The 288,358-nt window shown below is 43.9% G+C and overlaps 3 protein-coding genes and 1 long non-coding RNA gene across 9 annotated transcripts; 3 read left to right on the forward strand and 1 right to left on the reverse strand.

Annotated features, from left to right (window-relative positions):
- Positions 1–10,647: 10,647 nt before the first annotated feature.
- MARCHF6 (membrane associated ring-CH-type finger 6) lies at positions 10,648–130,653 on the reverse strand. Of its 3 annotated transcripts, XM_048839582.2 has the most exons (27): positions 130,530–130,653; positions 110,172–110,268; positions 109,124–109,197; positions 95,609–95,752; positions 91,643–91,715; positions 80,022–80,187; positions 76,111–76,303; positions 75,505–75,566; positions 69,481–69,513; positions 67,805–67,856; positions 63,556–63,614; positions 62,842–62,922; positions 60,615–60,683; positions 60,442–60,516; positions 57,962–58,096; positions 57,325–57,444; positions 55,868–55,968; positions 53,183–53,320; positions 44,812–45,013; positions 43,062–43,131; positions 42,419–42,514; positions 38,692–38,873; positions 37,024–37,158; positions 22,941–23,030; positions 16,873–17,005; positions 14,860–14,995; positions 10,648–12,922 (listed from the first exon to the last, which is right to left on the reverse strand). In XM_048839582.2, exons 1-27 carry the CDS (start codon positions 130,636–130,638, stop codon positions 12,829–12,831), a joined length of 2,919 nt encoding a protein of 972 aa, XP_048695539.1. In that variant the 5' UTR covers positions 130,639–130,653; the 3' UTR covers positions 10,648–12,828. The 3 variants fall into 3 exon arrangements, with proteins under 3 accessions (XP_048695539.1, XP_048695541.1, XP_048695542.1); XM_048839584.2 differs by lacking the exon at positions 69,481–69,513; XM_048839585.2 differs by lacking the exon at positions 42,419–42,514.
- A 91-nt stretch (positions 130,654–130,744) lies between these two features.
- LOC125632005 (uncharacterized) lies at positions 130,745–132,496 on the forward strand. Its single transcript, XR_007355135.2, has 3 exons — positions 130,745–131,245; positions 131,443–131,613; positions 132,334–132,496. It is a non-coding gene; the product is annotated as an uncharacterized LOC125632005 (long non-coding RNA).
- Positions 132,497–207,149: 74,653 nt separating this feature from the next.
- LOC125632003 (carboxymethylenebutenolidase homolog) lies at positions 207,150–219,469 on the forward strand. The gene is made up of 5 exons (XM_048839581.1): positions 207,150–207,364; positions 208,285–208,392; positions 213,417–213,559; positions 215,171–215,262; positions 219,147–219,469. The coding sequence occupies exons 1-5, from the start codon at positions 207,150–207,152 to the stop codon at positions 219,324–219,326; spliced, it is 738 nt and encodes a 245-aa protein (XP_048695538.1). The 3' UTR covers positions 219,327–219,469.
- A 4,098-nt stretch (positions 219,470–223,567) lies between these two features.
- LOC125631999 (carboxymethylenebutenolidase homolog) lies at positions 223,568–270,657 on the forward strand. Of its 4 annotated transcripts, XM_048839569.2 has the most exons (10): positions 223,568–223,748; positions 230,156–230,378; positions 239,408–239,515; positions 243,612–243,754; positions 244,297–244,388; positions 260,306–260,520; positions 263,140–263,247; positions 264,324–264,466; positions 267,457–267,548; positions 270,356–270,657. In XM_048839569.2, the coding sequence occupies exons 2-10, from the start codon at positions 230,164–230,166 to the stop codon at positions 270,533–270,535; spliced, it is 1,296 nt and encodes a 431-aa protein (XP_048695526.1). In that variant the 5' UTR covers positions 223,568–223,748; positions 230,156–230,163; the 3' UTR covers positions 270,536–270,657. The 4 variants fall into 4 exon arrangements, with proteins under 4 accessions (XP_048695526.1, XP_048695527.1, XP_048695528.1 ...); XM_048839570.2 differs by lacking the exon at positions 230,156–230,378; XM_048839571.2 differs by lacking the exons at positions 260,306–260,520; positions 263,140–263,247; positions 264,324–264,466; positions 267,457–267,548; positions 270,356–270,657 and adding an exon at positions 253,300–254,444.
- Positions 270,658–288,358: the final 17,701 nt, after the last annotated feature.

Below are 288,358 nucleotides of genomic sequence, written 5' to 3' on the forward strand. Positions count from 1 at the left end.
ACATCCCTTCCACTCCACGGTGGGGGACATGAAGGATAATCACAGCTTCATGTATGTGTAGCTGAAATGGACAGGAATTTTTTTCTAAGGTCCATTAATTTATTTTAGAAGTATTTCTTTAATTGCACATTTTGGCAATGTTTTTGATTCTTAATTTTCTATTTTTGGGGAAATAAATTATTTTTTACTTCCCAACATATACAGCAGAATGCATAGCACTGCTCAAAGTGCTCGCTCTACTTGTAACGGAACAAGCCCACAGCACTCACAGGTTTAGTGAAAAAGTAATAATTATAAATGTACAGTATTGCATAAGTCATAGGTTTATTAAAAGTGTAATATTCCTCAGTATACACCAAACATGACAATTCCTAACAGCGCTCAAACTTCAGGGCCAGGTAAACCACAGTCCTTCATACCACATTATTGCTGCTTACCATTAAAGTGCTCTTCCAAAGCCTCCCTCAGCCCACTGCTGTGTTGAGCTCTTCTAACGGCCTTTGTTTCTGGCTGGTCAAACACAGAAGTTAACCACTCCATCTCCACCCTGGCAGCAACTTTGCCTCCCAGATATATGCTGGACACAACAGGCAACTATAACCATTAGGATATTTTTCTCACTGAGATCCAATCCTATGAGTAACAACTACCATTATCCTTCAGTTTATGATAAAAAACACATCCAATTATCACTATCCACCTGCTGAGCTGGTGGTTGAATTTTTCTTTGATACTGTCAAGGTGGCCAGTGTAGGGCTTCATGAGCCAAAGGTAGGCTGGATACCCCAGGATCACTATTGGCATTTCACCGTCACCAATGGCAATCTGCTGGTTGGGAAAGAATGTCCCTGTTTGCAGCCTTCTGAACAGTTCTCATGCACCTTCCTTGAAACACTGATGTCAGTGAAGCATCTCCAGTGATTCACCGACATTTGCATAATCATAGAAAAGTAGTCCTTTCTATTGATGTACTCTGTGGGAAGGTGGGCTGGTGCCAAAATAAGGATATGCGTGCTGTCCAGTGTTCCCTCTAATTTTTCCCACACGTGCGGAATTAATTTTGTTATGTGCACCAATATGGAGATGATGTATTTAGGAATATTACACTTCACACGTCACCTCCATATTGGTGCACATAACAAAATTCATGTGGTGAGGTGGGGCCGAGAGGTTCGGAGTGTGGGAGGGAGCTCAGGACTGGGGCAGAGGATTGAGGTGTGTGTGTGGGGGGGTTAGGGTTCTGACTGGGGGTGTGGGCTCTGGGGTGAGGCTGGGCATGAGGGGCTCAGGGCTGGGGTAGAAGGCTAGGGTGTGGGGAGATGAGGGCTCTGGCTAAGGGGTGCAGGCTCTGGGGTGGGGCCAGAAATGAGGGATTCAAGGCTCAGGCAGAGGGTTGGGGTGTGTGTGGGGGAGGGTTGAGGGCTCTGGCTGGGGGCACAGGTTCTGGAGTGGGACTGAAGGGTTTTGAGTGCAGTGGGGCTCTCAGGGGCTACAATGGGGAGAGAGAACTCACCCACAGCTCTCTCTCCCCACAGCAACTCCTGGGTTGGGGGGGAGAGGCACCTGTCCCCCAGCTGCAGCAGGTCCAGGCTGGGCCAGGAGAGAGGCGCCTGTCCTCTGGCCGTGACAGATTCAGGGCTGGCCTGGGTCAGGGGAGGGGTGCCTGTCCACCAGCCACAGGAGGTCCAGGGCTTGGGGAGGGGCGTCGCAGCAGGTCCAGGGCTTGGGGAGAGGCACCTTTCCCTGCCTCAGCCCTGAGAGCCTGCATGGCCCTTAGGCTGCTGCATAGCCGCACAGCTTAGAGGAAACTTAGGCTGTCACCCCTCTGCAGGTCAGGAACTCTGTTGCAAATCCATCTAATACATCCTGCATGTTGTCAAAAATCACAGTCCTGCATAGCAGGAGACGACTAATTGCCATGCACACTTTCATGACAATGGTTCCCACTGTAGATTTTCAAATTCCAAAATAATTACCCACTGACCACAAACAATCTGGCACTGTGAGCTTCCACGGTACAATCCCCACTCACTTTCTCAACCATCAGTGCAGCTCTCATTCTGGTGTCCATGCACTGGAAGGCTGGGGTAAGCTTGGCAAACAGATCCCGGAATATGGCCTATTGGATCTGAACGTTCTGCAGCCACTGCTCATCGTCCCAAACCTGCATTAACGTGATCCCACAGGTCAGTGCTTTGTTTCTTGGGCCAGAAGCAGTGTTCCACTGTTTGCAGGTGCTTCACAAGCACCACCCCAACCTTGAATTCATTTTCACTATGTCCTTCAGCAGTCTGTCCTCAGAGAAACAATCATGCCTCCCAATGTTGTGGTTCTTCCTGTGGCTCTGCAAATTCCAGTGGATTGTTTGTCCCATGTTTGTAGCATTCTTGAAAATAATGCAGAGCTCTGGGGCTCCATACTTCTGTCATAGATGGTGGACAGTGAAAAGTGCCACATGGGCTTGTGGGATTTTAAAAAAAGGTGGAAAAATTAGGGGCTAGAGATGGCATTATGGGATGGAGAAAGTTGCATGACTGAACTTGACCCCTTGTTCCCAGTCACCCTTGCATGACTCGTTTGGGCTTCACCATGAATTGCAAACATTTCCCAAAAGACATTGTTCTAGATGGTGCACCAACACACACACCTGGTGAGTACATGTAGCGCCAACACAAGCAGTCAAGTATGGACACACATGAGCAATGTACCGACTGCAGTCGCTTTATGCTGATGTAACTTGTGTTGACCAAAATTTGGACTGTAGAACTGACCCCAGAGAGTGCAGCTCTAGGATGAGTACTGACGGGCATTTACAAAGGATACTGGGTAAACTACTAAGCAAAAGCATACAACTGATGCAAAAATGATTAAGAGTTTAACAAGAGGAAGGGGTGGAGAGCAGGAAAGGGCATGAGCAACTGGGAGGCGAACCACTGTAGTACTGGAAGTCAGACAAGGCCTCAGATTCTAAACAGAGAAATTATACCAGTAGACGGTAGGGTGAATTTAAATGGCTAGAGTTCTACACTGGTAGAACTTCCCCTATGGACACTTACTCCAGTTGGAATGCCTTTTTTTGGTTAAGCTTGTTTCACTTTAGAAGGAGTCTAAGCTAACCCCTCCCAAAAATGAAACTAAACCACTTTAAACCAGAGTAAGGCCAGATCTAGATTAGAAACTTCTGGGCGTACTGGCAGTTTCTGGGCGTACTGGCAGTTATAGATGTGATTTATGATATTTCTATACCAGCAAATGCCCTAGAATAGATATTTATACCAAGAATAAAATGCTTTTGGTGGTCATTTCTTTTTCTTCTTTTTTTGGGGGGGGGAGGGGGAACTGTTGCAAGTAGTAGGGGAGTTTGCTGTCTGCCTTGTCCCTCTAATTTGAATAAATTCTTACAGCAGAGTTGCTCCTTGGGAACTGGGTATTTGTTTTTGCTAAGGTCTAGAAAGACAGAATTTCATTAATGCTGTTTGTACACCAGTTTGTGAACAGAAGTGGTCACAGTATAAATAAAACTAGTGTAACTAGGAGCTGGTCTACACTACACAGGTTGACATAAACTGCCTTGTCAACCTAATTACATCAGTGTTTACACTACAGCCTTCTTCCCGCCTATGTAAGTGCCCTACTACACCGATGTAACTCCACCTCCACAAGATACTGCCTTCCTTACATGAGCTGTTGGCTCTTGTCAATTTCACAGCAGGAGCTGGGGCCAGGCAGCTTTGTCAGTTTCCGGCAGAGAAGCAGGGGCAGGTGAACCCTGTGCCTGGGGGGCCAGAAATCCCAGGTGGCTTCTCCCCGCGAGGAATGGGGAGGAGAGAAGCCCCAGGTGGCTTCCCCTGCTCCTGACAGGGAATGGGGGCGGAAGCGGGGAGGAGAAGGGCAGCTGGGCTCCCAGCAGGGAACTGCCAATGGAGCTGAGATCAGGCTCTCAGCTCCCCACATTGCCCTTCTTAGGTCCGTGGAAGCACTCTTGGTGAGGACGCGCACCAGCGACCCAACGAGAGTAGTGTAGAGATGCACCACTGCAGTAAATTATTTATATTAGGTCAACTTACATTTCTAGCACAGACATACCCTAAAATAAGTATGGAATCCATCTCACTGATTTCTCTTCTAACAGGAAATCAAATTGCAAGGTCTTGACATTTGCTATAGTTCAGCAAAGGGGTGATAACAGCATTTATATCTTGTCTACATGGGGAAGTTAACTGGCATAGCTATTGTGGAAGAGCTTGTTAAGATGTAGATATTCAGGTCTGTCTGTAAAGGCCTGTACTTTAAGAATTTAGGTGTATTCTTATCACTTGGCTAGTTAGAGGTATAAAAGAAAGAATCAAAATCACTGTCTGCCAGTGTAAGGTCCTTCTCTTACTGTGACAGTCTGAGGCCCAGTTCTTAGGCTAAGGCCTTTGGCTAAGCAGCAGAGGCAGCCATAAGCTGGGAAGTGAACGGCCACCTCCTCACATTCCAAACTGGTCACATTGAAATAAGGTGTTATTGCGCTGTTAGGAATACAATCCTGTCCTGATAATGCCTATTGCGTCCAGAGAAAGGGAAGTGCCTGGAAATGTAAAGGGAAACTTAGTTTGATAGCATCCTGTCTGGCAAGAACTCACTTATCAATAGCTGGGATGTGAAATCCTCACTTCTGTATTGTTTTGTCATTATAGTTCCCACTTTGCTATTGTTTGTCTGTATAATCTCTGTCTGGTTCTGTGATTGTTTCTGTCTGCTTTATAATTAATTTTGCTGGGTGTAAACTAATTAAGGTGGTGGGATATAATTGGTTACATAATCATGTTACAATATGTTAGGATTGGTTAGTTAAATATCAGGAACATGATTGGTTAAGGTATAGCTAAGCGGAACTCAAGTTTTACTATATAGTCTGCAGTCAATCAGGAAGTAGAGGGGGTGGGCATGGGCATGTGGGTGGGGGAAATGGGAACAGGGAATGGGGGTAAGGAAATTGGAATCATGTTTTGCTAAAAGGGGAAATGGGAACAGGTAATGGGGCTGGAGAAATTGTAATCATGTTTAGCTAAGGGCAGGAATGGGAACAGGGACACAGGTATAAGGCTCTGTGGTGTCAGAGCTGGGAAGGAGGATACTAAGGAAGGAAACTGGAATCATGCTTGATGAAAGTTCACCCGAATAAACATCGAATTGTTTGCACCTTTGGACTTCGGGTATTGTTGCTCTCTGTTCATGCGAGAAGGACCAGGGAAGTGAGTGGGTGAAGGAATAAGCCCCCTAACAGAGCTCCCCAAGTGGACCTACTCCAGAATAAAAATCACTTTATTCCAGAATTACCCCATTTGATAGAAACACCTGTCACTATTTCAGTGACACTCCTTTCATGCTAAATCATTTCTCAGTGTAAGATGACTAGATTCCTTTGTAGTAAGTTCAGACAGAACACAAGAATAGCCATACTGGGTCATACCAAAGGTCCATCCAGCCCAGTATCCTGTCTACTGACAGTGGCCAATGCCAGGTGCCCCAGAGAGAGTAAACCTAACAGGTAATGATCAAGTGATCTCTCTCCTGCCATCCATCTCCACCCTCTGACAAACAGAGGCTAGGGACACCATTCCTTTCCCATCCTGGCAAATCGCCATTAATGGACTTAACCTCCATGAATTTATCCAGTTCTCTTTTAAACGCTGTCATAGTCCTAGCCTTCAGAACCTCCACAGGCAAGGAGTTCCACAGGTTGATGTTAGGCAGCTTATATTATGGGAACAAGTAAATAACTTTTCCTTATTCACTTTCTCCACACCACTCATGATTTTATAGACCTCTATCATATCCCCCCTTAGTCTCCTCTCTTCCAAGCTGAAAAGTTCTAGCCTCTTTAATCTCTCCTCAGATGGGACCCATTCCAAACCCCTAATAATTTTAGTTGCCCTTTTCTGAACCTTTTCTAATGCTAGTATATCTTTTTTGAGATGAGGGGGACCACATCTGTACGCAGTATTCAAGATATGGGCGTACTATGGATTTATATAAGGGCAATAAGATATTCTCTATCCCTTTTTTAATGATTCCTAACATTCCGTTTGCTTCTTTCACTGCCTCTGCATACTGTGTGGACGTCTTCAGAGAACTATCTACGATGACTCAGAGATCTTTCTCCTAATTAGTTGTAGCTAACTTAGCCCCCATCATATTGTATGTATAGTTGGGGTTATTTTTTCCACTGTGCATTACTATATATTTATCCACATTAAATTTCATTTGCTATTTTGTTGCCCAATCACTTAGCTTTGTGAGATCTTTTTGAAGTTCTTCACAGTCTGCTTTGGTCTGAACTATCTTGAGCAGTTTAGTTTCATCTGCAAACTTTGCCACCTCACTGTTTATTACCCCTTTCTCCAGATCATTTATGAATAAGTTGAATAGGATTGGTCCTAGGACTGACCCTGGGGAACACCACTAGTTACCCCTCTCCATTCTGAAAATTTACCATTTATTCCTATCCTTTGTTCCTGTCTTTTAACCAGTTCTCAATCCATGAAAGGATCTTCCCTCTTATCCCATGGCAACTTAATTTATGTAAGAGCCTTTGGTGAGGGACCTTGTCAATGGTTTTCTGGAAATCTAAATACACTATGTCCACTGGATCCCCCTTCTCCACGTTTGTTGACCCCTTCAAAGAACTAAATAGATTAGTAAGACATGATTTCCCTTTACAGAAACCATGCTGACTTTTGCGCAACTATTTATGTTCTTCATGTCCGACAATTTTATTCTTTACTATTGTTTCAACTAATTTGCCCAGTACTGATGTTAACCTTACCGATCTGTAATTGCCGGGATCACCTCTAGAGCCCTTCTTAAATATTGGCATTACATCAGCTATCTTCCAGTTATTGGGTACAGTAGCTGATTTAAAGGACAGGTTACAAACCATAGTTAACAGTTCCGCAATTTCACGTGTGAGTTCTTTCAGAACTCTTGGGTGAATGCCATCTGGTCCTGGTGACTTGTTACTGTTAAGTTTCTCAATTAATTCCAAAACCTCCTTTAGTGACACTTCAATCTGTGACAATTCCTCAGCTTTGTCACCTACAAAAGATGGCTCAGGTTTGGGAATCTCCCCAACATCCTCAGCCACAAAGACTGAAGCAAAGAATTCATTTAGTTTCTCCGCAATGACTTTATCGTCTCTAAGTGCTCCTTTTGTATCTTGATCATCCAGGGGCCCCACTGGTTGTTTAGTAGACTTCCTGCTTCTGATGTACTTAAAAAACATTATTACCTTTTGAGTTTTTCGCTAGCTGTTCTTCAAACTCCTTTTTGGCTTTTCTTATTACATTTTTACATTTAATTTGGCAGTGTTTCTGCTCCTTTCTATTTACCTCACTAGGATTTGACTACCACTTTTTAAAAGATGCCTTTTTATCTCTCACTGCTTCTTTTACAAGGTTGTTAAGCCACGGTGGCTCTTTTTTAGTTTTTACTGTGTTTTTTAATTTGGGGTATACATTTAAGTTGAGCCTCTATTATGGTGTCTTTGAAAAGTGTCTATGCAGCTTGCAGGGATTTCACTCTAGTCACTGTACCTTTTAATTTCTGTTTAACTAACCCCTTCATTTTTGCATAGTTCTCCTTCCTGAAATTAAATGCCACAGTGTTGGGCTGTTGATGTGTTCTTCCCGCCACAGGAATGTTAAATGTTATTTTATTATGGTCACTATTTCCTGTTATAGTTACCTCTTGGACCAGATCCTGTGCTCCACTCAGGAGTAGATCGAGAGTTGCCTCTCCCCTTGTGGGTTCCTGTACCAGCTGCTCCAAGAAGCAGTCATTTAAAGTATGGAGAAATTTTGTCTCTGCATTTCGTCCTGAGGTGACATGTAGCCAGTCAATATGGGGATAATTGAAATCCCCCACTATTATTGAGTTTTTTATTTTGATAGTCTCTCTAATCTCCCTTAGCATTTCATCATTACAATCACTGTCCTGGTCAGATGGTCGATAATAGATCCCTACGGTTATATTCTTATAAGAGCATGGAATTACTATCCATAGAGATTCTACGGAACATGTAGATTCATTTAAGATTTTTATTTCATTTGATTCTACATTTTCTTTCACATATAGTGCCACTCCCCACGCCCAACCTCTTCTGTCCTTCTGATATATTTTGTACCCCAGAATGATTGTGTTCCATTGACTGTCCTCACTCCACCAGGTTTCTCTGATGCCTATTATATCAATATCCTCCTTTGACACAGGAAATGTATCTCCACATTAGAATGAATCAGATGTCAGAATTTACCAAAACTTTTGAAAATGTAAGATGTAAGAATTTACCAGGTTGGGGGGGGGGGGGGGGGGGTTTGAGTTTTAATTTAACAAGTACTGTAAAGTTAACTAATTTAAAAAAATGAAATCAAACTTACCTCCCCGTTTTGAAAAAGCTCCAATTTCCCCATTTGTTTCAGTCTGGAGATATATTTCCTAATCTGCATTATCAGTCTATGTAGGTGCCTGCCTGTTTGATTTTATATATATTTATACATACAAATAATATATAAATAATATATAAATTATTATTCGTATTACTGTAGTGCCTACAAGCCCTACTCATGGACCAGGACCCCACTGTGTTAGACACTATATAAACAGAAAACAAAGATGGTTCCTACCCAAAGAGCTTACAAGCTAAGTCGAAGATAAAAGACAACAAATGGATACAGACAGGGCATGCAAGGAAACAACAAGACAGCAATGGTCAGCATGTTAGGCAGTGGGCTCAGTGCACCAAGTTAAGTGTTTTGTAGGCATCAGGGCAAAGCAGAACTTTCAGGAGGGATTTAAAGGAGGATAATGAGATAGCTTTGTGGCTGTTTACATGGAGCATCTCCCAAGTGTGCAGGGCAGCATGGGAGAAAGTACAAAGGTGCTTGTTTGAAAACTTAACAAGTGGGCAATGGAAATTGGCCTTACTGGTTGATCGGAGATGGGAGTCAACATTTCAACAGTGAAATGAGACAATAGGTAGGGTGGGGATAGGCTGTAACTACACTGCAGTTAGACACCTATGGCTGGCCTGCGCCAGCTGACTTGGGCTGCAGGGCTACTAAGTGCTGTGTAGACATTCCGGCTTGGGCTGTAGGGTCCTACAGCCCAGGCTGCAGCCCAAACCCAGATGTCCACACTGCAATTAAACAGCTCCTTAGACTGAGCCCAAGTCAGCAGGCGCCCAAGTCCAAGTCAGCAGGTTTTTAAATGCAACATAGACATACTCTAAAGCAGTGGTTCTCAAAGCCAGTCCGCCACTTGTTCAGGGAAAGCCCCTGGTGGGCCAGACCGGTTTGTTTACCTGCCACGTCCGCAGGTTTGGCCGATCGCCGCTCCAGGCTATTGGGGGCTGCGGGAAGGGCGGCCAGCACGTCCCTTGGCCTGCGCCACTTCCTGCAGCGTTTTGCCTGAGTGGCGAACCGCGGCCAGTGGGAGCCACGATCGGCCGAACCTGCGGACGCAGCAGGTAAACAAACTGGTCCGGCCCGCCAGGGCTTTCCCCAAACAAGCAGTGGACCGACTTTGAGAACCACTGCTCTGAAGGGCCTTGAAAGTGAAGATAAGCAGTCTGTTTGATGTGAAGGGGACCCAGCAGAGAGATGCAAAGTTTTAACTAAGTTTACTCCCTTTAAGGGCACTGGTAATATTTTATTACAATACAGTTTCCCTTTAATTTGTACTTAATATGTTTAATTTAAAGTAATATAAACGTTTACTAGCTACATAGTTAAAATTCAAGTAAATAGTATAAACTGATTAAGACAATTCCTCAGCAGGAAACAATTAGCGAACTTTGTTTCAGAAAAATAAACCCCCTTTGATTAAAACCTTCAGGCTGTGATTAGCCCTATTTGGTGTGCAAGAGTGTCTACAATTCCACCCTCGCAATCCCTTGGTGCACAGACCTGAAATATCTAATGCCACCAGTAGTGATGGCCACACAAAAAGGGAGTTGATTGATTAAGTGGGGCAATGGCTTCACCCCTTCCACACCAGTCCTCAGACTAAAGCACTTACTGACACGGGAAGTGCACACTGCACTTTTCCAAAGAGCATAGCAGTGTCCACTGCACTATGTGCTACTCCAGCATTCCTGGAGATATTTTGCTTCAGACACAGATGCCACTGGTGCAGAGTCTCTCAGCCCCTAACAATGGTGAAGAATTAACTGCCATAATAAAGCCTTTATCGTTGAATCTTATCACACAGGACAATAATCCAGAGTAGTATTTAACTAGAGTATTAAACCTTAAAACAAAAGCTGCCTTATATTTTCTTCTCAACTCTGTGTGTCTCAGGAAAGACAGTGAAGGTTGTGTGGGACAAATGTGCAAAATATACTCAGAATAAAATAATATCTTGAGATAAAAAGACTTTTGGAGGTTTATAGTGGCCAGATACAGCAACAAACTTCACTTCCCTTAAATATCTGTAAAATAGTGCAACTTATTTTCATTAAGAAAAGCAAACATAACTCATGTAATCTTACGTCTATCTTTAGTGCAAAATATTTAATAAGTTTACCTAACTGACCCAAATGCAGATTTGGTTTGTATTATGATTTTTAAAAACAAACAGTAATAAGAAACAAAGCACAAAGGCTTTTTCTTAATAAACTTTAATATTTCTTGAACACCAGTTTATCTGGATAAAAAACACAAATTACAAGAGTGCACTATTGAAAATGCTACATGAAGAAGCACAGCAGTGCTGGCAATATGTGAGTGGTAAGACTGTTTGGAATTGTTTACCAAAGACTACGTCCCGGATCAAATCTTGGTGGAACTCAAAGCGTTACCAGTAAATTTCATCTTTTTGAAAAATATTTATCTTACAGAAAGTACACCACTATATATATTCAAATGTAAAACATTTGCATGTCAAAAATATTTGGGATGTGAATACTCAATTTAACTTTAAATTGACATGGACAGTGAAAATGTTTAGGCCATTTTTCCATTACTTCATTTTACTGGACATTCTCTAAGAATCACTCCAAAGTGCTCACATATTATATATAGTTCAAAATGACTAGAATAAAGTAATGTAAAGTACCAATTGTTGACCTCTTGGTAGCGATAGCCCAATCCTCCTACTGCTTAACACAGATGCATTTGGCATGTGTACATTGTCAAGGAATCTAGGCTCCTGATACCAAGATATTAATTCGGTTTAAAAAAATCCTGGACCAATACAGCTCTCAAACTTCACTGTCAAATCAGAGGCAGAGATGCAGCATCTTGTATGTCCAACGTATTATATTTTACATACATATGGTTAAATATGCAATGCTCAGGGAGAATGCTGAGTAGTAATTTAAGCATGTTCCTTTAGTTTTCTGATTACCACAATAAATCTCCATATATTTTTTTCCTCATACAGTCCGGAAATGGATAACTGCATCTAAGCACGATTTAACTCTACTTAAAGCTTTGTATTATTGTTCTGTATTTTTCTTTAAAAGACATCTAAGTAAAAAAAATCATTATCACCACTGAAAAAAATTCTATCTAAATATAAAAATATCAGAAGTTGTTGAACTTGATTTTGGTGGCTCTCGTTTGGCTGTATCCTTGCAAAGGAATTAGTTCATTTTTCTTTAACTCTGTTTAATACTACGTGGATTTCGTTTTCCACAGGTAACATTCTGTACATGTTCACTGAAAGTTTATAGTGTTACTCCCTTACAAATGAAAAGGTAAAGGTTTATTTTATTTGTATGTGATCTAATATAACATTTATAGTATAATTTGCAGCTTTGGTTGTAAGAAAAAAAAAACAGTTTTTCAAGGTGTTCAGTGAAAGAGCATTTCACAGCATGTTTCTTACACTATGGTCCTGTGCAAACATGTCAGCTAAGCTTCTTCTGAGTAGGGAAATTTACTGTAATCATTTAAAATGCAGAGCTTTAGATATGTCAGGGAAATATTGGCTGAGAATTAGAACTGTAGTCTTCTTACATACCCCTCAATTGGCAGGTTTAAGTGCTCCTACCATTTAGCGCTACTGAATTTTGATTTGGTGCTTAGAATCATGAAATCCTGATTTTCAGTGCCAAAGAATTAATGTCACTGAGCCCCTACAAGTACTGTCTAAATAAGGAAATATTTTTCCTAACCTACCAGTAACTGTACAATATTACAAACCCAGACACATGAAAAAAAAATAATCAGGCAATAGAAAATGTACAACTGCTTTGGTGTTATACAAAACAATAAAAAAGACTGACAGTAAGCTACATAGTTCATTGTGTTCTTACCACAGCCACTTCACTGCTGACTGGAAGGGTGGTCATTTCCTTTTTATATTCCCAGTGTGGCCTTCCAGCCCAAGAAAATCATATTACTATTACTGTAATAAGAACTGTCATGAACACCATAAAATATGCTCCAATTTTTATAAAAATGACTTGCCCCTTTGCACCATTTATTTGTGGCACATTGTTTGTCAACAGAACAGCAGTCCAAAATAAAGTGACAACTCGATTTAATAAATTAATATACTTTTTTAAAGATGTACAATGCACATTCTTTTTAATCCAAGGTTTTCGGTATCAGGATACTTCTATTTACACATTTACAGACCTCAGACAGCATGGATAACATCAGAATATGCAGGTAAAGACACAGAACCTTAACTGCTATCTGAATGCTACCAAGAGAAGCGACAAATAGAAACACTGCTGAGAAGATCATAGGGAAGTATGTCCAAAGACTGAAGAGACGTCTGTGAAAAAGGACATGTAAAGGCAAACAAAAGGTTGAGGTGTTTGATGTGACCATTCTATGCTTGTGCAGACTGAGGTGGTGGTGGTGGTGATGTGCTTTGTTTACCAGATTTTCGCTCGTAATTCACAAGTCGTTGTCCAACAAGGTACCTGGGATTTTAAAGACAAACAGTCATTATTCAACAAAATGGTAAAATGTCATGAATGCACTTTTCTCACCCCTCTACCATCCAGCGTATTGAAAGCACTACTACTAACGTCGTCTCCTCCTGTCATTCCAGCCAAGCTTGTTATTCCACACTTGAACCTCCTCACTGGCTTCCTTCCATCCTTTTACTTAAATTCAGGTAATTAGTTTGCACCTTCTTGGCAGGGCAGGATTAATCACAGGCATTATTGGTCTGTGTCTAGGGACCCAAGTCCCGATTACCTCAGAATCTCAGTTTTCATTTTAAAGAAATATTTCTACCCTTTGTAGTTGGGTTACATTTTCAAATTCTTCTTCACAACAGCTGCCTGAGGGCAGATCTACACTTAAAATGTTGCATCAGTAAGGATGCAGCTGCGCCACTGTACTGCTTCAGCAAGATGCTACACAGATGAGAGCGCTTCTGCCATCCGCAGAGTTAATCCACCTCCTTGAGAGGCAGTAGTTTATTGACCCTGGCACAATGTAATTTCTTTCTACCACTGCCCTCCTGCCAAATCGCTCCTTACATTCTTCTTAATCCTGTCACATTACTGCTTTTTGCCTTTTGCACTCGGTTTCATGCCTTTTTTAATGATAATCCCCAAGCTCAGAAGGCACTCCCCTTCCAGTAATTTTTCCTCAGAACCCACTTTCTTCAGGAACCAATCTGTCATTCTCTTCCTCAGTCTTTTCTCATGTTCCTTTTTCCAAACTGTCACCTTTTGTCATGTGCCCTTATTTTACTTCACATACACAGCATAAGCCACGTTCCCTGCTGAAGTTCTGTGCTATATCAATGATTTAATTCAACAAGGTTATTGCACGCATATGCTTTATTTTGTAAATTACTTCAAAATCTGATTGCGTAAGTTCCCCGTTTCTACAAGGATGTGGAATAAGGCTACTTACAGAGAGGAAATGCGTTCTGCTCTTCAGTCAAGTACAGAACAGTAGCTAAATTTTTCATAAAGTGGAAGAGTAGCAAACTGAAAACCTTGTAGGGCAAAAGAGCCTGCTTCTTACAGTACAAACGCAGCAGGGGCTGTACTTTCCCACGCTGCGCTATCATTGTGCGTCACCACAGTGCTGTAAGCGCCACATCTAGTGGGGAGATGTTTGCTCACTCATTTCACTTATCCAGGCTTTGGCTTCTCTAGTGATGATGTCAATATGGGAGCCATTTAGGTTTCGTTTTGTAAAGCACATACATCTACTAGGGGAAAAAACCACACACTCTACGTGTCCTTAAACCTCCAACTGCCACAAGCTGGGACTGGACGACAAGAGATGGATCACGTGGAATTGCCTTGTTCTGATAACTCCCTCTGAAGCACCTGGCACTGGCCATAGCAAAAGACAGAATACTGGTCTTAATGGACAGCTGATCTGACCCAGTATGGCTGTTCTCATGAACCAAAATCATCAAGAGCGGTTACATTTTAGTGACTTTTCACTGCTACCAAATACCAGCAGAGGCCATATTTGAACTGGTAACCTGAAATCCATTGCAAGTTTCTTTAGCCATCCAGTCCCTTAGTAACAATATTTTATTGAGGTACTTTATTGTGAAGGAATCTTTCACTTTTATTCGGAACTTACACACATTGAGATTTTTCAGCTCAATGTTTAATTGCCCAGTATTTCTCCAACACGTTGCATTGAGAAAAATCAGTACACAGCAAATATCATTTGTCCAAATACGTTAAAACAAATATGCTTTCTAATTATATATAATTGGTGCCAAGGATGTGCATGAAGAATGTGCCCATTCCATCATGTGGCACAGTAATGACATGGTGTACAGTGTTGCATCATTTCTGAACTCAAAAGAGGTCTGATCTCACTTGTCACAATTTAAGAAAAATTTCCAGCTGCAGGGCAGGTGATGTGTACATACTTGTCATTTTTAATATGTTCATAAAGGCGCTTGAACTGGCGGACCTGGAAGGACAGGATCCCCATCAAAACCACCACCATGAGTAGGAAAGGATAAATTCGGCGCTGTACTAAATTTTGCATTTCAGCAGTAACACCTGCAAAATATATATAGTTAGGTCCACATATATCCATTATATCTTGCAGTATCCAACAGCACTATTGAACAGAACATGCAGTTTTCTCCCCCTCTCCCCTAGGGAAGTACCACAAGTGAGGCTAAATATTAGCATGAAATATGCATTTCTAAATACTGTGTATCAAATGAATCATAACTGAGGAAAATTAACTAATTTGCCTACCCTTGTAAACAAGCATACCGTCAGTTCTATTGCTAGTGAGTATCTAGTTTTACCTCCACATCCTCATTTAACTGAAATCATGAGTTTGTGAACTTAGCCTGTACACGCTCATTTATGTTACACATTTATTGGAGAGCAGGCAAACAACATGTCCAGAATTTTGAAAGATCCAACATAACAACTGGGCACTGGGGGCTGAAGTTGTAAGCATCGTGAAAACTCAAGTTGCAAAAAGCAAACAGTGAGCAGGAGTCCTGTTTGCTTACTGACATATATATAGTTTCAGATACGATGAGATGTTCACCTACATTCATGTAAGAGGTGAATGACCAACTGGTATAATTACTGGACTCCCTATATCCATAACTGCCTCACATATAAAAAGCTTAACAACAAACAAGTGGTAACCAAAACAGATGTTCCATCAAATCTTTGAATTACTTATGTTTCTGCTGGAATTTGCACAATTATCTATTTGTGCCTTAGTAAATTTAGTTACTGTTCTAGAAAGCTGGTGGAAATAGTCCACATCTATGGAACTCATATTTAAACAGAACTCAAATTCAGAAACATTTTAACAACTTTAATGTACTGATAACAATACAAAACAAAATACATTAGTTTCACCTACTCTAGTCTTCCCTTTGCACCCTCTCTGAGAATTAACTCTTTAACTCAGCTCAATAAGCTTTTAATATGATAGAACATATGTCCACCTACACTAACAGGTGTCTGGCCTCAGTGATATTTGACAACCAGGGTTTGAGCATTGGCCTGCTAAACCCAGGGTTGTGAGTTCAATCCTTGAGGGGGCCATTTAGGGATCTGGGGCAGAAATTGGGGCTTGGTCCTGCTTTGAGCAGGGGGTTGGACTAGATGACCTCCTGAGGTCCCTTCCAACCCTGAGATTCCATGATTGTACAACTATATATATATATATATATATATATATATATAAATAAATAAATATATAAAAACCCACTTAACCCCCTCCTCCCCCAGCTCTCCTTCCCTCAAATGACTGGAGAGATGTTAACTGGCCACTTCACCTTGAATGGCCCCCTGAAATGGAGTGTTAATTACTTATGCTAAATGATCTATTCTACCTTGTATTTAACTGTGACATACTGAGTACATTTCCTAGACCTGAAGAGCTCTGTGTAAGCTTGAAAGCTTGTCTCTCTCCCCTGCAGAAGTTGGTTCAATAAAAGATATCACCTCACCCACCTAGTCTCTCTAATATCTCATTTAAAACATTTATATTCAATGTACCAAAGACATTAAACAAAATGCATGGTGACATCACTATTTAAGCATTTACATTTGCTAGTTAACATTGATGCTATACTGTATTTCCTTTATTACATCTAAGGCTACACTAGAGAGCGATGCAGGTGTGCTGCTGTAAGATCTCTTGTGTAGCCACTCTCTCCCGTCGACATTATTAATCCACGCCCAATGAGCACTGGCAACTATGTCAGCGAGAGAAGTCTCCCGCCAACACAGTGCTGTGTACACTAGCGCTTATGCCCACATAATTTATGTTACTCGGAGGTGGAATATTCACACCCCTGAGCGACACAAATTTTGCTGACAGAGGTGGTAGTGTAGACATAGCCCCTCTTAGGCACAATGGCCAGATAATGAAACAAATACCTATAATTTATACTTACCTAACAAAGGAACAACACCAGAAGCTATGATATAAGGTATACAAAGGGAAAGTAACAGAACAGAGATTACAGGTGTTGCCAGTTTTCGAATGATAAAATGTAAATCGATATTACGAATTCCATTTGCATAAACCTAAGAAGAAAGACAAAACGATCAGGAAGAGTGAATCAGAAAATCGCTACAGGTTTTGGTAAATAAAAGTGTTTTACATAATTCAAGTGTTTCTTTGTTAGTACTTCAATATTTTCCTTAAACGTACCTAGTTAAATAACTTTGGTGACACCTTCACAAGTTATCACAGACTTAGCGCTTGTCTACACTTGAAATGCTACAGCGACATAGCTGTAATCCACCTCCCTGAGAGGCAGTAACTAGGTCAATGGAAGAATTTTTCCGTCAACCCAGTGATGTCTACACCAAGGGTTAGGTTGGCTTAACTACACTGCACAGGTGTCTGGATTTTTCACAGCCCTGAGTGGTGTAGTTTGGTCAACCTAGCTTCTTAGCTTAGACCAGGCCTAAGAAAGGCTGTTTTTCATTTGGAGAAATGGCTATGATTGTAGAAAAAATACCAGCAATGGCAAAACTTATTTTTGTAACTGCTGGTGATGTTACAGAAATACAAAAATGTTTCAGTAACTGGTTTTTAATAAACCAGGTGTTTAACAACTGTCAATTTAATTTTTAGTCCATGAATTTTGATCCATAATTATGAAAGTATTTAGCATACATACCTATGTAATTTTTCATTATACATTAAGTTTATCATATTTACATTCTTTAAAATATGTCCAGGTTTCTAATTTTAATAATACACAATTTTTCTCTCTCTCACACACACTATCATTACTCCTCAATTCAGAGACATCTCTTTGTCCACAGATATACATACTACTGTAACATACAACACATTCTGTTTCTCCCTTTGTGGTCCCTTTTCTAATAGGTTTTATTATATTCCAGTTACTCCATAAATGTCAGCAGTGTAAACTGCAAAAACAAGGAACTGTAGCACCCTTAATCTACCTCCCATTCATTCTATTCTAACTTTCATCCTACTTAAATACCTAAAACAGTAGTCACTATTAGTTTTTTTCCTCACCTTTAAATCTACAGTTATATCCTTGGTGTACAAGTGTAAAGTAATGTAGTGTAAACTTTTACCAAAATGCCATTCAGTAGGCATGTGTACATTCAAAACAAGTAACTTGCATGCAGTGGGTGTGAAAGGAAATACGGTAATAAGAATATTATGATAAAATCAACCAACCCACCAAAAAATAAAGTTACCCCAAAATCTCCAAACTAAAACCAAAACACCACTGAACCAAGAGCCTGACTGAACAAGTGAGTGTTGGCAGCATGATCAGAAGCTCAAATATAGGCTCTTCTGAAAAGTCAAGGGAAGAAATCCCAAAGTGGTTCCAACAAGTCTGTTTCATACTTTCTGTTACCTTATTGAAAATTGTTTATCCAGTCTATATTAGCAGTTAAACGTCTTTCAAAATTAGCTGAAGTGGAACCAGGAGGAACTACTGTCAGCAACTAATTGTTGCCCTAGCATATGTAGGAAAGGACTAAGAAAGCAGTTTAGAAAAAGGAGGAGAGTTCCATCTTCCAGAGGTAAGTGATAGATCTTTGTTTTGAAAAAGTGCTCAGATACTAAACATGATAAACACTATAGAAGTGTCTATACATTTTCCCTGGGGCCATTCTGCGCCATTATACAAGTGCAGAATTAATGTCCCCCTCACATGCCCCCGCCCTGAATAATTGACTCTGATGGGGAGGTGAAGGGAAGCTGTGAGAGGTCACACTACAATTACACCTTCTGCCCGCCAGGAGCTTCTGTGGCACCAGAAGAGAGGGCAGCTGGCTCATGGGGCACAGCAGCCAACCACAGAGAGGGAGGGGGCAGAGGCTGCTTTCCTCACAGCACCCTGCCCATGGGGCCAGGTGAGAAGGCCCAGGACAGACAGAGCGGAGCACACAGGGTTGCTGGGGGTGGGGGTGTTCCCATACAGACTAGGGTTCAGAAGGGCCAGTGTGGGAGGACAGAGTGCGGCGGGGCATAGGAGCTAGTGGGGTGACAACACTGAACCAGGGGCTGAATGAGAGTGGGGGTGCAGGGACACATGGGGACAGGAGCAGTTATGCCTGGCTCGATGGGAAGTGGAGGTGCAGGGACACATCCGGACAGGGGCAGCTATGCCTGGCTGAGTGAGGTTCAGGGCCACAGGGGGTAGTGGAGGTGCAGGGACACACAGGGATGGGGCAGATGTGCTTGACTGAATGGGAGAGGCTAAGGGTCAGCCAGGGTCTGCCTGGGAGAGGCTCCCCAACTCTCTAACAATTCCTTCCCCCTTAAATTATCTGCTCCATACTTCTCCCACCCACACACAACAACCCTCCAAGTTCACTTCCAGGCTCCTTCCCAGCAATTACTTCCCTCTCCCTCAGCTCCTCCATTATCCCTGACTCTCCCAAGCCTTTGCACTGCTTCTGAGGGGTGCGGGAAATACATTTCTGTATTGTAGTTTAAATGAATTACACAAAGTTCTGTATTTATATGCCTAGCAAGGAATCTTTTTGTTGTATTGTTACAGACATATTTGCTGACAGATATATTGAAATAAATTGCCAAAATAATTGAAACTGGCATGACTATATTTTGTTATTTTGCCAAATAAAATACACAGAATCTGGCAGAATTTTAAAATATTGTGCACATTTTTAATTTTTTTATGCAGAATTTCCCCAGGAATAATAAGTAAATGTAGACACCTCATTCTTCCCAAGTGACACTTAGCTTTCTCTGTAAGGCCAGTAAGATTTTATTTATCTTAATATTCTTTAGTTGCTCATGTCTATGTAACAAAAAGTTCTCAAGATCAATTTTTTGGGGGAGAAGTTTCCTCCTTAATCTTGGTTCATTTGGTATAGAATCCATCTGAAGCCAACTTTCACTTTTCTATTAATTTTCACTTTCATTGGTCATCTAGTCCTGTTTCCAGAGATTGAGTCAATTTCAGGCGTTTATATCCTTTCCTCTTATAGCAGGATAGTGTAGAGGAATGAATAAGAAATGAGAAAAAAAATGAAATAAACCCACATTTATTGCTTAAAACATGTAGTGATATTAATTATATCTATTTTATAGACTAGAAGCTCTTCTCCTGTGGAGCTTAAAAATTCTGCTAGGATCCAACTTGTAACATATCTAAAGGTAAGCCTCAGGAAACCTTTAACTTTCTTATTTACTGATCTCCTTTTTAGTTAAGAAAAGGTCATATTAAAAATTATTGACATACCTTTAAAATAGTAATATCAAGTTTTCATATTTGCAAACTCTTGAAAGTTAGGAAAAAAACTTCATTTTAACGGAGACTATCACAATGCACATCTGTATGCAATATTTTTCTATTTTCTATTCCAGTTTTAAATTGTACTGTAGCTTAATGTATCAGACACATACAATAAAAATACAGGACATCTTATGTCCTGAGTTATTAATGGTATAACAACAATTATTCCATTTTCTGACTTGAGTGTTCAAAATTGATGTTTGTGGACATTTATGTTTGTTTGTTTTTTTTTTCAAAGAACTTACTTGAATATTCTGAGTAGAAAAAGTGCAATCATATTTAGGATTGGTCAGTTTACTATTGTATCTCCATACTAAGGTTGATTCTCCCATTCTAAGACTGATTTTGACTCCAAACCTTGCCAATACTTGACTAATCCATAAGAAAGTTGGCACGCAGTATCATCTACCAGGGTCGGATTTTTCTAGAAAGCTTCAAGCAATGTAGGTAAGCATTTCTGAGATATTGGGGTTTCAAAACTCTTCAGGAAATTACTTGTGTGAGGAAAAAAATTGAGAACACAAAACCCCCACAAACGTAAGAAAGTCTAAATTTTAAAAATAAGTTACACTTAAAAGAGAAAACATTAAAAAGAATGGAAACACAGAGTTAAGGTCACCCAATCCATTTTTACTTGGTGTCATCTTTTACAGAGCAATGAAAACCTCAAATAGTGTACCATGACCCTGCTAGTGACTCCAAAACAGAGAAGTGATGTAGCTGAACCTGAAATAAGAGTAAGGGAGACTTAAACAAAAGTACACCTGTCTCTAGAGTAAAATATTCTGACTGTCTGGCATTTACATAGGGCCCATATGGCATAAAGCGAAGCATACACCTCTCTTCACCAAATGAGACAATGTTTGGGACAATTACCAAAAACAATACACTGTTTCAAATGAAAGCACTGTCATACAGAGTTTTAGCAGAGACATATAGCTGTGATACTGGCACTACAAAATTCTTAAAACACCATTTTGAGAAGTGACTATGTAAAAATGGCATTTTCTTGTACAACAGTTACTCTCTTTAAGCATATAGCTGCTTAACTTTACTAAAATAAATGTTTACTACTTTGTATTCCTTGTTAACACTGCAGAGCCAGCAGCTATGGAAGAAAGTAAGATTCTATTCCACCATTAATCAGAGTATTATTTTACCTTAGATTATCTTTTTGGGACGTACAGAGTCTCTTTACTATGTGTTTCTACAGCATCCAGTTCAATGAGGTCCCAATCCTGATTATAACAGCAAGACACTACTGCACTGAACTGCTGTAAAATTACTACTACTGATTTGTGAGCCAGAAGTAATACAGGTTGACCCTCATTTTCCAGGGTTTGCATTTAGAAAGACCATCTATTTACTTATAAATTGAACAGATATGATCTAGGATTATTAAGATAAACACAGAACCTCACAGGTATTATTTTTAATATTTTTAAACAGATTATCAGAATAATTAGGGTTGGAAGAGACCTCAGGAGGTCATCTAGTCTAACCTCCTGCTCAAAACAGGACCAATCCTAAATAAATCATCCCAGCCAGGGTTTTGTCAAGCCAGCCCTTAAAAACCTCTAAGGAAGGAGATTCCACCACCTCCCTAGGTAATGCATTCCAATGTTTCACCACCCTCCTAGTGAAAAAGTTTTTCCTAATATCCAACCTAGACCTCTCCAACTGCAACTTGAGACCGTTGCTCCTTGTTCTGTCATCTGCCACCACTGAGAACAGCCAAGCTCCATCCTCTTTGGAACCCCACTTCAGGTAGTTGAAGGCTGCTATCAAATTTCCCCTCACTCTTCTTCTGCAGATTAAATAAGCCCAGTTCCCTCAGCCTCTCCTCATAAATCATGTGCCCCAGCCCCCTAATCATTTTAGTTGTCCTCCGCTGGACTCTCCAATTTGTCCACATCCTTTCTGAAGTGGGGGGCCCAAAACTGTACGCAATACTTCATATGTGGCCTACAACTACACTTCAAAGACTTGACCTCAAATTAGGTAGTTTATATCCATGGGCACAGCACGGCAGGCAATTTGCATGTACATACTAAGCTATGTACTCCAGAGTTCAACTTCACAGACCAACTACACAAATAAAAGAGATTTAGTAGATTACAGAGTTAAAGTCATAAACAAGAACCTTTAGCAAGAAGTCTTCATGTACAGTGTTTGCACAGCTGGCAGACAATCAGTTAAGATTGAATGACTTTAATTGTGTATTTCCATGCATTATAATTTCCTAATTTAACCTTAACTTTAAATTTCCTAGCTAATATTAAAAAAAAAATAAAAATAAAAACTTTTTGAAGACTACTCTACTCTCAAAGATTTTTTTCCACATAGCTAATTTTTATTTACAGCCTGGAATCCCAGTTAACAAAATTTTGTGCCCAGTAATATCTAAATCAGAAGGCAGATAGATACTCAAGGACCAGGTGTTAAAAAAAAGTTATGATTAATGAGAAAAATGAGCACCAAGAAATAAGACTGTTAAGAAATATTTGGAGGCAAAACATTGCAGGACATAACCAGGAATTATGGTATAATGTTAACTCAAATGTAGTGGGGAGTGGACATACATGGCTTTTGAAATAGGAGTTACCAATTTTAGGTTCAGGTCCTTCCTTGTTTTTGTTCTTTTTTTCCTTAACTTATATTTTAATGCGCTCTAATAAAGAAAAAAAATGTTACTTTCTTACCTGTTCGATAACTGTTTTCAACCACCACTGTGGGCCCATCAGAGTTATGGCAGCAATTATTTTGGCATGCAGAACTCCAAGAGCCCAGTCCTAATTTTATAAAAGTGAACATAACAGTAAAAGTAAACGGTCAGTATTTTCTAAATGTGTCTTGACCAGCCAAAGATTTATTACAGCAAATCTCTAATATCAAAATTACTTAAAACCATCAGAAAATTGCTTTTTTACTTTCAAAGTGGAGTAGTTTGAAGATGGCTTCTGTTGCAAACTCATAACAAAAAAAGGACACTGCAAGGCTTGAGTGCTTGTAAAAAGCGTTGAGATTTATGTATGAAAGATATATATAGAAGTCCTAGCTGTTATTAAACCATTGACAAAAAATAATATGAACATTACACTCTTTCAGTACACTCCTGACCTGGACAGGTAAGGTTGCTAAGATTTTTATTTCTAATTTAGTTTTATTTTGGTTTGCAAGACATCTACAGTAGAACCTCAGAGTTATGAACTGACTGGACAACCACATACCTCATTTGGAACCAGAAGTATGCAATCAGGCATCAAGAGAGAGACACACACAAAAAAGAAAACAGTACAGTACTGTGTTAAACAAACTTACAAAATAAAGGGAAAGTTTAAAAAAAGATTTGACAAGATAAGGAAACTGTTTCTGTGCTTGTTTCATTTAAATTAAGATGGTTTAAAGCAGCATTTTTCTTCTGCATAGTGAAGTTTCAAAGCTGTACTAAGTCAATGCTCAGGTGTAAACTTCGGAAAGAATCAAAATGTTTAGTTCAGAGTTAAAAAAATGTCAGTTATGAACCTCCATTCCTGAGGTATTCATAACTCAGGTTCAACTGTAGTTCTTGGAGAATGGAAGGCACTGAAATATGCAAGTACTGAAGCAATTCAGAGACTGTAAATATCCTGCCTGTTCACAAGGACAGACGTGATGCATGCCCAAATGAGTGAGAGAAATCAATACCCTTTATATGTAGATGACAAGCTACCCAGCTGAAAAGTTGGTGTTTTATCTATGCTGCAGCTCTCAACTAGGGGGGTTCACAGGAAACAAACTACAGATTTTTAGGGGGATTTTAAGTGTAGGTTAGATTTTAGGCTGATCGATCATGGAATGCCTTTCCTGAAAGGTGGCCCGCAAACAAAAAAAACAATGGGGTTGTTTGTTTATACACATAATAAAAGCAAAAAAGGTACTTTCAAAATCTTTACACATTAGAAATTCAGTTCTTGTATACCTTATTTTATTTGAAATGCACTATGGACAGCTACAGAACTGTTAGGATTGACTCATTACAGATTAGGAAGACTGAAACAGCCCCAGACAAGTGTCTCCTCTTGGCCCCTCAGCAAACTGCTATGGGTGATCCAACCACGGACTTTGCAGGTGTTTGTTCAGACTCCAGAGGATTAAGAGTCCAGGCACTGCTACTGTCTTGAGGTCCACAGGTATACTTTCGGGGTACAGCTCCTCTGTCTAGTACATCATCCTGAGAGCTTAGACCACAAGGCCCCCCGCCTTGACCCTAGAACAAGTACTGACCCCTCAGGCTTCCCCCATAGCTTAAATACCCCCTCCTCCAGAGCTCCGCACAGCATCTTATAGTTTATCTCTTCAAGGGAGCATGTGGTAGGTGTAAACAGAGGCCAGAATTCTTCAGTCGACCTAGCTACTGCCTCTCAGAGAGGTGGATTACCTACTCTGATGGAAGAGATTCTCCTGTCATCTTAGGTAATGTTTACACTGAATCAGCTGTGCCACCATAGTGTTGTGTACTTTGCATAAAATTTTAAACCACCAGAGCTCTCTAACAGCATGAGAAAGAAACAGATCTATACAAAAATAAACCTATGACCGAATGCACCCCTGTATTCACACCCTACACACTTATGTAATAATCTTTGTACAAAATATGCCTTGTGAGGTATCATCTGAAAACTAAAAACGCACTAGTCAGTAATATCATGGTGAAATGTACATAGCAACATTACATGTAAAGTTAAGAATTCACCCTCTATGATGTTGGTAGCACATGTTCAAACCCACACAACCCTGACTAGGCAAGAGTGGTTAAACAGATTTATGTTATACAAAGGAATGTGTGTTTACCAAAATTTACATAAAAGTAGTAAACAGGGTTCTTGAGACAGCAAGAGACAGACAAGGCAAATCTGTATTTCAGCATACTCAGGGGAGAAGAAAGAGCATGGGGCCACTTCCGCATGGCCTTCTTTACTGTTTGAATAAACTTTGCTTTGAGGAGTAATCCTCAGAAGAATCCACTTCAAAGGGGGACTGGACTATAAAAGTGAGGGGCAAAAACATCTCCCCTCCTTCTCTCACATACCTATGAATACAAAGGAACAGCTCTTTGGAGTTTGGGGACAGATCCTGACTTTAGCACTGTTGTTGGGAACGTGTGGTAAGGATTATACCTTGAATCAAGACTAGTTTGTCAAGTTTTAGCTACTAGGAAGCGTTAGATCTTTAGTTCTCTTGTAACCATTTCTGACTTTGTAATACCTTGTATTTGTACTCACCTAATCTCTTTTTGTCGTTATATAAATTAGTATTATTCTTTAAAACTAATCCAGTGTTATGGTTGAACTGAACTGTTTGAATAAACTCCAATTAAAGTAGCAAACCGTTGCATATTGACCCCTTACTAGGTCAAGGAACCTAGTATTACCCAGGAGAGGGATGGACAGTGCAGAACACACATTTCTGAGAAAATTCAGGACCGGGAGTATGTTGGGGTCACCCTGTAAGTCAACAACCAAGGCTGCTGGGAGCCAGAGTGTTGCTGACAGGCTGCTGGGATCAGAGTTACAGTAATTCCACACTTAACGTCCTCTCACTTAACATTGTTTCGATCTTACGCCCCTGCTCAATTACAGAACATGCTCCATTTAAAGTTGTGCAATGCTTTGCTAAAATGTCGGTTGGCTGCCTGCTTTGTCCACAACTGGCAGCCTCCCCCCCATCAGCTCCCCTACGCTCCCCAGCGCCTCCCGCCCGCCGGCAGACCCTGCGGATCAGCGCCTTCCCTCTCTTCCCCCAGCCTCCTGCCTGCGACAATCAGCTGGCTTGCGGCATTCAGGAGGGAGGAAGGAAGAGCGAGGACTCAGCACGCAGGCTCCCCTTCCCTCCCCTGCCTCTTGAATGTCGCAAACCAGCTGACTGCTGCAGGCAGGAGGAAGAGGAGGGAGGGAGGCTGCGTGCCGAGTAAACACCACAAGCCAGCTGACTGCCACGGGCAAAGGGGGGGGGGGGGCGGGGACGCAGTGCACCTCCCCCTTCCCTCCCGACTCCTGCCTGCAGGAGGAGCAAGGATGCAGCATGTGGACTAAAGGGAGAGGAGGGGGGGAAAAAGAGGTGGGTTAAGGGTGGGGCTTGGGGGAAGGGGTGGAGCGGGCGGGCCAAGGGTTGAGCCCCCCCGCCCCTGGTGCTTGCAGAGTAGGGGAAGCTGCCGCCGCTGCTGTGCAACGCGCTTCCCCTAGCTTACAGCACCTTCAGCTTCCTTGGCTGCCTCCTTGTCTCCAGTGCCAGTGGGCTGTGCCTGTGTGGCGTAAGGCAGGGGCACCTCCCAACTATAGTACTGTACTGTATAGTATGACAAAAAAATTTTCCCTGGAACCTAACCCCTCCTATTTACATTCATTCTTATGGAGACATTGGATTCGCTTAACATCGTTTCACTTAAAGTTGCATTTTTCAGGAACATAACTACAACGTTAAGTGAGGAGTTACTGTACTGGACCAGTACTGTGGCTATACATACTCAGGGTGTGACTGCATGCTGGCAGGCTGATTGAGAACGACCCAAGTTGGGAGCTATAGCAACAAAACATTCTGAGGCATCAAAGTTTGCAGGGCAAGCGGTGACATGACCCCTCACTGGTCTGGATTGCACCCCAGAATGTGACAGTGGTGTAGTCGAAACAGGATTTATACAGAGACTGGTATTTTAATGGAGATTTACACTTTAAGCACTGGTGTAACAGTTTTAAGTGAGTCTCAGTGTAGCGGCTGGGAACAATAAAGAGAGGTTACCGTTTTTTATTTTCTGTTTATTTTGGGTAAGAGAAACAGAACAATAGTAAAGAATAAACATGAGCACCAGAGAAGCAACTATAAAGCTAGAGCTGGCTAGGTCAGAGAAAGAACAAAAAGACAGAGCATGAACACTGAAAGTGGTACACAGACATGAAAGCCAAGGAGAGGAAGAAACGCAGCAGTAGGAAGATGCACAGTGACGAGCCATGTAACTGAAACACAAAGAAGCCCTAGAAAAGGAGGAGAGAGAGAATAATCTGGACATGATGGCAAGACATAGATAGATCCCACAGTCCCCAGGCATTCCCTTCATCCAAGAAGCATTCTGCTGAGATAAGCTGCACACAGCATACAAGGAAATAGACTGTATTGATGAATATCTTTTCACTTTTGAATAGCTATGTGAGGTTCGTAAGACAAGGAAGTCCCCACACTGATTGCAAAACTCTCTGGTAAAGCTTTAAATATATTTAATGAAATGCTGATTGGAGAGGCTTTGAAATATCCTGAATTTTAAAAAGCTGTTTTGCACAGGTTTCAAATTACTCTAGAAGCGTATAGGCTGCAATTTAGGAAACTCAGGAAACGTGCTGGCATGAGTGAAGTGAGTATGCCTATAAAATGTGTGATCTAATGAGAAAACAGGTAAAGGAAAGTGAGCTGAGAACTGTGACTAACTGTTTGATCTCTCTGCTCAAGACCATTTCCTAAGCAACTCTTCTGAGAAGGTCAGACATGCAATATGGAATAAAGAAAAGGAGTACTTGTGGCACCTTAGAGACTAACCAATTTATTTGAGCATGAGCTTTCGTGAGCTACAGCTCACTTCATCAGATGTTTACCGTGGAAACTGCAGCAGACTTTATATACACACAGAAATCATGAAACAATACCTCCTCCCACCCCACTGTCCTGCTGGTAATAGCTTATCTAAAGTGATCAACAGGTGGGCCATTTCCAGCACAAATCCAGGTTTTCTCACCCTCCACCCCCCCACACAAATTCACAAATTTGTGAATTTGTGTGGGGGGGTGGAGGGTGAGAAAACCTGGATTTGTGCTGGAAATGGCCCACCTGTTGATCACTTTAGATAAGCTATTACCAGCAGGACAGTGGGGTGGGAGGAGGTATTGTTTCATGATTTCTGTGTGTATATAAAGTCTGCTGCAGTTTCCACGGTAAACATCTGATGAAGTGAGCTGTAGCTCACGAAAGCTCATGCTCAAATAAATTGGTTAGTCTCTAAGGTGCCACAAGTACTCCTTTTCTTTTTGCGAATACAGACTAACACGGCTGTTCCTCTGATACCTGGCAATATGGAATATATCTTTACATTCTGTACAGGAAATTGCCATCCTGGCTGATTCCTTTGTGCAAGGTCAGATGTCTAATGAGTGCAAGACACAGAATGAGGGTCACAAACCTAGGGTAAAGGGACCCCACCCCAGGTAGGAAATAGTGAGGTTTGGGGCCCAGGCATTCACCTCCCCAGAATCATTCCCCTCCTAGAAATCCCCATCACAGACCTCCGGGACAGGAAAATGGTCCAAGAAGGTGCTTCCAGTGTAACTCCACTGAGCACCTGAGAAATCAATGCCCTAAATTAAAAGAAACTAAGACCAAATCCTGTCTAGCCCAGATTAATGCAGCTGTCCTTAACCCAGGACCCCAAGAGGTACCTGCAGCTCCTCTGATGAATTTTGTGAGATCTGACCCTGTAGATGTAGACCTGGAATTTATTAAAGTTGCCAAAGAATGCATAGGGTGGAGACATACTGGTGCCCAAATCTCTCTGGTCAGGGAAAGCGTGGTCCAAAGGACTGACCTGTTGCCTGGCCAGGAAGTAGAGCTTCTGGCACTAGGGAAACACAAAATTCTTGTGCCTCTGGCTTGAGTTCATTTGGAATGGGAAGGTTTAAAGAGTGACTTAGTAGTGGGGGTGCAAAATAGTCTCTGCATGGAAATACTTGTGAAGAATGATATTTTGCATATGACTAAGGCTGTGAACATTGTAACCCATAGTAAAAGGGATTATTGTGCTGGGATTCCAGGAGGAAATTATAAAGACTCAGTAACTGCTAAGGGGAGAGGGGAAGGTCTCTCCAGCTCCACTGCAGCAGAAGAAATCATCATGTTTCCAGGTGCAGGAGGGGCCAAGCCAAGGCCAGCTCCTGTATGGCAGAGGAAAGACGCATGCCCTCAAGGGGAGGAATTAACCCCTGTTACTGAAGAAGCTGTCGCAGTTGTCAGCTGTCAACATTTTGCAGATGGACAAATGGCAGACTGCACTCTAGAATGAATAAGGGAATATGTCTTAGAGGGAGCCCCAGTAAGGGGAAATGGGGAGAGGTTTTTTAAAGAGGCAGAGGGACAGCCAGTAACTGAACACATACAAAAGTTCAGAAAAGAGTTAAAAGACACAGATATGGTTCAGACTAAACTCAGGGACAGTCAGTCCAAACAAAAGGCTTGGTATGACCAACATACTTCTAAATGATCTTTTGAAATAGAAGACGTGGTGTTAGTATTAAGCCCTGTGAAAAAATGCAAAATTCTTGGGAAGGACCTTTTGAGGTGATAGAAGAGGTGAAGGAAGATACATATGTTAATAGGCCTCATGGTAATGCTGTCCCACATTGTACATGTAAACAAACTTAAAGCTTATCACAGCACGGAAGCCATGGTAAACATGGCTGGCTAGAAGGGGAAACTGAGAGACACACCTGAATGCCAAAGTAACTCATTTTTGGAATGCATTAATATTTGCAGTGAGTTAATGCTAGCTGAAAAGCCATTATGAAAAGTGTTATCTGTGCTACAAGAACACAGACAAGTGTTTTCTAGCAAGCCAAGGAAAACTCTGTTGCTGACTCATAAAATCATTACTGAAGGATCACAGCCATCTCCCAGCAGGGCCTACCATACCACTGGCAAGGTACAAGAGCAAATTCAAATAGTAATACAAAGCACGCTGGACATGGGAGTCCAGCTCTTGGGTGTCACTTGTGGTGTTGGTCCTTAAGAAAAGCACTGTAAAGTTTTGTATTGATAATAGCAAACTCAGTGCTATCACTGTGCCAGATTCTTATCCCACACGTAAAACTGATGACATGCTGGACATTTTAAGCAAAGCTTAACATCTCAATTCTTTTTATTTAGTTAAGGGGTACAGGCAAATTCCTTTAGATGATGATGCACAGAAAAAAAAATCAACTTTAATTAATGATACGGGGCTGTATGAATTCGAAGTGTTACCATTTGGGTTAGTTAATGCAGGAGTCATTTTACAGAGGCTGGTCAACTGAGTGTTAAATGGATTAAAGGACCTTACAGGGGCCTATGTCAACGATACAGAAGCATTTAGTAACACTTGGGCTGATCACAGCAAAGCACGGTATGGCACCCAAGGTTGCAGGGCAAGCGGTGACACAACCGCTCGCTGGTCTGGATTGCACCCTGGAACGCAATAAAACCCTACCTGCATTTCTCTGCATTCTTTGGGCTAGAGTCAGAGTTGTCTGGGCCGTCCACGGTCCTTCTATCACAGTGCATGCTTAAGTTCTGAAACATGGAGCCTTCTCTGTCCACTTGGCTACTCTGACCTTGGATGGCCCATCCTCTTACCCTCTGCTGCCCAAACTTCTTGTCTCTCTCACTGAGGCCCCCAGCCATTTATAACCTCTTGGTCGGTGATCTCTGTCTTTTTGTCCTGGCTTGGGAATTTCCATTCTCTCAACCTGCCGTTGAGGGGAATGGAAAGAACTGGTTTCCCTAAGATGTAGTTACTTTTTTGTAATGCCTATTCAGGTGCTGATCGTTCTTAACGATTAGCTATTGTCCCTGGTCTGGGACAGGGAGGTACATGCTTAAAGGCTTGAAAGCAATGAAAGAGGGATTTATGGTACAACAATTTTCAAAACAACTTTGGAACATCATAATATCAGCTAGAATTCCTAGGTAATACATACGCTCATCAAATCACGACAAAGACATCACAGATCATAAAATGGCAAACTTGTATTCAGATTTTTTAAAACAGTTTTTGTTAATACCTATTTACCTATAATACCTAGAGCTGGTCAAAGAATGAAATCCTATTTTCATAAAAATTTCAAAATTGTTTTCATTTTAAGACGTGTTATCAGTTTTTAACTCCCCCCGCCCTCACACTCTGATAAACACATACCCCAAAATGGTTATCAAACTTTTTCGTTTTAACAAAAACCACATTGTTTTTGATAAATGAAAAATGTCAATAATCCTCAAAAGAGTTTTCAGTAATTTTTTAAAAAACACATAGAAAAGAGGCACTTTTTTGCAAGGAAAATTTGACAACGTTGATACTTTTTACAACAAAAATGTAAGTTTTATAAAAAAGGTCATCACTGACAAAAAAACCTATTTCAGGAAATTTCAAACACTGTGTAGTACAGCTAGAAGAAAGATTAAGATCTTAAGAGTCAACTTCTACTGCAATCTTAACTATGGAGTCACTATATGGTGCATCCATAATCCAATCTTTTCAGGAAGCTTTGTTAACAAGATTAATGAAAGATTTTATTAAATTTAATTCCAGACTTCTGAGCGTTTCCCTAGTTCATATTTGTTTGGAACTGAGACAGCGTTTCTGGATAATCTTTTTCATTCGAAATTCTTTGTTCTTGTTATTCCCATTGTTACGTAATGATAGTTTTATGAATAATCACAATCAGACTTGTATAACTGTTATTAGTAACAACAATGTACATTATAAAGACAACTCCACAGTGGTGGACAAATACAAAGATGCTATGTGAGATTCAATATGTAAATTAAGTTGTCTCTTTCACGTTGAGACTGTTTTACACACCTAGTTATTGTAAGTAAATAAAAACTTGTTTGCATAGAAGTTAGAGATTCACCATCTCAGAATACTTTTTGTTACTTGGTAGATACAGCTTTTACATGCTATCTTATACTGTGATTAAAAAAGCTTATTCAAAGTTCAGTTTGGATGAAACAAACAACTAGTTGTCACTTACAGCCCATAGTAACTCCACTTACTGTATCAACCCCTTAGAGGATCTTTGCCCTCCTTTCCTAGCCCATCTTAAAATTGCTAGTCGAATCCAATTAGCAAGGAAATTCAGAGTTAACATGGATAATCTGGGTCAACAGTTCCTCCTTATGTGATTTTACACAGGTAGGAGGCGAATGACCATTACTATTTTCAAGTACCTAGACCAGGGGAATGGGCAGCATTAAGTTAGCATAAGGCCACAGAAATCCACTAAACCCTTTGGTGGGCCATTTTTTCTTAACGGCTACATACTGTGTAACTCAGAAATGTTTGCTACAATACAGCATGTTAATATACAATTCACCATGGATTAACAGTGTAAAACAGAAGTGTTCTTAAATATAAAAAACGGCTACTCACCTCTCATAACTGTTGCTCTTCGAGATGTGTTGCTCATGTCCATTCCAACAGGTGTGTGCACGCGGCACATGCACGATTGCCGGAAGCTTTTCCCTAGCGGTACCTGGAGGGTCAGCAGTGGAGACCCCTAGAGTGGCGGCAGGGTCATATATACATCGCCATGAGGGCGACTCGCCGCCCGTTCAGTTCCTTCTTGCCAGAAGACTCCGACAGTGGGGAAACGGGCGGGACCTGGAATGGACATGAGCAACACATCTCGAAGAACAGTTACGAGAGGTGAGTAACTGTTTTTTCTTCTTCAAGTGATTGCTCACGTGCATTCCAATAGGTGACTTCCAAGCGGTTACCTCGGAGGACGGGTCGGAGTTCACCTGACTGTCGACTGGAGGACTGCCAAACCAAAAGCAGCAGCATCCCTCGCCTGCTGGGTAATTGCGTAATGGGAAGAGAAGGTGTGGACTGAAGTCCACGTTGCTGCCTTGCAGATGTCCAGGATAGGGACCTGTGCCAGGAAAGCCGCAGACGTTGCTTGTGCTCTGGTGGAATGCGCTGTAATAGGTGGAGCTGGAATTTTAGCCAGGTCATAGCACGTCCTGATGCAGGACGTGATCCATGATGAGATTCTCTGTGATGAGATAGGAAACCCCCTCATCCTTTCTGCAATTGCAACAAAAAGCTGTGGTGATTTACGGAATGGCTTTGTGTGTTCAATGTAAAAGGCTAAGGCCCGACTAACATCTAAGGTGTGAAACATGTGCTCCCTGTTGGTGGCAAGGGGTTTAGGGCAGAACACAGGCAAGAATGTGTCCTGGTTCACATGAAACTGGGAGACCACTTTGGGTAAAAATGCAGGGTGGGGGCAAAGCTGCACCTTGTCTTTATAAAACACTATGTACGGGGGTTTGAAGGTCAGGGCTCTGAGCTTGGATACCCCTCCTCGCAGAGGTTATAGCTACTAGGAAGGCCACCTTCCAGGACAGATAGGAGAGAGGGCAGGTAGCCATAGGCTCAAACGGGGGCCTCATGAGAGAGGATAGGACCAGGTTTAGGTCCCGGGGGGAACGGGCCGATGTACAGGTAGGTAAAGTCTGCCAAGGCCCTTAAGGAACCTGCCCACCATAGGGTTACTGAATACTAATCCCCCCAGCATTCCCAGGTGGAAGGCCAAAATGGCCGCCAGGCGTACCCTTAGGGATGATATCGCCAACCCTTGGCACTTGAGGTCCAAGAGGTAGTCTAGGACAAGAGGAACTGGGGCTGATTGTGGGTCAGATCCTCTTTGTCGGGACCAAATGGAGAAACGCTTCCACTTGGCCAGGTATGTGGTTTGAGTGGAGGGTTTTCTACTTCCCAATAGGACTTCCCTGACCGAGTTTGAGCACTGAAGTACCAAAGGGTTCAACCAGGGAGTTTCCATGCTTTGAGGTGGATGGACTCCAGGTTGGGGTGCTGCAGCTGCCCGTGGTCCTGTGAAATTAGGGATGGGCAGATGGGGAGCTCTATTGGTATGACCACTGAAAGGTTCAGCAACACGGTGAACCAGTGCTGGCGGGGCCATGCTGGTGCTATCAGAATCTACGAGGCCCTGTCCTGGCGAACCTTGAGGAGCACTCTGTGTGTGAGGGGGAACGGTGGAAACGCATACATCAGGTGCCCCGCCCAAGATAGGTGACAGGAGTCCGCAATGGAGCCCGGGCTGTAGTTCAGGAAGGAGCAGAACCTCTGGCACTTCCTGTTGCCCCGCATGGAGAACAGGTCTGTATGGGGAAAGCCCCACTTCTGGAAAATTGAGTGGGTGATATCTGATTTGAGGGACCACTCATGTCCCTGGAACGAGCGGCTGAGGCAGTCTGCCAGCTCGTTCTGCACCCCAGGAAGGTATGACGCCTGCAGGTGTATGGAGTGCGTGATGCAAAAATCCCACAGGGAGAGGGTTCCTGACAGAGGGGAGAGGAGCGAGCACCACCCTGTTTGTTTATATAAAACATTGCTGTGGTGTTGCCTGTGAGTACTGATACGTACCTGTCTCGGAGACGGCTCTGGAATGTCTGGCATGCCAGGCGAACTGCTCTCAACTCTCCGACATTGATGTGCAGCGACAGCTCTGCCTGGGACCAGAGGCCTTGGGTTCTGACACTGCCCAGATGAGCTCCCCAACCAAGCGCTGAAGCATCCATAACCAGGACAATCATCGGTTGGGGCTTTGCGAAAGGTACTCCCGCACAGACCATCTGAGGTTGGAGCCACCAGTGGAGGGAGCTGAGTATTCGCGGGGGGAGGGTCACTATTGAGTCCAATGAATCCTTGCCCTGCCTGTGCACCTGTGCTAGCCAAGCTTGTAGAGGTCGAAGGCGGAGCCCGGCATGTTGCACCATGTATGTGGAGGTTGCCATATGTCCCAGAAGCCCCATACAGTTTCTGGTTGTGGTGATTAGGAAATGAAGGAGAGTATGAATAATGTCCAAGATTGCTTTGAAGCGTAGCTCTGGGAGGAACGCCCTTGTGACTGTACAGTTCAGGAGGGCTCCAACGAACTCTATCCTTTGAGTGGGGGTCAGGATAGACTTGGGTTCGTTCAAAGTAAGGCCCAGTCTGAGGAATGCGTCCCTGACCAGGGATACGTGCTGTGCTACCCTTGTTTGGGATTCTGCCTTGAGAAGCCAGTCATCTAGGTATGGGAAAACCTGGACCCGGCGCCTGTGGAGGAACGCTGCCACAACCGCCACACACTTGGTGAATACCCGAGGGGCGGAGGAAAGGCCGAACAGAATGCCCTGAACTGGTAGTGATAGCCACCGACTACGAACCTGATAAAACGCCTGTGGGAAGGGATAATTGAAATATGGAAATATGCGTCCTTCATGTCGAGGGCTGCGTACCAGTCTCCCGGCTCCATTGAGGAAATGATGTTGGCCAGAGAGACCATGCGAAACTTCACTTTTTTTATGTATGAGTTAAGGTCTCGCAGGTCCAGGACAGGCCGAAGCACCCCCTTGGCCTTGGGGATAAGGAAATAACAGGAGTCGAATCCCTTTCCCCGAATTGCTGAGGGACCTCCTCTATCGTGCCTAGCGCTAGGAGCGACTGAACCTCCTGTAAAAGAAGTTGCTCATGAGAAGAGTCCCTGAAGAGGGATGGGGGAATGGGGGTGGGAGGGCGGTATAGAGCAGAATTGGATAGAATATCCCACCCCTACCGTGCTGAGGACCCAGCGATCTGACGTGATCTGAGCCCAAGCCTGGTAGAAACGGGAGAGTCGGTTCACAAAGGGACGGGAAGGATCCGTTAAGGTGACTGGTGCACCGTCCTCATGCGTAACTTCAAAAGTTAGGTTTAGGGTCAGGGGGCTGTTTAGTCAAACCCTGGCCTTGGCCCGAAGAGGACTGTGGCTGCCTCCTATTGTTTCTGCCCCTCCTTCTAGGTGGTCCTTGGTAGAAGCGAGATGGGGGCTGAGGCCTAAAAGGCCTTCTCTGAGGTGCCGGGTCCTTCCTCGGTGCCGGGACATCCCGCACCAAGGCTGGTGCACTGCGTACTGAGGAGACCGGTGCCAGTTCCATCTGTGGCTGAAGGGCCGACTCCATCAAAAGGAGTTTCAGGCAGTAGTCCCGCTCTTTCTTTGTTCTGGGTTTAAAGCCCCTGCAAATAGGGCACTTATCTGTTTGATGGCCCTCACAGAGACACTTGAGACAATCGGCGTGCGGATCGCTTGTGGGCACAGCCCACACCTCTCACACGCTTTAAACCCCTACAGCCGAGGCATACCCCAGCGCCGGGGAGAACAATAACTACAACTATTAACAACTTGAATAACTATCTACACTAAAGACAAAGGAAACCACTAGGCTAAGCAACTTGTGAGCAAACACTAAGCTGTTCCAACGACTGTCACGGGCGGTAAGAAGGAACTGAATGGGCAGCGGGTTGGCAGGGTCATATATACGTCGTCACGAGGGCGCCACTCTAGGGGTCTTCACTGCCGACCCAACGGATACCGCTAGGGAAAAGCTTCCGATGAGCGTGCATGCAGTGCACGCAGACACCTATTGGAATGCACATGAGCAATCACTCGAAGAAGAAAAGCCCTTTACAGCATAACCTTTAAACAAACAACTTAAGTCTTTCACTAACCCCTTTTCCAGTGTGCAGAAGAGAAAGGGATTAATACATGAAAACATCCAAAAATAAATATCTTCAAGTTTTTTCTCTGCCTTTCCCAGTCTCTGCCTCCTCTCTGCTCCCCCCTGGACACAGGGTCTACCACATGGGCAGTACTTAAGTCATAGAGGTCAAAGATGGGAGGTAAAACAGATCTTGTGAAAATCTGAACCTGTGATCCTGAAGAGTCAAGCAACCTCCTTCTGGTTTAACAGTGCTAGGAACCCTCATAACCCACAAGTTGCCTTTTTTATTTTTTTTAAGCACTACACATGCACAGAAACTGAAAAATGCTTTAATACTTAATCAAATAGGAAACCATACCTCATACTGTATTTATAAAAGCCTTTAGAGAACCTCATACTCCAGTAAAAGCAAGGAAGTATTGAAAGTCTGAATTCAATTAAAAACAAAACCAGCAATTAACTGACCTGCCATGGGTAGAATAGAGGTGTCTGATCCAAAGGAACTCTCAAAGGAGCAACAATTACCAGTTCAAACAGAAGACCAAGCAGAAGTGGAACCACACCAGCTAGTAGCACAGCTACTATCAGTGTCTTCATTATCTAAAACACAAAAAACTGGATTTATAAATGATGCGAGATGGCTAGTTCCAGTCAAAGCTGCACCTCTCAATTTCTCAGAGTTTAAAGCCTTTGCATGTTTACTCTTAAGAGAAAAATAAAAAGGCAGAAAAAATTGATACTGAATTAGTATATATGCAAAATTAAGTTCTGTTAACTGTAAATTACAATACACACCTGTAGTTACAAAATCTGTATTTTTAATGCTTTTTAGCCCAAAAAAGTAATTAACAGGATCCTCTTTGATGTTGTCTTTTTTTTTTAAACCCCATACTCATATTTGACTGTCGTAGGTATGGAAAGTACCCAATGACCAGTACTTAATCAGGAAGAATTCTTTCAGTGTTTCTCCTCCCCAACACAGTTATGATCAAGATGTGAGTTTTTTGTGTTATTTACAGGTTATGCAGTATTTGTTAAATTGATTAACAGATTGAATGTAATTCTGTCCTTGAATTTTTTGCATATAATAAAAGCAAAGGCATCCTGATCTAATTAACTTTGTCAGTGCAGGGTGCAGAGGACAGACCCAAGGATATAATTTAGTATTGATATTGGCAATTTCCTTTGGCAAACTAAATGAACTGCAAATGAAGTGAAGAATGTGCTGATCAGGGAGACAGTTACAGCATGAAACATCTATTAAAACTGCTATTGTCTGTAAATATCTAGTAAGATGTAACCTTGAGAGGATCTTTCACAGGTTACCCCATTCCCCATGCATCTTTAAAACGTATCCATAAAGGGAAAAAATATGTTACCATTCCAGAATTATAGCAAGGTTGAGTATGGAAGTTCTATAACTAAAACCAATTGAGACAGGTGAGGGCTTGCCTTGATTATGATGAAAACTTCCCTCAGTGTCTAAAGTCACTATTAGCATAAGAACCATTATGAAAATAGTCTCATCATAATTGGAGAGGAAGTGGTTTTTTTTTTTTTTAAAGTATTCATCTGAACAACGCCACAAATTTGGTGATCTGAAAGAGCTTTCTGAAAATGTGCACCGTGCAGCTACACAACATATGCCTGTACAAAAAAAATGGTTTCCCATAACTGACTATCATCTCCAGTCTTATTTTTGGCACTTCACGAATACCGTTAAGTCTCTAAACAGGTGAACACTTCACAATTTTCATCTGTTACTTTTTACAGAACAGAATTAAACAACTGTAAACAAATATTTCTTGAGATCATGTGATACAGGTTTTCACTGGATAGTATCCTGTACTATGTTTCATTTAAATGTGAACGTAATAGTTAAATAGTTAGTACTGTGGCGCTCAAAGGACTGATTCATTAACATTCTGTTTGAATACGGTTTCCATCGGAACAGTGATTACTGTTCAGAAGTCCAAACTCAGACTGAGTAGCTTTAGGGGAAGGAGGCTGGGGATCAAAAAGGAAAAAACAGTACAAGGTGAGTTTGAGAGGAGGAAGCAAGTATAACTCATTAAAGAAGCAGAATATGCTGTTTGATAATACAGCAAAAGCTTTCTTCTATCAAGAACTTACCATGAGGGACCACTCTTTAACCTTCTGAAAAATCACTCTGCGACCCTGCGGCATCCATGCGACTAGAACGGTCACCGCCCGAATGGTTAGCCAGCAGACATAAAGACCACAAGCAGCTGTGTACAGTTCATGGATTTTGGCTGCTCCCGTCCAAAATGACATTAACCAACGGCCAGCAAATACTGGAAATGTAGAGATTAATAAATATACTAAGACTAAGTAGCAGGATTATTTTACCTATCAGTGAAGGATGACAACTATAGTGTAAATTTGCCTCAGTCTTAAACCCAATGTAAAATATGAGTTTTCAAAATCTTGTGCTGAGTTCACAAATATTGCAAATTTCAATTGGTTTGTTATCTCACATCCTAGACAAAAAACAAAACATCCATTTAGATTCACGAACTTTAATTTCAAGGATAAGTTTAAAAACAAAGCTGAAATAGTAATGGTTCATTCTCAAAATTTATGGCATTCAATTCCATTTGTGGCATTCAATCTAGCACAAAACAAAAGTGTCTAGAGTGCAACAAAAATGTTTAGATACATTCTAACAGTAAGCTTGAAACTGGCTCATTTTCCATTAATACTACAATCTCGCTACAGAAGTACTCTTAGTACCATGATGGTGGGGACCATGAGAGCACCCCAAGTATTTAAAAATAGAAACAATAACTGTCTTTCTTCCATACCAGGCTATAGGAGAAATTGCTCCATTGTCTTATTTATAGATTTCGTTTGCTTGCTGGCTTATGTTTAGGAGAGGTTGGGTGTGCTGTGTGAAGTTACTGAGAAAAAATTAAGTCAAAGATAGGAGTAGTTTGAAAGAAGTCCAGGTCCATGGTCATTATCTCACTCATCTCTCACAGGTAACAAGTTACATAATTTAGATATATCTCCTGTGAAAAATACCGTCTCCAAAAACTTACTAGCCTCCCCAACTGGTTGACAATTTCAATGTTCCGGGGGGGCAGAGTTACTGTAGGAGGGCGAGGCTGCAGAAAGGCACTCTCTCATGTAGCTAAGGGACCATCTCATGGAAGGCATAAAATATCAAGAGAAGGACCATGAACTGGACTATTTAATTGAGAGTAAAGGCAGAAAGAAGAGTGTCAGAGGGAATGTTCACAGCAACTTCTCTTGCTAAGCAGACTGGCTGTTGCATTTTGTAATAGCTGGTGCTTTCTTGGTTTTATTCCTGGTTAGCAGATGCAGCAATCAAGACTGCAAGTCACAAATGCATGGATCAGACTGGCCCTGTCTGCAACTGCTAGGACGGGGTGCAATCTCCACTTAATGGGTCAGTAACCAGTTACAGGTTACAGTTGGATTTGTTTGCCACCCTGCCTATTTGGGCATCTAACAGCACTAAAAAGAGTTCAAAGGGTTTGCCTTCACTAGATAATTAGTCCATGTTAAAACTTGTGTTAACTCATGTGTGTAATGTGATTTTGTAGTCAGTATAGACAAGAACAAGTTGTGTTCAACATGTATCTTGTCATGGTTAAAAATGTGGTTTCAGTAGGATTTACTCACGATCATGTAATGTAATATTACACACTATTTGTTCCTGTCTACACAGAATGCAAAATCATGTTTAACATGCTAAGTTTACACAACTCCTCAAGGTCATATTCTAAGATGACCTAATTGTCCAGTGAAGGCAAGCCTTAAAAAGGATCTCAAGGCTGTATGCAGACTGACAATTTAAGGGCAAAGTGCATCACTTTGTGCATACCAGTACTTTATAGTATGGTAGTGTGCCAACGGAGATCACAGCACAAATGCGCTAGGCACTACACATAAAAGTATCAAGACACAGTGCCAAACCAATGTGCAGACTTTGTTTTAAAATATCATGTACATTTATGACAATACGTTGTTTTAGTTACAATATACCATACACTAGCATTTATAATTTAATTTTGCTTTAGTTTAGGTTATTATAACTAATCACAGTTTCAGGGGAGTTAAGTAATGAAATGGGTTGGTGCACCAGCCTTTTACCACTAAGCAAAGTTAAAATTCTACACTGAAACACCAGGGAACTGTTTCTTTCCTCATTCTTTCTTACACCTTTTTCCCCTCACAGCAGTCATCTCGCAATTATCATTCTCTGAGAACCAGACTAGATCAATTATTTATGGTTTCCATGGGCCAGGCCAGATATGTTGTTTACAAAGCTGCATAGTGACATTTGCACACATGCAACCCACATGATGCCTCGTTGAAATGATCCCCCCTTTCTGCATAAGACCTAAAATTTATCAACAAGAGTTTCCATCACTACCACACAAAAAAAGGAAGACTTATTCCCCACCCTTTAAAAATAATAGTTTACTAGCTTTCAGTACAATACAATTATAATGTAATAATCTGCATATAATATCAAAGTATCACAAAAGGACACAACTCAAGATCATTCATAAGATTAATTTAATCACTAAAGTGTATTGGTCTATTGGTAACTAATAAGAATACCACCAGGACTTCTGTAACCACAGTAGCCAGAGGTTAGAATTCCCTAGCTGACAGTGTTTAAACTTCACTTATCTCACTGAAAGTACAAGTGAAACAATTAGTTACAAAGTGCTCCAATAAACACTGATAATATTCACCCCCAAACTCCTCAAAAACCAAGAGTTTATCCAATAAAAAACAGAAAAACACTAGAAATGAGGGCTTGTATCTAAAGGCTTGTCTACACAAAGCAATAATGTGAACTGCGGGGGTATAATTTCTAAAGTGCACTAACATGCATGCATGCATCCATGCAGATCCAAGAGGTTCCCTACTGCACTTTAACATGTACTGTTTCAAACAGCACTACATTAAAACACAGTAGGGAAAGATTAAAAAGCGACTACTATATAAGATATACTATTCAATACAAGATATAAAAAAATAAAACTGATATTTGGACATTATATAAAACTCAAATTCTAGAAATAAGCCCTGAAAAAATGAAATTAATAAACCACGAAAAACAGAATCTCTATTGTTCTGTCAAACAATTTCAGAAGTATGCAATGAAGATGCACAGTTTACAAAGATTTGATTAATATTCTGTCCATGAAAACAGAGTCAATGTGTATCAGTACTGCAATCTCTAATATACAAACCATGTGCAGTATTAAGTCTCATTCCCTCCTTCAGTACTATCAGATGAATGCTAGTCTCAATAATTCAAATCCAGTCTTGACCTCAAAGTCATGAAGGTGATCTTGGTGCATGACAGATGTGGCAGTTTCCTGAAACATCTTTGGGAGACCTTACTGAATTACTTTTAAGTGTCATTGGGGTACACAGTATTAAACGAATGGTTTATGTATTACTGTGAGCTGGGATTGCAAGTAACTTCTCTACGGGAAGATATGACAGATGAGAGACCTGGGGGTTCAGAGGACTATATTGAACAATGTGCCAGATAAGAATGGACTTTTTGGAACAAAAAGCATTAAGTGGGTTTCCTGGGGAATATATAAGGGAAGATGAATGAAAATTCCCCTCCCTCAGTTATGCAAAAACCCAGTCTTTTGAAGTTATACCTTGAAGAGTGAACCATTGTCTTCTGATCACCTGTTATGTGAGGCCAAGATCAAAGGCCCAAATTGTAAAAAAGAAAGACTGAACTACTCATGGTTGTTCAGGTTTTGAATCTGAGAGAGTTATAAACTTATAACCACAGGGAAAACTCAGCTGTGGGTTTTGTAGGACTGATACCTACCAGAGTCAGAGGTTGGAGTTGAGGTGACCTCTGGTAAGCTTTTTAGTATGCATGAAGGTTCTTTTATTATTTGAATGTTTTCTGTAATGCTTTCACCTTAAGAAGAAACATGCTTGCTTAGAAAGAGCAGTTTGGTAACCTGTAATTGTAGCAATTACAATGTTCATAGCTTCTAGAGAGAAAAAACAGCACAGACACTGGCCTTCTAGGCCGTCTGGCTTGCCAGAGATATCACACTGTAGACTAGGCAGGGAACTTTGCAACCTGGAAAGCCCCTGGTCGGGAGGGACACACACACAGGTCTTTGTCCAAGAGAGGTAAAAACTGAAGAGCTAGGAGCCCGAAGTGGGTTCCCTCAGGGGACCATGGATGGGGAATATAGGTGCAGTTGCTTTGAATTGTGATAATAAGATGCTACAGTGGTCATCCGTCTCCCTTCCACTGTATTGACATTTGGATAAAGACACCATTTCTGATTTATGAATCTGTCGTTTTGAATTTAGACTATTACACTATCAAAGAGGTTAAAAACAGATTCCCAACATTTTTCTGTGATTGCACAGTTTCAATTTTAAACCAACTATTGCCATAAATGCAAGTATGGGGTGTTTGTTTTTACACAGTATCATAGCATAACACGTACCTGGTAAAGTAAGGCAGATAAGACTGGCAATCAGTAATGTTATACACATGAAAACAATCAACAGAAATATCTGAAAGACAAAATACAAAGGGAGACAGTTAACAGAAAAACTGAAAGTTGCTTAACTGATTGTTAGCAAAACATTAAAGTATCAAAATATGCATCCATTTAGAAATCAGTAATCTAGATAGTAAATGCAACACATAAAATTTCTATTCCAGTTATTTTAGTTCAGATAGGAGAGCAGACAGTCAAACTTGCTGACTCATTATTCAGCTCCTCAATTATTAACAGGATTCTGTTGTCCGCACAGTCTCAGATATTTGCGTGTTTCCAGCTCCATTGGAAACCCTGATTTATTCACCAACCAAACTGCATAAAAATGAGCAGAGGTACTATGGAAAAAACAGTATTTAATTATGTCATCAAAATATTATAGTGCTAATACACAAGGCAGCAGAGCTAAAGATTCACAGGCAACCTTCAGAATTTCTCACCTTTTGACCCTTTCACTTCGATACGCTAATATTCTATGCTTTGGTTTGGGCATTTCTAGGTTTTTCTTGTTTTTAAAACAAAAATAAACAAAGTTCCATCTGCTACAACTATTTGGGGACAGGAGAAGAAGACCATCCTACACAGTATTCTGAGAGGCAAGGGCTCCTGTGCCTCCTTTGAAATGCATGGGTGTCACAGTTCCAGGGTTAATTGCACCTCTGTGGTCTGCTCCAAGACACCTCTTTAGGTCACTCTTGCGAAACTCAGAAGCCCCACACAATCTTATCTTCAGCTCTGCAGCAGAAAATCTCTGCTCCATACTATGGACCTGACAAGTTCTTTTACACTTGGCACCACTAAATGAGGCTGGCATAGGTTCGGTCTGCTCTAGTGGCAGCTCTGAACAGTTTAGACTCCTTCAACGCTCCCAATCCCTAACCAGCACCTGCACGAGAGGTTTACTCCCAGGGGCATAACTGACTTTTGCTTAACCTGGAATTTCAGCTACCACCAGGCTAGCTAACTTTGACGACCTGTAGATTAGTCTAGAAAGGCAAATTCACTGCATGTAAAAGTTCATAATAATAATCAAAAAGTCAAGGCAAGTAAATTAGTAAAAAATTCGACTTCTAAAATACATGCACAGCACTTCCAACATCTAACACTGACAAAACAATCTCATTAAATATTACCATAGGGGAAGAAAATACATTGGACAAGTAGTTGAGACACCACTTTTACAATTCCTCAGAACTAGTAGAGGTCCTTTTGATTATCTACTTGCCGCCTTTAAAATATATATATACACATGCACACGCACTCTCTTCTTTCCTATCTTTAATTTTTTAAACAACACTAGATAAACAAAGCTGAGCATTCATATTTCATCCTGGATCACAATATGTATGGAATCTGTAATAATTGGATGCATGAGGGGCTGGTTATATATGTTTCAAACTGAAGAAAAGTTATATTAAAGTCAACTACATGAGTATAAAGTAGGAAGACGTTTGCTAACAAAATAATACACAAAGTCCAAGATACTAAGTAAAGTATGGGGCCTTAATTATTTAGCTTCCAAAAATGATGCTATCACCAAATCTTCCTGAAAAGATATCCTATGTTCTTTTCTTTGTTTATATAACTGTAGTTCCTAGGAATCCTAGTGATGGACCAGGACCCCACTGTATTCTATGTTTGTACAGCACTAGCAAAGAGATGGTCCTCTTTTTAAAGGGTTAGATCTACCTACCCTGAGTGGGAATTTTAAAGGCCTATGGTAAGGCTGGAAACCCACAGGTCCTCCTTGCTGAAGTATGGCTTGATGGGCTGCATGAAGACCTTCTCCCACAACTGGAATGGCATTGTTATTGCGAGCATGCTGGTTATTAGGTTGCTGGTTTGCATTGTTCTCATTCTCTTCCTGGTCTCCAAGTAAGTAAGAATGGAGGTCCCTGTGGCAAAAAGCATGAAATGATTGTGTAATTTCCTCTGGATTTGTTACATGAACGAAAACCTAGAGAAAGCACACCACAGAGCTATATTCATCAGCATTTGTTTAATGAACAAGGTAAAAGGACTGATCACTGAAATATCATGAAGCAACACATAAAAAGCAGCATTTGGCAGGTTTCATTCTTTTTTCTGTAAGTGTTCTACCTGTTGTTTTTTAGATATGTTAGAACATACAAATCTTGGAAGAAAAACAATTTGGGTACAGGTTAAAAGAACCGTTGCAGCACAGCTACAATCTGAACCAACTGAGTCATTCATCTGACTATTTAAAAACAATATTGGTTACAAAAATGTCATGAACAGAAGAGGAAAACTTTGTCAAAATCTCTGCTGGTGTAAACAGGCACAGCTCCACTGATGTAAGAGTTCTCACTTTTACTGGTATTATGTTGGCTGGAGATTGTTCCTTACATGGCTGGATTAAACAGGACAACAACATATCAACTCACATTGTGAAAAGTATCTTCAGCGTAATAACTGGGGAAGAGGCAACATTGTTTTTGTAAAGGGAAATCACGCCTTACCAATCTACTAAAATTCTTTGAGGGGGGTGAAACTGGGCCTCAGTGGGTCACAATTTGAGGATGCCAAATTCAGGACAAACGGCTGAGAAATAGGGCAAACAACCCAAAACTGGTGGTTATTCTTCCATAAGATATACCAAACCAGCAACAAAAGTAAACTTCTGTTTCACCAAACTGGCTAACAAGAAGCCATAAAAGCAGTTTCCTTAGGCATTCCAGTTCTTATTTCACCACCAAAAACACTGGATTTAGAGATGCGTGGTTCTCCACAACCCGTCTCATTAAATAAAAGGTTCTTCTTTCATACACCCAAGTCAATATATAACTCAGATCTTACCCAAAAATCACGCTGATACCAATCCTTTAGTATCTAAAATCTAAAAGTTTATTTATAAGAAAGAAAGAAAGAAAGGCGAGAGTTAAAATTGGTTAAAGGAATCAAATACATACAATAAATGCAACGTTCTTGGTTCAGGCTTGCAGCAGTGATGGAATAAACTGCTGGCTTAAGTTAAGTCTCTGGCTGCTTCCAAGTCATTGGAAGGTCCTCAGTCCATTGCTTAAAATACTTCCATTAGTATAAGTTTATATAGTCCAGAGGCCTGAGCAAGAAAGAGGCTGGAGCAGGATTGAGGCAAAATGGAGGCATTTTCAGGGCCTTTTATATCTTCTGCCATGTGGAGGGAATCCCACTGTTCTTACTGTGGAAAATTACAGTAACAAGATGGTGGTTGGAGTCACATGGACAAGTCACATGTCCATGCATTTCGCCTAGTCATTGCAGGAAGCCATTACCTATACTCCACACAGTACATTTGCAGGACAGTCCATTCAGTGTAGATGGGTGTCTCCCATTGTCCACTGTCAGTTAAGTGTTTCTTGATGAGCCACTTAATTTGAATAGTCCCTCCAAGATATCCTGGCTAATTACCTTGTGGGCATTACTGCAGGAGCAAACATTTGCAATCCAGGTATAGAGCCAATATTCATAACGTCAAATACAAAACTGATATATGCATGCAGATAGCATAATCATATTAAGCAAATCATAACCTTTCCATAGACATCTCACATGCCACATTTTGTACAAGATTTCTTGCAACTATGTAACAGTAGTTGCAACAATGATCTATATGGTCATATTTTAATTAGATAATGTCACAGGGGATCAACAAGCACGTGGACAAGGGGGATCCAGTGGATAAAGTGTACTTAGATTTTCAGAAAGCCTTTGACAAGGTCCCTCACCAAAGACTCTTAAGCAAAGTAAGCAGACATGGGATAAGAGGAAAGGTTCTCTCATGGTTTAGTAACTGGTTAAAAGACAGGAAACAAAGGGTAGGAATAAATGATCAGTTTTCAGAATGGAGAGAGTTGAATAGCTGTGTCCCCCAGGGGTCTGTACTGGGATCAGCCCTATTCAATTTATTCATAAAGGATCTGGGAAAAGGGGTAAACAGTGAGGTGGCAAAATTTGCAGACGATACAAAACTTCTCAAGATAGTTAAGTCCCAGGCAGACTGCAAAGAGCTACAAAAGGATCTCACAAAACTGTGACTGGGCAACCAAATGGCAGATGAAATTCAATGTTGATAAATGCAAAGTAATGCACATTGGAAAACAATCCCAACTATACATATAAAATGATGGGGTCTAAATTAGCTGTTACCACTCAAGAAAGAGATCTTGGAGTCATTGTGGATTGTTCTCTGAAAACATCCACTCAATGTGCAGGGGCAGTCAAAAAAGAAAACAGAACGTTGGGAATCGTTAAAAAAGGGATATATAATAAGACAGAAAATATCATATTGCCCCTATATAAATCCATGGTACACCCACATCTTAAATACTGTATGCAGATGTGGTCACCCCATCTCAAAAAAGATACATTGGAATTGGAAAAGGTTCAGGAAAGGGCAACAAAAATTATTAGGGGTATGGAACAGCTTCTGTATGAGGAGACATTAATAAAATTGGGACTCTTCAGCTTGAAAAAGAGACGACTAAGAGGGGATATGACAGAGGTCTATAAAATCCTGACTGGTGTGGAGAAAGTAAATAAGGAAGTATTATTTACTCCTTCTCATAACACAAAACTAGGGGTCACCAAATGAAATTAATAGGCAGCAGGTTTAAAACAATCAAAAGGAAGTATTTTTTCAAACAATGCACAGTCAGTCCATGGAACTCTTTGCCAGAGGATGTTGTGAAGGCCAAGACTATAACAGAGTTCGAAAAAGAATTAGATAAGATCATGGAGGATAGGTCCATCAATGGCTATTAGCCAGGATAGGCAGGGATGATGTCTCTAACCTCTGTTTGCCAGGGTCACCTGGCATTGGCCACTGTCGGAAGACAGAATACTGGGCTAGATGGACCTTTGGTCTGACCCAGTATGGCCGTTCTTATGTTCTTAACCTTTGAACAGCAGTTTAGAATTTGTGAACAAAAGAAGTCACAGGTTCTAAAATGTTTTCCCTACAGGTATACATTTTCTTCTCTCCCTAATAAGTCTCAATGTTTAAAAAAAATCTACAAAACCCCTAAAAATTGTCCTCGCAGCAGTCTGAGAGCATCAGTATCCAGTACCAGTGTACTTGCGTAGAGAGGGGCACCATCTCTGATATGCAATGTTATTAACTGGCAGGACTTTATGGGGGTCTGGTAAAATCAAATACCTATTACGTATGCTCAGAAGCAATTTTTCATTCCCCACCCCCAAATCTAGCAAGAACTCCTCCTCAAAGGACTACTTACATAAAGCTCCAAACTTCAGACAATTCCTCCATCAGAACGTAGATTTAAAAATGGTAATTAAGTTTTTTTCACCCTTGCTTAATTAAAAATGGCTGAAGGAATGTTTATTCAAGCCATCTCTACTGGTAACTGCAACAGTTGAAGATGCATAATAGTTCCCATTGTTATCCCCCCAACTTGGTTCTCATCTCCACCTCCCTCCGTCACCTACTTTCCATTGGTATTCATCTTTGGGGATGAGTTATCCATGTTTTGACTGTATCTGAAGGTCAATTTTTCTATTAAGTTGGAGCTAAATATCTCATTTGTTTTTCAGGCATGAAAAGCTGAAAAGATTATTGCAAAGAGGAAGAAAAGATCTCACTCTCCATCCCAATCTCAAACCTCCCTAAGAATAATTCAGTCAAGAAAAAACCTTCAAATTTGAAATATTATTAATGAGCAGTACAGGATTTGGGGAGTGCAAGTACACTTGTTTAAGTCAAATTATGAAACAGTCAAAAACTACTAAAACAGAACAGTTCCTTACCCTACAGTAACTGTGGTTCTTTGAGATGTTGTAGTCAGTATGGATTCTTAGGTGCACATGCATCATGTGTGCAAGCCCAGAATCTTTCGAATAGCAGAGTCCAGTGAGGAGACACATGTGCCCTGAGCCTCCTTGAGCTTCTGTGTGAAGGCATAAAAAGGGGGAGCGGCAGCAATCCCAATTCAGTTCCCTTGCAATTCAAAGCCCATGAGTGACTGCTGAGGACTTGGAAAAGTGGGGATGAAGAATAGGTCATGGGATCCACACTGACTATAACAATTCAAACAACCACAATTATAGTAGAGTTAGTAACCACTCCTTCTTTGAGTGTTAGTCACTGCAGGTGACTGGCAAACAATATTGACTCAGGATGGTGGGAATGAGGAGTATCAGCTGCATCTTCAAAATGAAACAGCTTGGCTCTTGAGGCAGCCAACTGTGGCCACAAAAAGAAGAAAATCCTCTGTCGTCCCCACAGCTATGAACATAATATCATAGAACTCTAGGTTTGCCCAGAGTGCAGTTTCTTCTCCCCTCATGTGGAATGAGGTCTTGGGATGAACACAGGTTAGTTTAAATGGAACTTGGAAATCATCTTGGGAATTTGGTATGAGGTTTTAGTATCACCGTGTCTTTATGGAACCAAAAGTACAGCTGTTCCACCACGACTGTCTGAAGTTTGTTCACTCTCTGGGCCGAGGTCATCGCTACCAAAAATCACCATTCTGAGAGTAAGCTGGTGAATGGAGAACTCCACAAGCTTTAGAAGGATGATGTTGCGGTCCCATACTAGAGCAGGTCCTCTGACCAGTGAGTAAGCATGCATTAGGCCCTTGACATATTTGGATACCATTAGGATGAGAGAAGACTGAGTCCAAAGGTATCAGTCCATGACATGCAGAGACTTCCACTAGATTAACTTTGACTGAGCTAAATGAACGTCCAGAATGTTTTAACTGCAGGAAGTAGCCCAGAATCTTCAGTATCAGGGCTTGCAATGGGTTTAGGCCACTCTGGGTTGGAGGAATAAGTCTCTCTTGCACAGTATTCTGCTCTACGTCAGGATTTCCTGATTTTCCACGGCACTCAACCAGTCAATATCCAGGTTATAAGGTGCTGCGACTTCAGGTCTGGATGGAATCCTTGACAGTTTGACCGTATGGGGTCTGCCGGATCAGGCCTTCCTTGTCTTGTTATGATTCAATTAAATTTCGACTCAATTGTGTATTGATCACTAGTGGAAGAAAAACACTTCTTTGGTCTGTACTAGTATCATCTCAGGGTATGTCTATGCAGCAGCTAGAGACTTGTGGCTGTCCTGTGCCACATGGTTTGAGCTGTGGGGCATTTTTTGTAACAGGCTCTTGGGAAAAGATCCCTGAAATAAGGAAGGGGGCAAGGTAGGAAACAAGGAAAGGAACTGGATGGGGTAGCCATAGACGATGATGATGAGCATTAATTCTTCATCTAATCTCTGACCACAACTGATGGAAGGGGGGAAAAGCGATTTCTGAAAGTTGGCTGCAGTATGGACTTGACACAACAGAGCTCTGAATACTCCTGTCAAACCTGCTGACTCTGAGAGGGGGCTTGGTGTACAATGGAGGACGACAACAGGCGCCTACTGGTGTAATGGGGTTCTTTCTGGGCAAATATTCTGGCTGACAATTGTGGGAATAAGATTGTGTTTTGTCTTTGTGGGAGCTGATCCCAGAAGGGCTTGCAGTATAGCGTGGGGTAGTACATCCCTAGAGATCTCAGAATTGCCTTCAAATCTTTGACAGAAAGGAGTGCTTGATCAGTCCAACTGCTAAAGAGCTTCATGCCCTGAAGGGTAGGTCCTCTCACATAACCTGGACTTCTTTTGGAATCCCAGACATTTATAACCAGGAGGAGCAGGGCATTTGGACTACTGTAGCTATGAATCAAGTGGTCATATCTGACTCATCCACTGTGGCTTGCAGCACTGTTCTTATTACTACTTGCCCCTTCCTTGATAGGATGGTCTCAGCTCTTCCTTACAATCTTGAAGGAGCCTCAATAGGAATGGGGTCACCCTCGCCCACATCAGAAAACTATTTTGCCAACAGGGCCAGTAGCTTCCTGTTAGGAACTGGAGGGAGGCCTGATGAGTAAGCCTTTTGGCCAAAGTAGTTCCGTTTCCTGGGAGTGAGGGGGGTGTCCTTATCTGTGGTGGATCTAGTCTTTTGCTGGACCGCAGACACCGCAAGGGACTCTGGTGTCTGATGCTTAGAAGAAAGTTCAAAGCCTTTGGATGGAACTTGATAACACTTTTATACTCAGTTTGAAGAAGGGGAAAGCAAGGCTGAGGTGTGCCACAATCCTTTTGTTGGGTCCAATATACAATAATCTGCACAATCCCAGTTGGGACTGAGGATATTGAACAGAGAACAAACCTAAGATCATGGTCGTCTCAAAGTCCAAGATTTCAGCAAGCTATCCTCAAGAGCAGGTCTGGAAGGCTCTAAAGTTATTGATAGTTGGTGTTGGGTTGAGGCAACAGCCTCATCTGGAAAAGAGGAGGATTAGGTGGGGAGGGCAATTGGAGTGTTTCCTGAGCCATTACCTCACAAGGACACTTCTCTGGTCCTGTGACAGGGATCTGGCTATTGATGCCAGATGATGAGTGAGACCTTCTTTTCCCCAGACACATATGATAGGGCTCCACTCTGGGAAGGTGGGCCCAAACAGGGCCATAAAAGTAAATTGTACAATTATTGCCAGGATGTGATTGGCCTGTCCACTGTCAGCTTGCGTCAGTGCCTGATATGGGGCACTTCCAGAGCTCCCCTTAATGTACTATTCTGGTCCGGTCCCATGCTTGAAGTCAGGGAGGAGTGGCTTGGACGTGGCAAAGAGAAATACATCTCCAGGAACAGCAGTGCCATTAGATGTGGGACCAGTGCCGATTCTGCTGGTGTCAAAACAAGCAGCAACGGCAGTTCCTCGAAGGCATATTGATATTGGGAAAGGCTCATTGTTGACATCAACATCTCCTGAGTCTTTCACATCCCTCAACGCTAAGGAAGATTTGGAAGACCTGCCTTTGGAGGAATGCTATGGGTCCTTCTCATGGAATGAGCTTGCTGCATGCTGTGAGCTGTGCTTATGCATGGTGAGGGTATGGTGCTTGGCATCCAAAGTGGATGCCAGGTCTCTTTGCCCCAGAGTTGGTACTGATGCACATGGCACTGAAGGATCATGGTGCCAGTTCCAGTGGTCTTGGTCCCTTTTTAGATTTCTGCCTACTAGAACCAGAGGCATGGCGTCTGGTTACCAGAACACTTACCGTAGATAGCCTCCTTGTCTCCAGCTTGGAGGATGTCTCTTCTCCAAGATCATATAAGACCTTTAAAGATTGAAATTAAGTCTCTTGAAGCAAACACACATCTCTCAGTTTTTAGATGTGCGACAAGAAATGGCAGATGAAGCACTTGTTGGGTGATGTGCTCTTCCAAGGCAGAAAAAACACCTGCTGAGACCACTGATTAAGAACATATAACTGTTGCACAATGAACAAGATTTAAACCCCGTGGGTTTACAATAGGCCATACTGGCAGTCGGTGTGAAGTGCCTCGCCCTTCTGTATGGAGAGGCTGTGTAGCAGAGTCTCTTTGTACTTTTTTCTGCACACGAGCAATGAAAGAGAAGAAGTGAAATGGTATTTCTTCCCAAAAGGGTTGAGATTGAAGATCAAAAAACCTATAGCCCATAGGACACTGTCCAAGTTCCATCTCTGTCACGGGTGGCAAGAGAGAACTATGGGAGGGTCACAGCCACTCCAACTTTTATGCCCTCACACAGGAGGGTTTTCAGGAGTGGATTTATTTACACTTTTTGCATGGATTTAATAGCACCAGAGATGTACAGGTTAATTTTGCTCATATTTTCCAAAGAGTCTGTGGAAGAAGAAAGCAACAAAAATTTCATTCTGAAAAGATAAACATAATGGAAAGTAAAATATAGAAACAGGGACAACAGAAATTGCTATTCAGACTCAGCTACACCATTTTTTTGCCAAGCGAAAGTTGTATTAGTGCAGCAAATGTAATTAATTCGCAAAGGCATATTCTGAAGTTGCAGTGCATGTTCAAGGATTCGCTGTACAATAATTTGTTCTATACAAACGTTCGTGTATCTCTGCCATGCGCTCATTTATGCACCAAGTAATTCATAACGCTCCAGTTACGGTATCTAGCCAAAGAATAAATTTCTTCCACATTAAAAAGGTTAAAGTGACACAAGCCACATAACTGATACTGGCTGTTTACACTTACAGCAAGTACCCAGCCGTAACAGTCCATGCTCGTACAAGACCTTTCAACCACTGTCTCGTGTGTCCTTGTTCAAGCAGAGCTGGCAGCACCACCTGAAGCAAAAGCAGCTCCAGAGAAAGTTCACTCACTGGAGCATCACTAGAAACAAAGGGACAGAACAAGAAGGCAAACACATAAGGACTATTCTCTAACATTTTATGAATTTCCTACAAACATTTTAACAAACCAAGACTATTATAACCAAATATCTGAACAAACTAACAGTAAAGGCTAAGCAAGTTTCCATCACAGGCAATTCTTAGACTTTAATAGCCAAGATTTTTTTTTGCATATGTTTCTGAGCACTGGGGAAGAATTTAGTAGTGTTTAGGAATTTAATGTGAACAGAGAGTTTTATGAAAAGTCTTTAGGAAAGCTATCTTCCATTATCTGAAAAGGCAAGGTTCAGATTTTGACTTGTTCCTTTTATAAGTTAAGAGCAGTATCACTGATAAGCCAAATTATTGTTTTAATTGAGAAACAGAGGAAAAATTTTGCACTGATATTTACTGATATGTACAACCATGGACATTCTTTCATTCCTGAAGTATTCCTAAAAACAGTGTAAAAACAAAAAAAAAATAGGGCTGTCAAGCACTTAAAAAAATTAATCATGCTTTAAAATTAATTGTGATTAATCGCGCTGTTAAACAATAATAGAATACCATTTATTTAAATTATTGTGGATGTTTACTACGTTTTCAAATATATTGATTTCAAATACATCACAGAATACAAAGTGTACAATGCTCACTTTATATTTATTTTTATAACAAATATACCGTAAAAAACAAGCAGTATTTTTCAATTGACCTAATATAAGTACTGTAGTGCAATCTCTTTATCATGAAAGTTGAACTTACAAATGTAGAATTATGTACAAAAAACCCCTGCATTCAAAAATAAAACAATGTAAAACTTTAGCGCCTGCAAGTCCACTCAGTCCTACTTCTTGTTCAGTCAATCGCTCAGCCAAACAAGTGTTTACATTTGCAGGAGATAATGCTGCCCAGAGGACGTGTCCATGCTGATGACGGGTTCTGCTTCACAGTGATCCAAAGCAGAGTGGACGATGCATGTTCACTTTTATCGTCTGAGTCAGATGCCACCAGCAGAAGGTTGATTTTCTTTTTGGTGGTTCAGGTTTTATAGTTTCTGCATCTGAGTGTTACTCTTTTAAGACTTCTGAAAGGATGCTCCATGCCTCATCCCTCTCAGATTTTGGACGGTACTTCAGATTCTTAAACCTTGGGTTGAGTGCTGTACCTATTTTTAGAAATCTCACATTGGTACCTTCTTTGCATTTTGTCAAAGCTGCTGTGAAAGTGTTCTTAAAACGAACATGTGCTGGGACATCATCCGAGACTGCTATAACATAAAATATATGGCAGAATGTGGGTAAAACAGAACAGGAGACATACAATTCTCCCCCAAGGAGTTCAGTCATAAATGTAATTAACACTTTTTTTTTTTTTTTTAAACAAACATTATCAGCATGGAAGCTATCCTCTGGAATGGTGGCTGAAGCATGAAGGAACATACGAATGTTTAGCATATCTGGAATGTAAATACCTTGCAATGCTGGATACAAAAGTGCCATGCAAAAGCCTGTTCTCACTTTCAGGTGACATTATAAATAAGAAGCAGGCTCCATTATCTCCCGTAAATGTAAACAAACTTGTTTGTCTTAGCGATTGGCTGAACAAGAAGTAGGACTGAATGGACTTGCAGGCTCTAAAGTTTTACGTAACTGCATTCAAAAACAAAACAATGTAACAAAAAAAAATCTACATTTGCAAGTTACACTTTCAGGATTAAGAGACTGCATTACAGTACTTGTATGAGCTGAATTGAAAAATACGATTTCCTTTGTTTATCATTTTTACAGTGCAAATATTTGTAATAAAATAATATAAAATGAGCAGCGTACACTTTGTATTCTGTGTTGTAATAGAAATCAATATATTTGAAAATGAAGAAAAACATCAAAAAATATTTAATACATTTTAATTGGTATTCTATTGTTTAACAGTGTGATTAATTTGTGAGTTAACTGCAATTTATCGACAGCCCTAACACACAGCCCACAGCATAATGATAACCTATGGGGTAAAATTAATAATTTGTTCAACTTCTACATGCCTGAATCACTGTGGAAAATCAATGCATAAAAAGGCAAACTTTTTATTTGTCAAAAATGTACTATTGTACTTGGCATACTCTGACATTTAACTTTGCTAGAGCCGATTAAAATTTGTGTTATGTTGTTCATTTTCAACAAACATACCAAATGCAATGTCAAAGTAATGGTGAAAATGGTACAATTATGCCATGTCTACACTAGCACTTATGTTGGCAAAACTTTTATCGCTCAGGGGTGTGAAAAAACCCTGAGACACATAAGTTTTGCCAGCGTAAGCGCTCTCCAGCCGACGCAGCTACTGCCACTCGTTGAGCTGTTTTATTATGTCAATGGGCACAACACGCTGCTACATGAGCACTCTTATAGAGGCACAGTTGTACTGGTACAGCTGTGCTGCTGTAAACTTGTAAGTGTAGACATGGCCTTAGAGAGGTACACAATGAGGATTCTGTCTAATCACAGGGAGACCAAAAACATCTTTCAGAACGACAATAAAAACTTACCTGTAGAGCATGACATTATATGGAAGAAAATTAGGCAACAGATACTTAATAATACGTATAGGAAGCCAAAGCATGAGCAGGACAATTGACCCAAAGACGATCTGCAACAAGAAAATTACAAATGCATATTGTATCTACAAAACTCACGAGGCCTTATTTTTATATGGATGGGCCAACGAAGATGTATACCATCTCCAAAGGTTTTGAATGAAAAAATTGTATGAACAAAGGTTCATGATTAAATTAAAACCTGTTCCTCTCAAATTTTTGTAGTCTATGTTCCATAAAAGGAAATAAATGTGTAAACTAGAAGAGAAAGTTGTTTAATCTCTGAATATATAAGCTGTAACTGACCATCATTCATGGGGCCCAAGTTCCCACTGTGAGTCTGATGAAGGTTCTGAAATCATTACAATTCATGCCTTCAGAGAATGATAATTAGCCAAGCGCTTCATTTCTTGATTCAAAAGGCAAAAACCAATTCCATTACATTCTGCTAACCCATGCATTTGAGACCTTTAAAAAGAACTATATGTTGGATTAAGTTTGGGTCATTTTACGTGGCACATACATCCCTGATGCAGCCAAAGCAGTGTGGTTATAAGATGACAAAACGGAAATACATCCTGCTATTTTCTGGAGTCCTGAGCATGACTGACCAGCACTCCTCTCTTTAGCTTAAGTTAGCAGGAGATGGCAGGGAGAAGGTCTTACCCTCAGAGCATATGCTGCGCACCACTAGGGTGATCCAACAAGGTACAGAGGATGTTGATGTGTTAACAGTATATCAACATCACAGTATCCCATACAGCAGTCTGTTTCAAAGGTATGCGGTCTTCAGGGCCTGTATTTGCAAAACCTGTGCCAAAGCAGGCCATCTGAGATTTTGCCTTAAAGGCCTTCCAGACAGACATCAGGGTGAACATCTGGAAAATGCTTGGGGAGGCCAGGAAAGACTGTACATGTTTCCCCAGGAATTCAAGAGCCTGCAGCTACATCTTGTAGTAGATACCACTGCCCAGGCTGTCATGGTCCACCCCAAGACAGACCAGAAACATGAATGAGACCTATCTCTACTGATCTGGTTGAACTGGGACCCAGAATGTTTGTTGCAATAAATGGCTTAGACCAGCACCGTGACCTCAAGGGATCTCCTCCACCATCCACAGTAATAAAGTAACTGTTGGCTAGTGATACAAGCAGTCATTGTGGTTTTTGCAGAAGGGGAAGATTTTGATTGTCTGTGCTAGACCCAAAAATTTTAAAACTTTTACAACTAACACCTCTGAAGAAGTAAACTTCAGTTTTATTTTAGTAACTAAAGAATGAACACACATCAAAAAAGAAAGTTAAACATGCTAATATTCAAAACATCAAAGAGGCTAGCACTGTATTTGCAACAACAAGAAAGAAATGAATATAAATTATTCAAGTACAAGTCTGAAAAAAGTCCTTACCACTGATAAAATAAACCTCCTGAGATGTCTATAGATTGGCAAGTGAATCATTTCCTGAACTGGATTAAAATCCGGATCATTCAAATTCCTCAGAAACCACAGTACACCAGGTCTCAGTACCTGAAACAGGTATTTAGATTTGTGTTTTAAAAGACAAAAATGCAAGCAACGTAAGAATTATTAGCATGTTGTCTAATTAACAGAGTTAGATTTCTGTTGGAAAAAAGGTGTTAGAAGGAACTAGGCTGTGAGATATAAATATGAAGAACTTTTCAATACAAGAGTCAACAATGAGAGGTACAGAGCATTACTTCTAGGCCACAGCGGAAACATTTTAACTAAAAATCTTTACTTTCAAATACATTTCAGTTTACAGATACTAAGAAGTATTTAAACAAAAGCAGCATCCATATTAAAAAATCCCTTGCATGCAATCGGCTAGCATCCTAAGGGTGTTCCCACATTCACTTGTAGCCAGCATGATTGTTCAATTTTTAAGGCAGAAAAATTTTGAAGTCTAATATGTATTAAAAGCATCATAACAGAAACACACAGATGGGGAAGAGCTAATGAACTCTTCAGTGCATAAAGTTGTTCAAATATATTTTATAATCCCCTCACCTGAATAAGAACTTACCTCTCTCAGTAAGAGAATGAAAGATGCAAAGTAAAAGACGTAAACCATTCCCACTAACCAGTGTAGGAACATTGTGGTACCAGGGGCAGACTGAAAGCTCAACTCTCTGTCTTTCAAAGTAGCATCAAACATTTCCTATACAAAAAAGTACATAGGATCAACAAAGTTTACCAAATACTCTTTCTTGGTTACCCATTTAATTTACCCCAATTTGTATCTAGCAAATAGGGTTAAATTGGATTATATACTACATTTAAATAATCTCAACCTGTTGCAAAACTATAAATATTTACAGGAGCATTCAATAAAACAAAAACGTCTATTTAAGTCATAAGTTCCTTCTGCCACTGAAAACTACACAGTTCTCACAACATACTTATAGCACTGACGCGGGAGATGGCAAATAGTGACAAATTTCTCTGCTCCACATAGTTTTAAGAATGGGAAGGAAACTAAAACAAGGAAAACACTAACATTTAATATGTAACATTACAAAGCATATTAGCATGAGCATATCAGCTCATACTAAACTGTACTGTACATTTATTCTCATTAGAAATAGGGTATCTTATTAATGCAGAGAGCAAAAATGGTTGCTTTTTCTCATATAAGCATTTAATAGTAATCTCCTATATTAGCTTTTGGGGAAGTGACATTTTAAAAGTTATGATAATTTCCCCTTCCTTTCCCCCGCTCTCCCTAGACCAAAGGTCCTCAACCTTTTTCTTTGTGAGTCTCTGTCAAGGTTCCTCCCCCACTCTGAACTCTAGGGTACAGATGTGGGGGCCTGCATGAAAAACCTCCTAAGCTTATCTTTACCAGCTTAGGTCAAAACTTCCCCAAGGTACAAAATATTCCACCCGTTGTCCTTGGACTGGCCGCTACCACCACCAAACTAATACTGGTTACTGGGGAAGAGCTGTTTGGACGCGTCCTTCCCCGCAAAATACTTCCCAAAACCTTGCACCCCACTTCCTGGACAAGGTTTGGTAAAAAGCCTCACCAATTTGCCTAGGTGACTACAGACCCAGACCCTTGGATCTTAAGAACAATGAACAATCCTCCCAAAACTTGCACCCCCCCTTTCCTGGGAAATGTTGGATAAAAAGCCTCACCAATTTGCATAGGTGACCACAGACCCAAACCCTTGGATCTGAGAACAATGAAAAAGCATTCAGTTTTCTTACAAGAAGACTTTTAATAAAAATAGGAGTAAATAGAAATAAAGAAATCCCCCCCTATAAAATCAGGATGGTAGATATCTTACAGGGTAATTAGCTTCAAAAACATAGAGAACCCCTCTAGGCAAAACCTTAAGTTACAACAAAGATACACAGACAGAAATAGTTATTCTATTCAGCACAATTCTTTTCTCAGCCATTTAAAGAAATCATAATCTAACACATACCTAGCTAGATTACTTACTAAAAGTTCTAAGACTCCATTCCTGGTCTATCCCCGACAAAGACCAGCATATAGACAGACACACAGACCCTTTGTTTCTCTCCCTCCTCCCAGCTTTTGAAAGTATCTTCTCTCCTCATTGGTCATTTTGGTCAGGTGCCAGCGAGGTTACCTTTAGCTTCTTAACCCTTTACAGGTGAGAGGAGCTTTCCCCTGGCCAGGAAGGATTTCAAAGGGGTTTACCCTTCCCTTTATATTTATGACAGTCTCCCTCCCCCCAACATGCTATAAAAAGTCCACCTGTGCCACAAAAACTGGTTTTCTGCATATCTAGTACATTAAAAGCCACTGGCATTCAGGGGTAGCACGCAGGGCAGTTGCCCAGGGCTTCACGGCACTGGAAGACCCATGAAGCTAAGCTGCTCAGGCTTTGGCTTCAGCCCCAGGTGATGGGGCTCAAGCTTGGCTTTCTGCCCTGGGCCCCAGCAAGTCTAATGCCGGCCCCTCTCTAGTTTATTTTGGTGGACCCCCTGAAACCTGCTCACGGGCCCCCAGGGGGTCACAGATCCCTGGCTGAGGACCACTGCCCTGGACTACAATAAAAATAGTGTCTTTCATATGGCATTCAATACACAGAAGGAAAAATTCATAGCAATGCCATAAGATGAACCATGCATGAATTTCCCCATAATAGCCAAATAAAGAAAAAACTCAGTCATGGAGTTGCCAGTAAGATATTTAGCATACCAGAGAAGTTAGTTACAAAACACTGTGAAAAGTAACTGTTCCAAAAAGTTTAATGATGGGGGCTTTTTTTACTCTGTTTTAAACATAGATTGTAGACTTTAATTGCCTTAAATACAGGAACATGGACATTGTATTGCACCACGCCTTAGGACAAACTACCTTTGATCTCTGAAACAATGAAAGTATAAATAAAAAAAAAGTGAAGAGATGCATTTTCTGCAAGTCCAGTTTATATCAATTTTTTTTTCTCCAGGGCAAAAGAACTTTCCCCTCAGAAAAACAACAACAGTGTAAGACTTGGCCTACATTCCAATAATTTTTGTTCTTACCAAGGAGCATATATCCAGCCACCAGCCACAGATAAGGGGGAACACACCAATTTCTACAACCACTAATAAGGAAACCTTCAGGGAAAAGGAAAAAAAAATTACTCAGTAACTAGGAATAAATCTCTAATGAAATTACAGTTGAATATCTTTTGCTTTCAGAAGACTATAATTACCTTAACAACAATATAGCAGACTCCCAATAAGCGACGTGATCTCTGGAATTTTACAAGCGCTGCCAAACCCTACATACTCTGGTCAAGGAAATATACTAAATGAAATGTTGTAACAGGACCAGAAGAGTTATGATACAATTCATATGAGCAACTGTACAATCTATCTTTTATAGCAGGAAATTCTGGAAGAGTCAAGCACTAATGTGAAACTGTGAATACTATTGTTGGGGTTCTAATCTTTCAAAAGTGACAATGATTTTGGGTGCCTAATTTGAAACACCTTAAAGGGACCTGCTTGTCAAAGTGCTAAGCACCCATCCTCTGAAAATCAAGCCCTCTTTCAAAGCATCTGAAGCTGGGGACTGAAAATTGAGATGCCAGAAATCACTTTAGAAAAAAATGTATACAGGAATATTTACCAAGAGTTTAACAATGCAGCTACAACTCTAGAGGTCTAATGTAATATGCATTTTAATGGGGTCTGAGAGAAATTCTCATCTCTTCACAGCAAAGCTAGAGTGTGTGCGTGTTTGTTATTTTTTGGAAAATTTAGTCCCAGCATTTTAAAAGTATTTAGGTGTTGTGGTGCTCAGGATTGCAATGCGTACGTGATTTAGGAGCCTAAATATAATTTTTTAAAGGGATTTAGACACTTAGGAGCTTAAATTCTATTGACTGTCAAAAATGAGATTTAGACTCCTAAATCATTTACATGTTGCAACCCTAAGCACAACGCCTAAATATCTTTAAATTCCTGGATCACAGTCTCCTTTTAGTAGGCCAGAGGATCTCAAGAGAGACATGGCATCAAATATTTTACTATGTTTGTACAGTGCCTATCACAACAAGGCCCAACCTGACTGTGGCCTTTAAGTGCAACTGAAATATAAAGTGTTAAATAGCGAATAAATTTACTCCTTCAAACAGAAATCAATTTAATCTTTTTAAAGCATACACAGTTTTGTCTGTGACCAAGTCTCCTCAGACTTTCAAAACTTTAAGATAGTGGTAACAGTCACTTCAATCTCTCCAGCGCAGCACAGTGAACTGCTGCCCAAGAGCAATCCAAGTTGCACAAAGCTCAGAATGCTACTGGCCTGGTGCAGAAACCAAGGAAGACATACTAAGGGTATGTCTATACTGCAGTCAGGAGGTGTGACTGCAGCAAAGCTACCTCAAACAATAATAGCAGTGTGGTTATGGCAGCATGGATAACAGCACAGACTAGCCCTCCAACTATGTACCCAAAGGGTCAGATGGGCTTGTACTCTGGTGGCTAGCTCACGAGACCATATTCACACTACTATTTCTAGCATGCTAGTTCAAGCAGAGGTAGCACGTCTGAATACCCACACTGGCTAAACATACCCTGAGAAGCTGCCTGAAATAGGAGAACTGATGTAGATGAGCTTCCCATCCCACGTGGCACAAATCCTAGTTATTATTCTGTATGCCTATTTCTATCTCTGCCGCAGCTGTGTAGCCCACAAGAAGCCTACACAAGGAGAGAAATGGATGGCTCCATACCTGTCTATTAGGCTAGATCACAAAAACTATAATTGCAAGCCTTACCAGATCACAGGGGCACTCTTACCCTCCCAATCATGACTTCATTTCCGCAAAGTTTTTAAGCACGTTTCTCAAGTTCAACGTTGAGTGCAGTCCCTAAAACTGCTGAAAATTCTTTCTGGACTATTATGGTGTATGGGAAACAAGGGACACCCTTTAGTATTTTAGTGGCTAGTGAAGAGAGCGGAAATATTTGTACCACATTTTCCCTTTTCTTTGGCTGACCGCCAGAAAGAGATCTGCCATTCAGGAAGAAAGCAATGCATTCCGTCTATGGCCTTGTGAAATTTTATCCTGATTAGCTGACAGGCAACTGGGGAAGAAGTTGATTCCATGTTAAGGCCTCTCCAGCGTCATTCCCATAAAACAGACTACTATATGGGGAAAACTGGGCTGAGTGAAGTCTCAAAGCTGTTATTGTTCTGAATACGCAGCCTGTTTTGAAATTAGGTCTGGATGGTCAAATCCCTATTAAACAGATTTTATCCAAAATTTTACCCCAAACAGCCCTTTTTTCTTTGTTTCATCATAAGAACAAAGCGAAAAGAGAAAGAAAGTGCTCCTGCTTCATTTCTAATCCTGATCTCAACATGGCTAGAGATAATGATCCACAGACAGAATTTAAGACAGAGTCAGGCAACTACTTATGAAAGGATACATGACAAACAATTAGATTTATTGCTAGCAGCACATAGCCAACTATTGTTGTGATTAGGCCTTCAAAGTGAGATGCTTGAACCTGAAAAAGAAAAGAAAAGATATTTTAAACATTTTACATTCAATTTTAGTTATTCCTCAAAAAGTTCAGTCCTTTTTCAATATTAATGACAGAATCCACTTGGGCAGCTTGGATTTGGAACTACAAGATTCCTAGGCTGCTTTATACTACAACATGAATAGGACAAACAGTTAATCAATAAATTCTCTTTACTAATCATTTTGCATCCTCAACAAAAACGCGGAAAATAAGTTTGCATCCACTAGAAAAATCAAATAATGGCAAAGCTGCCAGCCTTGCAGGAGGAGCCGCCATATACCCTACTCCTTTTCCTGGCATTCACCAATAGTCATTTCTGAAGCATTACCCCACATGCAATCAAGGAACACCACAATAAAATATATTAGACTTTATAAAAATATAATATAAAAAGCCAAATTCAGTGACCTTACGAAGGGGGAGTCTTAGACAGGGATCACAATAATGAAGTCTGGGAGGAGGGTAAACAGTTAAAAGCAAAAAAAGGTCCTAGAATGAAGACGTGGACAACTTCCCACGCTGTTCTGTTGTCTTATAGAGTAAAACACAGAAATTTTAAGTTGCATAAATTTTTAAGAATTTAAAACATCAAAATTATAAAATAACCATACTTACATATTCCTCAAAACCCAGGCCAACAACAGAGAAGTGACCAATGTGGTAAGGACAAAAAGCTGGAAAAAATGAAGGGGAATGGGAAAAATGATAAAAATTGCTCTATCAAATGCAATGTGAAACTTATACTGAAAAGTCTCTGTTCTGTGGCGTGGCAATTGTTTGAATTTTCACCAGTTTTACAAAGTGGACAAAAAAATAACTATCCATCCAATATTGTTTTAAAGTTTCGTTATAAAACTTGACATTCTGTAGCACTCAAGATTAATAAATCACATTACAAACTTTTAAGGGGTAAGGTAGCTCAATACTCATTTCTCTGAATTTTTTTAACTTGCAATATTACAAGCAACCTATGATTACTATAACTGAAAAATGGGAACAATGATTTTGTTCCTTCTTCAGCTTTCATTTGATAGTGCTGAGTCAGCTTTATTTTCTAGTTTCATTCATTAGCTTGACAGAAGTCTTCTACACTGTTAAAGGAATCCGCCTGTATGCTCTTCCCCAACGACTACAGAAGAGTGGAGTTGCTCTTTCATAGATCAGTTGGATGTTACTTTCCCTTTTAGTAAACATAATTTAAGAATCTGACAATTGAAACTGAAGAATTTAAAGATTTGGGGATTGTCCAGAGAAACACAGTTCCTGCAGGTGTCTGGGAAGGAAGCAAAGAAGCAGATATATCAGGGGGAAGGTAAGACACACTCCAACAAAGGAGTCAGGAAGGGAAGCTTTTAAGAGGTTTGTCCTCTTTTCCCAGATCATTGAACCAAGGATGGTACCTCACTCACAATCCTAAAGATTCCTCCCACTCACTCCCAGAGTTTAGGAATCAAGCAGTCATGAGGGAGTCTTCTTTTCCACACTTGAACATCTGTATTGACTCATAAGTGGTTAGGTGCAGCAGGGTCAAGTATGCTCTCTTAGTCTCCCTCAGGTACCCTATTAGCGCTAGGAGAGAAAAGTCTGAAGCAGAAAAGATGGCAATGTTCCCCCTTGGCATCTCTTCTGGTGCTTTCTCCTAGCCCTCAAGGCAGAAAGGGGAAGCAAGAGCTGGAAGCTCTCATTCTCTACCTCTATCCGCTCCACAGTATCATGAAGAGAACTGGAGATTGCCTGCCTCTTAATCTGTTCCACATGACCACTTGGAAGATGGGGATGGGAGTCTTTAGTCCCTAGTCCTGTCTATGAGGTCAAAGAGCAGGAGCAGCATGCCTGGCAGAGACTCTTCACTTGTCCAAATCCCTTCCATCGAATCAATGGCAGTAGGTGATGGCAGTGAGGAAAGATAAGGGAAAGGTATGGACCGCTTCACTCCTCAGGATCTTTCAATGTGGCTTAGTGAGCATAAGAGGCTCCCTGTAAAGTCAGGGAGGAAAAAAATCTCCACTTCTCAGGATCTCTCCACAGCAAGAAGGAGAACACGCTGAGAGGAAGCTTCACTCTAGAAGCCTCTATAAAGTCAAAAGACTCAGATTTAGACCTGTTTAAGTTGCAAATAGCAGAAGGGGAGAGGAGAACCACCTTAAAAGTTGGGACCATGGCTCAGGTACAGGTTTTCAAAACTACTTTTAGTTTCTTTTTTTACTTTTTTTTTTTTTTTTAAAACAGACCCAATTTCTGCCTGACAGTCCCCCTGGAAACAAAGTGTGAACTCCTCACAATTCCCCTGTGAATATTCTAGTGATCTGCAAAGGGTGTATACTGAGTCAGAGTTTAAGTAACTTGTTCAAGAACACCCTGCAAGATAGTGGCAGGGTCAGAAATCAAATTCAGGAGTCCTGAGGATGAGGGTTCGATGGGCCTGCTTAACGGGGGAGCCCCAGCTGCTGCCAATGGGATGCTGCATTCCAGGCTCCCACTTCCCCCCACAATTGTCCTATCCTCTTTTCTTCCCCATCTCATCCCCCTCCCCCACTGCTCCATACCTCCTCCTCCCCTCACTCCTACATTCCTCTCCCACTGCCCTATTCCACCCCCATTTCTTCCCTACTGCCTCTTCCCCCCCACCCCCCTTCCCTCATTTCCCCCCACCCTCCTTACCCAGACCCACCGCCAGCACTCACTGTTGCACAGAAAACAGGAAGGCTTCAAGCACACAGATGGGGGCATGACTGGCACTAGGATACAGGAGGCAGCGTTCAGCTGCAGGGTCAGTGGAGCTGCAGCCTCCTTCAGCTGGGCAGCTCTGAGCTTGCAGAAATGAGGGTGGGCAGTGGCACGTAATGCCGTGTGCCCCCCCATGCCTCGCTGCTGTTTGAAGGGGCAATCCCCCCCAAAACAGTGCCCATCGTCGTGTCCCCCCTTGCCCGGACGAGGCTTCCCTTTGCTTCCCTGCTGTTTTCGGCAGGGAAGCATAGGAATTCGGGGAAGGGGAGGGGGAGTTTTCTGCAGGCACTGCAGTCATGCAGAATCCCCCTAGGAGTAAGAGTTCAGGAGAAACATCATGCTAATGATGCAGGCTGATCATTTTACTGCCTGCCACTCATCTTCTCTGGAGGAGCCCTATATCCTCATCTTCCTTATCTGCCTGTGGCTAGTGGGTATCTAGTAATTTTTTTTTAAGCCCCCAAAATACAAATATTTTCACGTTAGGTGATTCCCAATATCTTGCACCAAAATATAACAAAGAGGCAAACAGTTTTTGAAACATTTAAGGATGCAAATCACTCTTTATCAGCAGTGTGAAAACAGAACAAAACAATATTATTCCACTGTACATGACTGTTACTGGAGTCTTCTGTGTTGCACCACTTACTGAGGTAAAAGCATGCAACATACCAAAACAAAGGCTTCTTTACAGATTATAGTGGTAAGGTCCAGACATAATATCCTTTCTATACTGCTAGGTTAATACAATAAAAGTCAGTCAATTGACAGAGTTAATTTTTCTCCACCAAAAAAGGGAGGCAGATAGTCGTTATAGAAGAGCCTATCATCTTTTAAAAAAACCACACCACACCATACATTTGTGCACTTCTAGCCAAACCTGCTCCATAGCAGCAATTCTGAGTGTACTGGTTTGGTGCAGGGCTGCTCTGGAGGAAGAAACCCTCCTCCCAGGTACAGGAGTACTCATATAGCTGCTCCAAGACTACTACTGCAGTCTCAAGACTACAGTATGTGCCATAGCTGCTGCTCCCCTCCTATCCAACTGGGGTATTTGTGGGTCCCTATGACAGCGAATTCATTGGTTCCTCTCACACTCTACCCCTAAAGCCCACCATAATACACATCTCCCACCAAAAATACAATAGTGTTCTGCCAATAATTTAATGAAGTGATCCCACAGATTTTCCTTCCATTAGCCTACGGAACCCCATGTATGATGTCCTTTAACAGAAAAGAGGTGAGAGACTGAGGATTCTGTTCACTCGATCTTCCGTTTAAACAAAAATAATCTTAATAATAACTAAGGAGGAAAGCAACATCATTTAGAAAGCAAACAGATATTAAGGGCACACTACTGGAAATGTTAGTGTTTTATCCCATGTACACTGAATATACTGATAGAACAGCACAATCTTCAACTTGAATGGGGTTGAATAAAGCCCTTACTGAAAGTCACAGGATAGTTCTCCTGGAGACTTTTTTTTTTTTTTTTAAAAACAATACATGACAACTGTGTGCAGCCTGTGGTGCTCCAAAGGAAAAATATATATATGCCCTTCAGAAATGATTTTATGAGCCTCAGAGACAAAAGATATCATTTGAAGGGTCATTTAGCAATATCTAGGGAAGAATGAAAGCAGGGAAATTATATCCCACCTGTCCCCACAATTTTTGGGGGAACTTCATAAAGTAACTCCCAGAAATTCCCTCCTGAATATTATTTCACAAATATATAGTTCTCAGCTCTAACTAATGGCAATAAAGCTTAGGCAACAGCTCAGACTTTTAAAAACCAAATCCAAAAAAATTACTTTCAGTAACAAAATAAAAAGGAAAAAATATCTGTCTTGGATGCAATACATGCCACCTTGGGAACTAAAATTACACAGTAAGATGCAAGCAATCCACTAAGGTCTGCTCATATCCATGTGTTTGCAGGGTCTGTGTAATACTATTAGTAAGAAAGGTTTATTATTCACATTTAATTATTCACTTTTTATTCTGGTTCAGTTTTTAAAAAAATGAGAGTCACTTTGTTTTTCTCTGAGAATAAAAGTGGTCTAAAAACTAATTTTTATCAAGCAGTCACGAAGAAAAAGCTAGTTTTGAAATAAGAACAAATAATAATACGTACCAAACACAAGTATGAACAGTGTGTTTAAAGACACCACCCAGAAGACATGTTCCTGGGGAAGGAAGTAAAACATTTTTCAGTAAAAGCAGAGTATAAAAACATATAAATCACATAATAAGCAAATAACTGCACCTGAGTTCTTAGGGTAAGAATGAATAATAATGAGCTAAGTTGCAAGCTTAGAATTTTCTAAATTTCAGCCCCAAAATGAAAGTGAATGTTGTGAGTAAAAATGGTGGCTATAATGGAAATTCTTTGTGGCTAGGGTTAGGAAGGGTGTTTTGCAGATAATCTACCCAGGTCTGTAAATATAAATGGCAAGAGTTATACTACTTTTTATGCTTACTTTAAAAGTACATAGAATTTGTATTTTCAGAAAAAGAGGAAAACTATTTCAGGTTTAATTTGCAAAGGGATTCTTGTTTCTTACTTTGGTTAATAATAGCAAGTGTTTGCTTGTGATTGCTATAGTTAAAGGGACACAGGTGGCTATATTTATGTTATAAACAAAACCTGTTTATCTAAGTTACTAATAACATGGTACTCTATTAACAGTGATTTTTAAAAAAACATTGAGTGTACTTCTCCGTCTGTTCTTTATGTACTACTTATATTTCTCTCAGCTAGGATAATGACAACCAGTGTAGTCAATTTCAGGTTTAGTGGTGCAATGCCTGGATTTTAAAAAGTGCAGAGGAATGCTTCTTGTTTAAAAACTGTTGTTTGGAATGTGGATGTTTGAGTTGAAACATTTTTACTGATCATAAAACAAAAACTTGTTTTTACAAAATCTAAACTTTGGGGCAACTTTAAGTTTACAACAGCTACTTAGGCCCTTTTGAAAATTGTACACTTATGGAGGACACACTACAGCGGTATCTGATTGCCAAAAAAATTAAAAAAATTAAATCATCCATGTGAATCAAGTTTATGATAAAGTAAGAAAAACTGTTTAAAGCAGAGATGGGCAAACTACGGCCTGTGGGACTGTCCTGCCCGGCCCCTGAGCTCCCAGACGGGGAGGCTAGCCCATGGCCCCTCCCCTGCTGTCCCGCCTCCCCCACAGCTATGCCACCACGCGGCTTGCACCTGCCCACCTCCCAGGCTTTCAAATAAGGCTGTCCTGCTGCTCTGAGCAGCATGGTAAGGGGGTGGGGGGGGGACGGGGGTTGGGTAAGGGGCAGGAGGTTCCCGGGGTAGTCAGGGGACAGTTGGATGGATTGGAGGTTCGGGGGGGGGGAGGGGGAGGCAGGGCGGTCAGGAGACAGAGAGCAGGGGGGGTTGGATAGGGGGTGGGGTCCTGGGGGTTCAGGTGGTCCCAGGGGGGGGGGGGGGGACAGGGAGCAGGGGGGGTTGGATGGGGGTGGAGGTTCTGAGGGGGGCAGTCAGGAGGTGGAAAGTGGGAGGGGGCGGATAGGGAGTGGGGGCCAGGCTGTTTATGGAGGCACAGCCTTCCCTTCCTGGCCCTCCATACCGTTTCACAACCCCGATATGGCACTCGGGCCAAAAAGTTTGCCCACCCCTGGTTTAAAGCTACCACATCGATACAACATTTGAAATCTGCTTCATACATTACAGAACAGACTTTTTATTTAAATCTACATAAAACAAGTTGTTAGTTTCCTTAAAAATAAGCCTGCTGAAAAACTATTCTTGAACTATAAGACTTCACTTACTAAAAAAACCAGAGATCCGTCAAGCCCAAGCATCTAAGAATAAAAGAAAGTTGAGTTCATTCACAGTTCTATATTCAAAAATCTTCATAGTCCCACAACCAGCTTCAAGGTCACCCTTTTTCAAACCCCTTTTTTACTGCCCTGGTTAGCTACATGCCTTATACTACTGGACAATCAGACCAACACAAGTTTTTAAACCTACAGTAAGGAACTCAAACTGTCTAGTTCAGTACTGTAAACGGACCTAATCAAAAGCAGTAATATTTTAATACACAATTGTTTAAATGTATAGTAGTTCATGTAAACCAAAGACAGTCTACAATTTAACTGATTATTTCAGAGAGAGACCTGTTTCAAGAATATGAATGGTGAAGATTTTAATTTAGCTCAGGAAATGAATCGTTTACCTATTTATAGCAGCCTCAGCATTTATCTAGTGATTTAACTGAATTTTAAATTCATATGAAATCTGAGGTCAGAGAAGTTGTATATCAAGATTTGTGTAAATATAATTTTGCTTTCTAGCTGCAGAGTATTACCCATGAAAGAATAAGAGCAGATGATATTCAATCAAGAGTATAATGGCGAAACAGCTCCCAGTTCTAGACCAGTCATATCTCATGCTGTTCAAGTCTGAAACAGGAAAGGGCTTGCAGATGAGAAAAATATCCTCTATTTAGTTGTACACTTGTTTCAGAACAAAACAAAACGGAAAAAACAAAACAAGGAAAAAAGATTTTTAAAAGGTATTTTCTTTTCCTGCTCCTCTAAGATATTCTATGCCAGTCGAGACTTCATCACTTCAAGATTAATGGAATCGTTCATAGTTTGAGCCTCTCTTATATGTCAAATTTTAAGCTAATATTTCAAGGTCTCAGTTCTCAGATATTTCACTTAATAAACAACATCATGTAAACTACTTTTGAAATTTCAGATGAGCTTCCAAGCTCGTTACATTCAAGGGTGTCCCCATCAAGAAGGGACTATACTCAAAACGCACAGACTGGCACAGAAGATCTAAGCCCTGGTCTACACTACAGGGTTAGGTCGAATTTAGCTGCGTTAGGTCAATTTTAAAATGAATGTGTCTACACAACCAACCCCGTTCCATCAACCTAAAGGGCTGTTAAAATCAACTTCTGTACTCCTCCCTTGTGAGGGGAGTAGCGCTAAAATCGACCTTGCTGGGTTGAATCTGGGGCAGTGTGGATGCAAATCGACATTATTGGCCTCCAGGAGCTATCCCAGAGCACTCCAATGTGACCGCTCTGGACAGCACTTTCAATTCTGATGCACTAGCCAGATACACAGGAAAAGCCCCGGGAAATTTTGAATTTCATTTCCTGTTTGGTCAGCATGACGAGCTCAGCAGCACAGGTGACCATGCAGTCCCCCCAGAATCGCAAACGAGCGCCAGCATGGACCGAAAGGGGGACACTGGACCTGATTGCTGTATGGGGAGAAGAATCTGTGCAGGCAGAACTCTGATCAAAAAGAAGAAATGCTCATATATACACCAAAGTCACACAGGGCACTATGGACAGAGGCTACAACAGCGATGCAGCAGTGCCGCATGAAAGTCAAAGAACTGAGGCAAGCCTACCAAAAGACAAAGGAGGCAAACGGTCGCTCTGGGTCAGAGACCCATAACATGCCACTTCTATGATCAGCTGCACAGCATTCTAGGGGGAGACCCTACCAATACCCCACCAGTGTCTGTGGACACCTTCAAGGGGGAGTTGCACACAACACGGAGGAGGATTTTGTGGATGAGGAAGAGGAGGAGGAGGAGAATGCGCAGCAGGCAAGCGGTGAATCCGTTCTCCCCGGCAGCCGGGATCTTTTCATCACCCTGGAGCCAATACCCTCCCAAGGCGGGATCCCCGACCCTGAAGGCAGAGAAGGCACCTCTGGTGAGTGCACATCTGTAACTACTGTACAGGGTTTAAAAGCAATAGTGCTTAATGTGTTTTAATAGTGTTTAATGTTTGATTTGGGATGCATTTGCGGCCAGTACAGCTACCGGAAAAGTCTTAATGTGTCTGAGGATGGAGCGGGAATCCTCTAGGGACATCTCCATGAAGCTGTCCTGGAGGTACTTTGAAAGCCTTTGCAGAAGGTTTCTGAGGAGGGCTGCCTTATTTCATCCTCCACGATAGGACACTTTACTACACCAAGCCAGTAGCAAGTAGTCTAGAATCATTACAGCACAAAGCATGGCAGCGAATGGTCCTGGGTTTTGGTCACATTCAAGCAACATTCAGTCTTTATCTTTCTGTGTTAGCCTCAGGAGAGTGATATCATTCATGGTCACCTGGTTGAAATAGGGGAATTTTTGTAAGGGAACAGTAAAAGGACCCCATCCATGCTGGGTTGTTTGCGCTTGGCTAAAAGGGATTATCCCATAGCCATGCGATGGCTGGAGGGGTGAAAGGATCATCCCAAATAGCCACGCGGAGGGGTGGGGGAGGTGTGTGCTACACATCCACCCAAAAACTGCAGCCCCTCCTTTTAAATGGCAAACCCAACCAGTATTGCTTGCTATGGGAAAGGATGGCGCTGCAGTTTGAAACCATTCCCAAATGTTATGAAGGCATAAGAAGCCAACCCCACATACCAAAAGGCTTACCATGGCTGCCTGGAAACCAAATTCTATTGCCCAGCCGTGTGTGATGTGTCACCATACTGGCAGGTGCTCAATATAAAAGGCAAAATGAGACCTTGTACCTAAAGCACGTGTGCTGTCTGCTGTGAATTGCTTGATTCACTGTGAAAGAGTCTCCCTTTTGTTCTCAGAAATGTATCATCTTAAATTTTACTCTCCCTTTTTATCCCCCTGCAGATGCAAATGTTTCTATGCTCCCCCTATCATCTCTGTCCCTGAAGTTACTGCAGATTAGAAGGCCAAGAAAAAAAGACAAAAAACCAAAAAAACCCCCCGCACTCGCGATGACATGTTTTCCAAGCTCATGCAGTCCTCCTGCACTGATACGGCACAGCTGAATGCATGGAGGCATTCAGTGGCAGAATCCAGGAAAGCATTAAGTGAGCGCGATCAGAAGAGGCAGGATGCAATGCTGAGGCTAATGGGGGAGCAAATGGACATGCTCAGGTGTCTAGTGGAGCTGCAGGAAAGCCAACAAGAGCACAGACTGCCGCTGCATCCACTGTACAACTGCCTGCCCTCCTCCTTCTCACCCAGACACCCAAGAACGCGGAAGGGGGAGAAGGCTCTGGGCACCCAGCCACTCCACTCCAGGGGATTGCCCAAGCAACAGAAGGCTGTCATTCAAGCAGTTTTGATTTGTAGTGTGGCTACAATAAGCAATGTGGCCTTGTCCTTCCCTCCTCCCACACCCCATCCTACCCCACCCAGGCTACCTTATCAGTTATCTCCCTTTTTTTTTTTAATTAATAAAGAAAGAATGCATGGTTTCAAAATAATAGTGACTTTATTTCTTTGCCAGCTGTGATCGAAGGTGGGAGGGTGGCTGACTTACAGGGAATTAAAATCAACAAAGGGGGTGGGTTTGCAGCAAAGAAAACACACACAACTGTCACAACATAGCCTGACTAGTCATGAAACTGGTTTTCAAAGCCTCTCTGATGCGCAGTGCGTCTACCTCTGCTCTTCTAATAGCCCAGGTGTCTGGCTGTTGAAAATTGGCAGCCAGGCAATTTGCCTCAACCTCCCACCCTGCCATAAACGTCTCCCCTTTACTCTCACAGATATTATGAAGCAGACAGCAAGCAGCAATAACAATGGGAATATTGGTTGCGCTGAGATCTAACCTAGTCAGCAAACAGCGCCAGTGAGCTTTTAAACGTCCAAAGGCACATTCTACCACCATTCTGCACTTGCTCAGCCTATAGTTGAACTGCTCCTTACTACTGTCCAGGCTGCCTGTGTATGACTTTATGAGCCTTGGGAGCAAGGCGTAGGCTGGGTCTCCAAGGATAACTATTGGCATTTCAACATCCCCAATGGTAATTTTCTGGTCTAGGAAGTAAGTCCCTTCTTGCAGTTGCTCAAACGGCCCGGAGTTCCTAAAGATGTGAGCGTCATGCACCTTTCCCGGCCATCCCACGTTGGCGTTGGTGAAACATCCCTTGTGTTCCACCAGTGCTTGCAGCACCAATAAGAAGTACCCCTTGAGGTTTATGTACTGGCTACCAAGATGGTCAGGTGCCAAGATAGGGATATGCGTTCCGTCTATTGCCCCACCACTGTTAGGAAATCCCATTGCAGCAAAGCCATCCACTATGACCTGCACATTTCCCAGAGTCACTACCCTTGACAACAGAATGTCAGTGATTGCACTGGCTACTTGGATCACAGCAGTCCCCACAGTAGATTTGCCCACTCCAAATTGATTCCTGACTGACCGGTAGCAGTCAGGTGTTGCAAGCTTCCACAGGGCTATCGCCACTCGCTTCTCAACTGTCAGGGCAGCTCTCATCTTGTTATTCCTGTGCTACAGGGCAGGGGAAAGCAACTCACAGAGTGCCAGGAAAGTGGCCTTATGCATGCGAAAGTTTTGTAGCCACTGGGAATCATCCCATACCTGAACACTATGCGGTCCCACCAGTTTGTGCTTGTTTGCCGGGCCCAGAATCAGCGTTCCAGTGTATCAACCAGCCCCACTGCCGCCATGATGTCCCAATTGCCAAAACCCATGCTTTCAGGAAGGTCTGTGTCCATGTCCTCCTCACAATCATCCTCGTGCTGCTGTCTCTTAGCCAGGTTCTGCACTTACTACAGTATAATGCGCGAGATGTTTACAATGCTCGCAACAGCAGTGGTGAGCTGAGCGGGCTCCATGCTTGCACAGGTAACCCAGGAAAGAAGGCGCAAAATGATTGTCTGCAGTTGCTTTCACAAAGGGAGGGAAGGAAGGAGGGGAGACTGACGACATGTACCCAAAACCACCCGCGACAATGTTTTTGCCTCATCAGGCATTGGGGGCTTAACCCCGAATTCCAATGGGCAGCGGAGACTGCGGGAACTGTGGGATAGCTTCCCAAAGTGCACTGCTCTGCGAGTTGATGCCAGCCACGGTAGTGAGGACACACTCCGCCGATTTAATGCGCTTAGTGGGGACACACACAATCGACAGTATAAAATTTATTTCTAAAAATTTACTTCTATAAAATCGACCTAATTTCGTAGCGCAGACATACCCTAAGAGAGGTTTCTGAGACCACTGCATTTAAACTGCCGAAGACAATGCACGTATCCAATGTATGTAAAATGCTGAAGACAATGTACATATTCATGAAAAGTTCTGAAAATAATTAAAATATTTTTCAAGTACGCAAGATAGTTCTGGAATATGTATATAACACTAGAAAAAGTGAGCATAATGTTTATGCTGAAAACAAAGAGCTAATTACTCCTTTCAGGGAAGTCCAATAGGTAAGAAAGGGTCAGAAATTTGAGTTTATATTGAGTCCTTTTCACCAAATGTCTTTTAAACAAGACAATGCAGATAGCATTCTGTATTGTTAACAGAGGACCTTTTCCATCTCCTTATTGTTCATGCTACAGATTGCAAGAAAGTTTTAGTTACAGAATTTGTAAACTAGAAAACAAAATGAGATAAGCCTATATTGGAAATCATTCTTGATCATATTCTTGTTTGTTTTTATAAAAGTGTATACTTATTTTTACTCTATCTATACATACACTCACAGAAAGATTAGTTTTTAAGCTATGCACCATTTAACATCTACTGGCACATTTAGGAGCGAAACTGAAGATCTCAGAAGAGTGCCTTGTTGAAAGATGTTCTTAACTATGTTTCTTCACAGCAATCAAGGAAATGCTTTTTTAAATTGTTCCTTAATATGGTATACAGTATTTTTAACATAATTACTTTTTGGAGTCACTAATATCTATCACCGTCAAATTTTACATGAAATCAAAGTATCAGAACCAATTTTCCATTAGGTTTAAAGTAATTTCAAATATAAGTCAGTGACTGAGAAAGCTCAGAATACTTCAGGAGAATGGCTCTTACTCACTCTCTCCCATGTAAGCTCTTCTGCTGCTCGATCCCATTCCAAAGCATTCCAATTCATGTCATCTGCGGGGATATTATAATTGTTAAAGCTATCAACTGACCCAAAGCAGCACATTAGTAAGAGCTGTATTATGATTTAAACTAGCAAAAACACCAACTGCATACCATTTAGCTCACTCAGTATGTCAGATGGGGATACAAGTCAAAAGAACATTTTAAAAGTAATTATTCTCTTTACAGTTTAATTTCTCCTCAAAAGTTAAACCAAATATTTCCTTATTGCCATTTGCCTTTTGACAACAGAAGCAGAGTAGTTTCTTATTGTAGGGATACCTGAAACCACAGAGCTGCTTATAGTTTTGGCTTTTCTTAACTGCAAAGTGTTTCAGTGCTCATTAAAAAATAAACTACATAAACATTGCAACACACACAAGAAGAGGTAAGCAGGCTGAACTGAGCCTACTCTCCTTGGTAGTTTCCCTATGTATGTTATTTACCAATTTAGATGTCAGCCAGGAAAAAGTATAATTTCCATTTTCACTTCTTTTCAATAACTATTTTATATGATAATTTTAGGGAAATGCTCCTACTCTGTGTCACCTGTTACCTTGGGCTCCATTGTTTGCATCTGCTGCATCTTCTACTACAGCATCTTCTTCATCTTCATTGTCTTCCTCTTCCTCATCTCCCGGTTCTTCCTGAATTTCTGGGTTTTCGCCGACAACTGCATTCTCAGCAGGTGGGTTAGCAGGTTGATCAAGTGCAGCATTTTCACCTCCACCATTTCCTAACCCCTGAGCCTGCAGGGACAAGATTTCAGTGCAATTTTACTTAAAGTATTGTTGTGCTTTGATCAATGTCCAGAAAAACAAACATGTTAAAAGCCAATTTTTTTGGTTCCACTTAAATCATAAAACACAAGCCTTTGCTTTTGGCAATGACATACCTCCTAAAATGTTGACAGTATCGCTATCTTATTGGACTTCTAGAGGTTCAATTTAGTGATGTGTAAGAAAGATACATTATTGAAGAACACTGTCAAGTTGAAGAACCATACTTTTGTGTTAAAATTTTGTATCTATATAGTTACAATTGATACTTATGAAAAAGTTGGGGAAAGTCTTTTTTTAGTTTGTGCATTTGACAGAAATCTGTGAATAGCCAATTTCTCTCCTGATGAATATCAATCTCTCCTTATGATCATCAATAGTTATGGAGAAAAAAATGAAATCTAAAAATAAAATAAATAATTCAGAACATACTGTTTAAAAGGGATTCTAGCACAGAGGACTCAAACTTTACCAAAGTACTGAACACAGCTTTAAGAGATGTTCTCAGAAACAACTCTGTTGAAGTGGAAGTATTATTAGGAAAATATATTGTTAGTTTCTTTAATGTAATTGAAGGCTGGAAAGGAGAGCTAGCACCACATGACAAGCCAGCTCTCTCTAGATGACCAGTAAGTGTTCCACTGACCACCCAGTTGTCCACAGACCAGTGAAAACTTTTGTTCTATCAGAAACAAATATTTTTCAGGTAGTCATTTTAAAAAAAAATGACCTGACCATAACACTTCAAACTTGCTTTATCATAGTTACAAATTCAACTTCACAAGCACTAAATCCTATTTTAAAAAAGATTTAATATATTATACATAGAAGGTCATAAGAACCAAGATAGCTAGAAAATTATTTACTGCATAATCACAGTAAACATTACTGTAAGATTCTACATTTTATAATGGTTCAGGAATGTATATTGCACACATTACAGCTGAGATCACATTACCCTGGTGAATTTACATAGGACTAAGTATCAGAGGGGTAGCTGTGTTAGTCTGTATCCACAAAAACAACAAGGAGGCTGGTGGCACCTTAAAGACTAACAGATTTATTTGGGCATAAGCATTCATGGCTAAAAAACCCCACTTCTTCAGATGCATGGAGTGAAAATTACAGATACAGGCATAAATATACTGGCACATGAAGAGAAGGGAGTTACCTTACAAGCGGAGAACCAGTGTTGACAAGGCCATTTCAGTCAGGGTGGATGTGGTCCACTCACAATAATTGATGAGGAGGTGTCAATACTAAGGGGAAATTGCTTTTGTAGTGAGCCAGCCACTCCCAGTCCCTATTCAAGCCCAAATTAATGGTGTTAAATTTGCAAATGAATTGTAGCTCTGCAGTTTCTCTCTGACTTTTTTTGAAGGATAGCTACTTTTAAATCTGTTATTGAATGTCCAGGGAGATTGAAGTGTTCTCCTACTGGCTCCTACTCACACAGATACAGACAGACATCTTCCTCTCCAAGTGCAAACAGATGGACATCATACCAAATGGACTGAAGGTAAAAAATCCATTGCAATCGACATACTACATCATGAACAGGTAGCTGCCAGGCAACTCTCCAACACGACATTCCACAGGCCACTATCCTCCAATCCCACTGAGAAAAGAAACTACATCATCTGCTCAAGAAACTCCCTGCTATACACTGGAACAAATCTACACAGACATACCCCTAGAGCCCAGTCCAGGGGTATTCTATCTGCTACCCAAGATCCATAAATCTGAAAATCCTGGGCGCCCCATCATCTCAGGCATTGGCACTCTTACAGCAGGATTATCTGGCTATTTGGACTTTCTCCTCAGACCCTACGCTACCAGCACTCCTAGCTATCTTCGAGACACCACGACTTTCTGAGAAAACAACAATGCATTGGTGTTCTTCCTGAAAACACCATCCTGGCCACTATGGATGTAGAAACTCTTTACATCAATATTCCACACGAGAATGGACTAACAAGCTGTCAGGAACAGTATACCTGATGAGGTCACGGCACACCTGGTGACTGAGCTCTGTGACTTTGTCCTCACCCACAACCATTTCAGATTTGGGCACAACTTATACCTTCAAGTCAGCGGCACTGTTATGGGTGCCCACATGGCCCCACGGTATGCCAACATTTTTATGGCTGACTTAGAACAACACTTCCTCAGCTCTTGTCCCCTAGTGCCCCTCCTTTACTTGCACTACATTGATGACATCTTCATCATATGGACCCAAGGGAAGGGGGCCCTTGAAAAATTCCTCCTGGATTTCAACAATTTCCACCCCACCATCAAACTCAGCCTGGACCAGTCCACACAAGAGATCTACTTCCTGGACACTATAGTGCAAATAAGCGATGGTCACATAACCACCACCCTATACCGGAAACCTACTGACCACTATACTTACCTCCAGCTTCCATCCAGGACACATCACATGATCCATTGTCTACAGCCAAGCCCTAAGATAAAACCGCATTTCCTCCAATCCCTCAGACAGAGACAAACACCTACAACAGCTTTATCAAGCATTCTTAAAACTACAGTACCCATCTGGAGAAGTGAGGAAACAGACTGACAGAGTGAGACAGGTACCCAGAAGTCACCTACTACAGGACAGGCCCAACAAGGAAAACAACAGAACACCACTGGCCATCACGTACAGCCCCCAGCTAAAACCTCTCCAGCATATCATCAATGATCTACAACCTATCCTGGAAAATGATCCCTCACTCTCACAGACCTTGGGAGGCAGGCCAGTCCTCGCTTACGGACGGCCCCCCAACCTGAAGCAAATACTCACCAACAACTACACACCACACCACAGAAACACTAACCTAGGAACCAATCCCTATAACAAACCCCGTTGCCTATTCTGTCCCCATATCTACTCTAACGACACCATCATAGAACCCAACCACATCAGCCACACCATCAGGGCTCATTCACCTGCACATCTACTAATGTGATATGTGCAATCATGTGCCAGTAATGCCCCTCTGCCATGTACACTGGCCAACCAGACAGTCTCTACCTAAGAGACTAAATGGACACAAATCAGGCATCAGGAACGGTAACATACAAAAGTCAATACAAAAACACGTCAATCTCCCTGGACATTCAATAACAGATTTAAAAGTAACCATCCTGCTACAAAAAAAATTCAAAAACAGACTTCAAAGAGAAACTGCAAAACTACAATTCATTTGCAAACTTAACACCATTAATTTGGACTTGAATAGGGACTGGGAGTGGCTGGCTCACTACAAAAGCTATTTCCCCTCTCTTGGTATTGACACCTCCTCCTCAGTTATTGAGAGTGGACCACATCCACCCTGACTGAAATGGCCTTGTCAACACTGGTTCTCTACTTGTAAGGTAACTCCCTTCTCTTCATGTGCCAGTATATTTATGCCCGTATCTGTAATTTTCACTCCATGCATCTGAAGAAGTGGGTTTTTACCCACGAAAGCTTATGCCCAAATAAATCTGTTAGTCTTTAAGGTGCCACTGGACTCCTCATTACATAGGAGTGTATATTTGAACATGTAGAAGTAAGATCCCCTTGCAGTAAAATGTATTAAGCTGAAATGGACAGGTTTTTTACCATTAATTTTTCCATGTGAACATCCCCTCCCTCCTCCCAGCTTTAATTTAAACCAATGGACAGTTTACAAACTTTTACCTCATTCTGTTGGCCAAGACCATTTGGTGGCTGTTGATTTTGTTCCAACCACTGTGGTGCTCCTCCATGGACAATCTGTTCACGTAACCACACTAGACTGATAAATGCACAGAGTGTGCATGTGACCACAAAACAACCCTGTAAACAGTCTGCCAATAAATTTTCCCTGTTAAAAAGAAGACATTTATGTTAATATATTTAGTTTTAAAAAAAAATTATTTCCAATTATTTTTGCTCACATAGTTTAATTGATTGTGACTGAGGGATTCTAAGTTCTCATTTTGTGATCTGAAGAGCTATGTCTCCCAGCTCCTTTAGTAAGAAATATACATGTAAGTAATATTTCCGTTTCAAGGGAAAAAATGAAGAAAACAAATGTTCTTGGAAGACTATTTTACTGAAGAAAACTGCATATATTTGAAATTAAATCAATTCACAACACTGTTTATCTTAACCCCTTTGCAAATTATCAAATGCTTTGATTAATATTGTAGCCCTGCAGATTTCAACAATGGGAACATCTCTGAGTACAACTACAGCCATAGACTGTGATCCAGTACAGTGCACAGTCACTCTTACGGTTTCGCTGAGGTTACCTCTCCCCTAACAGGCAATAATACAGAGACCCATTTTGAAAATCTCTTAGTGGAGACAGGGGCTCCCTCACACATATCTGGAATATAAACAAAGTCTAGGGAGTCTTCCTGAATGGCTTAGTATCATACAAGTGAAAGTCTAATGCCCTCTTATTACCTGGTGTATGAAAAGCACACTCCTTTGTAGACTGATGTGGCTTAGGAAAAGAAACAGAAGGTGAACAGTTTGGTTGATACGAAATTCAGAGAACACCTCAGGTAAGAACTTTTGATGAGGTCATAAAGATAACTTCTCCATGAAAAACAAAGTAAAGGGAGAGCCTTCCATTAAAGCCCCCTTCTCCCCAACCCTTCGCACAGAACTTATGGCTACCAAGAAGCCTGTCTTCATAGACAGAGGTAGTAGTGAGCACGAAGTTAATGGCTCAGAGGGTTGTTTCATGAGATGGTAAAGAACCAGGGAGAGATCCCAGAGTGATGTAAGGGCTCTAATCTGGAAAAAAAAGATTGATAAATCCTCTTAGGAATCTCATTGTGGTTGGATGAGCAAATACCAAGAAACTCTCTATTAGCACATGAGAAGCTGTTACTGCCCCTAATGAACTTTGATGGAACGCATAGAAAGGCCTGAATTTTTTACTTCCAACAGGTAATCCAAGATTGATGAAAGAGATGATTGGGATCGGTTACACCAAAGATTATATCTTCTCCATTTCTGAAGGTAAGTATGTCTAGTAGATTCCTTTCTGCTATTTAACATTATCTTTTGTACTTCCTATAAGCATGTGGTCTCCACTCCCTAAAACCATTAAGAAACCAAGCTTGTAGTTGCAGCATATTCAGACTGGGTGAAAAGTCTGATCCACATCCTGAGACAACAATTAAGGTTTGATTGGAAACCACCACAAAGGGTGAGAAGTAAGTTTGATGAGGTAAATAACCCAAACTTGTCTTGGCCAAGTTGGTCCAATTGAAATTACTTTAGATTGGTCCTGTGTGATCTTGATAAGGACCTTTAAGAGCAATGGAGTTGAAGGATATGCACAAAAAAGACCTTTTGTCCACGTAATGAGGAAAGTAGCTCCTAGAGGGTGAGGACTGAGCCCCAGGCTGGAACAGAATTTCCTGCATTTCCTGTTGGCTTCCACAGCAAAATAAATAAATAAATAAATAAAACTGACCTCTGGAAATCCCAAAGTTGGGAATATTTCACTGGGGACGCAAGAGTACAACTCCCACTCTAATTAAGGGAGAAATGTCTACTCAGGTTGTCCGCCATGGGGTTGTATATACCCAGGAGGTAACAAGCTTAGATGACTATCCGATTGGCTACACACCAACTTTGAGAGTTATCTGCAGGCCTATACTTCAGAACAGTGAAGTTGTTTGAGCTGCCTACCATACCTCCTGATATGACTGACACTTGAGGAGCCAGTCGTCCAAGTACAGAAAGATAGTTATTCCTAGACGACAGAGGTAGGCACTACGACTGCCATGATTTTTGAGAACATGCTTGGAGTGGATGGGCAGGCCAAAGGGCAGGAACCAGTACTGGCAATGATTGTGATTGTAAGTAAAATGAAGAAATCTTTTGTGAGAAGGATGAATTGTGGAAGCAGGCATCTTTGAGGTCAAGGATTGGAAACCAGTCCCCTAATTCCAGGGAGGGAATTATATCTGCTAGGGACACCACCCTGAATTTTAGATGTCTGACATGTTTGTTCAATGATCTGAGATCTAGTATCAACCTCCTTTTTTCTTGGGTATCAGAAAACAACTTGAATGAACCCTTTTCCCCTATGCTGAAGTGGGACTGGATCCATGGCCCTAGACTTAGAAATGATGAGATTTACAGTGTCAGCAATTGCTCGTGAGAGGGGTTCCTGAAGAGGGACACGGAAGGGAATTGGAATGGCGGGGTGGAGGTAAACTGGATAGTCCGAAGTAACGGCCTTCAATACCCATTTGTCCAAGCCTCTCAGGCTTGATGAAATACAGAGAAGCATTGTTCAAATTGAGGGAGGGGGTCATATCATGTAGCTGATAAACCTGCTCATCAGGTGGACTCTCGATCAAATCATCAAAACTGGACGATGCTGAAGGCTGGGATGAAGCAGCTGAGGTAGTTGCAGGTTTTTCTTTGAAAACCTCCACATCTTAGCTTGTGATTCCAGTGGCCTACAAAAGGTGGAAAACTGAGGAAGGTCAGATCTTTGTAATTGAGAACTGCTAAATTTCTTTTTATTTGCAGGCATGTATATCCCTAAAGAGCTAAGTGTTGCCCTAGAGTCCTTCAGGGTATGAAGCGAGTCATCTGTGGAATCTGTGAAAAGCTTCTGGCCATTAAAAGGTAAAGCTTGCACAGTAAATTGTACCTCCTGCAGAAACCCAGGCAACTGAAGCCAGGAAGCTTGTCTCATAACTACTGAGATGGAAACAGACCTGGCTCGGTGTCCACAGCGGCAAGGGAAGCCTGAGGTGAGATTCTGCCAAAAGCTCACACTTTTATTATGGTGCGGAACTGTTCTCAGTGTTCCTTTTGTTGATCAACAAAAGAATTAAACTTCTTGTAATTCAGTATTTTGACATCTGTGCTTCGTAATTAGCTACCCTGAACTGAAGTGTTGCTGATGAATAGCTCTTATGACCAAATACGACCAGATATTTCTGGTTCGTATTATAAGGCATGGTTTTTTGGGTATGCTGCCTGCCCCTTTCATGGACTATGTCCATGACCAAAGAATTTGGTGCTGGATGACAAAATAAAAACTCCGAAACCCTGGCCAAAGTTGTGGGGTTTTTTTCTGTTTTTTAAATCAGCCCTCTTGCATCTTGGGGAGGCTGTTGCTGGAGTTCACCAGATGGACATGGCTGGCTACAGGAGAGCTTCCTTAATTGGCAGTGCCACCCATTCTGAAGTAGAGGTGTGCAATATATCCAGGAGTTAGCGATGGGAATTCTGGACTTCTTTCAGGAATTTGCAGTGTGTCAGTCACCCACTTCATTAGATCCTGGAATTATGTAATGTCATCAGCTAATAATGGCAGTGGTAGCATTAATGTCTCATCCAGTGATGATGACAAGATGTTTGTGAGGAGGCTTATCTCCTTTTGTTCACCTTTGCCTCTTGCTCCTCAAAGGTCTCCTCTGGCTCAGAATGGGGAGGAGGGATGGACTGTAAACAGGGAATACGGACTCCCTATTAAAAAGGATGGACAAGCCTATCACCCGAGCTGATCCGAAGAACAGAAGGGTGTGCTATCTGCCAGGACCTAAGATATGGGCTGTGGACCTATGGCTGAAGAGTATCCTGATGTGAGCATGAAAGAATCCACTGACTGTCCTTCACGTGGGAACAAATAATACTGCTAGGTTCTTGCCAGAATGTTATCAAAGAAGACTATGCCAAGCTGGGGAAGACACTTAAAGAAATGGAGGCTCAGGTGATCTTCAGTGGGAGGAGGAGAACGAAGGCAAGACAAGATTGTGATGATCACCAGATGGCTCAGGCAATGGTGCTATAAGGAGAGCTTTGGGATGTTCGACTATTGGGAAGCATGCATGAATAGAGGACTGTTCATGTGACTCCACCTGAGGTGGGAGCAAAACAGATTTCTGGAATGGAGGTTGGCACAACTGATTAAAAGAGCTGTAAACTAGGAATCTGGGGGGGATGATTGGGAGATGCTTACGTAATCTTCACGCCTGATGCGTGGGAGTGGGGAGGCAATCAAGAGAGGGAGAATATAGCATTGGAGAAAGGAACAGCAGTGGGTAAGAGAATGGGTATTAAGAGGAAAGAGAGTGCCAATCCATTTATGTTAACAGTCAGGTAGGCAATGCTGGCAGTAGAATGACTGTACCTAATCGAGTAAAGAATCTCGAAGCCACACAAACAGCTAAGGTCCCTGCACAACAATGCAAGGAGCCTGGGTAACAAAATGCAGGAACTAGAATTATCGGTGCAGGAAGTGAAACCAGATATTATAGGGATAACAGAAACTTGGTAGAATAGTAGTCATGACTGGAGCACAGGGACTGAAAGGTATATGCTCCTCAGGAAAGACAGAAATAAAGGCAAAGGTGATGAAGTATTAACAATGAGGTAGACTGTAAAGAAATTAGAAGGAATGGAATGGATTTTTAAAAAAAAAAAAAAAAAGACTGAGTCAAAATCATTTTGGGGAAGAAAACTACCAGAGGGTCCTTGTGATAGTTCTTGAGGTCTGCTACAGACTCCTAGGATCCTATCTGGATATGGACAGAGACCTCTTTTCATGTTTTAATGAAATAAATACTACTGGGAATTGCGTGATTATGGAAGACTTTAATTTCCCAGATATAGATTGGAGGACAAATGCTACTAATAATGGTAGGGCCCAGATTTTCCTGGATATGATAGCTGGCAGATTTCTTCACTAAATAGTCACCGAACCAACAAGAGAGGATGCCATTTTAGATCTGGCATTAGTGAAGAGTGAGGACCTCATAGAAGTACTGGTTGTAGGGGACACTTTGTTCATGTGATCATGAGCTAATTAAGTTTAAATTAAATGGAAGGATAAACAAAAATAGGTCTGCAACTAGGATCCTTGATTTCAAAAGAGCTAACTTTAAAAAAAAATTAAGCGAGTTAGTTAGGGAAATGGACTGGACTTGAGAACTTAAAGTAATGTGGAGAATTACTTTAAAGTCAAAGATACAGAAACTATCAGAAGCCTGCATCACAAGCAAGGTCAAAAAATTTACAAGGAAGACTTGCAGATCAAGATGGATGAACAACAAGAAGAATGCTATAAGCTGAGGATTTATCAGTTGGAAGTGACACAGGAGGAGAAAGACCAGGGTGTCTTGGTTGATCACAGGATAATTGTAAGCTGCCAAAGAGATGCAGCTGTGAAAAAAGATTAATGCAGTCCTAAGACACATCAGGCGAGGTATTTCCAATAGAAGTAGGGAAGTGATAGTACCGTTATACAAGGCACTGGCGAAACCTCATCTGGAATACTGCGTGCAATTCTGGTCTCCCATGTTTACACCTGGGGGAATTTTGCATTTCTGTGCAATGCAGAATTTGCTCAGAATTAATGTTCTGGACAGAATTTCACTTTTCCTTGCAGAACTGGTACTGCAGAGCTGCTACTGTCACTAGGGACTGCAGGACCCAGCAGAGCCCTGCTCTCCAGTTCGCAAATACAGGACACTCCCAGGGGAAGGGGAGCTGGAAGGTTTCAGGCAACTGCGGCTCCTAGCACATCCTGAAGGAGGGAGGCAGCGTGCAGGAAACTCCATAAAAGCCCAGGACCCAGCATCAGGCTGTTTATCTCTATGGATACCTCGGCTCTGCAGGGGGTAGGGGGAGTAGAGGGTGCAGGTGTCTGAGCTGGGGGGCATCCCGTGGGTGGACTCTGGGGAGGGGAAGGGGTACAGATTTCTGGTCGGGGTGGTGGTGGTGGGGGGGGTGGGTTCTGGTTGCGGGTTGGTGCCTGAGACCAGAATGGCAGAGTTCCCCCCTAAGATGTGCCTAGTGGCATGTGTGACAGATCCAGACTAAGGCGCCCAACAAAAGCGTAACAGAGAAACAGGAACTAGGTTTTCATAGGGGTTTCTTTAACTCTCTACTGCTGGGGGAATCTTTTTTGTTGTCTGTACTGTTGCAGACATACTTGCTGACAGGTATTTTGAAATAAATTACCAAAATAATTGAAACTGGTGTGATTATATTGTGTTATTTTAACAAATATCCAGAATTTTAAAATACTGTGCATAACATTTTTCGGCACAGAATCCCCCTAGGAGTACGTTTAGGAAATATGAATTCGAACTAGAACGGGGCAGAGAAGGGTTACTAGGATGATCAGAGGAATGTAAAGCTATCGAGGAAACTCAAGGAACTTGGCTTGTTTAGCCTAACCAAAAGAAGGCTGAAGGGAGATAAGATTGCTCTCTTTACATACATAAGAGAAATAAATGTCAAGGAGGGAAAGAGTTATTCAAGTTGAGTGCCAATATTGACATGAACAAATGGATATAAACTAGCCATCAACAAGTTTAGGCTTGAAATTAGACAAAGGTTTCTAACCAACAGAGGAGTGAAGTTCTGGAACAGCCTTCCAAGTTAGGGGGCAAAAAACCCAAAAAAATCTGGCTTCAAGATGCAGCTTGATAAATTTATGGAGTGGACAGTATGATGAGACTGCCTACAAAAGCATGTAGCCAATCTGCAACTGCTGGTAGTAAATATCCCTAACAGTCAGTGATGGGACACTAAATGGGAAGGGCTCTGAGTTACTACAAAGAATTCTTTCCCGGGTGTCTGGCTGCTGGGTCTTGCTGAAATGCTCAGGGTCCAACTGACCACCACATTTGAGGTCGGAAAGGAATTTTCTCCTAGGTCAGATTGGCAGAGACCGAGTGGGGTTTTCACCTTCCTTTGCAGCATGAGGCAGGGGTCACTTGCAGGTTTAAAGTGGAGTAAATGGTGGATTCTCTGTAACTGGATGCCTTTCAATCATGATTTGAGGATGTCAATAACTCAGCCAGAGGCTAGGGGTCCATTACAGGAGCAGGTGTGTGAAGTTCTGTGGCCTGAAATGTGTAGGAAGTCAGACTAGATGATCATGATGGTCCATTCTGGCCTTCAAATCTAGGAGTCTTCTTTGAGCTGAGGTTCCTCAAAATTGCTGGAGGTACATTGCCCCTCGATCCCAATAAGGCCAATGAGGGAGACCCATAAGGCCTGGAGGGAGGAATCCAAGCTGGTGACCCCAAGAGTTGGCAGGCAGGGATCTGGTGTCCAGCTGCAACAGGGAATAATGTCTCCTGGAACAAACTGATGATCCTTTAACAGAAAGTTCAGAGACTGAATCAGAATGTTCCTCCACATATTGTACAGGAGGTAAGAACTCCTCCTTGTAGATTGTCAAAGATGGAGAAGAGGTAGAACTCCCAGAAACATGAGCAGTCAGTGACCCAGCCAACCTCACTACCAAGAGGTGTCTCTGAGATTGCAAGGAGCAGAGATTCAGATTCATTTGGCACCATAAAGTCTTTTGGGTACAGGAATTTCTGCAGTACTGGAAGTTCAACAGAACTCGATATCAGCACCAATGATGTTACAGAGGCTGTTGTGGTAGGCACTGACATTGGTATCGAGGGAGTCAAAGATTCCATTGAAGCCATTCTCTTCATAATAAGAAAAGGAGTACTTGTGGCACCTTAGAGACTAACCAATTTATTGGTTATAGTTTTATGGTTTATAAATTGGTTAGTCTCTAAGGTGCCACAAGTACTCCTTTTCTTTTTGCGAATACAGACTAACACGGCTGTTCCTCTGAAACCTCTCTTCATAATAGCAGTCTTCGGTATCGAGCCCCTTACTGCAGCGGTACGTGACTTAGTTGAAGACTTGACATGTTTCACAGTACCCAAAGTACTTTGAGCCTCACCTGCACTCCTCTTGGGGCCTGTGGTCTCCATTAACCAGATCTTCTTTAATGAGGAACTCTGTTTTGCTCCTTTTATCTCCTTCCTTATACCTGGAGTGGGAAGCTCTCAGTACGAGCAGTGAAGTTATTGGTAACTTAGTCAAAGATAGTGTTGAAAGACTAAGGTTTTGGTGCCATCTTCCCCTTGGAAGCTCTAGGTGACCGTGATCTGGTCAGAAGCTGGTCTTAAGGCTTGCTCGCTCATTAATAGTTTATATTTAATTTCCTTGTTTCTACAGGATCTACCCTTAAAAGGAGAGCAGATTTTACACTTGCTTGGAACGTGAGAGTATTGTATTCGTTGCAAGTGACCACCACTCATATGGACTGCTTCTCAACAAAAGAGGCACCTTTTAAATCTTCAGGGAGCCCGGTATCGTCAACAGAAGAAAAAGTTGTTCAAGTCACTCAACAGGGGAAAAGGAAAAAACAAAAATGTGCTGTTTTTTTTTTTTTAAAGAAAAAAGGAAAGAGGAAAAGGAGAACAAACATTCCAACTATAAAGTACTAAACCTACTACTATTGCTAGTATGAAGAGCCATCTATAAAGCAAAAATACTAATAAAAGGGGGAAACAGGTACACAACAAACAGTAATATTGTAGACAGCATGGCTGAGAAGGAACTGTGGGCAGTTCACCCACACAGCCCAAAATAGCCTTGGTACAGAGCATGAGTATGTGTAGGGTGCATGTACCAGGAGAAGAAACACTGCTACCAAAAATCTCCAATCAAAAGTGAAGAGGTGCCCCATAAAGTGGGGCATCCACAGGGACACCACTTGAACTACTTATTCCATGGAGACACTTCTGTAAGAGGATTTGACTCACTACAGGATAAAGCAGGAGGAGAAACTCAAGGAAAATAGTCCTTAAGAATAACAAGAGAAACACAGAAGATACTCGCAAATTAAATTTCTAGAAGAAACAATTTAGTTTAGTTTAGCAATGTTCATCTCAGATTTGATTCAGTACAAGTTCTGCTTGACAGCTTCAATTTTCCTTTCAATCTCCATGAACCCCCAAGGAGTTAGAATCAGCTATTGCACAAACAAATGTTAATTAGAATGATTACAGAATTAAGTCAATAATGTTAAATTATTAGATGGTGGCACAAAAGGTAATTTTCCAAGTATTTAATGAAGAGGGGTGTCAGGGAAGGAATCAGTAGGGCAAGTTGCAAAGATCAACCAAATGAAAAGAAAAAATGCAAGTTAGAAAATAAAAGGTAGGTGACCTTCTGGAAGACTAGACTCCTGCTAGCAGGTTTTCATTCTACATTATATAGTATGTGAAGTGTTTAAGTGCTAAGGACTAAACATACAATATTTGCCATTTTCTGAGAAGCTTTATCCTCTGAACTAACCTAACCAAAATGTAAAATGGCAGAACCTGTCTGAACTGCTGCTTTTTTCCCTTTCCATAACTTAGATCTGCTTCAGAAGCTGCTCCCCACTCTCTCCCCCATCTCGGCACTGTCTTCTATTATGCTTGTTCAACCACTCACAACACTTTCTGGCTCCAAGTGCGCAAGGTATTTAAGCACAAGTGGTCCAAACGAAACGACTGCTTAAGTTAGACAAGGCTTGCTAAAATCAGGACCTATACCTGGAGAGGAAATGGTTGGATATCAAAAACCAAGAGCATATGAGAAAAAGTAGTCTGGCTTCAGTTTCCTGCCCCCCCCCCCCCAAAAGATGAGTTCAAACCTGGATTTATTAGTGGGTCACAGGGGAAAACTGTACTGTGTTCTCATCCTAGTGAGTTTCTGTCCCCATAAAAAAAAAAAAAAAAAAAGGATGTTGTCATAAATATAAAGGGAAGGGTAAACACCTTTAAAAGCCCTCCTGGCCAGAGGAAAAACACTTTCACCTGTGAAGGGTTAAGAAGCTAGGATTACCTCGCTGGCACCTGACCAAAATGACCAATGAGGAGACAATATACTTTCAAAAGCTGGAGGCGGGGGGGGAAACAAAGGCTCTCTGTGTGATGCTTCTGCCAGGAACAGAACAGGAATGGAGTCTTAGACCTTAGTAAGTAATCTAGCTAGATATGTGTTAGATTCCGTTTGTTTAAATGGCTGAGAAAATAAGCTGTGCTGAATGGAATGGATATTCCTGTTTTGTGTCTTTTTGTAACTTAAGGTTTTGCCTAGAGGGATTCTCTATGTTTTGAATCTAATTACCCTGTAAGGTATTTACCATCCTGATTTTACAGAGGTGATTCTTTTACTTTTTCTTCTATTAAAATTCTTCTTTTAAGAACCTGATTGCTTTTTCACTGTTCTTAAGATTCAAGGGTTTGGGTCTGTGTTCACCTATGCAAATTGGTGAGGATTTTTATCAAACCTTCCCCAGAAAAGGGGGCATAGGTTTGGCAGGATTTTGGGGGGGAAAGACGTTTCCAAGCAGGCTCTTTCCTGGTTATATATCTGATAGACGTTTGGTGGTGGCAGCAATAAAGTCCAAGGGAAAAAGGAAAATAGTTTGTACCTTGGGGAAGTTTTAACCTAAGCTGGTAAAAATAAGCTTAGGAGGTTTTCATGCAGGTCCCCACATCTGTACCCTAGAGTTCAGAGTGGGGAAGGAACCTTGACAGATGTCAACAGAGCCTGACTTGAAATGTAACTCAAAACTCCAAGACTGGGTGCTTTAAGGCAGAATTGAACACATTGGCCAAAATGCAAGGGGAGCTAGCAGAACTTTGTTCAATGTCTGCTTGGCTTACAACTGGCTCTGTCAGTGCCTGGCATCCATCTGCATTAACCTCATAAACAATTCAGTTAAAATATAAAAGCAATCTGAGACTGAATTGGTGACTAGTATGGACCAGTATGGATCTAATTATTTTAATAATGATCTGGAAGGAAAAAAAACACAAACAAGCAAAAAAACCACAAGGGTGATAATATTATATAGAGTTCGATGTGTGGAACACTGAAATGACCAGTTAAAAGAGAGGCCAATCAATTCAAATCTTTATGGAATCCCTATGGGTAGATTAAATTCAGTACATAGAAATATAAAATGTAATTAAGCAATAGGGAAATCGTGAAGGATCCCATATTTTAGAAGGTCATATGATATAAACTAATGAATAGGAAAATTACATAAAAGATGGCTATAATTCTAAAACCTTTAGAATAGGCTCCGCTGCAGTTTAATTTTTTAAAAACTTAGTTTTCTTTAATTGAAGTGCAACTTTACACCATAGCAAGTATTCCTAAGGCTGAATAAGCCACATAAGTCTATAATATGAAACAGCACTACCCAGGCCCAGTTCTATAAGTCTGATTTGTTCATCCTTCAAATAATCCTGCACATCAGCACTTCAAAAACAGGAGAGTTGTAGCACAGCCGTGAAAACAGCTGGCTAGTTCTCCTTGCTACGGCAAAGATGATGATAGTAGTAGCAGCCAGTGTAAGAAGGTGTAAAGTAAAAGGATAATGAAAAAGAACTGGGAATTGAGAGTACCAAAAGCAACAACTTTAACAGGCATCTAGTTAAAAAGTCACGTATATCAGGCTGGTTAGTACTTACGTTGACAGCATATCTAACGGCAGTGTCAATAGTGAGCTCACGGAGCCAGTAAACAAGCACTTGTAGATACGGCCTGTATAAAAGAAACAAAGTGCTGTAAATACCCTCAGTTATGAGGGAAGAACACTCTTGAAAGCGGCCATTACTAGTTTATTCCAGATTGTTTCTTAGCCCAAGTAACCATTTACCTCTGGGACAGAAGCTAAAACCAATTGGTGCAAACCAATACAGATGTGCAAAAAGATTTCATTCAGACATAAGTCACAAAAGGTATCACGATATAGTTGTTATTCACATAAGTCCCAGCACTGGCGTGGATGGCTGTCCTTGCAAGATACAAGCTTGAGTTGACTGTAAATCTCTAACTTGCACAAGGATCAAGGCCTCTCCTGATGCACACACAGTACATGGAACACCAGCCTTTTTAAGTAAGTTGACTATACTGAACATACTCTAGGAATCTTAACATTTTATGGTGTGATATTTAAAGCCTATAGCCAGCACTTCTGCCATTCTTCAGAAAGAGAACCCCAAAAATGAAACATTAACACATTCATAAAGCCTATCTTATAAAATGAATCACTTCAAAGATGTGCTTATTTCTACAAAAATACTTATTTCTTTGAACAGGTGACCAAGCGTTGCTCCACTTTGCTTTATTTACCACTCTACTCTGATACCCCAACTTGTACTGATGCTACCACAGGTCCCCTGGGATTAGCTTCGGGAGTCGGCATATGGAGAAAAGTTTCACTTTTATTCAATAATTTAAGGGGGAGAGGAGCAGAGTTCTGTAGGCAGGGGGCAGGCTAGGAGTCTCTGACAAGAGTGAGCATCTGAGCCACTAGACTTTATGTAGAAAGCTACTATTTACAATAAAATAAAGGATTCTCTTCACACTCAGAATAATTTAGTTTCATTATAGTAAGTTTCAGGCTATTCGTATGCTTGTACATATATACATTTTTAAAATAAAACTGTTCAATTAAAAAAAAAAAAGGTGAGATCCCTCACTGTGTCCCTCATTTCAAGGTGTGTTGTCCCTTACTGTTGTTCATTTTGATGGTCACTGTCCCTCATTTCAGAGTCTGGGGATTGAGAGGTATGATACTTGAGGTGACCAGCCCCTCCATCTGCCACAGTTACACTCTTTTTAGCATGCTAGCTCAATTAGATCTATCGCAGGTATGTCTCTTTGAACTGGGAGTCATACCCCCAGCTCAAAGTATAGACATACTTGAAGTGAGAGAGGAAGAATAGGAGAGAGGGGTAGGACGAGTGAAAGGACAAAGGAGAGAGACAGAACTGTGATTGGAGAAGAGGAGATGATGAATGGAGATATGGGGAAATGAGGTGGGAGGACAAGTCAGTGGAAACAGGTGAATTAAGGGATAAAAGGATTAGGAAGGGAAAGATAAGGAGAGAGAAGGAATGGGAGAGATTACACAATAGTTATGCAAAGTTCAGCTTTGGCAGTCACTCATTCTACACACAGAAACCAATTTAAAGGGAAACATTTTCATCTTGGTTCTTATATCTAAGGCCCTACCAAATTCATGGTCTATTTTCATCAATTTCACGGTCATAGGATTTTAAAAATCATAAATTTCATTATTTCAGCTATTTAAATCTGAAATTTCACTGTGTTGTAACTGTAGGGGAGTATCAAGGTTATTGTAGAGAGTGTTGTGGTACTGCTTCCCTTACTTCTGCGCTGCTAGTGGCGACGGTGCTGCCTTCAGAGCTGGGCAGTTGGAGAGCAGCGGCTGCTGGCCAGGATCCCAGCTCTGAAGGATCCCAGCGCAGAAGTAAAGATGGCGTGGTATAGTATTGCCACCTTACTTCAGTGCTGCTGCCTGCAGAGCTGGGCCCTCAGTCAGCAGCTTTCTCTCTCTGGCTGCCTAGCTCTGAAGGCAGCAGTGCTGATGTAAGGGGTGGCATGGTATGGTATTGTTACCCTTACTTCTGCACTGCTGCTGGCAGGTTGCTGCCTTCAGAGCTAGGCGCCCCGCCAACAGCTGCCGCTCTCCAGCCGCCCAGCTCTGAAAGCAGCGCAGAAGTAAGGATGGCAATACCACGATGCCCCTAAAATAACCTTGTGACCCCCCTGAAGCTCCCTTTTGGGTCAGGACCCCCAATTTGAGAAACACTGGTCTGGCTCCGTGAAATCTGTATAGTATAGGGTAAAAGCAAACAAAAGACCAGATTTCATGGTCCATGACTTATTTTTCATGGCCACAAATGTGGTAGGGCCCTAATAACTTCTGTACATTGCAGTAACAAGTAGAATGTTAGGCACTTCCAAATATAGAGGAAAACAAGGTCCTGGCATCAAAGAGGAGACAATCTAGAAGGGTAGGAGAAAGGGATAGAATATACTATCAGGGTGACAGCTAGCATGCACCTATCTTAATTCCAGGGGTGTTTTGTTAAACATTACAAAAAATATAGTTTCATGTTTGTTTTGGGATGGCCCTTTGGATTGAGACTAGGGCTGTTGATTAATCGCAGTTAACTCACTCAATTAACTCAAAAAATTAATTGTGATTAATCGCACTGTTCAACAATAGAATACCAATTGAAATTTATTACATATTTTTGGATGTTTTCTGCATTTTCAAATATATTGATTTCTATTACAACACAGAATACAAAGTGTACAGTGCTCACTTTATATTATAATTTTTGGTTACAAATATTTGTACTGTAAAAATGATAAACAAAAGAAATAGTATTTTTCAATTCACTTCATACAAGTACTGTAGTGCAATCTCTTTATCCTGTAAGTGTAACTTACAAATGTAGATTTAACTATTTTTTGGTACTTAACTGCACTCAAAAACAAAACAATGTAAAACTTTAGAGCCTACAAGTCCACTCAGTCCTACTTCTTTTTCAGACAATCGCTAAGAGAAACATGTTTGTTTGCATTTATGGGAGATACTGCTGCCTGCTTCTTATTTACAATGTTACCTGCTTTATTATTGACACCTCTTTGCTAATTTTTTAAGAGCAGTTTTATTGCCATATTTTACCAAAGACATAGTCAAGGATTTTTGCTCTCAAATTTTACTCATCAGAAGTTTCTCCTTTCTAATGAATTTGGGATTAACTTCACATTCTTATGAAATAGTTTTTAAAAACACTACCTACTTTTTGAATTGGCAAAAAATTAAAACCCAAGACAGACAACTAACTTGAAACTTATTTTGGGTTTTAACAGCCAGTCAGATGACAGAACAAGGAGTAATGGTCTCAAGTTGCAGTGGGGGAGATTTAGGTTGGATAGTAGGAAAAACTTTTTCACTAGGAGGGTGGTGAAGCACTGGAATGCGTTACCTAGGGAGGTGGTGGAATCTCCTTCCTTAGAAGTTTTTAAGGTCAGGCTTGACAAAGCCCTGGCTGGGATGATTTAATTGGGGATTGGTCCTGCTTTGAGCAGGGGGTTGGACTAGATGACCTCCTGAGGTCCCTTCCAACCCTGATATTCTATGATTCATATAATTGCACACACTATAAAAGTGGAAAGCATATGTGCACAACTTTGTTTAGACTGAAAACTACATCAAGTTGTACCTATGTGCATCTTTTATATGGGCAGGTAAGGAGAACTAAAAAAGGGTAAGGATTAATTTTAAATTTAAGTTTCATTTTATTTTAAAATTTTAAATAAAAACTTACTCTGAAAAATTCAATAAGTAAAAGAGCCACTTCATTAATATTCCCTTAACATGGGCTCTGTTTTCCTATCTATTAGCTATTGTCTGCACTGTGCTATTGGTTTATGAATTGAATAGTTTCTTAGATAAAGTAATTAAAATACAGCAAAATATAAACATCTGAAATAAAATGAGTGGTCAAGTCACAAAGTTGATAACACATGAGAAGTATTAAAGCTGATGGCTATTCGCAAGCTTGTTATAAGATCATTATGAAAGTATTTCAATGCAAAAACTTAACACTTACATGCTGTAAGAGGTACAACTCCCAACCATGCAAAGGCCACAAGTGTATAGTGAAACCAGTATCGTATTGCTGTGCCAATACTTGTAACCAGTCCAGCAAAAATGTCTTGGATTGGAAGCCGTGAAGGCATATCTGGGGAATAAACTGAGAGGAAAAGAAAATCACTTTTATAAAACAGGTTTCAGAGGAACAGCCGTGTTAGTCTGTATTCGCAAAAAGAAAAGGAGTACTTGTGGCACCTTAGAGACTAACCAATCTGCTTGCAATAAAAGCACAATATAATACTGCAGTCAATCGTGTAATTTTTAAATTATATTTAAGAAAAATGTATGGCAACAAACAAACAGTCACAAAGCCAAAAATAAATGAACACACTCACTCTCTCTTCACACTTTATACATCCACTACAGGCAAGTGCCAATGAAACTCTTAAACCACAAGTTCTCCTTAACTCATGTATTTTATTTTATAGAACTATTTTACAGACACTTCAGAGTTTGAGAAGTTTTTGTTTTGGGGCATTAATACCATCATCCCCATCAGTAAAGCCAGATTACCTCAGAACAAACCCAACACCATAGGCCTAAACTAAATTTTAACTAAAAGTTTAAAATTCTATAACAAAGTATCACCCGAATACATAGAACTCCCCTCCCTTATCACAAGAGACTTCCCTTTTCAACCTAACCCCCTGAGAGAAAAGCTAATTAAGCAACAGACCAGCAGAAAAGTCAACAAAAACTCAGGCCCTGCCAAGAAAGGGAGAAGAAAATTCCAAATTCAAGGGCCCTCCAGAGAGAATACCCAACACCTAAAATGTACACATCTGGGATCTGTTTCCAGATTATATCAGCTGTTGGAATAAAAGCACAAGGAGAAAAAACAGTCACTAAAAAATATTGATCTAAAATAGGGGTGGGCAAACTTTTTGGCCCGAGGGCCGTATCAGGGTTGCGCAACTTTATGGAGGGCTGGGTAGGGAAGGCTATGCCTCCCCAAACAGCCTGGACCCTGCCCCCTATCTGCCCCTTCCCACTTCCTATCCCCAGACTGCCCCCCTCAGAACCCCTGACCCATCCAACACCCCCGCTCCTTGTACCCTGACCGCCCCCTCCCGGGACCCCCGCCCCTAACCGCCCCCCCGGAAACCCCACCCCCATGCTCCCTGTCCCCCGCCCCTGCCCCGACAGGCCCCCTGGGACTCCCACGCCTATCCAACCGCCCCCTGCTCCCTGACTACCCCCTGGGACCTCCTGCCCCTTATCCAATGCCCCCACCCCCTTACCATGCCGCTCAGAGCGGCAGGAGTAGCCGCCGCACAGCGGCATGGCTGCGTGGGAGGGGGGACAGCAGGGAAGAGGCCGGGTGCTAGCCTCCCCAGACGGGAGCTCAAGGGCCGGGAAGGACGGTCCCGTGGGCCGGATGTGGCCCGCGGCCCATAGTTTCCCCACCTCTGATCTAAAACCATAAGAGACTAACTCAAAACAGTTCCTACAACAAAACTATTCCAATCCAATATTTTTTCCTTCTTTTAAAATGAATTAACTGGTTATGCCATTCAGCTGACTGGGAAGTTGCACAAACTTTCGTCTAACTTTTCAGTAACTTTTCCATACTACATAATTTTTAAGTTCTAATCACTTCATCTGGCTCCTGCATCCCTCACAGCTAGCCAAAAGTCAGGCTCTGACTTACTGATATGATTTTTTTGTATGTTCTTACAGGCAACTGCTCAATAGTTTATTAGACAGAGGAAGAGTCCAACTAAACGTTTTAATATATGTGAACATTTATTAAAGTGAACACATTAAAGTCCAGGTTTCATTATACAGTGCAATCACATACTCCCTACATTAAACTTCTTAGACACTCAGGGCCACAAAACACAACCTATCAACAGCAATAAGGAAATAAAACTTTCACTTTATTAATAAGAAATGTATTTCAAAAATTAAGCAAGACACTGAATATGCCATCTGCTGTGTAATATGAGCATCTACAAGACTTAACTCTAGAAAGTACAGATGCCCTGGCATGCAAATATTTTGGTCAAAATTCTGAGCCCTACCTTTTGCGGGCTTCCCTTTTGCTCCCACAATAATTTTCAGACCCAAGAAAGATTATTTGAATGTCTACGTACCTGATCACATCCACAAATCAGGTATTTGGACACACAAGGCACATTAATTTTGAGCGCAGAGGCTGGCTTCCACAAGTCTCAAGTGTACACAGGGTGGATACAAATCAGTTATTTTAAATTTAAATCAGAATTTTTTTTTATTTTAGATACACAAGTTGGGAGATTTTGTTGTTGTAATATAAATAACAATACATTTATTTTTAAAAATAAGCCGGTTTAAAATGAAATCTGAATTTAATACAAAAATGTTAAGGCCTACACTTACTATAATTTCTTAAAACATTTAAATAAAAATAAACGTACTGAATCCATACACCTTGATCAAAAACTTTAAATTAAAGGCTGTTTTTCTATATAAAGAAAAATCAGGGGAAAAAATATCTAACTTTTGAGGTCAAGCTTCATAAATATGGCATATATCAAATAAGGAATATATCATTCACCCTTTTCCAACATACTAAAACATACAATTAATAAGAATCTGAAAATAATGAGCTATATAACTTCTTAAATAAATGTATATATATAGTTACATCTTTTTGCTGTACACTATATCAAATCTACTGTAAAGGCTCTGTTTAGTTGTAAATCAGCATTTTAATGGTTGTTTCAACCAATGAGAGTGCACCTTTCTTCAGAAAATTATCAGAAGTACCAATGGAGAAGTTGATTAAAATCATTTAAATCAAGGCTTTCCACTTGACTTAAATTACTTTTATTTAAATCAATCCATTCTGCTCACACAACCTACAGCTGTTGTTTTACCTTCTCATTACCTGAATCCACTAAAATCCACCATTTACAACACATATCACCGCCTCCTCTTCTGACCTTCACATAAAATATGCAGCCTTTAATTCTGATCATATGGATTGGTTAAAAATGATGTCCTGATGCAATTAGTCACTGAAGTTCTATTTTCCTGCATTATCTGGATGGTTTGCACAGTAAATTAGTTATCACTTCTGAGGTGAGGAGTGGTTTGCAGTCAAGCGTAAAAATAGTCTAGCAGCTTTCACATTCAGAGTTAGGCTCAAAGGATGTAAGGATTTTGTATCAATCGTCCAGTATTCACTCGTTTTTCATTGTTGCTAAAACGTCTCCACCAAACGATCAAAAATGCAAGAAATTGATATGAATTCAACAAAGCTACAACCTCTTGACAATATGGACACAGCATGTCAATGACAACCAAATCTAAATCAGAAGTTATCAACTGGACCACACCAGGTTAAGCCCAGTTTTAACATTTCCTCTTTCCTCTAAAAAGCTCACTTCATTACACCATTGCCCTGCAATTCAGGTCTACAGTTAAAACTTTAAAAAAGGACATGCAAAGTGACTTGGCAAACCACTGAAAGACAGTGGCGGAGTACCGCGCACTAGTTTGGAATCAATCGTCACACACCAAACTGGTGGATATGCAGTTACATGCCGCCATGAGCATCATCTCTGACACCCTGCGTCCGACTCCACTCCCATGGCTTCCAGTTCTGAGCAATATTGCTCCTCTTCATATCAGATGAGAGGTTGCCACTGGGAAAGTTACTGGAAAAAGTACGCGCCAACCCAAGTCTGCCGCTGCACAATGACCTTTTAAAACACCAGCTGCATGTTTGCCATCACGTTGCCCATTATGGTCTCATCCGCCATGCCAGGATGTTAGGGCAGAAACACTCTGGCGAGAGGAATGGATATCTGTTATAATCCCCAACCAGTTCCTTGCCGCCGACCCCACAATTTGCCTGCCTGGTTTTGACCTGCCCCATCGCTAGTGGTCCCTGTTGAACAGGTTCTGGACCGGGCAAGGTCTCTGTGCAGCCAACCAGTATCGCTGGAGCCTTTGTGACAGCCCTTTGTGCAGCTGTGGCGCAACACAGACGATGATGCACATGGCCAATGAATGCCTGCTGACGAGGTTCAGCGGTGGCCTTGTAGAACAGCATCACGCCACTGAAGAGGCCATCGCTTGGCCAGACGACTATGCACACGCAAAATAAATAAAGATACTGAAAGACAGCACTGAAACCATCTTTATCTGAGATGTCACTACATCCAGAATTTACAGCTATTAGCCAAATCAATCACTGGATAAGAAAACTCTAGACGTTAAGCAGGATGTTGTGACGTGAGTTACATTTCAGCTCACCATAATGATTTCAAGTCAGATTATCACGAATTTATATATTGAAGTTAACTATTTTAGAAGATATCCTCTAATTATCCCAGTTTTCACCAAAAACATACTTAATGCAACTTACATTGTTACAAAGCAACACAACAAAGGATAACAATATGGACAATATCCTGGGTACTTGGCTAAATTACAAGATAAATTTGAAAGCCACAATTCATACCAAATTTATCAGGATATAATCCAGAGTAAACGCTTAGACTTTGCCTCATCCCCCTCTCTACTTAAGTAGTGAAACAATTATGATCCAATGCAAATTATGCACTGAGCACACAATTTTCCCCTTGGGAGAAGGTGAGACAAAGAATAAACCATATATGACAGCATTAATCACGCCACTTAACCGGAAAGTTCCCAGATACTATGGTCAGTACAAGACCATATACAGAGTACATGATCACCTGCTGTTCTGATACACCTCAATAAAAATTTAGGCACACTACTACCAAAATTGAATAGTTTCAGATTTAACTTTTACAAGTTTAAAATACAGCAGACCTGACCTAACTTGCAAGTACACAGGTCTGAGAAGCTTTTTTTTTTTTTTTTAAATAAGTGAGTATATACGCAATGGTAAGTGTTCCAATTTGCAAAAAGTAGTTCTGAAGAGTATGTAAGTGCCCTAAATCATGTAACTGTTTATTACTTGATTCTTAGTAAATTGCTAAAAAATGCTGTTTAGTAGCAGATCCAGGATCTTACCCCACCTTATGACAACCGCTGCAGAAACAATCAGAATCTTCTTTCGAAGCAAGTAAACAGCGCTCTCTCATCATGGCTCTTTTTGTAAAATAACATGACAATGGTGGACTAAAATAATATAGTGCAATGTTCTGTTTCAATGGTCATTGAATTTGTTCTGACTGCTTGAGAATAACTAGTTAAATGAGCCAATTCATTCACATTTTTAACTGTCACTTCAGTAAACCAAGACAGTGAACATACGAATGAATGTTGACAAACAGCCGGAAGGGAATGAGTGAGAAAGAACAAGGATTACAACAATATAAGCACTACTCAGGTTAAGGTACAAAGACATCTTGATTTTTTAATTCACACAAGGCAAGGGCATATTTCAGAACATGTTATTTAACTTACAAGTTAGTCTTTTGGGGATTGAAGAGGTGATACCCCGTTACTGGCTTCCTTCCATTTAATAGCCCAGTATTCATTCAGCTGGCAATGCCACACCCACCATTCATCAGCATTGCAGAATGTGTTGGACGGGAAAGTGAGCAAGTTATTTTTGCTTTATATAAAACTGTCCATCCGAAGACCAGACAAACCTATTTCTACCACCCTACACCCTTGGTATCATGCATTTTTCATACTTATGTTTTCATTAGGGCTGTCAATTAATCACAGTTAACTCACACAATTAACTAAAAAAAAATTAATCGTGATTAAAAAAATTAATCACGATTAATTGCAGTTTTAATCACACTGTCAAACAATAATAGAAATACCAATAGAAATTTATTAAATATTCTTGGATGTTTTTCTACATTTTCTAATATATTGATTTCAATTACAACACAGAATACGAAGTATACATTGCTAACTTTATATTATTTTTATTACAAATATTTGCACTGTAAAAATTATAAACAAAATAAGTAGTATTTTTCAATTCACCTCATTCAACTACTGTAAAGCAATCTCTTTATCATGAAAGTGCAACTTACAAATGTAGATTTTTTGTTACATAACTACACTCAAAACAAAACAATGTAAAACTTTAGATCCCACAAGTCCACTCAGTCTCGGATATGACCCAGCACATTGTTCATTTTAAGAATACTTTCACTGCAGATTTGACAAAATGCAAAGAACGTACCAATCTGAGATTTCTAAAGATAGCTACAGCACTCGACCCAACGTGTAAGAATCTGAAGTGCCTTCCAAAATCTGAGGGGGACGAGGTGTGAAGCATATTTTCAGAAGTCGTAAAAGAGCAATACTCTGATACAGAAACTACAGAACCCGAACCACCAAAAAAGAAAATCAACCTTCTCTTGGTAGCTTCTGATTTAGATGATGAAAATGAACACATATTTGCTTTGGATCGTTATTGAGCAGAACCAGTCCTCAGCATGGAAGCATGTCCTCTGGAACGGTGGTTGAAGCATGAAGGGGCGTACGAATGTTTAGCATATCTAGTACATAAATATCTTGCAACACTGGCTACAACGGTGCCATGTGAACGCCTGTTCTCACTTTCAGGTGACACTGTAAACATGAAGCGAGCAGCACTATCTCCTGCAAGTGTAAACAAACTTGTTTGTCTGACTGATTGACTGACCAAGAAGTAGGACTGAGTAGACTTGTAGGATCTAAAGTTTTACATTGTTTGATTTTTGACTGCAGTTATTCTTGTACATAATTCTACAAATGTAAGCTCAACTTTAATGATTAAGAGTTTGCACTACAGTACTTGCATTAGGTGAATTGAAATACTATTTTGTTTTACAGTGCAAATATTAGCAATAAAAAATAAATATAAAGTGAGCACCGAATACTTTGTATTCTGTTTTAATTGAAATATATTTGAAAATGTAGAAAATATCCACAAATATTTAAATACATGGTATTCTATTACTGTTTAACAGAGCAATTAATCACAATTAGTTGTTTTAAAACGCACGATTAATCATGATTAATTTTTAAATTAACACTTGATAGCCCTAGTTTTTAATGCTCTTAGTTCACATCCCACAGGATGTCAGGTAGAAATAGTGAAAGATTTTAAAAATTATACAATAGTGGGAAATAAAGTTCTCTATCTCAGCAGGCAAGCTCCAGTACTCATGACTGTTTGGTGTGATGTTAGAGTGCATGCTAGGGTATTACACGGAGGCAAGTGGGGGAGTGTGGAACAGTTGCTCTTTGGAAACCCAAAGAGAAGAAAGAACAGTTAGCTAAAAGTGAACTGAAATGCTTTTTACAGAAATAATGAAAACATTGATTTCAAATTATGTTTACAATTATTGTTCAGTCAACACGTAGACTGAATAACCACAACTAAGAGCAATTTTTAAAAAATGGATGTCTAGAATTACACTAAGCCCTGGTCTACACGACGGGGTTAGGTCGAATTTAGCTGCGTTAGGTCGATTTTAAAATAAACGCATCTACACAACCAACCCCGTTCCGTCAACCTAAAGGGCTCTTAAAATCAACTTCTGTACTCCTCTCTGGTGAGGGGAGTAGTGCTAAAGTCGACCTTGCTGGGTCAAATTTGGGGTAGTGCAGATGCAATTAGACGGTATTGGCCACCGGGAGCTATCCCAGAGCACTCCAATGTCACCGCTCTGGACAGTCCTTTCAACTCCGATACACTAGCCAGATACACAAGAAAAGCCCCAGGAAATTTTGAATTTCATTTCCTGTTTGGTCAGCATGGCGAGCTCAGCAGCACAGGTGACCATGCAGTCCCCCCAGAATCACAAACGAGCTCCAGCATGGACCGAAAAGGAGACACTGGATCCGATTGCTGTATGGGGAGAAGAATCTGTGCAGGCTGAACTCCAATCAAAAAGAAGAAATGATAATATATATGCCAAAATCGCACAGGGCATGGTGGAGGCTACAACAGGGACACACAGCAGTGCCGTGTGAAAGTTAAGGAGCTCAGGCAAGCCTTCCAAAAGACAAAGGAGGCAAATGGTTGCTCCGTGTCAGAGCCCCATACATGCCACTTCTATGATCAGCTGCATGGCATTCTGGGGGGGAACCATACCACTACCCTCCCCCTCCATGGACACCTGCAAGGGGGGAGTCTCATGCAACAGGGAGGAGGATTTTGTGGATGAGGAAGAGAAGCATGCACAGCAGGCAAGCGGTGTATCTGTTCTCCCCGTCAGTCAGGACCTTTTCATCACCCTGGAACCAATACCCTCCCAAGGCGGGATCCCCGACCCCGAAGGCGGAGAAGGCACCTCTGGTGAGTGCACATCTGTAACTACAGTACAGGGTTTAAAAGCAATAGTGCTTAATGTTTGATTTGCCCTGAAGAATTGGAATGCATTCGCAGCCAGTAAAGCTACTGGAAAATTCTGTTAACGTGTCTGGGGATGGAGCTGGAATCCTCCAGGGACATACACATGAAGCTGTCCTGGAGGTATTCTGAAAGCCTTTGCAGAAGGTTTCTGGGGAGGGCTGCCTTATTTCGTCCTCCACAGTAGGACACTTTACCATGCCAAGGCAGTAGCAAGTACTCTGGAATCATTGCAGCACAAAGCATGGCAGCGAATGGTCCTGTGTTTTGGTCGCATTAAAGCAACAGTCGGTCTTTATCTTTCTGTGTTAGCCTTAGGAGAGTGATATCATTCATGATCACCTGGTTGAAATAGGGGAATTTTTGTAAGGGAACAGTAAAAGGACCCCATTCATGCTGGGTTGTTTGCTCTTGGCTAAAAGGGATCATCCTGGAGAATAGCCACACAGCGGGTGGATGGATGAAGGGATCATCCCAGAGAATAGCTATGTGGTGGAGTGGGAGAAGAAGTGTACTGCACACCCACCCAAAAACCAAAGCCCCTCCTTTCAAATGGCAAACCCAACCAGCATTGCTTGCTATGGGAAAGGATGGCGCTGCAGTTTGAAACCATTCCCACATGTTATGAAGGCGTAAGAAGCCAACCCCGCGTACCAAAAGGCTTACCATGGCTGCCTGGAAACCAAATTCTGTTGCTCAGCCATGTGTGATGTGTCACCATACTGGCAGGCGCTCAACATAAAAGGCAAAATGAGACCTTGTACCTAAAGCACGTGTGCTGTCTGCTGTGAATTGCTTGATTCACTGTGAAAGAGTCTCCCTTTTGTTCTCAGAAATGTATCATCTTAAATTTTACTCTCCCTTTTTATCCCCCTGCAGGTGCAAATGTTTCTATGCTCCCCCTGTCATCTCTGTCCCTGAGGTTATCGCAGATTAGAAGGCAAAAAAAACCCAAAACCAAAACAAAACAAAAACCCGCACTCACGCTGACATGTTTTCCAAGCTCATGCAGTCCTCCTGCACTGATAGAGCACAGCTGAATGCATGGAGGCATTCAGTGGCAGAATCCAGGAAAGCATTAAGTGAGCACGAAGAGCAGAGGCAGGAGGTGATGCTGAGGCTAATGGAGGAGCAAACAGACATGATGAAGCGTCTGTTGGAGCTCTAGAAAAGCCAACAAGAGCACAGACCCCCGCTGAATCCATTGTATAACTGCCTGTCCTCCTCCCCAAGTTCCATATCCTCCTCACTCAGACGCCCAAAAACGCGATGGGGGGAAGGCTCTGGGCACCCAGCCACTCCACTCCAGAGGATGGCCCAAGCAACAGAAGGCTGTCATTCAAGCAGTTTTGATTTGTAGTGTGGCTACAATAAGCAATGTGCCCTTGTCCTTCCCTCCTCCTGCACTCCACCCCACCCAGGCTACCTTGTCAGTTATCTCACTTTTTTTTTTTTTTTTAATTAATAAAGAAAGAATGCATGGTTTCAAAACAATAGTTACTTTTTTACATTGGCCTGAGGGCCGCATGACTGACTCCCGACTCCCCCACTGCCCCGGCCCCGCTCCCACTCCACCTCTTCCATGAGGCCCCTCCCCTGCCCCACCTCTTCCATGACCCCATTCCAACCCCTTCCCCAAAATCCCCACCCCAACTTCGCCCCCTCCCTGCCCCCAGGGTATGCAGGAGGGGTGCAGGGTGCAGCAGGGGGCTCAGGGCAGGGGGTCCGGGTGCAGGAAGGGTGCGGCAGGGGGTTGGGGTGCAGGAGGTGTTCAGGGGGCAGGTTCTTTGTTCTTCTGGAGAGGGAGCTACACAGGTGAACCTCTCTGGAATGCGGCCTTCTAAACAAAACAGGAACCATTGTACATCCATCATTTAGCGGCATAACAGCCTGAGAGAACAGATGTTTTTTAAAACCTGGGGATTTTCTGACTAACAACTTCAGCAGCAGCAGTAGTAGTACAGGAATACCACCCAAGAAAATAGAGAAGAGACTTACCTCAAAAACTCAGAGAGAAAAGGAAACACTATTTTAAAAAAGCCTATCACTAACTACTACGTAAACTAAGCTAATTATATACAAGAGTGCTAATAAGTGCTGAATGACAAAGAGCAGTAGATGATGAGAAGAACTTGAGAAGGGTCAGGGTGGCCCCACCCTTTATGCAATCAACTGGAGGCACGAGGACACTCAGGGTACAGGAATCACCCCAGTGGGTACTGCTGAGCAATCATCTTTGACTCAAATGCACTAGATGCGCACACACCCTAACTGGAATACATATGTGCACAAGCATTCAAACTTTCTCTTCACCTTTCATATCTGTGTTTAAATGCCCCCTGCCTTCTTTAGAAGTAAGTGCTGTATTGCTCATACTTCCATTGTTTTGCAGATATATTTTAAGGAACAGTTATTAACAGAGCCCCATGTAAAATTCGATTAGTTGGCCTTTTGATTGCTGCAAAATTATGGATTTCTCTTAGAATACCACACAGTTGTACCCCAGAATCAAGGTGGATTTTCTGTTGCAACTAAAAATAGCCTTTAGCAAAAAGTAGGACCAAATTTAGTGTAACCAGAGGATTATATACACATTTATTTGTGCAACTATATAGTTTAACTTCTTTATTCAGATTCCTAATTTTTATTATACTAGAAAATGATGAATGATGCATTTCTTATTTACCAGATGAGTAATGATTTAGTTGTGATTTGTGTCAAGGTCTGTTTGGATGGACATTCAAATTCAATTAAAATACACAAAAACAGCATTTTAATTTTTTTTATTAAATAAAACTATATTAAAAATGCTGAATACACAAGAAAAAAGTTAGTCAAAGTTTATCAAAACATGTTTTGCATTTAAAACTAACTGATTTCTTAAATAAAGGAAATATTTCTGTAGTTAATGAATTTACCTGATTGTTTCTGGTCACCATGTTCTACAAGATTTTAGCATGAGTACATCTCATCTTCTTACACTCAGTGTTTATTCAGAGATTGTAAAACAAGCATCCCTACTTTTTTAACTCCTAATTGTTTTCTCAACTAGCTATTGAACAGAACTAGCTGAAGAAAATGAAATGAAGAAAATATTCTCTCTGCACATACAGAAGAGGCTACTGCTATTAAAAGCTGGTCCCATTGCAATAAACTGCTTAGTTAGTGACTTCCACCAGCTCTGTAGTCTGACTTTCCTTAAAACTTGACAGCAAACATGTACTGTAATATTTTATTTTGTATTTAACTTAAATTATGTTAATAAATTATAATAAGTTAAGGCCTGAGCATAGGTTGTCCTAATTTCAAATTTAATTTTAAGAAAATTTATTTAAAAAAAAATAAAACTATTTAAATAAACTGATTTTTTTAAAATAATTTTTATCGGCCTCATTTTTTAAGGTTTAAGAGGGAACCCTTGCAAGCTAGAAGTATAATCAAGAAGCAAGTATAACCAATTCAATAACATGTCACAGTCTACCAACCAGTCTGAAACACTAACTCTGAAAGATGCTAAATGCTCCACTCATCTGTTTGGTGTTAACCCCAAACTGTCAACATTAGCTATTTAATTTCTGATCATGTTAGTAGTAGCATCAGTTTAATGCGCTTTTACATTGTTATGGTTACTTTGACAGATTTTGGGGTAGGTGTTACAAGGTGACAGCTAGTTGGTATAAAGGGCTCCTGAAACGGAGAATAACCCCTAGTTATAACCAACCCCCAGATGGTTGGAGATAGAGGAAACTGAATCCAGAGGGTGAGGGGGGAAAAAAAGAGATGCATCACCTGTCCTCCAGCAGCAAGAGCCAAACTGCCTCCTGGATAACAAAAAACTCCAACTATTGAAACTGCCAGTTTCCCTCCCCATCCCAGCCAGTTCCTAGAATGTAGGGACTCATTAGTTTAAAAAAAAAAAAAAAGTCTCTTCATGCAGTACATTTAAATCTTAGAATTTGGGAGCAGCAGCATAAAGTGCAGTAGAACCTCACAGTTACATACACCTCAGGAATGGAGGTTGTTTGTAACTCTGAACAAAATGTTCTTTCAAAAGTTTACAACTGAACATTGACTTAATACAGCTTTGAAACTTTAGTACACAGAAGTATTTTTTTTTAGTAGTCTACAGTTAACACAGTATTGTACTGTAATTTGCTTTTTTTTTTTGGTCTCTGCTGCTGCCTGATTGTGTACTTCTGGTTCCAAATGTGGGGTGTGGTTGACGTCAGTTTGTAACTCTGGTGTTCGTAACTCTGAGGTTCTACTGTAAACTGAATCAAAATAAAAAACACAAGGAGTATTGTACTGATCCGACAGGCAATGAGGGGGCAATGCGGAATGATTGGGGCCTAATGTGCCACACAGGTCAGGGGCCTTACTTATTTGACACCTTGTCCAATGTTAGTTTTCTTGTCACCCAGTAGAACAGAACACTGCATCCCATCAGAAACTGCATACAGAGGAGGTCAGCTCTTGAGTCTAAGGTTTTCAAAAATTAACTAAATTGCTTAACTTTGATTTTCGTTAGCTGAACCTAACATGATAAACAATTATTTGTGGTAGCTACTCAATCTTGACTGAAGCGGCAGTAGAATGAATGGAGAACATTAAGGTACATTAATCAACTCACATTGCTAGTGTCGACTGTGTTGCTAGGAAGAAGTTAGCAGAATTGACTTAGTATCTTACCAAGTAATGTTCTTACAGATAGATACTTCAAAGGCAATTGAAAAAAGTTTGTCAGTTATAGATTACAGGTTTGGTTCACCTCATTTTAGCAGTCTAAAACTTCCAGATTCCTCAGAACTTTACTCCTGCTTAATACACTGCAACTGAAAATGAACTGTATGCATTAATTTATTTAAACTTAGCTGACCGTCCATGAACTGGAATTGGGGGCATCAACAAAAAGATACTGAATATTCTCTCTTGGAAACTAGGTGGAAGAAAAAAATTCAGTATTATTTGCTACAAAGAAAAAACTTTTTTAAAGCCTATATTGTGATCTACTCAAAAGAGCTGTGGGTCAAACAAGAATAAGAGACATAGTCCAAAACTATCAACACAGATACACTTAGAAATAAAAAAAAAATTAAAAAGGCCAATCACTACTCTAAATATCACAAATAAGAAAATAAGGAAACAAAAGTGTTGAAAAAGCTAGAAAAGGTGTTACATACTTACTTGGTGTGAAAGCAAATCTGTGCTTACATAATTCACAGTATTCTTTTCTGCTGTGTTTCAGCCACTGAACTAAGCTGCAAAGAAACACGAACACAGGGCTAAAATGTGTCTGCACTTAAAAATTTAAGACATCCAAACAATTGATTTCCTGATACTTGTGAAAAGTTCAAGTCTAAAAAAATTGCAGTTGAAAAGCTAATAATTGTATTTATGAATTTATCAAATATATTAAGCCTGTTAAATCAATACAGATAGATTGGACCACTATGAAAATGAAATTGGTATGCAAGAATGGAAAAAGAGGGTGGGCTACCACTGGTAACTGTGACTCTTCAAGCAGATGTGTTTGTGCTACTGATGATGTGCCCTCCTCGGCTGTGCATTAGCTCAAATCTTATAGACACTACTATCCAAAAGGCTAACACACACAAGGCACATGCACCTCTATTAATGTGGACCTGTAATTATTTTTTCTCCCTCTGAGGATTGTTTGTACAAAGTACACTTGCATATCTAAGATTGAAATAGTAAGCGATTGTGTAATTAACCACTATCATAATACAATCGCACTGGGGGGCAGCTTTAACTTTGGCATTTTCATGATTAACTGTGCAATCATAACATTGCATTATTATAAGATTTTTAAAAGTTTAAATATAATATTTACCCGTGGGTGTTAGACCTTTACACTCTAATTCATATCCATAAAGGTGCAGAAAGATATACTAATAATTTAGTAAGTTTAGTTAGCCGTCTTCCTGATGCACACAGTTTATAAAAGACTACCAGTAAAATACTACTGTATTCGTAAGCAGGAATGATTGTTACAACATGTAGGTGCACATACTTTGGTTTTCACATGCTCTTTACTCTATAGAGACAGAAAGCAGGCAATGTGAGCTAACCTGTAAGAACCATCTAAAAGTTTATATTTAAATATAATTTTTCCACAAACTAACTTTTCTGCTTACATACTAGTTATTCTGAAGACCTAACACGTATCCCTTTTAGAAAACGTTTGTGTTTTGTTTAAAAAATTTAAACTTACCATTCTTGATGAATAAATTTAATACTGCCAGTACACACGCATGGATGATAGAGGGGTTTCTCAGGTGTTCCTTCAGACCGACACACCCTACATATGTCTGCGGGCCAAAACAAGAAACTTATCATCATTTTGCTTAAAGTTTCTCACATATTTAATATCAAAATAAATTAAGAATAAAAAATAATGGAAAATATAGCATTATGGTCAAGGATGATGCCATATAGTAAAATAAAACCATGCCAATTTAAAATGAAAATAAACTGAAAAATACACAAGACATATTTTGAACTTGGCAAAATAAAGATCCTATGATCTCCAGAAAAGCAGAACAGAATTCTGCATCTTCTTCCTGAACACCCTGCCACTGTGAAAAACTGATAAAAATCTCTACCACACAAAAACAAAAGATTGAAAGGTTCTGGAATTAACAAGTATATACAAACACACAACTGTGGAGGACGCATGCATGAGCACACTGGATGTGAAGATATTTGTACTGCTAAAACAGCAACGCATGGGGTCATCTAAGGACATAAGCTGATGCTCCCAGACAGCTGTCTCTCAACTTGGCACTGGAAGCTGAGAGTAGTTGTAGAAGTTTTATGCAAAGTAAACAGAAGACAGGAAGGTCTGGGGTCTAACCAAGGATGTGTCATTTGGGATACTAGCCCTGACCCTACTAAATTATTGTTCTCAGCATTTTAGTGGAACTAAAAAACAAATTAAAAAAAAACCCCACTGCTTTAAAGTGACAAAAGCTGAAAGGTATACTTGATCAAGTGGACACAAGTTCTACCTAATTAGAAGCAATATAGGTTTCAGGAGCTACAGAAGAGCAGAATAAATTCTGCCTCTTGTTCCATAATCCTATCACCTGATTTCTCTTGAGTTAACATAGCTGTGGGAGATTTTCTGAACTGAAAAACATGTTATTTCTATTTATAAGAGCAGACACAAAGCCTACCCCAACTCTAGATGCTCTTGACAATTAGCTAAACACAACCAATACAGATGGAACACTTAAGTAAATAAAATATTTTATTTAAGAGTCATTATCCTAGCCAAAAATCATCTGTATGAAAATACCAGCTCCGTGCCCTGTGTTAAACATTTGTGTCAAAGAGTCAAGAAAGTGCCACATCTGCTTATGTTCGTATCTTTTTGTGCTCAGCTGGAACTCAAACGGTTAATGTTTTACTTTCTCTAAAAGTCAGAAGCAATAATAATACATAGCTGTTTTCATACACAGACCTCAAAGTATGTACTGAACACTAGCCTCTGTATATGAGGCTAAGACAGTCCACCCCAAGTTTAGTTTTCAGTGATTGGCCATAAGAATGTAAGTAATTCAGGAGATGATAGGAGGAAGAATAACTTGGTACATTTGATTCAGGTCTCTGGACCATTTACATGGACTGCAAAGCTAAAATTCAGTAAGCCCAGCCCTGGTCTACACTAGGACTTTAGATCGAATTTAGCAGCGTTAAATCTATTTAAACCTGCACCCGTCCACACAATGAAGCCCTTTATTTCGACTTAAAGGGCTCTTAAAATCGATTTCCTTACTCCACCCCTGACAAGTGGATTAGCGCTTAAATCGACGTTGCCGGCTCGAATTTGGGGTACTGTGGACACAATTCGATGGTATTGGCCTCCGGGAGCTATCCCAGAGTGCTCCATTCTGACCGCTCTGGACAGCGCTCTCAACTCAGATGCACTGGCCAGGTAGACAGGAAAAGAACCGCGAACTTTTGAATCTCATTTCCTGTTTGGCCAGCGTGGCAAGCTGCAGGTGACCATGCAGAGCTCATCAGCAGAGGTGACCATGATGGAGTCCCAGAATCGCAAAAGAGCTCCAGCATGGACTGAACGGGAGGTACGGGATCTGATCGCTGTTTGGGGAGAGGAATCCGTGCTATCAGAACTCCGTTCCAGTTTTCGAAATGCCAAAACCTTTCTGAAAATCTCCCAGGGCATGAAGGACAGAGGCCATAACAGGGACCCGAAGCAGTGCCGCGTGAAACTGAAGGAGCTGAGGCAAGCCTACCAGAAAACCAGAGAGGCGAACGGCCGCTCTGGGTCAGAGCCCCAAACATGCCGCTTCTATGATGAGCTGCATGCCATTTTAGGGGGTTCAGCCACCACTACCCCAGCCGTGTTGTTTGACTCCTTCAATGGAGATGGAGGCAATACAGAAGTAGGTTTTGGGGACGAAGAAGATGATGATGAGGAGGTTGTAGATAGCTCACAGCAAGCAAGCGGAGAAACCGGTTTTCCCGACAGCCAGGAACTGTTTCTCACCCTAGACCTGGAGCCAGTACCCCCCGAACCCACCCAAGGCTGCCTCCTGGACTCAGCAGGCGGAGAAGGGACCTCTGGTGAGTGTACCTTTTAAAATGCTATACATGGTTTAAAAGCAAGCATGTGAAAGGATTACTTTGCCCTGGCATTTGCGGTTCTGCCTTTGCAAAAGGTTTCTGGGGAGGGCAGCCTTATTTCGTCCTTCATGGTAGGACACTTTACCACTCCAGGCCAGCAACACGTACTGGGGAATCACTGTAGAACAAAGCATTGCAGTGTATGTTTGCTGGCATTCAACCAAAATCCGTTCACGCGGTGGGAGGAGGCAAAATGCGACCTTGTAACGAAAGCACATGTGCTATGTATGTAATGTTAACTTTCAAGGTTTACCCTGAAAGAGTGTAGCCACTGTTTTATAAAATGTGTCTTTTTAAATACCGCTGTCCCTTTTTTTTTCTCCACCAGCTGCATGTGTTTCAATGATCACAGGATCTTCTCCTTCCCAGAGGCTAGTGAAGCTTAGAAAGAAAAAAAAACGCACTCGCGATGAAATGTTCTCCGAGCTCATGCTGTCCTCCCACACTGACAGAGCACAGACGAATGCGTGGAGGCAAATAATGTCAGAGTGCAGGAAAGCACAAAATGACCGGGAGGAGAGGTGGAGGGCTGAAGAGAGTAAGTGGCGGGCTGAAGAGAGTAAGTGGCGGGCTGAAGACAGGGCTGAAGCTCAAAGGTGGCGGCAGCGTGATGAGAGGAGGCAGGATTCAATGCTGAGGCTGCTGCAGGACCAAACCAGTATGCTCCAGTGTATGGTTGAGCTGCAGCAAAGGCAGCTGGAGCACAGACTGCCACTGCAGCCCCTCTGTAACCAACCGCCCTCCTCCCCAAGTTCCATAGCCTCCACACCCAGACGCCCAAGAACACGGTGGGGAGGCCTCCGGCCAACCAGCCACTCCCCCACAGAGGATTGCCCAAAAAAAAGAAGGCTGTCATTCAATAAATTTTAAAGTTGTAAACTTTTAAAGTGCTGTGCTTAAAGTGCTGTGTGGCATTTTCCTTCCCTCCTCCACCACCCCTCCTGGGATACCTTGGTAGTCATCCCCCTATTTGTGTGATGAATGAATAACGAATGCATGACTGTGAAGCAGCAATGACTTTATTGGCTCTGCAAGCAATGATTAAAGGGAGGAGGGGAGGGTGGTTAGCTTACAGGGAAGTAGAGTGAACCAAGGGGCGGGGGGGTTCATCAAGGAGAAACAAACAGAACTTTTACACCGTAGCCTGGCCAGTCATGAAACTGTTTTTCAAAGCTTCTCTGATGCGTACCGCGCCCTCCTGTGCTCTTCTAACCGCCCTGGTGTCTGGCTGCGCGTAACCAGCAGCCAGGCGATTTGCCTCAACCTCCCACCCCGCCATAAACGTCTCCCCCTTACTCTCACAGATATTGTGGAGCACACAGCAAGCAGTAATAACAGTGGGAATATTGGTTTCGCTGAGGTCTAAGCGAGTCAATAAACTGCGCCAGCGCGCCTTTAAACGTCCAAATGCACATTCTACCACCATTCTGCACTTGCTCAGCCTGTAGTTGAACAGCTCCTGACTACTGTCCAGGCTGCCTGTGTACGGCTTCATGAGCCATGGCATTAAGGGGTAGGCTGGGTCCCCAAGGATACATATAGGCATTTCAACATCCCCAACAGTTATTTTCTGGTCTGGGAATAAAGTCCCTTCCTGCAGCTTTTGAAACAGACCAGAGTTCCTGAAGATGCGAGCATCATGCACCTTTCCCGGCCATCCCACGTTGATGTTGGTGAAACGTCCCTTGTGATCCACCAGAGCTTGCAGCACTATTGAAAAGTACCCCTTGCGGTTTATGTACTCGGCGGCTTGGTGCTCCGGTGCCAAGATAGGGATATGGGTTCCATCTATAGCCCCACCACAGTTAGGGAATCCCATTGCAGCAAAGCCATCCACTATGACCTGCACATTTCCCAGGGTCACTACCCTTGATATCAGCAGATCTTTGATTGCGTGGGCTACTTGCATCACAGCAGCCCCCACAGTAGATTTGCCCACTCCAAATTGATTCCCAACTGACCGGTAGCTGTCTGGCGTTGCAAGCTTCCACAGGGCTATCGCCACTCGCTTCTCAACTGTGAGGGCTGCTCTCATCTTGGTATTCATGCGCTTCAGGACAGGGGAAAGCAAGTCACAAAGTTCCATGAAAGTGCCCTTACGCATGCGAAAGTTTCGTAGCCACTGGGAATCGTCCCAGACCTGCAACACTATGCGGTCCCACCAGTCTGTGCTTGTTTCCCGAGCCCAGAATCGGCGTTCCACAGCATGAACCTGCCCCATTAGCACCATGATGCATGCATTGTCAGGGCCCATGCTTTCAGAGAAATCTGTGTCCATGTCCTGATCACTCACGGGACCGCGCTGACGTCGCCTCCTCGCCCGGTATCGCGTTGCCATGTTCTGGTGCTGCATATACTGCTGAATAATGCGTGTGGTGGTTAATGTGCTCCTAATTGCCAAAGTGAGCTGAGCGGGCTCCATGCTTGCCGTGGTATGGCGTCCGCACAGAAAAAAGGCGCGGAACGATTGTCTGCCGTTGCTCTGACGGAGGGAGGGGCGACTGACGACACGGCTTACAGGGTTGGCTTCAGGGAGCTAAAATCAACAAAGGGGGTGCCTGTACATCAAGGAGTATTTCAGGCAGGACTGCACGGAGGGTTCCAATAAGAAATGGTGCACCTAAGTGATCGTTGTTATTGGAACAAGGAGGTTAGCCTGGCCTCTGATTGATACATGGCTAGATTTACCTCGCTGCACCTTCTCTGTGAGTGACTGCAGTGTGACCTAGAGGAATGAGTCCCCTAGACAGGGGAGGAGGCAAATGAGTACAAAACAAATCTGGTCTATTTCTTGTTTTGACCCACTCCATCTATCTTTTACATCTTTGGCTGGCAGCAGACGGTGCAGAAGGACTGCATGCCATCCACATCTCATGGCTGCTTGGCAGAAGATGGTACAGTACGCCTGCTAGCCATCCCCATCTCTTGCCTGCCTGGCAGAAGATGGTGCAATACGACTGCTAGCAATCCTCATCTCTTGCCTGCCTGGCAGAAGATGGTACAGTACGACTGCTAGCAGTCCGTATCGCCTGCCTGCTCACCATAAGACGGTTCAATAGGACTGACTGCAGGACTAAAGAGAATGACCTGGTCAAGTCACTCCAAATTTAGTCCCTGCGCCCATGTCTGCCCAGGCGCTCCCAGCCGACGCGGCCAGGAGCACCTCGGACACGATGAGGACGACTACCAGTCGTATTGCACCGTCTGCTGCCAGAAGGCAAGGGGTTGCTGCTACTGTGCAGCAAAGCCGTACCGCGTCTGCCAGCACCCAGGAGACATAGGGTGACGGTTACCTGAGCGGGCTCCATGCTTGCTGTGGTATGGCGTCTGCACAGGTAACTCAGGAAAAAAGGCGCGAAATGATTGTCTGCCTTTGCTTTCACGGAGGGAGGGAGGGAACGGGGGCCTGACGACACGTACCCAGAACCACCCGCGACAATGTTTTAGCCCCATCAGAGCGCTCCATTGTGACTGCTCTGGACAGCACTCTCAGATGCCCGATTGTTTGCCATTGCTCTGACGCTGGGAGGGGCGCTTACAGGGTTGGCTTCAGGGAGCTAAAATCAACAAAGGGGGTGGCTTTACATCAAGGAGTATTTCAGGCAGGACTTCACGGAGGGTTCCAATAAGAAATGGTGCACCTAAGTTATTGTCCTTATTGGAGCAAGAAGGTTAGCCTGGCCTCTGATTGATACATGGCTAGATTTACCTCGCTGCACCTTGACTGCAGTGTGATCTAGAAGAATGAGTCCCCTAGACAGGGGAGGGGGGGGAAGCAAATGAGTACAAAACAAATCTGGTCTATTTCTTGTTTTGACCCACTCCATCTATCTTTTACATCTTTGGCTGGCAGCAGACGGACTGCATGCCATCCACATCTCATGACTGCTCGGCAGAAGATGGTACAGCACGACTGCTAGCAGTCCGTATCGCCTGCCCGCTCACCATAAGACGGTTCAATAGGACTGACTGCAGGACTAAAGAGAATGACCTGGTCAAGTCACTCCAAATTTAGTCCCTGTGCCCATGTCTGCCCAGGCGCTCCTGATCGACCTCACAGAGGCGACCAGGAGCACCTCAGACATGACGATGACGGCTACCAGTCGTACTGTACCGTCTGCTGCCACAAGGCAAGGGGTTGCTGCTACTGTGTAGCAATGCCGTACCGCGTCTGCCAGCACCCAGGAGACATAGGGTGACGGTTACCTGAGCGGGCTCCATGCTTGCCATGGTATGGCGTCTGCACAGGTAACTCAGGAAAAAAGGCGCGAAATGATTGTCTGCCCTTGCTTTCACGGGGGGAGGGAGGGAACGGGAGGCTGACGATATGTACCCAGAACCACCCGCGACAATGTTTTAGCCCCATCAGGCATTGGGATCTCAACCCAGAATTCCAATGGGCAGCGGAGACTGCGGGAACTGTGGGATAGCTACCCACAGTGCAACGCTCCGGAAGTCGACGCTTGCCTCGGTACTGTGGAAGCGCTCCGCCGAGTTAATGCACTTAATGCACTTAGAGCATTTACTGTGGGGACACACACACTCGAATTTATAAAACCGATTTCTAAAAAACCGACTTCTATAAATTCGACCTTATTCCGTAGTGTAGACATACCCCCAGAAACATCCTGAATGCAGCATCAGTAATTTTACAGATTGACGTGGTCAGCACTGAATTTGCCTGTTAGTTTCATTACCTCATAAGACATAGTGATGAGACCTTTTTATTAACCTATCACTATTACCCAGGATTATCATCACTACACATATGAAGTATGGCTGACTCATCTGTGGACAGCAATGGGAGGGGATTGTGTTGCTCTTAATAAGAAAGTTATACTTACTTACCTGAGTTTTCTCAGAAGATGGTGTAGAACAATTGCTCCTCCTCCCTGTGGGCACTGCTAAGATGTTCTAGAGCAGGGGTGGGCAAACTTTTTGGCCTGAGGGCCACATCGGGGAATAGAAATTGTATGGCGGGCCATGAATGCTCACAAAATTGTGGTTGGGGTGCAGAAGGGGGTGAGGGCTCTGGTTGGGGGAGGCTCAGGGGTGCAGGCTCTGGGCGACACTTACTTCAAGCTGCTGCTGGAAGCAGCAGCATGTCCCTTCTCCAGCTGCTATGTGGAGGCATGGCCAGGCGGCTCTGCTGCATGCTGCCCCATCCGCAGGCACCACCCCTGCAGCTCCCATTGGAGTGACGGAGGAGGCCACTGGAGCACGGAGGAGCTGGAGGGGGGCCGTGCCGCTGCTTCCGGGAGCCGTGTGGAGTGGCCCCCAACCCTGCGCCCTGACTGGAGCGAGGCAAACCCCAGACTTCATTTCCTAGCGGGAGCTCGAGGGCCAGCTTAAAACAGCTGGCAGGCTGGATCCGGCCCGCAAGCCATAGTTTGCCCACCCGTTCTAGAGGATTCCCTTTTCTCCCATTCCTGTTGAACAAGCATAGGGGGCCATCAAGGGTATGTCTACACAGCAGTATAAGCCCAGGTCTGAGCCTAAGCTCAAGGCAAACCCCCCTTGCGTCCACACTGCAATTGTACTAACCTAGGGCTCAGGACCCTGCAGGGTCTCAGGACCCGAGTCAAGCTAGGGCCAAGGGTCTGAGTCCTACTGCTTTCCTATGTACATGTGGCCTTGGCTTGACTTGGGTTCCGGGTGTCCTCCAGATATATCGCACCCTTACTGGTGGCAGAGTAATAGCACTGCAGGGAGCATCATTACTGCCTGGCCAAGCATGGTCCCCATTCCTGCTCCTCCTGCAATGACGACTCCAGCTCCTGCTCCTCCTTGCTGCTGTGCAGCGCTTGCCTGGAGCAGGTGGCAAAGTTGCCAGGCCAGAGGTGACTCCTGGCTGTCGGGATATTGGGGGTCATCCCTCCGCAGGCTAGGCTGAGCTGGGAGCTCCACTCAGTGGTTCACGCGAACCGGTTGTTAAATTTAGAAGCAGTTTTAGAATCGGTTGTTACGGCTCCCCCGGCCCCTCTCCTGCCTTCCCTCCTCTCGCAGAGCCTCAGCATGCCACGCCGCTGGCACCAGTGCTCTGGACCACTCCTGGGCAACTCTGCAGCTCCTGCCGCTTTGAGCAGCATGGTCAGGGGGCCGGGCCGGGAGAAGGGATTGGATAAGGGGCCATGGTCAGGGGGCCAGGCCAGGAGAAGGGATTGGAGAAGGGATTGGATAAGGGGCCATGGTAAGGGGGCCGGGCCGGGGCTGGGAGAAGGGATTGGATAAGGGGCAGGGAGCGGTTGGAGGTTCCGAGGGGGCGGTCAGGGAACGTGGGGGGGGGGGGGGCGCGGGCGGTGGGGTTGGGTAGGCAGTCGCCGCCCAAGAAAGTCCCAGCCAGGCTGGGGCTCGGCTGGGACAGCCCCCCAGGCCAAGGGGGCCCCAACTCATGGCGCTAGGGAGGGCTCAGTGTTATAGAAGGGGGCTGTTGGAGAAGGGGCTCGGTGCTAGAGTGGGGTGCATGGAGCAGCACTGTTTGGGGGCGTGGGGCTATGGAAGGGCTGCGGGGCCCCACATCCTGTCTCGGGACAGGGGCCGGGCTGCGGCTGATACTTGCACTGCACAGCCATATGGACAGCCGCTCCAGGGCCCCGCACGCAGAGGCCGATCCAATGCCACCTCGCTCAGCAGCCGCGGCCGAGCTCCATGCTGCTTCCTGCCTCGCCCAGGAAGCACGACTGGCTGTGCTGGGCAGGGAGATCAGGCACCATGTGACTGGGCGCTGCATACAGCCGGGGAGCCAGACCCCTGGCAGCAGCCTCCTCCTCTGCCCCAGGAGCCGGGCAGGGCTGGCTGGTGCCATGGCTGGAGGCTGTCTTGGGCGTGTTGGGGTGAGCCCCCATGTCTCTCCCGCTCCTGCGCTGTGGGGCTGTCCAGCCTCTGCTGCTCGGGGGCGCTCACATCCCGCACTGGGGAGTTGGGCAGATGGCAGCCTTTGCCCCACATGCCAGGAGCAACCCCACTGATGCAAGGGCTACAGGACTCCTGTGCCACCAGCTGGCACCTGGGATGGAGAACAGGCCTGGGGAGGACAGGGGGGCAGGACAGAGACTGGGGTGGGTGGGAGGGGGTAGGAGAGAGTCTGGGGAGATGGGGGGGCAGGATGGAGCCTGGGGGGCAGGATGGAATGGGAGGGGGCAGGACAGAGGCACATCCCTTAAATCAGAACTTTTTATAGGGAACCAGCTGTTAAGATTTTGGCAGTTCATCACTGGCTCCACTGCATAGGGTTGCCAACCCTCCACTACTGTCCTTGAGTCTCCAGGAATTAAAGGTTTCAGAGTAACAGCTGTGTTAGTCTGTATTTGCAAAAAGAAAAGGAGTACTTGTGGCACCTTAGAGACTAACCAATTTATTTGAGCATGAGCTTTCGTGAGCTACAGCTCACTTCATCAGATGCATACCGTGGAAACTGCAGCAGACTTTATATATACACAGAGAATATGAAACAATACCTCCTCCCACCCCACGGAGGAGGTATTGTTTCATATTCTCTGTGTATATATAAAGTCTGCTGCAGTTTCCACGGTATGCATCTGATGAAGTGAGCTGTAGCTCACGAAAGCTCATGCTCAAATAAATTGGTTAGTCTCTAAGGTGCCACAAGTACTCCTTTTCTTTTTTCAGGAATTAAAGATGAATATTTAATTAAAGATTGTGTCATGCGATGAATACGTCCAGGAATATATCAAACCAAAACTGGCAATACTATCCACAGGGCACTGCTTGGTCCCCACTCCACTCTCTGGCTCTTGCTTCCGGGCTCCCCCTGCCCTTGCTGGGGCCGCATGTGCAGGGGCACCTGAGTTCATGCACTGTGAGGGCGGTGAGAGGGAGCCAGCCCCAAAACTTCCCTGCAGCCTTTAGTGTGAAGACAGGGATAAGGAATTGCCTGGGGGTGCTGGAGCACACTGCACCCCAAGTCCTTCACCACTCCACAGCCAGGCTGGTGTGTGTGTGTTTTAAGGGATGGGATCTTTGGGAGGAGAGCAATGATCCCCCACTGGGTCATGTGGTCAGGGACACACACTCTGGTCAGAATGGAGCATGGAAGGAAGTAGCTACTTCTGGGGCCCTTGGTGGGGGATTGCCAACAAATGAAAACTTTGATTATTAAGCAGACTAGTGGGTCACCCATGTTGGCTGCTTCTGGAGACTTGTTAGAAAAGTGGGAGTAAGAAGCACCATCAGTTGAACATGGGAGCTCCAGTGTTCAGCTGAGCCAGGGTTAGAAGACTTTAAATGGGGTGGTGACACTGATGCAGTATATATCCCACTAAGGGTGTTCCTCCTGAAGAGCGAGTGATCTTCAGCTTGCACAAGCACACTACTAGAGAGCCTCCAGGGTTTTCAGTGAAGACCGATATGGTCAAGCCATATCACAAAGCCATTGTGCTACTCCCCACCCCACCCCCAACCACACATTTATTTTCCATCACATTACATGGCAATCAAGACCACTCCCTCTCACAAGCACTGTCCCCCCACCCTCTCTCCTCCCAAAATGAGCCAGTTTCCCTTCCCACCCCGAAGCACATAATACCATTTATGTCAATGTCATTTGGTTGGAATAGTATCCAAGCCTGTCCATGAATGTAGACAGTATAGTTTTCCCACATGCACCATGATTCTGTGGATGAAGGGAAAGCAGTGGATGTATTGTTTCTTGACTTTAGCAAAGCTTTTGACACGGTCTCCCACAGTATTCTTGTCAGCAAGTTAAAGAAGTACGGGCTGGATGAATGCACTATAAGGTGGGTAGAAAGTTGGCTAGATTGTCGGGCTCAACGGGTAGTGATCAATGGCTCCATGTCTAGTTGGCAGCCGGTGTCAAGTGGAGTGCCCCAAGGGTCGGTCCTGGGGACAGTTTTGTTCAATATCTTCATAAATGATCTGGAGGATGGTGTGGATTGCACTCTCAGCAAGTTTGCGGATGATACTAAACTGGGAGGAGTGGTAGATAAGCTGGAGGGCAGGGATAGGATACAGAGGGACCTAGACAAATTGGAGGATTGGGCCAAAAGAAATCTGATGAGGTTCAATAAGGATAAGTGCAGGGTCCTGCACTTAGGACGGAAGAACCCAATGCACAGCTACAGACTAGGGACCGAATGGCTAGGCAGCAGTTCTGCGGAAAAGGACCTAGGGGTGACAGTGGACGAGAAGCTGGATATGAGTCAGCAGTGTGCCCTTGTTGCCAAGAAGGCCAATGGCATTTTGGGATGTATAAGTAGGGGCATAGCGAGCAGATTGAGGGACGTGATCGTCCCCTCTATTCGACACTGGTGAGGCCTCATCTGGAGTACTGTGTCCAGTTTTGGGCCCCACACTACAAGAAGGATGTGGATAAACTGGAGAGAGTCCAGCGAAGGGCAACAAAATGATTAGGGGTCTGGAACACATGACTTATGAGGAGAGGCTGAGGGAGCTGGGATTGTTTAGTCTGCAGAAGAGAAGAATGAGGGGGGATTTGATAGCTGCTTTCAACTACCTGAGAGGTGGTTCCAGAGAGGATGGTTCTAGACTATTCTCAGTGGTAGAAGAGGACAGGACAAGGAGTAATGGTCTCAAGTTGCAGTGGGGGAGGTTTAGGTTGGATATTAGGAAAAACTTTTTCACTAGGAGGGTGGTGAAACACTGGAATGCGTTGCCTAGGGAGGTGGTGGAATCTCCTTCCTTAGAGGTTTTTAAGGTCAGGTTTGACAAAGCCCTGGCTGGGATGATTTAATTGGGGATTGGTCCTGCTTTTGAGCAGGGGGTTGGACTAGATGACCTCCTGAGGTCCCTTCCAACCCTGATATTCTATGATTCTATGTTCCTAGGGCTAGAGCAGTGGTTCTCAGACTTGCGTTTTGGTGACCCCTTTCACACAGCAAGCCTCTGAGTGCGACTCCCCTTATAAATTAAAACCACATTTTTTTATATTTAAACACCATTATAAATGCTGGAGGTGAAGCAGGGTTTGGGGTGGAGGCTGACAGCTCAAGACCCCCACACACATAACCTTTGGACCCCAAGGAGTCACGACCCCCAGTTTGAGAACCCCTGGGCTAGAGTCTCAACACTGGGGGGAGGGGGCAACGAGATATGCTGGGATATGGTTACTTTGACTCAGATCTGTGCACTGCAGTGTGGATGCTAGGTTTGAGCACAGTCAAAAAATTCTTAACGTAGGGTTAAAATGCAATGTAGACACTTCAGCCCAGGTTCCTTGACATGAGTCCGCTGACTTGAGTCCCACTAATCCAGGGGTTCTCAAACTTTTTTTTTGCTGGAAACCCCTTTGAAAATATTTCAGACTGTAACAATGCCCCCCGCCAAAAAAAAAAAAAGTGATAGCAAATTACTGTATGTATTCATAGGAGCATACTCAGGATACTGCCACCCTTACTTCTGAGCCGCTGCTGGTGGCGGTGCTGCCTTCAGAGCTGAGGAGCCGGAGAGCGGCAGCTGCTGTACCCCCTCCCATTCCCTCCAGTAATATTTTTTGTGATCTCATGACCCCTGTACAATAGCCTTGCAACCCCTTTTTGGGTCAGGACTCCCAGTTTGAGCAACACTGCACTAACCCAAGACTTACACTGCTGTGTAGACATAGCCTAAGAAGCTTAGTTCTGAGGTAGTAATTTAATATACTGATGACATCCAGCTTTTTTAATTACCCAATCCAATCACTGCTGTTGAATGCCTATCCCAATGTTGGGGTCAGATTGGGACATAGATGAAAACTGGGTGACTAAAACTCAATCCACATAAAATTGAAATAATGTTGGTAGATTAGGGGAAGTAGCCAAATGATAGCGAAGCGGATGTCCACAGCCGATTAAGGACATTTGTCTGCCATTTATTCCATGGGCATGCAGCCTGGCTGTTGTGTTTTAACCTCAGTTATGGCTGAGTGAAAACACAGAAGCAGAGTCCAAAAGTACTTTTAAACAAATGCATCTGAATGGGGCAATGTGACTTTTTTCAGCTGCAACCCTGCTAAAATAACCCAGAAGGGGGGCACCACTGTCTGAAGAATTGGGCACTTGGCTGGAAGTCAGGAGACCTGGGTTTTACTCCTAGCTCTGACAGTGTGTGACCATGACCAAGTCACTTCACCGCTCTGTACCCTCACACACACTGTCTAACTTGTTCTATTTAGACAATATGGGACAGTCCCTGTCCCAAAAAGCTTACAATTTGTTTGTACAGTGTTTAGTACAATGGGACCCTAGCTTTGTTTGGGGCTTGTAAGTGCTACTGCAATCCTTAAACAAAATATTAATCCATATCTTTGTCGCCTGAAGACAGGATTACTGCAATGCACTCTACATGGGGATACAATTTAAATCAATTCAGAAACTTAAGCTGCCACATTTTGCACCAGCTTGTTTATTAAGGCCTTGTCTACACTGCCACTTTACAGCACTGCAGCTTTCTCACTCAGGGGTGTGAAAAAACACCCGAGTGCTGCAAGTTTCAGCGCTGTAAAGTGGCAGTGTAGACAGTGCACCAGCACTGGTAGCTACTCCCCTCGTGGAGGTGGGTTTTTATAGCGCTGGGAGAGATCTCTCCCTTGATTTCAAAGAAAGGAGGCTGGAGGTAGTACAGTCTCCGAAGGGCATGCTGCAATGCGTCTGAATTTGTGGAAGTTGCTGTAAAGGATGGAGTTATATCTATGAGGGTGAGGGGAGAGTGGAATTGTGTGTTTTTTTAAGGAATTTTCTTTCTGGCTGTCAAAATAAGTTTGCGTAACTTGTGTCAGAGGGTGGTGAGAACTTTTGGATAGGTGTTTTTTATTATTGTAGAAATCCAAATATATACGCATATATTAGGCTAACATAATCCAGACTGTAAAGGCAACAGTCAGCTTCAATCTATTCTGTCTCTGGAGGGCAGCCACCTGAAATGAATTACACCCATTATTGCCTATACATTGCAACATTCAAAATGAGTTCTGGCTGCCTAACAAGTATAGTTTTCTACTTGTGTATATAGTTCTCATCTTCCCCTCTGTTTACACGCAATGTGCAGGGAAACCTATGCTGTATATAGCTCTTTATCTTGACAAAAGTTGTTAAAGCCAGATTGCCTAACTATTTTTCTCTGCATACAACACCTCAGTCTACTATTTCCCCCATTAGAGAAATCTCTCTTTGGCATCCTGATGCCTAAAGTTGGAGATTAATATATTTACCTCAAGCAGCTCCCAGAAGCAGCAACATGTCCCCCCTCCGGCTCCGATATGGAGGCATGGCCAGGCCCTGTCTGCAGGCGCCGCCCCTGCAGCTCCCATTGGCCATGGTTCCCGGCCAATGAGAGCTGCGGGGGGGGGGGCACTCGGGGCAGGGTGTGGAGCCCCCTGGCTACCACTGCACATAGGAACCAGAGGGGCGACATGCCCCAGATGCCACGCAGAGTGGGGCAAGCTCTCTACCCCGCTCCCCGGCTGGAGCGCCAGAGTGGGGCAAGCCCCCAGACCCTGCTCCCTAGTGGGAGCTTGAGGGACGGATTAAACTGTCTGGAGGGACGGATGCAGCCCCCAGGCCATAGTTTGCACACCCCTGATATAGCTCATTAGCGTGACGTTAACAGCATGTGTTTAGAAAAGATATAATCAGAGAATGCTAACTACAGTTTTAATCCAACTTTTAAAGAGTTATCAGCTATTACATTTCAACATATACCAATATACTGTTAACACAGGGGGCAAACTGATAACTGTAAGAGTGAACCAGGACTTGAAAAAGTCACTCATCCATTCCCCACAACTGAGTGAGAAAATGCCACTTGTAAGTGTTATAGAAGTTCAAATGTTAAATTTAATGCTTTTGTATATACTATAGTAGTCCCCTTAAACCCCAAACACAATTGCATCTCATCACACTACAACAGGGGTGGGCAAACTACGGCCCGGAGCCATTTTAAGCCGGCCCGCGAGCTGCACCACGCGGTTCGGCCCCCTCCAGCTGGGGTGCTGGGTCGGGGGCCACACCACGCAGCTAGGCCCCGCTCCAGCCAGGGCGCTGGGGCCGCACCACATGGTTCCCTGAAGCCACGGCATAGCCCCGCTCCGGCTCCTACGCGCTCCAATGGGAGCTAGAGGTGCTGTGCGTGCGGATGGGGCAGCGTGCAGAGCTGCCTGGCCACACCTCCACGTAGGAGCTGGAGAATGGACATGCAACTCCTTCCAGGAGCCACTTAAGGTAAGCACTGCTCGAAGCCTGCACCCCCCGAGCCTCTCCCCATACCCCAACCCCAGCCCTGAGCCCCATCCCGCTCTCCAAACCCCTCAATCCCAGCCTGGAGCACCCTCCTGCACCCCCAACCTCTCATCCCCAGCCACACCCCAGAGCCTGCACCCCAAGCCGGAACCTGCACCCCTGCCCCAGCCCTGATCCCCTTCCCGCCCTCCGAACCCCTTAGTCCCAACCCACAGCATCCTCCGACACTCCAAACTCCTCATCCCCAGCCCCACCCCAGAGCCCACACTCCAACCCCAATTTTGTGAGCATTCATGGCCCACCATACAATTTCTATCCCTATCAGGTGTATCCCCTCAGCTCCTTCAACATTTACACACTCCGCCATCAGGAATGGGCTTGCTGCCTATTATTTTGTTTATCCTCCTCAGGAGGCTATACTCCATTGCTAGCACTAATAGCTTCCCACCTCCCTAAAACAACTATTTCCATGAGTCTCTCAGACCCTATTCTGTATATAAGCCCCAACCTCCATTGGGTGCAGCAGGAAGGCAACCAATGTTTCTGAGGTTTCTGACACACTCTGCTGCTACCCAATTAGCAGAGGTGAATCCATAAACATGTCAGGTGCTACTGAGCAGCAAATCCTTTGCTCAGTTATGGAGCATATGTTCTGATGCCACTATGGTCTGAGGTCGCGAAACTGTCGTTCAGGTCTGCTCATTCTCTGACCCCAAATCACCCCCCTTTTCCACACCCTTCCCACCCCAGTTAGTCTCCCAACCCCATGATGCTCAGAGTCCAGAAATGAAGCCATAATAAGGCTACTGAGGCTGTAAAGGCACTGCCATGGTGCTCCTGGGAAAAGGAGAGGCTGTTTGGGCCATGTTCACCTGAAGTCCTCCTGGCTTTGCAGGGCAGTGAGAGGAAGCCTAGCTAGTCTCCATACCCTCATGATGCTATCAGACTCTACAGTTGTTGATGAGTTATTTCTGGAGGAAGCTGAAGACTCTTAAAGGGAAACTCCCTGGAAATGAAAGATGGATGCCAGGGTCTGAGCGCCAAAGTCCTAGCTTTGAGGGAGAGGGCAAAATCTCTAAGTGTTTTTTTTGGATAGGCCTTCAGAGCAACTGTAGAGTTTGAGGGCAAATAAAGCTCCAGAGTAACATACAAACATACTAGACATAACCTATATACTGTATTCCAGAGGCCTACTGAAACAGCCCTAATGATTCTCAGTGTACTAAAGAACTAGCCAGTCTGGCCTGGTCCACACTAGAAAAATTACCTGTTGCTGAGAAGAGGTATCAGCAGCACACTGCAAGTTTAGAACATGGCTTTTCATGATCAACACCATTTCAGAAAACAATGAATAAAATGAAATTTATTCCAAGAAAGTCTTAACCAGGGTTTTCTCAAATGGTGCTGAACACTCTGTGTCCTGTTCTCCAAATGCAAATTAAGCTGTGCAGTTTAACCAGTGTTGGACCTGCTGCTGACAACTGGTGTCAGCAATCGGTAATTTTTCTAGCGTAGATCTGGCCTCTGACTTGACTCAATTCAATGTATTCTCTTTTATCTAGAGGCTTGTTTATTTCACTACTAAAAAAATCTAGTGCAGTAACATTTTCTCTTTGCTCTGAGAGAATCCCATACTAAAAAATAACATTACTGTTCTAAACAATCAGCTGAAACTTAAGATAAATTTGCAGTGCACCTCATCACAAGTCCAAAAATAGATATGGCCATTATGAAGACAGTATAAAAGACTAAGCAGTTATTTAACATTTGCAAGTGCGCTTTTAACTGATTCTAAAGAGTCTGACTTTAGCATTAAGTGCTGAATGCATCGAGTCAACAACAAAGAAGGGCACGACCATGAAGTGCAGATCCACTGATAGTCACCTACTCCTGTTTGATAAAGTAATTGCAGGAAGTTGTAGACTGTATCTATTTTATTTTATTTCCCAGTTTTCTAATGCTTTTTTTTCAAGAAACTGAAATATAAAATACATGATTACATTACCTCAAAATGACAGCCTTCATGCTGTCAACGTCAGTGTGCAATAAGTAGGCCCAACATTCATGAAGAAAAATGAAAACTAGTGCCTCTTGTCTTGATTTTTGTAGGGTTGTCAACAAATACCTTAACTACATTTTTTTCTTTTGTGCAAATTTACAGGTCTTCTTTATTACACTTTTTCACAACCTCAAACCTCAACCCTCACCAGCAATTTAACTGATTTTTTGAGAGAATAATAAGTTTAAAAAGTAAATAGCAAAAATATATCAGCTGCAGGAAGCCTACCAAAAAACCACTGGACAATTAAGGTGCTAATGAAGCACTCACAGCAGACAAAGCCCTTGCAGAAAAGATAAATGAATTTTTTGCATTGGTTTTCACTGCAGAAGATATGAGCAAGATTCCTACATCTGAACCATTCTTTTTAGGCAACAAGTCTCAGGAACTGTCCCAGGCTAAGGAGTCAGAGGACGTTTTAGAACAAACTGATAAATTAAACATCAATAAGTCATCAGGATCAGGTGGTATTCACTCAAGAATTCTGAAGAAATTCAAATATAAAATTGCAGAACTACTATAGTAATTGTGGTATGTAATGTATCATTTAAATCAGCTTAAACAGTACACCCACACCTTGAATACCGCATGCAGTTCTGGATGCCTCATCTCAAAAAATGGAAACGGTACAGAGAAGGGCAACAAAAATTATTAGACTTCAGAGTAGCAGCTGTGTTAGTCTGTATTCGCAAAAAGAAAAGGAGTACTAGTGGCACCTTAGAGACTAACCAATTTATTTGAGCATAAGCTTTCGTGAGATACAACTCACTTCATCGGATGCATTCAGTGGAAAATACAGGCCCACCTTGATCATCACTACAAAAGGTTTTCTTTCCCCCCCCCCCCCCCCCCGCTCTCCTGCTGGTAATAGCTCATCTTAAGTGATCACTCTCCTTACAGCGTGTATGATAACACCCATTTTTTCATGTTCTGTGTGTATATAAATCTCCTCACTGTATTTTCCACTGAATGCATCCGATGAAGTGAGCTGTAGCTCACGAAAGCTTATGGTCAAATAAAAAATTATTAGGGGTATGGAACAGCTTCGACAGGAGGAAAAATTTTAAAAAATGGGACTATTCAGCTTAGAAGAGAGATGACTAAGGGGAAATATGATAGAGATATATAACATCATGAATGGCGTGAAGACAGTGAATAGGGAAAAGTTATTTACTGGTTCACAAAACGCAAGAACTAAGAGGTCAGCCAATGAAATGAATAGGCAGCGGATCTGAAACAAGCATGAGGAAGTACTACTTCACACAACACACGATCAGTCTGTGGAACTCTTTGCTGGGGATATTGAGGAAGCCCAAAGTATAACTGGGTTCAAAAAATAATTAGATAAGTTCATGGAAGATATGCCCATCAATGGCTATTAAACATGATGGTCAGGGATGCAACCCCATGCTGTGTGTTCCCCTAAATCTCTGATTGCCAGAAGCAGGGCATGGGTGACATAGGACAAATTGCCATTTTTTGTTCATTCCCCCTGAAGCATCTGGTACTGGCCACTGACAGAAGACAGGACCCTGGGGCTCGAGACGCTGGCCTAACCCAATATGGTTGCTGCTATATCTGTAGGGCCAGATCCACTAGGCACGCTCACTCAGAGGCTGCCTAACATCACACAGAACAGCCAAAGAGGAGGCCCCTATGTTATAAACTTTAGCCCAGTAGTTAGGGTACTTACTCACTGAGGACATGGGAAACCACCAGTTCCAGTCTCCCCTCTTCCTGCTGAGGAAAAGGGATCTGGACATGGATCTGCCACCTCTGGGCTGAGAGCCCTAACCACTTATATTGTTGACATTACCCAAGATTTGTATTTAAAAGAAACAGGCCTTCCAAATCATCTTTCACTTTTAAGAATTACACAGAATACATTTAGCTTTTCCCAAAAGCCGTAAGTAAAGATGCACCAAGTACTTTTCCCTATCACAAGATATTTGGGGGGCCGAGAATAGGTGAGATGTGAATACACACGTCTGAGAATAGGTGAGATGTGAATACACACGTCTGACAGTGGACAGCGGCACCTCTTACACGAGATTTCCCCTCCTTCAGGCAGAGAGACTTTGCTGCGCTGCCGAGGGAACTGAAAGCGGCCCAGCGCCCATTCCGCGACAAGCGGAGTTTTCCGCCCAAGTGCCCAGCGCCCTTTGACCGCCAGCAGCGCCCGCCGCACCGGGGAGCTGGGCATCACAATAAACCCTGCGGCCGCGGGATCCCGCCGCACGGCGAGCCGCGCCCCCGGCCGGCCGCCCCGCCCACCCGGCCCCGAGCCCGGCACGGCTCAGCGTCGGTGGGCCCCGCTGCCTGCAGCCCCCCCAAGCGCCGGCTCCGGACTCACCCCCAACGCCGCAGCGGTTACATAAGAGACACCCCCTCCCCCGCACGCGCCGCCCCCCCCGGCACCCCCTCCACTCCACGCACCGCCGCCCCAGACACTGCCCAGACCCCCCACGCGCACAACGGCACGGACACCTCCCCCACCCGCCCTGTCCTCCCGCTGCCGCCGCAAGGCACCTGCAGCCCCAGACGCGGGGTTGGGGGCGGCCCCTCCCGCGTGTAACACCCCCCCCCGGGACCCCTACCCGCCTGGCCCTCGCGCCCGGGGAGGGGTGATCGCGGCCAGCGAGCGCGTTACCTTCCTCGGCGGTCTCCATCTTGTCCGGCTGACGCAGCGCCGCGGCCGGCGGGCGGATGGTGTGACCGCGGTGGGGCGGGGGCCGCGGGGTTCGCAGAGTGAGCACCATAGAGCCAGCCCGGCTGAGCGCAGCGGCCTAGAGCGCCGCGCTCGCCTCCAGCGCCCTCCGGCGGCCGACGCGCGCCAGCCACGCTGCGGGGCCGTTGTTGACCCAAAGGGGAGCGGGAGGCGGGAGCCTGGGGAGCGTGTGCGTGTAACTGTAATTCCCGGCGTGTCTGCAACAAAGAGATACGTGTCCCGAGTAGAGGCCAGCAACACTCACACCTACGCCTGTGCACACACCACAACACGTGCGCACGCACATGCAAACACATATGCACGTGCGTGAACACCCACTATTCAAGTCTAGCCGACTGTATTGGCGTGGACACAAGCGTTTCCGAAAGAAGCAGATACCTTCGTGTGTGGCTCAGACGCATGCTCCTCTCCACACACAGAGAGTGTTCCCTCAGGGGGAATAAGGCAACGCTTCAGAAAGGAAAACTTTCGAACTGGTAAAGGGGAGATAAAAGGAAAGCCCCTTTTCTCCGAAGGTGCAGACTCGACTCCCTCCTGTATCTGTCGCCAGTGGATTAATTTACAGTAAGGGTGTCCCGCCCTCCCTGTGTAACGTAAATAAAATAAAGAGAAGACAAGGTGATATGGTGCAAACAAAGGTAAGTGTATTCAGGGTAAAGGTACAGAAAACTGGGAGAAATGGGGGTGGGGGGGGAGAAGAAATACAAACCTAACCAATACAATGAAACAGTGACTGGCTTTAGGAGCTTGAAGCTCAGACCCGCAAAACCTCCCTTGGTGTTCAGAAAAATAATAAATGAAACCCCGATACAGAAACCTCTCCTACTATATTCAGGCACAGCGGATGCTATGCACCGACGCGAGGCCTAGGGCCTTCAACTCTCTGGCTGATTGGGAGCCTTTGAAGAGGACCACTGGGGAGTCCTGACAACTGGTGGACTTTGTCGCAGGCGGGGAGACCTTCTGGGATGATGGACACCAGGAAAGTTGCAGGATTCCCTCACAGGTAAGATGGTTTTGCTGTGGCGGGAATGATGATGATGACAGGCCCCTCCTTTCTCTGTCTTGCTTCAGGATAGATGATGTTCTTCTCGCTAGCTCTGGAACGTTGGGAAGACCCAACCGTGCGCACGCTGCCACTGGAATGGACAGCCCCGTGCAGGCGCTGAGCAAGATCTTATATAATCTTTAAGGCGGGAAAAGTTCTGATGGAATAGAGTGTTGGGGGTTGGTTTTGGCAGGAAAAACTGGTTCTGTCTGGTTTGAGCCAGGGAGCTCCAGTGTCTAAGCTGTAAACAAATTTGCTTACAAAGATGGAGTCCAGGGGTCACAGATGATATACTCCGTATTGGATTTCATTAGAGCCAGTGATTTACATAACCTTTATCTTATATACATTATTAAAACAATGAATTAAACACATTTAAACAATACCAACACAACATTTTTTTCTAACAAGACAAATGTGCACATAAGAACGGCCATACGGGGGGTCAGACCAAAGGTCCATCTAGCCCAGTATCCTGTCTTCCAACAGTGGCCAGTGCCAGGTGCCCCAGAAGGAATGAACAGAACAGCTAATCATAAAGTGATCCATTCCCTGTTGCCCATTCCCAGCTTCTGGCAAACAGAGGCTAGTGATACCATCCCTGCCCGTCCTGGCTAATGGCCATTGATGGCCCTATCCTCCATGAATTTATCTAGTTCTTTTTTTAACTCTGTTTAGGTGTGGCCTTCACAACATCCTCTGGCAAGGAGTTCCACAGGTTGACTGTGCGTTGTATGAAGAAAATACTTCCTTTTGTTTGTTTTAAACCTGCTGCCTATTAATTTCATTTGGTGTCCCTTAGTTCTTGTGTTATGAGGAGTAAATAAAACTTCCTTATTTACTTTTTCCCCACCTGTCATGATTTTATAGCTCTCTATCATATCCCCCTCTTAATCATCTCTTTTCCAAGCTGAAAAGTCCCAGTCTTATTAATTTCTCCTCATATGGAAGTCATTCCATACCCCAATCATTTTTGCTGCCCTTTTCTGAACCTTTTCGAATTCCAGTATATCCTTTTTGAGATGAGGTGACCACATCTGCAAGCAATATTCAAGATATGGGCGTACCATGGATTTATATAGAGGCAATATGATATTTTCTGTCTTATTATCTATCCCTTTCTTAATGACACCCAACATTCTGTTCGCTTTTTTGACTGCCGCTGCACACTGAGTGGATTTTTTCAGAGAACTATCCACAATGACTCCAAGATCTCTTTCTTGAGTGGTAACAGCTAATTTAGACCCCATCATTTTATATGTATAGTTGGGATTATGTTTTCCAATGTGCATTAGTTTGCATTTATCAACATGCACAAAAAACATACCCAAATTCACAAGGACTTGTACAGGTGCTCACATGCACACTTCTGCACAGTCACAGTGATAAACACGCAGACAAATGCACAAGCACACACACGCACACGTGAGTGCACACAAACATATGTATGCACACACACCCACATAAAAGTGTACATATGCCACGTGCATAATCACAGATGGGTACATACATGCACAGATGAAGACAAGCACAGAAATACAAAAATGGATACATGCATACATGCAAATACACATACATAAGAACACGCAAAGATACATGCATACAACATCCTCCTACATACACACCTTGTAGTCTCTTTGCTTCATAGAAGACTTTGAAAATTGGACACTTGATGATTTCACGTGGAATAAAAACAGCTTTAAGGAACTTAAACAAAATTCAGACATCATACTTTATGACTCAGGAGGTATATAATCTGTTGCTCTTGACAACAACTAAAATTCAGAGAGTATGAAAAGAACAAAATACTAGCAGAAACAACATTATCTGGACCCAGTGAAACATTACGTAGATAACTAAAGTAGCCAACCCTTAAGGTGAGAATACACTATAACTGTACATGTGTCCAAGCGTATGGTTGAGCCATAAGAGAAGGCTACTCACCCTGTGCAGTAACTGGTTCTTCAAGAATTAAGGTTGCCAGGAGTCCAGTTTTCAACCAGAATGCCCTGTCAAAAAGGGACCCTGGTGGCTCCGGTCAGCACTGCTGACCGGGCTATTAAAAGTCCAGTTGGCGGCGCAGCGGGGCTAAGGCAGGCTCCCTGCCTGCCCTAGCTCCGCGCAGCTGCGGGAAGCAGATGGCATGTCTCTGCGGCCCCTAGGAGCAGGGGCGATCAGGGAAGCTCTGCACTCTGTCCTTGCCTGAGCACTGGTTCCGCTGTTTTCATTGGCCTGGAACCACGGCAGCCATGCCAGCTGCTTCCAGGAGCAGCACAGAGCTAGGGCAGGAAGGGAGCCTGCCTTAGCCCCGCTGCACTGCGGACTGGGAGTTGCCTGAGATAAGCACTACCAGGCTGAAGCCTGAACCCCAAACCTCCTGTCCAGGTCAGAGCCCCCTCCCACATCCTAATTCCCTCCCAGACCCCGCACCCCATGCCCCCACCCAAAACCCAATCCCCTGCTTCAGATCAGAGCCCCCTCTCGCACCCAAACTCCCTCCTGGAGCCCACACCCCGAACCCGCTCCTGCACCCCAACGTCTTGCCCCAGCCCTGAGCCCCCTCCCGCATTCTAAACTCCTCGGCCCCAGCCCAGAGCCCCCTCTTACACCCCAAACCCCTTATCTCCAGAGCCCGCACCCCCAGCTGGAGCCCTCACCCTCTCCCACATACCAACCCCTTTCCCCAGCCCATGAAAGTGAATAAGGGTGGGGGAGAGCGAGCGATGGAGGGAGGGGTCCCGGAGGGAGGGGGCAGGGCTTCAGAGAAAGGGTGGGGCAGGGGGCGGGGCAAGGGTGTTTGATTTTGTGCAATAAGAACATTGGCAACCCTATTCAAGGTGTGTGTCCTCGTGAGTGCTCCACTGAGGTGAATATGTGCTCCATGTGCCTCAGATCAGAGATTTTAGGTAGCCGTGCCTATTCAGTCTGCACATGTGCTCCATGAAGCCTCGTGCTCTGCACTGTGTCTGTATAGAGTTGCATGGGTGAGCTGCCCTCAGTTCCTTCTCTGATGCAAAACTCCATGGCAAAGAACTCTGAAGCAGAGGGGAGGAGGGTGAGTAGTAGAGTACCCACATCTCAAAGGAACGCAGTTACTGCACAATGTGACAAACCTTCACTTCTTTGAGTAATGTCCCTATGGGTGCTTCACTCTAGGTAATCACTGAGCAGTACTCTCTATGGAGGTGTGGGGCTTTGGAGTCAAGTCCAAAATTGAAGACAGTACAATAGAGCCAAACACTGCATCTGAGGCTGAGGCCTGAGTAACTGCATAGTGTTCAGAAAAAGTAGGAATGGAGATCCAGGTTGCAGCTCTACATATGTCCGTGACAGGAACATTCTTAAGAAAGGCTACTGAAGGGTGTGTTAACACTCTAGAAGGAGGTTGAAGGTCATGAGACTGATAGCAATAGATAATGCAGCCAGATATCCATCTAGAAAGTCTTTGCTTGGAAATTGGAGATCCCTTAATTCCAGGGTTTAAATTCTGATAGAGTATTTCCCAGATTCCTCTATGTCCTCTTCCCCCCCCCTACACTGCCCTCCCCTGGCAACATGCTAAGAAAACTCCAGGAGGGTTGCACATATTTACTAGAGCTCTGTTCTGGACAGCTCCAGCTGAATTTAAGCCCTGGTCTGATCCCACACTGCAACTCCTGTGACTACGCAGGGGTTTTGGATGAAGGAGCCTTTAGTGGTATCAGATATAATTGTCCAGAGAGCATCACCTCATGGTCCTGATCTGGAGTCCTTGAGCTAAATGGGAGATTTTGCATGTGGATTGTGTTAGAAATACTTCCAAAGATTTAGGTTCAGGCATGAGATTAATTCAGGAGGAAATATCCAAATAATAATAAATAACACATACTTCTAGGGATCCTTGCATGTGCAGGAGCTCACAGCACTTTACAATAGTTAATTAAGACTCATAATCCCAGGAGGAAGGGAAATATGGTTATCCTCAATGGTGAAGAAACTAAAGCACCAAGAAGTGGAGTGTGTTGCCTAAGGTCATAAAACAAATCTTTCAATGTCAGGAATAGATGCAGGCCAAGAGGCTTTCACTCCAGAGCTCTGACCACTGTTAGGATATAGATATTCAGGCCTGTCTGTAAAGGCCTGTACTTTAAGAATTTAGGTGTATTCTTATCACTTGGCTAGTTAGAGGTATAAAAGAAAGAATCAAAATCACTGTCTGCCAGTGTAAGGTCCTTCTCTTACTGTGACAGTCTGAGGCCCTGTTCTTAGGCTAAGGCCTTTGGCTAAGCAGCAGAGGCAGCCATAAGCTAGGAAGCGAACAGTCACATCCTCACATTCCAAACTAGTCACATTGAAATAAGGTGCTATTGGGCTGTCAGGCACTATCAGGACAGGATTGTATTCCTATCACCTCCAGAGAAAGGGAAGTGCCTAGAAAATGTAAAAGGAAACTTAGTTTGATAGCATCCTGTCTGGCAAGAACTCACTTATCAATAGCTGGGATGTGAAATCCTCACTTCTGTATTGTTTTGTCATTATAGTTCCCACTTTGCTATTGTTTGTCTGTATAATCTCTGTCTGGTTCTGTGATTGTTTCTGTCTGCTGTATAATTAATTTTGCTGGGTGTAATCTAATTATTGTGGTGGGATATAATTGGTTAGCTAATCATGTTACAATATGTTAGGATTGGTTAGTTAAATTTCAGTAGAATGATTGGTTAAGGTATAGCTAAGAATATTACTATATAAATTAGGGGCAAACAGGAAGTAAGTTGGGATTTGAAAATAAGGAAAAAGGAACTTGTATTTAAGCTTGCTGGAAGTTCATCCCAATAAACATCGAATTGTTTGCACCTTTGGACTTCGGGTATTGTTGCTCTCTGTTCATGCGAGAAGGACCAGGGAAGTGGGAGAGTGAAGGAATAAGCTCTCTAACAACCACCAACCCATGCTGCCTCCTCTTATCTATATATAACAATTTTGTAGATATTAATATACATGTTATTTCAAAACTTCAGTGTCTGTGAAGAACATAGATCCTATGATGTAATGATTCAGTAAAGCACAAAGGAGTCAAATATAACAAAAATTAGAATTATACCTTTCACTTTCTTCCAATTGCTAAATCCAACTCAGCAGCATTTTTTAATAATAACTACTGGAGTGTCATATGAGACATTTACATATCCCAGAATCTGGACGAGCTTCTTATGCGCTTGACCTCAGTGGTGTCATCCAACCTTCCAAATTGTGGAAGTGATTTTGGGGGGATTGGTGGGCACACCCAACCATCAAGTCATCTGTTATTTTGTACTGCTGAGTTTAATATTCCTTATCCTCAACTACCATCTATGGTCACTTAAAGGAAAGCTTGATGAATGGCCTAGTCCAATTTATAAAATGCCATTTGTATATTTCATTCTAAAAATGACAAGAGGGATTGCAAGTTGTGGAGAGAACAGCCTAGATATTTAAGAAGGTCAAAGGGACTATTGAAATGTTAAATGTGATCTGAAGCAAAATCTTTCACATATATTGATTTCATGGCTAAAACCTCTTGAGGGAAAAGAATTTGAAACATTCATGAAAGATGCTGCTTTAAAAAAGAAAAAGAAAGAAAAGGTAGAATTTAGAGGTAGCATGAGGTCCAATATGAGGCCTTGATCCTGCAACTGGATCCAAATGGATGGAACCCTCTGGCCACACAGGGCCCAATGGGTATACCCTTTCACGCCTCAGGATCTGATTGTCGGAGCTGGGCCTCAGATGACATGCTCTTTGAACAAGTGCCTTGTCTCTCCCATTTGTTTTGTAAAGTGCCTAGCATAGTTTTGGTTGCTAAAAAAATAATAAGAATTTAGAATACATTTCTAGAAAGATATTATAACCTTCTTTGAGTTTAACCCATATTCTGTAAGTAAGTCTACTTCCTCTTACCTGGGAGGAAGTAGACTTGTTGTTTAGTTAGGATGTTTGTGTAATGTTTATTCCTCAGGTTAAAGTGTATCCTTGTGTTGGTTACCATGGAATACTGCACTTACGCTTATAGGTGCTAATCCACAGTACTATATAACAGATAAAAGCTCGGTCTCCTAAACTTATTTGAAGTTTAGGATATTGGTTATACCAGAGAGAAAAGATTTTTAAACTAGACTGGACAAAAGCACTGGAGGAAGTACCATAGGGAACAATCTGTCTTTGCTCATGGGGATAGACTGGATGACCCACTATATCTTTCTTAACTCTAATTTCTATGATTTATTTGCTATGAAAGCTGTTTTTACCAGACACTTACCAGATACCTGAGGCCTTCCTGCTCGCAGCTGCTTCTGCTGTTTTCTCAGTCTGTTTAAATTCATATCTTGCACACCTGATGCCTCCCCTCTCTTAGATACTTTTCTTTGGCCCTTCCCCAATTCTGGTCTCAGTCCTCAGGTTCTGATATATTTAATAAAGATAGGATGAGAGGAAGATAGTAAATATACAAACCACAGTGGGAGAAAAAACATCCTGCCTAAGTCAGGTCAAATTTTGCTGGACTGTTTTTAGGGAATGGAATATGATTGCCTTTTTTTTTTTTTAAGGTGCATTCTATTGTAAGTTACATGGACTTCACCAGTGTTTTTCTAGCCATTAGGGGAAAATAAATGACATATAGGGGGAATTCAAGTGCCTCCTCATTCCTTGAGAGTCTATCCAGAAAGTGAGAATGTTGAATTCTGTCCAAACGTTTCCTGCTCTGAATTGGAAAGGGAAGTAGTAGGGGGAGGGATGCAATATAACATTAAATTGCTGCTTTGGATTAACAGCAACTCTTTTAAGAATGATTTCACAAGATGGGTTTGAATGGAATTGAACCTCTGCAGCCCAAATCAATGTAGCAATCCACTGATGAAAGAACTACTTTTAAAGCTGTTTCATATAGTGGATAAAAGTAATATGATTTGGATGATGGACAGGGCTTAAATCCTCATAGAGTATTTCCCAGAGGTCCGTCCCCCTCCCCCCACATCCTATAAAAACTCCAGGGGGGTTGAAAATATTTACTGGAGCTTTGCTCCGGATAGCGCCTGCTGAATTTAAGCCCTGCTCAGTTCTGTCTGCAAAGGAAAGAAACAATCTTGGAGATTTCCTAAAGGGCTTAGTCCTGTCTAGGTAAAAGGCTAATGCCCTTCTGACACTGAGTGTATGTCATGCTGCATCTCCCTTATCCAGGTGTGGTTCAGGGAAGAAAACTGGGCGGTGAATAGGTTGGTTTATGTGGAAGTACAAGGATGCCTTTGGTAAGACCTTGCGGTACAGTTGCAACATGACCTTATCCTTAAAAAAATACCATGAAGGGGGGATATGCCATCAGACCCCCTCTCTCTCCAACTCTTTGAGCTGAGAAATAATGTCTACGAGAAAGGCTGTTTTCATAGACAAGTTTAGAAGGGAGCAGGTAGCCATAAGTTCAAAGGAAGACATAATAAGGCATCTAAGTGCCAAGATGAGGTCCCAAACTGGAGTCGGGAATCTGATTTGTGGAAAGCCGTTCCCCAATTTCTAGAGAAACCTCATCACTGTAGGATGAGGGAACATGGAAAAACCCTCCAACATAGGATGGAAGGCCGTAATAGTTGCCAAGTGTACTCTAACAGAGTCTAGGGACATCCTCGACATTTTTAGCTCTAAGATGTAATCTAGTATATCTGACAGCAGAGAGGATGTAGATGAGCAATGTCTTAGGTCACACCAGTGACTGAATCTCCTCCACATTTGCAGGTACTTATTACAAGTGGATTGTTTCCTACTATGTAATAGCACTCTCCTTACATCCTCACAACAGGTTGTTTCTAACTCTGCAAACCGTGAATCAGCCATGCCTTGAGCCAAAGAACCTCGAGGTTGGGGTGAAGAATTTCACCGGCATCTGGAGAGAGAAGATGGGGGATGGTTTGTGTCAGCGTTCCCTCTCCATCTGAACTCTGGGGTGCAGAAGTGGAGATCCGCATGAAAGACCCCCTAAGCCCTTCACCCTCTTTCCTCGGGAGGCTTGAGAATGATATCCTCACCAATTGGTAAAATGTGAGCACAGACCAAACCCCTTAGGTTTTAGGACACTGAAAATCAATCAGGTTCTTAAAAGAAGAATTTTATTTAAAAAAAGTAAAAGAATTACACCTGCAAAAATCAGGATGGAAGGTACTTTTTACAGGGTAATAAAAAGATTTTAAACACAGAGGATTCCCCTCTAGGATCAGCTTCAAAGTTACAAAAAAAACAGGAATAAAACTCACTCTTAGCATAGGGAAAATTCACAAGCTAAAACAAAAGATAATCTAATGCATTTGCTTGCCATTACTTACAATTTTTGTAATCTTAGATGCTCATTTCAGGTATGTTTTCAGGAGATATATTTCCTGCCTGGTCTCTCTCTCCCCGTCCAGAGAGGGAACAAGCAAAGAGAGCACAAACAATTTGAAAGTATCTGCTTTCATCATTGGCCCTTTTGGTCAGGTGCAAACTAGGTTATTTGAGCTTCTTACCCCTTACAGGTAAAGATTCAGTACAGCTACCCAGGAGGGATTTTATGCTACCTTTAGCTGTATGTTTATGACAGTTTGAAGGGGATTGGTTAACAAACAGTAAGCAGGGTGGACCATGAGAAAGGCATCTGCAAGGAAGTGGCAACCCAGTCCACCTCTCGAACAGAACTGGTCAGACTTCTTGTTCTTGACTGTGGCAAACAGGTCTATCTGTGGGACTCTCCAACATCGAATATGTGGTGGAGTGTAATGGAATCTATTTCCAATTTGTGATCCTGTGAAAAGTGCCTTGCTAAGGGCATCTGCTGTGATATTTTGCACGCCCAGAAGGTAAACTACTGAGATTTCCAGTGCACCAATTCCAGAGCCTCACTGCTTCGTTATAGAGCGTGGGTGATCTTGCTCCCCCTTAACAGCTGATATAAAACATGCATGGCATGTTGTCTGTCATGAAATTCATGTATTTGCCCCAATCAATGGAAGAAAATGGAGACAGGCATTTCTGACTGTGACCAGTGCCTAGAATGGACCACACTGAGAATAAGCACAAGAAACAGGGCAGAGTGCAAGAAACAGGGCAGGCACACCCCAGAAACTGGTGGTTTATTCTATAGTTAGATTCACCAAACCAGTAATGAAAGAGCTTCTGTAGCACCACACTGGTTAACAAGAAGCCAGATATAGTCCCCTTTAGGCATTCCAGCCTTTGTTTCCCATCCAGACAAACAGGTATAATACAGTGAGAGGTTACAGAAAACCCAATTCACCAAATGTGAGCTTCACCAATCCCAAAGGATCAGACAATTACCCCCAGGTCACACAGCCTTGTTAGTCTGTATTCGCAAAAAGAAAAGGAGTACTTGTGGCACCTTAGAGACTAACCAATTTATTTGAGCATAAGCTTTCGTGAGCTACAGCTCACTTCATCGAATGCATCCGATGAAGTGAGCTGTAGCTCACGAAAGCTTATGCTCAAATAAATTGGTTAGTCTCTAAGGTGCCACAAGTACTCCTTTTCTTTTTGCAACTTAGACACAGTGCTCCTGTCAGATAATAATTTCTAATACCTATATAAAGAAAGAAAATTAAATAAATATTAGACCCACTCAACTCTAATACTAACATATTCTGTCATCTTGTGTCAATTCACTTAAGGGACACTGGTTAGGTTTAAAAATTTAATGTATATTCTTACTTTGTTACTAACTCTTGAATACAACAATTAAAACAATTGTAGAAAAATCTAGATTACTTTCTATCACCTTTTTGAAGTTCATCAAGCTTGGAATAGATCAGTGGTTCCCAAACTGGGGTTCATGAAATGTTACAGGGGGTTCTCAGGAAAAAATTCCCTAATGGCCGACAGAGCTGTCCCTAGGGACCTTGGGCAGCAGCCCAGAGCCCCTGGACTTCCAAGAGCAATGCAGATCAAAGCAAGCATATCTAGCAGACTGAGAAGATTTAAACTTCAAGACTCCTTATAAGAAATGAAAAGGGAGGTGGATATTTTTAGCTGTTTTTAAAATTAAATAGGCAGCTAGTATTGTTTTTAAAATTATTATGAAGAACAAGTTTAAGCTTTGTTGTAATGTGCGTTGTTTGCCTGGACTGCTCAAGACCTGAATGCTTGTTCAGGAGGAACTCTGAGTTGGTTTCTTAAATATAGTACCTTCATGCTGTTTCACATCTGATACTCCTTGATGAAACATAGGAGCCTTGTCTTATAACAGGCTTATTCAAAGTGATACAAGCTACAAAAGTGAGATCTTGGAAGAGTGTTGCCATTTTCATAATGTAATAAAAATACTGTAATGATAAATAATAATTGTGTGTTATAAGCATAAAAACAAATTTTATTTTTTCAAGATCACTGTTTTTATAATTTATACTCAGGTAAAGGAGAAAATCCCTGGAAATATTCATTTTGATGAGGGGGTTTTTGAGACTTGACATTTTAGTGAAAGGGGTTCACAGGTTGTTAAAGTTTGGGAACCACTGGAATAGATCATTTAACTTTTGGAAACATCCTATTAGGGCAAGGCCCTGTGAGTTTATACTGCACCTGCCTGGGGCTCTAGGGGTTTTACCCCACTACTAGACTAGAAAATTACTTTAAACAATAATGAAACTGACATTTTCAAGTGATTTTCATAGTACTCCCAACCCCAAATGTTCAAAAATCAAGTATAGGCTCACCAGAAATAATGAGATTGTATAAAAATAATAGATTTGGTGTTTTTTTTAATTTACATTCTGCTTTTTGAGCCTTGAAGGTGCATTGGGGTCACATTTTGAAGCTTTCTTCACAGCCATGAGGGCTAGAAACTTCATTTTTTTTTCAGAATGAAGGCTGAAATTATCACATATCACTTGACTCCAGGAGCTGGGGCTTTAAGGAAAACAATAGATATCATGAGATTCCTGACAAAATCATGAGAGTTGGCAACACTGCTTTAACTTCTGTTTAAAGGCTAGTTACTTTCTAGAAGGGTCTTAAACACAACACTGCAGTGTTGGAGTTGCAGTTCTCACAGGAGAATATTTTAAACCAAACACCAAGAAATTTCCCTGTTTCAAAGGTGGGGGAAAACACTGAGACTTCTGAGGTATATCAGGACCACTGCAGGCAGGAAAGGAAAATAAACAGGCACAGGAGCTCTGGGCAGCTATTCCTCTTGAAAAAAAGTTGGAGAGTCAAATCTTCTAGTCTTTAATCAAGTAAAACTTCTATTGCAATCAGTGCCTCCACCCGCAGATATTAACATCACAGTGAACATGTGATAACATGTGTGGTCAATAACTATACACTTCATACTTAAATATCTGAGCCATCTTATCCGGAGTTACACATTATATGCATTGGCTCAGGGACTACATTTTCTGGCATATTCTGAACAGTGCTGAGCACACAGATGGTGCCCAGTGAATAACACAAATCATCACAATAATCGTCGACTTTATGGATGCTGTGGATGCAGTTTCTGTTCTTTGTTCTGGAATTGCCCTGAATGTGGCTGAAACACTAAGAATTTGATGTATAAACACATCTGATACTTATATAACACTTTCTCGTTCCTTCCTTTTCTCAAACAGAACAAAAAATGACAAAACAAAATGGTTTTCAGTTAAAATCTAAAATTGCACAGCAGGCATTGCTGTACAACTCAGCCTGGGGCAGAACCTGCCACCCATTGGTGGTTAAGTGCTCTCCGCTCATCTGACTCATTCTCTTTCTTTCTTTCTTTCTTCATCCTTCCTTACCTCTGTGCTGCTTTTCATATTCTTAACCATGACATCCTTCCCAATCGCCTGGGACCAATTGCTGGAGTCTCAGAGAACTGGCCTTCTTAGTTTTGCTCCCATCCATCAGAGTCCTCTTTTTTGCAGCATGCAGCAGAGAGAAAGGCTGGTCCAGTACATAAGGGAGCTAGCCCTGAAAGACCTGGGTTCTACTCCTGCCCCCCCCCCCCAAACTTCCTGTATGACGTCAGGTCAGCGCCTTAGGGACAGAGTTTCAAAGGTATTTAGGTACCCAAAGATGCAGCTAGGCATCTAGTGGGGTTTACAAAGAACCTAACCTTCTAGGCGCTTTTGAAAATTCCCCTAGGTGCCTAAATACCTTTGAAAATCTGTCCTTTAGTTTGTGTGCACCTCTGTGCCCCATCTGTAGAATGGGGATAACAGCCCTGCTCTACCTCACCGAGGGGGGCTGTGATGTGAGATGCTCAGATTCTATGGTGATGGGGCCACATAAATACCACAGGCAGAGTGGAACTTCTCTATTCCGCTGCTAACCCTTCCCTGGGTTTTGGCCCCTTCTTTTCACTTATGCCCCTCACATCTCCCTCTTTTCTGAATGTAACTTTGGCTCAAAGGGCTTGGCTGTATTTCTTCTGAGTCCCCTGTGTTCTCTCTTCACCCCCACCCGCAGAGGGATTCCTGTTTTACAGGTTTATGTAAGGACTTTCAGATCCTTAATTTAATTACCAGCCTTTTCTTATCTTAATCACCCAGCCTCTGTTTGTAAACAAAACACTGACTCCCTGCCACAGGGACAGGAGCTGGGAGAAGCACCTCTCTGCAGAACTCACATTCCACACTAATGCAGGTAAGAGCTCCTGTATGAAACTCAGGGGGGTGGTGGCAGCCCCCCCTCTACCCTTCCTAATTGGCACCATTGTGTATCTGCTATTCAGCTTCCTGGGTTCATCAGTAATATCTCTGGAGTCCAGGGAGGTTATTGATGAACCCAGGAAGCTGATTAGCACATACCGCCTCCTCAACTACCCCGGAACCTGCATGGGGCATAATAAAGCAAAAACTTCCCTCCGCCAAACCCACAACTGGGTGTCCGGTGTCGGCATCATTATACCCACCAGCCTATTATACCCACCGCCCATGACCCTCCTGTCGTTCCTATATTCCTGAGTTTAAGCCCAGTCCCCACTCTACCCCAAAATGGTCCCTGAGTGAGATGCAGCTGTAAATTAAGGATTTTATTGATTTCAGTGACCCATTATAGAATGGATTATTAAGGAGCTATCATTGTGCCCTTGTGTCTGTGCATTTCTTGACCAGCATGCAGGCAGCAAAGGGCCAGGGGCCGCATGGACTGAAGGAAATAGTCTGGAAGAATAACAGTAAAAATCTCATTCCATGGGTAAGTTAGTGATAGAAAAGCAAGGGAGGTGTCATCTGATTTGTAAAATTTATCTGATGGTGTTATCGGATTTGTAAAATTTCAGTAGTGTCACTCTCTGCAGCATAGGATGGGGGATTACTCGCTGTCTCCTGGTCTCCCAGTTCCAGGTCCTCCAGTGTGTGGAAATTTTGATAGTACAATGTTGTCGGAAATGGGTTGAATCATAGAATATTAGGTTTAGAAGAGACCTCAGGAGGTTATCTAGTCCAATCCCCTGCTCAAAGCAGGACCAACACCAACTAAATCATCCCAGCCAAGGCTTTGTCAAGCTGTGTCTTAAAAACCTCTAAGGATGGAGATTCCACCACCTCCGTAGGTAACCCATTCCAGTGCCTCACCAGCCTCCTAATGAAATAGTTTTCAGTGTGGTAGCCATGTTAGTCTGTATCAGCAAAAACAACAAGGAGTCCTTGTGGCACCTTAGAGACTAACAAATTTATTTGGTCATAAGCTTTTGTGGGCTAGAACCCACTTCATCAGATGCATGGAGTGGAAAATACTGGAGCAGGTATAAATACATGAAAAGATGGGGGTTGCCTTACTGAGTGTGAGGTCAGAACCTAAACCTAATTTACCCAATACTAATTTCTCCCTAGTGTTACTCACACCATCTTGTCAAATGTATGTAATGGGCCACTCTTATTACCACGTCAAAAGTTATTTTTCCTCCCTTGGTATCCTGCTGTTAATTCATTTATCTCATTAAACTGACCTCATCCGGGACCTCCCTTGATCGCCACGAATTTTCAAAGATAATGGCCCATGGCTCTGCAATCACATCAGCCAACTGCCTCAGCACCGTTGGATGCATTAGATCTGGACCATGGACTTGGGCACATCCAGCTTTTTAAAATAGTCCTTAACCTGTTCTTTCACCACTGAGGGCTGCTCACCTCCTCCCCATACTGTGTTGCTCAGTGCAGCAGTCTGGGAGCTGACCTTGCCTGTGAAGACCGAGGCAAAAAAAGCATTGGGTACTTCAGCTTTTTCCACATCATCTATTGCCTCCCCCATTCAGTAAGGGTCCCACATTTTCCTTGACCACCTTCTTGTTGCTAACATACCTGTAGAAACCCTTCTTGTTACCCTTTACATCCTTTGCTAGCTGCAACTCCAGTTGTGTCTTGGCCTTCCTGATTACACCCCTGCATGCTCTAGCAATATTTTTATACTCCTCCCTAGTCATCTGTCCAAATTTCTACTTCTTGTAAGCTTCCTTTTTCAGTTTAAGCTCACCGAAGATTTCACTGTTAAGCCAAGCTGGTCGCGTGCCATATTTGCTATTCTTTCTGCACTTTGGGATGGTTTGTTCCTACACCCTCGATAAGGCTTCTTTAAAATACAGCCAGCTCTCCTGGACTCCTTGCCCCCTCATATTAGCTTCCCAGGGGATCCTGCCCATCAGTTCCCTAAGGGAGTCTAAGTCTGCTTTTCTGAAGTCCAAGGTCCGTATTTTGCTACTCTTCTTTCTTCCTTTTGTGAGGATCCTGAACTCAACCATCTCATGGTCACTGCTGCCTAGGTTTCCACCCACTTCCACTTCCCCTACCAATTCTTCCCTGTTTGTAAGCAGCAGGTCAAAAGGAGCACGGCCCCTAGTCAGTTGCTCCAGCACTTGTACGAGGAAGTTGTCCCCAACGCTCTCCAAAAACTTCCTGGATTGTCTGTGCATTGCTGTATTGCTCTCCCAGCAGATGTCAGGTGATTGAAGTCCGCCATTAGTACAAGGGCCTGTGATCTGGAAACTTCAGTTAGTTGTCCAAAGAAAGCCTCGTCTACCTCATCCTTCTGATCCGGTGGTCTATAGCACACGCCCACCATGACATCACCCTTGTTGCTCTCGCCCCTAAACTTAACCCAAAGACTCTCAACAAACTTTTCTCCAGTTTCAAACTGGAGCTCTGAACAATCATACCGCTCTCTTACATACAATTTAATTCCTTTCACCTTTCCTCCCACACCTGTCCTTCCTGAACGGTTTATACCCAACCATGACAGTGCTCCAGTCATGTGAACTGCCCCACGAAGTTTCTGTTATTCCAATCATGTCATACATAGTTCCTTGATTGTGCCAGGACTTCCAGTTCTTCCAGCTTGTTTCCCAGGCTTCTTGCGTTCGTGTACATGCACCTAAGGTAATAAGCTGATTGCCCTATTTTCTCAGTATGAATCAGGCTTACTGTCTCATACCCTCCTCCTTGTGTTTCCTCTCGGTATCCCACTCCCCAACTTACCTCTGGGTTTAGGTCACCATCCCCCGGCGAACCTAGTTTAAAGCCCTCCTCACTAGGTTAGCAAGCCTGCCTGTGAAGATGCTCTTCCCTCTCTTCATTAGGTGGATCCCATCTCTTCATTCAAAAACCCTCTCTCTCACAAACTCAATGGTACCAAATGTGACAAACCTCAAACAATTATGTAGAGATATATTCAATAAAATGTTTAAAAACCAACTTTTTAAAATTATACTTAAACACAGCCCTTACAGTGGTAAATTGTAGCCCTTGACTGACAGTACAGTGTTATCAGTTACTGCTCAGAACATGACACCCAATTAATTTTTTTAATGTTACAGGTTACTATAAATAGAAGAAATGCTTCCAGTTGGACTCCAGCTGAGTCACACAATTTTCAGTAATAAAAACAGTATTTGTTTCTGTTGCTTTCATTTTTTGATGCAACACATTACAAACATTCTTGGTGTAGCACTCTATGTGATACACAATGTCATATGTGTGGGCATCTTTCGGGTCAGTGCACCTATGGCAGTTTATATCATTATGTTCACCACTTTTACAAGAATATGATAAAGTTTGTACAAAGTATGCCTTGTGTCATTTGAAAACTCATAATCTGCTGAACATTACTGTCCTGGTAAAATATGTTTATCAACGTTGTTTGTAGAATTATAAGTTTCTACTGTATAGCATTGCTGTAACGTGTTCCAGAGTTAGAAAGACAGGCCCAAACCATTTCTTCAGAGACAGACACACTGGCACCCCCAGACAGGTATCCACAAAGTCAAGTGGGCTATCGCTTAGCTAAGCAACCATTCTCTGGTAGGCGGAAGGCGTGAACAAGAAATTTGCATTTAATCACAAGGACAATTCAAACCTCATGTCCACAAGAGGCTGTTCGTCACCATGACTCAGCAAGGATGTTTCTAGCACAAGAAATTGCATTATGAAGAGGGGAGAAAAATGCTTCATCTCACTCTCCTTCTTCATCTCTGTCTATGACATCAATGACTCCCAAAGAACTGAATTTGGGGGATGGAAGGAGTCCTGGCTGGGAGGCTTTTCAGCCAGTACAGACTCCTGTAAGATTATGGTGAGAAAAACCTTTTGCTTTTAAGTTCACTCAGTTTGTTAAGTTAGGCATTTAGCTTGCAATTTATTTTTTTATATTTTCTTTGTAACCAATTCTGACTTTTATGCCTTTTACTTGCAATCAGTTAAAAATCTATCTTTCTGTAGTGAATAAACTTGTTTTATTGTTTTTATCTAACCAGTGTGTTAGAATTAAAGTGTGGGAAACTTCATTTGGGATAACAAGGTTGATGCATATCATTTTCCATTGATGAAATGATGAACTTTATATGCGCTTGCATTGTCCAGGAGTGTGCTGGGCAGTACAAGATGCACATTTCTGGGGGAAAGTCTGGGACTAGAGAATCTGCTGGTGCTCTTCTGACGCGTAATTCATGAGTGGCTAGCTGGTAGCACTCACTACTCTGTGTCTGGGAGCAAGTTATATGCTGGAGACTAATGTGTTAACTGGCCAGAAGTGGCTGTTCACCAGTAAAGCAGTGTAAAAGGTATCCCAAGTTGGAGAACTGAGGGGACACAGCTATTCAGCAGCCCAGATTGTACCCTGAGTAATGTTACAGCAACCAATTAACTTTACTTTCTAGGCAACATTCTTGCTAAGAGTGACTGCTTCATACAGTTTCTCACATGTCTCATGTTCAAAGGGTGCTTAATCAATGCTTACTGCAAGACAAAGCAGATATTCTAAAAATACATGCAATGGAACCTAGGGTAAGGCAAGTCTCACCCACAACTGTCACTTGTCCCAGCAGCTTCAACTTTTTCCTGATGTTCAATGTACTTCCTTTCTCCAGGTGTAGCAGAGCCAGAATACACTGGGATTGGCATTCCAGCCACCTGGATGATGCCATTTGGTTCTCAAAATGGTGTCCTCCACACAGCATGACTTCATACTCATCTGTTGGCAGGGACATTCCAGTACTGTACAGTCCATTCAGGACTACACCACTGTTCCTCTCCAATCTTACCAAATTCAGTTAATGGGTGCACTTCTTATACCATGTAAGGAGTGTTGTGTTTAACCAGGTCCTCCATAGTGGTATTCTCCAGAGCTTCAGCTACTAGTTGACAATGTACATCTCCCCATTGATGCCTAAAAATGACAAAGACCAAAGTAAAACCAAGGATTTTTGTAATAATTACAATTACTCCCAAAGTAATTTAATTATGTTATGTAATGCCTACTGTCTACAGATGTATTCCAGTAATTTCTGGCTGGATGCTGTTGTCTTAACCAGTGCCTCATTACAATTCTTTTGGCATCATAAACAAAACTGATAATTAGTACACGGAATTGCTTCTTTTTTTTTTTTTTTTTGCCAAAGATGACAAATCAATTTGAAGCCCTCCTTCCATTTATAGTAATAGGTAACACTAAAAAAATTATCAAGTATCATGTTCTGATAACACAGTACTGTCAATTGAGGGCTGCAATGTACCTTTTTGAGGGCTTTGTTTGACATGCATGTGTTAAAGTATCATTTTAAAATGTTGATTTTTAAACATTTTATCGAATATATATCAATGTAAGGGGATTGTTGTCCTCTTACTAACATTCCATGGGGGTGTTGGGTTGGCTCGCTCTCAGTACTAAAAGGGGAAGGGTTGATGGGAAATCAGGACCCTGAGACTGACAGTCCCCAGGAACAATGGGGAGAGGCCAATGCTCCAGGTCAGCCTGATTGAGAGGGCGGGCAGGCTAATCAGGGAATCAGAAGGCCAGGGGGGTCCCGTCCTCCATGTGAGCTGGTATTGCCTGGGTCAGAGAGTGAGGCCGAGCTAAGGAGAAAACAGGGGCCCAAGCTGAGCTGGGGAGCAGAGCTGTGCCAGCCAGAGGGGCCAGAAAAGCAGCCCAGGAAGCAGGTTAAAGCTGGGAGAAGAGTCACAGAAGCAGCCCACAGAGCAGACCCTGTGCTGGGAGCAGAGCTGCAGCCAGAGAAGCAGCCCAGGGAGCTGGAGGCAGAGCAGCAGCATCAGTGCTGAGGCAGAGTGGAGCCGGAGCTAGAACAGTGGACCTGGAGCAGTCTGGAGCAGGGTGCGGTGAGCAACTGGGGCCAGCCAAGAGGGGACCCTGGGCAAAGGGCCCAGTGCAGAAAGACACCTTCAGCCAAGGGTCCTTGCAGGCCAGACTGGGAGGGGGATCTTAACCCGACAGGGGGCTGACGCTGGGAAGGAGGGTCCTACCACCCAAAGCCCGGAGGTATGTGGCCACCATCACAGCACGTGTCCAACCTGCAGCATCCCTGCAGCACAGCCAGGGCCTGAGGAGGTGGCCTGAGACCTACAAGGAACAGACTGAACTGCCCTGACTTCCAGAGATACTGATTGTAATGCTCCCTGCCACAGAGCGGGGTGATGTTTTCCTTTAACCTTTCCCATTTTTCCTTATTCTTTTTAAAATTAATTGTTAATTAATTGCTTTAAATTGTATGTAACCGTCAGTGGGTCAGGAAAATGCCCAGTGCAGAGAGAGTACCCCGGAGTGGGGACACCCTAGCCCCTGTCCTAGGTGACCACAGCAGGGTTGGGGGTCGAACCCCCCAGGAATCTTGGGCCCAGCCTTGTCGGGGTTATAAGGACTCTGCCAGACAGGAGAGTGGAAGGGGAGTCCTCAAAGGCAGGGAGGCCTCTGGGTAAAGGAAGTGGGAGCGAGGACTCAGATCCTTTCGCTAGCCCACTTCACCGGGGTAGTGCAGAAGCCAGGAAAGTTCCCCACAATAGTGGGACCATTCTGCTGCTTACATCTACATAATTGTTCTAGGTTGAAATTATGGTTCTGTAGATTTTTACAGATCAAATAACTCCTCCCTTACCTTTCTGTCACTAACTTGCCCATGGAATTACACGTGTTCCCAGGCTGAAGGAAAGGGATGGATTTAGAAAGGCCCCTGTTGGGGATGGAAAAGTTGTAGAAAACTTACAGTTGGTTGTCTAAAGTTAGTAACAGCTGTCTTTTGTTCCTTGGAAGATTACACAGTTCCAGTGATTCCTTCACCCCCCACCCCACCCTGCTCCCCAATCCTACATTCCCTTACAAAAAAGAGCCATGCAGAAGGTAGGAAGCGTTGAGGTGGAGAGGGGTTTAGGTCCAGGAAACCAGAGAAAATGGGCATGGGAGAATGATCCAGTTTACCAGTTGAATAAACAGTGTCCCTTTGCTGTGGAGAGGTGAGGGGCTTGTGGTTCTCATCTGAAACTTCAGGGAACCAAATAAAGTTGTGGGGTGTCTTTTTCGTTCCCTGTCCATTCACCATTGATAGGAAGGCACAGGGCAGGATTTTCTGACAATGTTGTGGGTGCGGGTGGGAAAGGCAGTGTTCATAGTTCACTTCTCCCTTTATATGGAAACTCCATATGCTAGTGTGATAGATTTATGTTACCAATCTGCCTGGGGCGTCAGGTGGTCAGGCTGAGGCCACAGGATCTTTAGGGGAGGAGATGAAGAGCACACCAAGTGTCTGAATTTTAAAGCTTTATTAATAAAATAACAGCGGAGAGCACCAGGGAGGGTGTGGGGGGGTCCTCATGTCACTCAGAGGAAGGAAGAAAGTGTTAGTGCCCCAAGCCCTAACCCACTTTTATACTCTCACCCGCACTACCTGAGGCTGGCCAAGCCTGGGTGTAATGAAAGAAGAGGGAGAGGGGTGGACGTGAGTTCTTGTCCTGTGCATGGGTCGTCCAGGGTCCGCTGTTGATCTCCGATCTGCCTCAGGTCCCTAGAGGGTTTTTAAGGCCTGGGGTCTCTTGGGGGCATCTCCTTCAGGGACCTATGTTCCCTTTGCTCTCTGTACCAGTCCAAACCAGCCTTCCGAGGCTTCCTTGGTTTCCCCAAAACACATTGGCTTCAAGGTCGTGAGACTGTTATATTCCCATTCGCTGACCTTCACATTTTCACTAGTTTTGCACCCCCCTTTCAGGTCTGTTTGGTTCAGTTCTCCTTTCCCACAGGCTTTTGGCTGTTTAGCAGCAGGGAGCTTGTTTGTGTGTGCATTGGCCTTGAGCGGCAGTTTCACCCCTTATCTTCAAGCCTAACTGAACTGTCGAGTTAACCCGTTCCTTTCTTTCTCACTCCCTCTTCGGCCTTTTGTAACCTGCAAAGGAATCTTCCACTCCACACTCACACCTTTAACCCTTCCCAAAATGCTTTGCGATGACTGCAACAGTATTACAACATACAATGCTGATTGGCCTCCCCAGAGGACCCCCACAGGACTGGAAAGCCACTTCTCTTTTCCATTCTGGTACCTTGAAAACTGCTATGTTCTCCAAATGTTGGGCAGCCTTTAAAGAAGAAATTCCTGGAAGGAACTGCCATTCCCCACCCTCACCCCTCTTGGGACACTATGAACATTTTAAATTTTCAAAAAACATTAGTACATGTATTTTATTGTAGTAGCCTCTGCCCCTTCCTCGGGGGCTGAAAAGATTGTCTGAGAACCAAAGATCATCTAACAGTCGCATTCCTAAAATGCTAAAAAGTATCAATACTGCGGCCTTCCACAGCAAATTTATGTTATGTTATTGCTTGGCATCTTCCAGAGGAAAAAAAAAATATAATGCTACCCTGGTCTTTGAAATGGCAGGACCTTCTGATCCCGAGAAGGAAACCATTGTGCCAGAAGGGCAGAAGCAGCACCCCAGTGACAGCAGAGGCAGACGGTGAAGGACCCTGGAAGAGCTGCTCATTGCCATGGACAAGAGCTGCTGTGGCCACTGAACCTCTCTGTGAACCATCACCACATCTTTCTCCTCCTCTGGCTGCTGCTGAGATGGAGGACCCAATCCCTCTGAGTGACCGGGAGAAGCCTGCAGGACTCCCAGCACTACACCTTCCACCAGCACTTGAAACCCTTTGCAGGGGGATCCCCTGAGCATTCAGGAGGGGAACGATGAGTCTGCAGGAGTCCCTGAAACCCACCAACTGCCAACCCCTTCAAATGCCAGACAAGAGGCAGTTGTCCCCAAGAACAATTTTCCACAGTTGCTCCTCCCTTGTCATGAAGAGTGCGCAGGCAAGGAGATGGGTGCAGAGACATTAATATTTGGCTGTTGTTTACAGACTCAGTCCTGTTATGTTTTATTGGTTTACATTTCCTTTTAAAAATATTTCAATTACATGCTCCATATAGTATTTTAAATAAATGTTATAGTTTCCTTGACTTTTGTGTGCCTCCCTCCCACTTCCTGAGCTGAATGATGAATGTAAGATGTTTTCAGTTCCAGGATTGGGTCCCACAATTCACAGAACACAAATAGGAATGTTCTAATGTATGATGTCTGGTGCCATCTCACACCCACACTCCCCTCCTCAGTTAAAAAATATCTGAAGTCCCAAAGATACACAGAAAGGATGGGGAAAGTGCATCATTATGTGCTTAGAAAGCACTGGTAGTTTTAAAAGCAGCAGAACTCACAACACAGAAAATAGGTAGCTCTGGGTATGTCTACATAGCAAGTAGACACCCACAGCTGGCCCGTGCCAGTCGACTCGGACTTGCAGGGCACATGCTTTGGGGTTGTTTCCCTGCTATGTAGATGTCTGAGCTTGGGCTGGAGCTCGGGCTCTAGGATCCTGCGAGGTCTTAACACAGTGGATATGCCCTTATTGTCTGTAATGGGTGAACAGTCACAAGAATGAAGGGCTAGTGACCATTGGCTATGGCAGAACAAAACACTCCTAAAGGTATGTAGCTCCACAAGAACGTGCCAATGTGCCCTAGTGCTTTTCCAGCAGGTGTACAGGGTGTGAATGTATCTCTCAGCCCAGGCAGATGTCACCCTCTACCTCTCTGCTCGGCCAACATGTGTGCACATATGGCATCCCTGATTTCCCTTGCCCACTGGGAATCAGGACCAGCATGCACTGGGATCCTGCTGCCTGTACACAGTTTGTAAACCAGACTTGTCTTGTGTCCACTTGGGACAGAAGCACTCCCCCTCACAAAGGTTATTGAGCGCACAGCATGCAACGATCATGCGAACGGTGTTGGCCATGTTGGCATCAAGATGGGTGCATAGGCAGCGCCCATGAGATTTAACATACTAGATGTGCACTCCATGACCCTTCTGCAGCAACTGAGTTTTAATTGAATTCTCTTTTTTCAGTGTCATTGATGTCCGGGTCTGGTTTCATGAGCTAAGTTAGGAGCAGGAATGCGGGGTCTGCCGAAATAACAGTTGGCACAGATACATCATAGAGAACCATATCGTTTCTGGGGAACAAAGTCCCTTCTTCCCCCCAAAGTACAATTCCGATATTCTCAGCACTCTGGTGTCATCACCAGGTCATGAGCAGCCAGACCTAGTAGTCAGAGCCAGAGTCCATGTCATGAGACAGGAGTCAAGAGTCATCTGGGTCAGGATATCAGGACGTCAGAAGCAGGAGCCAAACTGGTGGACAGGAACCATAAGTCAGATGCCAGGAAATCCAGGAGCAGGAGCAGGGTGGAACCCAATTGTTCAGATAGCTGCCTGTTCCAGTTGCTGATATCATGGGTCCCAGGTGTCAGAGAATGGGTGCTCCTCTGGGCCTAGCTTCCTCAAGAACCGTGGGTCATGTTATCTGGTGTCATGAACCTTCCCAGTATATCCTACAGTGATATTTGTGAATCAGCCTCAGTGGCCCACTAAGCCCTGCAGAACAAGTGAATAGTAACCTTTTCCCTTCACATACTCACTTACCCCTGTTTGCAGGAAAGATATTATAATGTGAGGTTTCAGAGTAGCAGCCATGTTAGTCTATATTCGCAAAAAGAAAAGGAGGACTTGTGGCACCTTAGAGACAAATTTATTTGAGCATAACTCAACTACAGGTCACTTCATCGGATGCATTATAATGTGGGTGCTATCAATGATACCTACACAGTTCCTCTGAAATCCAGCTATTAATTCCAGAATTTTGCATATGGCAGCCATTCATGGTTAGATCACAGTGTTAATTGCCTCACAAATCTACACAACCACATCCTGACAGTGGAGTTTCCAATTCCAAACTGGTTTGCAATGGACCAATTGTTGTCTGAGGTTGCCAAGTTCCACAGGGCAGTAGCCAGGCCCTTCTGCACTGATTTGGCTTCCCTGAATTGGGTGTTCTGGCAATGGAGGTTTGGTGCAAGCTCTTCACACAGCTCCATGAGTGTCTGTTTCCTCCTTTGGAAGTTTTGCTGCCACTGCTGGTCATCCCAGGTTTCCAAAATGATCTGATGCCAGTACACCATGCTGATTCTCATGCATCAGAAGCAATGGTCCATCCATGGGCATACCGTGGCAATACTAGCATTCATCACAACTTTTCCATGGGACCCAACTGGGTTGTCATTCCCCCTCACAGTCAGCCATCTTCAAGTTGTCAGAAAGCCTTGTCCTGATTCCATCCAGCATCTTACCTATCACCATCACCGCATAAACATTTGTCTTGCAATAAGGAGCAGGAGCAGAAGCAGATCATCATCCAGTTGATGGAGAGTGAGCAGGAATTGCCATCGCAAATGTGTGAAGGCAGGGGCCAATGTCAACAGCACACAGCAAAGAGATTCTGTGAGTGAGTGCCTGTGCACAGAATCCTGGGAAACCAGTCCTAAAATGGTAGCCCGAAAGTTGCATAACAAAGTGGCTGTGAGGACATGGGTATATGCGTTGTGACAGACCCAGACTGGTTGGGTGCTGGAGTCTGGCAGAAGGAAAACATACTGGACACTGGATGAATAGTTTTCTGTTCCCTGAGTAACCAGGGCACAAGCTGCCCCAGAGCAGTCAGGAAGGTGCTAGAAGCAATTAAGTCAGGCAGACTCCATAAGACACCTGGAACCAATTAAGAACGGATTAGCAGCAATCAAGGGAAACAGGCTAATCAGATCACCCAAAGCCCATTTAGAACTGGCTGAGATTAGTTTAAAAGGAAGCTCCTTCAGAGAGGCCAGCTGGTAGGAGCTGGGAGAAAGAAGATGTGTTGTGGGAAGACTGGGAGAAAGAAGGTGTGCAGTGAAAGAGCTGGGAAGACAAGCATGGTCAGGTACCAAGGAAGGTGCTAGGAGGGGCCATTTGGGAAGTAGCCTAGGTATGAGCTATAGCTCCAGTAGTATAGGAAAACTACCTGTTGCTGTTGCCATTAGGGTCCTTGGGCTGGAACCCGGAGAAGAGGGCAGGCCCAGGTTCTCCCCACACCTCTACAAAAATGCTCCCTAAGTAGGAAGACAGGGACTAAACAGGGCTCTTACAGGGGTGAAAGTATCTTAAAGGACTTACCGGTATGCTAGAGTCCTGAGCGGCGAGGGAGGGCCTCAACCAGAAGAGGCATGGCCTGAACTGGAAGAGGCGGGGCCTTTAAATCCCCAGGCCCTTTAAGTCAAGATTTAAAGGGCCCTGGGCTCTGGCTGTGGTAGCAGCAGCTGGGAGCCCTGGGCCCTTTAAATCACCCATGGAGCTACCAGCTCCAGAGGCGGCTGGGAGCTCGAGGGCGATTTAAAGGGCTCGGGGTGCCAGCTGCCACTACCGCAGCAGAGTCCTGGGCCCTTTAAATTGCTGACAGAGCCCCAGGGGCTCCTGGCTGCCATTGCTACCCCAGGGCTTGGGGCTCTGGTGGAGATTTAAAGGGCCCAGGGCTCCGCTGCGGTAGTGGCGGCTGGGAGTCCCTGGCCCTTTAAATCACCGCCAGAGCCCTGCTGCTGCTACCCCAGGGCTCCTGCAGCGGGGCTCTAGCAGTGATTTAAAGGGCCCGGGGCTCCGACCGCCACTACTGCCCCGAGCCCTTTAAATTGCTGCTCGAGCCCCCAGCTCCCTGCAGTGGCCGGAGCCCCAGGCCCTTTAAATCGCTGGCCTGGGAAAGCCTGTCCAGTACGGCACGGCGTACGGGCTCTTGCCGGTACACTGTAGCAGACCGTACCAGCTTACTTTCACCTCTGGCTCTTACACCAAACCCATTGATTGCCGATGATGAAGGTGGCTCAGTAAGCTGTAACCCTTCTCTCTTGGAGGGGAGAGAGGCTACACTGAGGGTCACAGCAAACCTCTGAGGGAAACTCTAACCACCTAGAGGTGAAGGACCCCCCAAGGCAGAGCCGGAGCTGTGCCACAGTGTGTACACAGTGTTACACCTGTGTCCAGCACAGCTTACTTATGTGGACACTTGGCATGGGTATAGAGAACATGCACAAGCATGTACATCGTCAAGTAACCAAGTATGCACACCACTATAGACATAGCCTTAGATGTAGCTGATGTTCATGCAGCTGTTTCACAGATCATCAGAGTGTAAATACACACTTTCTCTCTATAGTGGTAGTGGAAATACTGTTCCTTCCATCTAGAACAGCCTTGATGTTACTCAGAACAAAAGGTAACTTTATGGCTTTTTTTCATATCGCATACCTTCTCTGTGGTCTATGATTCCTAATGTTCTCTACAATAATTAATCCTACTCTTTAATAATTCACATCTTCAGCTCTGTCCAGCTGTATCTACAGTTAGTACACATAGCATAAGAGACAAATGATACAATCTGCAGGGTGCACAGAGTGTAATTTGCTACCAGACGCGCTCTGATGTTTTGGTAAGAATATTATATAAAAATAGTTTTGTTGTACTGAAAGTAATAATTAGGTTCTTTGTGATAAATTAAAGTTAAAATGTGTCTTTAATTCTATAATTGTGCTCTGAAATGCATGTGTGTGTTATTTTAGCCACAGTTTACTACTGCAGCAACTTTTAATCACTGATGAAGTAAATGAATGGTCAATGAGTCCCAGAAACCTTGAGCTCTTTTTCCCATATGAGCTCACTGCATTCAGCCCATAATTAAGTTTGCTTTAAAACAAATGGTGCTGTTGGCCAGACATAGTGCCACCACCAAAGAGCAGCATGTAGCAATTCAAGCTTGGATTTTTAAATCCCAGGTACAGTGCAAAACCACTTCTAGAAAACTTTTCTTTAGATTCAACAGCATTAATACCCCCAAACAATTACATTTGGGACCACTAGAACTGCTGCTGGGACATGGGATGCCAACATGTGAAAGCAAGAACATCCCAGGAAAATGTGGGTGGGTGGAGTGTCTCTCTGGCACCCATATCGTGGGCATCCACAAGATAATAGTGGAATGGTTATACAAGCTTTTAAAATTCTTTGAAATGATATCTATGGAAGTCTGCTGAGCTCAAGAGGGCTGTCAAGCCTGATGTTCAGTCACATAGTCAGCAGTTTAGCATATTTCTGATTCACTTGAGAATCATCTTGCTTGGTAATAATACTATTACCAATTTCCCCTCAGGGTGTTATGATGAGTGCCAAGGTAACCAAACCCTTTTAGATATATGGTACAATACTGTGTGAGACACTTGCCCCAAACATCCTGGCCATATGCAAACCCCACTGTTTTCTTTTTATCCCCACAGCCATATCTCTTACTCAGGCCTTTATTGTAGCCCATCTTTACTACTGCAACATCTTGCTTTCTGGTCCCACAAAATATATATTTACCCCCCACTCAATCCATATCAAATACAGCAGGTAAACTCATCTTCCTTGCCCCTTGATTTGATTGTGTAAGTCCACTCTTCAGATCCTTCCATTGGCTCCCCGTCTGCCATCACAGCAAATCTGAGCTCCTGGCACCGTCTTAAAAACTCCCCACAACTCCGCTCTTCCCTGTATGTCCTCCCTTGTCAAGCTTCACATTGTCCCCATCACTGTTGCTCTGCCAATTTCCCAGCTTGGTCCTCTCATTTGTCTGCTTCTCTCACAAGCACCTCCGTGCCTTCTTCCACATAATGCCCGGTTTATGGTATGACCTCCATGAGTTCATCCACAATGTATCATGGCCACTTTTAATTCCATCTTAAAGAACCACTTCTGCTTACAGTGAATCATATTGGCATATACAGATTGTGTATACATTTCCTGTTGCCATTCTCCTTCCCCTAACCTCTGTGCTTGGGCTATAAACACCTTGTATCAGCGACTATCTTTCTGAATGTATGGAAACTGCCTAGCATGTACACCATTTACATTTACAATAAACTCAGAAGTGCTAGTATAGGCATTCCAAACATTCGGCCCGGTATTTCTGCTCCTTGCTGGTTCTCAATAGAAACTCAAATACACATCTAGTAAAGGAAGATTTACCAAAACTGGCAGAAAAAGAGTGGGCATGTGCCCTATATATAAGGTTGTAGTATCTAGTTACAGGAAGGAAAGACCAGAATTCCTAACTGAGCCCCTACAGGGCATTAGGAGGAAAGATTAGAGCAGTCTGAACCCTGGTATATGTTTGCTGCTGAGGGCATGACTGCAGTACGAAATTATTTTGAAATTATTCTATTTGAATTTTCGGAAGCTATTTTATACATTCGGTCTTCTGTGTCCCCACTAAAGCGCTTGAATTCAGCGGATTGCGTCCACAGTACCAAGGCTAGCATCGACTGTCGGAGCGGTGCACTGTAGGAAGCTATCCCACAGTTCCTGCAGTTCCCACCGCCCCTTGGAATTCTGGATTAAGCTCCCAGTGCATGATGAGGCAGAAACATTCTCACGGGTGTTTCTGGGTGTGTGTCATTAGAAAGCTACTGCAGACAATTGTTTTGCGCCTTTTTGGCGTGCAGACACTATACTGCTTTCAGCAGACGGTGCACCGCTGCTCTCTTGCTACTATGAATCCACCTCTCCAACTCAACTGTGTTTGGCCATCGTGAACCGAGCAGCACAGCTTCCACTGCCAACTCTGCTCTCCCACTATTGCCACGCTTCTGAGCTTCTCCATGTTGTCTGTCCTGGGCTCCCACCTCCGTGAAAGCCACAGAAGACAACCATTTTCCGCCGTTGTTCGGCTACCGTGAACCGAACAGCACAGCTTCCACCTCCAACTCTGCTCTCCTACGTTTTCTGTCCTTTTCCCAGGATTACCCGTGCAGGCGCCATAGCCATGGTGCCTGATCAGATCTCTGCTGCAGTTTTGACCATTGTAAATACATTGCGCATTATCCAGCAGTATGTGCAGTACTGGCAAAACCGGGCGAGGAAGCAATGACAGCGCAGTTACTATACTGATGAGGACATGGACACAGACGGCACGGCATGTAGTGATTGGGAGATCATGGTGCTGTTGGGCCAGGTTCATGCCGTGGAATGCCAATTCTGGGCCTGGGAAACAAGCACAGACTGGTGGGACTGCATAGTGTTGCAGGTCTGTGATGATTCCCAATGGCTGAGAAACTTTCGTATGCATAGGGCCACTTTCATGGAAGGTTGTGAGTTGCTGTCCCCTGCCCTGAAGCACAAAGACACCAAAATGAGAGCAGCCCTCACAGTTGAGAAGCGAGTGGCCATAGCCCTCTGGAAGCTTGCAATGCCCGACAGGTACCGGTCAGTCAGGAATCAGTTTGCAGTGGGCAAATCTACTGTGGGGGCTGCTGAGCTGCAAGTAGCCAATGCAATCATTGACGAGCTGCTATCAAGGGTAGTGACTTTGGGAAATGTGCAGACCATAGTGGATGGCTTTAATGCCCTGGGGTTCCCTAACTGCGGCGGGGCGATAGATGGAACGCATATCCCTATCTTGGCCCTGGAACACCAGGGCGGCCAGTACATAAACTGCAAGGGGTACTTTTCCATGGTGCTGCAAGCACTGGTGGATCACAAGGGACATTTCACCAACATCAATGTGGGATGGCCGGGAAAGGTGCATGCCGCTCGCATCTTCAGGAACTCTGGTCTGTTTGAACAGCTGCAGGAAGGAACTTACTTCCCACACCAGAAAATTACTATTGAGGATGTTGAAATGCGTATAGTTATCCTCAGGGACCCAGCCTACCCCTTAATGCTGTGGCTTATGAGGCCATACACAGGCAGCCTGGACAGTAGTCAGGAGCAGTTCAACTATAGGCTGAGCAAGTGCAGAATGGTGGTAGAATGTGCGTTTGGACATTTGAAAGTGCGCTGGCGCGGTTTACTGACTCGGTTAGATCTCAGCACAACCAATATTTCAACTGTAATTGCTGCTTGTTGTGTTCTCCACAATACCTGTAAGAGTAAGGAGGAGATGTTTATGGCGGGTTGGGAGGTTGAGGCAACTTGCCTGGTGGCCAGTTTCACACAGCCAGACAACAGGGCCATTAGAAGAGCGCAGCAGGGCGCTGCACATCAGAGAAGCTTTGAAAGCCAGTTTCATGACTGGCCAGGGTACGGTGTGAGAGTTGTGTTTGTTTCTCTTAAAGTTACCCACCCCCTATAAGTATATATGAAAGGAAATAAAATCACAATTGTAAAACCATTCTTTACTATTTGTTGCCCAAAACATTGAGAGAAATCAGAAGCTAGATGGGGGAGAGGGGGGTATTGCGTTAGGGGGGTGGTGGAGGAGGGAAGGTCAAGTCCAGAAACCAAATCAAAATTTAGGCTATGCCAGCTTTCTGTTGCTTACTGCACATACTGCTGCAATCCTCTGGGGTTGACTGTGTGGGTCCCCGTAGGCCCCCGCCCCATGTTCTTGGGCATCTGGGTGAGGAGGCTATGGAACTTGTGGAGGAGGGAGGGCGGTTATTCAGGGGCTGCAGCGGCAGTCTGTGGTCTTGCTGTCTTTCCTGCATTAGGACAGGTTTAAGAGTAGCAGCCGTGTTAGTCTGTATTCGCAAAAAGAAAAGGCGTACTTGTGGCACCTTAGAGACTAAAAAATTTATTTAAGCATAAGCTTTCGTGAGCTACAGCTCACTTCATCAGATGCATCCGATGAAGTGAGCTGTAGCTCACGAAAGCTTATGCTTAAATAAATTGGTTAGTCTCTAAGGTGTCACAAGTACGCCTTTTCTTTTTCCTGCATTAGATCCACCGTACAGCGGAGCACGTCAGTTTGCTCCCCCATGAGCTTGACCATAGCATCCTGCCTGCTCTCATTGTGCACGTCCCTCCTCTCTTCGTATTCACGTAACGCTTTACGCGACTCCGCAATTGTTTGCCTCCATGCATTCAACTGGGCCGTATCAGTGCGGGAGGACTGCAGGAGCTTGGCAAACATGTCATCCCGAGTTAGTTTTTTCCTCCTTCTAATCCGGACCAGCCTCTGGGATGGAGTAGATAGGGGCTGCATTGAAACATTTACACCTGCTGCAGGAGGAGAAAAAGGGAGGGTAGTATGTTAAAAGATACATTTTAGAGAACAAAGGGGACACTGTTTCTCAGTGAAACAGGCAATTCATAGTACACAGCACATGTTCTTTCTGTACAAGGTCTCATTTTGCCTCTTATACTGAAGTGCCTGCCACTTTGGTGTGAGTAAGCCATCACATGCGGCCAGGCAACAGAATTCAGCTTGCAGGCAGCCTGCGGGCTCTCTGGAATGATCGCTTCACACAACACCCTCCCCCCCCCCGTCCCCCACCAACACACCATGGGGCTCCGATGAGGCTCTGAGCAGGGATGAGCCCTTTAAACTAAATGCGAACGGCCCAGCACGGCTGGGTTTCCCCACACTGCGTGGCTCCGATCAAGCTCTCACTCACCAGAAGTGTCTTCTCCAGGGTCATGGTCCAGGAGCATGCTTTGGGAGTAGGGGAAGGCTATTGGCTCCAGCGTTAAGAATAGTTCCTGGCTGGGGGGAAAACAGATTCCCCACTTGCCGCCTGTGCACTGTCCTCCTCCTCCTCGTCCTCCAAAAACTCATCCTCCTCGCTCCATGCTACTCCCCCCTTGCAGGTGTCCATGGACACTGGTGGGGTAGTGGTGTCGTCACCCCCCCTCCCCCCCCATAATTGCATGCAGCTCACAATAGAAGCGGCATGTATGGGGCTGTGACCCAGAGTGCCCATTCGCCTCCCTGGGTTTTTGGTACACTTGCATGAGCTCCTTGATTTTTGTACGACAGTGTTCTGTGTCCCTAGAGTAGACTCTTTCCATCATGGCTCTGGAGACTTTAGCGTACGTATTTGTGTTCCTTTTTTCGGAACGTAATTCTGCCATAACAGATTCGTCTCCCCCACATGCAATGAGATCCAGTACCTCCTGTTTGGACCATGCTGGAGCTTGTCTGCGAATCTAGGACTGCGTGATCTCTTGAGATGGTGGACTCTGCATGGTTGCCTGTGATGGTGGACTGTGCTGATGGTCACCTGTGCTGATGGTGACCAAACAGGAAATTCAAAAGTTCCCGGGGCTTTTACAGCCTACCTGGCTAGTGCATCAGAGTTGAGAGTGTTGTCCAGAGTGGTCACAAGGGATTATTCTGGGATAACTCCCGGAGGCCAATATTGTCGAATTGCGTCCACAGTACCTGTCACCCGGAACTGCGATCTCGATTTTAGCGCTACTCCACTTGCCGAGGTGGAGTACAGAAATCGGATTAAAGAGCCCTCTGAATCGAAAAAACTGGTTTGGTTGTGTGGATGGAACCAGTTTTACTTCAAGGTAACTCGGCTAATTCCGAAATAACCACGTACTATACACCAGGCCTGAGACAGTTGACTTGTCCTGCATTGCTTGCTCAGAACAAGGAAAGTGCCATTCAAAGCAGCAATCCATGCTTTCTCTGATAAGTGTGTGAAAGGGAAAGTATTAAGCACTAGCATTCCTGCACTGCAAAGAAGTACCAGTAACATTGCACGTATCTTGCTCCCTGGATCACTCGAAATGTGCAAGGAAGGGAGAAAAACAATTGAAAGACTCAGTTCCTCTCCAAAACACATGAGAAAAGCAGTAGCAAATCCACACACTTCCTAACAGCAAGATGTATGGAAGATAGAGCCCACCGTTTTCCACCAGCATAGCCTGGGGGAAATGCTTTCTGTCACAGACATACTGTCCCTTTAAGAGCAGGACTGGCCAGCACAGCCCTACCGCATATAGGGCAAGCATGATGGGAAGAGAGGTATTGAGGCTGCCAAATACATAATGTATCCAGCTGCACTGTGGGCAGCCAGTCACAAATACAGTAACTAATTCAGATTACATGGCAGAGAGAGACAGGAAGAAATGTCAAGAAAAGTCTGAGTTTGCTACAGATTTTGAATCCCATATTGAGATGAGCATCTCATAAGCAATCTGTTACACTGATAAAATATTGAAGCATTCTAATGCAAACATTAAGTTATCATCCTTCCTTCTGTTCTTCTAATTTGTCTGGTATTTTCTTCCCACCCAGTTTTAGTTCCTTAATAAGTCATTACCTATGCTTCTAAATCGCTTGATTCCACCTGAATCTTCTGTATGGAGCTGACATTTCTCACGTATACTTATAAGAGGTCAGAAATAGCTCTCAGAATGGGTTTTTCCATTTTTCTTCCTTCCACCTGTACCTCCTCTGTTATATATTTTCAGCTCTTCCCTTCCATTTTTGCCTGTTGGGCCTGATTTGGAATGGAAGTGAATTTTGCTGTTGCCTTCACTAGGAGCAGGACTGGATCTTTTCTTCCTCCCTTGAGTTGTTTCTCTTGTCCATTATCTGTGACTGTCACTTCATCTTCTACTAATTTGTCTCTTCATTCAGTTTTGACTTTTTGCATCTGTTGCACTTGAGTCTAATAGAGCATGGCATGCAATAACTTTTAAAGGGAAGTCTTCATCTTCCTTTCAAACAACCCTTTATTGCAAATTGTAACTACTGTAATTTTCCTTCTAGATGCAGAATCTGCCTGAGAGTCACAAGCTAGCAGGGGAATTTCAAACATCACAGTGCTGGGGACAAGCCTGTGTCATGTGTACTAGCTGTCTGAACTCAACATTTCTGACCTCCTCATCCATGCACAGCCTGTATTACTCTGGTGCTTTAGATTTTAAGGGACTAGCTAACCTACATCAAAGGACTCCAAAGCAATATTCCTTAGACAGAAACAATGTAAAAATATAGTTCTGCATTATAAGCGTAGGGTATGTCTCACACTGGTGTGGTGAGGCTTAAATAACATTTAAGTGCTTTGAAGTGTATAAATGGCAATCATGGTATATAGTTACTATTGTTGGCCAACAGGAATTATTGCCACATTTAAAAAGAAATAACTCCAACTCAATAGAGCTACAAAACTTATTTTGGCATTACTTGCCTGTGTTTGTAGGACTCTAGCCTTAGTGATTGTCTTGCCCTCTAAAAGAAAAGGAGTACTTGTGGCACCTTAGAGACTAACCAATTTATTTGAGCATGAGCTTTCGTGAGCTACAGCTCACTTCATCAGATGCATACCGTGGAAACTGCAGCAGACTTTATATATACACAGAGAATATGAAACAGTACCTCCTCCCACCCCACTGTCCTGCTGGTAATAGCTTATCTAAAGTGATCATCAGGATTTCCAGGTTTATGGAATATGAACAAGAGGCTGCTCGGCAGCTTTCCAACATGAGTTTCTACAAGCCATTACCCTATGATCCCACTGAGAGTTACCAAAAGCAACTACAGCATTTGCTCAAGAAACTTCCTGAAAAAGCACAAGATCAAATCCGCACATACACACCCCTGGAACCCCGACCTGGGATATTCTATCTACTACCCAAGATCCATAAACCTGGAAATCCTGGGCGCCCCATCATCTCAGGCATTGGCACCCTGACAGCAGGATTGTCTGGCTATGTAGACTCCCTCCTCAGGCCCTACGCTACCAGCACTCCCAGCTACCTTCGAGACACCACTGACTTCCTGAGGAAACTTCAATCCATCGGTGATCTTCCTGATAACACCATCCTGGCTACTATGGATGTAGAAGCCCTCTACACCAACATTCCACACAAAGATGGACTACAAGCCGTCAAGAACACTATCCCCGATAATGTCACGGCTAACCTGGTGGCTGAACTTTGTGACTTTGTCCTTACCCATAACTATTTCACATTTGGGGACAATGTATACCTTCAGATCAGCGGCACTGCTATGGGTACCCGCATGGCCCCACAGTATGCCAACATTTTTATGGCTGATTTAGAACAACGCTTCCTCAGCTCTCGTCCCCTAAAGCCCCTACTCTACTTGCGCTATATTGATGACATCTTCATCATCTGGACCCATGGAAAAGAAGCCCTTGAGGAATTCCACCATGATTTCAACAATTTCCATCCCACCACCAACCTCAGCCTGGTCCAGTCCACACAAGAGATCCACTTCCTGGACACTACAGTGCTAATAAACAATGGCCACATAAACACCACCCTATACCGGAAACCTACTGACCGCTATTCCTACCTGCATGCCTCCAGCTTTCACCCTGACCACACCACACGATCCATCGTCTACAGCCAAGCTCTGCGATACAACCGCATTTGCTCCAACCCCTCAGACAGAGACAAACACCTACAAGATCTCTGTCAAGCTTTCTTACAACTACAATACCCACCTGCAGAAGTAAAGAAACAGATTGATAGAGCCAGAAGAGTTCCCAGAAGTTACCTACTACAGGACAGGCCTAACAAAGAAAATAACAGAACGCCACTAGCGGTCACCTTCAGCCCCCAACTAAAACCCCTCCAACGCATTATTAAGGATCTACAACCTATCCTAAAGGATGACCCAACACTCTCACAAGTCTTGGGAGACAGGCCAGTCCTTGCCTACAGACAGCCCCGCAACCTGAAGCAAATACTCACCAACAACCACATACCACACAACAGAACCACTAACCCAGGAACTTATCCTTGCAACAAAGCCCGTTGCCAATTGTGCCCACATATCTATTCAGGGGACACCATCACAGGGCCTAATAACATCAGCCACACTATCAGAGGCTCGTTCACCTGCACATCCACCAATGTGATATATGCCATCATGTGCCAGCAATGCCCCTCTGCCATGTACATTGGTCAAACTGGACAGTCTCTACGTAAAAGAATAAATGGACACAAATCAGATGTCAAGAATTATAACATTCATAAACCAGTCGGAGAACACTTCAATCTCTCTGGTCACGCAATCACAGACATGAAGGTCGCTATCTTAAAACAAAAAAACTTCAAATCCAGACTCCAGCGAGAAACTGCTGAATTGGAATTCATTTGCAAATTGGATACTATTAATTTAGGCTTAAATAGAGACTGGGAGTGGCTAAGTCATTATGCAAGGTAGCCTGTTTCCTCTTGTTTTTTCCTACCCCCCCCCCCCAGATGTTCTGGTTTAACTTGGATTTAAACTTGGAGAGTGGTCAGTTTAGATGAGCTATTACCAGCAGGAGAGTGAGTTTGTGTGTGTGTATGGGGGTGGGGGGGATGTGAGAGAACCTGGATTTATGCAGGAAATAGCCCGACTTGATTATGTAAAGAGTTGTCACTTTGGATGGGCTAGCACCAGCAGGAGAGTGAATTTGTGTGGGGGGGTGGAGGGTGAGAAAACCTGGATTTGTGCTGGAAATGGCCCACCTGATGATCACTTTAGATAAGCTATTACCAGCAGGACAGTGGGGTGGGAGGAGGTACTGTTTCATATTCTCTGTGTATATATAAAGTCTGCTGCAGTTTCCACGGTATGCATCTGATGAAGTGAGCTGTAGCTCACGAAAGCTCATGCTCAAATAAATTGGTTAGTCTCTAAGGTGCCACAAGTACTCCTTTTCTTTTTGCGAATACAGACTAACACGGCTGTTACTCTGAATCTTGCCCTCTAGTGGCTAATCTAAACAAGACAGAGAATATAAATGCTAAATTTTTCTCTCTCATGGTAGAGGACTGAAGTCTGAAGCAGAATATCATTAATTCCAATCCCCACAGTGCGACATAAACCATATCTGACTTGGACATATATGCAGCGATAGCTTATACACACATGCAAAGAAATAAACAAACTAAAATAATGAATACTGTAACTTCCTAAGCCCTGGTCTACACTGGGAGTTGAGGTTGAATTTAGCAGCGTTAAATTGATTTAATGCTGCACCCGTTCACACAACAAAGCCCTTTTTTTTCGACTTAAAGGGCTCTTAAAATCGATTTCTTTACTCCACCCCCAACAAGGGGATTAGCGCTGAAATCGGCCTTGCTGGGTCGAATTTGGGGTACTGTGGACACAATTAGATGGTATTGGCCTCCAAGAGCTATCCTAGAGTGCTCCATTGTGACCGCTCCAGACAGCACTCTCAACTCAGATGCACTGGCCTGGTAGACAGGAAAAGGCCCGCGAACTTTTGAATTTAAATTTCCTGTTTGGCCAGCATGGCAAGCTGCAGGTGACCATGCAGAGCTCATCAGCAGAGGTGACCGTGATGGACTCCCAGAATCGCAAAAGAGCTCCAGCATACACCGAACTGGAGGTATGGGATCTGATCGCTGTATTGGGAGAGGAATCCGTGCTATCAGAACTCCGTTCCAGTTTTCGAAATGCCAAAACATTTGTCAAAATCTCCCAGGGCATGAAGGACAGAGGCCATAACAGGGACCCAAAGCACTGCCGCATGAAACTTAAGGAGCTGAGGCAAGCCTACCAGAAAACCAGAGAGGCGAATGGCCGCTCCTGGTCCGAGCCCCAAACATGCTGCTTCTATGATGAGCTGCATGCCATTTTAGGGGGTTCAGCCACCACTACCCCAGCCGTGTTGTTTGACTCCTTCAATGGAGAGGGAGGCAACACGGAAGCAGGTTTTGGGGACGAAGAAGATAGCTCACAGCAAGCAAGCGGAGAAACTGGTTTTCCCGACAGCCAGGTACTGTTTCTCACCCTGGACCTGGAGCCAGTACCCCCCCAAACCCACCCAAGTCTGCCTCCTGGACCCGCCAGGCAGAGAAGGGACCTCTGGTGAGTGTACCTTTTAAAATACTATACATGGTTTAAAATCAAGCATGTTTAATGATTAATTTGCCCTGGCATTTGCAGCTCTCCTGGATATACTCCCAAAACCTTTGCAAAAGGTTTCTGGGGAGGGCAGCCTTATTCCATCCACCATGGTAGGACACTTTACCACTCCAGGCCAGTAGCATGTACTCGGGAATCATTGTAGAACGAAGCATTGCAGTGTATGTTTCCTGGCGTTCAAACAACATCTGTTCTTTATCTCTCTGTGTTATCCTCAGAAGAGTGATATCATTCATGGTCACCTGGTTGAAATAGGGTGCTTTTCTTAAGGGGATATTCAGAGGTGCCAGTTCCTGCTGGGCTGTTTGCCTGTGGCTGAACAGAAATGTTCCCTGCTGTTAGCCACGTGGTGGGGGGAGAGGCAAAATGCGACCTTGGAACGAAAGCACATGTGCTATGTATGTAATGTTAACAGCAAGGTGTACCATGAAAGAATGTACCCATTGTTCTATAAAATGTCTTTTTAAATAGCTGTCCCTTTTTTTTTCTCCACCAGCTGCATGTGTTTCAAGGATCACAGGATCTTCTCCTTCCCAGAGGCTAGCGAAGATTGGAAGGAGAAAAAAACCTCACTCGTGATGAAATGTTCTCTGAGCTCATGCTGTCCTCCCACACTGACATAGCACAGACGAATGCGTGGAGGCAGACAATGTCAGAGTGCAGGAAAGCACAAAATGACCAGGAGGAGAGGTGGCAGGCTGAAGAGAGGGCTGAAGCTGAAAAGTGGCGGCAGCGTGATGAGAGGAGGCAGGATTCAATGCTGAGGCTGCTGGAGGATCAAACCAATATGCTCCAGCGTGTGGTTGAGCTGCAGGAGCACAGACTGCCGCTATAGCCCCTGCGTAACCAACCGCCCTCCTCCCCAAGTTCCATAGCCTCCTCACCCAGACGCCCAAGAACGTGGTGGGGGGGCCTCTGGCCACCCAGCCACTCCACCCCAGAGGATTGCCCAAGCAACAGAAGGCTGGCATTCAATAAGTTTTAAAGTTTTAAACTTTTAAAGTGCTGTGTGGCCTTGGCCTTGTCCTTCCCTCCTCCACCACCCCTCCTGGTGCTTCTCTCCTCCACCACCCCTCCTGGGCTACCTTGGTACTTATTCCCCTATTTGTGTGATGAATGCATGAATGTGAAGCAATAGTGACTTTATTGCCTCTGCAAGTGGTGATCGAAGGGAGGTGGGGAGGGTGGTTAGCTTACAAGGAAGTAGAGTGAACCTAGGGGCAGGGGGTTTCATCAAGGAGAAACAAACAGAACTTTCACACCGTAGCCTGGCCAGTCATGAAACTGGTTTTCAAAGCTTCTCCGATGTGAACCGCGTCCTCCTGTGCTCTTCTAACCGACCTGGTGTCTGGCTGTGCGAAATCAGCAGCCAGGCGATTTGCCTCAACCTCCCATCCCACCATAAACGTCTCCCCCTTACTCTCACAGATATTGTGGAGCGCACAGCAAGCAGTAATAACAATGGGAATATTGGTTTCGCTGAGGTCTAACCGAGTCAGTAAACTGCGCCAGCGCACTTTTAAACATCCAAATGCACATTCTACCAGCATTCTGCACTTGCTCAGCCTGTAGTTGAACAGCTCCTGACTACTGTCCAGGCTGCCTGTGTACGGCTTCATGAGCCATGGCATTAAGGGGTAGGCTGGATCTCCAAGGATAACTATAGGCATTTCAACGTCCGTAACGGTTATTTTCTGGTCTGGGAAGAAAGTCCCTTCCTGCAGCTTTTGAAACAGACCAGAGTCCCTGAAGATGCAAGCGTCATGTACCTTTCCCGGCCATCCCATGTTGATGTTGGTGAAATGTCCCTTGTGATTCACCAGTGCTTGCAGCATTATTGAAAAGTACTCCTTGTGGTTTATGTACTCGCCAGCTTGGTGCTCCGGTGCCAAGAGAGGGATATGGGTTCTGTGTATCGCCCCACCACAGTTAGGGAATCCCATTGCAGGAAAGCCATCCACTATCACCTGCACATTTCCCAGGGTCACTACCTTTGATATCAGATCTTTGATTGCGTTGCCTACTTGCATCACAGCAGCCCCCACAGTAGATTTGCCCACTCCAAATTGATTCCCGACTGACCAGTAGCAGTCTGGCGTTGCAAGCTTCCACAGGGCTATTGCCACTCACTTCTCAGCTGTGAGGGCTCCTCGCATCTTGGTATTCTTGCACCTCAGGGCAGGGGCAAGCAAATAACAAAGTTCCATGAAAGTGCCCTTATGCATGCGAAAGTTTCGCAGCCACTGGGAATCGTCCCAGACTTGCAACACTATGCGGTCCCACCAGTCTGTGCTTGTTTCCCGAGCCCAGAATCGGCGTTCCACTGCATGAACCTGCCCCATTAGCACCATGATGCCCACATTGCCAGGGCCCGTGCTTTGAGAGAAGTCTGTGTCCATGTCCTCATCACTCACGTCACCATGCTGACATCGCCTACTCGCCCGGTATCACTTTGCCAGGTTCTGGTGATGCATATACTGCTGGATAATGCGTGTGGTGTTTAATGTGCTCCTAATTGCTAAAGGGATATGAGCATGCTCCATGCTTGCCGTGGTATGGCATCTGCACAGAAAAAAGGCACAGAACGATTGTCTGCCGTTGCCCTCACGGAGGGAGGGGCGACTGATGACATGGCTTACAGGGTTGGCTTACAGGGAATTAAAATCAACAAAGGGGGTGGCTTTGCGAGAAACTGAATGGCCCCCTCAAGGGTAGAACTCAAAACTGGGTTTAGCAGGCCGTTGATTTCACAGAGGGAGGGAGGGAGGAAGGAGAAAATACAAAATAAATCTGGTCTATTTCTTGTTTTGAGCCACTTCATCTATCTTTTTACATCTTGCTGGCAGCAGACTGCAATACGACTGCTAGCGATCGTCAACACCTGGGTGCTCGGCAGAAGATGGTGCAGTATGACTACTGGCCATCATCTTCTGCTAGCTGCCGGTAGGACTGAATCGCCATGAGACAAAACAAGGGAAATGAGCTGGCTCAGTCACTCCCATGTTTGCCCAGGTGCCCGGTTAAAAGAGCACCCAGGACTACGTGATGACGGCTACCAGTCATACTGCACTGTCTGCTGCCAAAAGGCAATAAACTGCTGCTGTGCAGCAATGCAATACCACGTCTGCCAGCACCCAGGAGACATATGGTGATGGTTAGCTGAGTGGGCTCCTTTCCTGCCGTGGTATGGCATCTGCACAGGTAACTCAAGAAAAAAGGCGCAAAACGATTGTCTGCCCTTGCTTTCATGGAGGGAGAAAGGGAACAGGGGCCTGACGATATGTACCCAGAACCACCTGCAACAATGTTTTAGCCCCATCAGGCACTGGGATTTCTACCCAGAATTCAAATGGGCGGCAGAGACTGCGGGAACTGTGGGATAGCCACCCACAGTGCAACGCTCCGGAAGTCGACGGTTGCCTCGTTACTGTGGACACACTCCGCCAACTACATGCACTTAGAGCATTTGTGTGGGGACACACACAATCAACTGTATAAAAACGCTTTCTACAAAACCGACTTCTATAAATTCAACCTAATTTCATAGTGTAGACATAACCAAGGAGTGGCAATTAAATGTTTCAATTGTATAAGAAATTTGTAGCAATGTTGCATGCAGTGTTGTTGTAGCCATGTTGGTTCCAGACAGGGTGACAAGGTGGGTGAGGTAAAATCTTTTATTGGACCAAATTTTGTTGGTGAGTTGGTAAGCTCAAAAACTTGTCTCTCTTACCAACAGAAGATGGTCCAATAAAAGGTATTACCTCACCCACCTTGTCTCTCTTATAGTAATGTTAGTAATACATGGCAAAAAATTTACTAAGGAGCAGTTTCTTGTAAATAAAGATAATACAAGATTTTGGTTACTAAGTAAAAACAATACTAAATAATTAATTTTAAAATACTAAGAAATTTGTTTTTTTAAGGTCCTGATCCTGCACACACTTAAGAACATGGTAAATATTATGTACTTATGTAGTAGAACTGAGTGAATAATTGATGTTTTTCAATTTGGTGGGTAAACCGGCAAAAAAATGGTTAGTTTTTAACCAAAACTGATTTTGTTTTTGTTTTACTCAGTGAAATGAAAAACTGGGGAAAAAATGCATTTGGGTCAAATGAAATGTTTTGAATGTCAATTTTCATCTACATTTCCTTTCAACATTTTTGTTTTCAATTTTTTTCAGTTGAAACTATTTGCTGAATTTGACCCTACTTCATGAATAATTTTTGGTGCCCCACAAAATGCATTTTTCTGAAAATTGACTGTTTGCCTTTTTTTTTGCCATGTAGTACTGTTGCCCTTTTCGTGAGCACTAGCAGACTGAGGTCTTGCAGGTCAGCTTTTCTTTGGTAGAGGAAAAATTGGTGATGCAGAACAAAGATCTCATGTAGTGTAATTGACTTCTTTTCAAATATAGCCCTGGAACAGAAGTGGTCAAGACACCACAAAGGCAGTTCCTTCTTGCAGAAACCTCAGCTAAGACACCATTGTCCAGTCTCCAAGAAGCTTCTTTCTTGATCCTGGTTTCTCTTGGGCCTTGTATAGACTAGGATTTAAAGGTTAGCAAATGTTGGCATCACACGTGCTAACATCCCACCTCTGAGTCCTAATCTAGACTAAGCCTTGGACTTTTCTGTTTTACCACACTCTACGTTTCCAGCTTTGGCCCCTGAGTTTTTCACCTTGGTCACCTCCAATGCAAAACTCTTTATCTCGGAGCATATGGTCTGGTAAGATGAGCCTGGGAGTTTATTCTCTTTTTGTGAAGCTGCTCTGAAACACAAATGAACCTTAGGGCTTGTCTACACAGTGCTTTAGTCCACACCAGTGGGGTGTAAATTCTAGTGTGTGCTAGCATGTTGCATACCAACTGGCCTGTGTGGACCTCACTAGTATGCACTAAAAGCAGGACTACATTAATGCACTCTAGGGAGTTTCTAATATGCACCAGCAGGATCCATATGGGCCAGTTTGTGCACTATGTACTTATGAGGACTAACATTTACACCCCTCTGGTGTGGACTAATGCACCAAGCAGACGAGCCCTTAGAATAGGTTTAACTGCCCACTTAGACAAAGGACAGTAATTTAACCCACGCATTGAGAATTTTATTCTGAGTTCTTATATACTGATCACTCATAATATGTATGGCAACAGCACCTGTTGCCATAACATGAACCATTAAAGTATAATTGACTTGCAGAATAGGCATATCATTTACCACACCTAGGAAGTTAAACTGCTTACTGGAAATTTATTTTAATGAAAACAGAATCTCTCAGCATAACTTGCTGTATTTTCCAATATGTCAGCAAATAATCAGTGAGAACCCAAATCTTGCAGTGACTCCTAACTATATTTGCTACATAGTCATCTGTTAAGATCAATGGATATGACAGATGTGTCACACACTTCATAAAGCTTTAAATTTCCCTTTACTCTGGGCAATGACTCAAGTAAAAAGACTGACATCATATTACAGCGCTTAACTTCCTCGTACGCTCTTTGCTCTTTAATTATAGGTGGCACAGGTGGAGACGCCTATAGTTAAGATTGCCCAACACTTCCCAGGATACAATCCTGTTTTCAGTGGTTTATAACTTTGCCAAATGTAAAATGTTTGGGCTGAAAGATGCTATACCAGGTGTCTTCTAGGGCTGCCATCTTTTGAAAAGTTTCAGCTAGAGCAGTTCATTTGTTTCTGAAAATGAGGTTAAAGGAAAATGTTATTTTGCCCATATTAGAAAAAACTCTGACAATCATTTTTTGAGGAGAAGCTCTAACATCTCTGTGCTTTGGAGAAGAGATTTAAAATTTGGTGGGAAGCCCAGGGGGCTACGCTGGTGTTAGGGATGAGTCTTTCACCATCCCAAACGATAAGTGGGTGAATAATGGCAGTTTGCACAAACTCAGTAGCAGTTTGTTACTTTGGCAGCTAATATCTCTGAAGATTCCATTTGTACTGAGCATGTTCCTTCCCCTCACAGTCCCTATGTGTTGATCAGACTGCACTTGTGCCATCCCCACAGAGTGGCTGAGCATGCTCCGACCCAAGGCTGCAGGGGCTGAGCAGCACTTTCCCTGCAGTTGTTCCTCCCAGCTTCCCAGAGGGCACTATAGGTATGTCTACACTGCACCCTCCTTATGGCGGGATGTGGAGTACATACACTGCACACCCCTCTAGCATGGGTATAAATAGCAGTGTAGTTAATCGCGTAGAGTAAGGACATGCCTAAATCCTGTGGGTGTGTACCCTACTTGCCCAATCAATGCTTCTCCTACCTACACTGCTGTTTTTAGCAGTGTAGTGTCCCGCTGCCTCCTCTCTTTCCTTGTCTCAGGGAATGGCTCCATCAGTGGGAATAGATTCTGGCAGTGGGAAGGCAACAGGGAAAGGCACTGGCAGCTCCCTGCTGCTGGAGCTTTTCCCAACCATAGGGAGTTGCTGGAGCCTTCCTCTTTCATGGGGAGACTCCAGCAACAGGAAGAGGCTTTGTCAATGGAGATGCAGTGGGGAAAGTCCCCGGCAGCTCCCTACTTCTGAGCCTTTCCCTGCTGCCTCCCCACTGCCAGAGCCTTTGATTGGCACGTGTAGCCACACACCACAGCGTGCTTTTCATGGAATATGCCACTACAAAAGGCATGCAGCGGAGTGTATCCTATGGCACGAGGCACCAGCACTGAGAACAGGGAGACTGTCTGTCCGGTGATCTCAATGCTGCTGTTGCTGGTGCCCACACAGTATGCTTCACTTCAATGCAGAGGGATGAGAAATTGGGGAAAAGGGGATATAAGCTGGGGAGATGGTGAGGAGCAGGAGACAATAAGAGGACAGGGATGGGAGCACAGGGAGGCAGCAGATGGGGGAGGAGGAGAAATAGATATGAAAAAAGGAGGGAGAAAGGCAGGAGAAGTGAGAGGATGAGGGAGAGGAGCAGGAGCTATGGAGGGGTCAGGAGGACAGAGGAAGTGTGGTGGGGGGACTTGCAGAGCCAAGAGGAACTGCAGCAAAGGAGGTAACAGGGGCAGGAACTGGGGACAGGGGAGATAAGACCAAAAGGGGACAGGGAGATTTGGCCATGAGGGATGGGGCAGAAGGGTCTGTAAACAGTAGGCCACACTTCCTCCAGAAACTGGACTTGAACACATTATTCCTGAATCTCAACAATCCTTTGCTGTCTAGCAAATAGCTGTGAAATCCAATAGCAAAGTGACTCATTGCCCACTAGTGGCTGGTCTACATAGAGGATAACAGCTCAAGTAGCAGTTGTCTGTGCTGTGACTCTTTTTTTTTCCTTGAGATTTTTAAGGCCCGACATGACAAAGCTGTGGTGTGGTGTGGTGTGGCTGTGGTGATTTAGTTGGTGTTGGTCCTGCTTTGAGCAGGGGTTTGGACTAGATGATCTCCTGAGGTCTCTTCCAACCCTAATATACTATGATTCTATGTGACTCTAAAAAGCCCAGCCCTGCTGATAACCTATGAAAGGAGATCAATATGATTCCACATGGTGGAATTCTTGTTTTTCAGTTTTTAAGATTTTAGAAAACCTAGGAAATTGCATTAAAGAAAGCTATGTTGCACCTTAATGATCTCTTAAAATCAAACACTCAAAATTTAGGAATTGCCTGTGAAACCTTAATTCAGCCCTTTTGAGTATGCATTATGATACCGTCTTTATTTAGATGATCACATATGATTTTTTTCCACAGCACTCCTGCCTCGTTCAGTGCAAAGGATGGATGGTGCTCACTGAATGTGTAAGCTATTCAATATTATCTTTATCATAATTCAGTGCTTTACTGTACACCATCCAAACCCTGCTCTGAATATTATTAATTTCTCGTGGGCATTTTTACAATGTTCTTGTGGTATCTTAGGGTATATCTATACTGGAGCTGGAGGTATAATTCCCAGTTCAAGTAGGCATACCCTCATTAGGTCTAACTGAGCTAGCATGCTAAAAATAGAAATGTAGCCCTGGCAGCATGAGTAGTGGGAGGGGCTAGCTGCCACAAGTAGGTACCTTTGGTGTCAAACATGATTGTTTTCAGGGTGTCTAGCCCCTCCTGCTGCTCATACTCTGTGAAAATGCACTAGCTGGGAGACATACCCATAGTTCTTCACAGACATTAATGAATTTATCTTCACAGCACCCGTGTGAGGTGAAATGGTATTATAGTCCCCACTTTAAATATGGGCATCTGAGGCACAGAGATGAAAGACAATTATTAAAAATGTCTCTGCAGGATGACCAATTTGAGAAGTCTATAGCCTGTTTTTTTCACAGTACTTACTATTTTATGTGTGTTGAGAGCAGAGATCCCATTAAACTCAGCTGGAGTTGAGTGCTCAGCACTTTGACAAATCAGACCCCAAGAGTCTCAAGTTGGGTACCCAGCAAGTGAGGAACACAGTGGCCACCTGGGAATATTTTGGATCATGAGTTGCCTAGCATCACATGGGAACTCTGAGGCAGAGGGAGGGACAGAGTCCAATTCTCCAGTGCAGCATTCAACTGTCTTAATCATGAGACCATCCTTTTGCTTCCTGCAGTCCCACACACCTTCCCATTCCCACTCCGGTATCTAATGAGGAAGGGATCCTACCGACATCAGACTCCTTCACTCCCTAACCCTGAGTCATCCCTAGAGAAGGTCCATCCTGTGCACTGAGTGAGACAGGGATCCTGTGGAAAAAATAGTGCGTGATCATGTAATTAAAGACTGTATCATAATGCAGATGCACAAGGGGGCAAAATTAATTTTGCACAGGCACCTTAATTCTTGCATTACCTAACATGAGTGCTTGAATTTGGAACCTTAACACTCTTCAAGCTTAGGTTTTTATTTACTTTCATACATAGGAACAATACAAAACTGACGTTAATTGCATTTTTGGCAGCTGAGCTCCCCTTTAATCAGCTTATTTCAATACAGAGACAGCTATTGACCGATTTTTTCGGTTCATTTGCTGATGGTCATCCAAACACCTTCGGGATACCAAAAGGGAAAATGAAAATCACCACCCTGTGTTTCAGTATTGCCACATGGGTCTCACAGAGGCACCCCAGTCTGCCACAACTTGGTCCAGGAGACCTGTTTGCAGTTTGAAGTAATTGGGAGTAAAATACTTAAGAAACATGAAGGTCTAGAGCATACCTTAAGGTGGGGTCCCAAAGAGATACCATGAAGGCAATTTCTCTGTGTTTCTGAGGAATGATCCCCACAGGTGGGAAATGTTTAGAAGGGACAGGAGGGCCAGGGATGTGGCTTTGCACAGGTACTTAAGCTGTGTGGAGAATGGAACCTAGAAATGGGTGGAGGAAGAAGACAGCCACATGGAGAGCTGGCCCCTCCACGCCACGCTGCTGGTCTGCCATCTCCCCAGAGCTGTGCAGCCACTCCTTTGTCTTCATCTAAGGGATTAGTGTGTGGACACTCTTCAGGGTAGCTATTCAGGGTTTATCGTAAACCAATTTCTATCTGATTTAAGCTAAACCGAAATGAACCCGGTTTAAAATAAACCCATGCAGCCTTTTGCACCAGTTTAACTAAATCATTGTCAAATCACACTGTAATGTAAGCTGGTGCAACTTTCTCTTGTAGACAAACCCATAGTGTCCTGTGTCTCATACAGCCAAGAAAGGTTCCCAACAGGAGCTGCTGCTATTTGAAGCAGCATTAATTCTTGTCAGGATATCTGGAGGGCTTGCTGGGGTTTCAGATATTTATTTATTTATTTATTTATATTAAGGCCAGAAGGGACCATTGTGATCATAGGTGCTGACTGGGGCTGGAGCACCCACAGGGTTCCCTGTCCCGCCCCCCACCCCAGCTCACCTCCGCCTCTCCGCCGCCTCCTCCCCAGAGCGTGCCTCCGCATCCTGCTTCTCCCCCTGGCTCCCAGCGCTTGTGCCGCCCAAGCTGTTTTGCGGCGGCAAGTGCTGGGAGGGAGGAGGGAGAAGGGGGAATGCGGTGCGGTCAGGGGAGGAGGCGGGGCTAGGGCGGGGATTTGGGGAGGAGTCCAACAGGGGCAAGGAGGGGGCGGAGTTGGGGCGGGGACTTTGGGGAAGGGGTTGGAATGGGGGCGGGCCAGGGGTGGAGTCGGGGCAGGGCCGGGGCCAGGTGGGGTGTGAGTACCCACCGGCACGGGGAAAAGTTGGCACCTGTGACTCTGATCTTCTAGTCTGACCACCTATGTCATACAGGCCACAGAACTTCACCCAGTAATTCTTGCGTCAAGTCTGTCTCGTGACTTTCCAAAGCTTGAGGTTGACTATACAGCTTTGACTTACAGGAAAGTGTTTGTACCATTATACAAGGCACTGGTAAGACCTCAGCTGGAATACTGTGCACAATTCTGGTCTCCCATGTTTAAGAAAGATGAATGCAAACTGGAACAGGTGCAGAGAAGGCCTACTAGGATAATCGGAAGAACGGAAACCCTACTTTATGAGAGGAAACCCAAAGAACTTAGCTGGTTTAGCCTAACCAAAAGAAGGCTGAGGGGAGATATGATTACTCTCTATAAATACATCAGAGGGATAAACACCAGGGAGGGAGAGGAGTTATTTAAGTTAAGCACCAATGTGGACACAAGAACAAATGGATACAAACTGGCCATCAACAAGTTTAGGCTTGAAATTAGGTGAAGGTTTCTAACAATCAGAGGAGTGAAGTTCTGGAACAGTCTTCCAAGAGGGGACAAAAAACCTAACTGGCTTCAAGACTGAGCTTGATAAGTTTATGGAGGGGATGGTATGTGGCTCATTGATGACTGCCAGTAGCAAAAATCCCCAACAGCTGGACACGGGACACTAGATGGGGAGGGCTCTGAGTTACTACAGAGAATTCTTTCCCTGGGGTCTTATCACATGCTCAGGGTCGAACTGATCACCATATTTGGTGCTGGGAAGGAATTTTCCCCCAGGTCAGATTTGCAGAGACCCTGGGAGTTTTTCGCCTTCCTCTATGGCATGGGGTACAGGTCTCTTGGAGGTTTAAACTAGTGTAAATGGTAAAGTCTTTAAACCATGATCTGAGGACTTCAGTAACTCAGCAGAGGTTAGGGGTCTATTAAAGGAGTGGGTGGGTGAGGTTCTGTGGCCTGCAATGTGCAGGAGGTCAGACTGATGATCACGATGGTCCCTTCTGACCTTAAAGTCTATGAGCTTTTTATTGCAATCTCATTTTGGGGGAAGTCTGCAGCCTTCTCTGTGCCTATGACCTGAAATACAGAATACTATAAGAAGTAACTTTGCCTAGCTCCTGAGGTCAGATAAATAAAAGGTACCAATTTAGGCCTAGTGTGAGTACTGTTGCTCCACTGACCTCCCCCTAATTCAAGTTTGTATTTGGCCCAAGAAATAGTTTATGGGCAAACTTACAGACAGCAAATGCCATGACAATTGCTACATAAATTGCAAGTAACTTTATTACTGTTCATAAAATCAATGCTAAACAACTGAGTTACTAAAACTTATTTACAGAATGGACATGTTCTTTTACCATTTCTAAAATTAAATTACTAGCTTTATTCTAGTCCCAAATAAACCTCACCGGAATATAATTTACAAGCAGTCTTTAAGCACTCGGTGTTGCAAGGGGTTGGGCATGCCCCGAGAAAGTGTATATACTTATTTTTCAGGTAAGTGACTTTAGCAAAGCTTTTGACACAGTCTCCCACAGTATTCTTGCCAGCAAGTTAAAGAAGTATGAGCTGGATGAATGGACTATAAGGTGGATAGAAAGTTGGCTAGATTGTCGGGCTCAATGGATAGTGATCAATGGCTCCATGTCTAGTTGGCAGCCGGTATCAAGTGGAGTGCCCCAAGGGTTGGTCCTGGGGCTGGTTTTGTTCAATATCTTCATAAATGATCTGGAGGATGGTGTGGATTGCACCCTAAGCAAGTTTGCAGACGACACTAAACTGGGAGGAGAGGTAGATACACTGGAGGGTAGGGATAGGATACAGAGGGCCCTAGACAAATTAGAGGATTGGGCCAAAAGAAATCTGATGAGGTTCAACAAGGACAAGTGCAGAGTCCTGCACTTAGGACAGAAGAATCCCATGCACCGCTACAGACTAGGGACCGAATGGCTAGACAGCAGTTCTGCAGAAAAGGACCTAGAGGTTACAGTGGACGAGAAGCTGGATATGAGTCAACAGTGTGCCCTTGTTGCCAAGAAGGCCAATGGCATTTTGGGATGTATAAGTAGGGGCATAGCGAGCAGATCGAGGGACGTGATCGTTCCCCTCTATTCGACATTGGTGAGGCCTCATCTGGAGTACTGTGTCCAGTTTTGGGCCCCACACTACAAGAAGGATGTGGAAAAATTGGAAAGAGTCCAGCGGAGGGCAACAAAAATGATTAGGGGACTGGAACACATGACTTATGAGGAGAGGCTGAGGAAACTGGGATTGTTTAGTCTGCGGAAGAGAAGAATGAGGGGGGATTTGATAGCTGCTTTCAACTACCTGAAAGGGGGTTCCAAAGAGGATGGATCTAGACTGTTCTCAGTGGTAGCTGATGACAGAACAAGGAGTAATGGTCTCAAGTTGCAGTGGGGGAGGTTTAGGTTGGATATTAGGAAAAACTTTTTCACCAGGAGAGTGGTGAAACACTGGAATGCGTTACCTAGAGAGGTGTTGGAATCTCCTTCCTTAGAAGTTTTTAAGGTCAGGCTTGACAAAGCCCTGGCTGGGATGATTTAATTGGGGATTGGTCCTGCTTTGAGCAGGGGGTTGGACTAGATGACCTCCCTTCCAACCCTGATATTCTATGATTCTAAGTCAGTAGAACTTGTAGGCGCACAAAGTGTTAAGAAAGCCATAGCACCTAATAAAACCATCCCATCCATCAGACATACAAACCCACCCACAACATAACAAAGCAGCTCTGTGCATAATAGAGATTTAAACTCAGTTATGCTCTCAGTAATTGAATTTCCCCCTGAAGATGACCTCAATAGGGGAAATGGGCCTTCTGTCCTTCTTTGCTTCTCTGTGATTTTATAAAGGCCCTTTTTGGTAGGGCAGTGTAGTGTTGTGCTTGTTTGGCATAGACTGGGATTTGACACTGATGGCTTTGACTGGGATAAATCCCTACCACAGACAAGCCTTTAGCGACCAATCCTGCAATCATATTTTTACATGAGTAACTATAAACACAAGTAGTCCAATTGAACTCAGCAGTATTACTCATGGGCATAAAGCTACTCCCATGCAGTGTTTGCAAGAGGAATCTAAAGCTGAGCAATTGAGGGAAGAAGGGTTTTTTCTCAGACTGTTCAAAACTTTTAAACACCTGCTTAACATGGACTTCTGTTGTTCTGATTGTTCATTAGACATTGGAGTTAGTCAACAACCTGACCCCTTCAGTTAGGATACAAAAGACTGAAAGTTCATTTAGGAGATGGAAGACCAATAGGTAGTCAAGAGTAAGGGGAAAGTCTGGGCAGGCCTTAGAATTAGCCCATATCTTAACCATTGCTGTAGTTGCATATGCAAGGAAAGCCATGAATTGTATCTGTAGATCTTGCTTCTGCTGGAAACCAGGGTAAGCTCCACCAATGCAAATTTTAGCTTTCTCTTTGAGCTGTAGTAGCTGCCAATGACCAGACTTGAGGCTAATTCTGAGTGTGGACAAGACCTCAGTTAAAGGACATGAAACTTTGCTGACAAATCATGTAAACTCTCCAAAATCTAAGGGGAGCCTTAAACACACGCAATCCAATGTCTTTTTGGGGCCCCTGAATACCATATAAGCTCTTCCTCAGAGTTCTCCTCTCAGGAATCTTAGATTTAGCAGAAGGAGCTGAGGCAGTTGAGGCCATATGACTGTTATAACCTGGGCTCTGAATGATCACTGCCTCATGAAGGCACTAGTTTGTCTTTTCTGGGCTTTGCATTCCAGAAGATTCTGAAACTCTGGTACCAGGCAATACATCCTCCAAGTGTGAAACCGCAGAGGCAACACTCCCAAAGAACCACTGCTGATGTGGTAAATAACCATTTTCTTGTTCTCTCCCTCTGGTAATTTAAAGCCCCACTCTTGAGAGGAAAACAAGTGTTAAATTTTAAGGCAACTGTTGTAACTGAAGGTGGAATTTTCTCTGCTGCTGTGTAGACACTATCTACTCCGACGGGAGGGATTCTCCCTTTGGTGTAGTTAATCCACCTCCCCAAAATTTGGTAGCTAGGTTGCTGGAAGAATTCTTCTGCCGACCTAGCACTGGTTTACACTGTGGGTTAGCTTGGCACAGCTACGACTTTTTCACACCCTACCGTACAGATGTAAAATCCTAGGGTAGACCAGGCCTCAAAGTAGTTCAGTTTACAAGTTTATTGCCCTTCTCTACCACACACACATTTTAAAGATGCTCTAAAGGTGACATGGCTGTGGACGTGTTTGAATTATAAGAAGGCCTGGATTATTTCATTTTTTAAATTTGTAAACACTAATTGTTTCCTGCATGTTTTTTGGATCAGAAATTCAGCTACTTTGCCTGGAAGAGTTATTGGTGACTGAAGAAATGGTGAAAGGATGACATCCTGGGATTGAATAGATTGAAAGGTGAGTAACTGAGAAGGGAAGGGATTTTTAGTCACTTTTGGGTGTGCTATTTATTTTTTCAGTTTGTTTTGTATAAAATGGCAAAAAGCTGGGAAGAAATAAAATGACAGGTAAGTACAATAGGCATATGACATGCAAAAATGTATGTTAAAAGACATTTGTTTAGATTGCAGAATCAAGCACTAGTGGGTTTGGAAATGCCAGTAAGAAGGTTGCCCAGGCAGACAGTTCTGGTCCTGTGTGCATTTCCTTGTTTGTGTTTAGATGACCAATAATCACCGCTTCCGATCTTGGTTGTGGGTGCCTATGCTAAACCATGGAACTAGTACCATTGTTGACTGTATGAAAAACCTCTTTCTAATGTTGACAATCTGCCTCAATAACCTCATTTTAAAAGGCGGTACTATTTTTTTTCAAACTTTTTAAAAAAAATCCAACCTGAAATGGACACCAAGCACAGCCATTTCAACACCAAAGGCTAGTTTGGCAAATTGGTGAGCTACTGAATAATCTGGAAAATACCTGCAAAGCATTAGATAACTTTAATAAACATAATTACATATGCCACGTGAAGGATTAAAATAATTGTCCTGTTGCTTGGTTGTCATTAGTTATGCCTCCTCCCCTTGCATAAAGGTGAGAGTTCACAGTACACATCCTCTGAGAGTCCAAAAACATCCTTTGGCAAAACTATACTGTTGACTCATATTTAGCTTGTGATCCACTATGACCCGCAGGTTCCTTTCTGCAGTACTCCTTCCTAGGCAGCCATTTCCCATTTTGTATGTGTGCAACTGATTGTTCCTTCCTAAGTGGAGTACTTTGCATTTGTCCTTATTGCATTTTATCCCGGTTACTTCAGACCATTACTCCAGTTTTTCCAGATCATTTTGAATTTTAATCATATCCTCCAAAGCACTTGCAACCCCGCCCAGCTTGGTATCATCCCCAAGCTTTATAAGTGTACTCTCTATGTCATTATCCAAATCATTTATAAAGATATTGAACAGAACAGGATCCAGGAACGATCCCTGTGGGACCCCACTTGATATGTCCTTCCAGCTTGACTGTGAACCACCGATAACTACTCTCTGGGAACTGTTTTCCAACCAGTTATGCATCCACCTGATAGTAGCTCCATCTAGACCAGGGGTGGGCAAACTTTTTGGCCTGAGAGCCACATCTGGGTATAAAAATTGTATGGCGGGCCATGAATGCTCATGCAATTGGGGGTCAGGGTGTGGGAGGGGGTGAGAGCTCCAGCTGAGAGTGCGGGCTCTGAGGTGGGGCCAGAAATGAGGAGCTCAGGGTGTGGGAGGGGGCTCCGGGCTGCGGCAGTGGGCTGAGGTGCGAGTGGGGTGTGTGGGTGGGCTCCAGCTGGGAGTGCGGGCTCTGGGGTGGGGCTGGGGATGAGGGGTTTGGGATGCAGGAGGGTGCTCCAGGCTGGGACGGAGGGGTTCGGAGGGTGGGAGGGGGATCAGGGCTGGGGCAGGGGGGGTGGAGTATGGGGAAAGGATCAGGGGTGCAGGATCTGGGCAGTGCTTACCTCAAGCAGCTCCTGGAAGCAACAGCATGTCCCTCCTCTGGCTCCTACTTGGAGGCATGGCAGGTGGTTCTGCATATGGCCCCATCCGCAGATGCCACTCCTGCAGCTCCCAGAAGCAGCGGCATGCCCCCCTGTGGCTCCTACATGGAGGCGTGGCACCAGCCAGGAGGCTCTGCATGCTGCCCTGTCTGCAGGTGCTACCCCTGCAGCTCCCATTTGCCATGGTTCCCAGCGAATGGGAGCTGCGGGGGGCAGTGCTTGGGGTGGGGGCAGCATGTGGAGAGACTCCTGACTGCTTCTATGCATAGGAGCTGCGCAGCAAGCCCCCGACCCCACTCCCTGGCTGGAGCACCGGAGCAGGGAAAGCCCCTGACCCCACTCCCTGGCCGGATCTCGAGGGCCGGATTAAAAGGCCTGATGTGGCCTGCGGGCCCTAGTTTGCCCACCCCTGGTCTAGACTGTATTTTGCTACTTTATTTTTGAGAAGGTCATGCGAGACTATATCAAAAACCTTATTAAAGTCAAGATATACCACAACTACTGCTTCACCCCCATCCACAAGGCTTGTTACCCTGTCAAAGAATGCTATTAAGTTGGTTTGATATGATTTGTTCTTGACAAATCCATGCTGTCTGTTACTTATCTTATTATCTACTAGGTATTTGCAAATTGGTTGCTTGATTATTTGTTCCATTATCTTTCCTGGTACTGAACTTAAACTGACTGGTCTGTAATTCCCTGGGTTGTCCTTATTCCCTTTTTTATAGATTGGCACTATATTTGCCCTTTTCCAGTTTTCTGGAATCTCTCCTGTCTTCCATGACTTTTCAAAGATAATCGCCAATGGCTCAGATATCTCTTCAGTCAGCTTCTTGAGTATTCTAGGAAGTATTTCATCAGGGCAACCCTGCTGACTTGAAGACAACTAACTCATCTCAGTAATTTTTAACTTGCTCTTTCCCTATTTTAGTCTCAGACCTTACCTAATTTTCACTGGTGTTCACTATGTTAGATGTCCAATCCCTACTAACTTTTTGGTGAAAACTGAAACAAAAAAGTCATTTAACACTTCTGCCATTTCCACATTTTCTGTTGTCTTTCTCTCTACATTGAGTAACAGTCCTACCCTGTTCTTGGTCTTCCTCTTGCTTCTAATGTATTTGTAGAAAGTTTTCTTGTTACTGTTTGTCTTTAGCTAGTTTAATCTCATTTTGTACCTACCTGCTTGTGTTGTTTGTTTATATTCATCCTTTGTAATTTGACCTAGTTTTCACTTTTTGTAGGACTCTTTTTTGAGTTTCAGATCACTGAAGATCTCCTAGTTTACAGTTTGAATAGTATTTATACTGATAGTAACAGCATTTAGTGTAAATTAAACTTGACATACATAAATTAGTTTCGTCCCTCCAGGCTCCTGTAAATTGCCAGTGCAGTTCTTATACCTGAAAAGTTAATGGGTTATTTTGGAATGGTGAGGGCTGAAACAACCCCCAATTAACTTAGTATTGCTCTGTGTGTATTTTCCTATTCACGAACAAGGCAGATTAATACTGGCTGAAAGGTAGTCTGACAACTCACTCTGGCCTGGCAGCCAGACCAGGTGTGTCTCAATAGCTCAAGAACTTGGGTCTTGCACAGAGAAAACCTAATCTTTCCCCCCACCCCACCTCCGATTAGCAACTGAGGGCATAGTGTGGGTATCTGTGAAATAGTTCATAGTTGCCTTAAGGCATTAGTAGCTTCAACCTCTTGCTATTGTCTTGCACAGGGATTTGGGTAGTAAAATTTGAAAACATCTCTTGAAATTAGCTCAGTTCGAGCTGCGTCATGCTATCAGATTGGAGTCGTAATCTATCTGGTAGGAGACTGGGGAACAAGTCCATCCCCCAGCTATGTTACTCTTGATGTCTTAGTTATTGCAGATACTGATGCTGATAGCGTATGATGAGTTGCTGGAGTATAGGTAGCAACAATGGAGGGAGAACCAAGTCTGTCTAAGGCACATTTAGGACCAGGGCTAAAACTAATGGACAGTCCTAATGTGAGCTTGTTCATAGCTTCATCTTCATCACTTGGCATTTTTATAAGACAGGCCATAGCATTCTACTTGGAGTGGGAAAAGTAACCAGTTAGGCCCTGGTGGGGCTCTTTTGGGTGTAGAGGATATGGCACCGTCTGTCATCCCCTCACAGAATAAAGCAGATAAGATCACTGCATCTGAAGAGACATTCTCATCTGGGAACGATGCATTTCCAAATCTTTCTTCTGAGAGGGAGGATGGTGAGACTCCCATGTTGCCAATTAATCATGAGGCAGGAGAGCATTCAAGAGCAAGAGGGAATTAATTGGTAAAGCTAGTGAAATAAGAAGGGCCATAAATATTATCACAATATCTGGAAATTTCTGTGATGCTGTCTCCAAAGGCAACCAGCACCTGTAGAGTACAATACCTGGTAAACGGCAGAGGCCAAAATCATGGGTGTGTGGGAGTATTTTTCCACTGACAGTGGAACTATCTGTGCATCTTATCTGATGTATCAATGGATAGTGTAATATGAAACTGGCACCCTTTGTTCTCCACACACCCAAGCGTACTTCCTTTTGGAAAACCACACCCATGGTACCTCATTTGTGGGGAACTACATGAAACACAATGTATCACTGTGGACCTTCAAGAAGAGAAAGGGTGAACAGAACTACATCTCAGGTGGAGGAGAGCCTGTCACCAGAGCGTGTCTGAACAAATGAATCCATTGCACTCATCCCAGCCCTCAGCTTTCCTCTCTCCCCAGAAGCCTGGGGAAAGAGGTAGACTTTGCCAAGTGCCTTGAAAAAAACAGATCTGGCAGCTAGAACTCCGCATATTGTATCAGCACTATGGTTCTCATAGACCACTCCATTCCAGCTGAATAGATTCAACTTCTGAGTGTCAGACAGTGGGAATCCCTTGGCAGCATGACCCCAAATGTAGAGCTCCTTGCCAGAGAAGGTCAGACTGAATGCAAACTTGATGGTGTTGAGATCAAAGGATAAAATGCACAATTTCTGACTCAATGTTTCTGACTGAACTGGTATTTAGCCTTGCTAAAAGCAAGTCTAATCAAAAGTTTATTTAGAAAACAGTGAAACTGTGTGGAATGCTTTTGTGTGTGTGGCTACAGTGTGTTTTACGAGTGTGCCAGGGAGACCACAGTGACTTTTTACACCGTGAATTTCTTAGAACAGCAGAAGTCACATTAAAAACATTGTTTATCCGGTACAAAACAAAATGCACATACACAGACCATAACAAAAGGTGTCAATGCCCAATTATAGCCCAAAAGGAACTCCTGAGCCTCACATGACAGCACGGCAATCTTTTTTAGACTGCAGTTCTGATTATATTGAAAAGCTCCAGCATGTTGCTGTTCTCCTCCTACTTCTCCGTTCTATTTTGTTAGGAATGGTAGTTTTTAGCATCTAGCAACTGCAAGAGAAGGTAGGAAAAGTGGAGACAATATAGGAAGGGGAAGTTCACTACCTGTAGTTTAGCAGACTCCAACCTGTCTTAAAAAAAAAAAATTAAAGGCAGTGTGAGAGATAAATTAATAGGAATCCAGACAGCCCCGCCTTGCTCCATGAAGGTGCTCCTCCCTCTTCATGTCTGGGTTACTAGGGTGCTGGGTTCTTCCTCCTTCTAACTCCAAATTTCACAGGAGAGCTGCAGTGTGCTAGAAATAGCAGCAGCAACGACGCATCGGCAGCAGAGCCAATTTTTATTTGTTTTATTTGGACACATCAAGCAGGTTTGTAGCTTAAGAAAAGAAGGGAGTGATCTACTCTTTGGGATCGAACTGCAGGTATTTACACAGCAAATCCTTCTACTAAGAATGTGTTGAGCAGAGAAATGCAGCAGCTGCTCCAACTGCAGGACAGGTCTAATGGGGGTGGGGTGGGGGGCATATTTAAAACCATTGAGAGGTTGGAAATGTCTCCTTGAAAATGACCAAAATACTGCACAAAAATCACCACTGTAAAATAAGATTTTTACTTCTCTTTCTGTAAGCAGTGAGAGTTGAACAGGTGATCCAGAGTAATAGAGACAGCCCTTCAAAGGGTGTTTGACTCATTCTGGGGAAAGGGCTGAGTTTCATTTTGAATTATGCTCTGTAGGCTGGTGTAAATTTATGTCTATATACTCTCCTAGCCCACAACAGATTTCCCATTGACGTCAATGGCTGGGTTTGCACATAGATCAAGGGTAAAATGTGGCTTTATTAAATAGTGAAATGTCTAGATTTTTTAAATCATAATTTGATAGTTCTTCAGCACTATTACATTAATTTAGATGAAATATATGGGCCCAATGAATCAAAGAGGTTAACATGACTCTGTCACTGTCCAACATTAAATAGTGTTGAAGAAGGTCTGGGATTTGGTATACAGAGATCTCAGCCAGCTTAGTACCATGGCAAGGATGCCATTAAAAATTCTTTTAGCCTTTTATTAAAGATACAGAAAAGGAGAAAAACAGTTAAAAGTATTTGAAATGTAAAGTATTCAATAAGACTTTCATTTTACCAACATCCCTGTTTCCCTTACCTTTAGCTGGAGAGAGTCTTTAGTAGGAAAAAAGCCTTTGTTTGACGGTCTCCTAGATGGTAATAGCTGTCCTTTTTGGGGAAAAGAGAAGAAGTTAGTTGTTGTTGCTGTTGCTAAAGTCCAATTCCATTTCTTAGGCTATGTCTATGCTATAAGGTAGCGGTATGAGTCCCCTGCTCAGGTACACATATTTGTGGTAGCTCGGTGAGAATTAGTGTCAGTATAAATAGAAGTGTAGCTGCAGTAGTAGGGGTAGCAGCAGTGGAGGCACGGCTGTGTTACCAGCTTTCCCCGTTACTTTGGGGTACTCTCATTTATTAGGGTTACTCTTCTGGGGGGGTGGTATTCTGTACTTCTATCAATGCACTGCTTGTGTCACTTGTGTTCTCGTATGAAGCTCTACTTCTCCCTGCTGCAAGTCCCCTCCCAATGGAGCTGTCCTGCAGGACCTACGGTTCCCCAGGGCTGGGTTCTTCCAGCCCTAGAATCAGATGAACACACACACACACTAACAGAGCAAGTCTGAAAGGGCCGGGTCAGTCAGCACTCTCAAGCTAACCCCTTATATGTCCCTGGACTCAGTGGGCTGGGTCAAGCAGTATTTCCAAGCTGCCACCCTCGAATGCCACAAGTACCAGACCGGAATAGAGTGCGCCTGAGCAGGCTGGGTCGAGCAGCACTTCCAAGCTGCCACCCTCATATGTCACAGGTTCAGCACCTCCCTATGCCCACTTTCATGTTACAATTGTTCTGGTAGTAACCCACTTGGGGAGCAAACCCCACAGGATTTTTGGGCGCTACAGGGATCTTTAGCTTAGGTAAGAGGAGTGTTGCTGCAGAGTAAATGGGGAAGCCAGAAACACAAAAGAGTGAAGTTCAGAGAGAGAGGGAGAGAAGCAACCAGCTTAATCCTAAAACTTATTGATTGAATAATAGTGATAACCACACAAGGAGAGCCTAAACAGACATAACAATTACATTATTAAAGATTACAAAAACTGATCAAAGAAGTCAGGGTTAAAAAGTTATATCTGAGGTAGAAAAGAAAACACAGAGAGAGAGAGAGAGAGATGGGGTCTCACCACTCCATGAAGCTTGAGCTGGTCAGGGTATCCAGGTGATGGTGGTAGCCCAGGGTCCTGAGTGCTGGAGACAGGCAGAGCCCCCAGCACGATCAGTCAGGAGAAGATGAAGTCCCAATGGAACTGATGCAGAGTTTGAATTTAGGCATCAGAACACTTACTTGAGCATGGGTAGAGGTCTTTTGTAGGGAAACAACAATGGTTCAAGGGAGAACACTAGATTTGTTTATGGGTAAACTGATGACTCAAGGGTTTTCTTTCGGCTAGACAATAGGAACTGATCATTTCTGGGTGGTGTTCCTTCAAGGGAGCTCAGAATGCAATTAGGCAGCTTCAGTATTTTGGATATCAATCAAGGATTCGTTACTAGAATTGGTCTGATAACTGCTGAGTTGGGTGTGTGCAGGCGTGGGTTTATCAACAGCTGGAGCAGAGATCCCCCATCATGCAGTGCTTCCCTGCTTTTCTGGTCCCAGAGTTCTGTGCGGTTCTTGCCTTGGAATCTCTGTTCTCCATTCTGTATGCTAATGGAGATGCCTCCCTGTCCTATCTTTGATGCAGATGAGGCTAGGGGAGTTGCCTTAATCTTGTCACCCTTGTCAGGAGGGGTTTAGGTGTGTCTCCCGCTGCCTTTTCATTGCTTTCTGAAGTCTTTCTTCTGATCGGTTTTGGTTCAAGCAGAGGCTGTGTGTGTGTGTGTATGTTTCATGAGTCAGACAGGCTGGATACAGTGCCCTGGTTCCTCAAGAATACAGAGCTGACTGGTATCAGCTGAGCCATGCCAAGTATGTACCCATACCATTTTCAGGGGGGTTTGTACTCAACATGGCTCAGCCATGCCTCTATTACCACTGCCTGGGCTGCCATGGCCCCATAGCTACTTATGCTTGCAGTAGCTGGATGAGAGCTAACACAAGTATGTGTATATGAACAGGGAAATCACACCCCTACTTCACAGAGTAGACATAGCCTCAGCCAGCTAGTGCCATGGTAGCCAGCTTCCTCCCCTGCACAAGTCATTTTTTTCAGAACCCCAAAAAGGGAGTGATGGGTGGAATAGCCCATCCCTTCATGATTGTGTCCACCAGTTAGGCCTAATTTCTGACACACCAATTTTGGTTCACTGATTTCTGGTCTTCACTTGTTTACCAGGCATGATCTTAACACAGTCCTTGAATTATAGTTTCATCGATTACAAGGCCACAAGGGCCCATTGTGATCATCCAGTCTGACCTCCCAGATAACACAGGCCATAGAACTCTCCCAAAATAATTCCTAGAGCATAGCTTTTAGAACAACAGCCAACCTTGATTGAAAAATTGTCAGTGATGGAGAATCTACCAAGACTCTTGGTAAATTGTTCCAATGGTTAATTACTCTCACCATTAAAAATTTACACCTTTATTTCCATCTGAACTAGTCTTGCTTCAGCTTCCAGCAGTTGGATGTGTTATACCTTTGTCTGCTAGACTTAAAGCCCATCGGGGTGCCGGAACACTGGGACCAAGGGGCCACAGCCCTCCCACTTTTTGAAACCGGACGGACCTGGCCTGTCCACTTTTCCCCATGGCGGACCCTGCCCCCTTCCCCTTCTTTTCTCCCTGAGGCCCCACCCCCTGGCCAGGCCAGCAGCTGGTGGAACCCGCCTGGCCAGGGAACCCGGGCAGTTGTGGGAACCATGTGGACCCTCCACCTGCCCATGGTGTGGGGGGCGGAGAGCAGCCTCCGGCCTGTGTCCCTGTCCCCTGGGCTACCTGCCTGGCCCAGGGTAGGTGGAGGTGGAGGGTTTGCGATTCCGCACTGGCCCCCCACAGATGCCCATGTGGCTCTCCCTGACCTGCTCCGGCCAGGGAGGGAGGGGGCTCAGAGCTCCAGCCCTGCCATGATAAGAGCCATGTGGGCAGCTGTGGGGAGCTGCGGATCCTCCACATGCCCTGAGTGGGGACTCTGGGGGGGTGGGGACATGTGCGGGGGGCCTAAGGAGAGCAGCACCCAGCCCCATGGGTAGGAGGAGGGTTCGTGGTGGCTCCCCACAGCTGCCCGTGCAGCTCTTACCCTGGCCAGACAGCTATGGGAAGCCTGGGTCCCTCCACCTGCTCTGGATATGGGGCTGGGGGGCAGGAACATGGGCAGGGGGCTGCTTTCATTCATCCCAGGCGGTGGGAGGCTCCCTGGCCCCACTCTGGCTTCTGGCTTGACTGGGGGTGGGGCCTCTGGGGGAAGAAGAGGGGTGGGACTGGAACGTCAGTGGGTTTGGGGGCCAGTCACTTTTGGGATGGCTTCGATGCCCTTGAAGCCAATTATTAAATATTTGTTTCTCATGTAGATACTTATAGACTGTAATTAAATTACCCCTTAACCTTCCCTTTGTTAAGGTACAGAAATTGAGCTCCTTGAGTCTATCACTGTAATACATGTCTTCTATCCTTTAATCATTCTCGTGGCTCTTCTTTGAATCCTCTCCAACTTATCAACATTCTTCTTGAATTGTGGACAACAGAAATGGACACAGAATTCCATCACTGGTCACACCAGTGTGAAACACAGAGGTAAAATAACCTTTCTACTCCTACTTGAGATTCCCGTTATGCATGTCACGATTACATTAGCTTTTTTGACTACAGCGTCACACTGGCAGCTGATTATGAACCACAACCCCAAAATCTTTTTCAGAGTCCTTGCTTTCCAGTATAGATAAGTAGGCCTGTGTGTTTGTATTAATTCAGTTTTTGTGTCTCTCTTTTGCACCTTTTCCAATCAGCATTTATTGTTGTAGGTTATTGTGACACTTCAAGAATTTTCTCTCACTTTTCACAGTTCAGCTCACAATTAGGGTGAATTTGTAGGTCAGGTTATCACAACAATACCCTATTATCATAACCAACATCACCATTGGGAAATTATACTCAACTTTAGGAACACAGCTTTTTCTGCCCATTGTTTCTCTTCTTTTCCTGACTTGACCTCTCTGATGATCTTCTCTGTTGCTCCTCTTCACTTCCTTCCTGACAGCAATTCTCCTTTCTCCCCTGACAAGGAGCTTCACTCTGAATTAAACATTGGAACAATTCACCAAGGGATGTAGTGATTACACATCACTTGAAGTCTTTAAATGAAGATTGGATGTCTTTCTAAGAGAAATATTGCAGTCCAGCCTCAAGTTACTGGGCTCGGAATTACTAGCAGTATTCTATGGCCCGTACTTCGCAAGAGGTCAGACTGGATGATCACAATAATCTGATTTCTGACCTTAAATTCCTATGAATTCCCATTCCCTTCCAAATCCTAGCCACTAAAATGATTAGCAAGGAAATAGTCAATGCTGTCACTTAAAGTGTCATAATTAGGCTTTAGCGGCAACATTTTAATGAGACTAATGAGGGTTTGGAGAGGGTGCACCCCTCTGAGTCATTGTTTCAGGCTGGCATTGTTTTAGGCATGCATTACATCCATTACACTTCAAGGATTTTGTCACAACCGCTATGACTGGAAATTTATTTTATTTCTAATGAAAGTTCAGGTTCTTCAGAATTTGATCATGCTAGGTGGGCCACAAATGAGTCCAGCAGGCCTGATCTAGCCTGCAGCACAAGTATTTTTCACCTTTGCCTTACATTAAAAAAATACTACAGCATTCTGTGCTAATGATCCAAACTGTACAGTGACCAGTAGACACCAAGAGCACTCAGGGGTAGCAGCAGCAGAACTTGTAACAGGCAGGAGAACCCCTTGAAGTGCCCCCCTATCTAGCAACCTGTGGGGATTGTAGTTTTTTCCTGATTGGTGGCAGCTTCTCTCTCTGATGTGAGTTTTGTGCCCTGGCCTGTATCCCCTGTAGGCCAGTGTTCTATGATGAGATGTTGGCCTGGGGTGGGAGGTGAGGGGGTTGGGGGTGGGCAGGGGACTGTTGCTTGGAGTAGTCCTGTTGGGTTCTGGGAAGTGCTTGCACCTGCCCACTGCTAAAGGACCCTCCCACAGTCTACGGGGAGGACCCACTGGGCCTGGGACTCAAATAATGATGTGGGGGAGGGGGAACAATGGAAAAAATAACAAGGACAGGTGTGGGGGGGTCAAAGGGTCAAAAGTAGGAAACCTGAAGGAGTTACTTGGAGTAGTGCTGCAGGGGAAATAGGCTGAGGGAAGGCATGGTGGATAATATTGGTGTAAAGAAGGAAGAGGGAATGAGGTGAAGGAGCAGCGGTAGGAAATATTCCAGATTCTAGCATTGCCGGGACTCTATCTAACCCAGCTCCATGTTGGATGGAACAAAGGTGGTGTGGGGACGAATATTACAGGAGCATGCAGTGACTGCCTAAAGAGGATGCCATCAAAATCCTCCACGTCATCAGGTGAAGGCACACAAGCAGTTAAATCAGGGGTGGCATTTCAGATTTTGGTGGGGCGGCACCTTTAACTGTGATTCCAAGGGCTGGGTAGGCACCTGTAAAATCTAGTTTTCTTTGCAGATAATAACTTTCAAATTAGCTGACAGGAGCACTGTATGCAATTCGCATGTAAAGAAAGAAAATTACGTAAATATTAGACCCACTCAGCTCTTACACTAACATGTTCTCACATCTGTGTCAAGTCACTTAAGGGACACTGGTTAGGTTTAAAATGTTAATGTATATTCTTTGTTACTAACTCTTGAATACATTAATTGAAACATTTGTAGAAAAATCTAGATCACTTTCTGTCATATAGGCTACTTACCTTTTGCAGTTCACCAAGCTTAGAATTGATCATTTAATGATTAGAAACATCCTACTAAGGCAAGACCCCAGGAGTTTATATTGCACCTGCCTGGGGCTCTTGGGGTGTTACCATACTACAAATAATAGATAAGAAACTGACTTTAAACAGGAATGAAACTGACACTTTCAAGTCTCTTTTACAGTATTGCCAATCCCATATGTTCAAAAATCATGAGTCAGGCTCATTAAAAATCAGAAGATTGGTTTAAATATGAGATGATGTAAAAATAATAGATTTGGGGTTCTTTTTATTTGCCTTCTGCTTTTTGAGCCTTTAGGGTGCACTGGGGTCATATATTGAAGCTTTCTCCACAGCCACAAAGGCTAGAAACTTCACTTTTTCTTAAGAGTGAAGATTGATATCATCACATATCACTTGACTCCAGGAGCTGGAGCTTTAAAGAAAACAATAATTTAGCATGAGACTCATGACAAAATCATAAGATTTGGCAACACTGCTTTCACTTCTGTTTAAAGGCTTGTTACTTTCCAGAAGACTCTTAAACACAACACTACAGTGAATCACAGGAGAATATTTTAAACCAAACACCAAAGAAAATTCCACATTTTAAAGTTGAGGAAAAAATTGAGTTTTCTGAGGTATATCAGGGCCACTGCAGGCAGGAAAGGAAAATAAACAGGTGCAGGAGCTCTGGGCAGCTCTGCCTCTTGAAAAAAAAAGTTGGAGGGTCCGATCTTCCAGTCCTTAATCAGCTAAAACTCCTTTTGCCATCAGTGCCTTCACTCAGAGAAATTAACATGTGCTCAATAACTATACGCTTTGTACTTAAATATCTGAGTCATCTTATCCAGGGCTACACATTTTATACCCATTGGCTCAGGGACTATATTTTCTGTCATATTCTGAACAGTGCTGAGCTCACAGATGGTGCTCAGTGAATAATACAAATCATGGCAATAATCATCGACTTTATGGACTCTGTGAATGAGATTTCTGTTCTTTTCGCTGGAATTGGCCCGAATACAGCTGAAACCCTAAGAATGTCAGGCATAAACACATCTGATACTCATGCAACACTTTCTCATTCCTTCCTTTTCTCAAACTCAGAACAAAAAATGACAAAACAAAATCATTTTCAGTTAAAATATAAAATTTCATAGCAGACATTGCTCTACAACCCAGCATGGGGCAGAAACTGCCACCTCCTGGGGACTAAGTGATCTCCTCTCATCTGACTCTCATTCTCACTCTTTCTTCATCCTTCCTGACCTCTGTGCTGCTTTTCATGCTATCAACCATGACATCCTTCCCAATCACCTGGGATCAATTGCTGGAGTCTCAGAGAACTGGCCTTCTTGGTTTTGCTCCCATCTGAGTCCTCTTTTTTTGCAGCATGCAGCAGATAGGCTGGTCCAGTGGATAGGGAACTAGCCCTGAGAGGGCTGTATCCCCCCCTCCGCCCTGCCCAGGACTTCCTGTATGACCTCAGGCCAGTCCCTTAGGGACAGAGTTTCAAAGTATTTTAGGCATCCAAAGATGCAGCTAGGCATCTAGTGGGGTTTACAAAGAACCTAACCTTCTAGGTGCTTTGAAAATCCCACTAGGTGACTAAATACCTTTGAAAATCTGACCTTTAGTCTGTGTGTGCCTCAGTGCCCCATCTGTATAATGGGGATAACTGAGGGGCTGTGAGGAGAAATAGGTTAGACATTGTGAGGCACTCAGATACTATGGGGATGGGGCCACATAAGAACCACAGGCAGAGTGGGAACTTCTCTATGCCACTGCTAGCCCTTCCTTGGGTTTTGGCCCCTTCTTTTCACCCATCCCCCTCACATCTCCCTCTTTTCTGAGGGCTTGTCTACACTACGCAGCTTTTAGTGACAAGGCTGCGACACAGCCTTGTCGCTAAAAGTCAGCATGTATAAATGCTCTCTGTCAGTATTTGGTCAGCACTTTTGCCGGCACTTCCAGCCGCGTTCGCTTTGTCAGCAGGAGAGCGCTCCCGCATTCACACTGCTGCTTGCATAGGCAAAACTTTTGTCTTTCATGGGGAGTGCTTTTTTAAGCACCCATGAAAGACAAAAGTTTATCGACAACTTTGCAGTGTAGACATACCCATCATAGGCGTGCGCAGCACATTTCATTAGGGTGTGCACCCAGGGAATTTTTTTTTTTAAAGGCGAACATTTAGCACACAATTTTCCACACTGAAAAAAAACAGTAACCTAGTTAATATAATTAATAATAATAATAAAATCAACTCATAGAATTAATGAAAAATGTGTGTATACTATCTATGAGATTATTATATGAGAAATGAAAATGAGCTTGCTTTGGGATTTTACAAGGCACTTATATCATTTAAACACATTTGGTACCCTGAGTAATTATAACACTTCTTGCCAATCACATAAATAGGGATCTCATGGTCTCCTTCCTTCACTGCATTGCAGAGGCTCAGGTGTTATTGCTGGCTGCCCTAGGGCTGCAGAAAACCCTATAGGCAAAACATATGGAAAGAAGAGGATCAATTTATACAGAGGGCTGAAGGGGGACTCCCTTAGTGCATTAATTAACACTTAATAAATACATCAAAATTAAATACATTACAGAGATAAGAATCTGTAATAACAACTTTACTTCGTGAGAAGCTCCAGAGAAAGAAGACCCAGAGGGAGTAAGGGTAGGGGGAATCACAGGGAGACCAAAGGGGCTGGTAGAAGGAGCAGACAGAGAACAAGGGTAGAGGCAGAGTGGCTGCAGGGTTTTCCCAGTCTTCTGCATCTCCCCTGTGGGTGGAGACACTGATCTCTATCACTGTAAGAGGGAACAATAGAATGGAATGCCCAGAAGAATGAATGACTTGAGGACAATTTCCTGAGGGACCCATAACCTTGCAGAGCTTTTCTAGCTCTGACATTTACATTTTTACATAGGGTGGAGGTTTGGCCCACAGAAATAAAAATCTGCACATCTTCCATGTGGTTTTGGACCAATGGAAAAAAACAGGTTTCAGAGTAGCAACCGTGTTAGTCTGTATTCGCAAAAAGAAAAGGAGTACTTGTGGCACCTTAGAGACTAACCAATTTATTTGAGCGTAAGCTTTCATGAGCTACAGCTCACTTCATCGGATGCAAACAGTTACAATTCAAGTGACTTTTAAAATTCCCTATGAAACTGAGTTAACAAAATAAATGAGCTTATGAACAACCAGAAAATGTACTTCTCAAGTGAAAAACTGTAACTGGACTTCTTTGCAAAGAAATTGTAAGTTTTCTTACAGGAAAAGCCACACACTGTCTGGAAAGGAAGAGTAGATTAAATTACCTGCCTCAGTGAAACTAAATACCCAGAGAATTGCTGTGTTTGTGATGAGGATGACCAGGGTTTGCTCACCTGAGGCTCCCCCTCCCTGTGCTGTAGAGGCACAGCCGGGCAGGTCTCCATCTGCAAGCAGGCCCCCTGCCTGAGGTGCAGCTCCCATTGGCCTTGGTGGCCAACGGTCTGGGAGCCTCCTGGCCAATGAGCTGGGGGCGGGAGGGGGAAGGCAAAGGGGGAGATGGTAGGGAGCTTGGGAGCAGGGGAGGCAGGGGGGAGGGGAGCTGTCTCTGGAGGCACAAAGTGGGGGGCTCTCTGGAGAGGGGTGATGGGGGCACCGGGGCTGGTGGGGATCTTTCATGGGGGCAGAGGGTTGTGTGGGTCTCTGTGGGGTTGGGGGCAGCGATAGACAGAGCCAGCTGCAGCCTGGGTCTGGTCTATGGGGGAAGGGAGTGTTGCTATACCCCCCCACCTCCCCAGGAAGCCCCCTCTGTACTGTGTATTTTATATCAGCCCCAGGGTGCCCATCGCTGCTCCTTTCTCCTGCCCCCGGCTCCATCTGTTTGTCTGCCCCCACAATGCCCCCCCCATCTGTGTCTGACAGTGACAGACTCCTGCTCCTCTCTCCGCATGCAGCTCCCTCCCCTTCCCTGCTGGGGAGGCGTGGTCAGGCAGCTCTGAGAGGCAGCGTGCGCAGGGACGCCGGGACGCCGGGGAGGGGGAAGCCGCCCCTGAGGTGAGAGCGCTGCACACCCCACACGTTGCCAAACAGTGGAGCATGGGCACCACGGCCCATCTCGCCGCCTATGTATCCAACCCACCCTGCTCCCTGTCCCCTGACTGCCCCCGCCCCTTATCCAACCCCATGAGGCTCCTAGCAGCGTTTGGCTCAGCGCAGAGCCAGACACGCTGCCCCATGGGAGCATGCAGCCCCCCCCCAGAGCTGTGCCCTGCATTAGGGTGTGCCTGGGCACACCTGGCACACCCCATGTGCACGCCTATGATACCCATGTACACTTGGTTCAGAGGCCTTGGCTCAGGCTGTATTTCTCCTGAGTCCCATGCATTCTCTTTTCAACACATGCACACCTGCCCCTCAGAGGAATTCCTGTTTTACAGGTTCATCTAAGGACTTTCATTTCATAAGATCCTTAATTTAACTACCAGCCCTGTCTTATCTTAATCATGCTGCCTCTCTTTGTAAACAAAATACTGACCCCCTGCCCTAGGGGCACAAGCTGGGAGCAGCACCTCTCCTCTGCAGACCTCATATTCCACACTCAGGGTATGTCTACTCCACGAAATTAGGTCGAATTTATAGAAGTTGGTTTTTTAGAAATCATTTTTATATAGTCGATTGTGTGTGTCCCCACACAAAATGATCTAAGTTCATTAAGTGCATTAACTCGGCGGAGTGCTTCCACAGTACCGAGGCTAGCGTCGACTTCTGGAGCGTTGCACTGTGGGTAGCTCTCCCACAGTTCCCGCAGTCTCCGCCACCCATTGGAATTCTGGATTGAGATCCCAATGCCTAATGGGGCAAAAACATTGTCGCAGGTAGTTCTGGGTACATGTCATCAGGCCCTCCCTCCCTCCGTGAAAGCAACGACAGACAATCGTTTCGCGCCTTTTTTCCTGAGTTACCTGTGCAGATGCCATACCATGGCAAGCATGGAGCCCGCTCAGCTCACTGTCACCCTACATCTCCTGGGTGCTGGCAGACGTGGTACTGCATTGCTACACAGCAGCAGCTCATTGCCTTGTGGCAGCAGATGGTGCAGTAGGCCTGATAACCATCATCATCATGTCCGAGGTGCTCCTGGGCGCAGGGACTGAAATAGGAGTGACTCAACCAGGTCATTCTCTTTAGTCCTGCCGGCAGTCCTATTGCACTGTCTTCTGGCGAGCAGGCAGGAGATGAGGATGGCTAGCAGTCCTATTGCACTCTCTTCTGCCAGCCAAAGATGTAAAAGATAGATAGAGAGAATCAAAACAAGAAATAGACCAGATTTTTTTTGTATTCATTTGCTCCCCCCTTCCTCCCTCCCTCTGTGAAATCAACAGCTGACAATCGTTTCGGTGAGCTCTGTGAGGGGCACCTTGAAAAGTTTAATGAAGATTCAGTCCTGCCTGAAATACCAGGAGGACAGATAGCTCAGTGGGTTGGGCATTGGGTTGTGCATTGACCTGCTAAACCCAGGGTTTTGAGTTCAATCCTTGAGGGGGCCATTCTGTGTGACAGTTGTTTTTGTTTCTCCTTGATGTAAAGCCACCTCCTTTGTAGATTTTAATTCCCTGTAAGCCAACCCTGTAAGCCATGTCGTCAGTCACCCCTCCCTCCGTCAGAGCAACGGCAGACAATCATTCTGCACCTTTTTTCTGTGCAGACGCCATACCATGGCAAGCATAGAGGCTGCTCAGATCACTTTGGCAATTAGGAGCACATTAAATGCCACACGCATTATCCAGCAGTATAGGCAGCACCAGAACCTGGCAAAGCGAAACCAGGTGAGTAGGCGACATCAGTGCGGTGACGAGAGTGATGAGGACATGGACACAGACTTCTCTCAAAGCATGGGCCCTGGCAATGTGGGCATCATGGTGCTAATGGGGCAGATTCATGCAGTGGAACGCCGATTCTGAGCCCAGAAACAAGCACAGACTGGTGGGACCACATAGTGTTGCAGGTCTGGGATGATTCTCAGTGGCTGCGAAACTTTCACATGCATAAGGGCACTTTCATGGAACTTTGTGACTTTCTTTCCCCTGCCTGAGGTGCAAGAATACCAAGATGCGAGCAGCCCTCACAGTTGAGAAGCGAGTGGCAATAGCCCTGTGGAAACTTGCAACGCCAGACTGCTACTGGTCAATCGGGAATCAATTTGGAGTGGGTAAATCTACTGTGGGGGCTGCTGTGATGCAAGTAGGCAACGCAATCAAAGATTTGATATGATATCAAGGGTCGTGATCCTGGGAAATGTGCAGGTCATAGTGGATGGCTTTGCTGCAATGGGATTCCCTACCTGTGGTGCCGCGATAGACAGAACCCATATCCCTATCTTGGCACCGGAGCACCAAGCTGGCGAGTACATAAACCGCGAGGGGTACTTTTCAATAGTGCTGCAAGCACTGGTGGATCACAAGGGACATTTCACCAACATCAGCGTGGGATGGCCGGGAAAGGTACATGACGCTCACATCTTCAGGAACTTTGGTCTGTTTCAAAAGCAGCAGGAAGGGACTTTCTTCCCAGACCAGAAAATAACCGTTGGGGATGTTTAAATGCCTATAGTTATCCTTGGGGACCCAGCCTACCCCTTAATGCCATGGCTCATGAAGCCATACACAGGCAGCCTGGACAGTAGTGAGCAGCTGTTCAACTACAGGCTGAGGAAGTGCAGAATGGTGGTAGAATGTGCCTTTGGACGTTTAAAAGCACGCTGGCGAAGTTTACTGACTTGCTTAGACCTCAGCAAAACCAATATTCCCATTGTTATTATTGCTTGCTGTGTACTCCACAATATCTGTGAGAGTAAGGGGGAGATGTTTATGGTGGGGTGGGAGGTTAAGGCAAATTGCCTGGCTGCTGGTTACGTGCAGCCAGATACCAGGGTGGTTAGAAGAGCACAGGAGGGCGCGGTGTGCATCAGAGAAGCTTTGAAAACCAGTTTCATGACTGGCCAGGCTACAGTGTGAAAGTTCTGTTTGTTTCTCCTTGATGAAACCCCCCACTCCTTGGTTCACTCTACTTCCCTGTAAGCTAACCACTCTCCCCTCCCACCTTTGAGCACCACTTGCAGAGGCAATAAAGTCATTGTTGCTTCACATTCATGCATTCTTTATTCATTCATCATACAAATAGGGGGATAACTGCCAAGGTAGCCCGGGAGGGGTGTTGGAGGAGGGAAGCACTGGGTAGAGTGTGGAGGAGGGAAGGACAAGGCCACACAGCACTTTAAAATTTAAAACTTTAAAACTTATTGAATGCCAGCCTTCTGTTGCTTGGGCAATCCTCTGGGATGGAGTGGCTGGGTGGCCGGAGGCCCCCCCACCGCGTTCTTGGGCGTCTGGGTGAGGAGGCTATGGAACTTGGGGAGGAGGGCGGTTGGTTACACAGGGGCTGTAGTGGCAGTCTGGGCTCCAGCTGCCTTTCCTGCAGCTCAACCATACGCTGGAGCATATTGGTTTGATCCTCCAGCAGCCTCAGCATTGAATCCTGCCTCCTCTCATCACGCTGCCGCCACCTTTCAGCTTCAGCCCTCTCTTCAGCCTGCCACCTCTCCTCCCGGTCATTTTGTGCTTTCCTGCACTCTGACATTGTCTGCCTCCATGCATTCGTCTGTACTCTGTCAGTGTGAGAGGACAGCATGAGGTCAGAGAACATTTAATCGTGAGTACGTTTTTTTTGCCTTCTAATCTTCCCTAGCCTCTGGGAAGGAGAAGATCCTGTGATCCTTGAAACACATGCAGCTGGTGGAGGGAAAAAAAGGGACAGTGGTATTTAAAAAGACATGTTTTATAGAACAGTGAGTACACTCTTTCATGGTAAACCTTGCTGTTAACATTACATATATAGCACATGTGCTTTCGTTACAAGGTTGCATTTTGCCTCCCCCCACCACGTGGCTAACCCTGCTCTCCTCCCCCCACCACGTGGCTAAGAGCAGGGAACATTTCTGTTCAGCCACAGGCAAACAGCCCAGCAGGAACGGGCACCTCTGAATGTCCCCTTAAGAAAAGCACCCTATTTCAACCAGGTGACCATGAATGATATCACTGTCCTGAGGATAACACAGAGAGATAAAGAATGGATGTTGTGTGAATGCCAGCAAACATATGCTGCAATGCTTTGTTCTGCAATGATTCACAACTATGTGGTACTAGCCTGGCGTGGTAAAGTGTCCTACCATGGTGGACGGAATAAGGCTGCCCTCCCCAGAAACCTTTTGCAAAGGCTTTGGGAGTACATCCAGGAGAGCTTTATGGAGATGTCCCTGGAGGATTTCCGCTCCATCCCCAGACACGTTAACAGACTTTTCCAGTAGCTGTAATGGCCGTGAATGCCAGGGCAAATTAATCATTAAACGTGCTTGCTTTTAAACCATGTATACTGTTTAAAAAGGAACACTCACCAGAGGTCCCTTCTCCACCTGGCGGGTCCGGGAGGCAGCCTTGGGTGTGTTCGGGGGGTACTGGCTCCAGGTCCAGGGTGAGAAACAGTACCTGGCTGTCGGGAAAACCAGTTTCTCCGCTTGCTTGCTGTGAGCTACCTACAACTTCATCATCATCATCTTCCTCGTTCCCCAAACCTGCTTCTGTGTTGCCTCCCTCTCCATTGAAGGAGTCAAACAACACGGCTGGGGTAGTGGTGGCTGAACCCCCTAAAATGACATGCAGCTCATCATAGAAGCAGCATGTTTGGGGCTCTGACCTGGAGCGGCCGTTTACCTCTCTGGTTTTCTGGTAGGCTTGCCTCAGCTCCTTAAGTTTCACGTGGCATTGCTTCGGGTCTCTGTTATGGCCTCTGTCCTTCATGCCCTGGGAGATTTTGACAAATGTTCTGGCATTTCGAAAACTGGAACGGAGTTCTGATAGCACGGATTCCTCTCCCGATACAGCGATCAGGTCCCGTACCTCCCGTTTGGTCCATGCTGGAGCTCTTTTGCGATTCTGGGACTCCATCATGGTCACCTCTGCTGATGAGCTCTGCACTCACCTGCAGCTTGCCACACTGGCCAAACAGGAAATGAGATTCAAAAGTTCGTGGGCCTTTTCCTGTCTACCTGGCCAGTTCATCTGAGTTGAGAGTGCTATCCAGAGTGGTCACAATGGAGCACTCTGGGATAGCTCCCGGAGGCCAATACCGTCTAATTGCGTCCACAGTACTCCAAATTTGACCCGGAAAGGCAGATTTCAGCGCTAATCCCCTTGTTGGGGGTGGAGTAAAGAAATCGATTTTAAGAGCCCTTTAAGTCAAAAAAAGGGCTTTGTCGTGTGGACGGGTGCAGGGTTAAATCGATTTAACGCTGCTAAATTCGACCTCAACTCCCAGTGTAGACCAGGGCTCAGGGCTGCTCTTCAGTTAAGAAACCTTGGGGGAGGGGGGAGAGCAGAGCCCCCCTCTCTTGTCGCCCCTAAATGGCACCCCTGAGTTGAATGCTGCCCTGAAGAACTGGTGGGGGCATCTTTTGTCCTTGGGGCTAATAATACCACCTTACCTCACAGAGGTGTTGAGAAAATAAAAGTTTGTGAAGCATTCAGTTATTGTAGTGATAAGCAACACAAATAAGCCCACGAGGAAATTAATAATTCTGTATTCAGAGCAGGATTTGTTTTGAATCATGTGCAGTAAATAAGTTCTGGGGTAATGCATTGTACAGTGAAGAGCAAACATAATAATGAATAGCTGTTCAGGAAGCAGCATTCTTCCTGTGCACTGAATGAGGCAGGGGTCCTGTGTTAAAAATGGGATGTGATCATGTAACTAAAGAATGTCTTCTTTCCCAGCCAGTTCTACCCTCCCATTTGGGGTTTCCCATTCAAATCCCAGTCTTCCCTACTCATTGGGGTCCCCTTCCAGTCTCCTGCACAGCCCGGTCCAGTCTCCCACATTGGGCTCCTCTTTGGATCCTCAGTTTTCCTCCCCTGCTTACCACCATTCTCACTCTCTACCCCCACCCCAAGGATCCTTGTCTCAGTTTCCCCTCCCACAACAACTCCCATGTTCAGTCTCCAGGCCCCTCTCCCCCCAACTCCTTGTCCCAATCTACTCTCTCACTGCCACTGCTTGTCCCTCTCCCCCCGCCCCCCGCACCGGTCTGTTTTTTGTCTGCATGAGTCAGGTAGCCTTCTTCTCCACACTGCCTGGGCACCAGCAGGGGTAGCCTTGAAAACACAGGAGAGACAGACTCCCTGCTCTCAGTTCCAGAGCCATAGTAGCCCCCAGCACCAGAAGCAATTGCAGTGAAAGTCCTGCTCAGTCCCTGCGGATGGAATCCTCAGAGAATTTAGCTGCCAAACTCTGACAAGTGTCTACTGAGCACATGTGAACTAAGAGTTTTCTGAGGCTTAGATACTCACTAAATGTGGGCTGTTTTTTGTGAGAATGGCAAAAAGCACATCAGTGACACAATGGCCACCCCCTGCCAGATTTCAAACCCCTGCTCCAAACCATGAGGATGCTAAACTTTCTGAGTAAAATAGTTGTCAGAAGTATTTTAACATGGGTAAAAAAACATATTTCCCCCTAATCTGTTTCTCAGAAATGGCTGGACCCTTTTTGTTGAAATTTTCCAAGAACAATATTGGGCCTGAGGCAGACATTTAGCATGGAAAAATTCAGCCCAGATGGTTTAAGTCTGGCCAAGACCCTCAAATCACGGTCTGATAATGGAACAACCTTAAGTGTAGGCAGTGCTACCAGTGCCACCTGTAAAATTGTCACCTACGTCTTTATTCTGGAATTACCGTTTCTCTGATGTTGATCTCAAATTTATCTCCATAGTAGAGAGAAACTGTTTGGGTTTGTGATATAAGACTACAGAGGTTCATGTTTGCTGCTACCCATACTGACTATCATTAAGGTTAAGCTTTTGTCATGATTATCTTTAGTAAAAGTCATGGACAGGTCACGGGTAACCAACAGAAATTCATGGAAGCCCGTGACCTGTCCCTGACTATTACTAAAAATAACTGGGAGGGAGAAGGGGGGCTGACTGCCACGGTGACTGACAGCTCCAGCCCCTGCTGCCGCCACAGGGGCTGAAGTCAAAGAAGTCACAGAGGTTCATTAAAGTCACGGCATCCGTGATCTTCATGACTAAATCGTATCCTTAACTATCGGATATATACTTCCTGATTTGCAGTTTACTATCCATGAACTTGACCCAGTGTAGGAATACCGCAAGATAACCAATCCAAAGTCACATGCCTCATTACTGACAACTTCCAGCATTTTCTTCATGTGAGGTTCTTATTGGTTCACCATCAAATTGTATTATAATAGGTCTGTTTCTCCTTTCATGCCAGAGGAAATCAGGAGTAACTGCTTTGTGGTTAATGGCACTGTATAAGGGTAAAAAGGTGTGATATCAGAAACAGGCCCCAAATGTTTAAGTTGTGTATGTCATTCTTAACTTTGCTTTTTTTATCTTCCTTTCTTTATTTTCAGTTTACTAACACGATTGGTTGAGACCTATTCGAAAAGTTTCTCACTTTGGAACATTACCCTTCAATTTTAATTTTCCCTTTGAGACATGACATATTAAAGTTATTCATTAATGTTATAATGTCACTCAATGTAATATTTTCTGAAAATCCAATGTGTATTTAATTTGTTTTATGCTAATAGTTTAATATCTTTTTTCATTTCTACTTTACTTTAGTTTTTCAAATGACTTTAGATGCTCAACCTTTCCTATATGATATTGGAAAAAGAACTGATTATGTGGGCTTTGGACATGAAGAGCAAGTGGAGCACATCAAGGCATATGTTTGCAAACCATCTTCTGTCACGGACAAAGCTGTGATTGTGATTCATGACATATATGGATGGCAATTCCCAGACATTAGATACATAGCTGATCTAGTGGCAGCTGAGGGATACGTGTAAGCATTATTGTTTTACTGATTTCTTCCCAAAGAGACGCACTCAGGTTCACCAGATTCCAATTTCCAAATTGTGTTTTCCATATACAAGGAGAAATCATGTCATTTCAGTCTGAATTACTTATCTAAGAATAAAGGACACATAAAAAATGGTACCTTCCTGACAGTTCCCAGTGTAAAATAGATTTTCTCAGTTCAGGCTGCAACAATTCTCGGAACATAATGGCGGCACAAGCAGAGTTCTGAGAAATGTCAAGGTGCAGTGCACTAACAGAAGCACCAACAAAAGGTTGCTGTGTTTGAGTGCCCAGCAGTGTGGGTGATTTAAAAAACTGAAACTGTTTTAAACTGAAATTTAATTAGAAATACTAACAAGAAATGTATATTCATGGTAAGTTGTGCAACCTCTCTTTAAAACAAAACTTCTTTGAGACTAGACAACATGACAATATTTCTTTTAGCTTTCATTAGCAAAGATGTAACATGAGAGTGAGAGAGAGCGAGTGTGCATAGCAATGAAGATTTCTTTTAAATGCACTGGCCTTTGGATTTGATTTTTAAAGATAAGGTGATATAGTATCAGTTTATTTTTCTACAGAAACACTGAATTTTTTTTAGAGAGACTAGGTGGGTGAGGTAATACTTGTTACTGGACCAATTTCTGTTGATGAAAGAGACAAGCTTTCAAGCTTCTACAGCTCTTCTTTAGGTCTGGGACAGGTGCTCAGTCTTACTACATCTTGCTAAGTAATTTTCTGACTACTGGAATAGCATGATGATTAGAAGGTGATACTGACACTAACCATGTGGGTGACCATTATGGGGCAAAAAAGGGCCAAATGAATATTTTGGTGTGCATAGATTTTCCCTGTTGTTCTTGCCCGGACCTAAAAGTTGAGTCAATTTTATTTTTCATACAGAGCCATCTGCCCAGACTTTTTTCTGGGGAAAAAACCTTGGACATCCGCTGATCACTGGGCTGAGTTTGGTGACTGGTTGAAAGATCGAGATCCCACAAAAGTGGACAGGTAAGATGTATATTTATGCTGGAAATTTCAAAGCTTCATGGGCACCTGAACATAAAGATATGGATTTAATGTAGCAATTAAAGAGAATGTATGTGCCTTTAGGCAGCTGCATGGGCTAGCTCTGATGTAGCTAGATCAAAGCTAGCTTGAGTAATAACAGCAGTGAAGCTGCTGCAACACGGGTGGCTGCAACAGCTGGCCCTGCCTGCTCAGGATTCTGGGTACATATTCAAATAGCCTCCATCCATGTTGGCTTCACTGCTATTATTATTCAAGCTTGCTTTGATCTACCTATCTAGGTGTTGCAATCAGTCCTCCAGATTACAGAGTAGACAAAGCCTGTGTGGGAGGGAGCATAACAGGAGTTAAAGGTTGAAAAGTTAGGCCATCCCTGGGCATACTAAGAGAGGAGAGCTGCTGCACCATGTTCTTCCTTGGGGCCAGGTCAGTGCTTCAAGGCTGCCTGGGGGGAATTGCAAAAGATGCCTACTGAGGGGGAAAGAGGGTTACTTCAAAAGTGTGGGATCACAAAGTGCTTTTTATTTTGCAAAAGTGTAAGGATGTGGAGGAGGGGTTACAGAAAGGGAGGAAAAACTAGGAGTAAGAGGAATTGCATAGATTTCAGTTTATATTTAAAAGTGCCATGAAAGGAGCTTATTTTTTAATTTACCAGTTATCCGACCAATGCCCTTGTGGTGTGCTGCTGGCTGGGCACCCAGACGTGTGCGAGTGTCTCTTGAAAGTAGGATATGAGTCTGGGCTCTCCCACTTTGTGGAGATGGTGGCATAATTACTACAGCCACCTAGGACAAGGGCACACCAAACTTCTGGCACTAGTAGCACGCCGGGTGTACCGTGACTGAGGCAAACACTGAAGGGGCTTCAGCTGCTAGACCCAGTAGATGTTAGACCTGGTGGGTCCCAATAATCACTCTGATGTTTGGCTAAAGTGAAGGGGTATTTTACTAGGGCTGGCAAGAAAGGGAAGGGTTGCAGATACTCTAGGTCAGGGTGGGCAAACTAAGGCCTGGAGGCCGCCTCTGGCCCTTCAGACATTTTAATCCGGCCCTCAAGCTCCCGCTGGGAAGCAGGGTCCAGGGTTTGCCCTGGTCCGTTGCTCCAGCTGGGAGCTTGCCCCACTCCACGCGTGCTGTGGCTCCGCGCTGCTCCCGGAAGCAGCGACATATCCCTCCTCCGGCTCCTATACATAGGGGCAGCCAGTGGGCTCCACATGCTGCCCCTGCCCCAACTGCTGCTCCTGCAGCTCCCATTGGCTGGGAACCATGGCCAATGGGAGCTGCAGGGGCGGTGCCTGCGGACAGGACAGCTAGCCGAACCACCTGGCTGCACGTCTGTGTAGGAGCTGGAGGAGGGACATGCTGCTGCTTCTGGGAGCTGCTTGAGGTAAGTGTCACCTGGAGCCTGCACCTCTGACCCTCTCCTGCAGCCTAATCCCCTGCCCCAGCCCTGATCCACTTCCCACCCTCCGAACCCCTTGGTCCCAGCCCGGAGCACCCTCCTGCACCCCCAACCCCTCATCCCCAGCCTCACCCCAGAGCCCGTACCCCCAGCTGGAGCCCACCCCCGCACTCCAACCTCCTGCGCCAGCCCGGATCCCCCCTTCCGCACCCTGAACTCCTCATTTCTGGCCCCACCCCAGAGCCTGCACCCCTAGCCAGAGCCCTCACCCCCTCCCATACCCCAACCCCCAATTTCATGAGCATTCATGGCCCACCATACAATTTCCATACCCAGATGTGGCCATTGGGCCAAAAAGTTTGCCCACCCCTGCCCTAGGTACAGTGGCTTAAACAGTTACAGCTGAAAGTGAAACAAAAGCAGTTCCTGTCTGGGCCTCTGGGGACAGTCCAGCCTTCAGGCCTATTGCCAGGGATGCCCTCTGCAGTCCAGTCTCCTTCAAAGCAAATAGGGGATTGCAGATTTCCAAGCCAGGATCTGGTAGGGGTGTGTCTCACTGGGATCCCTCTCCGCTGGCTCCCTGCCCAGTCTCTGCTGCTCCTCCACAAGTCTTGCACAGACCTGCTCCCAGTGGCAACGTATGGCAGTCACACCCTGTGCCTCAGCTTTTGCTGCAGCCTGCTCTGCACACAGTTCTTGGGGCTTGCCCCCTGCATCCAGAGTCCCTGCTGCTCTTGGCGCCATGCCACCACTGCTTCTCAAAAGTGCCAAGTCTCTTCGTGGGTCAGGGTCTTTCCATACAATTTCTGCCCCTTCCTCCTGCTGGGCTTGGGGAAGAGCTTGTGCCATGGGAGGGGAGTTGATGGGAATGGTAGTTTCCAGTTCATCAAATTCAGGATAGTGGGATGGGGGGAAAGGTTGCAGTTCTGTAGTGGGCAAAGTCTCAGGGGGAGGAGATGCTGAGCCTTGCCTGGCTGTGCTTCCAGACGGTTTATGTGCGCAGGGTTTGGGCCAAATGGAGAGATACAATTCTATGTTTGGATGGATGCTGTGGGGCTGGAGTTGGAGTTTCCTGGTGGTGCACTGGAGTAATTTCCTCCTCATGCTCAGATCCACCATAGTAAGTAGTGAAGTAAAGGGTTATCAGCTTGGTGTCACCCCTCTCTTGACTCCTGTCTCTTCCTTTGCAATGGCCATGTCCTCTTCAAGGGTAGCTGGAGTTTGCTTCTGGAGAGGTCCCGGGTCACAGCAGGGGGTTCTTGTAGGAGGGTTGCTCTGGTCTACGTATTTTACACAAGGAAAATGGTGGGGAGAGGCACATCTTTATTACTGACAGACATACAGACCTCAGCCACTTGCTTGAATGACACTGTTGGCAGGGCAAGGTGCCTGCTGTGCTCTGTTAACCTTGTAAGGGCTGTGGCTTGTGCTTCACCGTGGGATGGACTGTTGTATTCACAGCTGGGAATGCTCTGTCTTTCACATAAGGAGCTGCAAATCTTGCCACTTGGTGAGGGGCATTTTTGATAAATGCCCCACTCCTGGCTGCAGTGAGTCTCAGGAGTAGCAGTGGGAAAAGATCATGAGAACGTGGTCTTGTGAGCAATATAAACGTGCAACACCCTGCCCAACATACTCACCTGGAGACAGCTGTTTCATGTGGGTGGTGGGCAATCCCCACCTGCTGGATGGATTGTAGCACCATTGTCTCCCCTTCTCCCCAACCACAGTTCTTTTCTTTGGCTTTGGCACACGCAGCTGCTGTCTTCTTAACTCTCTGCAGAGTACCAGCCACTTCCCAATGTCCTCCAGACTACTCCTCTGGTGTCCTACAGCTTTCACGCCGCCTATCACCTGTATCCGTAGGTACTGAGACTGGCTTTGATCTTTCTCCAAACTCCATGTGGAAAGGAGGCAAAGTTTTCCATGAGTCAGTTTTTCAAGTAGAATGCTCCCATTCTCTGTCAGCCATTGTCTGCCCATCTCACATCACACTTTCCTTCTCCAGTTGATGATAATAGGATTTATTCTCTTGCACAGCTCCTAAGCAAAATGTGCAGGATTACCCTAGAACATATTAAAGAGAATGTTTCCTGTGGGAGGGAAATATCGATGCCTGCAGAGGAAATGATCAGCTGAATGCTGATTCAGTGTGTCAATGGGAGGTCTGTCTAACATACATCCCATGTATCTGATGCTTCCTTGACATATCGTCCAATATATTCACTTTACACAGTGTGTACATACACTAGTGAATTAGTATTTTGTCATTGCATGCCAGTTCTTGATTTCTGAGGGGAGCTTTCAGGTCCTTTCTGCAGCTCTTCTCTAAATACTTTGAGGAAGACATCTAAGTTCCTCTGATTAAATTTATCACTTTTAAACAGCAAATGAAATGTAGGTACAGTTATCTATAGTCCATACCGACATTTGCAACAAACCGGTTCCTGAATTCAGGGAGGCACTGTTAGTTCTTCAGTGTCCATCAGGAGAGCCTGAAACTTCAAGAAACAGACAATAAAGCCAGAGTGACACCCATCTACTCTGACATTGACTGATGGGCCACTAAGCACTTCCATAACCTCTTAGGAGTAGCTCAGTGTACCCAGCCTATCCCCTACTCCTGCCGGCCCAGCTTCCGACTATGCAAATCCCAGAATCCCTGTGTATAACAATATTACTGAATTTTCAGAACAGATAGTTGCTGAACATTTACCTTTTAGAATTCTTTCCCAAAACAAGGTGCAGATATATAAGCACTTACCTATCAGCTTAGACACCAAGTTTTGAAAATCTAGCTTAGTATATGCAATTACATTTAAAATTTAAAAAACTAAAAATCAGACCTCTGAAAAATAATAAAATGAAAATGTTTTCAAACTTGTTGAGACTTCTGAAATTAAAAAAAAGAATTGACCATGGTATATATTATATATTCCCAAATTTGTTACATTACCCTTCATATACAGTCCATGTGCCTTTTTGTGTAGTAGTTATTGTCAGTTTAATTTTGGAAAAATGTTTAGTTGGATAATTCTTTAACACTCTGTCAAGTGGTTGGTTGGCTGGAATTATTTTATGCTACATCACAAAGTATGAGGTGGGTCATAATATAGTCGTGTAATTTGTTTACCTAAATAAGTATTTCATTTTTACAGAATCAAGCTAAGCTCTTCTGCTCCCACAATCCATCATGTAAAATTCTGTTTGTGCACATTTGCACTTGCTTGCATGTCTTGTTCTTATTAGTTCTCTTCTGGATGAAGTAATTCTTAGTCAGTTCTCCTGGAAATGATAGGATAGCTCCCAATTCAGATAATTACTTCAGCCCATGATTAATTTACTCTACTTAAGTTCTACTGAAGAAAATGTTTAACTTTAAGCACATGCTTAATTGCTGTCCAATATAGGGATACTCTTCTGAATTAGGGCCATAGTTCCTAACCCATATTTAAGAATAGCAATACCTAATCTGGGGCTGGAATAATTTTAAATGACAGAAGGAGTAGATGGGGACAATTTTATGTACTTTTGGGTTTTCTTTTTAGATTTTCAGATTAAATCTGCTATAGATTTCTTAGTTCACTTTTGTTTGTATGTCTTAGGGAAGCTGATGTTGTCTTGAAGTATCTAAAGGAGCAATGCAGTGCAAAGAAGATCGGTGTCGTTGGGTTTTCTTGGGGTGGAATGGCTGTACATCACTTGATGCTGAAAAATCCTGAATTAATGACTGGCGTGTCCCTCTATGGTAGTGAAGATTGCATGTAAACTTGAGCAGGCTCACTTGATTATGTAGAGTATATATTTTAGATGTTGCTTTATATAGATTTCTATAAGTATTCAATTTACAGGTGAGCTGCAGATTTAAATATGACTATTTATTTCAGCAATATGTGCTATATGCTTCCACTAACTAAAGGGAAAGCCAGCATTTAAGATGTTCACACAACAGAAAATGTAATTTTTCATTTTTCACTGAATGTCCTCACCAGCGCTATAACTGCTTGGAAAATTGTGATCTTTTCCCCCAGAATCTTTTGTTTTTCATCAGAATAAAACATGTGCTAATCTGTGAAATATATGAATGCCTTGTCTACACTAACACTGTAAATTGATGTAAATTACACTAATTAAGTTATGTAAATTACATAAGTTGATGTAACTTACATTGATTGAAAATGGTGTCTACACTATGCTATGTCGATGGCAGAGTGCTCTCTCGCCAACTTATCACGTCTTCACCAGACCCACTAAATCAATACCTCTGCATCAATCACAGTGGCGCCAATTAAGCTCGTAGTGAAGACTAGCCCTAAGAATCAAGTATTTCCTGATTTCCACTTGACTGGCTCTATGCTCCAGCAGGGTTCTCTGCTCTCAGCATTGCCATGGCATAATGCATACTGGGATATCCCAGAGCACAAGCAAATAATTTGGGATATAAATGGTCTGACAGGAGAAAAGGTAAGTTGTCTGTTGTTCATGTGCTGAATGCCCAACGGAGCCTAGTTTGTAGGAACATTGCAGGAAGTTAGACTGGACATTTGGCACAGACGATGGCAGAGAGGATTCTGCTGCCTATTCTGATGGGAGGAGCACATCTGCCGATGGTTAAGGAGTTTCACAATGTGGGAGCCATGTTGGTTCCCTGGTACAGCAGCAACCAAGACTGCTTTCTTTCATCTTGGCTTGGCAAGGCAGGTACAGCGTTTCCTTTCAGATATGGACCTAGCCACACTTATCCATGCCTTCAGCCACTTCCAGTTTAGATTGCTGTAATGTGCTGAACATCAGTCTTGAGGACCACTCAACTTTCATTGACTGCAGAATGCAACTTCTCTTATCTGCTTAGTGATGCTTCTTACATCTTGGCGTTCCATAGACTGAACTACCCCCAATTGGAAGCCATTGCCAAGAGTTGCTGATTTTTAAATCCCTATCCAACTTGGATCCTGTCTAGCTTACATATCATCTTTCTCCTTATGCTCCATCCCAATTTTTGGGATGAGTAAGGGGCTGTTGACTCTAAAGTTTGCTGCCCTCACTGGTCCCAATAACCCACCTTTGTTGACATTCAGGATATCTTGCAAGGCCCATGTACATGAATATACTATCTTTCATTTGCTGGGTTGGCTTGAGGAAAGTTGAGCCTCTTGAGGTTCTCTGAGTGTTTTTTTACACTATATTTTATGCTGTGTGAGTTTAAAGCTGATTTACGCGTGCACGTAGCATTTGTGACAGAACATTTTTATAATAAAAAATAAATATTGCTGAAGTAAATAGAAGTTTTGTATTTAAATTTGCAGCTCACCTTGAAAGATGTCACATGATTTAAATACTCTCTCAAAATGTGTTATAGGAATAATCAGGGACTCTGATGACAGATATAATTTGCTGAACCCGACGTTTTTTATTTTTGGGGAAAAAGATCACACCATTTCGTATGACCAAGTAAGTGTTTGTCTCAAAACAGATTTCTCTTTTCCTGACATGCTTTTATCTTATAAAGCAGAATTCTGGCTACTGGATATCTGTGTAGGCCTGCTAGGAAACCCTTGGGGAGACACGAGAGCAGAGCAGTAGCTATATTTTAGCTTCTCCTTGAGATTACAGAGAAGCCACTGTATAGCTTCTCTTTCGGGGGGACTGAACAGAAACATGGTGGGGCCAACGGTCAGCCTCTTTGTATCACAGCAAGCAAGGGCTGAATGTGTACAAAGAGACTCCAGTGGGTACAAACCATACACTTTAACCACTTCGACATTTGTGCTGCCTCTTAGAGGGCACAGGGTTAAGCCACTGAATTTAGACTCTGGAGACAGAGGTTCAGTTCTCAGCCCTGCTCCAGAACTCTCTGAGTGACTGTGAGCAGGTCACCTAGTCAGTCTGGGTATACTGGGAAACTGAACTAGGTTAGAAAAGTGGTAATGAACATATTTTACTTATAATACCTGTAAACCTTATGCCCTGGCTAGATGAGGAAATATAGTGTTTTTTTAAAAAAAGGAATGATGTAAGATTAGCTATAATTAAAATACCTAGCTCTTATATAGGGCTTGTCATTAGTAGATCTCAAAGGAGGTCAGTATCCTTATCTCCATGTCACAGATGAGGAAACTGAGGTACAGGGAAGGAAGTGGCTTGCTCAAGGCCAGAGCTAGGAATAGAACCCAGCTCTCCTAAGGCCCACTCCAGTACTCTATCTAGTAGGCCACACTGGCTAATTAGTACATTTCCTAATATAATGCTTTTTCCCAGTGTAGACATGGGTGACCATGCCTTGGTTCCCTCTGTAAAATGAGGGTAGTACCTCCCTGCCTAACAAAGGTGCTGTGAGGGTAAATTCACTAATGCTTGGTAGGCACTAAAATACTAAAATGACAAGGGCCCCATAAGTACATAAATAGGAGTCAAGAGCCTGGTCTGCATATAAATTCCCTGCCTATGCAGTGACAGTGATGGCACATCACCACAACACCATAGTTTATGCTGTAGGAATAGTCCATAAGTGGGAGAGGACTAACAGGTTTCAGAGTAGCAGCCGTGTTAGTTTGTATCTGTAAAAAGAAAAGGAGTACTTGTGGCACCTTAGAGACTAACAGAGACTAACAAATGTATTAGAGCATAAGCTTTCGTGAGCTACAGATGAAGTGAGCAGTAGCTCACAAAAGCTTATGCTCTAATACATTTGTTAGTCTCTAAGGTGCCACAAGTACTCCTTTTCTATTCTTCTCAGATATACTTGATATTTTTTCATAAGAATGTTCTTTAATCCATGTAATGTGCCTACAGCATGGAATAGATGCATCAGGAAAATCTAAATTCCATACAAAAACTGCATTAAGAGAATCTTGAGGTGTAAAATGAAACACTTACATGACAGGAAATGCCAATATTAAGGTTGGATGAACAACTTTGTGCCCTTATCCATATGCATTAGGACACAGGATGAAATCCATTCAAGTGTTGGTATTGACTTCAGTGGGGCCAGGATTTCACCCACAGTGTTTAATTACATGATCCTTACATTATTTTTGTTCAGTAGAACTCTTGCCTTATTCACTGGGTAGTATGGATAGTGCTCAGTTAAGGAAGAAGCTGATCTATATTTATTTTTATTTGCATTACTTAAACGTGTGGATCCATGCCTCAGATATGGCTGTCCCTGCACTGACTGAACAAAACCTTCATTCACTACATACTGTCCAATTTCCAAGGTGAAGGACTCAGTACTCTTCCCCAGCCTCATTCACTACACAATGCTATTTCACCCACCCTGCAAACTGAATAAGGCTTGGGCCCTTTGGAAAATATAGTATGTGATTACATAAAGACTGCATTGTAATGCATACACACACGAGGGAACAATTAAGATTGCACAGGCCACATTACCTTTAATTTTTCTTCTAAGTGCTTTTATTTTTCAAGGGTTATTTAATGTATTTTTTTTTAAACGGAAATTCCTAGGTTCTTAAAAAAAGAAAAACAAAAAATGCCCTAAAAGCTTCCATCATCTGTAATGTGCTGTACAGCAGTGGAACTCTCTGTCCTGCACTGCATGTGCTCCGGTGAGGTACCAAACCTAGGCTTCATTCCATACACTTCCCTATTTACATCTGAAAAAAATACATGAAAAGAATGTTCTGACTGCAAAGTAACAGAAATTTTACAGTTGCTCATGCAACCTTAATTCAGACCCTTTGGGCACAGGAATTATGATACATTCTTTAATTACACAAACACATACAATTTTGAGACCCTCCTTTCTCTTCCTTCCAACTAACAGACCTTCCAAATTCTGCAACAAATGAGACAACTGCCTCCTTCGCTACCCAACCTTGATTCAGCCCCAGAGCACAGTTCATTCTGTTTATTGAATGAGGCAGGGGTCCTGTTGGAAAAATAGTATGTGATAATGTAGTTGGAGACTGTATCATAATGAATATGCACAAAGAGGCTGAATTAAGATTGCAAAGCGGGGCTTAATTTTCTAATTTCTGAGTGGTTGGCTTTGCAACCTTAATGTTCTTTTAACATAGGATTGGGTATAGTGCAGAAGGAAGCAGGAATCCTTTACAGTCCTACCTGCTTACATACTCACCTTCACAGATAATACTGCACAGCCATCTGCACAGGTCTACACATTAAAAATGAAATTCCCCTCCACATCTGGCCCATGCATGTGCAACTGAGGGTACATTCACACTTCAAGCTTGAGGAGACATACCCACGTTAGCTCTGATCGAGCTAGTGCACTAAAAATAGAATGTAGCTGTAATTGCGTGAGCAGGAGCAGGGTCTTAGACAGGATTGTACTCAAGGCAGCTAGCCCCTCCCACCACAGAGACCTGTGTCTTTCTCCCTTTTGACTGGGGTTTGTCAAGCTGCACCATTTCTGTCTACTCTGTGATATTCCCAGCAAGCCAGACTGCCTAAACAGGACGGAGTCTGCACTTTGTTTTCTCTTTGAATGCTAAGAACAATGTAATTGCCAGCAATTATGAGTTACCACATCTTTTTCTAAGCAAGCACATTTATTCTTATGGTGAAAGCATTACAGAGCAAACATAGTAAAAACAATAAAAGAATCTACATACTTCTAAAAAGCTTACCAGAGATCACCTCAACTCCAGCCTCTGGCTCTGGTAGGTATCACTTGTTCAACTGGGTTTTCCCCATGGTTACAAGTTCATAACTGTCTCAGATTCAGAGCCAGAACAACCATGAATAGTTCAGTCTTTCCTTTATACAACTTGGGCTTTTAATACTGGCCTTACGTAACAGGTGATCCACAGACAAAGGCCTGCTCCTCAGGGTGTAACTTCAAAGGCTGGATTTTTGCAAAACCGGAGGTGCAGAATTTGAATTCACCTTACCTGAGATATTTCCCAGGAAATCCACTTCACGCGTATTGTCCCAAAAGCTCATTCTTATCTGACACATTGTTCAGTAGAGTCCTTTGATCACTCAGGCCTTATATTGGATCTCCCCCTACCGAAGTTACATACAGTCCTGGCCCACAATAATACATAAACTTTGTATTTGGTACAATGAACCCCAAGGATACTAAGACTTAATTCACTAAGGTTTCTTAAGGATATGGGAGGAAATTACCATATCTTTCACAGAGTCATATTTCAAAGATAAGTTTTCTTCTTTATTAGTTAAGAGCCTGTAAAAAGAGCTTCGTTAATAAAAATCTGGCCTGAGTGTTAGATAAGTAAAGAAGATACTAATCACATCTTCCAGAAAGCCAAACAATGGACAAACTGAGAGTTGACAAGTTAAACAAAAATTAAAAACAACACAATAATGGAAGATGCTCTGTGTTGCAGATCATCTTACTGGAGAAGAAACTGAAACAGTACTGTCAAGTTGAATATAGAATTAAAGTTTATCCTGGACAAGTTCATGGCTTTGCAGAGTTAAAGCCAGAAGATATGAAACCTCGAGATAAACCTTACATTGAAGAAGCAAGAAAGGATATGATGAACTGGCTGAAAACATATGTTTAACAGAAATATAAAGTCTAGTCTGTAAAACAATATAAAGTAATATATTTTGGGGATTTAAGAGTAGCACTTGATTGAATTATATTTTACAGAAAATATAAAGGTCCTATTCCTATAACTTTGAAAAAGAAAATCTGTACTGTTTTGTAGAGAATTTACAACAATTAAAAATAGTAACTTTTTCATTTGTAGTTCTTAATGTTTATAATCTGATTTCATATTGAATCATTGTTGAATGAAGAAATCATTAAGCATTAAAAAGTTGTTCAAATTCAGCCTATCTTAATATAGTTATAATCTGCCGGAAAAAGTTCTCCAATTTGTATAGGGCATATTCTTTTAATGATCATATTTTAATCATAATTAATACTAATGGAAATTGGTCATGCATTGAGAGTGTGGACTCCTTTGATCTATACTATCATGACAAAAGTGACCATACATCCTAATTTCACCAGCAGAGCCATGTGTTTTTTCTAAATGATGTCCCAGGAAGTTTTTTGGGGGACACCTGCAATGTCCTGTTTTTTCTTTTAATAAGTCAAAACATTTTTTTATTAACAACTACAAAACATTTATACAAGACATATTGCTGTACTTAGTAGAATTTGCTGTTTGTGTAACAGGAAGGAGCAGTCTAGCCAAGTATGGTGAACAGAGAGCAACCGATGTGAACAGATAAATCAAATGACTGCAGACACTGTCAAAAGGTGTTGTTCTGCAAACATGGATGACACCAGTCGAGTGTTCATTATAAACTCATTTAGAACCCTATGCCACTGGAAAAAATTCTTCCACTCTAAAGCCTGGTCTACACTGGGGGGTTGGGGGGTGGGATCGATAGAAGTTACGCAACATCAGCTATGTGAATAACGTAGCTGAAGTCGACGTACGTAGACCTACTCACTGTGGTGAGTCGACTGCTGCCGCTCCCCCGTCAACTCTGCCTGCGCCTCTTGCGGTGGTGGAGTACAGGAGTCGACAGGAGAGTTCTTGGGAGTCAATTTATTGCGTCTAGAGTAGACGCAATAAATCAACTCCCGCTGGATTGATCGCTGCCTGACGATCTGGCGGGTAGTATAGACATACCTGAAGGAATATGCTCATGTCATGGTTGAGTCAGAAGCTAGCAATAGTGCACAATTAAAAATAATTCTGTAAAAGTATTTTGTATTCTTAAAAATGACACCTCAAAAGTGCCTCCATATTTGATTTTGATACTAAGATCTCCTTAATCATTTAGATATATCATACGTCATGTTAGCTTCATTGTTTGTTTCGTGCACTGTCAAGCTCTTGCTGCCAAAGGAAAGCCTGAAAACTTCCACCATGTCTTTCTTTAAGATGTTAAAATACTGAATTGCCTTCAAGGGTATGTCTACACTATGAAATTAAGACTCAAAGAACTGCCTTAAAGACTGCCAATACTTCTTTGCTTTTTGTATCACTTTACAATAACATAGGAACCTTTCATCAGCAGCCAGTACTGGGTTTACAATGGTGCCAGTCACTGCAGAAAGGGCCCACACAGGTGCCTGGACTGTGGCCCTACCCCCACTCCAACTCTTCTCCCGAGGACCCCCCTCACTCTGCCTCTCCCCAGCCCTGCTCCTCTCCACCCCCTCCCAACCCTGTCGCTCACCCTTAAGGCAGAAAAAAAGTGCCCTCCCATGGCTACCTCATTCCAGTGCCTCTGATGCCAGGTGTCTGTTTTTTTACTGGAAAGTCCAGTCAAAAGTCCGGTTACAGGAGTAACCGAAATCAGCCTCTCCACCAGGAGGGCGGGAAGAGCAGCTGCTGTTGCCTGGAGGAGCTGCAGCTCAGTTGGAGAGAGAGAGAATTCACTCCCAAGGACCCTGCTCTGGCAGATAGAGGTAGGTACCAGCTCCATGCTGCCCTGGGGGATCCTATCTGTCCCCCACCACCCCGCAGTACTTGCCCCTGACTCCTACCTCGCTCTGGCAGGGCACTGACACCCCCTCGCCTGCCCCACTGTGCTTGTCCCTTGCCCCTTCCTCACCCCCAGGATTGAGCCAGGCAGCCCTCTGCCAGCCCAGCCCTGGGATCCCCCACCCCAGCTCTGCCGGTGCCTCTCACTCCTGACCCACAGCCCAGCCCTGGGCTACCCCCCCACCCAAAAAAAATTAAGGAATAGTGATAGTTGAAGGCAAAAAACCCCAACCCAACCCACCCTTTTCAGCGCAGTGAGAAGAGCATCAGACTTTTCTACTGTTGTTACTGGAATTTGTGCATTTTATCCTCTGTGCAGATATTGAAATCTCAAGGGTTTTTAACTCTAATCCTGCTCTGGTATATATATATATATATATAATAGTATATATATATATATAATATATATATATAATATAATATATATATATTATTATATATAATATATATATATAATAGTAAAATTATAAAACAAAAGTATATATATATATATATATATATATATATATATATATATATATACACACAATATATACTTTTGTTTTATAATTTTACTATTATGTAGAGTTTGTTACCATGTCCAGAACTCTTTTTTTAGGATGCCAGAGAAATTAAACACTACTCTTATTGATCAGATTAAGACATTATTTAGTAATAAATGTAATTAAGGTCTGGCTTTAGAAAGTACTATGCACTGAGTGGTCAAAAATTGTATGGGGTTATGAAAGACCAAACTAGGCTCATATATGGGGAAAAGTTTCATGTATATTTATGCCTGCCTTTCTTGGAAGTGGATAGTTGGTCCATGTGATTAAGTTTTCTTGTTTGTCAGAAGGGAAGTATATGGACATATAAAGGCAAAGCATACAATAGCTTCATTCACTTTGCTTAAACCCCTAAAATGGGGAGGAAGATGGGAAGGATCAAGTGATGAGGAAGGGGGAGGAGGGAGAGCAGGGAGTGGCAGGGTCGGGGTGGGGGCAGGACCTCAGGGGGAAGAGGTGGGTGGGGTGGGAGGAGAGGTTCCAGCACTCCTGCTGTAGTGTCCCATGGGTCCGAGCCCACAAAAAAATAGGTTTGGGGCCAAGCCCACAAAAGGTTAATCCGGCCCTGTCAGCAGCTCCTCTTTCATACTGAAGCAAAGCAGCTCTTACAAAATGAAATGCTAACTTGAATTCAGAGTGGAAGTGGAGGATTTCTAGAGTGATCAGCAGCTGAACTCTCAATGGTGGGTAGATGAATGTCCTGTATGTGCACCACATTTATCAAAAAATCTTGGAAATAGTGTTACATCAAGACAAACTTTTTTGAAGCAGAGGAATGCCATCAAGTTGAATGGGACCTTGTTTTGCTCAGGTAATTAGTAGTTGTTTCTAGCATGGTTAAGTTTAGAACATTTCTGCTGCACAAGGTATTGGAGAGAGGGGTCAGGAAGCTTTTCTTGATGTAGAATGGGGCACCGGTGTGGTATATTTGGGAAACCTTGATTTAGATGAAGTACAGCTCCATACTAATGTAGCACCATTCCCTTCAGCATTCCTATTGACAGCCCTCTGTTCCCCAGGGCAGGAATTTTCAAAGGCACACAAGGGGTGAAAGGAGCATGTCCCATTTACTTTCACTGGGCCTGGTGTGCCTAAATTCCCAAAGCACTTTAGAAAATCCTAACCCCATGCAGTCCCAGCAGTAGCTCCCTCACATTTCCCTCTGCCTTGCCTCATTTATTGCCCACCCACTGCTGCTCTCACTTCTGTTTTCTAGGCTGTAAATACTGTTTCTTTTTACACCAGCGGGAGTCAGACCCACGCTCTTTCTCCTGGGTGCTGGAAATGGAGGACTGCAGGCTATTCACAAGCAATCTCCCAGTTAAATCATCTGGGGGTAGCCATAATCACTGAGGCAGCAGGTTGAGGGTGACAGGGCTCGCCCTCATGAGGAATAAGCATCTGCTTCGAAGACAGCCCAGCAGCGATTTTGTGGTACCTTTCCCTTGGCAGTGCAGGGCTGTAAACACGCTGCTCCCTACTCAGTTAAGGGCACAAGGGTGTCCCTCAACCTCTGACCGCCAGCAGCTTGGACTGGCTGCCAGGGGTGGCTCACTGGGTGATTGCCGGTTCTGTTCATTCCCCCCGAAGCAGCTGAGCAGTCACCCGGACAGAAGGGTACTGGGCTAGCTGGACCACTGGTCTGACCAATCTGGCCACTCTTATGTACCAGATCCTTCCATGCTGGGAAGCCTCCAGCCCCACCCCTGCCCGCTCGCTCCTGTTTTGCTCTGCGCTTGTATGATAAGCGCAGGCGTCGGGACGCGGGCGCTGAGCCGAGGGCCGGAGGTGCTGGGGCCGGGGAGGCGGCGGCGGCCAGGAGCACGCAGAGAGCTCAGCGCCCTCCCCAGGGAGGCAGCCGCGTCTCCGGCCCCTGCTGCGCGTGAGCCGCTCGCTGCGCGGGAAGGGGCGATCAGCGCCCTGCGCTCAGGTGGGTGGCGGGGCGCAGCAGCCAGGGTAGGGGCCAGCACGCAGCGGCCGCTCCCTCCCGGGGCGGGGCGGGGCAGGACGGGGGGCTTCGGGCCGGACGGGGCTTGGATCCGGCTCCTGAGAACGCCCCCTCCCCCCCTCGCAGCGAGAAGCCCCACGTTCAAGCCGAGTCGCTGTGGCCGTGAGCAGGGTGCCCAGGAGAGCCGGGACACGGGCCCGACCCCGGCCGGCCGCCGCGCTGCGGTGATGCGCCGGCTGCGGGGGAAACGCGCGGGTATGGAGGGAGCCCGGCTGCGACCGCAGGGGGCAGGCAGGAAACACAGTCAGCTGCCGACAGGGTGTTGTTGCGTTTTCCTCACGCTAAAACCAAGCGGTTTGGGAGTAGCACAGGTCACCGTGCCGCCTCAGGCACCGATCCTGCCGTCCTCCCTCCAGCCAAACCGGGTCTGGCCTGCAGGGGACCTGCTCATGTGACTGGGCCCGGGGCACTCCGCGCCTTTCCTGATCCTCCGCCAGCCCCGCTACCCAGGCAGGCTCTAGGACCCTGGCCTTCAAACTTTTTTTCTGGCAACCCAGTTGAAGAAAATTGTTGATGCCCCTGACCCAACAGAGCTGAGGATGAAGGGTTTGGGGTGTGTGTGTGGGGGGGGGGGCTCAGGGCTGGGGCAGAGGGTTGGGGTACGGGGGTGAGGGTTGCAGGGTGGGGCCAGGAACCAGGGGTTCAGGGTGTGGAAGGGGGACTCTAGGCTGGGGCAGGGGTTGGGGTCAGGGCTCTGGGCTGAGGGTGCAGGCTCTGGGGTGGAGCCAGGGATGAGGGGTTTGAAGTGCAGGAAGGTTCTAGGTTTGGGGGGGCTCAGGGCTGGGGTAGTGGATGGAGGCACGGGGTTACCTTGTGCGGCTGCCAGTCAACAGCGCAGCGGGGGTGTTAAGGCAGGCCTCCTGCCTGTCCTGGCACCACGGACCACGCTGCACCCCTGAAGCAGACAGCAGCAGGTCCGGCTCATAGGTGGAGGAGCGTGACACTTGCCAGCAGGTGCCTCCCCCGCTCCCATTGGCTGGTTCCTGGCCAATGGGAATGCGGAGCCTGTGCTTGGGACTGGGGCAGTGCACGGAGCCCTGTGGCCCCCCTGCCTAGGAGCTGGATATGCTGCTGGCTGCTTCTGGGGCACTGCATGGTGTTGGAACAGGTAGGGACTAGCCTGCCATATCCGGGCAGCACCGCCAATGGGACTTTTAATGGCCTGGTCGGCAGTGCTGATCAGAGCTGCTGCGACCCAGTGCCTTACGTTCCACAACCCAGTACTGGGTCACGACCTGCAGTTTGAAAACCACTGCTATAGGACAACAGCAGAGTGTCTGTCTCTTAACAGCCCCCTGAAGACTTTAGGCTTTTTAATAATGCTAATAAAGTGGGTTTCCTAAAAAAGTAGGGGGAGGGGAGTGTCACTGGTAAAATGTTTCTGTTGGTTTTCAAGTAAGCACAAAATCCAGAGAAGAAGGGAGACGGTCAGCATCCCCCCCTCCACCCCCATACTGTTACCAATCCCAAATTTAGACTGTCTTCCTGTTGGCAAGTTCTGTTAAATTATCACTCTAAAACACATCTTGGAAATATAAATATAGCATCTTTCCTACAGTCTCTGTCCCCACAGCAGAAAGCAGAATGACAGAGGTGGGAAGGCCTGTAAGTGTGACAGCCTCCACCTTGGCCATCACTGGGGACCTTCACAGCTAAAAGCAGGAGACTCTACAGCTTGCACTCAAGATCCAAGCTCTGTAATCACGGGCTGTAACAAACTCCTATCCTCTGTGGATCAGGTACAGAGGCAGACACATAACTTGCACTGACCAGTAAGGTTACATAAACTAGTTTTGCAGAAGAGCTCACTGGCAGCTTTTCAATTAAGGTTGGTTGTTTTTCTAAAAGCTATGCTCTAGGAATTATTTTGGAGGAAGTTCTATGGCCTGTGTTATACAGGAGGTCAGACTCGATGATCACATTGGGCCCTTCTGGCCTTATAATCTATGAATCAGTGAAACCTATTTGTGCTGTAAGGGCTAAATCCTCCTGCACACAGCGAGCCTGATTGGCCAGGTTCAGTGCAGGGGATTCCTAGGGGTACTTAGGAGGAGGCAATTATTACCCCTTCCCCTCTCCCAGATTGTGAAGCAGCTACAGAGCTGCTGTGTACTGGCTGCTGTGGCCCTTGGGAAGTTGCTCCCATGTCCTAGCTGTGCAAGTGCTAATGGCTGATGGATCTGCATAGTGATTGATCCACTGGTCCCTTTCCTTCCTGCCCCACCTCTAACCCCCAAAACCTTGTGCATGGGGACAGTCAGGGAGCTTGCAGGCAGTGTGCAAACTCCATGTATGTGTTCCCCAAACTACGTTCCTTTCCCCATACTCCATTTTTGATTCAGATAGGAGCAGGACTTGCCCGAAGGCAAGAATGAGATTTTGTTGAATGTGTTGTCGCTTTGTCCTGGTTGCAACAATGAAAAACAGAGGAGTCCAAAGCCCTGAATCACTGAAGCATTACTCCATTTCCATATCAACTTAGTTAAAGTTAAAAGTGCCAGTATTTCATTAAAGGCCTGCATGTAACAGTATAAATATGCCGTGAGCTCTGATGGTACATCTGATGGGGCGTATTCTACAATGTAGGAGACCTTCAAATGGTAATTCCTTGCTGTTGGTCTCCGACAATAAAGCTTTCTGTTCTGTTCTATGTAGGTTCTTATGACCACCCCCATCACTGTAATATCTGAGTGCCTACGAGTAGTGCATTAAGCAATGTGATGAACATCTGTCATGTGTTTGTTCACTCCAGGAAATGTCCACAAGGTGGACCCACAGACTGGCCAGGAGGAGGATCTCTGAGGTAGTTAGTATAAGCCATTCAGGGCTTTAAATATAACTACTAACCCTTTGGCTGTAATAGATAGGTAGAGTAGTGCATTGATATAAAAAGGGCAGAGGGATCCTGGCAGCTGTCTGCACCAGCTGAAGCCACTGAATTGTGTTTAAGTTTACACCAAAGCACAGTGCATTGTCATAATCTAGTCAGCAGTTCTGTGACAAAATTCAGGACCTAGAATTCAGGACCTTTTTCGAAACACCACGGTTAGTGAACATCAATGACTTGTTTGTGACTAACAAATGCAGACACAGCGTGATCCTACTGTATTTTTTCACACTGATAAAAGTTTTTATTTGCAAGATCCAACATGTCAGACAATCGCTTCCCAAAGCTTGCACAATGATGTTGCCTTTGGGATATTATTAGAACTTGATAAACCTGCCAGTTCTAAAAAGCAAGGTGGGAACTGTATCTTGGGGGTATTATATGCATGGTATTCATTGTCAAATAAGATTTTTTTCTACCATAGAAAGAAATAGAAGTAGTGGTATACCAGGCGGCTTAATGGAATCCACTCTCCATAAGTCAGCATTAATTTCAGAGGGCTGGATTTATCTCATGGGAATAATTTATTTTTGTTAGTTAAATTTTAATGAACCAATCTGTACAAATTCACATTAAAATGAAGTTCATCAAACAAAAACAAAGTTAACAGGAGATACGCCCTGTGCAACCCAAATACATATCAGTTAAGAAACAGCATTAAATGGATGCTAGCAGCTAGTAAACTTGTTCCGCCAGTGCTTCAAAGAGCAGCAGCAGCATTCCTAATAGGGAAGAGAACCCTTGAAGTGCCTCCTATCTGGCAACTTGGAGTCTGTCTTCAGATTTTCTTGGGGATTGTAGTTTCTTCCTAATTGGTGGCAGCTGCTCCCTCTGATGTTAGTTGCATGCCCTTGTCTGTATCCCCTGTAGGCCAGTGTTCTGTGATGAGAGGTTGGCGGGGGGAGGGGACTGCTTGCTTGGAGTAGTGCTGCAGGGGAAGTAGGCTGAAGGAAGGCATGGTGGGTAGTACTGGTGTGAAGAGGGAATGAGGTGAAGGAGCAGGGATAGCAGATATCCAGATTCTAGCATTGCCGGGACTCTATCTAGCCCAGCTCCATGTTGGGTAGAACAAAGGAGGTGTGGGGATGAATATAATGTGGCCACACATTCACCCTCTGCCTAAACACCAGATCTCGCCAAAATCCGTTTACCGTTTAGTTTTATTTTTAAAGGGGTGGTGTTCACCAACCATTTGAATGGTGAGGTCCACCTTCTTCAACTGACCCAGTCAGAAACATAGCTCAGGTTCATTTCCACAGCTGCTGAGCTTGAGGCAGTTTCCCCCAGGATCCCCAAAGGCCTTGTCTGCCCCATACTGTACGGTGGTGGAGCCGACTTTCAGTAGCCATTAAGTAATAAAGAAGGGTGGCTTCTTCCATTATTTGTGGGAAAACAAATGTATAGGGGGCAGGGACGGATTAACTCTCCTGTGGGCCCAGGGCTATTAGATTTTGTGGGGCCCCTGTATACAAGTCTTTTTCCTAATTTAAAACAAAACAATCACAATTATGGCATCGAGGCTATTAACGCTATACTAAACTTGCCTTTTAATTAACATAAAGCCATTCTGTGGTAACATTTCAGTCTTAAAATATATAGAATATAGCTGAGTTAATTCAAAATAGTCTACTTCTTACCCTAGAACAGCTGTTATATTAGTTTCTTTCTGGAAGGGAGTTTGGGTACAGGAGGGGGCTCTAGGCTGGGACAGAGTGTTGGGGTGCAGGAGAGGGTGAGGGGTGTGGGCTCTGGAAAGGAGTTTGGGTACAGGAGGGGATTCTGACCTGGGGCAAAGGGTTGGGGTGCAGGAGGGGGTGCAAGGTGCAGGCTCCGGCCGGGAGGCGCTTACCACAGGTGGCTCCCGGCCAGCAGCGCAGCAGGGCTCAGACAGGCTGTCTGCATGCTTTGCCCGCAAGCTGCTCCCAGAAGTGACCGGCTTCTGGCATGTCTCTATGTGCCCCTGGGGTTCCCGGCCAATGGGAGCTATGGAGATGGTGCTGGGGGCGGGGGCAGTGCACGGAGCCACTTCTCCCCCCCCCCCGTCAGGGGCTGCAGAGACATGCCAGCAGCTGGCTGCTTCCAGGAGCAGCATGGGGCCACGGCATGCAGGCAGCCTGCCTGAGCCCTGTTGCATTGGGGCCCCCTTTAGCCTGGGGCCTGGGCTGCAGCCCCTAAAGTCCCTGTGTTAATCCATCCCTGATAGCGGGGTGTTTGGCTATTCACATCTTTGTGTTTGAATTACGTATTTCCCTGTTGTAAAGCCCAGTTCACTTTAAATTTGCCTTGGTAGCTTCAGAGAGAAATTACCCAAGGCAGAATTGTGAGGGGAGATTCCCCCCTGCTCTCCAAAGGCACCAAGGCCCCTGTGGCCCTACCGCTCGCTCCCAGCCATGTGGGCTTGGGAAAGAGAGACCCTCCAGGGAGGAACCAACTAGAGAGAGCTGGAGGGAAACACAGAAGCTGGTGCAGCAGGGCCCTTCTGATGACTGCTGATGTCATCAGACTCCTTTTTCACAAGTCTAATTTCTACCTAATCTGAGTTAGATGAAAAGTGTAACAGACCTGCTGGCTCATTACTGGGTACCTAGTGCTCTCCCTGGCTGAGATGGAGGGAAAGGAGCTAGCCAGAAGAAGGCTCTATAATATCTTGGGTACAGGAAAAGGAAGTAACACGGTGAGGTTCGAAGGGACCAGGCATGTGAGCAGGAGCAGCAGCCTGGCTGCTGTGTGTGTGGAGGGAAGGCTGGGTAGCAGGCAGAATAAGAGCTGGGACTGAAGGCTGGACAAGGGGCTCACAAAAGCAACATGATACAGGGCCTCAGCCTATAGGTAGGAGGTGTGAGATGGCTACACATATGGGTGGCCAGAGCATGGTGTGGAGGGATCTCAATGAAACAGTTACCCTTCCAGTGGTTTGCCCCAGGCACAGAGCTGGGAACTGTGGGTTGAATTTTGTAGCTGTTAAAGTGAGTGCCCTCATGGTATTTATTTTCCCCCAATATAGTTCTCTCCTGTTACACTTAGACTCCATGAACATTTATGAGGACCCACTGATGGCTACAGCCTGTTAAGCAAGGTGGCCACTCTCACATTTCCAGAATACCACATGGGGGGCATTTGTAAGAGCCAGAGGGTGCGGAGCGGTATCCCCGTCCAATATTAGACAAAACCACATTTGGTTTTATCCCAGTACTGGACAGGGGACAAACCTCTCAAAAAGAGGACTGCCCAGTTCAGTACTGGATGAGTGGCCTCTGTACTGTAGAGCCTAGTGCATGGAGTGCCTATATCATATGCCTCTGAGCCGGTGGTACACAGCACACCCTATTATCAGACATCTAGAGGGCATTCTGTACTACGGCAGTTGCAGTGATGCCCTGTAGTGGGGTCAGTTACAGTACTTTGAGATATATGAATCTTTGTCCTTTTAACTTCACATCAGATTTCCAGATGGCCAATGAAGCGAGACCATGCCCATGTGACATTGGAGACAGGTTTGAGTATGGGGGGCTTGGGCATGAAGTGCAAGTGGAGCACATCAAGGCGTATGTTTGCAAACCGTCCGCCAGCACAGAAAAAGCTGTGGTTGTGATTCAAGATATATTTGGATGGCAACTCCCAAATACCAGATACATGGTTGATATGCTTGCAGCTAATGGATACATGTAAGCAATTCTTTTTTCTTGTTTTCTTCCTAAAGAGACATTCTCAAGTTCACTAGGTCCAAATTATGACCTGGTCTATGGTGTCTTCCGTACACTAGGAGCAACCTTATACTTTCAGTCTGTATGACTTATTTTAGAACAAAGAAGACAAAAGAAGAAAAAGTGGACTCTTCCTGAGAGACCGCAGTATACAGTAGGTCTCCTCTGCATAGTTGTTTTCAGACATGATTGTTGTCAGACATGGCACAGCAATTGTCAGAACATAGTGGCTGCACAAGCAGAGTTCTGAGAAATGTCAAGGTGCAGTGCACTAACAGAAGCACCAACAAAGGCTATTGTGTTTGAATGTCAAACAATGTGGGTGATTAAAAAAATTAAACAGCTTTCACTGAAATTTAATTAAACAATAACAAGAAGTGCATGTTCATATAAGGTTTTGCAAATTCTCTTTAAAACAAAACATCTTTTAGTCTGAACTACATGATGGTTTTTCTTTTAATTTTTGCCAAAAAGATGTAATGGACTATGTGCACTAGAGCATTGCATACAATCCTTCTTTCCCCTGCTCCCAGCTAGAAACAGCTTGTCTCAAGCTTCTGAGGTTCATAAGAGTTAAATCCAACAGTGGGGTACCAATTTCTAGCAAATCCATGTGCTGTAAACAGGCAGTTACTGTGTAATTACAACCACATCTGGGGAGCTGGAACTTGACCTCTGCTCCAGAAAAGTGGGCCTCTGCCTAATTTTGTAATGTTCTGGCTTTGAGTGCTGGCCCCCTTTAGTGGCTGCAGCCCATTGAGGAAAATGGAATTAAAATTAATGGCAGCGAAGGACAATTGTTAATCTCAAGAAACTGAGGTCTGGTTTTGGAACTAGTGCCTATCCTATAATCTGGTTTGGCTTTATCTAGTAGTTGAATGCGTCAATCAGCAGGACAAGAATTCTCTGTTTGAATTCTGTGTATGCTCCAAAGCTTGTCCACCCTGGGTCTGTAGCTCACTATCTCTCCACTGCCCATTAATTTCTGATCATCTGATGTTTGCACTTCCCTCGCAAGGTGGGGAGAGAGTGGAAAGCTGGGAGGCAGGCAGCTTTTGGCTCCCTCTCGTGTAAGGTAGTTAACTGGCTGAGTACACAGAGATGTGAGCAGGGTGGGCATTCAGTGTAGGATGTGACTGGTTGGACTGGCACATTACCATCTAGTGGCAGGAATGCAGGAGTTTATTTTAAGTGCTCTCCAACCTCCCGCTCCTCCCGCCAGAGCATCACTGGGACGGAGAGCCCTTGAGCCTGAATTTCAGGGCCCTTGTTAAGGAAAATATCCTGTGTTATCTCAACAGGCTTGCTCCTGTGGAGAGGAATGTGTTCAATATTTGTAGTGCAGTCCTGGGTGATAAATTCATTCTCCAAATAATAGTCTGATTTAACTGACATTACGTATAGAGCATGTTTAAATCTCACATTAAGCTTAATAATACAGGGCCATTTTGTGTCAGCATTGTTTAAACAGAACTTCCCATTACATTAAATGGGGACTGTCAAGGTTCCTTCCCCACTCTGAACTCTAGGATACAGATGTGGGGACCTGCATGAAAGACCCCCTAAGCTTATTCTTACCAGCTTAGGTTAAAAGCTGCCACCACCAAAGTGTTACACAAAGAACAGGGGAAGTGCCCACTTGGAAACGTCTCCCCCCCCCTCCCCCATATATCCCCCCAAGCACTACACCCTCTTTCCTGGGGAAGGCTTGATAAAAATCCTCACCAATTTGCATAGGTGAACATTATGGATCTTAACCCTTGGATCTTGAGAACAATGAAAAGCAATCAGGTTCTTAAAAGCAGAATTTTAATTAAAGAAAAAGGAAAAGAATCACCTCTGTAAAATCAGAATGGTAAATACCTTACAGGGTAATCAGATTCAAAACATAGAGAATCCCTCCAGGCAAAACCTTAAGTTACAAAAAGACACAAAAACAGGAATAACATTCCCTCCAGCACAACTTATTTTATCAGCCATTTCAACAAAACAGAATCTAACGCATATCTAACTAGATTGCTTACTAACTCTTTACAGGAGTTCTGACCTGCATTCCTGCTCTGGTCCCGGCAAAAGCATCACACAGACCGAGAGAACCCTTTGTGTCCCGTCCCCCCCCCCAGCTTTGAAAGTATCTTGTCTCCTCATTGGTCATTTCGGTCAGGTGCCAGCGAGGTTATCTTAGCTTCTTAATGCTTTACAGGTGAAAGGGTTTTTCCTCTGGCCAGGAGGGATTTAAAGGTGTTTACCCTTCCCTTTATATTTATGACATGCCCCCCAAATCACAGATAGGGTGAAACGCTGGCTGTGATTTCTTCCTGGAGTTCTAGGAGAAAACAGAGTTAATAAGACACATGCACCTCTAAATATACTACCAAGTATATAAAGACGAACAATATTTTCCACATCTCAAGGATGATTTGAACCAGTTGATTCTGGGAAACTTTCATGGGAGAGTGCATCAGCCACTTTGTTAGAAGCTCCTGAGATGTGTTGGATGTCAAAATCAAAATCTTGGAGAGCTAAACTCCACTGAATAAGTTTTTTTGTTATTTCCCGTGGCGGTATGAAGCCACTGTAGCGCAGCATGGTCGGTTTGCAGGTGGAAACGCCATCCCCAAACGTATGGGCTTAGCTTTTCCAGAGCATAGACAATGGCGTAACATTCTTTTTCACTGACTGACCAGTTGCTTTCCCTCTCAGACAGCTTCTTGCTGAGAAACACGACAGGATGGAATTCTTGATCCAGTCCTTCCTGCATTAAAACTGCTCCCATACCATGCTCGGACGCATCTGTGGTTACTAGGAATGATTTGTCAAAGTCTGGGGCCCTTAGCACAGGGTCAGACATGAGTGTCGCTTTAAGCTGGTTAAAGGCCTTCTGACACTCTTTGGTCCACTGAACAGCATTTGGCTGTTTCTTTTTGGTTAGGTCTGTCAGTCGGGCCGTGATTTGGCTGTATTGCGGCCTGTAATATCCAGCCAAGCCTAAGAAGGATTGGACCTGTTTCTTTGACTTTGGGACAGGCGACTTTTGGATAGCATCCACTTTGGCCTGTAGGGGGTTGATAGTTCCTCGACCCACCTGGTGTCTAAGGTAAGTCACTCTGTTCAGGCCTATTTGACACTTCTTAGCCTTAACAGTTAGTCCTACCTCCCTTATGCGCTCGAAGACTTTTTGTAGATGTTCCAGGTGTTTTGCCCAGGAATTTGAAAATATGGCCACATTGTCAAGGTAGGCGACTGCATATTCTCCTGATCCCGTCAGGAGACGATCTACAAGTCTTTGGAAGGTGGCGGGTGCATTCCGCAGCCCAAAAGGGAGTACATTAAATTCATACAGCCCAACCTGTGTGGTGAAGGCTGACCTTTCCTTGGCGGATTCATCTAGCTGTACCTGCCAGTACCCCTTGGTTAAGTCCAAGGTAGAGATGAACTGGGCCCGTCCCAGTTTCTCTAATAGTTCATTTGTGCGTGGCATTGGATGGTTGTCTGGGCGAGTTACAGCTTTTAGCTTACGGTAGTCCACTCAAAAGCGTATCTCCCCATCTGGTTTGGGAACTAGAACCACTGGAGATACCCATGCACTGCCAGGGGGGCTGATTACCCCCATCTGTAGCATATAGAATGGGAGATCCAGGATAGCAGTTTTAGCTTGAGGAGACACCCGGTAAGGTTGGACTTTAATTGGGTGAGCATTACTTGCCTCAATGGAGTGGTATGCCCGTTCAGTCAGTCCTGGGATGGCTGAGAACGTCGGCTCGTAGCTAGTGCACAGCTCCTGGATCTGCTGTCGCTGCATACGCCCAAGGGTCATGGAGAGGTTCGCCTCTTCCACGCCACCAGCACTTTTCCCTTCGTAGTAGACACCTTCAGGCCACTCAGTGTCATCTCCTCCCTGGGCTGTAAACTGACAAACCTTTAATTCTCTGGAATAAAAGGGCTTTGGAGAATTAATATGGTACACCTTAGGCTTTCGGTTGGAGGTGGGGAATGCTATGAGATAATTAACAGCTCCCAGGCGCTCCAGGACCGTGAATGGCCCTTCTCACGACGCTTCCATTTTATGGGCCTGGAGCGCCTTTAAGACCATGACCTGGTCCCCTACTTTGAAGGAACGCTCTCTGGCATGTTTATCATACCAGCCTTTTTGCTCTTTTCGAGCATCCTGTAGATTTTCTTTAGCAAGGCTAAAGAGGTTCAGAGGGTGTTTTGTAGGTTGGTGACAAAGTCCAGAATGTTAGTTCCTGGAGAAGGTGTAAACCCCTCCCATTGCTGCTTCACCAACTGTAATGGCCCCTTAACCTTACAGCCATATACAAGTTCAAATGGTGAAAACCCTAAACTGGGATGTGGTACAGCTCTGTAGGCAAAGAGCAACTGCTGCAACACTAGGTCCCAATCATTGGAGTGCTCATTTACGAATTTACATATCATGGCCCCCAAAGTTCCATTAAACTTCTCCACCAGGCCATTTGTTTGATGATGGCAAGGGGTGGCAACCAAGTGATTCACTCCATGAGGGGTGAGGGGAGGATAGCTCAGTGGTTTGAGCATTGGCCTGCTAAACCCAGGGTTGTGAGTTCAATCCTTGAGGGGGCCATTTAGGGATTTGGGGCAAAAATTGGGGATTGGTCCTGCTTTGAGCAGGGGGTTGGACTAGATGACCTCCTGAGGTCCCTTCCAATCCTGATATTCTATGAGCATCCAAAAGGCTTTCCATAGTTCCTGCCAGGAAATTAGTTCCTGCATCTGTGAGGATGTTGGAGGGCCAACCTACCTTGGCAAAAATGTCTGCTAGTGCCTGGCACACACACTTAGCCCTGGTGTTGCTTAGAGCTACTGCTTCCAGCCACTGGATGGCAAAATCCATGAAAGTCAGCATGTACTGCTTCCCTCTGGGTGTGTTTTTCGGAAAAGGACCCAGAATATCCACAGCTACTCGCTGAAATGGAACCTCAATGATGGGGTGTGGCTGGAGAGGGGCTTTGACCTGGTCTTGGGGTTTTCCCACTCTTTGGTGTACCTCACAAGACCGGACATAGGTAGAAACATCCTTGCCCATTCCCTCCCAGTGGAATGACCTCCCCAAACGGTCTTTGGTCCTGTTTACCCCAGCATGGCCACTAGGATGATCATGGGCTAAGCTCAAGAGCTTGACCCTGTACTTAGTTGGAACTACCAACTGTCTGAGGATGCCAGTCTTCCTGGTGTCCACCAGAAAGGGTTTCCTTGTATAAAAGTCCTCTTTCTACAACAAACCTGGATCGATTAGAGGAGCTGAGAGGCGGTGGGTTGCTCCGTGCCACCATCCAAGCTCTCTGGAGGCTTTCATCTGCTTCCTGTTTGGTCTGGAACTGTTCCCTTGATGCTGGAGACATCAGTTCCTCATTGGATTGTGGACCTATGCTTGGTCCCTCTGGAAGCAATGTAGGGGATGGGCCTGTTTCCGTTGACTGTGAACCACTCTCCAGTGGTGCACTATGTTGGGGTTCAGGCTCCAGCTGAGCCTCTTGTATAGGGTTATCAGCTGCTGCCGGTTCAGGTTCGGTGAGGCCCTCTGGTGTTGGGGTTGCAAGTACTGGATTCAGTGCTGGCAATGGTTCTGCGGCTGGCTCTGTCTGGGTCTCTGGGATTGGATCTACTACTGCTGTTGCAGACTTGGCATGGGGTCCGGTTCTATCACCTCTGACCGGGTCCTGGTAGAAGTTTCCGGAACAGAGCTCGGCGTGACTGCTTGCTAAGCCTGGCTGCAGGTGACCATTCCCACCCTCTTGGCTAGCTTCACATGATTGGCCAAGTCTTCCACCAACAGTGTGGGGATGGGATAATCATCATAGACTGCAAAAGTCCACGTTCCTGACCAGCCCTTGTACTGGACAGGCAACTTGGCTGTAGGCAAATTGAAAGAGTTGGACTTGAAGGGTTGAATTGTCACTTGGATCTCTGGGTCGATTAAATTGGGGTCCACTAAGGAAGCATGGATAGCCGACACTTGCGCTTCGGTGTCCCTCCACGCGGAGACCGTCTTCCCGTCCACATTCACAGTTACCCTCCGCTCTGAGGGAATCTGGGAGGTATCTGGGCCTGAGGACCTCTGGTGTGATTCCGGTGCAATGAAATGTAATCTGTTGGGGTTCTTGGGGCAGTTGGCCTTTACATGCCCCGGCTCGTTACATTTAAAACATTGTCCAGCTGATGGGTCACTGGGGCAAGGTGGGTTGCTGGGGAACGGTGTGGCAGGACGATAAGGTGTCTGGAGTATTCTTTTGTGTGTAGTTCAGGCCTTGGGCTGCCCCCGGTAGTAGGGTGTGGTCTGAGGGTGTCCCTTCTGGTATCCGCTCCAACTGCGACCAGGGTTGTTCCTCCCTCCACCTCTTTTGTTCCAGCTTGCCCCGCTTCTCTGGCAGTCTGGGACTGCTTGTATTGATCAGCATAAGAAGCAAGACTTTCTGCTGAGTCCGTTTCCTTATCCCATAAACGTTGTTTTATTTCCTCCTTGGACATATTCAGGAATTGCTCCTGAGCTATCAAATCACACATTCCATCAAAGCTAGTGACACCCCTTCCTTCGACCCATTTATCTAACAGATCCTTCATCTGGTTTAGATAAGCCACATTACTTAGTCCAGGCCCTCTCTTAAGGGTTCAAAATTTTACTCTACGTTTCAGAAGTAATTTGAAATTGCTTTAAAACCAAATTCTTGAACTTATTATAGTCAGAAGCCTCATCAATAGGCATCTTATTGAATATGTCCAGAGCTCTTCCAGTCAATTTTGCGACCAATGTGGTCATCTTGTGAGCTTCAGGAATTTTATGGAGAGTGCACAGTCTCTCAAAGGTGAGAAAATATTCAGCAATATCACTGGATTCATCATACTGTGAACATAGTCGCTCCCATTTGTGGATTGTTGGGGAAGGATGGTTAGGGTTATCTAGTAGATTCCGCTCCAGCCCTTACCTTCTCCAACTCCAGTGCATGCTTCCTCTCTTTTTCCTTCTCTGCCTCAGCATGCTTCCTCTCTTTTTCCTTCTCCTCCATTTCTTTTTCCCTTGCCTCCATAGCTCTCTTGTGGGCAGCCTCTTGGTTTTTTTCTGCCTCGTTCGCTGCCTCCAGTTCTCTCCTGTGGGAATCCTCTTTGGCTGTTTCTGCCTTGGGCTCTGTCATGGTTGCCTCTCTGTTTTTAACTAACTTTACACCCGAAAGTTAGAAATAAAACAAACAAACAAAAAACTTGGCTTGTCAAAAAAAAAAAAGGTGGTGCTGTGACCGGATACCTGTGTTCTCTGATAGTGATTGTCAGCCTACAGAAAAATCCTTTTAAAAAAAACCCTAACACCTTTGTCTCCAGGCAAATAGACAGAAAACCCTCTAGCTGCTCTTAGCTAGAAAAAAAACCCATGTCTTCAGGTCTGTGAAGAACTTGTGAATTTCCCTGCAGGAGGTTAACTACCTTGCCTTTAGGTAGAGAAAACTCCAGCTCACAAAAGACAATTCCCTTTTGTCTCTGCTCTGGCCCCCAAGCAGAGACAAAAAAACTCTAACTGCTTTCAGCTTAAAACCTGCTTTCAAGCAGCCCAAAGGAAAAAAAAATGTCCTTTTAAATTCTATGCTTTTGGTTCACAAAAATCTCAAATTGATCTCAGAATGATTTCAAGTTAATCCCACTGCTCTGCCACCATGTCAAGGTTCCTTCCCCACTCTGAACTCTAGGGTACAGATGTGGGGACCTGCATGAAAGACCCCCTAAGCTTATTCTTACCAGCTTAGGTTAAAAGCTGCCACCACCAAAGTGTTACACAAAGAACAGGGGAAGTGCCCACTTGGAAATGTCTTCCTCCCACACCCCCCCCCCCCAAATATCCCCCCCAAGCACTACACCCTCTTTCCTGGGGAAGGCTTGTTAAAAATCCTCACCAATTTGCATAGGTGAACACTATGGATCTTAACCCTTGGATCTTAAGAACAATGAAAAGCAATCAGGTTCTAAAAACCAGAATTTTAATTGAAGAAAAAGTAAAAGAATCACCTCTGTAAAATCAGGATGGTAAATACCTTACAGGGTAATCGGATTCAAAACATAGAGAATCAAAAGACACAAAAACAGGAATATACATCCCATTCAGCACAACTTATTTTATCAGCCATTTCAACAAAACAGAATCTAACGCATATCTAACTAGATTGCTTACTAACTCTTTACAGGAGTTCTGACCTGCATTCCTGCTCTGGTCCCGGCAAAAGCATCACACAGACCGAGAGAACCCTTTGCGTCCCGTCCCCCCCCAGCTTTGAAAGTATCTTGTCTCCTCATTGGTCATTTTGGTCAGGTGCCAGCGAGGTTATCTTAGCTTCTTAATGCTTTACAGGTGAAAGGGTTTTTCCTCTGGCCAGGAGGGATTTAAAGGTGTTTACCCTTCCCTTTATATTTATGACAGGGACTTCTGTGTAGGCACTGATAGTCCACATTTCAGATTTTGTGGGCAATATCATGCTATCAGGATATCAGCACTTGAGTTTGGCCATTTATTTCAGCCAGTCATTCCTTAGGAGGTCAGTTAATAACTATTTTATTTTTTGTATTACTGTAGAACCTTCAAACCCCATCTCAGACTGGGTCCCACTATGCTGGCATTGTAAAAAACACAGTAAGAAATGTTATCTTCCCCAAAGAGTTTTCAGTCTAAATACTCAAGACAGACAAAGGATTGGAAAAAGGGAGTATCCCTATACCCATTGTCATGGCAAATGAGCTTATGTGATTTAATCATTAAAGGAATATTGTTAAGCAAATCGTATTTATTTGTATATATATTTAAAATAATGATTTATACTTTTAAAAAATTATTAATAATATTTAACAAAGGCCAAAATTGAGGGGAGTGAAATCACTACCATATCACAGATTAATGGAAACATTCCTTGGTTTAAAAGACTACAAAACATCTCAGGATTTGATAAATAAACTTACTTTGATTTTTCATACAGAGCCATCTGCCCCGACTTTTTTGTGGGAAAAGAACCTTGGAATCCTTCTGATGACTGGTCCACGTTTGGTGAATGGCTGAAAACACGAGATGCCAGAAAAATAGACCAGTAAGATGCAAGAGGGATGGCATCCCTTGTCATGGATCAACTATTCTTTTCTTTGGTCTGAGATTGGGGTGCACCTAGCCTACCAGCCTGATGGGCTGGTTTAAATGTTCCACCTTTGGCGGTGGCGGGGACCAGGCTGCCTTAAGGGATGAGGTTGCTCTTCCAGCGGAGAACTCTATCATTTGTTGATAGGACTTTATTATAGTCTTTGGATGTTGGTGCAATAGCTGCTAAACATTGTGTCCACCAGCTTCCTCCTCACAGGTCACCAGAACTTATAAATGACCTGTGAGAGAGGAGACATCCAAAAGGAACAAGTCTCTTTCAGAGACTGACCAACTGAAACATATCAATATTTTAAGATTATATGACAGTGGTGGTTAGGGGGCTTATTCCTTCACCCACTTACTTCCCTGGTCCTTCTCGCATGAACAGAGAGCAACAATACCCAAAGTCCAAAGGTGCAAACAATTCGATGTTTATTGGGGTGAACTTCCAGCAAGCATGATTCCAGTTTCCTTCCTTAGTGTCCCCCTTCCCAGCTCTGACACCACAGAGCCTTACCTGTGTCCCTGTTCCCATTCCTGCCCTTAGCTAAACATGATTCCAATTTCCCCACCTCCATTCCCTGTTTCCATTTCCCCCCCCCACACACACTTCCTGATTAACTGCAGACTACGTAGTAAAACTTGAGTTCTGCTTAGCTATACCTTAACCAATCATTTTCCTGAAATTTAACGAACCAATCCTAACACATTGTAACATGATTATGTAACCAATTATATCCGACCACCTTAATTAGTTTACACCCAGCAAAATTAATTATACAGCAGACAGGAACAATCACAGAACCAGATAGAGATTATGCGGACAAACAATAGGGAAATGGGGACTATAGTGATAGAACAAACACAGAAATGAGGATTTCACATCCCAGCTATTGATAAGTGAGTTCTTGCCAGACAGGATGCTATCAAACTAAGTTTCCATTTACATCTTCTAGGCACTTTCCTTTCTCTGGAGGCGATAGGCATTATCAGGACAGGATTGTATTCCTAACAGCCCAATAGCACCTTCTTTCAATGTGACTAGGTTGGAATGTGAGGATGTGGCCGGTCCCTTCCCAGCTTATGGCTGCCCCTGCTGCTTAGCCAAAGGTCTTAGCCTAAGAACAGGGCCTCAGACTGTCACAGTAAGAGAAGGCTCTTATACCGGCAGATAGTGATTTTGATTGTTTCTTTTATACCTCTATAACTAGCCAAGTGATAAGAATACACCTAAATTCTTAGTGTATAGGCCTTCACAGGCAGGCCTGAATATCTATATCCTAACAGTGGTGTGGAAAGGTTTCCTTGGTTCCACCATAGTTTCTGAAAAGTTGTGCACAGCATAACTGTCCCAAGTGGTTGACATCTGGATGAATCTTTATTGCCTAACTAAGAGAGTTAGTATGTATAGTTAGAATACAATCTTTTTTACTGTCAAGAATGTTCATATTACTTTGCAGACTAAATTGCTTGGATTTGGATTCAATTGTTTATTGCAAGGAAGAAAGTACAATAACTTGAGGGGATAGGCATTGAGTCTTCCCTGGTTGGGTTTCAGCTAGTTTTGCTCACTGAGGTAATGAAGATACTGAGGTGCTTCATGCTAAAACCTATGAGTCGGACCCTTTTCCTCCTTGGCCGAGTAAGGCCAATAAGAAAGTACTGGTGCATTGTTAGTTAAGATTTTCAGGGTGTCCCTGTGGTAGGTGGGGTGAGGGACAGAGCTTCGGTAGCTCTGAAAGATGCTATTGTGAGGCCATTGCTCAAGAAACTACCCTTGATATCAACTTTGCCCAGCTATTGAGCTGTATCCCTCATCCCACTTTTGTGGAAAGGTAGTTGAGAAGGTTGAGGTGGGGCCGCTGTGGCAGTTTCTTGATTCCTTAGTTGACCTTGACTTCTGTCGATCGGGACCTGGGTAAAGGGTAGAAAGTGCACTGGTTGCATTAGTTGATAAACTCCACCCAGAAATGGACAAAGATAGTGTCTGTGCCAATTTCTGTAACAGTCATTTGATGATGAGATTTTGTTGGCTTGTTTATGGACCCTGGCAGGGTCGATGGAGCTGCTCTTGTATGGCTCTGAGCGTACCTCTGAGAGATCCCAAAGGTAGTTTTGGGGATTTGTTCCTCTGTCCCAAAGGCTCTTTCCTACAGGGTACCACAGGGTTTATATTGTTATTTCTCTTGTACAGTGTATACATGAGGCCTGTGGGAGGAGATACGGAGTCTGATTTATTCAGTGTGTTGCTGATACTTAGATCTGCATCTCAATCGTATGGTTGGAGCAATAGAACAAATTACTCTGTGATTAGAAAGGGTCGTGAATGACAGCTAGCTGGCTGCAACTCAATCCAGACAAGATGAGAGAATGTTGGTGGCCAGTGGAAGCAGGCAGAAGAATTGGCAGGAATTGTACCAGTACCTCTCATTGAGAGAGCATGGCCGCTATTTATAAAACTGGTACACGTGGGCATTGTTAGATTCTGAGCTGCTCCTGGGTGCCCAGGTACTGGCAGTAGCCAAGAGCGTTTTATTCCATCTGCACCTGGCAAGACATTTCTCTTTGATGAAGGGACATTGCCACAAATATCCATGTGTTTGTCACCTCAGGATTAGATTGCTTTCATGTGCTCCACTTAGGGCTACACTTTGGGACCTTTTGGAAGCTGAAGCTGGTGCAGAATGGTGCAGTTATTAAGTTGCATGTTGGAAGCACAATTACACCAGTGCACTGCACTAGCTTCTAATAAGCTTCCAAGGGAATTCAAGGTGTTAGTTTCTACATGTCAAGCTTAAAATGGTTTTGGTCTTGGTTGCCTGTGGGATTCTTCCCCCCCCCCCACCTGTGCCATACTGCTACAGCTTGTAGGAGAGCATCACACCTCCTCTGCACAAGACAATGGCTCAGGGGAGGAGGTGTTAGGCTCTGCCTGGCATTTCCTCCCTGTACCTTACATGTTCTAAATGTTGGTCCCAATTGGACAGACAAAGTGTCTGGCGTTTCACTGGAGGTTTTAGTGCTGAGGGGCTGGTGGTAGAGTCTTGTGTTGGTCTGATTCATATTTCACATGCCCAGGTGCAGGGGAGTAGGGGATAGTGTCTGAAGTAAAGAGTTGTTTGGGTAGAGTGTAGGCTCAGATGTTACATCTCCCCCCTCCTTCCCAACATCAACTCCCTTTAGTACAGTGGTTCTCAAACTTTTGTACTGGTGACCCTTTTCACATAGCAAGCCTCTGAGTGCAACCCCCCCTTATAAATTAAAAACACTTAAATATATTTAACACCGTTATAAATGCTGGAGAGGAAGTGGGGTTTGGGGTAAAGGCTGACAGCTTGTGACCCCCCCCCCCCATGACCCTCTGAGGGGTCCTGACTCCCAGTTTGAGAACCCCTGCTTTAATACCTCTGCAGTGGTCATGTCTCCCTCTGGGCTGGCTGGTGTTTGTGGAGTACCTCATGTTTTGGAAATCCAGCTGTTAGAGCAATATGCAGACCTTTTCCAGATTTGTTACACTTCCCTTCCTGCAGTACACCAGACATTTTGTGTAAGAGCTAAATTACAGTTATCATCAATGTTATAATTGTTTAGTTAATGGCATTCCCTGGAGACTGCTCTACCACTTTTTAAAATACTTATATACAAGATAAGAATTGAGCCATCTTCACAGATCAGTTTTAATTCTTCTGCCTCTGAGGTCTGTAGTGTAATAAATTATTCTGTTTCCACACATTTATATTTCCTTCCAATGTGTGTTATTCATGTCTTCCTCTCATTCCTCTCATTTGTCCCTTTCTGGATGAACTAATTATATTAAATACTCATCTCTTTTTGGAAACTGAATTATGGTTGTCAGCCTGCATTTTAGATTATCAGCCCCTAATCTCGGGCTCGAATATCTCTCTTTAAAAAAAGCATATATAAATTAAAAACAAACACAGAGAAGTTGTGGGGGGGACAATTTTATGTACTTTTGTATTTTCTTTTCTGATTTTCAGGGAGTGTTTCTACTATGGATTCCTTAGTTCACTTTTGTTTATATGTTGTAGGGAAGCTGATGTTGTCTTGAGGTATCTAAAGCAGCAATGCAGTGCAAAGAAGATTGGTGTTGTCGGATTTTGCTGGGGTGGCATTGTCGTACATCACCTGATGATGAAATACCCTGAGTTAAAGGCAGGTGTGTCTGTCTATGGTAAGTGGAGAATGCATGGGAATGCAATCAGGCTCACTTACATATGTGTAATAGTTCCAACTGAGGTGGCCAAGAGTGCTTTCTTTCATCCTGAGTTGGCAAAGAAGTTGTGACATTTCCTTTCAGGTATGGACTTCTCCTTATGCTCTATCCCAAAAGATGAGGTCAGCTGAGTTAGCCTTGCTAACAGTCCTGGATTATAATTCTTTGGCTGTTTACAATAGAATTTGCTTCCCCCGTTGGTCCAAAGGAGCCCACAGGATAACTTGCAAATCTTATTAATTCAGATATTCAGTCTTTTGCTTGAGGGGTTAGTTCGAAGGGGATTTAGTCTCTTGAGTGTCTCAAAGGGGTTTTTAGCTGTGTTCTAAATTGTGTGATTTTAAAGGTGATGTACACCTAGTATTTGGTGCAGAAACATTTGAATAATGAAACAGAAATGAATATTGCTGAAGCAAAGAGAAACTTTGAACTCTGAATATACAGTTCACCTTGGAAGCTGTATCACTACATTTTAAACACTTTTTTGAATTTTTTCCTAGGAATAATCAGGGACTCTGATGACAGATACAATTTACTGAAGCCCACATTTTTCATTTTTGGTGAAAAAGATGATGTCATTCCTCTTGATCAAGTAAGTTGCTTTTTTAAATGAAACCTCTGTTGATGAGTATTATTTTCTTTTTTGGACTTGAACCTGTCCCATCAGTCTTGGAAGCTGAAACACAGAACAGCCTGGTGGTAGTGCATGAGAACCAGAGAGTGAGAGAAGAAAATGGAAATTGACTACCTTTGTTTTCATTGTCTAAGCTGAGTGAAGGACCAAGGAACCAAAGCCAAAACAAAACCAGAAAATGGCATTGAAAAAGTTTTGCCTTTTCCGCCTCAGAATTGGTATTAGTAACACTTTTTTCCAAAAATCTCACCCCTCCCTTGAGATGTCAAAGCAATTTTGATCCTTTGGAGTTGCTAAGGCTGTCACCCTGCTGTAATCGGGAATGGGGCATTCTCTGAGCAGACTAGCTGGCTATGGAACTCGCATCCCACCTTGGTTCACAAAAGCATGGATTTAGGTAACCCTCATGACACTGAAAGACTCAGCTGTTTTTCCAGGCTTTCCCAGCGATGGAGGTATTGAATAGGGACTGAGATGGGGACAGCTGGATAAAGGATGTTTGGTGACAATGACTGGAGGGCTGGTTTTTGTAGATGCATTTCACATTTGTGTTCTGTGGACCCCTGCCTCATTTACTACACATAGCTTCGGTAGTGACTGATGCAGTACTCTTCCCGAGCCTCACTCACCATCAGAGCCATGTGCTGAAAGAGACTGGGGCCTGGACTCCTAGACTTTAAGGTCAGAATGGACCATTGTGATCGTCTAGTCTGACCTCCTGCACATTGCAGGCTACAGTACCTTACCCACCCACTCCTGGAATAGACCCCTAACCTCTGTCTGAGTCACTGAAGTCCTCAAATTATGGTTTAAAGACTTCAAGTTACAGAGAATTCTCCATTTACACGAGTTTAAACCTGAAAGTGATCTGTGGCTCTTGTTGCAGAGGAAGGTGAACCCCCGCCCCCCCCTCCCCCGGGTCTCTGTCAGTCTGACCCAGGAAAAAATTCTTTCCCAACCCCAAATATGTGTGGTCAGTTAGACCCTGGACATGTGGGCAAGACCCACCAGGTAGATACCTTGGAAAGAATTCTCTGTGATATATGTGCATCATTCAAGCAGTATTCAATACGCAGTATTCAAGCAGTGGAAAACAGGTAAAGTCCTTGTCTCCACATTTGGAATTCCAGAATTCAGTTTTCTTGATAAAAGCATTCACTTTGTCATAGAGATTCAGAATGTTAGTGTCACGGTCTTGCATGGACAAATTCAGATCATTCAGCTTGCTAAATATATCTGCAATGTAGGCAAGTTGAGCTAACTACACAGTGTTGACAAACAGAGGTAAGAGGGGATGAAAGATCAGAAAGAAATGCTGGCTGTATTTTAAAGAATCCTTATTGAGGTTACCGGGAGAAACCATCCCGATGTGTAGAAAGAATAGTAAATATGGCAGGCGACCAGCTTGGCTTAACAGTGAAATCCTTGCTGATCTTAAATACAAAAAAGAAGCTTACAAGAAGTGGAAGATAGGACAAATGACCAGGGATGAGTATAAAAATATTGCTCAGGCATGCAGGAGTGAAATCAGGAAGGCCAAATCACACCTGGAGTTGCAGCTAGCAAGAGATGTTAAGAGTAACAAGAAGGGTTTCTTCAGGTATGTTAGCAACAAGAAGAAAGTCAAGGAAAGTGTGGGCCCCTTACTGAATGAGGGAGGCAACCTAGTGACAGAGGATGTGGAAAAAACTAATGTACTCAATGCTTTTTTTGCCTCTGTCTTCACGAACAAGGTCAGCTCCCAGACTACTGCACTGGGCAACACAGCATGGGGAGGAGGTGACCAGCCCTCTGTGGAGAAAGAAGTGGTTCGGGACTATTTAGAAAAGCTGGATGTGCACAAGTCCATGGGGCTGGATGCGTTGCATCCGAGGGTGCTAAAGGAGCTGGCGGATGTGATTGCAGAGCCATTGGCCATTATCTTTGAAAACTCATGGCGATTGGGGGAAGTCCCAGATGACTGGAAAAAGGCTAATGTAGTGCCCATCTTTAAAAAAGGGAAGAAGGAGGATCCTGGGAACTACAGGCCAGTCAACCTCACCTCAGTCCCTGGAAAAATCATGGAGCAGGTCATCAAGGAATCAATTCTGAAGCACTTAGACGAGAGGAAAGTGATCAGGAACAGTCAGCATGGATTCACCAAGGGCAAGTCATGCCTGACTAATCTAATTGCCTTCTATTGCCTTCTACTGGTTCTGTGGATGAAGGGAAAGCAGTGGACGTGTTGTTCCTTGACTTTAGCAAAGCTTTTGACACTGTCTCCCACAGTATTCTTGCCAGCAAGTTAAAGAAGTATGGGCTGGATGAATAGACTATAAGGTGGATAGAAAGCTGGCTAGATTGTCGGGCTCAATGGATAGTGATCAATGGCTCCATGTCTAGTTGGCAGCCGGTATCAAGTGGAGTGCCCCAAGGGTCAGTCCTGGGGCCGGTTTTGTTCAATATCTTCATAAATGATCTGGAGGATGGTGTGCATTGCACCCTCAGCAAGTTTGCAGATGACACTAAACTAGGAGGAGAGGTAGATACGCTGGAAGGTAGGGATAGGATACAGAGGGCCCTAGACAAATCGGAGGATTGGGCCAAAAGAAATCTGATGAGGTTCAACAAGGACAAGGGCAGAGTCCTGCACTTAGGACGGAAGAATCCAATGCACCGCTACAGACTAGGGACCGAATGGCTCGGCAGCAGTCTGCTGAAAAGGACCTAGGAGTGACAGTGGACGAGAAGCTGGATACGAGTCAACAGTTTGCCCTTGTCAAGAAGGCCAATGGCATTTTGGGATGTATAAGTAGGGGCATTGACAGCAGATCGAGTGACGTGATCGTTCCCCTCTATTCGACACTGGTGAGGCCTCATCTGGAGTACTATGTCCAGTTTTGGGCCCCACACTACAAGAAGGATGTGGAAAAATTGGAAAGAGTCCAGCGGAGGGCAACAAAAATGATTAGGGGACTGGAACACATGACTTATGAGGAGAGGCTGAGGGAACTGGGGATGTTTAGTCTGCGGAAGAGAAGAATGAGGGGGGATTTGATAGCTGCTTTCAGCTACCTGAAAGGGGGTTCCAAAGAGGATGGATCTAGACTGTTCTCAGTGGTAGCTGGTGACAGAACAAGGAGTAATGGTCTCAAGTTGCGGTGGGGGAGATTTAGGTTGGATATTAGGAAAAACTTTTTCACTAGGAGGGTGGTGAAACACTGGAATGCGTTACCTAGGGAGGTGGTGGAATCTCCCTTCTTAGAAGTTTTTAAGATCAGGCTTGACAGAGTCCTGGCTGGGATGATATAATTGGGGATCGGTCCTGCTTTGAGCAGGGGGTTGGACTAGATGACCTCCTGAGGTCCCTTCCAACCCTGATCTTCTATGATTCTTCTATGATTCTAACTTCTGTGCGTAATTCAAACGGTCTGTCAAGTACTCTCCCTCTTGAAAGCCAGCAAACCTCTGTGTGAAGCAACAGTTGCTGATGTTCTGACCCCATCTCTTCGCAAAGAATGTGAAACAGGCAAGCATTGAGTGGCCTGGACTTGATAAAGTTGACAATTTTGACAGACTCATTTAAAACTTCCTGCAGCGAAGAAATCATCTTTTTTGAAGCAAGTGTCTCTCTGTGTATGATACAGTGCATCCATTGCAAGGAAGGATTTTCTTTCCTGATTCTAGCTACATGTCCATTCACTCTCCCAGTCATTTCAGGGGTCCCATCAGTGCAGACGAATTTGCATAAATTCCAACTCAAATCATGTTCCGAAAAAAAAGTCAGTTAGTTTAAAAATGTCCTCTCTGGTTGAAAAACAACAAGGAGTCCGGTGGCATCTTAAAGACTAACAGATTTATTTGGGCATAAGCTTTCGTGGGTAAAAAACCACTTCTTCAGGTTTTTTCCCATGAAATCTTAAGCCCAAATAAATCTGTTAGTCTTTAAGGTGCCACTGGACTCTTTGTTGTTTTTGTGGATACAGACTAACACGGCTACCCCCTGATACTCTCCGGTTGAGTTTGCCTTTATACTTTTGCAACACGGTATGTGCTTGTTGATATCAGTGGTTTCAGGGTATCAAACATAAGAAATCAACTGAGCTTCTCCACTGATATCCGTGGACTGATCAAGCTGAAGGGCAAATGCTTTTGCCATTTTAAGTTTCTCTACAAGTTGAGAGACAGTATCCTCAGCCATGTCTTCAATTCTGCGACACACAGTGTCATTTGATAAGGATACTTTTTTGAGAGTATTGGCTGCTTTTTTATCAAGCATGTTTTCTACAGGCTCCACAGTGGCAGGCAGAATCAGATCATGTGCAGTTGTCTACAGCGTCTTTGGTTTTGCTATAAGAAGGGAGATGGCATATGAAGCTTTGAGTGCTTTTGTAGAAATAGTTGAAGTTTTTTAAATTATAAGCTGGCCAGTCTGGAACTCAGAAAGCTTTCTTTGAAAATATTCTACTGGTTTACTCATATGCACAGAGTGTTTTGTCTTCAAATGTCATTGCAAATGCGCTGGCTTCATACTGTTATTAGATACAGTTTTAGTTTATCCTATAATACAAACCAGTGTGCATGCACAAAGTACATTTTCTAAAAGCCTTCACTCAGCAAAATTAAAACTGATTTTCATAGAACTACTGACATTCGCATCAGTGACATAGGGATTGAGTCACTGCCAAATTTCCCACTTCTACCACCTTCTGCTGAGCTCCTCAAAAAGAGTCTCAAATGTTTCTCCCCTATCTCAGCTGCACTTGCTTTATACTAAAAATTGGCTGCAATGTTTTTGCCTGAAGTTTTCAGTATCATTCACTCACAGGTTGTCAGATGTGCCAAACTGCAGCCCAACATTGTAAACTTCTATAGAGAACCCTTTAGAATAAGGATCTAACAATGGCCATACTTGGTCAGATCAATAGTCGATCTAGCTCAGTATCCTGTCTTCCAATAGGGGCCAATGCCAGATACTTCAGAGAGAATGAATAGAATGGGCAATCATCCAGTGATCCGTCTCCTATCATCCACTCTGAGCTTCTGGAAGTCAGAGGCTAGAGACACCCAGAACATGGGGCTGCATCCCTGACCATCATGGCTAATAGCCATTGATGGATCTTCCATGAACTTATCTAATTCTTTTTTTGAATCCTGTTATAATTTTGGCCTTCACAACATCCCCTAACAATGAGTTCCATACGTTGACTGTGCATTGTGTGAAGAAGTACTTCCTTTTGTTGTATTAAACCTGCTGCCTGTTCATTTAATTGGGTGACCCCTGATTCTCGTGTTATGTGACGGAGTAAATACAATGTCCTTATTCACTTTTTCCACACCATTCATGATTTTATAGACCTCTATAGTATCCTCCCTAAGTCCTCTCTTTTCCAAGCTGAAAAGTCCCAGTCTTTTTAATCTCTTCTCGTACAGAAGCTATTCCATACCCTTAATAATTTTTGTTGCCCTTCTCTGTACCTTTTCCAATTCTAATATATCTTTTTTGAGATGGGATGACCAGAATGGCACACAGTATTCAAGGTGTGGGTGTGCTGTTGATTTATATAGTGGCATTATGATATTATATATCCCTTTCCTTATGGTTCCTAACATCCAAAATGTTCAGGGGAACTATCCAAAATGACTCCAATATCTCTTTCTTGAGTGGTAACAGCTAATTTAGAGCCCATCATTTTGTATGTATAGTTGGGATTATGTTTTCCAATGTGCATTACTTTGGATTTATCAACATTGAATTTCATCTGCCATTTTGAGGCCCAGTCACCCAATTTTGTGAGCTCCCTTTGTAACTCTTAGTTAAGTCCAAAGCTGACTGCTATCTTGAGTAATTTTGTATCATCTGCAGATTTTGCCACCTCACTGTTTACCCCTTTTTCCAGACCATTTATGAACATGTTGAACAGCACGTTGAACAATAAGATCCCTGGGGAAAGAGTATTTATCTCTTTCCATTCTGAAAACTGACCATTTATTCCTAATCTTTGTTTCCTCTCTTTTCACCAGTTACTGATCCATGAAAGGACCTTCCCTCTTATCACATGACCGCTTACTTGGCTTAAGAGCTAGGTGAGGGACTTTGTCAAAGGCTTTCTGAAAGTCCAAGAACCCTGTATCCACTGGATCCCCCTTGTCCACATGTTTGTTGACCTTGTCAAAGAATTCTGATCGCTTGGTGAAGCATGATATCCCTTTACAAAAGCCATGCTGACTTTTCCTCAGCAAATCGTGTTCATCTATGTGTCTGATAATTCTGTTCTTTACTCGAGTTTCAACCACTTTGCTTGGTACTGAAGTTAGGCTTACCAGCCTGTAATTGCCAGAATTGACTGAGCCTTTTTAAAAAATTGGAGTCACATTAGTTCTCTTCCAGTCATCTAGTACAGGAGCTGATTTAAGTGATAGGTTACTGTAAGGTTTCTGAGGTCTTCTCTGGGGCACCCCATTCAGTGGCAGCAGGAACTTGGTGCTCATGCCAAGTGGAGAGGTTAGTCATCCTGCTTTGTGGCCGAGCCACTGGGCATGTGCTAGCTCTGGCCTCCTGGATGGGTGCTGGACTAGTAAGAAGTCTGTGGCTCTGGTCTCCTGGCTGAGAGCTAAGGCAATAAATAGCCAAGGGCTCAGGCCGTCTGGGCATGGGCTGAGTAAACAGTCAATAGTTCAGGCCCCTTGAGTGTGGGCTAAGCAATAAACAGGCAATGGCTCAGGCCCCTTGGCCTAGGGGTTAGGGGCTGGATGAGTGCAGAGTGTGGGGCAGGGTAGGGGGACCCGGGCCCATCCTGCTCCGTTGGGTCCAAGCCCAGGGTACTTGAAGTGATGGGTGATCCTGTTGCTGGATTGGTGGGGAAATGCGAGGTCACTGCTTCACCTCCCGGCAACACAACAGGTCCAGTGTCCCCTTTCCCTGGCCTGCTTCCTACTGGTGTTTGCTTGAGTTGCTCAATGGCCTCTGGGGGCCTGGTTCCCTGTCTGTGAACTGGATGTCTGTCTCTGCGTGTCTGCTCTGGATTCCTTGCCTTTCCCTCAGGCTGGCTTAGAAGCGTCCGCACCCTGTTGTGAGCTCTGTGGGTGTTTCAGCTTCCTGGAAAGGACATCTGGTTCCTTCCCTCATCTGACCCCCACTGAACTGCGAGACCCTGCCCTTATACTTCCTGTCCTGCCCTGCACTTCCTGCAAGGGGGAAGGAGCAGGGCTAGCTGTGTCCAAAAGGGTGAATTAACCCCCTCAGTGCAGGAATAAGGGCACTCCACCTCATTACAGTTACATACCACACTTAGTAGTTCTTCAGTTTTCATGAATGAAAATGCTTCTGCAGCTTTAACTTTAAACATTACTACATATTCCACCTGTAACAAATAACAATGTGTGATCTTTGCATTAACTCCTCAGAGGCTATTGGACTTGTCAGTATGTTTTGTATATATGACCGCGTGCCTGCATGGGCCACACTGAGAACGCCACACTCAGGGCAGAGTGCAAAAAATAGGGCAGACAATCCCCCCAAATGGTGGTTTATTCTATATTTAGATTCACCAAGCCAGTAACAAAAGAGCTTCTGTAGCACCACACTGGTTAACAAGAAACCAAAGATGCCTTTAAGCATTCCACCCCTTGCCTCCTATCTAGGCAAACAGGTCTAATATAGTGAGAGGTTACTGAAAACCTGATTCACTATATGTGAGGTTCACCAGTCCCAAAGGACCAGACACTTATCCCTAGGTCAGTATGAGTCTCAGATCTTACTCAATAATCATGCTGATGCCGATTCTTTAGTAACTGAAAAACTAAAGGTTTAATAATATAAAAAGAAAGAAAAGAAGAAAATTATTGAATGGTTAAAGGATCGTATACATACAAGTGATTTTCAGTATTCATAGTTCAGGATCATAACAATGTTGGAATAAACTGCTAGATTGTAAAAGTCTCTCTGGAATCAATTCAAAGGGTTATAGTCCAATAGGCAGTTCAGATGTAGAGTCTGTTAGAGTTTTTCCATGAGAATTCCAGGATAATCCAGGTAATTACCTGGAGATCTTGGTCCTGTGGTTTAGACCTTCCCTGCTTAATGTTTAAGCAGACCTGAGATGACAGGATCAGGCCCAAGGCTTCTCTTTCATAGCTCACTAGCAGGCTGACAAGTCTCCTCACAGAAATTGTCACAGCAGGGCCTTCCCCAGAGGAAGAATAGGCAGTGCAGATAGTTTGTTGACATTTGCTTTTAAATTAATTTTCTAGTTCCTGTGTATACACAGGTGATTTAGTTACACTATAAGACACCAGCTGGTCATTCATTATAACACAGATAATTAAGCTGAAGACAATATAGATAATATTATTAGTTTCCTACGGTATCTTGCATCTTTGACCTTAAGGTTAACTGAACCATTTGCATACATAATGTCAGGCAATTAAGACATGAAAGGGAATTAGCATTAACAAGCTAATTTAGTTACCTTGTTAAACTTCTAAAAGGATATTCGTAAACACAGACAAATACACTTAACACCTACCCTTGATTTCTGTTACTACAAATGAATGCTGGTCTAGTACATCTCTTTGAAGTTCACATACAAGTAAATTGTTTTGATTACAGTCGTAATGCCGCCTGTTAAGTTGTTATTGGACATACACAGATTGGCTGGTCTGTCAGTGTCACAGTATCATCTTATAGAGTCCTATTTCAAAGATAGTTTCTCCTGTAGTTAAAAGAACCTGTATAAAGAGGTTGGCCTGAGTGTGAGATTAGTAGAGAAAGTACCAGGGTGAGGATACAGCATGGATTTCAAGGAGTCAAATAGTAGGCAAGATGAGAACTGGCAAGATGCACTAGGTTAAATCAGTATCACTTATGGAAGAATGTTCTGTGTTACAGGTCACCTTACTGGAGCAGAAGCTGAAACAACACTGTAAAGTTGATTACAGAGTTAAAACTTACCCTGGGCAAACTCATGGTTTTGTACATCGGAGGAGAGAAGATATTAATCCTCAAGATAAACCTTACATTGAGGAAGCAAGAAAGGACATGATCAGCTGGCTAAATAAATATATTTAACAGAAGCACATAGCCAGACCTGCAAAACAAAATCACTTAGTATACTGTGATAATCATCTAATTAAATTATATTTTTATGGGGAAAACATTTTCTATAATTATTTCAGGGATAAATATTTGATAAATTATATTGTAGGGAAAACACACAGGCCATATTAATAGAAGTTTGACAAAGAACATTGGAGAGACTTTTTGACACTAATGAATTGTACTTTTATTTTGTAGTTATTCACACATGATTTCAAGTTGAATTCTATTAAATGATTCTCAGATTCAACTTAACTTAATATTGTTCTAATGTGCTGGGAAAAGTTCTCCAAGTTCCTTGAGGTTTATCCTCCTCACATTTTTGGTGAGTTACAATTAACTGTGCATTGTGGCCCCAGTTCAGCAAAGTATTTATTGAAGCATGTGCTTAAATCATCAATACTTAATTTAAGCACATGCTTAGATTCTTTGCTGAATCCAAACCTGAGAGATTAGACTTGTAAGACCTGTACTCTCATGGCCACTTTGGATTTCTTAGATGTCATCAGTGGAGTAACTTTCCCCCAAAATTTGGGGGGTGGACAGGGCAACAACAAGGAACTGCTTTCTCAGATGACCCTGGGTCTTTCCTTTCCCTATGAGGATCCTGGCTGCCACTTGGCCTACGTTTACCTCAGGTTGGGAATTTACAGTGATAATGTAGTGCAAGTATGGGGACTTCTTACTGTGAAATTGCATACTGTGGTTGCTATTAAACAAGAAACTTTTACTTTATCATCTTATCTACCTTATTGTAATTTGATGCACTGTTTTACATTTCTGGCATGTGATAATCGTGGTGAAAAAAAAAACTTGGTAAAATTAAAGGATTTCTTCGTCATGGCAGCCTCTGAGTATAAACATACAGCATCAAATAATTCTATGTTAATATGTTTATATTTCAAAATAATAAAGAAAATAGAAAATAAGAAAATTAACTAACTGTATTTTTGTTTGTTCTAGTTTATCGTTCCTTTTTCCCCTTCCTGCTTTGATGGGCACCACTCCCACACATTTTTATCCAGGAGGGAAATAGATATAGCGATATTGGTCTTATTTTTGCCTTCAGTTACTCCAGTGTAAATCAGGAGCATCTCTCCTCAATTCAACAGTTACACCAAAGTAAATAAAAGAAAAATCAGGCCATATATTTAGAGAAATGGTGTATGGATTGTACACTGTATTACAGAACATGTCAATCTTGTGACTAAGCAAAAAACTAAACCTAGAATCAGCACAGCCTTTGTTTAAAATGAAAAGATAAAATATCTGAATACACACACAGTTAAATCTTGTAGATAAAATTGTGATTCATTAACTAAGAACTGGCAATACAAGTCCAGGTCAGCACAAATTCCAAACAACTTCATTGTCGGGACTCGTTATGTCTTCCTGAACAGCCTCGTTCTTTCTTCCTGAAGTTGAATAGTTTTAAATAAATCACCCTCAAATAAAAAAATTGCTGTGTTTCTAAACAGCAACAGAACTGAATCAGCTGCTCAGCCAAGCACAAGACACCAAAGGTTAGTATGTAATTTAATCTACAATTTTAGGTGGAGGGAAAAGTTTCAAAGTACATATGATTAACTGTTTTAAAAACAAACAAACTCAGAGAACTGCAACACCATGACACAGGGAAATGAAATGGAGATTGAGATATTTCAGATGAGAAAAAGGTTTTGTGTAGGCTTTGCTCTCATTTCTTTTCACTTTGAGTTGCTTTATATACATTTAATACATTGTATGTGAGGTAAGTTGTATTTAACTTTTTCAGTGATTCAGGCCAAACAAACCAAAGAAATCCTGAATTGATTCTAGAACTCTTTCCCCTCCCCATGTAGATCGAGATAGGGGGAGTAGGGGTGTGTGATTTAGCATGTTGGACTCCTGTCACATTTAGGATATGCCTTCCCTAGGCTAAAAAGTGTTTTTAACATATCACTAAGACATTTGTTAAAACCTTGGTGTAGAAAGCACAATTTGTATTTTAACACATTGGCTAGTAAAGATCAACTGTAGGCTCCCCTCTAGAGTTGACTGATAACAACTAATGTGCTAGAATAATGGATTTGGACTGTATGAGTCCAAACTTTTGAGCTTACACAGAGCTCTTCTTCAGGTCTAAGCTCTATGTAAGCACGAAGGCTTGTCTGTCTCACCAACAGAAGCTGGTCCAAGAAAAGATATTACCTCACCCATCTTCTCTCTCTAATATCCTCAGACAGACATGGCTACAACAGCACTGCATACATCAAGAGCTAGTAAGTCGGATCAATCAATCAAAGTCTTATCAGAAAATCTTATTACACAGGTGAAAGTATCCTAGCAATGAACTATTCTGGACAGGTGATTTTGGTACCAGCACTGAACAATGGATCATTCAATACAGATCCCTACTAATCTATTAATCAAATTATGGGACTGTCTGTTGCCAAACATTACTCTAAGGTTAGAATTTAGAATGTAGACAGTTAATTACTAAAACGTGAATTTAATTTAAAATTGCCTCTCTAGGTGATAAATCATAGCCTTCATCACACACTAAACCACAAATATAATATGCAATTAATGATGCAAACTACCCTAATTTCACAGGAAATTCACTGCTCCTGTAAGCTCTTAGCCATCTAAATAATTGCAGCCTCGTAATGCTGAGTGGAGTAACACCTACATACTATTAAAAATCTGGGCCTAAGTCCCATTTTTAAAAGTGACGTAGGCACTTAAGAGCCTTTCAGTGGGAGTTAAGCACTTCTGAAAATCCCAGTAGGCACTTATCTGAATCTTTAGGTGCTTAAATACCTTTAAAAATCTGGCCTTTAGTGCCATTTAATTAAAACGAAACCACTGAAAGTTACTTTTGCCTTTTACTTTAGGGAGCTGTATGTTTCTTCCGATCAACTGTGTATCTAGGCTGATTGTTTTAGACACTAAAGGTTTCTCTCAGTTATCGTTTGCTGTAAGCAAGCATTCTTGTTATAAGTAGTGCTAGGCTGAGTTCAGTCACCTTGATCAATTGGTCCATCAGCCCTCTCATAGAGAGCGCCGATCACAACACACCATTCGTGTTATTCTAGCCATTTCTTCAGCTACCCACTGGCCAAGCTGTCTGATCAGCTTAGCGCACTGCAGCCCTGAAAGACTGAGCCCAAGCGATCCACCAGCCTCAGCCTCCAAAATAGCTGGGATTACAGGCATGTGCCACCACGCCCAGTTTTGAGATGAGTTAGTGTAATTAATTCTTCCAACCTCAGCTCTCTCAATTACTTGATGTAGCATTATTTCTATACGTCTAAGATAGAGCTTGTTAGTGAAACACAGTATGCTATACACTTAAGTCATTTCTGAGATGCATTTTGCTTGAAAATAATCAAGTCTTCCTTTGGGTACATATATTATGGAAACTTGGTTGCTACTTACCAGTTACAACTGGTGTGAAGGTAAGTTCTCCAGCTCAGCTTGACTTTGCAATGAATAGTTTCTTGAGACAAATGGAAAGTTCAATTCAGGTAGTTTGCATTCAAGACCTTCTGATATCTCTATTTTTTTCTGAATTTTGCAGAAGTCTCCTATGGGACTTCAAAGGAACAGCATTAAAACGTTGCTTGTCTATGACAAGACTTTAGTTAGGACCAGACAACTGGTATGCCAGTGAAGGCCTTCTCAGTCTCTCTTGTCTAGATGTTTCAGTTTGGGAACAAAGTTCTGATGGCATTAAGCTACATTTATCCACTTATGGGCAATACGGCCTGGTTCTTCTTAGCAAAGCTGATCTAGGCCAGTCAGAAAGTGATGCATGCTTCTGATGAAGAGTTGAGATAATCCAATGAATTCCTCCATTTGAAAAGCTGATTTGACTCAAACAACATACAACTGATACTTCTTACTAAGTTTTGAAGTGGCCTATCAGAGTACAAGTCCTGTTCCTTCTCACCATCCAAAGACAGAACAAATGCTGTGTTTTTTACTCTTGGAATTGTTCACTGCTTGTGGTTTGTGTTACTGGAATTAGAAGTCCATAAGTACAAAACCTCTTGAGCCATACCAATTTGTGTAAATCATCTGGTCATATGGGTATGCAGACTTTTTTGTCCTCAGTTTTGCATTTGGACAGACAACTATTTAGATCATCCTATACCAGGGCCTAGGCAGCAACCTGCCTCCACAGGATGGTTTCCATGAGCATACTTAGTGTAGTCAACTTTATACATCTCCTTTTATGTACCAGGCAGCATGTTCTTTGTCAGTGCTCTTATGTCTTTGCAACATGTCCATTTTAAAGTTTATACAGAATTTTAAGTAAAATTTCTCCACATTGTTTAATACAGGGGTCTCAAACATGCAGCAGGCAGGGTGATTTTTGTGGTCCACCAGCTTCCCGTGGCCCCCCCCAGCATTTACCTAGAGCGGCTCCGGCCTGGTGTGCACGGGGGTCAGGGCAGCCCTGTCCTGCCCCCGCGCCACTCCAGGAAGTGGCCGGGACCTGGGGGAGGGGGGCAACAGGGGTCTGTGTGTTGCCCTGGCCGCTCCTCCAGGTACCCCCCCGAAGCTCCCATTGGCCGCGATTCCCCATTCCCAGCCAATGGGAGGTGCAGGGGGCGGTGCCTGGAGGTGCGGCCAGGGCAACACACAGACCCCTGTGCCCCCCACCCCCAGGTCCCGGCTGCTTTCTGGAGCGGTGCAGGGGCAGGGCGGGCAGGCAGGGAGCCTGCCCTGGCCCCGGTGCATGCTGGGCCGGACCCGCCCCTGAACCCCTCTTGCAGCTGAACCCCCTGCCCTGAGCCCTCTGCTACACCCCACACCCCTCCTGCACCCCGACCCCCTGCCCCGGGCCCAGTGATGAGCTGCCAAAATCTGAAGAACTGGTTCCTTCAGTCACTCCGGATCTTCGGCGGCACTTCAGCGGCGGGTCCTTCACTCACTCCAGGTCTTCGGCGGCCCTGAAGGACCCGCCACCAAAGGGCCGCTGAAGTCCCGGAGCGAGTGAAGGACCCACTGTCGAAGACCCAGAGCACTGCCGGGTGAGTATAAAGGCATTCTCAAGGGGAGCCTCCCCAGCCGGGAGCTCAGGCAGGCTGGACAGGATGGTCTTGCAGGCCAGATGTGGCCCACGGGCTGGAGTTTGCCCAACCCTTTAACAACCGGTTCTAAACCAGCTTCTTAATTTAACAACCGGTTCGCGCAAACTGGTGCAAACCGCCTCCAGCTCACCATTGCCTGAGCCCCCTGCTGCACCCTGCACCCCTCCTGCACCCCGACCCCCTGACCTGAGCCCCCTGCTGCACCCTGCACCCCGCACCCCTCCTGCACCCCAACCCCATGCTCTGAGCACCCTGCTGCAGCCCGCACCCCTCCTGCACCTCAACCCCCTGCCCTGAGCCGCCTGCCGCACCCTGACCCCCTGACCCACCCTGCACACTGACCCCCTGCCCTGAGCCCCCTGCTGCACCCTGCACACTCCTGCACCCCTTGGGGGCAGGGTGGGGGCGGAGTTGAGGTAGGGATTTCATGGAAGGGGTTGGAATGGGGACAGGGAAGGGGTGGGAAGAGGTGGGGCAGGGGCGGGGCCTCACGGAAGGGGTGGAGTGGGGGTGGGGCCGGGGCAGCAGTGGGGGGTGGTCAGTGTTGCGGCCCTTGGCCCAATGTACTAGTCCTCATGTGGCCCTCATGGTCATTTGAGTTTGAGACCCCTGGTTTAATAGTTTGTATACTATTCAGTCCACAATGAAGTAATTTATATGGATCACTTGAAATATTCTGCAGCAATATAAAGTCATTTGATTAATTTGGTTGGTCCGACACTAGCAGAATGTAGCCATTAACTTAATGAAATAGTAAGACAAAACAGCTGTATAAATCTCTGTATCAGCTCTGTTCTCTTTACTCTGTTTGAGTCACTTGTATATGCTGACCTCTCTCTGTATAATAGCTAATCAGCAGTTAACCAGGCCTTGTGGTCATTTCATTCTTATTACATTTTTGTTCACCTTAAAGATTTTCACTTCTCATGAGCTTTTTACCATACTGGCAGAATGTATCACTTCCATAATATGTAATAAATACCTCATAAAAAGTTTGTGAAATATTTGTTAGGTATGTTCTTATTGATCACATTCCATATATAAAACAAACACCTTTCTTCAACCTGGGCTGGAAGTTGCTTTAGCAGTGGCATTTCTTCAAATTGAAAGAGCCCATTACAGAATGTTTTAGAGAGCTTTAATTCTTGCCATAAAATGTCTTACGTTTAATCAAAACTATGTATGTATCTTTACTTGCTCATAAAAGATTATTCACTTCCAAAGCACTGTGTCACATATCAAAACTTTAAAATGACTAGGCTAATATATACTATGAGTTACTGAGCACATCACAGAAAAGAAGGAAAAGAACTTACTTCATCACAACAGCAGTTTGCGATGATCTTATCTAGGGAGATATTACTCTTAATTTTTTTCACTGTTTTATTATTTGTACTACCACAGCACCTAGGGACCCTAGTCATGGCCCAGGACTCCATTAACCTCGGTGCTGTGCAAACACAAATCAAAAAGATGGTTCTCTGCCCGCAAGAGCATATAGGCTAAGTAACCAAATTACAGCTCTCTGAAATACAGCAAAAATGCTGCTGTTTGACAAGTATTAGAAGTTCATACCTAACATCAGTGCTATGCCTAACGTTATCAATAGATTCCATATTTCACAGTGCCATCATCACATTGCGTTCAGACATTTTCTGCGTGTGTACTTAAATATTAATAGTTTAATATCTTTTGTCCTTTCCATGTTTGTATCCCAGATGGCCAATGAAGCGAGACCATGCCCATGTGACATTGGAGACAGGTTTGAGTATGGGGGGCTAGGGCATGAAGTGCAAGTGGAGCACATCAACGCGTACGTTTGCAAACCGTCCGCCAGCACGGGAAAAGCTGTGGTTGTGATTCACGATATATTTGGATGGCAACTCCCAAATACCAGATACATAACTGATATGCTTGCAGCTAATGGATACATGTAAGCAATCTTAATGTTTTCTTCCCAAAGAGACATGGTCAAAGTTGCTAGGCCAAAAATGTTATAGACTTTTTTTTAAAACCACACCACGTATGAAGAATTTCAAAGACTTTGCTAGCATGTGTTTTTTCTAAACACATATGTCATCTTAAAACAGTGCAAGTAGCTGATCACTAGTGAGTAACCATACAATTAGGGCTGTCGATTAATCAGAGTTAACTGACACAATTAACTCAAAAAAATTAATCGCAGATAAAAAAATGAAATGCGATTAATCACAGTTTTAATCGCACTGTTAAACAGCAGAATACCAACTGAAATGTATTACATTTGATGTTTTTCTACATTTTTAAATATATTGATTTCAATTACAACACAGTATACAAAGTTGACAGTGCTCACTTTATATTAATATTTTTACTACAAATATTTGCACTGTAAAAATGGCAAACAAAATAAATAGTATTTTTCAGTTCACCTCATACAAGTATTGAAGTGCAATCTCTTTATCAGTGGTGGGCAACCTGCGGCCTGTGGGCTGCATGCGACCTGTCAGGGTAATCTGCTGGCAGGTCACCAGACAGTTTGTTTACATTTGTACGGCCGCCCGCAGCTCCCAGTGGCTGCAGTTCACCATTCCCGGCCAATGGGAGCTGTGGGAAGTGGCATGGGCTGCATGGACATGCCAGCAGCTAAATTTTTTGTTATATCTAAATTTTTTGTTGCACTCAAAAATAAAACAATGTAAAACTTTAGAGCCTACAAGTCCACTCAGTCCTACTTCTTGTTCAGCCAATCGCTCAGACAAGCAAGTTTGTTTACATTTACTGGAGATACTGCTGCCAGCTTTTTGTTTACAATGTCACCTGACAGTAAGAACATGCATTCGCATGGCACTTTTGGAGCCAGCATTGCAAGGTATTTATGTGCCAGATATGCTAAACATTCATATGCCCCTTCTTGCTTCAGCCACAATTCCATGCTGATGACGCTCGTTAAAAAAATAATGCATTAATTATATTTGTGACTGAACTCCTTGGGGGGAGAACTGTATGTCTTCTACTCTGTTTTACCTGCATTCTGCCATATATTTCATGTTATAGCAGTCTCAGATGATGACCCAGCACATGTTGTTCATTTTAAGAACACTTTCACTGCAGATTCGACAAAACGCAGAAAAGGTACCAAAGCGAGATTTCTAAAGATAGCTACAGCACTCAACCCAAGGTTTTAGAATCTGAAGTGCCTTCCAAAATCTGAGAGGAATGAAAGCATACTTTCAGAAGTCTTACAAGAGCAACACTCTGATGTGGAAACTACAGAACCCAAACCACCAAAAAAGAAAATCAACCTTTCTGCTGGTGACATCTGACTCAGATGATGAAAAGAAACATGCATAGATCCACACTACTTTGGATGTTTATCAAGCAGAACCCATTATCAGCATGGATGCATGTCCTCTGGAATGGTGGTTGAAGCATGAAGAGATATATGAATCTTTAGCACATCTGGCAAGTAAATGTCTTGCGACCCGGCTACAACAGTGCCATGCGAATGCCTGTTCTCACTTTCAGGTGACATTGTAAACAAGAAAGGCAGAATTATCTCCTGCAAATGTAAACAAACTTGTTTGTCTGAGCAATTCGCTGAACAAGAGGTAGGACTGTGTAAACTTGTAGGCTCTACATTGTTTTATTTTTGAATGTAGGTTTTTTTGTACATAATTCTACACTTGTAAGTTCAACTTTCATGACAAAGAGATTGAACTATAGTACCTGTATTAGGTGAATTGAAAAATACTGTTTCTTTTGTTTTTTACAGTGCAAATATTTATAATAAAAATAAATATAAAGTGAGCACTGTACACTTTGTATTCTGTGTTGTAATTGAAATCAATATATTTGAAAATATAGAAAATATCCAAAACTAAATAAATGGAATTATATTATTGTTTAACAGTTGGATTAATCTCTTGATTAATCGCGATTCATTTTTTAATTGCTTGACAGCCCTACTTACAATAATTAGCCAGTGTGTAGATGCATAAAGAAGGAAAGGAAAACAAAACCAAACATCTGATTTTCAAGTTTCTGAGATATTATTTAAAATATCTGTAGTATCTTTTAAACAGCCTTGTACTTTTTGGTCCTAATTAGCATTACTTATAATGGCAAAAGTCCTAGTGAAGAAAAATGGAATTTTGCATGAGTGTGAAGGGCTGACCCTATTAAGAGTACTATATTCAGAAATATAGTAAAAACCTAAAGTCATTCCCACAATATTAGGTTAACATTAGTTCCAGCTCAAATTTATATTCTTGTAAATTGTAGAATATCTGCAAAACTGATAATCAGTTCTTAGGGTATTTTAATAACAGTTAATAACTTATCAAATTCCTTAATTAACAAAGTCTAATAAGTCAAAGTAAACTGCCATGCTCTGGAAGTTCTATCAAATCATTCTATTAGATTTAGACAAGTAATGGGAACAGATCTGTATAATTGTGTGTGAGCATTATGGAATAAACAGAATGAATACACATTAAAGTATACAGACTGTCCCATAATTACTCCTTACTGCTATTCCATGGACCTAAAATTGTTTTACTTTTTCATATAGAGCCATCTGCCCAGACTTCTTTGTGGGACAAAAACCTTGGGACCCTTCTGATGACTGGTCCATCTTTAATGACTGGCTGAAAACTCGAGATGCCAGCAAGGTAGACAGGTAAGATGTATATTTAGTAGACTGCTTGTATACACAGCTCTCATTGATAGGAGTTTTGCCCTAGTAAAGACTCCAGGATCAAGTCCTAAAACATAATGGACCAGATGCAGCTTGGAATAAGAAAGCACAAATCCTATGGAAATGTGTGGGTCAAATTAGTAGTTATTTAAACGGTGGAGTCAATAGCAAAGTAGTGACATTAAGCAGGTGTGCAAAACAGCTATAAGTTATACATGTCAGGAGTGGAGATGGAACCATCGAAGGAAAGGAGGTGGGGTGGAAACCCTATCAAAACTCAGCAAGATAAAGCAGGCTTCTCCTACTTTAACTTAGGTCACAGTGCTCCCGTGCTTCCTAGGGTACCATTTTGCCCTGCTGTAATTGTAAGATGTAAAATTAGTCACCAAAGACTACCAAGCTGGTGTAACTTACATTTGTATTGCACACCCACAAAGTCCCAGGTCAGCGTAAGTTACACTACTTTGCCACTCTACTAGTCACTTAAACTTGTTTTTTACCATTTACACCTAACTGCACTTCACCATTACACCTATTAGTTCACTGCTGAATTTCATTCAGCATTTTCAAAATTTGCTTTACTGACTTCATGCAATGTTTACTTCCCTTGAAACAGTTCAAGTAATAATTTGATCATAAATGGTGTTCTCTTGAATGGGCTTCACTTAAATTTTATTAATGTTAATTGATAAGATAAGAAATCGGGTCCTTTGTCCAACTGTATTTGTATTTTTAGACTCAATTAAAATTCTAACCACTAATACGTGTAAAGTAAAAGATTGTTCTGATTGCACCTCATTACACATTCAGTATGTTATTCGTGCATTATGCTGTTTTCTTCTCTAGGATGAACTAATCCATTAAATATTCATATGTTTCATATAATTGCCAACTCATGTTTCAAAACTGCAGTTTAAATTCTGGAGTTGTTGTGTTCCAAGAAGATACTAAAAACCTAAACAAAATTAGAAGTGACTATTTTATAAACCAATTGTATTTTCTTTCCAGTTTTCCAGTGCTATTAGATTCCTTAATTTGCCTTTCTTTATATGTGTTAGGGAAGTTGATGTCATCTTGAAGTATCTAAAGGAGCAATGCAATGCAAAGAAGATCGGTGTCATTGGATTTTGCTGGGGTGGAATGGCTGTACATCACTTGATGCTGAAAAATCCTGAATTAAAAACTGGGGTGGCAATCTATGGTAAGTTTAAAATGTGTGTAAACTTGAGCTCACTCACATACATAAATATAGCATGTAGTTTAACTATTACTGAATATAATCCATAATGATTTAGATTTATGTGCTGTGGATTATGGGGAGAGTTGGGAGAACTTCCTGGGGGCCTTAAAAGCTCATATTGCTGCTTTGATTTGCTGATCAGTCAAGTTAATTAATTAGTTCTATATGGTTATTTTTGTTGCTCTATGGTCATCACTTGTGAATGTATGTCTAATTATTTGTCAGAGCACGTAGAGCTTTTTCTATGGATTTTATTGTTATTTAAATGTAAATAAATAGTAAAATACAAATACAATATAGATTGCCTAGTGATTTGCATCAATATTTCTGAGTATATTTAAATTGAAATCATAGATGTATATATAATTATGAATGTTTATATGTGTCTTTGTAGCCCTAGATCTATGAAGCTTTCATAACAGAAAAAATGTGAAATCAACTTTGTATAGTCTGCTACAGCATGCTGATTCTTATACCATTTCTAACTGATAATAAAGGCACATCACATTCAGTTCAATTGTGTCTCAACCATTTGGTCTGTGTCAAAACTAGATCTGTAGGCTTTTTCAGTGGGGCAAAATGCCAGGCATGCACTCAAGGCTCAATGTAATACATACAATTGTCACAAAAGATTGACCCAAGCTGTGAAGTATGGATTTTGAACAGGACCTGAATCAGATGTCCCCACAGATCTTTGGGTTCAGTGTTGCAGTGTCTGTCTACGCTGGCAAAAGTCAGGTGATTAATTCACCACCAGTACAGCTCCACCAAGGGTATCAATGATGGGAGTTGTAGGATAGCCATCCAACCTGGTGATAAAAATGCTTGTCTACAATACAGATTTTTCCATTGTTCTTACTAGGGGAACTGCACTGATGGGGAAATACATCAGTGTGGTTTTTTTTTGCCAGTGCAGGTCCAGGTAGACCAGTTATAGAGCTGGGCCAAGACACTGGATCTGGAGCCTCACTTCCCCAGAGCTGGAAGAGAGGAAGTTCAGATCCAGTGTCTCCATCTAAAAAGAACGAGGAGTACTTGTGGCACCTTAGAGACTAACAAATTTATTTGGGCATAAGCTTTCGTGGGCTAAAACACACTTCATCAGATGCATGCAGTGGAAAATACAGTAGGAAGATATATATACACAGAAACATGAAAAAATGGGGGTTGCCATACCAACTCTAAAGAGACTCATCGATTAAGGTGAGCTATTATCAGCAGGAGAAAAAAAACTTTTGTAGTGATAATCAGGATGGCCCATTTCAAACGGTTGACAGGAAGGTGTGAGTAACAGTAGGGGAAAAATTAGCATGGGGAAATAGTTTTTAGTTTGTGTAATGACTCATCCACTCCCAGTCTTTATTCAAGTCTAATTTAACGGTGTCCAGTTTGCAAATTAATTCCAGTTCTGCAGTTTCTCATTGGAGTCTTTTTTGAAGTTTTTTTGTGGAATAATTGCGACTTTTAGGTCTGTAATTGAGTGTCCAGGGAGGATGAAGTGTTCTCCAACTGGTTTTTGAATGTTATAATTCTTGACATCTGATTTGTGTCCATTTATTCTTTTGTGTAGAGACTATCCAGTTTGGCCAATGTACATGGCAGAGGGGCTTTGCTGGCACATGATAGCATATATCACATTGGTAGATGTGCAGGTGAACGAGCCTCTGATAGTGTGGCTGATGTGATTAGATCCTATGAGGGTGTCCCTTGAATAGATATGTGGACAGAGTTGGCAACGGGTTTTGTTGCAAGGATAGGTTCCTGGGTTAGTGTTTTTGTTGCGTGGTGTGTGGTTGCTGGTGAATATTTGCTTCAGGTTGGGGGGCTGTCTGTAAGCGAGGACTCGCCTGTCTCCCAAGATCTGTGAGAGCGAGGGATCGTCCTTCAGGATAGGTTGTAGATTCTTGATGATGAGCTGGAGTTCTTACAACTACAATACCCACCTGCTGAAGTGAAGAAACAGATTGACAGAGCCAGAAGAGTACCCAGAAGTCACCTACTACAGGACAGGCCCAACAAAGAAAGTAACAGAACGCCACTAGCCATCACCTTCAGCCCCCAACTACAACCTCTCCAGCACATCATTAAGGATCTACAACCTATCCTGAAGGACAATTCCTCACTCTCACAGATCAGCCACACTATCAGAAGCTTGTTCACCTGCACATCTACCAATGTGATATATGCCATCATGTGCCAGCAATGCCCCTCTGCTATGTACATTGGTCAAACTGGACAGTCTCTACGTAAAAGAATAAATGGACACAAATCAGATGTCAAGAATTATAACATTCAAAAACCAGTCGGAGAACACTTCAATCTCCCTGGACGCTCAATTACAGACCTAAAAGTCGCAATTATTCCACAAAAAAACTTCAAAAAAGACTCCAATGAGAAACTGCAGAACTGGAATTAATTTGCAGACTGGACACCATTAAATTAGACTTGAATAAAGACTGGGAGTGGATGAATCATTACACAGACTAAAAACTATTTCCCCATGCTAATTTTTCCCCAACTGTTACTCACACTTTCCTGTCAACCGTTTGAAATGGGCCATCCTGATTATCACTACAAAAGTTTTCTTCTCCTGCTGATAATAGTCCACCTTAATCGATGAGTCTCTTTAGAGTTGGTATGGCAACCCCCATTTTTTCATGTTCTCTGTATATATATATATATCTATATATATCTATATATATATCTATCTTCCTACTGTATTTTCCACTGCATGCATCTGATGAAGTGGGCTTTAGCCAACACAGCTTATGCTCAAATAAATTTGTCAGTCTCTAAGGTGCCACAAGTACTCCTCGTTCTGTTTGCTGATACAGACTAACGCGGCTACCACTCTGAAAAGTGTCTCCATCTGTAACTTTCATGTTTTGATTTAGTGTTAATCATTATAAATTGCTCACTATAAACATTTTAAATGTATTTAATTTTTCTAGGAGTAATTAAGTACTTTGAGGATAGATACAGTTTGCTCCACCCCACATTCTTCATTTTTGGTGAAAGTGATGATTACATCCCTCTTGAACAAGTAAGTTCACCTTCAAACACATTTATATCTTCATTGCTTTTTAAACATTGATTTAATAAGATAACATTTTGTTCAGAGAAATTAGAAAATGAATTAGTATCTTTCTTGCCTCTTAAAAAGGATATAAAAACTCCTGTTATTGTTCTCACAAATTATTTAAAGGCATACTGTCAATGTTTCCCATCTCTAAGTATAGATTTTATAAAATAAGGGGGTCATGGTAAGAGAGGGGCTAGTAGCTGTAGATGGAGTCAAAAGGAAGGCATTCGGCAGGCACAGGAGATGAAACCCTCCTTAATCAAAATGAGGTTAGGCATTAGGTCAACACCCTGCAATTGGGATCAACAGTTACAGAGGGACAGCTCATTCCTAGGCTTTCCCTCTTCTTCCTGCTAGCTCATTCCTAGGCTTTCCATCCCACGAAGGCCAAGAGAGCCACTGCTCTTTACCAGGCTTTCAAACAGTTTATGAAGTCCAATCAGAAGGCAAAAAGCCCTGCAAACAACTGGGGTCAGATCCTCTTCTGGTGTAAATCAGCATAACTCTGGTGAGGCTGTAGTGATTTATACCACTTGAGGATCTGGTCTCCGGGTTCTCTGTTTACCTCAGGGAAATCCATCCTCCATCAGGGCAGACAGCTCTCTGTCCCCTTCTTCGGTGTTATTGCCTATTTCCCTCCTAGTTATTCCCTCCTACTGGAGCCCCCTCCCTTCAGGGTTGACATTTCTGGCAATTTTGAAGGTTTCCCTGGAAGGGAAAACTAACTAGTGTAGTTTCATTGACCAAGCTGAGAGATGTGCAAAAAGAAAACAGAGGGGGAGATTATGAACCCTGTAGCGAGGCAGAGTGGCCTCCTGCCGAGCCTGAGCCCCAGGGACCCCTACACTCCCTTGGTGGGCGAAGCAGGACCAACCCCACCCCCTTGTACCTGAAGCAGAGGGGAGTGGCAGGAAGTATAGAAGGAGGGCCCTGCAGCTCAGTTCAGCTGGAGCCATGGAAGGAGGCAGACGTTTCCAACCAACTGCAGAACTCCAGAGCTGAATCAATGCTGTGCTGCGCCCTGCCCCCAGAGGAGACCAGCCCATGATAGGAGTTGCCAGGACTGCTGTCAGCCCTGTATCCTGAGATGATGGAATATCCTTGGACTACAGAGTCCTGCACCTGGACTAGGGTAGGAAGTAGCCCAGAGAAACTAGACTTTAGTCCGCTTTTGTTGCTGGAGCATGAGTAAGCATGTTTCAGTTGGATCCCACTGACCCAGTGGCAGAACCCTCCACCACTGTTAGGGCTCTGGGCTGGGACCCAGTAGAGGAGAGTGGGCCCGGGTCCTCCTACCCCCTGCTGCCAGCCCCACCCTGTTCTATCCCTGTTTATTATCTAAAGGCGTTGTTAGTAACTAGACGTAAATCTGGATTCCATGTAGGCTAAAGTTCCAGGCTTAAGTTTGGCTCAGGCTCTGGTTCAACAACACTAAAATACTGCAAGCTTTTCCTATAACATTTCAGATCCATCTGAACCAGAACACTTAAATAGGCACAGTGCTCAATGTTTTCCGGATCAGAATATAGATTTTTTTTGTGTTGTGACAGGGTCGGGCCAGATGGCTATAGGAGAGTAATAGAAGGCAGCTATATTAGCCCCAGGCTAAGTAGGTCCCTTTTCCCTGGGTAGGGTAACAGGGAAGGTTCTAAAACAATCAGGAACCTTCTGGAGACAATTAAGACAGGCTGAAGCCAATCAAGAAGCTGCTAGAATCAATGAAGGCAGGCTAATCAGGGCACCTGGGTTTTAAAAAGGAGCTCACTTCAGTTTGTGGTGTGCGTGTGAGGAGCTGGGAGCAAGAGGCACTAGGAGCTGAGAGTGAGAACGCGGACTGTTGGAGGACTGAGGAGTACAAACATTATCAGACACCAGGAGGAAGGTCCTATGGTGAGGATAAAGAAGGTGTTGGGAGGAGGCCATGGGGAAGTAGCCCAGGGAGTTGTAGCTGTCACACAGCTGTTCCAGGAGGCACTCTAGACAGCTGCATTCCACAGGGCGCTGGGCTGGAACCCAGAGTAGAGGGTGGGCCTGGGTTCCCCCCAAATCCTCCCAACTCCTGATCAGACACAGGAGGAGTCCACCTGGACTGTGGGTTCACGAAAACGGCCAAACTGAGGGCTGCCGTGAAGCTCCAAGGCGAGCAAATCCGCCAATAAGCACAAGACCCACCAAGGTAGAGCAGGAACTTTGTCACAATGTATAGAATCATAGTAGGAGGGAGCTGAGTAGCCTTTGCAGGAGCCCAAAGAAAGATATGCTGCAGGCTTGCATCCACTTGTAGATTTTTTTTTCCATCAAAAATCATAGGAACAGGTTAGAATCACAAGCTTTGAATCTGTGCAGCTTCCACCCGCCCAAACACAAATTCAAAGTGATTCCAGTTTTGTCCCTTTTCTCGGTCCAGTCTCCACTACTTACTACTTGCTGTAATGCTTGCTACCAACTGGACTACTCATGGTAGTAAGCCCCACATCAGGAAACAAGTGTTTTTATCTTTGCAGAGACCTTTAAAGATGCGATTCCACTTACCTACACAGTTTTTGTAATTTTGTACAGTCATAGCTCAATGATTACTAGAAGAAAATAGCCCATAAAAATACAATTGGGGTAACAAATCTAGTCTGGCCCAAGTGTGAGATTGGTAAAGAAGGAACTGAGATGAGGATACATCACATCTTTCAGGAAACTAAATGATGAGCAAGCTGAGAATTAGTAAAAATAATAGGTTAAATCAATGTCACTAACGGAAGGATGTTCTGTTACAGGTCACCTTACTGGAACAGAAGCTGAAACAACATTGTAAAGTTGATTACAGAGTTAAAATTTACCCTGGGCAAACTCATGGTTTTGTACATCGCAGGAGAGAAGATATAAACCCTCAAGATAAACCCTACATTGAAGAAGCAAGAAAGGACATGATCTACTGGTTAAATAAATACCTTTAACAAAAGTGTACTGCCAGATCTGTAAAACACAATCAAGTAATTTGTTAGGTAGACTTTAGAGCACATTGTACTTTTATTTTTGGAAAAAATAAAAATCATTTTAAATTTAATTAGAAGATAAAAAAAAAGATAAATGGTTGTTTATTTCCTTTTCAGCAGTAACACTTTCTAACAATTTTTATTTGTATTTTTGAACTTCCTTGAATAAGTTGATGCCAAAATATTTTCAAGTGTAGAACACCTTAAATTTAGAAAAAAGTTTTGAAATCTGACCTATATATCTTAAGATTGTTACAATCTGCTTCGAGATATACCCTATCTAAGGGGTTCATATATCCCTTAATATTTATGAGTAATTGTAAGAAAAGCTAATGACAGTTATGTGAATGCACTGAGAAAATATTTCTCCTACAGCCATCGTACAGTACCTTGAGCTGTGGCTTCGTCAGCTCTAAACTTGGCAGGGTTGTGCTTGGACATTAGATGGGAGACTTCCCAGGAGAGTGGCATCAGTGACTCAACAATTAGTACCACTCCTGCTGAAGCAAACATTTACTAATTCTCCAATCCCAGCATGGTGTTAGGGCCACTGATTTTCTGATAAGATGTTTAATCAAGTTGCTTGTCCCACATACTTGTCCCATGAACTGTTGCAATAGCGAGGGAAATTATGAGAAAAGGTGTTGATGTGATGGTGTCCCCAGGGTGCAACATGGAACTGGGGTACCACTGAGCCCTCTGTCCCACGAACCTGGGCTCCCTCTCACACTGTGATGTTGTGACAAGCTGCAAACCTCTGGCAGCTACTGCACTCACACAGACATCCACAGGTAGGGACACACTTAAACGAGTTACATGAATGCTTCTCCCAACCACTCCTGAACTAAAAATAGAGAAGCTCCAGACAATTCCCTGCAGCTTCCCCAGCCTAGGACCCCAGAGCTGTACCTTCTTGCCCTAGTCAGAAGCCTGACCAATGTATGTTTATTACCCAGGCCGCCCTCTCGCCTTCACTCAGTGTGGAGAGGACATGCATAAGCCTTTGTAACTGTGCAGAGATTTCCCAAGCGCTTCAACCAAAACACACTGGTTTAGTTAAAGTATAAAACAGATCTATTAACTACAGAAAGATAGATTTTAAGTGGTTATAAGTGGTAGGCATGGAAGATTAGAGATAGTTACCAAAGAAAATAAAAGATCAATGAACAATCTAAATCTTAAACCTTATTTCATTCGGCTGTGTTTAGATCAGCATTTTTCTCATCCAAACTGGATGTTACAATTCTTAATACACAGGCTTCCACTTAAGCCTGGACCAGTCACCTCAGATGATCTTCGTCTTCTTGTCATTCCAGTTGCTTCCAGCATAGGTGCAGGGAGGAGAAACGTGCTGCAACATGTCCCAGTGAGCTTTGCTGAGTCACAGTGATTGAGTAAACCTCCATTGTGTGGACTTGGGCAAAAGTCATTGAATTGTAAATTCCTTGATTACAACTCTCCTGCGGATTAATGGTTGTGGAGCACCCTCCTGGGCGGGCTCCTTTGTATGTCACTATCAAACATACAGCATATTTCAGTAACAACCATACAGCAACATCTCATAACTTTATACACACTAATTATATACATATTTGGACAGAACAATGGGTTTCAACAGTCATGACCTTTCATAGGATATCTTACATGGCATGCTTTGTATGAAATATTACAACCACATATGAATGATGAATATGGGGGTTACAGAGTGCCATTTTGAGGTACAGTATGTCATAGCTGATTTAACCATGTATTTACCTCAGTTTGCTAACATGTCTGAAAACTACAACTGCCTTATCCACACTAGAATTTTGCCATGTGATAGTTACCATGTGGTAGGAAAAAAAACCTTTCCCAGTGAAGACAAGGCCTAAGTGTCGTGTCCAGTTCCAACTTGGATCATTCTATTTTGCCTATACAAATTCTCTCTGTAATTTCAGTAGGAGAAGCTATATTTAACTCTCCTTTAAAAAATAAACAAAGTATCCTGTTGTATGGCTAGCTGTGTTAAATGGCTGTCACATTCCTCCTTGGTGGTAGGGACAGAGCAATTTGTGTATGCCGTTTAGATAGATTAGATAGAAGTCAAAAGTCAAGAAGGCAGGAGGCGTGTGGAAAAAATAGCATATGATCACAATGTTGTATAATAGTTCATATGCACAAAGGAGGCCAATTAATGTTTCACATGTAAATTAAACTTCCATTTCCTAATTGTTGAGTGCTTGGCTAGTAAGTTTAACTTTCTTTTTGTGTAGTTTTTTTGTTTATATTCTGTTAAAGCAACATTATCGAATGCCTGTAATCTCACACATAGAATCTTTTGCCTCCCCGGTACCAGATTATGCCTGCTAGCATCACAGATATGTGATGGGGTAGGTTTGCATTGTCAATTTTAATTCAGAGAATCTATTTGTAGACCAAGTTCCTGATACCCATTCTGTCTAGGTACTCATTAAGACCCACATCAATCATAGAACTTCACATACATTAATTAACACCCCTGTGAGTTAGGGAAATATTGTTATACCCACTTTACACACTGATATACAGACATATTAAGTGACTTGCCTGAGGTCATAAAGGAAAACTACGACACAGCGAGGAACTGAACACAGATCTCAAGCATCTTACTATAGTGCCATAAGCATCTTTCAGGAAATTATTTCAAAATCGGTTCCAGATATCGGCTTTAAAAGTGTTGCCTTTTCACTTCATTATGTTTCCCCTTGCCCATGCTCAATGAGGTAGGGTAACCAGAAGAACCATCAGATTAGTTATTGTAAATCATATGTCCACTAAAGTAGCCCTGCTTTTATCTGTCAGTTACTGGGGAACATGTTATGATTTTTTACAGATTTATTCTTGATTTGTAAGCTTCCGAGTTGGGCCAGGAGAGCATGTGCGTCCCACCTGAATATGTGAACGTTTTCTTAGAGGGCACCCCCTGTGCATCCTAGCTCTGGAGCACTCTCTGTGATAGAGATGCCACACTTCCTGTACACTCTGCATGCAGCCTTTGGTTTCTTGTGACACGCTTCCTGCTGGGAAGCAGAAATAAAGGAGTCCAGCTCATGTCAATCACAGGCTGCAGCTAGAGAAATTTAGGAAGTTTTGTTACCTTACTTCTGTACATCGTGTGTTTTCTCAATAAAGGGTTTATCTTGACACCAGTCTGCTCACCAGTAAGATACTACACGCTCCCTGCTGTTGGCTTGGTTTTCAGGACAGGTCTCTCAAGCCTCTCCTGGTTGCTTGGGAGGCATCTACTAGAGGAGCTTCTCTTTGCAATGGAAGAGATTTGGGGTGTGGTGCAAGCAGCCATGCAGATCCCTTTAAATACCTCTGTCAAGGCTGATTTTCCATTCTGGCACTTCGAGTGCAGAAGGTGGGGGCCCATAAGGATTCTAAAAATTAATACTGACTACTCCAGGCTTGTATTAAACTTCCAAGGTTACAGCTTTTCTCTGACCTTGGATGGGTAGATGCTGCCACCACCCAAATGCAAAAAACCCCTTTGAACCCGGGAAGACGCACTTGTGAATTCCTCCCTATGGGGTACCCTCAAGCCCTTTCACCCCTCCCCCCCACCCTTGTTACACTAATAAAATAATACCAATAGGATCTTATAAGAGGGATAAGGCAAAATTCTGCGTTTATTGTAAATACAACAGTTAGCATATGCTTTTCAATCTCACACACATGCACACCATGCACACAGTCCTGCCAGTTGATGTTTATCGTTACCAGTCCAGAGTCTGGATCAATCTAGTGGCCAGCCAGATTGGTCGCAGAGGGGAGCAGGACTCTGTTGGTCGTGATCCAATGCTCCTGGAGTGTGGCAAGACAAACCTAAAATCTCATGGCAAAGCACCCTGTTCTTATAGTCTTTTCTCTCTGTTGAAGTCTATGGATTTTTCCGTGTCAGTTTCTGACCGGTTAATCCTTGATTGGTGTTAACATTTCAAAACTCCTTTGAGAGGGTCATCCTGTCCTGGTTTTGATTTAATCAATTGTCTTTAGGGGTGCCAGCCTTCCCCTCTGGGTCGTCAATCTGCCCTTCCTTCATTATGGATGCGCATTGATGATTTTCTGGTGTCATTAAGTCTCCTCGCTACTTCTTCCTTGACCATCTGGCTATAACAATGACCTTCACACCTTATCTGTTCCTGATGCATGCATTCCTCATTCACACAGTCTCTCACAGAGAAGACAGAAATTAAACTTCACTAAATCTTGTGGTCAAAAACCGTTTATATTGTGCTCAGGCCTTCAACATTCCTTTAATTTAATTAACATAGACACAATACAAAATCCTGTCTCTTATTAACTAAACTTTATAACAGGTCCTAATTGTAATGCATATGGGAAAACAGAATCTCATAGTCCCAAAGGGTCATTCCTTTCTGCTATTCAAATGGAAAGGGCTAGCAGTATGAAATCAAGACATACATTAATTCTTATAGCACAAATATAAAATCCTGCTCGTACACCCTCCGGGAAAGAGCTGAGAAAGAAAACAAAGGAAATCAGCTGTTGCCACCAGCTAATTAAACAACATGCACAAACCTCTTAGGACACATAAACCGAATCCTGTTCTTAAAAAAGGTAAATTTTATTAAAAACAAAAAAAGAAAGAAAAATACATCTGGAACTTAGGCTATTGCTAGATTTAAAAAGAGAAAATATAATAATTAAGCATCAAGAATGGTTTTCCTGAGGTCCAGCTTATTGGTTACAAGCAAAACAAAAGCATTTGGGGGTTAGCGCAGAGGAGTCCACAAGTCTTACAGAAATAAAAGAGAGAAACTTTTCTAGACATTTCCTGATCTACTTACATATCTAGAGTTTCAAATTGAGTAGTTCCTAGGTGTGATCTGGTGGTTTTCATACCTGGTTCACAGCTTTTTACAACATAGCTCAAGCCCTGTCTCTGCTCTGTCCTCTCCCTCTGGAGAACAACAACAGAGAGACAAAGGGAAAGTTTTTTCCCAATTTTAAAAAGTTCAAGCCCTCCCATTGGCTCATTTGGCCAGGTACTTACTCCTTTCCTTTTACCTATGGGCTTTTTTAACGCTTTACAGGTAAAACAAGTAGAGAACAGCCACTAACAGGGATTTTAAAGCTAACTGGCTGGCTGGGTGTCCATAAAAGGGAACTACCCTTCATTTATCACAACCTCCCTCAAAGACTGCCTTTAAGGCACTCACACAGATAAAGAAGGGTAGCCAAGCAAAGTCCATTCGTGTTCATCTGGCAGCTGCGTTGACCTGTCTCAGATGCGCGGGCAGAACACCTGTCTCTCTGCAGCCTTTGCTGGCATGTTCATGTGTGGTGTGATACATTTGTAAAAGCCCCATTAAAGAGACCTTCCTGTCCTGGGATGTTAACATGACCCCAACTAAGCTAATAGAAGCAGCTGCGTGCACCTGTGACTTCAGCTTGTAGAGTGGGTAAATCTATTTCCCTCGTAGTCTGTTGTTTTCCAGAATCTGGATGGGAAGGTCTTGATGGTGTAATCTACTTCCACAGATAGTTCCATGGACTTCCAAACTACACATAGACTTAGTGTTTGTAGGATAAGGCTTTGGCCTTTAATATTTTTCCTTGGTGTGGCATCTGCAACCAGATTGCAAAGATTGTTTATTCCAATGGTCTGATATTTTTCAGACTCCTGGTTGGACTGGGTCCCCTTTGTGGGACAGTCAGCCAATGAAGGCAGAAGTATTTATCCCCAGCTGTTCGAATATGATCTTGAAATAAAAGGTTAAGGCACCTTTTAGTAAGAATGGACCTTTGGTGAGAGTTTGTCTCCATGCAACAGGATAATTTATAGTGTTGTGAGTTCTGTTGTTCAATATATCCAGGCATAGGTGTGAGGGCTTTGGACACAGCCTCCTCCATCATTTCTGGGCTTAGGCTAGATTTATGTTGTTCACTAACAACATCTGCTGATTTCTCAGTAGCCCCACTGCTTGGGTTTCCCTTGCCATTAGGGCATTGGCTTGGAGAGAAAGCTGACCTGCATTTCTCTTGGGTTAGGAATTTCGGTGGCATTTCTCACTGTAGTGTTTGTGTGCCTCACAGACTGTGGTACATTTCTCTCTCTCAACACTTCTGTGAGGAAGGAAATGCTATCGCCATGTTACAGGTGGGAAGAGAGACACAGATTAAGTGACCTGCTGAAGGTCGTAACAAAAAACAGTGGCATGGAAATAAAAATGTTCTCCTGTTCCCCAGCCCAGTGCTTTAACATACGGCCAGCTTCCCTCCCTCCTTCATATGCTCCCCCCTCCATAAGGAGATATTTTAAATGTAGCGACTTCTGTATTGCTTGGCCAGCTATAACTGAGCTGTCACCTCTTGCTATACTGATTCTGTTTTGAATGGAAGACATTTTGAAGATTTTACTCATTCCTGTTGCAAAATCTCCATGGATTTGTTAATGAAGCCTTAACTGTATGCGCATGACCAGTTTAGGAACAGCCACAAATTATTGGGCTTGATGCAGGAATTACCGGTGAAATTTTATAGCCTGTGCTATGCAGGAGGTCAGATTAGATCAACGGCTCGGGATCAGACATTACTCCAAAGAACCACAGTAGTGTGACTTCATTGTTTCATTTACTGTAGTACCAGTGTAGGGACCAAGACATGGGCAGCCAGGCTTAATGGTTTGAGTCAGGAGTTGCCATCAGAGTCAAGTACCATGCCAAGGGTCAGAGCCAGAGCCACAGTCAGGAGTCAAGCCAAGGGGTTGAAGCCAGAGATAGCACCAGGGGCAGGGTGTAGGAGCAGGGACCTGGAATAAGGCAGGAAAGAAGGAACCAGGAGCAGCCCAGGATCAAGGTCGGGGGCCGCTCCACGTGGATCCTGGAAGCAGCAGCATTGCCCCCCTCTGGCTCCTACGCGCTCCAATGTCCCCACTCCAGTGGCCCCCTCTGGCTGCAGGGGAGCTGCAGGGGTGGTGCCTGGGTACGGGTCAGCACGCAGCAGAGCCGCCTGGCCGTGCCTCTGAATAGGAACTGCAGAAGGGACATGCTCCTGCTTTTGGGAGCCATTTGAGATAAGCGTCGCTCGGAGCCTGCACCCCTGAGCCTCTCCCCACGCTCCAACCCCCTGCCCCAGACCTGATTCCCCTCCTGCCCTCCAAACCCCTCGATCCTAGCCTGGAGCATGCTCCTACAGCCCAAACCCCTCATCCCCAGCCCCACCCTAGAGCCCACACTCCAACCCCAATTTTGCGAGCATTCATGGCCCACCATACAATTTCTATTCCCAGATGTGGTCCTCAGGCCAAAAAGTTTGCCCACCCCTGATGCAGACGGTCTCTGGATGGAGGCAGGCTGATCCCTCGATATATCCTCATAGTCAACACAAAACTGAAGTGGCTTGCAGAAGATTTAGTTCTACCCAGGTAGTAATGAAAGACCCGTAATAGGTCAGAATACAAACCTTAGCCTCTCCAGGGTGAGAATGGGGTTTTGGTAGGCTGATTAACCAGTTCAGGTGGAAGTCTGAAACAGTCTTAAAAATTCAGGGCAGATTTGTAGCACCACACTAGTCTCAAGGAACACTGTGTATTGTGAGTCAGCTGGAAGTGACTATATTTAATTCACTCTTTGGGACCCTGCAATAGCCACAAAAAAGGCAGCTTTAATGGACAGAAGGTATAAGGAGCAGTCTTTCATGGGTTCAAACAGCATCCCATTAACTTTGTGAGCTCTACCCTGAAGTCCTAGCATGGGGTCAATTCCTGGAAAAGTGGGTACGAGAGAAAATTGTGGTAACTTTGACAGGAGAATTGACAGACAGATATTGCTGCTGGATGAACTCTCACCAAGGTGATATTGGGGCTGGATTGCCTGAGTGAAGGAGGTGACCTAGGATTATGAGTACTAGTGAGAGAAGGTGGTCATGTCCTTTATCATTGGCTCAGATGGAGAATCTCTTCCATTTCGTGGCTTAGACAGACTTATTAGCAGGCTTCTTGCTCTGGACCAAGATGTTTCCAGACCTCTGTACAGCAGTTCCTGTCATGACACTTAGTGAAATCCCTACATCCAACAATGCTAGGATTGAGATGGGGGATCTGGCCCTGGATCTGAGACAGAAGGTCCTGTACATTTGGAAGTGGAACTGGTGGATGTATAGACAGACGTAGCAGGTCTGCAAACCAAAAAACAGTCTTGTGAGGAGGGAGCTATAAGGATTACTGTAGTTTTGTCTTGCCTGATCTTCTGGAAGACCTTGAGAATGAGAGGAGTGGGAGGAGGGAAGGCATGCAGGAATCTTTTAAATCAACTCATGAGGAAGGCAATCTATGGGAGAAACTGGACTCCTGCATCATCTGGAATAGAACAGTTAGCTCGATCTATTTTGTAACTAACTGGAGCTATGTGGGGAGAGCCCCACCTGGTAAAGAAAGGCTGGAGAATGAAATGTTCCAGGAACTACTGATGGTGACCTGAATACTGCCTACTCAGATAGTAGGCCAGGTTATTATTTACTCTAAGGAAGATGGAGGTTCTATAGATATTAAATGCACCGGTTCCACACCTTGATGGTTTCCCGATACAAAAGAGACAACTGAAATCCAGTGTGTAGATTGATATACTACAGGGGTGTAATCTGGGGAAGAAACAATTCTCAGGCCAGGCAAATTGGCTGGACTTCTAAGACATTTGTGTGTAGTATGTGGAGTCTTGTCAGTTTCACAGACCTTGTCTGTAGGTGATCCAGAGAGAAGATATCTGTTACCAGAGTTGTTGAAGGGCATAGTGGGCGGAATGAGACGCTGTCATAAATATAAAGGGAAGGGTAAACCCCTTTAAAATCCCTCCTGGCCAGAGGAAAAATCCTCTCACCTGTAAAGGGTTAAGAAGCTAAAGGTAACCTCGCTGGCACCTGACCAAAATGACCAATGAGGAGACAAGATACTTTCAAAAGCTGGGAGGAGGGAGAGAAACAAAGGGTCTGTGTCTGTCTGTATGCTGCTTTTGCTGGGGATAGAACAGGAATGGAGTCTTAGAACTTTTAGTAAGTAATCTAGCTAGGTATGTGTTAGATTATGATTTTTTTAAATGGCTGAGAAAAGAACTGTGCTGAATAGAATGACTATTCCTGTCTGTGTACCTTTTTTGTAACTTAAGGTTTTGCCTAGAGGGATTCTCTATGTTTTGAATCTAATTACCCTCTAAGGTATCTACCATCCTGATTTTACAGAGGTGATTCCTTTACTTCTATTAAAAGTCTTCTTGTAAGAAAACTGAATGCTTTTTCATTGTTCTCAGATTCAAGGGTTTGGGTCTGTGGTCACCTATGCAAATTGGTGAGGATTTTTACCAAACCTTCCCCAGGAAGTGCGGTGCAAGGGTTGGGAGGATTTTGGGGGGAAAGACGTGTCCAAACTATGTTTCCCAGTAAACCCAGTTAAAGTTTGGTGGTGGCAGTGGAGATCCAGGGACAAAGGATAAAATTAATTTGTACCTTGGGGAAGTTTTAACCTAAGCTGGCGAAAGTAAGCTTAGGAGGTTTTCAGCAAGTCCCCACATCTGTACCCTAGAGTTCAGAGTGGGGGAGGAACCTTGACATGGTGGCAGAGTGGTGGGATTAACTTGAAATCATTTTGAGATCAATTTGAGATTTTTTTGAACTAGAAAAACAGATTTTAAAAAGGAAATATTTTTTTTCCTTTGGGGCTGCTGGAAAGGAGGTCCAACTGAAAGGAGCTAGTTTTTTCTCTGCTTTGGTGCCAGAGCGGAGACAAAAGGGGATTATCTTTGTGAATTGCAGGTTTTCTTTGCTTGGAGGCAGGGTACTTAACCTCCTGCAGGGAAATTCACAGTCTTCGCAAACCAGAAGTTTTTTTTTCCCCTAAAAGTAAATTGAGGGGTGTTCTATCCATTTGCCTGGAGACAAAAGTGGCAGGGTTTTTTTTTTTTAGGATTTTGATTTTTTTTTTTTTTTGTTTTACAAGGAGCACAGGTTTGAAAAGGAATTTTTTTCCTTTGGGCTGCTGGTAAGCAGGTTTCCAAGTAGTTGGAGGTTTTTTGCTTTGATTTGGGGCCAGAGCAGAGACAAAGGGAATTGTCTTTTTCTGTAGGCTGACAATCACTATGAGAGAATAGGTATCCTATTCCAGCACAGCAAAAATTTACAGCCAAGTTTTGTTTGTTTATTTCTAAACCTCGCTTGTAAAATTAGTTAAAAACAGAGAGGTTAGGATGACAGAATCCATGGCACAACAAAAGATGGAATTAGCCAGATTTCAGGCTGAGGAAAAACAAAAGGAACATGAAAGACAGATAGAACTCATGCGGCTGGAGAAGGAGGTACAGAAGGCTGCCCACAGGAGGGAAATGGAGGCAAGGAAGCATGTGGAGGAGGAGAAGGAAAAAGAGAGGAAGCATGCACTGGAGATGGAGAAGGTAAAGGCTCAGCAGAATATACCAACAAACCCTAGCAATCCTTCTCCAGGTACCACTTCCCATCCCAGAAAGTTCCCCACCTACAAGGCAGGCGATGATACTGAGGCCTTCTTAAAAAACTTTGAAAGGGCCTGCCTTGGGTACAGCATTTCTACTGACCAATACATGGTAGAGCTGAGGCCTCAGCTCAGTGGACCCTTAGCTGAGGTGGTGGCTGAAATGCCTAAAGAACACATGAACAAGTATGAACTGTTTAAATCCAAGGCGAGAGTCAGAATGGGGATAACACCCGAGCATTCTCGTCAGAGGTTCAGAGCCCTAAGTTGGAAACCAGACGTGTCATTTACCCGACATGCCTACCACATTGTGAAACATTGGGATGCCTGGATATCAGGAGCAAGTGTTGAATCTCCAGTAAATTTGCCCTTCCTAATGCAAATGGAAAATTCTTAGAGGGTGTTCCTGAGAAAATAGAAAGATACATCCTAGATGGGAAGCCCAAAACTGTAATCGAGGCAGGAGAGATTGGAGCCAGATGGGTGGAGGTGGCAGAGAAGAAGAAAACCGGTCGCAGTTGGAGCAGAGACCAGAAGAGACAACCCCAGACCACACCCTATTACCGGGGGCCGCCCAAGGCCCCACCTACCTCCCAAAGAACCCTCCAGACACCTTATCGTCCCACCACCCCGTTCTCCAGCAACCCACCTCGCCCCAGTGACCCGTCAGCTGGACGATGTTTTAAATGTAACGAGCTGAGGCATGTAATGGCCAACTGGCCCAAGAACCCCAACAGATTACAGTTCATTGCACTGGAATCACACCAGAGGTCCGCAGGCCCAGATACCTCCCAGATACCCTTGGAGCGGAGGGAAACTGAGAGTGTGGGCGGGAAGAAGGTCACCACATGGAGGGACACCGGAGCACATGTGTCAGCTATCCATGCTTCCTTAGTGGACCCCAATTTAATCACCCCAGAGATCCAACTGATGATTCAACCCTTCAAGTCCAACTCTTTTGATTTGCCTACAGCCCAAGTTGCCTGTCCAGTACAAGGGCTGGTCAGCAACGTGGACTTTTGCAGTCTATGATGATTATCCCATCCCCATGCTGTCGGGGGAAGACTTGGCCAATCATGTGAAGTGGGCCAAGAGGGTGGGAATAGTCACCCGTAGCCAGGCTAAACAAGCCGTGAGGCCTAGCTCTGTTCCGGAAACTTCTATCAGGACCCTGTCAGAGGTGATGGACCCGGACTCCAGTCCAAGGTCTGCAACAGCAGTAGTGGATCCAGTCCCAGAGACCCAGACGGAACCAGTCCCAGAACCGGAACCAGCGGAACAACCAGCACCAGACCCATTGCCAGCACTGAATCCAGTACTTGCAACCTCAACACCAGAGGGCCCCACCGAACCTGAACCGGCAGCAGCCCATAACCCTACACAAGAGGCTCAGCCGGAGCCTGAACCCCAACATAGTGTCCCAGCGGAGAGCGGTTCACAGTCAACGGAAACAGCCCCATCCCCTACATCGCTTCTAGAGGGACCAAGCATAGGTCCACAATCCAATGAGGAACTGATGTCTCCAGCATCAAGGGAACAGTTCCAGACCGAACAGGAAGCAGATGAAAGCCTCCAGAGAGCTTGGACGGCAGCACGGAGCAACCCACCGCCTCTCAGCTCTTCTAATCGATCCAGGTTTGTTGTAGAAAGAGGACTTTTATACAAGGAAACTCTTTCTGGTGGACACCAGGAAGACTGGCATCCTCAGAGACAGTTGGTGGTTCCAACTAAATACCGGGCCAAGCTCTTGAGCTTAGCCCACGATCACCCTAGTGGCCATGCTGGGGTGAACAGGACCAAAGACCGTTTGGGGGGGTCATTCCACTGGGAGGGAATGGGCAAGGATGTTTCTACCTATGTCCGGTCTTATTAAGTATGCCAAAGAATGGGAAAACCCCAAGACCAGATCAAAGCCCCTCTCCAGCCACTCCCCATCATTGAAGTTCCATTTCAGTGAGTAGCTGTGGATATTCTGCGTCCTTTTCTGAAAAAGACAGCCAGAGGAAAGCAGTACATACTGACTTCCATGGATTTTGCCACTCGATGGCCGGAAGCAGTAGCTCTAAGCAACACCAGGGCTAAGTGTGTGTGCCAGGCACTAGCAGACATTTTTGCCAGGGTAGGTTGGCCCTCCGACATCCTCACAGATGCAGGGACTAATTTCCTGGCAGGAACTAAGGAAAACCTTTGGGAAGCTCATGGGGTAAATCACTTGGTTGCCACTCCTTACCACCATCAAACCAATGGCATGGTGGAGAAGTTTAATGGAACTTTGGGGGCCATGATACGTAAATTCATAAATGAGCAGTCCAATGATTGGGACCTAGTGTTGCAGCAGTTGCTCTTTGCCTACAGAGCTGTACCACACCCCAGTTTAGGGATTTCCCCATTTGAACTTGTATATGGCCGTGAGGTTAAGGGGCCATTGCAGTTGGTGAAGCAGCAATGGGAGGGATTTACACCTTCTCCAGGAACTAACATTCTGGACTTTGTCACCAACCTACAAAGGTTGTAGACATGCAGTCTCAGATCTGCATTTGGGACTTTGTATCAAATGCTGTTTCAGATAACAAAGTTAGTAATTTATGACACTGGTGCTCCAATGGGATACAGGAAATTCATCCATGTAATGCCCACTACCATTAAAGAGTTGGAGGGGGAGTCTTTGGAGAGGAGAATACATCCTGAGGCGTAGTAGGGGTCAGCTGCATTCATTCTTGATGACACTCATAGGTATATGTGATGGGGCAGCATGCAGCGCACCTGATGTGGCCAGAAATCTGATTCCTCTTCCTTGGTTAAGAACCTGCTGGGAACAGCGCTGATTCCTTCTGACTTATGACCAGAAACAGCCTCAGTGACAGCAATTATTGGGACACAGACTTGTTCTGGGAACTGCGACTTCTAGTCCCCTGGCTCCCTGTGGCCCTGACTGATGGCCTCATCTGGCGGATACTTCATGGAGTTTGCCTCAGCTGATGGGCTGTGTTTCTCCCAAATGCCACTGCTGAGAGCTCAGCACACTGTCTCTTCCCTTCAGTGATGTGTTGCAGGGACCTGACCTCAGAACAACCCGAATCTAGTTAAAATCATAAATCAGGAAAGAAAATGGGCTGATGGTTAAAAGCTGCTATGTCTGCACAACATCTCCAGCCTGGTACTCGGCAAAAGCTACAGCTGCCATGTGTGTCATTACAAAGAAGTGAAAATGCCTTATGTGCAGATGCATCCTCTGCCAACAGGGTCCTTTCTGCTCTGCCCCTGTCTCGGGCATATCCTCACCCACCCACTGCGGGGCTCTGGCCCTCTAACTCCTTTCCAGCTATGTCTCAGTTTTCCTTCCTAAGCCCAGTCTGCACTAACATATTTGTGAGACTCTCCCAACAGGCGCTATCCCCAGTGCAGCTTGCCCGGAAGGAGCAGTGGCGGAGCGTTAGTGCCAACCAGCTGCTGGCATGTTGATGCCTTTTTGTTAACACCGAGGGTTAGAGGACACGATGGTTAAATCAGCAATGGCCACTCTACACTAGCGCTCCCAGCATTGCTGCTTCTAGGGAAGCTACACTGGCAAGAGATCATCCCCCCACACACTAGTTTAGATAGGCTTAAGGGGTCAGTTAGGCCCAGATCCTCAAAGGTATCTAAGCACCTAACTCCCACTGAAATCAGTGAGAATTAGGTACTTAAATATCTGTAAGGATCTAGGCCTTAAAGTTTGATCCTTTTGATGGTCAAGGTTTTGACCTGGCCATCATAACCTCAGGCACCCAAAAGAAGCTGAGGAAGGATAATTTAGCCACTGGTTACTCTCAGAACTAGGACTGTGCAGGACTAGGGTTAGGAAACAGCAGGGCTCTGTCCATGTGTGCGTGTGCGTGTGTGTATGCATACACTGCTGTTATAGGCAGGTAGTCCCAAAGCCCACAAAGGAGAGAGCCTGGCAAGAAAAAGCTGGTGAAGATGTGTGTGAGGTTTTCAAAGGCTCTTTCAGGTGATTAGCTCTTTGGGGCAGAGAGGAATTTGCTGTTGTTTGGAAAGTGCCCGGTGCACTGTGGGCAGCAGTGCTGTGTCTGTGTGTGTGTTGTACAATTGATGTTATAGGCAAATAAAACTAAAGTGTGTGAAAGAAAGACTGGCAGGAAAAGCTAGTGAAGATCCTCCTCTACACTATGCAGTGCCATTCTGAACAGTCAAAGCGAGGCTACACTTGTCAGAGCACAGTATGTGATGCACCAGCTGCGCTTTTTTTTATTGCTTATCTGTCAGCTGGCATATTTCCATCATTGGCATTAGGTTGCCCCAGTAATTGCTGGGAATTAGTAATACCTAGCTCTTATATAGCGAAATTCTACTGCAAATCACCATCACTGAGCTATACAATCCCCTTGCATAGAATCATAGAGTATCAGGGTTGGCAGAGACCTCAGGAGGTCATCTCGTCCAACCCCCTGCTCAAAGCAGGACCAACCCCCAACTAAATCATCCCAGCCAGGGCTTTGTCAAGCCTGACCTTGACAACCTCTAAGGAAGGAGATTCCACCACCTCCCTAGGTAACCCATTCCAGTGCTTCACCATCCTCCTAGTGAAAAGTTTATCCTAACGTCCAACCTAAACCTCCCCCACTGCAACTTGAGACCATTACTCCTTGTTCTGTCATCTGGTACCATTGAGAACAGTCTAGATCCATGCTCTTTGGAATCCCCTTTCAGGGAGTTGAAAGCAGCTATTATGAGGTTTCCTCATGCTCTGAGCATCTCCTACCTGATAAGGAGTCCTCGGGGGCAACATGTTAATGGAGCTGATGCAGCTGAACCCAGTATTCACCAGTCCCTCCCACAGCAAAGTTTCTATGTGAGCAATGTTTTGTTCTGGTGGTGGTTTCTCTCAGACCTGCAGTGAACCACATGAATGGGCATTAGGTCATGAGTCTCCAGACTGTGTTGTCATTGCAGCTAATGCCGAGCAGTGTTCCCAGGGAGAGCGATCCAAAGGCAGGCCGGTTGGATGGTGCTGTGTATGAGGTAGTGGCAGTGTGTTCCTTGGCTGCTGAGGTACATCCGAGGCTTGTCACATGGGTGGGTGGGGGTTGGTAGCAGTTTGGGCAGCTCTGGGCACGTTGGGAGCTGGGAGAGAGCTAAGCCCTGGACAGGGGAAGTAGCTGGAAACTGGGGGAGGTGAGTTTGGCACATCTCCAGGGAGCTGAGAGACTTTTCATCAGCTCAGGAGGGATTTCATGCGTCAGTTTATGCCAGCATGGGTGGGTGGGGCTCTGAGGCAGGGAGCTGTCTGCAGACTCCACCATGCTCTAGGTCTCTTGTTTTCTCCCCTCATTGGCCAGGGAGGGCAGAGCTGGAACCGGATTTGCTCTCCCAGGAGTTCACAAAACCCCCTTTCACAGGGTGAGAAATCTTCCCAGAAATATCCCTTAGCTTCCTACTGATTATCTATGAACCAAGCTGCAAAAGGCTCTTGTGCCCTTCCCATCCACATGGGTGGGACTGGCCCCTACAGGCAAGGCTAGTTTGAAGGCTGTTCCCTGAGCAGGCATAGGACACAAGTGAGGACAAGCTAGTCAGGGAAAGACAACCAGGAGGCTACTCAGTCACTGACAATTTAGATCTTGGGTCAGGTTCTCTCTGAAACTTTCACACACAAAAATCCCCATTGACCGGGACTGAAGCTGAGGCTCTGCAGGCACCAAGGGACTGTGCTGGGAGGGTGAAATGGGGGTGCAAAGTGGGGTCTCACCCCGCAGCTCTGGCTGCCCTGGGCAGGGAGTGGTGGCTGCACACTCACCACAACACCGTGTCTCTCAGGAGTTACAATACATACATTTTTACAGGCAAGTCCCCAGAAAGTTCCCGTGCCTGGAGCTGGTCAATCCCATGAACCTCTCTGTCCCAGCATTCCTGAATGAATCAACTGAAATTCAAGCCAGCTCCAAATCCCCAAGGCCTGCCTGTGGTCCTGGAAAAGGGAGCAGAGCAAGAGCACAGGGTATTTAGGGCTGTCCACAGTGCCCTCAAGAGCACCATTGGGTGTGAAACCCAAGGCAGTCGTGGGTCTGCATCTCTTTGATGGGACTAGTGACAGGGGACATGTCTGCTGCTGTGTGAAAGATGCAAGCCAGAGGGCATGTTTTCAAACAGCAGCCTTTTGCCTCCTGGTCCCCCTGTCTAGGAGCTGGACCTTCTTCCGGGGCACAGGACAGTCAGGGAGCCTGCCTTAGCGCCGCTGAGCTGCTGACCAGGAGCTGCCCGAGGTAAGCACATGCCCCTGCCCCAGCCCTGAGCCCATCCCAACCCAGAGCCCCTTCCTGAACCCCAAGCTCCTCATCCCTGGCCCCACCCCAGAGCCTCACCCCCCCCCCTGCACCCCAGCTCAGAGCTCCTCCCATGCCCTGAACTCCTCATCCCTGGGCCCAGCCCAGAGCCTGCACCCCAAGCCCAGAGCCCATACCCCTCCTGCACCCCAACCCCCTGCCTCAACCCACAGACCCCTCCTGCACTCCGAATCCCTCGGCCCCAACCCCAACCTGGAGCCCTCCCACACCCTGAACCCCTCATTTCTGGCCTCACCCCGGAGCCTGCACCCCCAGTTGGAGCCCTCACCCCCTCCTCTGCCCGAACCTCTTGCCCCAGCCCAGTGAAATGAGTGAGGGTGGGGGAGGGCGAGCCATTGGGGGAGGGGGAATGTGGTGAGTAGGGGTGGGGCCATGGGAAGGGGCGGGGCAGGGGGTGGTGCTTCGGGAAGAGGCGGTGCTAGAGTGTTCAGTTGTGTGCAATTAGAAAGTTGGCAACCGTAGCACTGTAGCCAAGTGGCAACTCTTCAAAATGGGACCTAATGCAACCTCCCCACCCCCTCCTTCAGCCCCTACCCCCAGCAGCACCCACCCCTGACAGCAGCAAAGCCAATTTGTGTGTGGGCTGGGCTGGGCTGGGCTGAGCGGCCTTTCTCTGGCCCTAGTGAACTTGAGACCTGTATAATGGGAAAACCCGCTCTGATTGGCTGCCTGCCCTACCCTCCCACCTCCTGGGGCACAGCAACCAATCAGAGCTGCTGCAGGAACAGCTCTCTCCCTGCCTCCCTCCCTCTCCCCAGCAGTGCAAAGATACTCTCGTGGGGGGCGGGGGGCAGGAGGAGCAGAGCTTCCCCAGGCTGCTGGGCTCTTTAGCTTCATCCTCCCCCCACCCCTCCCACAGACATGGATTTGGGTTGCTGAGGGGTGAGGAGGCTAAAGATCCCAGCAGCCCAAGGTGGCTCCACTCCTCCTCCCCTCTCCCCTCCTGTGGACAATAGGGAC

Source organism: Caretta caretta, chromosome 2 (genome assembly GCF_965140235.1).
Source record: "Caretta caretta isolate rCarCar2 chromosome 2, rCarCar1.hap1, whole genome shotgun sequence".
NCBI classification, from domain to species: Eukaryota; Metazoa; Chordata; order Testudines; family Cheloniidae; genus Caretta; species Caretta caretta.

What these genes read in the sequence shown, in the direction of transcription:
- LOC125632003 (XM_048839581.1), top strand. Translation starts at nt 207,150, where the DNA reads ATGACTTTAGATGCTCAACCTTTCCTATATGATATTGGAAAAAGAACT. An exon ending in GTGGCAGCTGAGGGATACGT is followed by an intron (nt 207,365 to 208,284) that starts GTAAGCATTATT and finishes TTTTTCATACAG; the next exon opens with AGCCATCTGCCCAGACTTTT. An exon ending in ACACCATTTCGTATGACCAA is followed by an intron (nt 215,263 to 219,146) that starts GTAAGTGTTTGT and finishes TCTGTGTTGCAG; the next exon opens with ATCATCTTACTGGAGAAGAA.
- MARCHF6 (XM_048839582.2), bottom strand. Translation starts at nt 130,638, where the DNA reads ATGGTGCTCACTCTGCGAACCCCGCGGCCCCCGCCCCACCGCGGTCAC. An exon ending in CAGATTTGCTTTCACACCAA is followed by an intron (nt 95,753 to 109,123) that starts GTAAGTATGTAA and finishes TTTTCCTCTCAG; the next exon opens with TTTATTCCCCAGATATGCCT. An exon ending in CTTTAAAATTCCCACTCAGG is followed by an intron (nt 43,132 to 44,811) that starts GTAGGTAGATCT and finishes TTTGTCTTTCAG; the next exon opens with ATATTTCTGTTGATTGTTTT.
- LOC125631999 (XM_048839569.2), top strand. Translation starts at nt 230,164, where the DNA reads ATGGCCAATGAAGCGAGACCATGCCCATGTGACATTGGAGACAGGTTT. An exon ending in GGCAGGTGTGTCTGTCTATG is followed by an intron (nt 243,755 to 244,296) that starts GTAAGTGGAGAA and finishes ATTTTTTCCTAG; the next exon opens with GAATAATCAGGGACTCTGAT. An exon ending in ATGTCATTCCTCTTGATCAA is followed by an intron (nt 244,389 to 260,305) that starts GTAAGTTGCTTT and finishes TTTGTATCCCAG; the next exon opens with ATGGCCAATGAAGCGAGACC.